The 212852-nt window shown below is 52.2% G+C and overlaps 7 protein-coding genes across 7 annotated transcripts; 2 read left to right on the top strand and 5 right to left on the bottom strand.

Moving 5' to 3' along the window:
• Positions 1-63799: 63799 nt before the first annotated feature.
• COL6A2 (collagen type VI alpha 2 chain) lies at positions 63800-92055 on the top strand. Its single transcript, XM_081087284.1, has 28 exons — positions 63800-63925; positions 74568-74714; positions 74908-75506; positions 75749-75769; positions 76514-76579; positions 77161-77214; positions 77297-77341; positions 77665-77691; positions 77934-77960; positions 78064-78108; positions 78702-78755; positions 79166-79228; positions 79865-79927; positions 80133-80222; positions 80885-80947; positions 81456-81518; positions 81734-81796; positions 82139-82201; positions 82464-82514; positions 82846-82881; positions 83232-83294; positions 83773-83835; positions 84004-84039; positions 84350-84395; positions 84625-84777; positions 84947-85399; positions 85573-85611; positions 90957-92055. Exons 2-28 carry the CDS (start codon positions 74600-74602, stop codon positions 91553-91555), a joined length of 3060 nt encoding a protein of 1019 aa, XP_080943410.1. The 5' UTR covers positions 63800-63925; positions 74568-74599; the 3' UTR covers positions 91556-92055.
• A 2857-nt stretch (positions 92056-94912) lies between these two features.
• FTCD (formimidoyltransferase cyclodeaminase) lies at positions 94913-107530 on the bottom strand. Its single transcript, XM_081087605.1, has 14 exons — positions 107471-107530; positions 106493-106676; positions 105230-105358; positions 104274-104362; positions 103953-104132; positions 102731-102868; positions 102488-102619; positions 99635-99696; positions 99128-99257; positions 98857-99018; positions 98166-98209; positions 97827-97965; positions 96446-96541; positions 94913-95206 (listed from the first exon to the last, which is right to left on the bottom strand). The coding sequence occupies exons 1-14, from the start codon at positions 107522-107524 to the stop codon at positions 95120-95122; spliced, it is 1626 nt and encodes a 541-aa protein (XP_080943731.1). The 5' UTR covers positions 107525-107530; the 3' UTR covers positions 94913-95119.
• Positions 107531-110560: 3030 nt separating this feature from the next.
• On the bottom strand, positions 110561-120328 carry SPATC1L (spermatogenesis and centriole associated 1 like; the record flags this gene model as incomplete). The annotated part of the gene is made up of 4 exons (XM_081088557.1): positions 110561-111072; positions 111474-111625; positions 115015-115347; positions 120127-120328. 4 exons carry the CDS (start codon positions 120326-120328, stop codon positions 110746-110748), a joined length of 1014 nt encoding a protein of 337 aa, XP_080944683.1. The 3' UTR covers positions 110561-110745.
• A 1739-nt stretch (positions 120329-122067) lies between these two features.
• LSS (lanosterol synthase) lies at positions 122068-144930 on the bottom strand. Its single transcript, XM_081088393.1, has 22 exons — positions 144833-144930; positions 144375-144543; positions 143269-143407; positions 142215-142323; positions 141089-141210; positions 139752-139848; positions 138593-138728; positions 137792-137900; positions 137127-137245; positions 135655-135752; positions 135134-135161; positions 133113-133169; positions 132435-132506; positions 132133-132183; positions 131405-131554; positions 130637-130733; positions 129570-129675; positions 126329-126394; positions 125795-125875; positions 125218-125388; positions 124236-124314; positions 122068-123740 (listed from the first exon to the last, which is right to left on the bottom strand). Exons 1-22 carry the CDS (start codon positions 144844-144846, stop codon positions 123609-123611), a joined length of 2202 nt encoding a protein of 733 aa, XP_080944519.1. The 5' UTR covers positions 144847-144930; the 3' UTR covers positions 122068-123608.
• A 9092-nt stretch (positions 144931-154022) lies between these two features.
• MCM3AP (minichromosome maintenance complex component 3 associated protein) lies at positions 154023-194908 on the bottom strand. Its single transcript, XM_081085937.1, has 29 exons — positions 194598-194908; positions 192734-194053; positions 192266-192489; positions 189238-189319; positions 188835-188979; positions 187062-187252; positions 185143-185282; positions 182691-182888; positions 182112-182380; positions 181478-181640; positions 178167-178327; positions 177141-177382; positions 176680-176897; positions 175618-175718; positions 173803-173934; positions 173283-173396; positions 171879-172031; positions 170360-170557; positions 168505-168573; positions 168282-168419; positions 166457-166607; positions 163981-164239; positions 163679-163776; positions 162267-162657; positions 160894-161151; positions 160282-160408; positions 158203-158409; positions 155492-155642; positions 154023-154425 (listed from the first exon to the last, which is right to left on the bottom strand). Exons 2-29 carry the CDS (start codon positions 193944-193946, stop codon positions 154267-154269), a joined length of 5952 nt encoding a protein of 1983 aa, XP_080942063.1. The 5' UTR covers positions 193947-194053; positions 194598-194908; the 3' UTR covers positions 154023-154266.
• An 85-nt stretch (positions 194909-194993) lies between these two features.
• Positions 194994-201445, top strand: YBEY (ybeY metalloendoribonuclease). The gene is made up of 5 exons (XM_081085517.1): positions 194994-195754; positions 196974-197102; positions 198383-198451; positions 199529-199636; positions 199931-201445. Exons 1-4 carry the CDS (start codon positions 195545-195547, stop codon positions 199613-199615), a joined length of 495 nt encoding a protein of 164 aa, XP_080941643.1. The 5' UTR covers positions 194994-195544; the 3' UTR covers positions 199616-199636; positions 199931-201445.
• A 490-nt stretch (positions 201446-201935) lies between these two features.
• Positions 201936-212391, bottom strand: LOC308517058 (uncharacterized protein C21orf58; the record flags this gene model as incomplete). The annotated part of the gene is made up of 7 exons (XM_081088112.1): positions 201936-202160; positions 202536-202675; positions 208214-208325; positions 209145-209359; positions 209998-210099; positions 211154-211214; positions 212332-212391. The coding sequence occupies 7 exons, from the start codon at positions 212389-212391 to the stop codon at positions 201936-201938; spliced, it is 915 nt and encodes a 304-aa protein (XP_080944238.1).
• Positions 212392-212852: the final 461 nt, after the last annotated feature.

Raw genomic sequence — 212852 nt, forward strand, 5'->3', positions numbered from 1 at the left:
CCGAGAAAAGGCGTATCCATGTGTTGAGGGCCATTGGCATCCATTTTTCCCAAGAAAAGGCGTATCCATGTGCTGAGGGCCATTGGCATCCATTTTTCCCGAGAAAAGGCGTATCCATGTGTTGAGGGCCATTGGCATACATTTTTTCCTGAGAAAAGGCGTATTCATGTGCTGAGGGCCATTGGCATCCGAGAATGGCCTTTTTTTCCCTGAGAAAAGGCCCTTGCCCATTGTTCTTCTAGTCTCCATTTCTGAGAACTCTTTTCACATTAAGTAAACTAGCCTTTCGTGCCAACTTACAAGTATTAGTTCTCAACTGATTCATTGTCTTTTGCTTCTTGTTTTGTTTTGTTTTGATCAGAGATGATTTATATTTTAATATAGTTGAATTTATTGATTGTTTCCCCTATTGATACTGAATTTTAAACAATATTTAGAAAATATTTCCCCATTCCCAATTACAAAGCAATTCACATGTCTTCTTCTAGTACTTATATGATTTCATGTTTTGTATTTAGATCTCTGATGCACTTAAAGTTTATCCTATAACATATAGTGTAACATATGGACCCAATTTTATTTTTCCAAATGGCTATCCAAATCACCCACTACCATTTATTAAAAATTCCATTGTCCCCCAACTTGAGGTGCTGTCTTTATCTTACTTAAACTCCACATCTGTATGTTGGTCTACTTTGGGATCTTCTAGTCTGTTCCACAGATCAGTCTATTTATAGAACAAAGCCACACTTTTAATTATAGACACTTTCTAGTGCTTTTAACATCTGCTAGGGATAGCCTCATCCCCCTGCCATTGCTAATATTTTCCAGCATTTTCCTGACTCTTCCTTTTTATTTTTTCATATGCGCTTTAGAATCAATTTTTCTAGGCCCTGAAGGAAAGGAAGAACCCTTTGGTATTTTTAGTTATAAATTAAGGAATTTGACCTTTTCATGATACTGAGTCTTCTTGTCCAAGAACACACCTTGCATTTTCATTTGTCTACTTTAGTGTCTTTCATATTAAAGCTTTCTCATATAAGTGTTTCATATTCACTTTTAATTCCTATTTTATCTATTTTTACTATTGTTTGGACATTGTTTCTATGAGGACTGCTTATTTTTCTGCATAAACTTTATATCCTGCTACATTAGTGAATTCTATTATTTTAGTAGTTTCTCAGTTGATTACCTTGATTACCAAAATAACAATACTACAATCTGCAAGGGATCATTTTAGCTCTTCCTTGCCAATTCCTGTGCCTGTGCATGTGTGTGTGTGTGTGCATGTGTGTGCGTGTAACTGCATATGATGATGTTTCTGATAGGATATTAAATATAGGTGTGATGATAGTAGGTCATGGTCCTGACCTTCAGAGGAATGCCTCATTGCCCTCCATTAAGACACATTTTTAATATGTAGCCATAAAAGATGAGGGGATAAATCTTCTTTTGCATATATGGGGATGATCATATTCTTTTCTTTTTAGCTCCCTTTGAAGTCTGGTGATTTGAAGAAGGGAGGTAGAGAGGAGCGGTTCTAACTTTTCTATGTGAAGATGTCTGCTTAGTCATTCTATATTTATACACTCAACTTTAGTAAGTTATGGAAAGTTATCTTTTCATCCGGGCTTTCAAGTGTTTTGGCCTCGTTATAAGCAATCACTTACGATATATTTAATTTTCTCTATCTAATGGCCATTTCCTCCTCCGTTTAGGATTTTTGTTATGTGTATTTATTTTTTACTTTTTTTCTGGATGAGGTATCTACTGATTTATCTATTTTATCAGCTGTTTTCAAAGAGCCAGGCTTTTATTTGTCAATTCTACTTTTTTCCTGTTTCCCAAGTTATTTTCTGACTTTGCCTTATTAATGGCTTTCAGTGTATTCAAGTTTTCTCACTGTAAATTTTAGAGTTGACAATGAATTCCTTTATTGTTTCTCTTTTATTTTTCTTGGTATAAATATAAGCTATAAGTTTGTCCCTGAGCTACATGCTCCAGAGTCCGATATGTTTTTATTATTTCTTAGCAATTCTGAAAATGGTTTGCATTTATCCTTTGACACAAGAGTTTTTAAACAAAAATTTAAAATATACAGGCAAAAGGACATTTAAAATTTTGTTTTGATTTCTAGTTTTATCATGTTCTTCCTAAGAAACTGCTTCAAATTAGAGACTAACTAAAGTCATGACAACTAAATGCAACAGGCAATTCAGGATTGGACCACGTACCAGAGAGAGGGGCGGAGCAATGAAGGACACTACTGGGACAGTCATCAAAATTTGAATATGAGCTGTGACTCGAGGATGGCATCGTATCAATGTGAAATTTCCTAACTGTGATCGCTGCACTGTGGTTATGCAAGGGAATGCTCTTGGTCTTAGGAAATACACACTGAAGTATTTAGGGATAAAAATAATACCAATTATACTCAGTGATGAAATTAGCTTTTGTTTAGAAGTTTTAATAAGCAAACTTTTGCAAATATATAGTAATGGCCACACAATTAAAATGCTTTCAGCAAAGTTTCCATTTGGAGTACATTTACTAATTCTGCTTCACTAAGCAAGAAAAATTGGGCATGTAAAGGGAAATCCTGACAAACATATAACTAACATATTTCAGTGTGTGTTTTTATAGCAGTTCCATTTCTATTGTTTTCTGAATGTTCAGAGCCTAAATGTCCCAAGTGAAGGAGGAATCCACAGAGCCAGCCTCACACAAGCTGAGGACAATGGTTTTCTTGGGAAAGAAATTAAACATGTTGCCAATTGCTCCCCACCAGGTGTTTAACTAAAATCCGAAAAGCCAATAACAGTGCCTCTCCCGTGGCTGTAAGACGAAGGGACACGGGCAGTAAAGCTGCACTTGTACTCCCGAAGTGCTCGATGCAGGGGCCCCGCCATCCGCCACCTTGCCTTCTGCAGGACGCCGTTCCCAGGTTAGCCTTCCCACTACTTTTGCCTTCATGTTGCTTTTCCGTGGGTTCTGTCCCTGCGCTCTGCATGTTTGTTCATCTTTTGCCAGTTGGATTTAATGAGGTTTCCTCTCAGGCTTGCGTTTGATCTCTGCTTCTCCCAGATGGTCCCCAAATGTGGCTGAAGCGGCTGTTGGGCAGCTGCAGGGGTGCTGTTTGGACTCCCCGCCATGGCAGAGCAAGTGTGGGGTGGCTCAGCTGGGGATGGCAAGGTCTGAGCTGCTCCAGGAGACAGAGGACACAATTTTTTAAAATATATATATTTTTATTGATTTCAGAGAGGAAGGGAGAGGAAGAGGGCAGAAACATCAATGATGAGAGAGAATCATTGATCGGCTGTCTCCTATATGCCCCGCACTAGGGGATCATGCCCACAACTTGGGCATGTGCCCTGACCAGGAGCCCAACCATAACCTCCTGGTTCATAGGTCAATGCTCACCACTGAGCCACGCCGACTGGGCCAGAGGACACAATTTAAGCAAGAAGTTCCAGACACACAATGGATTCTCCATGTGTCAGGCCACACCCACTAACTGGGGAAGCAAAGGGATCAGGTAGACAAGTTGGGCAGGGAACTGGAGTCAGCATGTGGGCGCCATGGGCTGCCATCTCTTCCAGGTGGCCCTCAGTCCCAGCCTGACCCAGCCTTCAGAGCAGAGGTTCTCGGCTGGCTTCGCATTCACATGATGGCAGGGGTGGGAGGGGGCCCTTACACTCTCCGTCGCCAGGCCCAGCCCAGCCTAAGTGACCCCCACCCTCTGGACGGGAGCCCAGGTGGCTTTAATGAGCAGCCACTGCTTGGAGGAGAAGAGGCCCAGCATTCCTTACATGCTCGGGGAGCTTCGGAACCAAACAAAACACTTTGTCCAAACGCCACTTGGAGGAAGATGAGAGCTACTCGCTCTGGCTGTGCCCAAGATTACCTCATGGCGGGGGCAGGGGAGTGGACATACTTGCAATGTGACCTCTGTCTCCCAGCCAGTATCCCTGGAGGTGGAAGTTCTTGGTTGTCACCCAGGGCAGGAGGCTCTTTACATGGGAGCACAGAAACCCTCGAACAGGGCTCCTGGAGGAAGTCTGCCTGCAGTTGCTGATGGTGCTCTGCCTGCCCAGAGCCTGAGGCTGGACTTCTGCCCACCTGGCCCTGGGGCGCATGCAGGAGGCAACATATCGATGTTTCACTCTCACATTGAAGTCTCTCTCTCTCTCTCTCTCTCTCTCTCTCTCTCTCTCATCAATAAAAGCATGTCCTTGGGTGAAGATTAAAAAAATAATAATAATAAAAAGGATGGGAGGGCATTGGAGAAGTGCAAGTGAAATTTTGATGAGGCTCTACTATACACCCAAGAGAAAGGCAGAAATCCGAAAAGACCGATCACAGCAAATGTTGGTGAGGGTATAAAACAACTGCTGGAATGTAAAGTTGGGAAAACTGGCAGTTTTTACTAACGCTATATACACACCTCCCTATGACACAACAATTCCACCCTAGGTTACATTAGAAATATTACTGTATATGCTACAAAAGACATGTATAAGGAAAATCGTGTTGGCTTTGTTCATAACAAACCCAAAGCTAGAAGCAACTTAGTAGTCTAGCAACTGAATAATGAATAAACAAATTGTGGTAAAATTCATCAGTGTACTATTACACAGCACTACAAAACAACAGAGACACATGAGAATAGGATGATTCTCACAGACATTATTTGAGCAAAGGGGGCAAAACCAATCTATTGTGCTAGTAATCAGAATAATGGTTATCTCTGTAAGGGATTATTTCCTGGGTGGGAGGAGTCATGTTGGAAATGTCCTGTGTCTCGATCTGAGTGTTGGTCACAAAGTGTAAATATATGTAAAATTCACTGGGTTATACACTTAAGATTTGGGCACCTTGCTGCATGCAAATCATTCCTCGATAAAAAGGAAGGCAAGAGAAGTTAACAACGTTTAACTTAGAGATGGTTTATATTTTGTGTGTGCTTTCAACACTTTACCAAGCATATAATGGGAAGGTATTACTTTTGTTGTGGGAAGTAAAAGTGCTTAAAGCTCCAAAAGTATGAGGCAAACCTGCTTGTGCTCACAAACAAGGAAAGATACACATGGCATTTTGTTGACTGGGAAAAACACGTAGCAAAATGCCAAGTACAGGAAATTTCCCATTCAGAAAATGAGAAAGACCTTTCCATGGGAAGAACAAGAAAAATCAAGACAAAAGAAAAATTGGACTTTTCTATAAGAGTAAGAAGAGAAGAGGCCAGAAGGAAGCCTTGAGGACTGAATTTCAGAAAAAAACAAGCACGGGTGAGCAGAGCCAGGGCAGCCTCCTGTTTCCACACTGAAGGCTGAGTAGAGTAGGCCTGCTGTGGATGAAAAACTTTGTGGGAACAAAGGGCTGTCAGCTGCACTTTGGATGGTACTATGGGCTGATGGGACAAATTAGAGTCTAGAAGAGCCACAAAGGCAAGGACAACTGACTGGAACCATTTTCCTCCTCCCCCATTCCAAGTTTGCCATGAAAATGGCAATGGAGGAGGGGTTGCTAAGCAGAAAAATCACAAAGTCTAATGCTTTTCTTTGGTTAATAGATTCTATCCCTTGACTGAGTTGAAATGGCAATCAATCTGTCCCCAGGCCAAGCACAGACAAGATCCAAAAGGCTGCAGCTCAGGATCTGAGGTTAGCTAATCATGAGATCACTCAACGGAGGAACGCAGCATCTTCTCTGGCTCAACTAGACACGAGGAGAAAGCTGAGGGATTAGTGCCTCACCTTCACTGCACTCGCAGGAAAGGGACTGCAATCTCTAAGAAGAAAAAGAGAAACAGGACAAAAGTTCAGCCTTCTTTATTATTCTTTTATACACAATGTGCTGAATACAATAAAAAACAATGATATAATATGCAAATACACAGAAAAATGTGACCTGTACTTAAGAGAAAATATGTTCTATTTATTCTTGAATTAGGTTGAGAACAAGGTAAGGATGCCCGTTTTTACCACTTCTGTTCAACATTGTATTGGAGTTCTTAACTAAGTTCAATGAGACAAAAATAAAGAAATAAAATTATAAACATAGGAAGGGAATGTATAAACCTGTCTTTGTTGTTAGAGGAATTGATTGTGAGTGTAGAAAATCCTAAGATCAACAATAAAAATTTACAAGAATTAATAAGCAAATTAAGCCGAACCGGTTTGGCTCAGTGGATAGAGTGTCGGCCTGGACTCAAGGGTCCCAGGATCGATTCCGGTCAAGGGCATGTACCTTGGTTGTGGGCACATCCCCACTGGGGGGTGTGCAGGAGGCAGCTGGTCGATCTCTCTCATTGATGTTTCTAACTCTCTATCCCTCTCCCTTCTTCTCTGTAAAAAAATCAATAAAATATGTTTTTTAAAAAATAAGCAAATTAAGTAAAGTCATGAAATACAAAGTCAATATATAATAATCAAATTTTTATACTCTAGCATAAACAATAGGAAAATGAACACTTTAATGAAAAATACCATTAATAATACCAAAATTAAAAGTACTCAAGATTAAATGTAATGAAAGATGTGCAAGACCTCATCACAGAAAACTTCAAAACATTGTTGAAATATTGTAAGAAAACCTAAATAAATGAAAATACATACCATTCTCATGGATTGCACAGGTCAATATTGTTAAGATGCCAGTTGATATGTAGAGTCAATAAATCTCAACAAAAATTTCAGCAGACTTTTAAAAAATAAAAACAAGTTGATTCTAAAGTTTACACAGAAATACCAAAGGACCAAAAATTTTTGGAAAAGAGCAGCAAAATAGAGCACTTATACCTCCTACCATATTTCAAGACTTAGTAAAGCTCTAGTAATTATGAGAGTGTGGTATTTATATAAAGGTAGAATAGTCCAAAAATAGACCAGTAGTTTATATAATCAATTTATTTTCAACCAAGCCACTAAAGTAACTCAATGGGGGGAAAATCTTTTCAACAAATTGTGCTTGAACATAAAAAACAAATATGAATCTTGATTCCTATCTCACACCATGCATAAAAGTTAATTAATGATGTATCACAAACCTAATTATAAAAGCTAAAACTGTAAAACCTCTAAAATAAAAGATGGAGAATATCTTTGTAAACTTTGGACTGACAGGTACACAGAAAGCACTAACCATGAAAGAAAAGAATTGATCAATTTAACTTTATGAAGATTGAAAACTTTTGTTTATCAAAACCCATAATCAAAGGATAAATAGGCAAGCTACAGAATGGGATAAAATATTTAAAATATAGATATCTCTGAAAAAATGACTTGTATTTGTTTATAACATCTAAAGAACCTCAACCACTCAATAATAAAAAGGCAACATGATTAAAAGTAGACAAAGAGCTTTGGAGAATTGTTTCTGAAAAGAGAAAATAGTACAAAGATATCCAATAATCACATGAATAGGTAATCAACATCATTAGTGATTGGAGATATGCCAGTTAAAACCACAATCTGACACCACTTCATACTAACTATAAGGCTAAAATTCAGAAGGCTGACAATACCTAATATTGGTGAGGACATGAGGAGTTGATCATACATGAACCAACCATGATACCATTAAATAAACAAGGCTTGTGACCAACAAATTCTGTGTCCTTAGGTTGCCTCCAGATAATGTATTTCTGGCACATGCTATTGTTGTATGTTTCCCTCCTGTTGTAAATTTGCAAATTGAGCCCTAAATATGAAGTGTTTGGCATGTGGCCTCCTGGCCAGATGTGACCCCAGGGAGGTTATCATAGAGCTCAGAGAACATTCTCAACACATGACCCAGGATCTGGCATCTCCTCTAAAACAGCTTTCATTTTAGGGGAATCTGCAGGATGGAGGACTCTCTGACCTGCCAAATTTTTCATAAGAAGAGATTTAGTTTCTTCCTTGACTTGAGCCACATGCTTCCTCCAGCTGCGTTGGCTCTCACCTCAGGTGGGTCACCGCACAGGAGTTACAAAGAACTGGCTAGACCAACAGGGTGTATGAAGCACGTACATCAAAAGGGTTAAGTCATTGTATTTTAAGTGAATTAATTTGTCTTTTCATAGCTATTTAATGTACGGACTTTGTCCTGAAGAAAATAGATTCAAAATGTTTTTTTTAATCCACTGGGGTATCACCCTGTTGTTAAGTAATTAGGAAGCAAACAAGCATTACACATAGCAGTGACCTAAATCCAGTTGGAGACTAACATTCATCCTAGTGTTGGAGGAGAACAGTCAACCTCCAACAAATGCACAACCTCCAACCAAATACTGAAACCTCACCCCCTTCTTCAGCCCTTGCCCGGAGACTTCTGAGGAACATTACTGGGAGGCTTTGGAATGAACTCACAGAGTAAGCCAGAGTCTGGGGATCTGGCTTTCTTCCTTCACAAATCTCCTCCACTCTCAGAAAAATAAAGATGTGATAGCCAAAAACAGCCCCAATCCACCCGCTGTTGCAAACAGAAGCCTGACACATTGCTACCCAGAGGTGCCCTCAAGTCTGCAACTGTTCATGGGGACAAGGGAAGAACAAATTCCTTTCCTCCTATCTGTAGTCCCTTCTCACCCGCACACCATATGGTGCCCAGAGGACTCTACAGTTAGTTGTTTACAGTCCCCCATCACCCACCTCAAACACCTGTCCAGCAGCCTTGTACCGAGCACTTGCCAAACATCTCCATATGTCCTATAAGGAAGACGGCGATACCTTCAATTTACAAATGAAGGTTCTCTCTCTCTCTCTCTCTCTCTCTCTCTCTCTCTCTCTCTCTCTCTCTCTCTCTCTCTCTCTCTTTCTCTGTCTCCTAAGTTCTGTCTGCTGTTGTCTTGTTTCAACTGTATTTATACCAGTTGATTCCAATCCTATCAATCTCTATTACAAAGGTTAGGGCGTTTCTAATCTCCATTCCAGGGAGTAAAGATTATGTAGCTTAAGCATGATTGTTCATAGTTGAAGTGATTAATTACCCACCTGGCACTTAGTTAAGAGGTTTTATTCCCTCCCTAACTTCAGGGGAAAATCCCTACCTGGGGAAACAACCTTTCTCAGAGACCTTAGTTAAAACACATAGTGCCTAGAAGGTGAGCAAACATATTAAGAACAGTATGCCATATATGCCAGGTCCCTTGAAACAGCAAGGATGGACCGGCTCCCAGCAGCAATTCAGGTTCCCAAGTCTGCCCAGCTCCAGAGTCTGTTCTCTCTCAAATGAGCTGGCATACATGCTCTATGACACTGCATTGTCAATAAAGTTAAGAAAAAAGAAGACGGAATCCCTGCCCTCAATGAACGTACATCCAATTAGAGAAAGGACATTATCACATAAGTGAGGTCCCTGGTTGCTTGCCCTTCCACATTACCTAAGTGAGCCACAGAAGCAGAGAGCAGAACACACTCACATGGGAAGAAGGCAGGAGTGTGGAAAAGCACTTACTGGGGAATCCAGAGGCCTGGGTTCCCACTTTGGCTCTGTTGCCCACCTTCTGTGAGGTCTCAAGGAACTCACTTCTTTCCTTGCCTCAGGTAGAAAGCAGAGCCCAAATTTCAAGCAGAGAAGATAATGTCTAACAACCAGACACATAATATAACTACAGAATCTCAGGGATAAAGACAGAATAACTACAAAGGAACAGCAGACTTCTCATCAAGATTAATAGAATCAAGAAAAGAATGGAGAAACAGCTCCAACTAACAATCTAGAATTTAATACCCAGCTTAAGTTTTTATTCAAGAGTAAGGGCATAATAAAAATAATTGAGTGTAGAGACATAAACTAAAAGTATTAACTGTTCAGTTTTCAAGTAAAATTTAGAGAATATATGGAGGGCTTAGGGTAATCTTTCCAGATAGCAAAGAGCTCTCCAAGCAAGAAATGGCCTTGGGAGCAAAGATAAAACCCAGGGCCTCTGGGGGAGGATGGAACAAAGGATGAGGCCACAAAATGCCTGGTTAGGATGTTGGTGGCAGGAAGTTGAGTGTCGCTATAACAAAAACTAAAAGTTTGTTAACTTAGGGAATAGATAGCAGATAGAAACCTGATGGACATTGAGAAGACTATTAGGACGTAAAGAAAGGGAACTATTGTTGTACAGCATGAAAAGTGTGGCAACACGCAGCTGTAATAACCTGGAAAATAGGAAAAGTTCCTAATAAACTTGATGGTCTAGCTAAGGAGATTTCTGGACAGGGGACTACCTGGGTTCTTCTAGCTTCCTATGATAACATGCAACAGGAAAGAGATGACCTGAAAAAATGTTTTATTTTTCAAGCAAAATTTAGAGCAATTCTAGAAGGACAGTCTTTCCTGCAAGAACATAACTCAAAGCAATACAGATCTGAAGAATAAAGATCAAATCCAGGTCACGGTTCAGAAACTATGGCCTCGGAGTAAAAATGAAAGATGAAACCAAGGGCGTGACTGTAAAATGCCTGGTTAAGGCGTCAGAAATATTTAGAGCAGTGTCGCAGAGAGCATTTTAAGTAAACAAACAGCTTTCTAAGGATCTTACAGATGGACCGCTCAGATATTTGATGTTACCAGTAGGGATCCTAAGCATCGTAAGGTCACTTACCCCACAGTAGCCTCATGTTGGGGTTGGGGGGGGGGGTGGCTGAGGTGCAGGTGGATCTGTTTTTAGGCGTGGCCTTTCTTCTGATTCCGTTTATACAAATTGAATCCCACAATGATTTTAAGGGAATGTATAATCTTGGCCTAAAAGGAACAGAGTAGTACAAAGTTAGAAGAGGTATTAGGTTCCTGAACTTCTACAGGAAGGAAGCCGGCCAAGAATAGTCAGCCACAAATATTGGTCATCTCTTATGGAAGATGAGAGTCGACTCCGAGCCAACAAGAGCACAGAGAACAGAGTTTAGAGAGCAGTTTTTCACAAGAAATGGGCAGAGCCCTGGCCGGGGGACTGGCCGCAGGTGCCCATCCCACTTCAGACTTTCTATGAACCAGTGATGGCTGTGTGCCTCCCATTTTGTTCCTGTTTGCATAGGAGAGTTCACCGTGATAATCCTGTCTTTGTGCACCAGTGCATGCTGAGTGTGCAGGGCAAAGACAATGTGTCTCTTTATTCCTTACGTCTTCAGAACAAGAAAAACTTTTTCCAAAGAGTCCAACCTGAGGAGTTTTATTCACACCTGGACTTGATTAGTGAAAAAGATCCCTGACTTTGAGCATGCGCCTGAAACCATAATAATATGAAGCTATTTGGGAAAGATGTGGGAGGAAATGAATATGTTTTGCTTAGGGGAGGGATATAATATAACTTTCGTTTAGAGAGACTATAGCCGTTTTAAAACATGGATGCAAATTCCTTGACACTTCTTCAAGCAGAAGTGGCAGTCTATGACCCTTTCTTCCACATCTGAGTGGGTCTGTGACTCCTTCTACAGACAGAGTACAACGGGAATGACACCATTTGACCTCCAAGGCTGGACATTTATAGCAGGCTGTACAGCTTCTGCCTCTGAGCTGAGTGCTGGCACTGGGGACTCTGACGCAGGAATTACATCTTGAAGCTGCCATCTTGTGAGGAAGCCCAAACCACACAGAGAGGCATATGCAGGTGCCCCAGTCAACATTTCCAGCTGAGCCCATCCTTTGAGCCACCCCAGCCCAGATTACTCTGAGGCCATAGTTTCTGAACCGTGACCTAGATTTGATCTTTATTCTTAAGATCTGTATTGTTTTGAGTCATATTCTTGCAGGAAAGACTGTCCTTCTATAATTCTATAACTGTTGGTAACATGGAGGTGCCGCCATCCTCTCTGGCTGGGGATTTGGGGCCTGCATGGGTCAGAGAGGCTGGGAAACAAACATCCCACAAACAGCAGAAGCTGAAAATGGCACAGTGAGTTTTTGTTTCTTACGTTCTCATTCTGCACCTCAGGGGACGTGCCAAGTCAGGCTCACAAAGACGCTGGGCCTCTCATGTCTGCCAGACACCCTAGCAGAGCGAGACAGCTAATGCCTAGACCTGGTTTAGGGCTCACGTGGGGACAGTGGGGGACAGCAGCAACAACATCCTGGGGCTTGTGGCCATGGGAGCTGCCAGCTGCTGCTGGGTCCAGAAGTGACCGTGGTCCAGGCACTGGGCCAGCCGGGCGTGGGGCATGGGGGGGGGGGGCTCAGAACGTCCCTGCCGCGAGAGGTCCCTGCCCCTCTGTGATTCCCCGACTGCCCAGCTGGGGACGAGCCCTGGGCCTGGACGCCGCTCTCCCCCAGCACCAGGCCTCTCTGCTCAGGAGCTCATCGCGGGAGTCACCGCCCTTCCCAGCAACTGTCAAACTGTCAGTTGACATTAAACAAACACGCAGAGAACACATCTGGATGAGGATTTCGTCTGAATCAGAAGGAAATGGGGCCTCGGAGGGAGGCGTGGGAGGCGTGGGAGGTGTGTTGGCTGGACGAGCTCCTGCGCCCACCAGCTGCTCGCGTCCCTGCAGCTGTGCGTCAGGGTCTCCACGTCCTCAGCCCTCCCTGTGGGTCAGAGAACCGAGGGTCCCCAGGAGGCAGCCTGCCCACCCCCACCCTTGTCTCCCACCCCCCAGCTGCTTGCATCCAGGATTTGCTGGGCGAGCTGTTTGCAACGGGAAAGATCTGCCCTCCCTTCCCCCATCCTCCCACGGTCCCATCAGCCAGCCCCTCGTGGGGGAGCTCACCACTCCCCAAACCACAGGGGTTAGGTCCAGGGACCCAGGCCCTAGCAGGGGTTGGAGGCCAGGGGCTTGGCAGGGCCAGGGACGAGGGGAGCAGAGCCAAGGTTTCCAGGACCTGAACCGGGGGCAGGTGAACACCGTCAAGAGAACATCCCTGCTGTGAGATGGTCCCTGCCCCCCTGTCACTCCCCCACTGCCCAGCTGGGTCAGAGGGGCTGGGAAACAAGCAGTTCACAAACACTTGACATTGCCCAGCCCCTTGAACACCGTGAAAACACGGTGACACTTGGTTTAGCGGCCATGAGAATAAAAGTCGACAAAGGCATGGAAGCCACATGGGAGCTGCCAGCTCGGGTCTGAGCCCTCCATGGGCACCCTTGAAATATCCTGGTTGGGGGAGGGGTGGGAGAGGAGGGATGCTATCACCATCCCCTGCTTACAGACAGGGAACCCAGCAGCACCTCTGACAGAGGGAGGGACCTCCCAGGAGCTGCAGTGCCCCACCAGATGGGCAGGACTGGGGCCTGGCTGACAGACCAGGCCGTCCACCCCTGGCCGTGCACATCAGGGGAGGGGACCCAGCAGTTGGAGCCCACGCCTTGAGTCCAAACCCTGCATTCTTCTCCCACCCACAGCTGCTTGGTCCTCAGGCCTCTCCAAGGACTGTAATTACTATATTGCGTGACGGGCAGGGATTCCTGGTTCCCTCTGGACCCAGATGACCCCACACCGGGTCCCCAAGAGAGGAGGCAGGTCTTGCCTGCAGGGGCATCATCCACTTCCCGTCTGCATCTCTCTGCCTCAGTGGTTCTCTCTGTCCAGTCTCTCTGTCTCACAGGCCCACCCGCAAGAACACACATGCACCTGCACTTGCATGTACACACACCATGTGCACGGTCACAACAGGTGAGAAACTGGCCGAGGCATCCCCAGCCCTATACCGCGCTCGCCACCCCCCTCTCCCCACTGAGCCCAGGACGAAGTACACATCAGGGCTGGATGACCCAGGTCCCTGGGAGGACACAGCTCTCTCCGTGGGTGCCAAGCGGAGCCTGGGCCAGCTGCTGCTGCTGGGACCCTGTAAATATTTAGATTCTCAGGCTCCCGCAGGTGAATGGTGATCTTTCCAAGCCCTTCTCCCGGGAAGTGAACATGGACAACGCACAGTCGGGCCGTATTCCCATGACTAATAGTACTTGGCGGGTGTGGTTTTATCTGTTTTGATAACATTTTAATCCCCTCAGTTCGTGTAAAACAAAGATAAAACAGCACTGTGGGCCCCAGCTAGAGCCATCAGGAATGTCAGATGCGCTTCTTCCCACGTCCGAGGCCGTGCCCCCTAACCGCAGGGCCCCCGCCGGCACTTGTACCTGCTCCGGGGCCAGCCATGGCCCTGCTTCCCACGGACATCTGTCCTGCCCTTGCAGACTGAAGCCGGTAGGGCTTAGAGAGGCTGCCTGCTTCTCCAGGGGACTTGTCCTTGCACAGCGCCCATGTCATTCTTTATTTTTATTTCTTAAAACAGTAATATGTATTTAATGAAACAAATGGGCTTATATTATATATCCTAATATATAAAAAGCCAGGGGCCGTAAGGACCAAAACAATCATATGGACAATCGAACAGCAGGCTAGGGAGCTGAGGGAGCAGGACCAATGGTCACCATGAGGGGACCCCCGCCATGATCGGGGGCATGGCCATCCTAGCCAAGGATGCCTGAGTCTGTTCTGGACCTAGGGCCACACTCTCCCCACAAGTGACTCAGAAGCCACCAGTGTCTAACTGCCAGTCTCTGGGAGGCGGGAGTGCATCCACCGTCCACCAAAAAGTAGGACCATCAAACCGTTCACAGCCACAGTGCAGGCACGGGGTAGAGGCCAGACCAAAACAAAACAGCAGAAACACCCTGCCCACCTCGGTGGGTGCAGCTGCAGTCCACGCGGTCCTGGGCAGTGTAGAAAGCGCTACCTTCTCTCAGGTCCTGTGCTGGCACCGCCGCCTCGCTCACCCTCAGGCCCCCCGAGTCCTGACAGCCAAGTGTGTAGTGCGCCCTGCAGGAGTTGTGCCATTTTGGGTGCTTTTGCCCAAAGACACCCTTTGGGATGAAATCAGAGCCACATCTCACTTCCCACGAGACTGGAAGAACCATGTACAAGGAATTCGATAAAAGCTTTCCACATCTCTGTTTATTCTTTTGAATCCATAAAACGACCTTAAAAAAAAAAGCATTAGGGCCACCTAAGAGAGAATGCACTTTCTGGCCATTTCTGGCATGCAGGATTCTTTTGCCCAACAGGTTAAAGGAAGCAGAGAGCTGGGACAGTGGAAATGGCCCTGGTGCCCTATGAGGAGACCACGGGAATGGGTTGCAGAAATTCCACAAGCCTCTTGCCACCTTCTCCTTTGCAAACCACACCATCCAGATCCACCAGGACTGGAGGCAACTGGGAGTCGCAGCCAAACACAAAGATATTCTATAAACTAATAATAAAGTCATAATGATTCCAAAAAGTAAATAAAAGCCTAAGGGAAAAGTAGAAATGCCTACTAAATATATGAAAATACAAAATTTATTGTTAGTAAAAAATACAATGAAAAATTAATAATAGTGCTTGCAAGAAATCAGTAAGATAGGTGCATGCATGCTGCTCTTGGGACTATACATTAGTTCACTGGACAAACTAGAAAGCAAAAATGTAAAATGGTTGTAGAGCTGTGGTGACAAGAAATCAGAATGAATGAAACTCCAGAAAGAGGTGGGCCCTCACTAAGAAACTTATGGCCACATTTCTCCCTGAGAACGTTTTCAAATCTGAACCCAGGCAAATGGAAATCTCAAGACGGAAGGGCTCTCCTAGAGCACAGAGAAGTCCCAAACCTTTAAACAACTGAGTGGTTGGTGAGAGTTAGAATCTGAAAGATTCTCACACAAAGCTAGTTCTCTCTGCTCCGTGGAACCTTTTAAACTCCAGAGCAAAGAGAGGAAAGGCAACTAGAAAGTGTTGGGTAGGACAGAATTCCAGAGGAGAAGGAGGTATGCTAAGGATGTGGTGTCTGGGAGGCTGTGGTCTGGGATGAAAGGGCAGGCATACCTTGGTAATCTCATAGGGGTCAAAGATCAATTTCCTGCTAGAGTTACATGGAACAGAGCTCACTGCCAGACACTTGAAACCATATGAGATCTGAGACTAAGCAACCAGACTCAAACCCACCATGACTCATCATTACATATGAGAGCTTATCCCCTCACCCTAGCTATCTGACATTTTCTGAGAAATAATATTATCTACTTCAGTCTCCATGGTTCTTATGTACAAAATATAGACAATGTAATAAAAAATTATGAGCTGTGTGATGAAGTAAGAAAATACGACCCATTATCAAGACTAAGAACAAGTCAACCGAAGATTGTCAATTCCCAAATGACAAAGATGTTGGAATTGCCAGCAAGGACGTTAAAATAACTATTACAAATAAACATTTGTAGGGGAAAGATAAAGAAAATCGGTTAGGAGATGAAAATTTTCAGCAGAGAAATTCAAACTTTAAAAAGAGAACCCAATAGCCCTAGCTGGTTTGGCTCAGTGGAAAGAGCATGGGCCTGTGGACTGAAAGGTCCTGGGTTCAATTCCGGTTAAGGGCATATGCCCGGTATGTGGGCTTAATCCCCAGTAGGGGGCATGCAGGAGATAGCGATCAATGATTCTCTCTCATTGTATATATATATATATATATATATATATATATATATCCCTTTCTCTCTGAATTTAATAAAAATGTATTTTAAAAAAAGAGAACCAAACAAATGTCACCCCAATATATTTAATTTTTTAAGACATTAAAAAATCTACCACAAAAAAGAGAGAATTGCCAAAACCGGTTTGGCTCAGTGGATAGAGTGTCAGCCTGCGACTGAAAGGTCCCAGGTTCGATTCCGGGTTGCAGGCATATCCCCAGTAGGAGATGTGTAGGAGGCAGCTGATAGATGTTTCTCTCTCATCGATGTTTCTAACTCTCTATCTCTCTCCCTTCCTCTCTGTAAAAAAATCAATAAAATATATTTTAAAAAAGAGAGCGAATCAAATAGGAATTTCAGAACTGATGAATATAATATCTGATAAAATAATTTAATGGATGGGCTAAACAGAAGACTACACACAGTGAAAAAAAAATTGGTGCACTCTTAAACAGATAAAAACAAATGTATTCAAAATGAAACAGATAAATAAGAGTGGAAGGGGAAAAGATAGAAAGAGTATTACACACTTGTGGGGCCATATCAATGGTCTAACATGTGTGTAATTGGAGTCCCAGGAAGAAAAGAGAGATAGAAAGTGGCCAAAAATATATAAAGCTTCCAAAATTTATAAAACATATTAATACACAAATTCAAGAAGCTCAGTGAATATTAATTAAAGTGAATATAGAGTAAACAACACCTAAACACACTGAAGTCAAATTGATAAAAAGTAAAGATGAAGAGAATCCTATATAATAAAAACCTAATATGCAAATCGACCAAACGGGGGAACAACTGGTGGAACTACCAGTTGCTATGGGGAGCCCCAATCACCCTGCCGGTCACCCCACAGATCAGTCCTGATCTCTGGCCAGGCCTAGGGGCCCTACCCATGCACAAATTTCGTGCACCAGGCCTCTAGTCATTTATAAGCAGCCAAGGAAAGAATACATTAAATTCAGGAGAACAAAAATTAAAATGATAGGTTTTGCTCATTCAAAACAAAAGGCAGAAGACAAAGGACAATTAACATCTTTAAAGTGCTAAAAGTTAAACACCAACCTAGAATTTTATATCCAGTGAAAATATTATTTAAGAAATGAAAGCATAATTTCTGCTGTTGGCCATGATGGGTCAATTGGTACTTAATTGCCCTCCCATCATAAATAATTGCAAAACTGGGTAAAATATATGAGACCATTTTTCAAACATTGGACAAGAGTCAGTAAAGGACAGTGATCATGAAGAGGGAAACAAGAGATGAGCTCTGCAAGTGCCCTAGCTGTCTTCCTGGAGGATCTTTTTAAACTTGAGAGCAAAGAAAGAAAAGTCAAGCAGAAAATGATGACCTTGTTGGGCTGAGGCAATACATCAGAGTTCAGGAAAACTGACATAGCAAGAATTTGCAGAGCAGTATTCCACACAAAAAGGATCTATTTTGACAAAAAGCTTTAGAACACTGAAAATGGGTCTTGAAGTTGTTGTTTAATACTAAGTTGTGCATGAATACCATGAGTCTACAGAAGGTTGGGCAAAGAAATACCGGGTGGCTTCTAAGCTGAATATAGTTTAAAGAAAACCATGAACACAATGAGAGAAATAGAAGATATTTAAAAGAGTCCATTGGAATTGCTAGAGTGAAAAATACAAAATTCAAAATGAAAAATTCACTGATGGATGAAATAGGATATCAGACACTGAATAAAAGATAATCAAAACAGAAGATATAGGAATAGAAAATATGCAAACTGAAGCAGAAAGAGATTTTTTTAAAACAGAAAAAAAAGAATGAAGTGTCAGTTATCTGCAAGACAATATCAAGTGGTCTAATATCTATGTAATTAGAGACCCAGGAAGAGAGAGAAAATAATTCTGAAAAAATCATTAGCATAAATAATGGCTGAATTTATCCCAAAATGTGATAGAAACTATAAATTTACAGATGAAAAAATTCCAACAAATCCCAAGCAGGATACCCACAAAGAAAGGTCCATCATATCAAATTGCTACAAATCAGTGAGGTAAAGGGGAAGTAGAAAAAACAGCCAGAGGAAAAAACACACGACTTATAGGAGAATGGTGATAAGAATTTAAACAGATTTCTTGTCAGAAACAATACAAGCAGAAGGCAACGGAATAAACCCTTTAAACTGATGAAAGGCAAAAAGCAAATGCTGACGACCTAGAATTCTATATTCACAGAAAATATCTGGTTCCCCAACGATGTCCAGATCTGATCCCTGGGCCCTATAAATACTTGTCAAATAGGAATTAAGGTTGAGAGTAGAATTAACATCTCTAGTCAGAGAGGGAACTTATCCTTTTGTTGTTGTTGAGCTCTGTCCCCAATCCCCACTCCACCTAATCCCCCATCCCAGCCTTCACTCCATTGTTGTCTGTGTCCAGGCCCCCAATGAGACCACAAGGGTCCCTCACAGAGGAAGAAGTGGTCGGAGGAGATCGGAGCGAGGTGCTAAGAAGAGGCTCAGTCCACTGTTGGCTCAGAGGAGGGAGGAAGGAGACTAAGGAAGTGGGCGGCCTGAAAATGTTGAAAACGACAAGGAACTGGATTCTCTTCTCCAGCCTCAGAAGGGCACTGTCCTCTCGACACCTTGACTTTGGCCCATGTTGGGCTTTTATTTCATAGAAATGTATGATGATAAACTTGTGTTGCTCCAAGCAGGACATTATCCAAAAGGCTCAGAAAGAACCATCTGAAAGTGCTCCATATAATTATTTACCAGAAAAATATGAATGAATGAAAATCACGATGAGGCATCACCAAACTCCCACCAAAACGGCTAAAACAAAACAGGGTGTTGGGAGGATGTGGAACAACCAGATGCCCGGACATTGTTGGTGGGACTGAGGGTGTCCAGCTGCTTGGAAACCGCTTCCCCATGTCCATGAAAGCTGAGTGCCCTCTCTCCCGTGACGCGGACACTGCAGTCCACTCCTAGGTGTGTATGCAGCAGAAGCCCATGTGTACGTCCACCCGATGACTTACACACCAGCACGCACTGCAGCATGATTCCACAGCCCAAAACTGAAGACAGCCTAAATGTCCGCCAGCAGGGGCACCAATAAACAGTGTAGCCGTACAGTGGGCTACACCTGAGCAAGGCAAAGGAACACGGACGATGTCAAACCGTTACACTGAGCAATGGAACCCAGACACAGAGCGTCCAGACTTGCTGCGAGGTTCTGACATGGGCAACATTAACTCACGGTGCCAGAAACCAGAACAGTGGTTACTTGGGGGTGAGGTGAAGTGTTGAGAGGAGGGGCTGCTCCCTGGGGCACCTGGCCTGGGAGGTGGTGCTGGGGTTTGGGGGAGCAGGTGTGGAGCCGTGCACTTGGGATTTGCGCTCTTTCACGCTGCAAATTAGATCTCAATTTAGAAAGAGGCACAAACATCCACAAAAAGTTTATTCCTCTGGAAGCCAGTAACTCTTTTTAGGAATATTTACCAACGAATTAGTCTGTGATGTAAATATTTACTCAAACTTTGGAAGCAATGTAAATGTCCAAGATTACAGGAAGCCTATCTGCAGGAAGGAAGGGCTCTACTGAGAGGCAGAGCTGGCAAAGGGGGGCTCGGGTCCAGAGCCACAGCCTCCCCCAACTCCCCGATGAGGGAGAACATTCAGGACACCCAGCCAGGGGCCAGGCCTTCACAGGGTGCTTCTGGAATGGTGGGGACCCAGCAGCGGGGACCGCGGCTGGGCAGGTGGCCGGGTTCCAGGTTGGCAGAGGCAGGTTTGGGGAAGCAGGTGGAAGGGCCTGTGGCCTGGAGGCAGGGCCAGGAGGACCCTGGCACAGTGGGGCCGGGCGGAAGCACGGAGATGTGACAGCAACTCAGAGGTGCTGCCCCTGAGGTTCCAAGGCCGGGAGGTGCTCAGAGCAGGCAGCCCCATCACAGAAGGAATGAGGGCCCACCTTGTCTGGAGGCCACAGAGGGCGGGACAGCCCTCTGCTGACCCAGGAAGGAGACACGTGACTGGGCCTCCCGGAAACCCCACCCAGAAGTCCTCAGACTTCCATCTCCACTTGGAAAATGGGAACATTAGTTGGAGATAGAAATGCAATTCCTTGGAGGAAGGATGCTCTTCCCAATGAATGGTGCTGGAGCAGCTGGTCATTCCTCCACAAAAGGAGGACAAATCAGTCTGCATCTCACCTCATCCAGAGAGACTCAAATGGATCACATGCCTAAATGTAGGACTGAAAGCGTGTAACCTCATGTTAGGCAGTAGCCTTAGAAATGACACCAAAAGCACGATCGATAAAATAAAGAATTGAAAAATCATACTTCATCAAAATTAAAAACTGCTTTCTGAAAGACACCATTGAGGGGCTAAAAAGATGCATCACAGAAGGGAGGAAGTAATAGTAAGTCTCATATCTGACCAAGGACATTTCCAGAATATCCAAAGAACTCTTGAAACTCAACAATAAGAAGAAAAAAAAAAAGCAACCCAATTTTTAAAAATGAGTTATTAAAAAACAAAGCACAGCCCTGACCAGTATTGCTACGTGGTTAGAGTGTCAGCCTGCACACTAAAGGGTCGCAGGTTCAATCCCTACCCCAACTGCATGCAGGAGGCAACCAATCGATGTTTCTCTCTCACATCGATATTTCTCTCTCTCGCCCTCCCTCTCTCTCCTTACCCCCTCCCTTCTCCCCTTCCCCTATCTCTCAGATGAGGATTAACCAAAAATAATAATTTTTTAAAAAATCACAAAGAATATTACTGATGACAGGTGGACACATGGAAAGGTGTCCAGTATCATTGATCACAGCTTAATGAAAATTAAACCACACAACCTGACTACATACTTCTCAAAATATTAAATTAAAAAACAAGTCCTTTGACACTGTCAAAAAGGTGCAGGCAGCTGCAGGCTCCCCCGTGGCTGACGGTCCAGCTGCCCTGCCCTCGGGGAGACAGTGTGGCCGTTTGTGTAAACACGCTGGCCCTGTGCCCCGCACGCCCACACCTAGGATTCATCCCAGAGAGACGGAAACCCACGATCACAGCAGAAACTTGCCATGAATGACTGTGGCCGCGTGATTCATAAGCACCCAACGGGAAAGCCCAGCTGTCCTCCGGTAGCGACGGGCTTTGGCACCACACAGAGCGGAGAAGTACGCGACACCGCAGGGGACGTGCGTAGACACACCCAATAGCTGGACAGGTCTCCAAGACACTGTGCCAGCGAGCCACACCAGGCCGTGGGCGCCCCGGAAAAGGCAGAGCTGCCAGGGGCTGGGGGGCAGGCAGTGTTTGTCCACACAGAGGAGCTCCAGGGAATTTGAGGGGTGAGGATTCTGATGGGCTGACACGGTGTTAGGCATGTGTTATTGCATGACAATTGTTAAGTAACTTTTCAAAACAATAGAAAAGAAATCCCATTGGAAGCAGGCAGATACCACCACTTCAGCCAGCTGCACAGAGCGTGTGTGGTGACCTCCGAGATGAAGGCCCTCTGGAGGCACCCGGACGTGCTGTGTGGACGCCTGCCCAGCAAAAGGGTGTCTTTGAAATTTTGAATGTGATCTTACACACACGTGTTTGTGAAGGTTTCCACCAACTGGACATTAGAAGGGGCTCGGAATGGGCTTTCTGTGACAAGGGCTGGCCCGGAAGAGCCCCCGAAGGGGTCCTGAGAGCCCGAGGCATCTTGCTTGGCAGGGACTGGTCTTGTCCTCCTGGGCAGAGGTCTGGGCCCAGTGCGCAGGTGGGAGCTGTGTCTTCAGTTCACAGCAACAAAAAGCTGAGCGTGGTGGACCTGCTCATGTCATCCACGGGGATAATGTCGTTGTTGTTGATGAGCCTGCCCGCCCCCTGTAAGATCAGTAGATCAGGTTCCAGGTCTGCCTGGGGCCGATGGTATAGCCGTGGTTGGCCAACTGCGGCTTGCGAGCCACATGCGGCTCTTTGGCCCCTTGAGTGTGGCTCTTCCTAAGCCTCAGGAGTACCCTAATTAAGTTAATAACAATGTACCTACCTATATAGTTTAAGTTTAAAAAGTTTGGCTCTAAAAGACATTTCAATCGTTGTCCTGTTGATATTTGGCTCTGTTGACTAATGAGCTTGCCGACCACTGGTGCAGAGGGAAGGGCAGTGGTCCAGACAGTAGAGGCAGATGGGAGCACAGGGCACCGGAGGCAGGATTTGAATGAGAGGGTAGCGGGAAGAAATGCTCAAAAGGAGCCCGAGGGAATGAGAGGTGAGCCTGTTGGAAGTTTTGCCCCAGGGGCAGTTTCCTCCTCTCTGCAAGCTGCACTAGGCTCTGGGCTTTGGGACGGCGGCGTCCAGGCCCAGGGCCTTCACAGAAACGGGCTTAGATACCAGACTCCGGGATCATCACAACTGCCACGCTCCTCCAGTTCCCAAACCACAGCCCATTCTGGGAATCGTCCCACGGAGCCTTCAACTTCCACAGAAAGCTGTGATCAGGGAGGCGGTCTCCTGGCCTGGATGAGGCCCCAGCTGGCGACCATCACGCCTCCCATCGGCTCCAGGCAACCCTCCCATGCTCGGCTGGGTCCCAGCTTTCGGCTCTGGAAGTGGGGTGCTCTGAGGATTCAGTGGTTTGCCCCGGAAAGGAGACTGGCCCGTGAGGGCCCACGAAGAGGGGAAATAAACCAAAACATGCAAACGGGAAGAAGAGCAGAAAATGAGGGGGAGACGCCAGAGAGAAAAGGGGCTGCGGGGGACCAGCTGGAGTTGGGGATTGGGGCTACTGGGAAATAAACCCCCCAACCGAGTGACAGCACCAGGCCCCTGCCCTCCTGGAGCCTGGAGTCCAGAGGGGTGGCGGGCATCCATCAGGTAACCCCAAAGGAAGAATTACAAACCATGAGGGGCTTCCTCCTCAGTAACTGGCTGGAGTTTGGGGGTTCCTGTCCACAGGGAGAAGCATGAGGGGAACCCACCAGTCAGCCCCTCAATTCTACAACCCAGGCCCCTCCCAGCAGAGATGCCCTCAGACCACGTGGCCGTGGACAGCTATCCTCCTGGCTGAGCAAAGCGCAGTTTCCTTCGTCCCAGCGAGGAAGAGGAGGGGATCTGTACCTGCCCTGCCCCCAACAGCTGGCCAGGGTTCTCCCACAGTACCCAGAGAGGCCACCCAGCTCCCCTCAAACAGAACAACTAAACACGCAGAAAATCACACAATAAAAGATGGCCTCCAGTTAAGAAATCAACTTCCACTGTCATCGCACAATAATTGGCTTCTTCCCCAAATACCTCCTTCTTTGGGGGCAAGCATGGTCCCCCTCTCTGTCAGAATGGCTGAAAACTTGCCCAAACTCACACAGATAGTCACGAAGGAGCCGATCTGACTTTGAATTACAAAAAAAAAAAAAAAAAAAAAAAAAAAAACCTTGTCAGGATTTTATATATTCATCAAAAATATTGTGCTAAATGCAAAATAAAGTGAGATTACATCTTAGAACAACCATTTTAACGGCAAACCACAAATAAAGGTGTGACCAGAATTCATAGGGGAGCTCTTCTGGCCTTTAGAGGGTGGCGCAGACACTGTTTCAATGAACCTAGGGCTCCTGTGGCCTACTGGGCTGCCCAGCGAAGCCACGTGTGTGCTCTGAGGTCCCGGGCTTGAGTCTTCCTTAAAGTGTGCCAGTTCATGCTCCCAGAGGGAAGGCGCCCAGCCGGTGCTTGGAGGAGAACTGGTAAAAAGTGAACGAATGAATGAGTTGAAGCTGGCAGTCAGTGTGTGGCCTGTGATGGCATCAGGGCCACGGCAGCTCTCGGCTTCCAGAACTGGAACCGCCTGGCTCCACTTCGCTCAGGGCCCCACGGAGAACCACAGAGACCTGCCTTGCTCTGGTTAGGAGCTGGCCTAACTATAAGGAGAGTCAGGAAGGGTTGCAGAGGGGGCTCCAAGAGGCACCAGGACAGCTGGCATTAAACCCTGTCTCTCAGATGTGAACCAACTGGCAGAGTCGCGAGGAAGTAAGTGATCAGACCTGGCCATGAACCCAGTGAGTCAGTAGAAGAGGTTCCGAGTCCCTGACCCTGCAGGGCTGGGAATCAGACATGAGACCTGGTAAAATACTGATTCTACGTAGTCTGTGAAAGGATAAATATACACGTTGCAATTGCCAGGAAACTGGCAATTAAAAATTTGCAAAGGTATTCACTCAACAATGCAATAGATAAAATAAAATACTAATAAATGTTCAAATAATCGAAACAATGGCAAGGATTAGGAAACAGAAGAATAAAAAACAGAGAGGGGAAAACAAATAATAAAATGGTAGGCCAGAATCCAAACATATTAATAATTATATTAAACGTAAATGGTCTAAATTTAAAAGCAGGGATTGTCAGAATGAATTTGTTAAAATCACCCCTTTCTATGCTATCTACAAGAAACTCATTTCAAATATAATATTGGCAGGCTAGTTAGTATACCATGCAAAACAAATTTTAAAATGGGGGGGCCTATGCTATTATATTAGCTAATATAATATAAAATAGGGGTGCCTATGCTAATATAAGATAATATAATATATAGACTTCCGAAAAAAGAAAATTATCAGAGATAAGGAGGGAAATTACATGATGATAAAAGGGTCAATTCACCAAGAAGACACAACAATCCTAAATGTGTATGCAACCTAACAACACAGCTTCAAAACATATGAAGCAAAACTCATGAAGACAGAACTAAAAAATATAGACAAATCCAGAATTGTAGTTGAAGTTTTCAACACTTCTCTCCAAGAACAAATACACAAAAAATTAGCAAGGATAAAGAACTGGCTATCATTGGCAATCAGTGGGATCCAATTGGATCCAATTGAACACTCCACCCAACCAGAGCAGAATACAAATATTTTTTAAGTGCACATGGCACAGTTATCAAAAGGAACTGAAACTCTCATTCACCACTGGTGGGAACGTAACATAGTGCAGCCACTTTGAGAAACCCACAGTATCTTAGAGAGTTAAGCATGCACTTACTATATGAAGCAGCCATTCTGTTCTATAGATTTACAAGGAATTCAACCTTCTTGAAAAGGTTCCAGCATGAGTATTTATAGCAGCTTTATTCACAAGGGCCCCAAACTGGAAACCAGTTGATGGACTGGCAGTGTCTGTAAACTGGTGAATGGACAAACAAACTGTGGTATATACATACGATGAAATACTCAGCAATTAAAATTGAATGCATCTCAAAACATTATGCAGAAGCCAGGAAAAAAAAGGAATATTGTCATATTCCATGTATATGAAATTGACATGGAAAAACGTCAAAATTACAACTACCAGTCAATGATTGTAAGGGGGCAGTTTATTTATATTTTTTAAAATATACATTTTATCAGAAAACTAAGATGGCGGCATAGATAAACACCGGGATATAGTCGCCTCCCACAGCAATTGAAAATTATCCCAAAGGACGGAGCAAACATCGTCCAGAAAAACAGGAAGGCTGGCTGAGTGTAATTTCTCCAACTAGAAGAAAAGAAAAGCACGCTGAGAGCCAGAGGAGCTGCGGAGGCTGAGTGCAGAGGTACGGCGGCGGCTCGCGCGCGCGGAAAGGGGGTGGCACCTGAGGACGCGGCTGTCTTTTTGAATCACAAGCTCCCGACTGCTCTGATCTCCGGTTCTGGGAAGTCTCTGGGGACCCAGGACTCATACGGGGAGAGGCTGCTGTCAGGCAGCAGCGGGCGAACTTGAGGGCGGATTTCCCTCAGAGGTGCTTGCAGCCGTTACCGGGACACTGAGACGCGACTCCAGGCGGAGAATCAGCCATAGCTTCTTTCTCCGCCCCTTTGACTCCCTGAGACCCCGCCCCACCCAGGCTGCAGCAGAGGCTTTTGCATGTGAATGTACCTAACTATAGCCCAGCCAAGCAGACCTGGAACTTCCAAGAGAAGGCCCAAGGCTCCGCAGCGGCTTGCATTGCCTCACAGCTGAGCCTCTTCGTGGCCCCGGCTGGGAGGCCTCAGGCAGGGGTTGAATTAGCACCTCCTTAGATCCAGGAGCCACTGTACCCAGTGGTCAGAGGGGGACCATTCTCCCACTTCAGACACAGCTGCTTCCCACAGCCAATTGGCCTGGAGGTCAATTCCTCCCAGTGTTCCTACATCAACCAAGGCACCAAGAGTGCACCAAGAGTGTCCACCCCAGGTAACTGGGGAGGCTGAGCCACTGGGCCCTACAGGACACCTGGCGCGCAGGGCCACTCTATCAACACAGGGAAGCAGCCAAAATGCGGAGACAAAGAAACAGGTCACAATTGTCAGAAACGGAGGAGGACAGACGACTGGATATAGAGTTCAAGGCCACATTTATAAGGTTTGTCAAGAATTTTATGGAAACCGCCAATAAATTTAATGAATCCCTCAAGGAGTATAGTGAGACCATGGAGGATATGAAAAAGGACCAACTAGAAATTAAGCATACACTGACTGAAATAAAGAATATTTTACAGAGATCCAACAGCAGACAAGAGGATCCCAAGAATCAAGTCAAAGATTTGAAATACAAAGAAACAAAAAATACCCAACCGAAAAAGAAAAAAGAAAAGAGATTCAAAAAATATGAAGATAGTGTAAGGAACCTCTGGGACAACTTCAAGCGTACCAACATCAGAATTATAGGGGTACCAGAAGGAGAGAGAGGGCAAGATATTGAAAACCTTTTTGAAGAAATAATGACAGAAAACTTCCCCCACCTGGTGAAAGAAATGGACCTACAAGTCCAGGAAGCGCAGAGAACCCCAAACAAAAGGAATCCAAAGAGGACCACACCAAGACACATCATAATTAAAATGCCAAGAGCAAAAGATAAAGAGAGAATCTTAAAAGCAGCAAGAGAAAGACAGTCAGTTACCTACAAGGGAGTACCCATCCGACTGTCAGCTGATTTCTCAACAGAAACCATGCAGGCCAGAAGAGAGTGGCAAGAAATATTCAAAGAGATGAATAGCAAGAACCTGCAACCAAGATTACTTTATCCAGCAAAGCTATCATTCAGAATGGAAGGTCAGATAAAGAGCTTCATGGATAAGAAAAAGCTAAAGGAGTTCATCACCACCAAACCAGCATTATATGAAATGCTGAAAGGTATTCTTTAAGAAGAGGAAGAAGAAAAAGGAACTCACCATTTGCCACAGCATCGATGGAACTGGAGAGCGGATAAATACCACAAGATCTCACTTATTTGTGGAATATAATAAACAACATAAACTGATGAATAAGGACTGATCCAGAGACGGAGAGGCTTTGATTGGACTGTCGGGCCTTGGAGGGAAGGTAGGGGAGGGTGGGGGCAAGGGGGAAGGATCAACCAAAGGACTTATATGCAAGCATATAGGCCTAACCAATGGACACGGACAACGGGGGGGTGAGGGGATGAGCGGGGGGGGGGGGGTAGAGGGTACACATATGTAATATCTTAATCAATAAAAAAATATATATATATACATTTTATTGATTTTTTACAGAGAAGAAGGGAGTGAGAGAGAATTAGAAACATGGATAAGAGAGAAACATCCATCAGCTGCCTCCTGCATACCCCCTACTGGGGATGTGCCGACAACCAAGATACATGCCCTTGACTGGAATCGAACCTGGGACCCTTGAATCTGCAGGCCGACGCTCTATCCACTGAGCCAAACTGGTTAGGGCAAGGGGGCAGTTTATTGCAGAAAGGAATGAGGGATTCTTTTGGGGCAATGGGCAGGCTCTCTGTCTTGATAGCGCTATGTTTACCCCATTATATAAATTTGTCAAAATGCATCCAACTGTACACTTTGAATGGGTGCCTCTTTTGTATGTATACCTACCTACACATGCAACGTATACTCTGCTCGGTGACTTTGATGTTTAGAAGCCCCTCCTACATTTCTACGCCTACAGGGTGATAAACCCCGCTGAGAACCACCAGTCTACCAACTATCACAGCCCTGGGACTTGCCTATGACTTTGTGACTTGCCCATGAGACTCTCCAGATCAAGGATGGCCCCAGAGCCATCGCTGAGGCAGGCTTGCCCTTCTACCCTCATCCACGGCTACCTTTTGGCTGACTCCGTGTTATTCCCTATCCACATTCCCCGAATGGCTCAGCTCCAGAGCACAGAGAGCATGTGACCCACATCTGGCAAGGAGATAAGGGAGGAGTCTGCTGAAGGCTTCTGGAAAGGCTTTCTGGCGCCTACGAGACATTCCCAGGGTGAGGCGTTACCAGACCAGCAGCGGGTCCTTCCTCGCTCCTTGTCCCAGGGAGCCCACGGCCTCTGCTGCAGCCCAGCTGGCCAGCAGCCAAAGGAAGCTCCTTCCAGAGCCCCCTTGAGTAACTTTGCCAAAAATGGGAAGGAGTCTTGCATAACCAGACATCTGTAAATCCAGAGATAATCCAGGCAAATGCTGCGGGGCTGTTAGAGAAGAAATCATGAAGAAAAGAAGATAAGCCAGCTTTGCCACCCTCCCCTTTGGCCTCACTTAGTTGGTAGCTGTTTATCCGGGGGTTGGGGGTGGGGGGAGTGGGGGGGCGGAGAACGTTGAACTGTGGAACTCCGGCAGACAGTTTCACAGTTGATTACAAATTTTAACCATCTCTTCCAAGGACGTTTGACCAAACCTGCTCTTTGCACAATCATCTGTTGCTTCCTCTCAGCTGGGAGGAGATTTTTTTATTCTTTCTATCAATGCTATTCATAGGCGCTCTACTCTTATCTTAAAATATTTAGTTTTTTCATCCAGAAAAACTTTTAATTCAAGGTGCTTCCTTGGAGACTCCCTGCCCCTGAGGAGGAAATGCTAGTTTTATTTGGTCACAGCAGTTTTTAATGGGTGACATGGAAGATCATGTTATTTCAAAAAAAAAAAAAAATGAGTGATGGCGGAGAGACAGAATGAGTGCCTAAAGTGCTGCCACCAGGAGGTGGGGGGGACAGGCCAGCAAAATGAGCCCCCTCTTCTCCACTGGGCAGGACACAACCCCAGCACTCCTGTACTCCCCACAGAATGTGCCCACCACAGCCCAGGCTCTCAGGACCTGGTGACCAGCAGAGTGGGGGATGCAGCAGGGGTGTGGGGGGTGGGCATGGGGTCTGGTCTTCCTCAACCTTTACCTGCAACATTGCTGGGGGTTGACCTGGGAAAATGTGCAGGAATGAAGAAGACTCAGGATGAAGAAGCAAGGCTCTCATGGGGGCCTCGCAAGCGCCCAGCAGTAGACAGAGTGTGTTCAGATAACGGGCCCTTGCTGCCAACACCACCCCCCAATCCCACCATACCGCACCTGTCTTTCAGGCCAAGAGTCATTCACTAGTGGGCTCAGGGCTTTGCCCATGAGCTGCTCCGCTGGAGTGCATGTGCAGGAGGCTCACCAAGGCCAGCGACATAACCCAGGACCCTACAGAAGGCCTCTTCCTGCCTCACCTGCAGGCCCTCCCAAGGCAAGGACCACTATGCTCACCCCAGGCCCTGAGACTTCCCCCCAAGGCATGCTGCACTCAGAGGGGACCCATCCTAGAGCAGGCTGGGGTGTGGCCCACTGCTGAAAGCCCAGGGCAGAGGGTGCAGGACAGGCGGCAGGGCTGCCATCCATAGCCGCACAAAGGGCCCTTGGGGACAGCCTATCGCAGCCCAGCCGCCTCCAAGTCACGCGGAGACGCACATCTGGAACCCCTCAGGCATGCCCATTCACTGGCACGCAGGCTACTTGGCCAGCAGCATCCAGAACAAGATGGGTGATCCCTAGTGCCGCACCCTCTTTCTCCCTCTGACTGTTCTTCACCCGCAAAATGGTGCTCAGGGCCTGCCTTCCACTGTAGGGTGCTACTCAGGGGAAGAGGCAGGGATGGGGATCTGGGAAAATGGTGGGGAGGGGAAGATTCACCTTCACAATGTGCAGAGAGGGCAGGAAGGCCAGGGGCTCAGGGGCCCACCGGCCCCTCCAGACAGCCCACACCATGGGAAGGTCTCACAGGGAGCATGGGGACTCTAGACAGGCCCCAAGGGGCAGGTGGAGTGCAGGCTTATTATCTCTTTTCTACAAAGGATGCACAGAATCAGGACTTGGGTCAAGGAACCAGCCCAGGGCCCCTTGGGAGCTTCCTGGTAAGGCTGGGAAGAGGGATATTAGGGCTTCCTCATCTAACAGGGTGGATGGAGGAGGAGTGAGGCTGCTCCATACTACCCCACACCTACCTACCCTCCTCTTCCTCTTTGGTGTTCAGGGCAGCACTGCGCCACCTAGAAGACAACATGTGCCAGCCTCTCTTGCAGCTAGTCATGGCCCAGGAGCCGTAAGTGAAAGCAAGGGGACATCCAGGGAGGTCACTGGGAGGAAGCTAACTATTCTAGAGTTCCCTCTGGCCCCAAGTGTTTCTCGCTGTCCTCCTGGGATGCAGAAATGAGGGCAGTCATCATGGTCCCTGAGGTGACTGTGAGGATGGAAGTCAGTTATTGAGGTCAATTCACAGAAATGAACGTACATATCTTAATGCCGTCTGATGACATTTTACAAGTGCACACAGCATCCTTTGCTGTCAGTCTCCTCACCGTTCATCTGCTCCCTTAAACTGAAGATGACTCTTGCCTGCTCTAGAATCTCACAGTCATGGGATCACATCTTTCCCTCAGCAAAATGTGTTGAGATTCCTGCATCACTAGCTGGTCATCTCACAGCTGAACAGCGACTCATCATGTGAGGGACCACTTTGTTATCCTCTCTCTTGCTGACAGTCTTGGGGTTGTTTCCACTTTCTGACTGTTATGAATAAAGCTGCTGTGAGCATCCTTGTGTCATCGGTGGGAAGCAGGTTCTTCCACGGAATCCTGAGAAAAGCATTTCCAGCATTCACGCGTGAAAGAGTGTGGTGTGGCATGGTTTACTTGTGATGCAACATCTAAAGCGTTCTCCTGGCTTCCCAATTTCCCATCTCCCTCCATCCTGCCATGGAAAACATCAGCAGGGCCAAGGCAAAGGCCAACGCCCAGAATTTCTGCTTCAGAGCCCTTGGGAGCCCTTGCAGTCTGTCAGGGGCCCGCAGTTTCATGTTCCCGGGTGGGAGAAAAGAGAAACAAACATGGTGAGTGCGGGTCGAGAGAGAGAGAGAGAGAGAGAGAGAGAGAGAGAGAGAGAGAGAAGGGGGAGAGAGAGAGAGAGAGAGAGAGAGAGAGAGAGAGAGAGAGAGAGAGATTCTTTGTTTACCTGGAATTATGTATTCTCAAGCTTGGGAGAAAACCAGGAGCTTTTTTAAAATAGCCAATCAGCTCCCCAAACTTTCAGGGGCTTCTGATGGGGTTTACTCCCTGACGAATGATCACTTTCCCAGATTAGACTGACAGGCCTCTGTGGTCCAGCACCTCCCCCTGTGCCATTTTGACTTCACTGGGCATGTCCTTAACGCCCCCTGCTTTCCCACACACACAATCAGGTACCAGAGGGGGAAGGGAATGTTCATCCCCTCGGAGGAACAATCCTGCCATTCCCTGGGATGTGAAGCATTAGATTCCTGGTAAAGCTAACAGGCTCTGCTTCCCAGCTGAAGATGCTCAACAATGTCTGACTCTCCTGCTTCCTTTCCCATCAGTAATTAGCTAATGACAGTTACATTTTTACAGATCTTTGTGTGGACATATATTTTTATTTGTGGTGAGGAAATATTTGGATGTGCAACAGCTGGGTTGTTGGGTACGCGTTAATTTAACTTTATACAAAACTAGAGGCCCAGTGCATGAATTCGTGCACAGGTGGGGTCCGGCTGGCCTGCCCCAATCGGGGACCAATCAGAGGGAGGGGCTGCGGGCGGTTTGCTGGCCAGCCCCACCCCAAATTGGTGGGGGGGGGGGCAATCGGGGGCGGGGACAGCCAGGGGGAGGGGCCACGGGCGGTTGGCCAGCCCTGCCCCCTGGTTGAACTCCCAGTTGAACTCCCAATCGAACTCCCGGTTGAGGGGACAATTTGCATATTAGCCTTTTATTATATAGGACTAGAGGCCCAGTGCATGAAATTCATGCAGGGGGGGTGTCTCTCAGCCCATCCTGCACCCTCTCTAATCCGGGACCTCTAGGGGGATGTACAACTGCTGATTTAGGCCCAAACCCTGCAGGATCAGGCCTAAACCAGCAGTCAGACATCCCTCTTGCAATCCAGGACCCCTGGCTCCTAATCGCTCACCTGCCTGCCTGCCTGACCGATCACCCCTAACCACTCTGCCTGCCTGCCTGCCTGATCGCCCCTAACCTCTCTGCCTACCTGCCTGATCGCCCCTAACCGCCTATGCCTCAGCCCTCGCCACCATGGCTTTGTCCAGAAGGATGTCCCGAAGACATCCGATCTATCCAGTCTAATTAGCATATTACCCTTTTGTTAGTATAGATTGCCAGTTTCCAAGTGACTGTCCCACTTTAAACTCCCACTTGCTCCTTGACCTCACTGACACTCGGTAGTCTTGTCAGTGTTTTCAACTGCAGACAGTCCAGTGGTTATGCAGTGGTATCTCAGTGTGGTTTTAATTTGCATTAGATTAACTACTTATGTTAACTATTAGATATAATATGTATTATACAGGGGTGGGCAAAAGTGGGTTTGCAGTTGTGAGTATGGGAAATACAGAGTTTACTCTTGTGTTATTGTTTGTTATTGTATTATTTATTTATATTACAACTATAAAGAACCTACTTTTATTTATATTACAACTATAAACCCTACTTTTGCCCACCCCTGTATATGTTAAGATATATTACTTATATATGTGTGTGTATATATCTTTATACCAATAACAAAGTCTTAACCATTGTAAGTCTTAAAAGCGAGTGGTTTAAAGCCTCCAACTTCCTTCTTTTAAAGACTGTCTATTCCATCTAAATTTTAGAATCAGCTTTTCAATATCTACAAACAAACTTGGAGGAAATGATTGAGATCACATTAAATGTAAAGATCAATTTGGGGGAAACTCTGAGCTTAATAATGTTGAGTCTTCCAGTTCATGAACATGGTATATTTCTCTGCTGTTATGTCTTCTTTATTTTCGGCCACGGTTTCAGTTTTCAGTCTTGCACCCATTTCTTAGGTTTAGCCCTAAGTAATATGTATTATTTGATGCTATGGTAAACGATGAGATTTGTAAATTTTGTATTGCTAGAATATAAACATCTGGTTGGACTTCTGTATTAGCGTGGCTTCCTGCAGGAGAGGCTGGGTGTGGAATTTGTGGGTCACCTCCGCTCTGGCACGAGCAGAGCGGTGGAGAGGTGGGGAAAGGTTCTGAAGGCGGCACACGAGTGCCCAGCCCGGCCTGAGGCCCTCTGATCCTCGTCTCATGATATGATGATGAGCTTTCCCTCTGCCAACCCCATTTCCCAGAAGCCCAGAGGTCAGCCTGTCCCCAGAGTTTGTCTCTGTCAAAGTCCTCTCCCCATGCCAGGCACCCCCTCTGGCAGGACTTCAAAGGAACCCACTAGCTTCCTCTCCCACATGGCCCACATCTGGCCAAATACACGCATTCCTTCCCACTCCCCCTTCTCTGAATGGAGTATGGTTTGTCCCCAGCCCAGCTCTTTGCCTCCTCTCTGCCCTGTGCAGCCTCCTCAGAGCCTCAAAGGTTCTAGGCAGGCTCGGCTCCCTGTCAATCACCGACAACAGAGAAACCCCTCAGACCGAGTGGTCTAGCTGGTCCCGACCAAGGAGCTGGGAAGTGAAAGCACCAGTAGCAGCATCTTCCTCTAAGGAAATAGCTTCACAAATTCCCCGCTTTCCACTCTGGGCCTGTCCACAGACAGCTTGGGAGCATGTGCCTCCTAACAGGGTCTCGGTCACCCAGGGAGATATTTCACTTGGTCATCTGGGCATTCTTCACTTGAGTTTCTATTTATTGCATCTTGGTCCCTCCATCAAAACTTCAAATTTAACGACCTCTTATGTGTCCTCTGTGCAGGGAGCCTCACCCGGCCAGTGCTCGGGCTCTGGCCAAGTTCAGAGCCCGGACGGCAGCATGGAGAAGTAGAAGGCGCTCTCGAGTTAGCTGGTGAGCTGAGCACTGAGACAGGTAACCAGTATCTCAGCAGCTCAGCTCGTATAGGCTTGTTGCTGCTCCTGCCATGAGTCAGCACAAGTTGTCAGGGCAGGGGTTCTTCAATCCATGTAGTCATTTGGGGTGTTAGGACCCTTCCACTACTGTCCCCAGTAGTGCCTTGGGGCCCTCATCACTGGAGCCTTCTGCACCCAGGCAAGTGAGAAGAGAAAGTGTGGAGGAGCGTACAGAGGTGGTTCACGGGCCAGGCCTGGAAATGCACCCATCACTTCCACCTGCGATGCATAACCACCCAGCCGTGTGGCTCCATCCAGCAGGAAGGAGGCTGGAAAATAGGGTATAGCTGTGTGCCCTAGAGTGGGTGAACATGCACAGCGAGCCCGAGTTCAAGTCTCTGACCTGCCTCATGACCTGTGTGGCTCAGCACAAGCTGCCTCTCTGGGGTGAGGTCTACTCAACACCGAGGGGAGAGTGAGTACCAAGAGCATCTCTCCCTTCTTGAGCTTCCCCTTTGATGATTCTCCACCTTGATTCTGCCATTGTGATTCACTGTCAAGATGGTGAGCTCCAGGGCCTCTCTGCTGGCCCCCGGGAGCCACAGAGAGCCACCCACACGGCCAACATGTGAACTCTCACTTGCCTGATAGGCATCCAACTGAGGAGGCCCAGAAGCTGGGGTCACTGTGTTAGGGGTCAGATATGCCTCCCATGAGTCCCAGCGTCCTCTGCCTGGAGAGTCTGTCTTCACTCTTCGCTTTGTTGCCTCTTTTTTTGCACAACCACCAATGGCCTGTCCATGCCGTGTGGGATTCTAGACAGAGAACTGGGACAAATGGGAAACAAAAACAGAAAGAAAATGCCATTTTGAAACTAAAAGAACTGAGACCACATAGCAATCGTTTTAAAACTTTTAAAAATAAACACTACATAATTCTCTCTCTTGCCTGTTTTTCATTAAGTTGACCAAATCCATTGATGCCTGGTTGCTTTGTGGTATTACAAACACACCATGTTTGTAATCTCTAGGTAGAGATAGCTTCACTTTGATTCCTGCCAGCATCACTCAGCCCTAACTTTTAAAAAGAAAGTCCTCGTTCATTAACTTTCAACTGACTGTAAGGAGGTCAAACTTGAGACTTCCTTTTCCCACTGAGAATCTTCCAATTCAGCCTTTTTACTAGAAGGCGCTCTGAGACAGCCGGGCGGGTAAATGATTGCTGCTGCTGTGTCGTGTGGGAGTTTCACACGCGGTCCTTGGCACCCAGTCCCTGCAGCCCTCCGGACCACGCAGTGTCTCTCCTTCCCTTGGCTGCTTAGTCATCTCCCAAGACATTTGGCAGTTGTCCGTGGCCCCTTCAAAATGTTTCCATTTATGGTTAGAATTTGGTCTTCCCAGTTTGGTCCGACAGATGGAAAAGCTTAGTGAACAGGCGGCAGCAAGAGCTTCTCTCAAGAGCAGCCAATGCGAGAGCCTGGGGGCCTGTGGCAAGAGGGAGCTTCGAGGCAGCTGGGACTGCACAGACCACAGCAGGACAGGGGTGACCAGGAGAGGCCGCCGCCCACCAGCAAGTCTGCGCCATTGTTATGCTCCTCCCCAGCACACATCACCCACTCCCATCACATATGGAGCATGTGCCCAATGGGGAGTCAGTGCCACAACGGGGCTTGGTACAGTTTTATTGCTTAGTTTCTTCATGTTTATTTCATGTCTAATCTCCTAGGAGATTGTGGTCTCACTGGGGCAGGAACCACCCTGCCCACTTTGAGGAGGGGCAGATGGTGAAGGGTGGGGAGCCCTTCAGACTGGTCACTGCCTCAGCCCACATTCAAACCCAGCCCAAGAGCACAGCTTGACTGGGGCTGGGTTGACCATGATCGTTCCAGACTTCTGGAGGGCAGTGGGCTATATGTACATCAAGCCCCAGCACCCAAGCCCCTGGTCCCTGAGCCATGCGCCTTCTTCGTGCCCAGAAATCTTGCTCCCTTCTCTTTCTCTGAGGATGCCAGCCCCTCAGGGACTGCTCAGCACTCCTGTGGATTAACCCTCCATGCAACCCCTCCTCTTCCATGTGGTCCTCTCCCACACGGTCCTCTTCCTCACGGTCCTCTTTCATGCAGCCCAGTGAGAGGCACAAATGGGGCAGGAGCTCCCTTCCACAAGCCAAAGCCAAAGAGGGTGTCTCCCCAACAGGACTTTTCAATCTGTCAGCTCAAGTGCATCCAGTTTTCAGAATTACAGTCTCTTCCTTTAAGTTACCCTATGGGTTGGTTAAAGAACAAAGTACTGTTTTTCTCTCTTAGTTCTGTCACCTTCACTACAAGCCCCATGAAGGCTGAGACTGTCTTCTTCACCATGCGGATGCTCAGGGGATGGAGGGAGGGAGGGAGGGAAGGACGGAGAGAAGGAAAAGGGGATGACTGCATTTATCGCATGCTCTCTAGCTTTGTTCCACAAGAGCCTTACTTATGTGCCTAGAACCAATATTTCTTCCCAGAAAGAACAAAGCTTTCCCTCTTGGGGCTGGGCTTCCCTCTCTTGCCCCGGTTTGACCTGTCATTACGGCTTGGGTGGTGTCTGTGTGCCTAGAAGACGCTCAAATGAAAGCATAATGGGTCCATCGCGACTCCAGACCGGGTCTGAGTTCCGATGACTCATGGGTCACGTGACGTGGTCTTGCCACTTTAGCTGCAAAGACCCCACATGGATGGCACACCTTCACTGTCAAAGTACAATTTCAAAAAAATGTAAAAACATGGCTCTGACACAAATAAGGGATGAGGACATGGCAAAGTCTCTTCAGGGAGGAACCGGGCAGGTGCTGGGGCCAGTTCAGATGGGCCTTAGAAGAGCAGGGATGGTCCATCCAACAGGATAGACTTTCTGAGATGAGTGTGCAAGTTAGAGACCAAGGTGCTATGCCCTACAGAGCAGTGGAGTCATAACCTTTAGGGTTATCCTTCCCACCAAACAGGGGCTACTGCATCTGTCCTGGACAGAGCCTGCACGCCAACATGAAAGTGCCCAGAGCCTGCACCCTTAGTGAATGGTGACGCACACACAGGACGCAATCCTAAAGAGTCCTTGGGTGCACTGGTTGAGCAATGCCCCAGTACGACATTGAAAGAACCCATCACTCACCTTGTTGCCTTATTTCCCAATTTTAAATACTCAAAGGCTACAATCAAGGATGCTAGAATACCAACGCTTCCTGAGCTCCCCGCATGCTTCAGTGTGTCTGTGGGCAGGTTTGTGTGTTCATTACCTCTCATATTATTTTTCTCACAGGTGGCCATCGCAAAGAGTCAGAATACTTGCTATTGTAGTAGTAGAGGCCCAGTGCACAAAATCAATGCACGGATAGGGTCCCTAGCGGCTGCTGGCTGCCGGCTGGGGCCTTCCTTCGTTCCACGCCACCCCCTGGTGGTCAGCGCACATCATAGCGAGCAATTGGACTCCTGGTCAGTCGAACACCCAAGGGACACTTTGCATGTTGGGCTTTTATATATAGAGATTAGCTTGGCAGAGTGTATGTACCACACTCTAAATTTTGAGAAATTGACAGGATGTTTTCTATTTCAAAAGGGAGTGCTTGATGGAGCACAATTGAAAATCAAGTTCTTCAACGCCCCGTTAAGCCCAAGTGCACCATGAAATACGCCAGGGCACAAACAGGCACCAGGAAAGCTGAGGCCCCTCATCCTAGGACTCTCTGAAGGTTAAAGGGTTCGCAGGGTAGAAGCATCTGCTGAAATGTTAGTCACACTTAAGAAATCATTTTTAGATGATTCTGTGGGGGAGGAAACACCCAACTTTCCTTGACACACAGTCACGTGGACTCACTGTCTTCCTATCCTTAAGCAGGTTGTCCCCCTCACCCACCCAGACTCCTCTTCCATTTGTCACAGGACTAGCGGTCCTATGAAGAGATGGAGGAAACTATTTTATTTTGAAGGAGAAGAGCAATCCAGGTAATACCACAGTGTTGCAGGGCCTGCCTTTCACTTTTTTCACCCTCAAAAGTGTCATTGTGAGGCTGTGTTTCCAGTTCTGACTGGCTTCCTCTAGCCTTGCTTTTTCAGTGGGGAGGTTGACGGAATGAACAAGAAGTATCATGAGAATGCACTCAGCCAACGCTTACAGTGGAAAATGGGTCACAGGGTGACCACAGTGAGTCACTCTGGACGGGGTACAGCACACACCCCCGCCCCGGCTACTGGGTCCTCTGGGTATTTCCAGTGGAAAGTCTCCACTTCTGACCAAGAGGCTGGGATGGCCTGTCCCACTGGGAACGCTGAGGGAAATCAATGCCACTCAATTCAACTTCAATGCTTATCGAGCTTGTCCGAATCTACGTTTGCCAAGCCCTGTGTGTTACCACAAAGCGGGGCAGAGGCAACATACATTTGGATGGTATCAGGAAGTTTCCATGCAGGAGTGATATATAGGTCTTGAAACGTGGTTGACATTCACATAGATGAAGCTGGTGGGAAAGTCAGGGGAGGGGAGGGGTGGGGCCCCATGCACAGCCCCTGGAGAATGGAGAGCACAACTTTGACAGGAAAACTGCCAGGACCGGCCACATTGCCAACTCTCAGCTTCAGGCTGCTGTTGGGTGGAGAGCATCCCCTCACAGTCTACCCTTTATGATAATGCTTTCCCTCCATCCTGACTTTCTTAGGGCTATCCTGGTTCCCCCATAATCCCAGAGTCCCCAGGCTCAGTCTCAAGCTCTGCTTGCCTCTTCCTCTCCCTTAAACCATCAACCAGCTGTCAGTGTAGATCCTGCCTCAGAGGGGACCTCCCGTCTCCACCCCCTTTCCCTTTCCCATACCACTTACGCCCTCTACATGACCCCCATTTGGGCTGTTGTAAGACATTCTTACATTTTTTCCAAACCAAGCAGACATTTCCCTAATTCCTAGCTGCAGTGATCACCTCCTTGTAGGCAGCATGGGCTCTGGTTCTGGCTTTCCAGAAAGGAGAAGTGCCTATCTGAGCATTGGGTTTCAGTGTGGGCAATAGGGATGAAATCAGACAACTCGGTTCTACAGGCAACTGAGAAACACAGGTGTCAGCAGGCATGGTCCTCTAGACAGGACTGCCCCCCGAAATGTTTAAGGAGTCAAATTGGCAGGTTCTAATGAAGAGAGCTCAGGTGATGCTCCCACTGTGCCTTCCCTCAGCCCCTCTTCCTCAGGCACTGTCTTCAAAAGTGAAAGAAAGCACAGTTGGAGGAGAGTGAGCAGAGTGCAGTCAGTACTTCAGGGACGTGAACCCCTTGTTGGCATCACTGGCTGCGTTGTGAGAAGAGCGCGAGGAACAGTCCTGAATCGCTGGACAAAGGGTCCAAGCCTTCATGCCTAAACCCTCAGGCCTGGAAGAAGTCCGCGGCGACCCTGTGCGGGCTGCTCTCTGGCTGATTCCGCACAGCAAGCCCTGGACCGAAGCTGCCTTTCAGTTCCCTCCTTGCGGCAGCTCTAAAGTCTTCCCCGCTTCTCCTCCAGTGTGAGCCTTCATTACCCAGAAGGAGCCTCCCAAACATAGGTTCCACCTGCCCCCTCGTGACTTCCAGGGGCGGGACTTCCTCCTGCTGGGACTCGGTGACTTCCATGCTTCCTTCTTGCCAGGCCCATCATGGGTGTGTTTGGGATCAGAGGCCCCCTGGGCTTTGGCTCTACCGCCCTGGGGACTACAGAATCCTGGGTCACCCGTCTGTAGTCACATGGACCAGACTGGAAGCTTAGGAAGCCCTGTAGATCTGGAGCCTTAGAGGCAGGCACTGATGGTGGAAACTCCAGTGGGTTCTGAGGGTCTTCTGGTTCTGCCTGAGAGCTTGTCCAGAATGAAATGGCCCCACCTCCCCATCCCTGCTCCCCTCACACAGTAAAGGGAGGGAGTGAAGCTAATTTCACACAGCTCCCCAAAAGACAGTTGCGTGGATAGCTGAATTATGGTGTATCCATCCAGCCATTGGGGTATGACCCAATCACAAAAAGGAATGATGGACTGACCGTGCTACAGCCCACGGACCCTTAAAAACATTCTGCGTGGTGAAAGGATCCAGACGCGAGACGTCACATATCGTGTGGTTTCATTTGTATGAAGTGTCCAGCATAGGCACGTTCACGGAGACAGAAAGCAGACTGGGGATTGCCAGAGGCTAGGGGAGGGAGGAGGGGGAAGGGAGCTGTTGCCTGATGGGGGATAAAGTTTCCTCTTGGGGTGAGGAGATGAGGGTTGCACAACATTGTGACTGTACTACATGCCAATGAAGTCTACACTTTTAAATGGCTAAAATGCTGAGTTTCATCTCAGTGAAAGAAAGGAAGAGACAGGCAGAGGCCTAAGCAGGCTGTCTCTGTGGAGGGTGCCTGAGGCCAGGCTCTGTGTCTTAGTCTTTCTGAGGAGCCCTCCCTCGGGAGGCACAGTGATGGTCCTATAGCCGTGCCGGAGCGATGGAAATGTACATGCTGAGGCCCAGAGGGGGCCATGAGTCACTTCCCAGATACACAGGAGCCCAGTGACTGCCCAGATGACCCACCCATTGGCACGCTTGCCTGGCACCCTGCACACGCAGTGCCCTTTTTTCTGGGGCCTGGTTAGAAGGAGACTGGTCCCACCCCATTCCCTGCTGTGGAGAGGGCACTGGCAAGGCCTCACACCTCATCTGCTCTGCAAAGACCTGAAGTTGTAAAGGGCCCGTGTCAGGTCCCGGGGGAGAAATTACAGCCCCTCTGGCCTGTGGAATTTGGCTCTCTGCCTTTTCTTTAAGTCAGAAGAGATCAAGGCTCCTCCTTTCCGGTCCCCTGCGTTCTGACGTTTAATGGGCTAATAGCGATCCCTCCCCGCCTATTTATAACCACTTAATAATGCAGACCAGTGTGGCGCTCTGAGGTTGGGTGGTTTTATTTAATCCACTGAGTAATCTAATGTAACAGTCAGCGCAGTGTGTTTCTCCCGACCCAGGCTAAGAGCTACTTGATGTGGTGGCACCGCTCCTGGCACTGAGTCTGAGGGGCAGCCCGTTCCCGCATGGAAAAACCAACTTGCCTTTCCGCTCTGTGTGTGAGTGAGCATGTGTGCATGTGGGTGTGGGCCGCGCGGGACAGAGAGCAGCGTTATTGGCACGTGGGCCGAGCGTTCCTGCTTTCTCCGTGCACACAGACGTTTTGGGAGTCAGTTTGGATTTGTGTGGAAACTTCATTTTTTATTTCTCCCTCTTGTTTCTCTGGTAACATCAAAAACAAACACACACAGCTGTGTCACCGGCTCCCACTCCATTTTTCCAGCAGACACCTAGCGCTGGAAACTCAGCAGGATGCAGACTCCAGAAACCCAACCAACTCTCACTGACTCTTTCTCTCCCATTTCACTCTGTGCCTCATCCCCCCAGAGTGGGCTGGGCAAATGCCCGCTTCCCCAGGGCACCAAGAACAAAGGGCCCTGGTGATCTTTTCTCCACCCTGGGGTGGTTTCTCCCGGGCCCATGCAGGGGAAGTCTCTACTCCCGTATCTTCCACCCCTGCTCTCGATTTAAGCAGAAGAACAAAATCGCTCATAGCTCTTGCCTCCTCTCCTTCTCACCACCAGAGCTGTTGATGATGGAACAGGCTGCACCTACCCCGCAGCTGAGGAATCCTTGTCTCTAGAAATCACGGAATTTGGCTGCTAGGAAAATCTTTTCCTTTATCCCAATTGTTTCATTGCAAAGGGAAGCAGCTGAGGAGCAAAGAGGCCACACAGCAAATTAGTGGCAAAGCCGGTAAGGGGAAGCCTCACTCCTGTGCACCTGTCCACCCTCATCCACGCGATGGTCCCATGGAGAGGAGGCAGGCTGCAAAGCCCGGGGCTCCAACTGCTTCCCCAATTCATGTTTGCTGGCTTGGTCCACTGTGGTCCTAAATAAGGAATTTCACATTTCCGCCCAGTTTTGAATCTCAAATCTGTACTCCGATAATATGGAAACTTTTCTAACACACACTAGCGTATCATTCAAATGGCCAGTTTTACTCCTCAATTCACCATGAGCCAAAACTGCAAGTGTCCTCATATCCTTCGTGCAATCGTTTCTCCCAGCCCCCCTTTCACTGGGTCACCTTTGGCACCTTTCAGCCACTCTAGGCCCCGGTTACATTGAATAAGAGCAGAAGACTCTCAGATTATCTCATCATTGTTCGCTAAACTCGATCCTATCGAGCACCTCCCTTACCATCAATGAGGATATATACAAAGATCAGTCCAAGGTGATTTCACGGTACAGTTTGGGGAGAGAATTTCCAGCAAAATAGTCCTTTGAAAAGCAATGTTTAGCTCTCCCAACCAAGAGCTCTCTGAAAATATCTAGGCTAGAAATTCCCCACCCACCCCTTAAAAATGTGTTCAGACTAGAAGCCAAGGGTGAGGCTGGGCTTCGGCCCAACAGCCTCAAAGCCTTGGGGAACGTGATAAGCCCGTCAGGACCGACTGAGGCCATCTGCGCCTCTCCTGCTGCTGCGAGTCACCACGGCCCAGGACGTGGGCTCAGCGAGCAGACAGACCTGGGGGAGTCAGGGAACATGGATGCCCAGATGGTCTTGTCTGCTGTGAGGTGGCGGCCGTGGGTCACATCATCAGCTGGGAGACCCAGGACTGTTCCTGGACTAGCAGCCTCCTGGCACAGCTTCTGCTCCCTTCCAGCACCCCGAGTGCCTGCTGCCACGGCCTCCCTCACTGGCAGCTGGACCTGAAAGTACACATGTCAACCCAGGGTAACTCTTTCTCCCTTCGTTGAGCTCAGAAGGCATCTTGACGGTAGCACACATCAATCTCAGACAGGGTCCATTTCAGCTCTAAAACGACTGTATGCAGTGAACCATTTAGGCAGAGACGTGCCTCAAAAACATTGACTAATCCCTGGGCTTAATACAAAATGCTAGCATTCGAACAAAAAGAGACAAGAAGTACTAGCTTATGTCCATCAAGAGGCAGATGCCAAGAGGGGATTAGTGCAGATGTCTTGGGGAAACATCTGTGAGAGATAAAGCGAGAGGAGCGGGGGAGGAGTGGGGGCGGCAGGAAGTCTGGGTCTGCACGTTGGCTGGGAAGGCTCAGGCAGGCGGTGGAGGGCTCCGGAACCCAGTTTCCCTATCACGGGGTCCTGTGACGGGAATGACCTGCATTAGTATCCCCACAAACGGAGTCCCTAGGCAGATCATCCCCATGAGGTGTGGCCGGGTGTGGGAGGTCCACGAAGGTCACCTTGGGGTTGTCAATCACGGTTCAGCTCTCCTGGCGCACACGGCATGGACACTCCGCTTTGCACTGCAAGGACCCACTTCTCTGCTCAGGCCCAGAGCAGCCCCACAGGCCTCTCTCTCAGAAAGTGCCGGGGTCCAACCCCAGCAGGTCCAGGGGTCCCCAAAGGTGTGGACGGAGTCGGCGAAGAAGGAATGACACGGAGACAGCGTTCAGTTGATCAGCAGCCTAGCCAGGATCTCTAGCCAAGTTCTGGTCTCGATCTCCAGAGAGGTTCTGCTTAGGATCTCCAGCCAGGTTCTGTGTCCATGTTCTCTTGCTAGGTTCTCTCTCCAGCCAGGTTCAGTCACCAGGTTCTAGTCAGGTTCTCTTGCCAATTTCTGTAGTCAGGTTCAGTCCAGGATCTTTTGCCATGTTCTCTCCCTAGGTTCTGTCTCTAGGTTCTGAGGCCAGTTTCTGTCCAGGATCTTTTGCCATGTTCTCTCCAGCGAAGTTCTTCTGTCTCTAGAGAACGTTCTGTGTAGGTTCTGTGCCTAGGTTCTGTCTCTCTTCGTTCTGTCTTGTTACATCTGTATTTATACCAGTTGATTCCAATCCTATCAATCTCTATTCCAAAGGTTAGGGCGTTTCTTATCTCCATTCCAGGGAGTAAAGATTATGTAGCTTAAGCATGATTGTTCGTAAAGTGATTAATCACCCACCTGGCACTTAGTTAAGAGGTTTTATTCCCTCCCTAACTTCAGGGGAAAACCCCTACCTGGGGAAACAACCTTTCTCAGAGACCTTGGTTAAAACACATAGTGCCAAGAAGGTGAGCAAACATTTTAAGAACAGCATGCCATATATTCCAGGTCCTTTGAAACAGCAAGGATGGACCGGCTCCCGGCAAGAAGGACCCTTAGAGGAGGGCGGTCTGTGGGGTGAACCACAGCAGTAGGTCTCAGGACTGTGGCACTCATCCTGTCCCTCCTCCACCATCCACTCTGCATCCTCCTCATGCTGGGAAGTCATCACCCAAGCAGAGCCCCATGACTTTCCGGTGGGGGCAGGGCGGGGGGGCTCAAACCTTCATTCTGGGGCTAAGGCACCAAGGACCCAGCTGGGCATGGGTCACTCCTGACTCTGGCCTGGGCAGGGTCCCCACTGCCCACACCCATGCCCCAACCCACTGGGGCCTCCGGGATTCTATGGAGAATGGTGAGAAAATTCCCGATGCTGGAGACTAAACAGCCGCGGTCCCGGGGGCGTGGGACTGACTAACCACAGAGCTGAGGGGGTCTGAGGGGTTCACCAGGCTGCGTAGGGTTTCTCTCAAACACCAAGCTCCCCACATGCCGGTCTCTGCCAGCAGGACGCATAATTGGAAACAGACCCCATGTGTGACTCAGAGGAAGCTGGTGCCTCCCTCCCCCACCGCTCGCACAGGCTTTTTAACCAGGGTCTTCGCTTCCTGTGAGCCCCTGGCTGCGTCTGGATGGCATGTGTAGATCACACAGCTGATCTCATCCAGCTGGAGCATTCTAGAAGGCGCTGCTCCCATGCAGGACACAGGAGAGTGGTCACCACAGTTCCTCACCCCTTCCAAGAGTATCTGGCTACATACAAACACACACACACACACACACACACACGCACACGCACACACACACGCACACACACATGCACATGCATATGCACAAATGCATGCACATATATACATGAATACATGCACTTACATACCCAGACATTCATACAAATGCATACATGTCTGTGAAAATACATGTATGTTAGAACATACACGTGTGTATATACATGCGTGTGCACATGTGTATGCAAATATACATGCTTGTGTGTGCATGCCTATATAAATACATACCGATCGATACAAACATGCATGCATACATACACACAACACACTCCACCAGCTCCTCATGCCTGTGAGGACATAGGATCCCAGCACACTGAAGTGACCACTCAGGGCTCCCAACACCCTGCCCTGGGTCCCTATCCAGGGGCTCAGTTTTGGGAAAATGCAACAGAGACAGTCTGCCAAGGGGATGTGAGGAGTACCAAGACTCTCTTCCCAGTCACATGACTGTACCTCATTCTACATTGAAAAGCAGCCTTCACGCTCATAGCAAATCAGCCCCAGTTCTGTGGGGTGCACTGTGGGTGCTTGTACAATGGGCTGTGTGCCATGGAAATGTGTGTGCCATGCAGGGAGCATGCCACAGGGAATCGGGTACACCATGAAGTGTACACACCATGGGAGGTGTGTGCACCATAAGGTATGTGCACTATGGGAGGTGTGTGCACCATGAAGTGTGTGTGCCATGAGGTGCATGCATCATGAAGCGTGTGCACCATGAGGTATGTGCACTATGGGAAGCATGTGCACCATGAGGTATGTGCACTATGGGAAGCGTGTGCACCATGAGGTATGTGCACTATGGGAAGCATGTGCACCATGAGGTATGTGCACTATGGGAAGCATGTGCACCATGAGGTATGTGCACTATGGGAAGTGTGTGCACCATGAGGTATGTGCACTATGGGAAGTGTGTGCACCATGAGGTATGTGCACTATGGGAGGCGTGTGCACCATGAGGTATGTGCACTATGGGAGGTGTGTGCACCATGAAGTGTGTGTGCACCATGAAGTGTGTGTACCATGAGGTGTATGCACCATGAAGTGTGTGCACCATGAGGTATGTGCACTATGGTGTGTGCACCATGAAGTGTGTGTACCATGAGGTGTGTGCACTATGAAGTGTGTGTGCCATCAGGTGTGTGCACCATGAAGTGTGTGCACTATGAGGTATGTGCACCATGAAGAGTGTATACCATGAGGTGTATGTACCATGAAGTGTGTGTACCATGAGGTATATGCACCATGAAGTATGTGTACCATGAGGTGTATGCACCATGAAGTGTGTGTACCATGAGGTGTATGTACCATGAAGTGTGTGTACCATGAGGTGTATGTACCATGAAGTGTGTGTACCATGAGGTGTATGTACCATGAAGTGTGTGTACCATGAGGTGTATGTACCATGAAGTGTGTGTGCCATGAGGTGTATGTACCATGAAGTGTGTGTACCATGAGGTGTTTGTACCATGAAGTGTGTGTACCATGAGGTATATGTACCATGAAGTGTGTGTACATCATGAAGTGTGTGTACCATGAAGTGTGTGTACCATGAGGTGTATGTACCATGAAGTGTGTGTACCATGAGGTATATGTAGCATGAAGTGTGTGCACCATGAGGTGTATGTACCATGAAGTGTGTGTACCATGAGGTGTATGTACCATGAAGTGTGTGCACTATGAGGTATGTGCACCATGAAGTGTGTGTACCATGAAGTGTGTGTACCATGAGGTGTGTACATCATGAAGTGTGTGTACCATGAGGTGTATGTACCATGAAGTGTGTGTACCATGAAGTGTGTGTACCATGAAGTGTGTGCACTATGAGGTATGTGCACCATGAAGAGTGTGTACCATGAGGTGTATGCACCATGAAGTATGTGTACCATGAGGTGTATGTACCATGAAGTGTGTGCACTATGAGGTATGTGCACCATGAGGTGTGTGTACCATGAGGTGTGTGCACCATGAGGTGTATGCACCATGAGGTGTGTGCACCATGAAGTGTGTGCACCATGAGGTGTGAGTACCATGAGGTGTGTGCACCATGAGGTGTATGCACCATGAGGTGTGTGCACCATGAGGTGTGTGCACCATGGGAGGTGTGTGCACATGGGAGGTGTGCATACCATGAGTGTGCCATGTGCTGCACCTCTGATAGAACACACATGCCACCTGTCCCAGACTTGCCTGAGCACCTTCATCTCCTGTAGCCCAGGCTTGTGCTACCAGCTCTGGTCTGCTGGGGGTGGTTCAGATGGACTGCCTTGCCCACGCTCACTTGACCTCTGGCTTCCCAGCTCCAGAAACCACTACCAGGTGCCTGGGGAGTAGCTGGGCTCTTATTATCACTGGTCTTTTTGTATGGAGGTATAACTAAATATAACATTCTATTAGTTTCAGGTGGATAATGTGATGATTCAACATCGGTGTATGTTGTGAAATGATCACCATAGTAAGTCTAGTTAGCATCCCCACACACAGTCACAACATTTTTTTCTTATGATGAGAACTTTTAAGATATACTCTCTTAGCAACCTTCAAATATACAATCTAGTATTGTTGACTACAGTCACTACGTTGCACATTACATCCCAGGACTTATTTTATAGCTGGAAGGTTGTACCTTTTGACCCACTTCACCCGTTTCATCTACCTTCCACTCCCCGCTCTGGCAACCACCTCTCTGTTCTCTGTATCTATGAGCTCAGTTGTTTTGGTTTGGTTTGGTTTCTTTACATTTCACATATAAGTGAAATTGTATAGCATTGGTCTTTCTCTGTCTGACTTATTTCACTTAACATATGCCCTCAAGTTGTCTATCCATGTTGCCACAAATGGCAAGATTTCATTCTTTTTTATAACTGAGTAATAATCCATTGTATATATGTACCACATCTTCTTTATCCAATTGTCTACTGATGGACACCTAGGTTACTTCATACAGTGGGGCCTTGACTTACGAGTGTCCCGACTAACAAGTTTTTTGAGATACCAGCTGTCTCTCGGCCGATTTTTTGCATTGAGTTGATAGAGTAATTTGAGTTAACGAACTCGGTCTCAGAACAAATTAAACTCCTAAGTCAAGGCCCCACTGTATTTTGGTTATTTTAAATAATGCTGCAATGAACATAGGGATGCGTATGTCTTCTTGAATTCGTGTTTTGTGTTTCTTCAGATAAATACCCAGAAGTGGAATTGCTGGGTCATATGGTAGTTCTATTTTTAATTCTTTGAGGAATCTCCATACTGTTTTCCATTGTGGCTGCAGCAATTTGAATTTTCACCAACAGTGCACGAGGGCTCCCTTTTCTCCACATCCTGGCCAACTTGTGTTTGTTGAGTTATTGACGATGGCCATTCTGACAGGTGTGAGGTGATCTCTCATTGTGGCTTTGATCTGCACTTCCCTGATGATTAGTGCCTGGGATATGGTCATGTACCTGTTCGCCATCTGCATGTCCTCTTTGGAACGGGAGCTTCTTACTGGGAGTTGGGAGCCCGCTCACTGAGAGTCAGGAGGATGCAGCCGCGAGCAGGTGAGGTTCCCGGGTGCTGCCCAGTAGGTAGTAGATGTCAGCTCCACCGGCAGGGTGAGCACTGGGCTGGGGGGGGGGGAGCACCCCTGGGGCATATCAGTTACCACAAAGTGCATCTTAAACGGCACCCACTCTTCGCCCGCAGTCTGTTGGTGAGAAGTCCCAGACTCGGCTGGTCCTCACCACTAGCATCACAGTGACAGCCGGGCTGGGGTCCGACCGGGGGCCCTGAGGACCCTCTTCCAAGTTCATTGGGGTCCTTGGCCGAATTCCGTTTCCTGCAGCTGGAGGACTAGGTCTTCTGACCGCGTCTGTTGGCGTGGGGCCCTTGTGGCTCCTTCTACGTGTCTCCTTCCTCTCAGCAACAGAGCACCCCTCCTGCACACCTGGCCCACCCAGGTGGTCTCCCATCCTACAGTCAACTGCTCGGCCACCTTAACAGCACCTGCAAACGGGATGTGACCCTCACAGGCCTGGCCCCAGGGGCCACCTGAGAACTCGGCCGCCAGGACACAAGCTGGACCCTGAGCCAGGCACCGGGAAGGGCAGGCTCCAGGGGACAGTGAGGCAGGGAGTGGTGTGAACTAATATGGACCCCACAGGCCACGCCTCGTGGGAAGACACAAAGGCATGAGCCACACGTTTCCCCTCTACCGTGTCCACAATGAGGGCTTGTTCTATAGAAAACACGGGTGTGTGTTCCCACAGTTACTCACAAACAGCCAGATTCCTTCCTGATAAATTAGCCGTGACACATTCACCTGGACCCCACCACCTTCGGAACGTTTTCTTGGCGTGACTAATACGGCTCAACGGTCCAGGTCTGGAAAGTGTGTCATTATAGGAATCCCTGTGGCTGTTCAACTGGCCCCAGGGGAGGGGCTGTGGCTGTGTCTCCCCCCCACCCCCCACCCCGCCCCCAGCCATGTGACACTTCCCTTAGGCCCCACAGGAGACCCCAGTCCCCAACCCTAGGAACTGAGAGGTGGGCCCTGAGCAGAGAGAGGAGGGGAGGGGAGCCCTGCCCAGGGCCTCTGCTGTGGGTGGGGCTGGCAGGCTGGCCAGTCACCGGCTCTGGCGCCCAGGCCGCCGGTGCTCCCCTGCCCAGGTTGCCTGGGCCAACAGCCACTGGCTCAGAGCCTCATGCCTTCCAGCCAGCATGGGCAGCGCGGGCGCCCACCCCCCGGGGAGCAGCTCCCCTCCTCAGGTAGGGCCGAGAGGGACGGGCAGGAGGCCTGCAGACGGGGCCCTCAGTGGCTTTGCTCCAGGAATAGCTGTCTGGGTCCACAAGCCGTGGCTCAGACACCGATGCTGAAGGCGAGGCCCCAGGAGGCCTCCTTCGGGGGTGGGGCCAGCAGACCTGGCAGATGCTCTGGTCTCACCCACTCACTCGCCCACTCACTCCAGGCACCGCTGTGCCCTCCAGGGCCACCACCAGCTGCCTGCCCCTCCAGCCCCATCTGACCCCCAGCTCAGGGACCTTGTTCTCGGACTAGAGCAGCCAAGACTCATTGTGGGTTCGAGGGCCACCCAGGCGGGGCCCTCGTCCTGGCAGCCCCTTCAGACCCCCAACCGCAGACCTGGGCTGCTTCACAGGTTGTGTCCCGAGGGGCAGGGACCTCTTGGCATCAGCGTCCTTCCCTCGTGAGGTTGTTTACTCATGAGGCCCTGGACGGCGCCACCTCCCCTGCAAATGGCAGCAGTGGCCACCAGTGTCCCTCCCGCGCCTGCCTGCGCTGAGTTCACACATCCACAGGTTAGGTGTGTGGATAAGGGAGTGGGCTGAGGGAGAGAGGGAGGTGGCCGGCATGTTGCTGGCCTCACGTCACCTCGCCCATGGTGGCCCTGTGCTCCTGATGAGGGAGAGCCTGGGTAGCCAAGGGGAGGCCCTGGGCTTTGAGGGCGGCCGAGCCTGAGCCTCTCCGGGCCCTGGGAGTCCCTGATCCGGAGGGGAAATCTCGGGGCCCTGGTGGCATTTCAGAGCATCCCGCACCATCATTACCCAGAGCCCTGGATTGCGCTCCCTTGAAGTCGCTTCCAACTCGCCCACAGCGCAGCCCACCCCAAGTGCAGGCCTGTGGGAATTCGTCAGCGCTGCTCATTTGCTCTTAAGGCTGTTCACCCTCAGACAAGCTGGTTCTGTTTAGGGCTTGATTTGCCAGACAATTTAAAATTTCTTCCTGCCAGAAAGTGGTTCCATCAAAGGGAACTGATTCCTCTCTGAGGCTGATGGCGCTGAGTCTCCCTCCCAGAGTCAGCCCATGGGAGGGACGGGGGGCAGCAGGCCAACCTGAGGGCGCACACCAGGAGAGGGGTCTGAGTAAGCATCCCAGCAGGACACAAAACCGCTCTGCCACAGCCCTGTCCTTCCGAACGCCAGGGAGTGTTGCAGTTGGAGGGTGGAAGGTGTCACATAATCCCTGAGTCTTGGCAGGAGCTGGGGGTGAGAGTCTGTGAAATGTGTGTCCCTCCAGGTGACGCCAAGGGTTCCAGGCATCACTTGGCCTCATGCCTGCTCCCAGCGCCCAAAGAGCCCTTTTGCCTCCTGACCCGCCCCCCATATTGGGCAGCGGGAATGTGTGTGGGGCAGTCCTGTAGGTGGGCACACTGCTCTTCTGCATCAGACAGAGGCCCAACCTCCTGCCTCAAGATAGTAGGACCCTAGACACCAGGACCCTGCCCTTCTCTCTCCCTCGAGACTCTGAGTGCAACTGGAGAGTATGTATGAGCAGCACATCACCACCATTTATCCGTCATGAATATGTCTGAATCTCCTGCACAGCGCGACCTGTGAGAACAGGGGCTGTGTCTTTGTAAGATCAGCCCCTGACATGATCCGAGCCCGCCTTGGGGAGAGGCTGGCGAGGCTGGAGGAAGGTGCTGGAGGCCACGGAGGGAGATGGTACAGACCAGCTGTGGTCACATCCCACAAGAGCTGGAGTCTAGTTCTCCAACCCTCCAGTCACGGCTGGCCTGTGTCCGGCTTTGACCAACAAAATACGGCGAAGTGATGTGGCATGGCTTCCGAGCCTGCACCTCAAGAATCTCTGCACTTCCGCTCTCGTTCAGTCACAATGCTGCCACGCACTCCAGTCTAAGGCATCCTTCCAGAGAAGCAACAGGGCAGAGAAACAAGACCCCGGCCGCACAAGACCCATAAGGAATGCCACCCTCGGTCACCCCACCCCCTCCAAGCCTCCAGCTGGCTGCCACCACATGAACGCAATCAGGTGGCCTGCCCAGCTGAACCCAGCCCACAGTGCCAACCCACCCCAAAAAGGGAGCAAATCAAGTGGTCGTTTTAAGCCACTAAGTGTGGGGATGGTTCGTTATGGAGAAACAGATAACTGATTCGGTGGTGATGGGGCTGGCAGTGGTCATGGTGGTGATGAAGATGGCGGTGATGGCGGTGGTGGGTGATGGCAGTGGGGAGGTGATGGTAGTGGTCATGGGGACGATGATGGTGACTCTGGACCTCCTATGTCATCCCAGAAAGATTAATCTCCGTTCAGGATGCTTCTTGTGTATTTTGCTGTGTCCCGGTTCTTTAAAAATATGCAATGTTTTTAGAATTACATGTACCTTTGAGAATCCAGTGAGATCTATAGGCTCTCATCCCAGGAAAATGCACACAAAGTTTTGCTCAGACTTTGGGGCTTGGTGTCCCTGCCCCCCGCCCCCCCCCCCCCGCCAGGGACCCCCAGTGAGAAGTCCTGCGGGTGGTCACCTGGCGTTCTCACGCCCACCGGCCAGGCCAGCCCCCGGGGCACCCTCGGTGTGGTCTTCCTAAGCCACCAGAGAAATCAGTTGCATGACCTTCTGATGACCTTTCCGTCTAGTACAGCACAGCTGGTTAAGAGGAGCTTTTCATGATGAGACATAAATATTTTGAAATATTTGTAATCTAATTTCATGTCATTTAGATGTACTCAGAGGTGGTGGAGGGGGAAGAAGTTCAAAGACCTGAAATTTTCTCCCTAACCTCCCCCGTGAGCACTGTGTCCTGCGAGGCTGTCATGGTGCAGGATCTGATAGGCCACGTGTGTGAGGGGAGCTCTGTGGACACCACGTTGGGGTGCTGCTACCCTCAGGCTGGCTTCGCTTCCCAAGAAATGACCTTGTGCCCAACGCCGACACCAGGGGAAGTAAAGACGCCTCGGGAGAGAGCATCGCCGGAGTTCATCAGATACTCACGGCCCCTTTCCATCCGGGGCAGCTGCTGCCCACCAGCGAGTGTCCCTCAACCTTCCTGTCACCTGGTGCCCTCGTCCACCACCTGAGGGTTCCTGGCCAGTGCCCGGCCTCTGCCCCGGCTCCCACTGAAGAAGTGAGCAGTTATCCGTACAGAGTCCTCATAACGTGCGAGTGCTGTCATGAACTAGACCAAGGCACAAGGGCGCAGGTAAGATTGCTGAGACTGGTGATTTAGTTTGGACTTAAAATGCAAAAACCCACTGCTCTACCACCGACTTGGAACACATATGGGGGCACACTGCCCATTCCCCATTAATAGCGGGTTTTGCAATTTCTGAGTTGCCCCAGGAGAAAGCTGAGAACCGTTGAGGTGGGGGAGGAGAAAACTGCTCTCCGGAGCAAAGGAAAATGTGAGTGCAGAGTCATGCCCTGAAACGTCTTCTTAAATGTGTTTCTAAGGCCCGCCACCCAGAACGGTCCCACAAGATGTGCTGAGCATGAGAAAGCCACAAGGGCCGGTCCACACGGAACCACTTACTGCCTCCTCAGCCTGAACATGTGGGCAGACAGACGGAAATGGCATTACTCAGGGCTCCGACAGACCAAATATAGAATGCTCCTGCGCTAATGGCTCACACATGTCTCTGTAGGTATCCCTTAGCTCCGAAGCACCGAGGCATATACGTGTTACTCGTCTGCACACCATCTCCCCATGGACAGGTTCGAGAACGCGAAAAGGCAGTCACGTGACCGTGGCATGGGCTTCTTCACTGGAAACAGGGGGGGCGGGGGGGGCAGCACAACCCACATGGGGCGCATGGGCACCAGGCCGCCTACTTAAACTGGGGGCCCTTCAAACAGGCGGCAGCCCAGGTGAAGCTTTCTAGGCCCTCGGGACCGGGGCACCTGGTGGAGGCAGGACTTAGCCAGGTGCCTCTCCATCCCTCTGCACCTCAGAATCCCTGAGCGGTCCTGCCTCTGCCTGCAGGAACAGGGACAGTGTGTGCCAGGCAAACAGGGATGCCAAGAGGGGCATGATGAGGACAGAGCAGACGGAGCCCACTTGCGATTCTAGAACATCAGAACAAGCCCACCTCTTGGCACATCAAGGGAAACAAATCTGCCCCAGCAGGGCCGCAAAGCAAGTACCCAACATCCCGGCGGTTCCAACCCAAAGCCAGAGTCTGGTGTCGCCGAGGGCAGAGGCTGGCAGTGGCAGCTGCCCTGCCCAGGAGGAAGCGTCTCCCTGACAGTGAATGCTCTGCAGATGCCGGCCTTGCTGCAGACCCGACTCCCCCTGAGCTCCCCAGGGTGTGTTTTCCCACACTGACACCTCCTGCACCATGTGGTCCAAGCACCCAGCCTGGGCCAGCTGCACAGACACCCCTGCTCCTGGCCCTCCAAGCTGGCTGCCTCCGTGTCACCTGAGATATGGGCCAGAATGGACTATGCTGCCTTCAGAACTCAGAAAGGCCTAAGGCCCTGTGCTTCCTCCTTTGCGGGGGGTGTAAGATGCAGCAATTAATTTTACTTTGGGGGGATATCCCAGCATGCCCCTGACCACCGGACCCCTGTGAACTTCCCTGAAGTGCAGCTCTCTGGATTTACACGGAGCTCATCTCCCACCCTTGGGGGCACATGTGTCTCACAGCCAGCACCTAGGCCCCACTCACCTGTCCTCTTCAGTCAGCATGATGTCATGACTGTAACCATCTGTCTCGCGTCCTGTGGGATGTCCAGGTGGTCCAGGTCTCCTCGGACTATATAAGGACAGAACGGGAATTAATACAGCCCTGAAGCCAAGCACAAATGTGTATTACTGTCCCTCCCATGTGAATGGAGATCCTAATCCTCTTTTCTAAGTGGGATGAAAAAGAATGTGGTTGCCGATCAATGACCTTATTAATCTGCCGTGACCAGGACACCGTGCCCGGCACTGGCAGATGCAGTTGGGCTGCTACTTGGTGAAGCCTCAGGGTCACTCTTCAGGATCTGATGTTCTCTGCAAAGCCCAAGCCAGCTCTTGACCACACAGAGACATGGCGGCCCACCACACCTGCCTTCTCCGGGCCTCGAGCTCCAGGGACGCCATGCTGTTTGTGGTTTTCCTTCCAAGCGTGGAGGGGACAGTGTTCAAGGTTTGCCCTTGGGCGTCTCTCCTATAATGTCTTCGAGCACACAGGCCAGGATCCCAGTGTGCGGGCACATTACACAGTTGGGGACCAGGGACATGACCGCTGGGTGGTCTGTTGACTAGGGCACCCACACTGACCAACATGGCAGCCAGGATTCCTTTTACTACTTGGCTCCTCCTCCAACAGGAGGCCATGATGACATTTTGGGTCTCCAGGAGTCAGTGTCCACTCAGGTTCTGTGTCCAGTTGTCTTCAAAATGTCTTGACAGCCCTAGCTGGTTGCTCAATGGCTAGAGCATCAGCCCTTAGACTGAAGGGTCTCATGTTCAATTCTGGTCAAGGGCATGTACCTCTGTTGCAGGCTCCAACCCCGGCCCCAGTTGGGGTGCATGCAGGAGGCAACTAATCAATGTGTCTCTCTCACTTTGGTGTTTCTCTCTTTCTCCCAGTTCCTTCCACTCTGAAAATCAGTAGAAAAAAAATATCCTCAGGTGAGGACTAACCAAAAAAAAAAAAATCCTGACAGACCCTTCCCCCATGTTCAGTCACTCAATAAATGCTGTAGGTCTCTGGGGGGAGAACTGGAGTATATCACAGTATATGTGTGTGGAGGTGTGCCCTGAAGTCAACACTTCCGAGTGGGAAAATTAGCTCTAGTCCCAGAACAGGGCCTTTTTACCGGAGCCCCTGCCTCTCCGTTCCTCCTTGGCCACCTACCAGACCAGCTTGTGCATGTCCACGCTGCTCGGCACGGGCCATCGCCTTCCCCAGAACTGAGTCTGCTCATGGCCTGAGAGTTTGCCAGGCGATTAAGTTCCATGTTCCGAGGAAATGCCTCCAAGGCAATAATGCTTGCTTCCCATCTTCTACTCGGTGACCCCACAGCCTTCCCCAGGGGCTCCCCTGGCTCCTGCAGTGGTGTGCTGGCAGCTCCTTGCCTCCCTGATCAGGCCCAGCATGTCCCCACCCAGGTTACACTGGCCTGGCTTGCTGTCACTGGCCTCCCAGCCAGAGAACAGGGTAGGGTGGCATCTGATGAGGGCACCTGGTGCCTTGCAGGGCGGGGGACTCAGCATCTCCCAGCACAGAGGAAGTGTTGGCTCTTACAAAGCCCTGAGAGGTCGGGGGCCTGAAGACCCTCGTCCTCAGGCTTCCCCTCGGATGTCCCGGTCCATGTTTTAGAGCAGTGGTTCTCCACCTTGGCTGCACATTAGAATCACCCGGGAATCTTGTTAAAATACTGATTTCTGGGCCTCATCATTAGTAACAAAGAAACAGAATTTCCGGAGGATGAGGCCCAGAAATCAGGATTTTAACAAGATTCCCAGGTGATTCTAATGTGCAGCCAAGGTAAAGAACCACTGTTTTAGAGTCTCAGGTTATCCCAGCCGGGGTCCTGACCTTCGCAGACCAGCGAGGGCGAGCATTCAAACACCTGGAGCTGGAGTCCTCTCATCACGTCCTCGTGGGATTTCCTTTCAGGCCAAAGAGGCCTGTGGTCCTCAGGCTGAGCCTCTCACTGTGGTCAGTCGCATTGGCCTCCCTTCTCCCTCTGCAGGGCTGTCAGTGCCACTCAGCAGCCAACCCACCACCCGCTTCACACACCTGAGTCCTCACACCCACAAGCTGCTCCCTCCCCTGGGGATGGTTTCCCAGGTCGCCCTTGATGGAATCGAGCAACTGGGCCTCCACCTTGTGCTAGGAACTACCTGTACCTCCCACACCAAGGAGGGCGTCCCCTTCACCTGCCAGCGGTGGGTGAGCTACAGGAAGCCCCTCCTGCACTCCCTGTCCCCTGGGCTTCTCTCAGAAGGAGGCGGGCGGGATCTGATTAAAGGTCTATGAGGCAAGGCTGTGAAGGATCCGAGCAGGGCATGATGGAGGAGCCCACAGACCACAGGTGAGAGCCCTGTGAAGGATGGTGGGAGGGAAGGTGAGGACTTGGTGGGAACACCTGGAGCCAAATCTAGCTCTAATTCAGCGGTTCTCAACCTGTGGGTCACAACCCCTTTGGGCAGAAATCAGGATTTTAAAAAGATTCCTAGGTGATTCTAATGTGCAGCCGAGATTGAGAACCACTGCCTTTGGGGGTCGAATGACCTTTTCACAGGGGTCGCCTAAGACCATCAGAAAACACATATATAATTACATATTGGTTTTGTGATTAATCACTATGCTTTCATTATGTCCAATTTGTAACAATGAAAATCCATCCTGCATATCAGATATTTACATGACGATTCATAACAGTAGCAAAATTACAGTTATGAAGTACCAACGAAAATAATTTTATGGTTGGGGGTCACCACAACTTGAGGAACTGTATTAAAGGGTCACGGCATTAAGAAGGTTGAGAACCACTGCTCTAATTGAAGGAGCGGGCCTGTCTTCCTACCCCCAGAGCCCCTGTGGGAAGCCCCCTGTGAGCGGGCAGGTGCATGCAGAGGGCAGCACACAGGCCCTCAGTCAGTGGGCCCCAGCAGCAGAATAGTCATCATCAGGCTACCACACTCATGCACATGCACACGTATACATAGACACACATGCACTCACACACTACCGGGTGCACACACACACACTGATACATTCACACACTTATCTACACACACACCCTCTCCAGTACCCCCTGGCTCCAGGCACCCACAGCCCACAGGAAAGGCGCTGTGGCCGAGGAGAGCAGTGACTGGTGCCCAGGGAAGGGGGCAGTGGAAAGCAGAATGGTGCTGATGGGTGTCCAGCCTGAGGGGCACTGGGAGCTGGACACCCGTGGGAGGCCGTGTGCTGGGGTCAGGACAAACTTGCAGGACTTTGGACATCAGAGCAGGGCGTCCTGTCCTGGGGCTGCAGGGGCGGCCCGTCCCTCCCCACCCAGGAAGTCGCTCCCCCTCTGCTTGAACTGTCACTACAGCTGGGCTCACCAAGAACACTGTTGCCTCCACAGACCCCTGCCTTTGGCACCTTACTGTCTGGCCAGGAGATGGGAAGTGGGGTGCAGAGAATCAGAGCCCAAATGAAAGGTGTTCAGGAAGATCAGAGGGTGTGCATGCAGAGACACACACACACACACACACACACACACACACACACACACACCGCCCCAGCCGAGGGCACACACAGGTGACCAGGAAGCTCTGGGGTCTCTCTCCTTTTGGCGGGGGGTGGGGGGTGGGGGGGACTCAATCAGAGATTTGCAAGGCTGTTCATCTGAGGCTGGAGCTGCGTGATGTTGCTGCTCCCCCCACCCCCAAGGATGGCGGTGATGTGGCCTGTCCCACAGCCCAGGCACCGAGCCCCCAGTCCCGCCAACATCCCATGTCACAGAGAAGCCCTGGTCCTGGGGGCCTCCCGCTCCACCAAGGCCTTGCCAGACTCCTCTCCCAGACTCCTCTCAGGTAGGACATCACAGTGGCCTCAGAGCCCAGCGCCAAGGGTACCTGTGGGGGGTTTGCAAGGAAGAGGGTCCTCACTCCCCACCCAGCCCACCTGAGGCTTTGGCTGTCCTGGTTGCCCTGGCCTTTCCCAGCCAGCCCTGCCCTCTAACCCACCTCTGTCACCTTCTGCACAGGGCTGAGCCCACCAAGGGCACGGGTTCTGACTGGTGGCCTTGCGGGAGCTGTCCCAGATGGAGAAAGGCTGGAACCCCGCTGTGCCTAAGCAGGGGGCACTGAGCAGGTGACACTGAGCTGGGGGCACTGAGCTGGGGGCACTGAGCAGGGGGCACTGAGCTGGGGGGCCCTGAGCAGGGGGCACTGAGCAGGGGGCACTGAGCTGGGGGACACTGAGCTGGGGGACACTGAGCTGGGGGCACTGAGCAGGGGGCACTGAGCAGGGGGCACTGAGCAGGGGGCACTGAGCAGGTGACACTGAGCTGGGGGCACTGAGCTGGGGGCACTGAGCAGGGGGCACTGAGCTGGGGGGCCCTGAGCAGGGGGCACTGAGCAGGGGGCACTGAGCTGGGGGACACTGAGCTGGGGGACACTGAGCTGGGGGCACTGAGCAGGGGGCACTGAGCAGGGGGCACTGAGCAGGTGACACTGAGCTGGGGGACACTGAGCTGGGGGCACTGAGCAGGTGACACTGAGCAGGGGGCACTGAGCAGGGGGCACTGAGCAGGGGGCACTGAGCTGGGGGACACTGAGCAGGGGGCACTGAGCAGGTGACACTGAGCAGGGGGCACTGAGCAGGGGGCACTGAGCAGGGGGCACTGAGCTGGGGGACACTGAGCTGGGGGCACTGAGCAGGGGGCACTGAGCAGGTGACACTGAGCAGGGGGCACTGAGCAGGGGGCACTGAGCAGGGGGCACTGAGCTGGGGGACACTGAGCTGGGGGCACTGAGCTGGGGGCACTGAGCAGGGGACACTGAGCTGGGGGACACTGAGCTGGGGGCACTGAGCTGGGGGCACTGAGCAGGGGGCACTGAGCAGGGGGCACTGAGCAGGGGACACTGAGCTGGGGGCACTGAGCTGGGGGCACTGAGCAGGGGGCACTGAGCAGGGGGCACTGAGCAGGGGGCACTGAGCTGGGGGACACTGAGCTGGGGGCACTGAGCAGGGGGCACTGAGCAGGGGGCACTGAGCTGGGGGCACTGAGCTGGGGGACACTGAGCTGGGGGCACTGAGCAGGGGGCACTGAGCAGGGGGCACTGAGCAGGTGACACTGAGCAGGGGGCACTGAGCAGGGGGCACTGAGCAGGGGGCACTGAGCTGGGGGACACTGAGCTGGGGGCACTGAGCAGGGGGCACTGAGCTGGGGGCACTGAGCAGGGGGCACTGAGCTGGGGGCACTGAGCTGGGGGCACTGAGCAGGGGGCACTGAGCAGGGGGCACTGAGCTGGGGGCACTGAGCAGGGGGCACTGAGCTGGGGGCACTGAGCTGGGGGCACTGAGCAGGGGGCACTGAGCAGGGGGCACTGAGCTGGGGGCACTGAGCAGGGGGCACTGAGCTGGGGGCACTGAGCAGGGGGCACTGAGCTGGGGGCACTGAGCAGGGGGCACTGAGCTGGGGGCACTGAGCTGGGGGCACTGAGCTGGGGGCACTGAGCAGGGGGCACTGAGCTGGGGGCACTGAGCAGGGGGCACTGAGCAGGGGGCACTGAGCTGGGGGCACTGAGCAGGGGGCACTGAGCAGGGGGCACTGAGCAGGTGACACTGAGCTGGGGGACACTGAGCAGGGGGCACTGAGCAGGGGGCACTGAGCAGGGGGCACTGAGCTGGGGGCACTGAGCTGGGGGCACTGAGCAGGGGGCACTGAGCAGGTGACACTGAGCTGGGGGACACTGAGCAGGGGGCACTGAGCTGGGGGCACTGAGCAGGGGGCACTGAGCAGGTGACACTGAGCTGGGGGACACTGAGCAGGGGGCACTGAGCTGGGGGCACTGAGCAGGGGGCACTGAGCAGGTGACACTGAGCTGGGGGACACTGAGCAGGGGGCACTGAGCAGGGGGCACTGAGCAGGGGGCACTGAGCTGGGGGCACTGAGCTGGGGGCACTGAGCAGGGGGCACTGAGCAGGGGGCACTGAGCAGGGGGCACTGAGCAGGGGGCACTGAGCTGGGGGCACTGAGCAGGGGGCACTGAGCAGGGGGCACTGAGCAGGGGACACTGAGCTGGGGGCACTGAGCTGGGGGCACTGAGCAGGGGGCACTGAGCTGGGGGCACTGAGCTGGGGGCACTGAGCAGGGGGCACTGAGCAGGGGGCACTGAGCAGGTGACACTGAGCTGGGGGACACTGAGCAGGGGGCACTGAGCAGGGGGCACTGAGCTGGGGGCACTGAGCTGGGGGCACTGAGCTGGGGACACTGAGCAGGGGGCACTGAGCTGGGGGCACTGAGCTGGGGGCACTGAGCAGGGGGCACTGAGCTGGGGGCACTGAGCTGGGGACACTGAGCAGGTGACACTGAGCAGGTGACACTGAGCTGGGGGCACTGAGCAGGTGACACTGAGCAGGGGGCACTGAGCTGGGGGCACTGAGCAGGGGGCACTGAGCTGGGGGCACTGAGCTGGGGACACTGAGCAGGTGACACTGAGCAGGTGACACTGAGCTGGGGGCACTGAGCAGGGGGCACTGAGCTGGGGGCACTGAGCTGGGGGCACTGAGCAGGGGGCACTGAGCTGGGGGCACTGAGCAGGGGGCACTGAGCAGGGGGCACTGAGCAGGGGACACTGAGCAGGGGGCACTGAGCAGGGGGCACTGAGCAGGGGGCACTGAGCTGGGGGCACTGAGCAGGGGGCACTGAGCTGGGGGCACTGAGCAGGGGGCACTGAGCAGGGGGCACTGAGCTGGGGGCACTGAGCTGGGGGCCCTGAGCAGGGGGCACTGAGCAGGGGGCACTGAGCTGGGGGACACTGAGCTGGGGGCACTGAGCTGGGGGCCCTGAGCAGGGGGCACTGAGCTGGGGGCACTGAGCTGGGGGCACTGAGCTGGGGGACACTGAGCTGGGGGCACTGAGCAGGGGGCACTGAGCAGGGGGCACTGAGCTTGGGGACACTGAGCTGGGGGCACTGAGCTGGGGGCCCTGAGCAGGGGGCACTGAGCAGGGGGCACTGAGCAGGGGGCACTGAGCTGGGGGACACTGAGCTGGGGGCACTGAGCTGGGGGCACTGAGCTGGGGGACACTGAGCAGGGGGCACTGAGCTGGGGGCACTGAGCTGGGGGCACTGAGCAGGGGGCACTGAGCTTGGGGACACTGAGCTGGGGGCACTGAGCTGGGGGCCCTGAGCAGGGGGCACTGAGCAGGGGGCACTGAGCAGGGGGCACTGAGCTGGGGGACACTGAGCTGGGGGCACTGAGCAGGGGGCACTGAGCAGGGGGCACTGAGCTTGGGGACACTGAGCTGGGGGCACTGAGCTGGGGGCCCTGAGCAGGGGGCACTGAGCTGGGGGCACTGAGCAGGGGGCACTGAGCAGGGGGCACTGAGCTGGGGGCACTGAGCAGGGGGCACTGAGCTGGGGGCACTGAGCAGGGGGCACTGAGCTGGGGGCACTGAGCTGGGGGCACTGAGCTGGGGACACTGAGCAGGGGGCACTGAGCAGGGGGCACTGAGCAGGGGGCACTGAGCTGGGGGCACTGAGCAGGGGGCACTGAGCAGGGGGCACTGAGCTGGGGGCACTGAGCTGGGGGCACTGAGCTGGGGACACTGAGCAGGGGGCACTGAGCAGGGGGCACTGAGCAGGGGGCACTGAGCTGGGGGCACTGAGCAGGTGACACTGAGCTGGGGGACACTGAGCAGGGGACACTGAGCTGGGGGCACTGAGCAGGGGGCACTGAGCTGGGGGCACTGAGCAGGGGGCACTGAGCTGGGGGCACTGAGCAGGGGGCACTGAGCAGGGGGCACTGAGCTGGGGGCACTGAGCAGGGGGCACTGAGCTGGGGGCACTGAGCTGGGGGCACTGAGCTGGGGGCACTGAGCAGGGGGCACTGAGCTGGGGGCACTGAGCAGGGGGCACTGAGCAGGGGGCACTGAGCTGGGGGCACTGAGCAGGGGGCACTGAGCAGGGGGCACTGAGCTGGGGGCACTGAGCTGGGGGCACTGAGCAGGGGGCACTGAGCTGGGGGCACTGAGCAGGGGGCACTGAGCAGGGGGCACTGAGCTGGGGGCACTGAGCAGGGGGCACTGAGCAGGGGGCACTGAGCTGGGGGCACTGAGCTGGGGGCACTGAGCAGGGGGCACTGAGCTGGGGGCACTGAGCTGGGGGCACTGAGCAGGGGGCACTGAGCTGGGGGCACTGAGCAGGGGGCACTGAGCAGGGGGCACTGAGCAGGGGGCACTGAGCTGGGGGCACTGAGCAGGGGGCACTGAGCTGGGGGCACTGAGCTGGGGGCACTGAGCAGGGGGCACTGAGCAGGGGGCACTGAGCTGGGGGCACTGAGCAGGGGGCACTGAGCTGGGGGCACTGAGCTGGGGACACTGAGCAGGGGGCACTGAGCAGGGGGCACTGAGCTGGGGGCACTGAGCAGGGGGCACTGATTAGGGGGCACTGAGCTGGGGGCACTGAGCTGGGGGCCCTGAGCAGGGGGCACTGAGCTGGGGGCACTGAGCTGGGGGCACTGAGCTGGGGGCCCTGAGCAGGGGGCACTGAGCTGGGGGCACTGAGCAGGGGGCACTGAGCTGGGGGCACTGAGCAGGTGACACTGAGCTGGGGGCCCTGAGCAGGGGGCACTGAGCTGGGGGCACTGAGCTGGGGGCACTGAGCAGGGGGCACTGAGCTGGGGGCACTGAGCTGGGGGCACTGAGCTGGGGGACACCGACGGGGGTGGGGCGGGAAACTGAGCTGGGGGGACGCATCTTCTTCGAGGGGGAGTGCTGGTCTCCCCGCCTGGGCCCTCGGTGCAGGGTGTGGTCCCCAACCCCCAAGCCCCAGTGAACGGCGGGGAAGCGGGCGGGGCAGCAGGGCGGAAGGAGCGGGGTTGGGGTCGGGGGGAGCTCTGACTGCGCCCACGACTGTTTCTGGAGAAGTGGCAGCGCCCCACCCTCGCCGCGTCGGGTGGGGGTGGCTCTCCCGCTCCCACTGACTTTGGCCTCCCGGATTCTCCCCTTTGTCCCCCGGCCGCCCGTCCCCCCACCAGCCCATCCGCGGGGCCGCAGCGCCTCCCCGTGGCCGCGCTCCGGGGGCGGGCTGGGAGGGGGCGGGGAGGTATAAAGACGGCGGCCCCTCCCGCGTCCCCTCCCTCCTGCCCACTCGGCGCGGCTCTCCGCGGCCAGGACCTGATCCTCGGACGTGCACAGCGAGGGCGCCCCGCGCGCTCGGGGTCAGGTAAGCGCCCCTTGACCCTGGCCCCGGGACCCACAAAGTGGGGACCTGTGGTCCGGCCCCGGAGCCCGGGCAGCCCGCCTGGAGCCGCGTCCTGCTGGTTGGCAAGTCCTGCTCGACGGGACAGGACCGTGCGGGACGCGGAGGACCCGGTCCCGGTCCCGGTCCGCGGGCGCCCCGGGTGGGCTCTCCCGGGCCGCGCCCCGACAGCTCTCCCCGCGGTAATGGCCCCCCTTCGCGGCCCCATTTCAACCACTGGATCTTGGATCACAGTTCCTCACGTCCACGCCTTAGCTGCCTCGGCAGTGGGGCCAGGCGGTGCCGAGTTTGGACGGTGCCCACTTTGGCCTCTTCTGGGACAGAGCTGGAATGGGGCTTCCCCCCTACTCCTGGTCCCCGGCTAACATGCTGCAGTTCGGGCTGTCTGCTGGGGCCTCACCCCCTCCCTCCACAAGTTACCAAGTAGCTGGAGGGGCTCAGCGGCTGCAGTCAGACCGGGGCCCTGGGACCTCTGGGTTATCTGTGGCCTGGAGGACACCTTCAGAGGGATTCAGCCCCAGCCACCCCTGGGAGACCTCCCCTTTGTGTGGAACTGGGCACAGGGTCTCCAGGGGTGCTGGCCCCTCACCCCTGGGCTGAGGGAGAGAGCACTCCTCCTGGAAAGAATGGCCCCGACAGAATGATCTGGGGTGAGGGGGGAGGGAAGAAAGGGGGATGGAGAGGAGGAGGCGGGGGTCTTAGATACCCCAAGGGTAGAAACAGGGCGGGGAGTGGGGACAGGTCACACACCCCCACCCTCAGTATCAGCAATAACGCAGCCTTCCCCCCCCCCACCCCCATTCTCTGAGGCTGGAGGTGCCCTCTACATCCCTGCCTCTCCCCTCAAAGTCTGCTGGGGAGACAAGCAGGGGGCTGAGTGGTCGCAGCAGGGAGTGAGGTGGGAGCCCAGCTGAGCTCACCTTTGGTGGCTTCCCATGGGGGCAGGAGGGCCCTGCCCCACCCAGCACTCCCCACCCCACCCGTCCAGCAGAACTCCGGGAGCCCAGCACCCTCAGGGCAAGGCGGGGGTCAACCTCTGGGAGGCCTACGGACCCTAGTTACATAGTAACTACACAAAACGGCAGGATGCAGGGGCTCAGGTGTTCCCACCTCTCTGCCCATTGCCCACCCGCAGTATGGCCCCTGTACCCAGAGAAGAGACTGCAGGCTCCCGCGCCCACACTGCTGCTCTAAGCCGCTGTCCCAGCGGAGGGGAACTGCACGTTTAGATGGACGCCAAAGAGAAGGAGGCTTGAGATCCACAGATTTCCCTCATTTTTTCCTTTCAATACCGTTCTGACCAGGAGGCCATCTTACATCTGCTTAACATCCGCGGCCAGGAGGCGGGGACAGGGACGGGAATGTAGGGCTCCAGGAGGGAAGTTGTCTGCCTCAGTCATTCAGAGAAAGGAGAGTGGAACTGGGCCCCGGGCATACGTGACTCAGAACCTCCTGGCCAGACTGGAGGGGCTGGGCACCCGGGGCCCAGATGTGTCCCCTTGGCTGGACGTGGGTTTCACAGGCCTCGGGGCCACTCCGGCCTCTTTAAAGCTGCCATGCTGTGCTGTTGAAAGTGACCTGGGAGGCCCGGGAAGACCACAGCTGGTCGGGGCAATTGTTGGGCTCGTCTGCAGGGGAAGCCACAGGGAAGGCAATGCCCAGGGGCAACGTCGGGCGTGGTCCACTGGGCCACCTGGTCAGGTGGGGCACAGGCCCCTGCACTGGGCAGTGCACGCCCACACCCAATGGGGACTCTGCATCGCCAGCCAGCTCGGTGGGCTCTGTTGGGGAGTGGGCCGCGCCCACGCTCCTCTGCAGGCTCCCATTTCTCATCTGTGTAATGAGGTCAGGATTGATAGTACTTTTACCTGCGGGGCTGCTGGGGGTCTCCAGGTGCATGGGGTGTAGGTAGGTCAAGTTTACAGCCACAAAAGACTTTGTCATGCTGGTGGGGAGAAATTAGCTCTTAGGATGTTTTAAACAGTTTGATTCCTTTTAAACACAGCCCACATTTCAATGGGTCAGTCTCTCTTGTGGCTCCTTCTTCACATTTATACAAAGCAGGGTTCATCAGCTCAGTGAACAGGCCCTGGGGGGGATGGGGGGTGGGGTGACCCCTCCAAGGGGCACATGTTGGGTTCAGGCCATATCATAAAGCAACCTCCTCCACAGACCCGCCAGGACCCAAAGCATGTCAGCACCCACGCCACACCAGCCTCATGGTGGTGTATTGCAGACACTGTGATGAGCAGGCGGAGGGTGGGGACCCCAGCTGTGAGGGGTCTCTACTCCCAGTAGAGCAGGGTCTGAGCCAAAACTTCTGAAAGGTGTCAAGGCTTTCAAGGTGGTTGTCAGATGCCCACCAGAGAAGTGGAGAAGGCCCTGGGTGTCCGTCATCAGGGACAGACGATGGACTGTCTCTTTTCTTATTTGCCAATTTCATGGATGAGGAATGGCGTCTTGTTGATTTGTGTGAGTTCTTGGTTTTTGTGTGGTTCAACATTTTTGATCACTGACTGTTTGTAGTGTTGTTATTTGCCAGGTTATGATTTCCCCATTTGTCTCATGGGTGCTTATTTTTACTAATATGTAAGAATTTTTCTCCCCCCGATTTTTAAAAATTGTAGTAAAATACACATAACATAAAATTTACTATCTTAACCATTGTGAGTGTATATATAGTTCAACTAGTGGCCTGGTACACGAAATTCGTGCACAGGGGAGGGGGCATTTCTCAGCCTGGCCTGCACCCTCTCCAATCTGGGACCCCTCAAAGGATGTCCTACTGCCGGTTTACAGGGATCAGGCCTAAACCGGCAGTCGGACATCCCTCTCGCAATCCAGGACTACTGGCTCCTAACTGCTCACCTGCCTACCTGCCTGCCTGATTGCCCCTAACCACTCTGCCTGCTGGCCTACTCGCCCCCAACTTCCCCCTGCCACCGGCCTGCTTGCCCCTAAATGCCCCCCACCAGCCTGATCACCCCCAACTGCCTCCCGTGCCAGTGTGCTCGCCTCAAACTGCCTCCCCTGCCAGCCTGCTCACCCCCAACTGCCCCCCTGCTGGCCTGATCAATCCAAACTGCCCCCCCTCACTGTCCTGGTCACCTCCAACTGACCCCCACTGATGACCTGCTCACCCCCAACTGGCCCCCTTGCTGGTCTGCTTACCCCCAATGGCCCCGCCCCCCACCAGCCTGATCACCCACAACTGCCCTCCCCTCTTGGCCTCTAACCGCCTCTATCTCGGCCCCGCCGCCATAGCTTTATCCGGAAGAACGTTCAGAAGGTCTCCTGGAAGGTCTCCCAGTCTAATTAGCATATTACCCTTTTATTAACACATTGTTTGCGGGTAGTTTTTATCACGCGCTAACAGGTGGCGCGAGCCATTTTTGCTAATTTTTTGCGCAAATGGCAATGTTCAGTAAAATTACGATAACTTTAGTTTACGTATTTATACGTTACCCGCATTCTACCGCTAGTCTATAAAAAACGTATTAATACGTGTCCCGCGCTCTACTACTACAGTCAACATAAAACGTATAAATACGTTTCCCGCATACAATGTGTTAATATAGACTAGAAGCCCGTTGCAGGAGGATTCCTGCAAGAATAGGGCTTCCTTGGGCCAATTGCGCCACCAAGCCCCGCCGCCCAGGGCCACAGGTGGGGGTCCTGCCCGCCCAGGGCCACAGACAGGGGTCCCGGCTGGGGGCGGGGCTTAGGTGGCACACGGGGGCCCCGGATGGCGGCTCGCGCTGGCCCACCCTGCCTGCAGTATGCAAATTAGCCACCATCTTTGTTGGCGGTTAATTTGCATATCGTGTTGATTAGCCAATGGGAGACATAGCAAAGGTATGGTCAATTACCATGTTTGTCTATTATTAGATAGGATAGAGCCCTCGTGCACGGGTGGGGGCCAGCTGGTTTGCCCTGAAGGGTGTCCCAGATCAGGGTGGGGGTTCCCTTGGGGCATGGGGCGGCCTGGGCAAGGGGCCTGTGGTGGTTTGCAGGCCAGCCACACCCCCATGGGGTGAGGGTCCCTGCTGGGGGGGTGTGGCCAGCCTGGGTGAGGGGCTGAGGGCTGTTTACAAGCTGGCCACACCCCCTTCAGGGAGGGGGTCCCTACTGGGGTGCCTGGCCAGCCTGGGTGAGGGGCTGATGGCTGTTTGCAGTCTGGCCACAGCCCCTTTAGGGTGGGGGTCCCCACGGGGGTGCCTGGCCAGCCTGGGTGAGGAGCTGATGGCTGTTTGCAGGCTGGCCATGGCTCCTGGTGACCCAAGCTCCCAGCCCCTCCTTTTTTCTTTTTTTTTTTCAGCGCCTCCTTGAGCAGAGAAAAGCAGGTATCTGGGATTTATTTATCTTCTATAATTGAAACTTTGTAGCCGTGAGTGGAGGCCAGGGCTGGCCAGGACAGGTGGAAGCTTGGCTTCTTCCATCGCTGGGGCCAACCCAAGCCTCCTGCTTGCTCCAGCTCTGTGGCCGCCGCCATCTTGGTTAGGTTAATTTGCATGCTTGCTCCTGATTGGCTGGTGGGCGTGGCTTGTGGGTGTAGCAGAGTGACACCAATTTGCATGTTTCTTTTTTATTAGTGTAGATGGTATGAAGTATATTCATACTGTTGTGCCCTTCACCACCTGGATCTCCACAATTCTTTTCATTTCACAAAACTGAAATCTGTCCTCATGAAACACTTACTAGTAACTCCCCATTCTCTCCCCTAGCCCCTGGCAGCCACCATTCTACCTCCTGGCTCTCTGATACTAAGTATCTCATGTAATTGGAGTCTTACCAGTATTTGTCTTTTTGTGACTGGCTTGTTTTATTAGTATAATTTCCTTAAGGTTTATCCATATTGTAGCGTGTGTCAGAATTTCCTTCTCTTTTAAGACTGAATAATATTTCATTGTATGTATATACCATACTATATTTATCCATTCATCCATCAATGGACACTCATGTTGATTCCATGTTTTACCCATTGTGCATAGTGCTGCTATGAATATGGGTGTACAGATATCTCTTTGAGACCCTGCTCTGAATTCTTTTGAGTGGAATTATACCCAGAAGTGGAATTGCTGGATCATATGGGAAATCCACTTTTATTTTTTTAAGGAACCACCATACTGTTGTCTACAATAGCTCTACCATTTTACATTCCCACCAAACAATTCCAGTATCTCTGAATTCTCCTCAACACTTTTTATTTTCTGGGATGTTGTTTTTTTATAGCAGCCATCCTAATGAGTATGATTTGGTATCTCATAATTTTGATTTGTGTTTCCCTAATTAGTAATGTTGAGCATCTTTTTGTGTGCTTATGGGCCATTTATAATTCTTCTTTAAAGAAATGTCTATTTTAAGTCCTTAGCCCATTTTTGAATTGTGTTGTTTGGGTTTTCTTGTCATTGATTTTTAGTTCTCTAAATTACGGATACTAATCCCTTATCAGAAAAAATTATTTGAAAATATTATTTCCTATTCTGTAGGTTGCTTTTTGGGTCACAATTTTCTTTTTAATTTTTATGAAGTCCAATTTGTCTATCTTTTTAGTTGCTTGTGCTCTTTGTGTCATATCCTCGAAGTCAACACCAAATCTAATGTTGTGAAGATTTTGCCCTGTGTTTTCTTCTAAATTTTTATAGATTTAGATTTTACATTAGGCCAGGACCATTTTGAGTTCATTTCTATGTATGGTGTTAGGTAAGATTCCACCTTCATTCATTTGCATGTGGATATCCAGTTTTCCCAGCACTATTTGTTGAAAAACTGTCTTTTTCCCCATTGAATGGTCATGACACCCTTGCTGAAAATCATTTCACTATTTTTGCAAAGGTCATTTCTGGACTCCCTATTATGTTCCATTGGTCTGTTATCTATCTTTATGCCATTACCATACTATTTTGATTATCATAGCTTTATAGTAAGTTTTGAAATCAGAAAGTGTGAGTTCTTCAGCATTGTTCTTGTCTTTTAGGATTGTTTGTGTTCTTTGAGGTCTCTTGAAATTCCTTATGTATTTTAGAATGGATTTTTCTATTTCTGTAAAAAATCAACATTGACATTTTGATAAAGATTGCATTAAATCTTTAAATCACTTTGGTAGTATTGACATCTTAATATAAGTCTTCTAATCCATGAATGTGGAATATCTTTCCATTTATCCATGTCTCTCAGGAACGTTTTATAGTTTTCAGTGAATAAGTATTTCACCTCCTGGGTAAAGGTAATTCTAAGTAGCTTATTCCTTTGATGCTAGTGTAAATGGAGTTGTTTTCTTAATTTGCTTTTTGCATTGTTTATTGTTAGTGCACAAAACTGCAACTGATTGTTGAGTGTTGACTTTGTATCCTGCTACTTTGCTGAATTTATTTATTCTAAGTTTCTTTTTATGGGATCTTTAGGGTTTTCTACATATAAGATCATAACATCTGTAAACAGATTATTTTATCTCATCCTTGCAATTTGAATGCTTTTTATTTCTTTTTCTTGCCTAACTGTTCTGGGTAGGACTTCTAATACTATGTTGAGGAGAAGTGACAAAAGTGGACATCTTTGCCTTGTTCCTGATCATAGAGGAAAAGCTTTCAGCCTCTCACCATTGAGTATGTTTGTTATGGAATTTTCATTTATGGTTTTTCTTACACTGTGGTAGTTTCCTTCTATTTTTAGTTTGTTGAGTGTTTTTATTATAAAAGGGTGTTGAATTTTATCAAAAGTTTTGTGTGTGTGTCAATTGAGATGATTATGAGGATTTTTTTCCTTTGTTCTGTTAATGTGATGTATTGCGTTGATAGATTTTTATATGTTGAACCATCCTTGCATTCCAGAAATAAATCCCACTTGGTCATGGTTTTTAACACTTTTACTATCTGCTGAATTCTGTTTGCTAATATTTTGTTAAGGATTTTAGTACCAATGTTCACAAGGGATATTGGTTTATGGTTTTCTTTTCTTGTAGTGTCTTTGTCTGGCTTTAGTATAAGGATAATGTTGGCCTCATGGAATGACTTAGGGAGTATTCCCTCCTCTTCAATTGTTGTTTGGTGAATTGAAAGGGGAAAGTTTGAGGAGTATTGGTGTTAGTTTTTCTTTAAATGTTTGGTAGAATTCACCAGTGAAGCCATCATGTCCAAGGCTTTTCTTTGTCAGGAGATTTTCAATTACTGACTCAATATCCTTACTACTTATAGATCAGTTCAGAATATCTATTTCTTCATGGTTTGGTCTTCAGAGGTTTTGTGTTTCTCAGAATTTGTCCATTTTATCTAGGTTACAGTTACTTATAATACTCTCTTACAACCTTTTCCATTTCTGTGGAACCCATAGTGAAGTCCCTACTGGATTTGGACCTCAGCTATTAGCTGAACACCTTGGACAAGTTACGTACACTTACTCTCCGTTTCCTTGGCTATGAAATGGTATAATAGTACCTATGTCCGAGGACTGTTGTAAGTGCTAAATGATGTAGCCTAGCCCTGGCCGTTTGGCTCAGTGGATGAAGGGTCCCGGGTTCGATTCCCGGTCAAGGGCACATACCTCGGTTGCAGGTTCTATCCCTGTCCTGGTCGAGGTGCGTGCAAGAGGCAACCAATCAATGAATCTCTCTCACATCAATGTTTCTTTCTATCTGTCTCTTCCCCTCCTTTCTACTCTCTCTTTAAAAAAAATCAATGGAAAAATATCCTCTGGTGAGGATTAACAAAAATTAATCAAAAATAGATGATGTGGCATAGTGTCTGATAGAGAGTAACCATAGAAGATATTTCATTGTCATTTCATCCTTTCTATTTTCTTCAAGGGCTTTTGGTCCATGTTTTGCACTCAGTTACTTCTCCAGAGATTTATTTGGGTTCCCTGTGTGAGATAGGATTACCTTTATTTCTACTCACAGTGTGAGCCCTTGTCCCAGCCCTGCCACCATCTCCTTTTCTCGATTTGTGTTTGATGCCTCTATTAGCTTTCTATTGCCACATAATAAGTTACCTCAAAACTTAGAGATTTAACACAATACGCATTTACTATCCTGTAATTTATTCAGCTTGTGAATTTAGGAGTGGCTTGGCCGGGTGAGTCTAGCTCAGGCGCCCTGATGAGGTGCAATTGGCCAGGGATGAGGTCATCTCAAGTCTTGACTGGGATAAGGACCTGCTTCTAAGACAGCTCCCTTCCCCGGCTGTTGGCTGGAAGCCTCCGTTCCTCCCTCGGGGGCTTCCGCAAAGGTTGCTTGAGAGGGTTCCCGTTCAGCTGGCTCCCCCTTTAGCAGGTAATCCAAGAGAACCGGGCAAAACCACAGGGTCTTCGATGACCTAGTCTTAGATGTCACACACCGTCTCTTCCAGGTTATTCTGTCGGTCGTACAGGCCGGCGATGATTCAGTGTGTGGGCGGACTTCGTGAGGACATGGATACCAGGAGGCAAGAATAATTTGGGGCCACCCTGGAAGCTGTCTCCCACAGAGACAAAATTATTTTTCCCTTTAGGTGTTTCCTGTATTTTGTCGTTGCTATTCTGTTCTTTCCTATGTAAATATTTTTGAAAGTTTTCCTTACAATTTTATTGTAATGAAAATTTCTTTCTTTGAGTTAGAGCAAAGAGTAAGATTTTCTACCAGTACACTTTATTATGTGGGCCTCTTTTAATTTATTAAGTGTGTGATGTGTATGTGGGGTGTGTGTGTGTGTGTGTGTGTGTGTGTGTGTGTGTGTGTTGTGTTGGGGGTGAGGGGAGCAGGGCCAATCCGGGTGCCGTCTTTCTGGCCCCGAGGTTCTCTCCTCCCCCACCTGTAGCAGGCGGATCAGGGTGGTACGCACGGCACTCCCACTGGGTCTCTCCCCGATGGGGGCTGCAGGGTGAAGGGTACTGGAGAACAGAGCTGGGCCCACATCCGGTGTTCAGCTGTGAGCGGCCTCCCTGACTAAGGTCCCACAGTGGCCATTACCAGTGGTTGATGTCTCTGGACCCGTTGGCTCTGACTGTCCCAGCTCAACTCCCTGTAGTTTCCAGGTTCTTCAGGGCCCTAGTCTGCCACTCACACTACTTTCTCAGCCCCATCTCACCGTGTTGTCTCCGCCCTCCTCTTGAACCAGCCTCTGCCTGGGCAGGAGCTCCCTTCCTGTGGCTGGCTTTCTGTCCGGCATATCTGTCACCTCCTGCAGGAAGCCCTCCTGGATTCCCTGGTGCTTCCTCTGAGCTTGCTTTGATCTCGGCAACTGTCAAAGCCTACATACTGGGTCACAGCCATTACTTGCAGGATCATGGTCTCTTGTCCTATCCATGTGCGCATGTCAGGGAGGCAGGGTCATGTCCTGTTCACCCCTAACTATGCCAGGACCAGCCCCTCTCACCGTAAACCCCGGTGTAGTAACACCTGCCCCCGCCTCCCGCCATCCACCTCCTCTCAAACATAAGAGGTTCCCACAGCGGTGATGCCCGTAACTGCGCTAAAGTGCCCTGATGCCTGTTTCCCCCAAAGTTCTCCAGGCACCGCCTCACACCCCCAGTCCTGTGAGAGCCCAGCCAGCTAGTGCTGCCCTCACCAACAGGACCCCGAGTTCCTGGCAAGGCCACAACTTCTTTGGGCCTGCCCTGTGATCTGGGGGCTTTGAGAGGCAGCTTGGGGGCGGGGGGTGGGTGTGAGGTTGCAGGGGTCTCCAGCAGAACATCTGAGCCGAGCCCCTTCCCCACCTTCCCACAGAGAGTTCTCATTCCTCTCACATCTGGTCCCTATGCCCAGCCAGCCCGCCCAGCCTCCAGGTCTTCTCCCTGCCTGTGTGGCCGCCGGATGGGCCCGGGCACAGGGAGCAGCACGCGACGGGGAAACAGATCCGTGAACACCTGCCGGGGCACAGCCATTGGCTCTGGGAAGGCCCCCCAGTCCCGGGCACCCGCTGCCTGCCGGCCCCTCTATTCCACCTCCAGGCCTTTCTCCCTAACCCAGTGATGGCGAACTTTTTGAGCTCGGCGTGTCAGCATTTGGAAAAACCCTAACTTAACTCTGGTGCTGTGTCACAGATAGAAATTTTTTGATATTTGCAACCATAGTAAAACAATGATGTATATTTTTGATATTTATTTTATATATTTAAATGCCATTGAACAAAGAAAAATCAACCAAAAAAATGAGTTCGCCTGTCAGAGGTGACATAGGTGTCATAGGTTCGCCATCACTGCCCTAACCAGTCAGTGTGGGGCCATTTGGACAAATAGGAGGAATCAAGTACCAAGGCCCGTCCCCACGCCAGCCTGGACCTCACGCACCCCTCCCCCGCTGCCCTTCCTCCCGGTCACCCCCAGCCGACCCCTCTGCCCTGCCCCCAGCACCCTCCCCAGGGTCCTCACAATGCTTTCAGTTCCCAAGAATCGGGCCGTCTTCCGACGACGGAGGCTCCGGGGCAGGGACAGCGGTGAACGTGCTAATCCCACCCAGAACTGAGCCCAGAGCCTGCAGTCTCTGTGCCCACTCGATGCTTGTGGCCCATCCAGGGCCCCTTAGCCCAGGTGCTGGCTGACCCTCGGTGTGTGCCACCCCCACCGTCGGGACCAGGAGGGGCTCCAAGACCCCTCATGGGCCTCTGTCTGCAGCGGCCGCTCTTCCCTGTTGCAGGACGTCAGGGACCACCCACCGGTGCTGCCAAGATGCTCCGAGGCTCCCGCTCCATCCTCCTGCTCTGGGGCCTCCTGGGGACCCTGCACGCCCAGCAGCAGGAGGTCATCGCACCCGAGACATCGGAGAGAGGCAGCAACTGCCCAGGTACAGCCGCGGGGGCCGGGGCTCCTGGGTGACCAAAGCGGGCAGCAGGGACAGCCGGTTGGGAGCCGGGGCCCAGCGTGCCGGTGAGGCTGGTGGGGGGCAGAGCCCAGGACCACCCGTGCGCACAGAGCCCCGGGATGGCTCACCACAGCCCCTCCGTGTGCAGCCCCCTGACTCCTCCTGTGTCCCCCAGAGAAAGCCGACTGCCCGGTCAACGTGTACTTTGTGCTGGACACCTCGGAGAGCGTCACCATGCAGTCCCCCACCGACAGCCTGCTCTACCACATGCAGCAGTTCGTGCCGCAGTTCATCAGCCAACTGCAGGACGAGCTGTACCTGGACCAGGTGGCCCTGAGCTGGCGCTACGGCGGCCTGCACTTCTCCGACCAGGTGGAGGTGTTCAGCCCGCCGGGCAGCGACAGGGCCTCCTTCACCAAGGGCCTGCAGAGCATCCGCTCCTTCCGCCGCGGCACGTTCACCGACTGCGCGCTGGCTAACATGACCCGGGAGATCCGGCAGCACAGGAGCAACGGCGCCGTCAACTTCGCGGTGGTCATCACCGACGGCCACGTCACTGGCAGCCCGTGCGGTGGCATCAAGATGCAGGCTGAGCGGGCCCGCGAGGAGGGCATCCGGCTCTTCGCCGTGGCCCCCAACAGGAACCTGAACGAGCAGGGCCTGCGGGAAATCGCCAGCACGCCCCAGGAGCTCTACCGCAGCAACTACGCCACCATGCTGCCCGACTCCACCGAGATCGACCAGGACACCATCAACCGCATCATCAAGGTCATGGTGAGCGACTGCGGCGCCCCCTCCTCCCAGGGCCACGGTCCACCCCCTGGGTGTGGGGTGGGGAGTGAGGTGCAGAGCCCTGGGACCTGGTCACTGGGCATCAGCGACCCCCTTGGTGAATGAAGGGGGTGAGCTCTGGTCAGGGCCCTGCCTTCTCCGATGTCCCGCGTTCTCTGCTGGATGCGGAGCTGCCTGATCACCAGCTCATGGCTAACCAGGGTTTCTCTCTGTCTTTTCTACAGAAACATGAAGCCTATGGAGAGGTGAGAGGCATTTCTGTCCATGCCAGCCCCGCCGGGTGTGCCCTGGGGCCTCTGAGGCGCTAACCCAGCAAAGATCACACGCCTCGCTTGCCAGCCCCCTGGCACTCCCCGGAGGCAAGGGAGAGAGGCCCCTCTGCTCCACGTAGGGCCTGAGACTCTTGAGTTTGGGACAAAGGGCTTCTGACCTGAACCAGGCTGTTTAAACCCAGGAGGTCGGCATTAGGGTCACCCACTTATCACACGCCAAGCTGAGCGTTGAGTTTGAGGGTGGCTCTCTGGACTGACAGGCTCCGTCCACCTGAGCCAGTCCAGGAGAAGATGGGCGGCGGTTGGGTGCCCAGTGCAGGATCTGCAGCCCTGGGTCCCTGACATGGCCCCACTCCTGTGCATCCCAGCTCACAGCCCAGGAAGGAGTGCTTCCCACTCAGCTCGGCTCCTACAAGCACACCCTCCCCTAGAAAGCTGCTCACAGCACAGCGGGGTAACACGCAGGCACAAGGACTATTAGCCTAGCCAACCGCTGTTCAGTCCTTGCTACTGTCAGTCATTGCTCAACCCAGCCTCGGTTTCCAAAACTTGACTAGAGCCTACGGAGAGCCCCACCCTGGTGGGCACCTCCTGAGCCTGGTCCTTCCTCCAGCCCCGTGCTCGGGACAGCCCACCCTCAGCAGTCCCGGGGACCTCCACTCCCCCTCCCTCTCAACTGGGACCCATCATTCTGGCCTCACTTCCTTCTTGTTTCAGTGCTACAAGGTGAGCTGTCTGGAGATCCCTGGGCCCCCTGGCCCCAAGGGCTACCGTGGACAAAAGGTAAGCTACCCAGACCACCCTGGGGTCTGCCCGGAAGCCCGGAAGCCCGGAAGCCCCCGCCCCCTCTTGAACTATGAATTCAGGGCCAACTAAACCTCCATGGGCGCAACACTTCTGACCCGGAAGGAACTAAAATTCCATTTTTATCTACTTCCTTTTAAATGGCATTTTGAGAAGAGTAGGGGTACTTTTTAAGTGAAGATTTGCCATTAAAATACTTTTATAAAATAATCAAGTTGGTGTCTTGAGCAGCGTGCCCTCAAGGGTGGGTGCCTTCTAGGCCGGTGTCGCCGCTGCAGGGGCCTGGCGGGTGCCCCACCCCGGGGCTGTCCGTCAGAGCTCAGAGAAACAGGATCAAAACGGGCCCTGGTCTGACAGAGGCCAGGGTTCTCGGGGGCAGCTGGCCCTACTCTACGACGTCCCCGCGGCATTGCCGTTGTCACCGGGGTGGGACCAGCAGCCAAGTCACTCTAACCCTGAGATGTACTCTTCCACCTCCCAGAAGCCAGTGACAGGGTCCCTGGTGGCCCAGCCTGCCCCTCCCTGCCTTGGTTTACCCCTTTTGTGTCGTCTGCTTGCAGGGCGCCAAGGGCAACATGGGGGAGCCTGGAGAGCCTGGACAGAAGGGCCGACAGGTAAGTGTCCCCCCACCCGCTGCAGCAGCTCCTGCTCTCCAGGCTGAGGTTACACCCACGGCCCTCTTTTCTTTTCCCACAGGGGGATCCAGGCATTGAAGGTCCCATCGGATTCCCAGGACCCAAGGCAAGTTGCCCCTGGCCCCGCCCCAGTGGCTGGGGACTTGGGGACAAGCCCAGGGCTGCCTGGCTCCAGGTGGGGCCAGCCCATAGGATCGAGATGTCTCTGGCCCAGCCAGCCCTCCCTCTCCCGCCCCCCCACGCCCCACCGCCCCCCGACCCAGGGAAGTGAAGCACCATTCTGAGTGTTGTCCCCAAACCTAGTGTCTAGCCTGAGCCCTGGTCAGGCCTCCCAGCCTGAGGCCACCGGCCACCGCCCGCTCTGGTGGTCTGCTGGGTCCCGTGCACACGCCCCGCCATAACGCTGCTTTTCTTTCCTTCCGACCTCAGGGTGTTCCTGGTTTCAAAGGAGAGAAGGTGAGATTTCGAGTCGGAGCAGCCAGACTGCACACGGCCTCTGCGTGAGCCTCGGCCCCAGCTCCCCGGTGTCCTCAGGGAGCTTGTGACTCCTGCTGGGGTCATGATGGGCTTCGTGCTGGCGGTGGCCTTGGTCTGGGGTCCTTCTGGCCTCATGTTTGCCGAGGGCAGACTTGGGTCCCTAAGGCAGCGGGTCTGTGATGCTGGAGGCCTGAGCTAATGGCCGCACTTTCCTTCTGCAGGGAGAATTTGGAGCCGATGGGCGGAAGGTAAGCCAGGTGGTAGGCTGGGCGAGCAGGGCACCCCCCTTCCTGTTGCTCCGAGGGGATGATGATCAGGGATGACGAGAATCCCTCTTCCTCCTCCCCACAGGGCGCCCCTGGCCTGGCCGGCAAGAACGGGACCGATGGACAGAAGGTAACGCTCCTGGGTCTGCGTGCTGGGCCGGGCATGAGGGTCGTGCACAGCGGTACTTTCTCAGTCTCTCAGATCCCTCCCTGGGGCCAGGCCTCTAGACCTGGCCCACTGGCCACTGCCCGCAGTTTGTGGCTTCAGCACCCCAGTTTCAACCTGTCCAGGGGATGCAGGACAAACGAGGGCATCACGGAGCGTGATTAGGCATTTGCTTCTGAAAACCAGGGCCGAGCCCTGTAGGAACTTCCAAGTCTACTCTGCAGAACCTCAGAATGGCCGAGTGGTAGTTCGCACACATACACACGTGTACACAAGCATCAAGTGCACTCACACATGCACACATGCCTCACATGCACACAGGCATGCACACACATGAAGGGGGCACTGTGGACACTCGTGCTCACAGCTGCAGCCAGGGACTCTCCCTCCTCCACAGAGATGCCATCGTAACATTCAAGCCATTAAAGGGCACAGTCACACGCATGTGCCCAGTGGGTATAGACCAACATGGACTTCGCCTGCCATTTACACCTGTCATTGGTGCATCGTCCCCTGAATCTCGCCCCTGACACATCTGCTCCCCTCTCGTCTTTCAGGGCAAGCTGGGGCGCATTGGACCCCCTGGCTGCAAGGGAGACCCCGGGAGTCGGGTAAGCATGGCCTTGGCTCCTCCTCACATTAAGGTGGTGCCCTGTAGAGGCTCCAGGCACCAGGTGGGAGTGGGGAAGCTGGGAGTCCCTGAGCTTGGATTCTTCCTTCAGCCCTGCCCTGCCTGTCCCTGACCCCACCCAGGGGTCAGCCTGAGCTGGGGCCACAACAGGACGAAATGGCCTCTGGGGCTTCCCAGAGTCATGACGAGCTCGGCTCTGAGGTTTGTCGAGCGTCCTGCCCAGCCCCGGTGGATTCCGGCCACTGAGACCCAGGCGGAGCGTCCAGTTCAGACATTGCGGGGGACGCTGGTCACCTCCCCCATGTCAGCTAACCCTGTGCTAACGGGGGAACCCCAAGTGCAGCTCGCAGCAAGAGACCCAGGACAGCCTCTCTCCCCCTTCCCTCACAGGGCCTCGACGGCTACCCAGGGGACGCAGGCAGCCCTGGGGAACCCGGAGACCAAGGTGCCAAGGTAGGCGGCCTCGCCAGGGTGGTGGCGGCCGGAGCAGAACGGGTCACTGCCCTCCAGGTGCCCCGCCTCTGGGGGAGGCATCTGGGCCGAGGAGCACAGCGGAGGGGACCTGTCCCCGCAGACCAGGCAGTCGGGGGGAGAAGGCTTAGGCGTGTTCTGCCTGGGAGGCTGTGGGGTGCCCATGCTGAGGGGGTTGTAGGGTGCCCTCAGGAGCTTCACCAGCTCATGTCTACCTCAGGACCGTGTGTCCTGGCTCAGGCAACTGCAGGGTGCCTGAATGGCCGTAGCAGCAAGCCCACCCTCCTCCCAGGCCTCCAGGGGGCTCCCGTGGAAGGCTCTCAGATGCCTGTGGGGTTCTGCCTCTTAGGCCACCTGAGGCACCACTGTGCTGCCTGCATCCGCTCCCCTGGCTGCCCAGGACCCTGGAGGACCAGGAAGGCAGCCTGTCCCCGAGAAGTCAGCATGCACAGACAAGGCCATGTCCAATTAATTCACCTGGAGCTTCATGGGGGCCCTGCCCCCCAAGAGTGTGCTCCGCCTACATGGGAGGGGAGGCACGAGCTCCCAGCGCCTCCAGAGCCCTGCCCATGGCCAGCACCCAAAGGACGTGACGCTGATTTCTCCAAATCCTTCCAGGGGGACGCTGGCCGCCCAGGACGCAGAGGGCCCCCAGGAGAGGACGGGGCCAAGGGAAGCAAGGCAAGTGCCCCTGAGGGTCCCTGCTGTCCTGCCCCCGCCACACACCAGCAGTGCCCACTGGACCCACCGAAGTGGGAAGCAGTCGGGACAGCCCATGCCCTGAGCAGGCCACCAGCCTCTCTGTCCCACTGCCAGACCAAGGGAGGCCGAGCCTGCCGAAGTGGCCCGGGCCGTCCTGCCTGGCTGAGCTGTTACCTCTCCGCAGGGCTATCAAGGCAACAACGGAGCCCCAGGAAGTTCCGGCGTGAAAGGAGCCAAAGGCGGGCCCGGGCCCCGGGGACCCAAAGGCGAGGCTGTGAGTTCACATCCCTCAGGCCCCTCAGGCCCAGGGTCCAGAGCACGCCTCCTCCAGCCGCCTGCCCAGCCCTCCTGGCTGTGCCCTGCTCGGGGCCTCTGAGCCCCAGGGGTCCCCAGTGCTTCCATGACCCCATCGCCGCAGAGGAAGGGTTCAGCCACCCCCCTGCCAGACACTCAGTGCCCATGAGGTGGCTAATGTCCCCCCCTTGCCCTCCTGGCAGGGCACCTCTGAGGGCTCAACATAAACCTGGGCACACACTCCATGGGTCCCCTATAGCATCCTCACCCCACCCGCCCAACCTGGAGTGTCCTGCCTCTGGACGGAAGGGCCCAGCCCCAGGGCGGATCCTCCAGGGCATGTGTCCTGAGGCCTGGCCTGGCCCGGCCGGAAGGGGCTGAGTGACTACACCCATAGCCGGTCCAAGCCAGGTCCCAGTCGGTCCACTGGAACTCACCCTGGACAGACAGCTGACCGGGAGCCCTCCCTCATTTCCTAAATCCTCGGCTGGGACCAAACCCCCCTGGCAGAGAATGAGGATCTGGGCTGAAGCCCTCTTGAGGGGCCTCCAGACCCCAAAGCCAGAGTCCTCATGGGTAGAGTGTGGGTCCTCCTGTGGCCCCCACCATCAGGGCCCCCACCCACACACCCACTCTCTGCAGGGGCGCAGGGGAGACCCTGGCACCAAGGGCAGCCCAGGCGGCGAGGGCCCCAAAGGCGAGAAGGTGAGTGTTTGTGTCGGGGAAACGGGGTGCCGAAGCCACGTCTGCCTCTGCACCGGGTTCTCACGGTGGTGCTGGTGGTTCCCGGTGACAAGGGAGAACAGAAGGGACCCGGGGCCTCTGTCGGTGGGACACCCTCTGCAGGGTCTGGGGAAGCAGGCGGCAGCCAGGGCGCCCCCACCTGCACTACCCGCTGGGGAAGCCGGGGCACGCACAGCCGTGCAGGCTGCGGGCTGCTCGTCAGCACCCGCCACACCCGCTCCTGGGGGTGGTGCAGGAGGTCCTGTCGCCATGATAAATCCGCGTTTCCCGTGAGGTATGGAGAAGGGCTCGGAAGAGGGGCCCCCTCTGCTGGGAACGCGTGGGGACCCCTGCCCTGAGGGGCTGAGCGGGCAGGGCCGCTATCTCAGCCTCACCCGCCACAACCTGGGGTCCTCTCCAGGCCGTTCAGTGGCCCCTCCTCCACCTCCTGCCACACACGCCACAGATAACTGGGTCTCTCTTCTCACAGGGGGATCCCGGCCCCGAGGGACCCCGGGGCCTGGCTGGGGAGGTTGGCGGCAAAGGAGCCAAGGTAAGTGGGTGGCAGGCGGCACCCAGCACCCTGGCTGGAGGGGGATGAGCCTGGGACCCCCTGTCCTTCCCTCCCTGCAGACCCTGCCAGGTCTGTGGTCAGGGCTGAGGACCGAGGCCATGCCCAGGACCTCCTGGGGGGCAGCGGCCCCCCTCCCCACCCTTCACCGTCTACAGTGCTGATGACAGGATCTCTGAGGCGCCCTTTCTTTCCAGGGAGACCGCGGCCTGCCTGGACCCAGAGGCCCCCCTGGGGCTCTGGGGGAGCCTGGGAAGCAGGTCAGTGGCAGGACCGGGGAGGGGCCTGTGGTTCTGGGACTCAGGTCCCCGTCTGTCCTTCAGCCTCAGCGTCTCACTCCCCTGCTCTGCAGTCCTCTTGTCCTGAGCAGGACACTGTCCCCTCACATCCTGGCCCTGCTCTGAGGGGTCTAGCTTTACCAGGTCAGGGTGGTGAGCCAGAGGCAGGGGTGGGTCCTGGGTGCCCCGAGGGGGAATGTGCAAGAGGAGGGACCAGGCAGTGACCCTGAGGGCAGCAGAGCAGCAGGACGGTGTTGCCTAGTGGTCAGAGCTAGACACAGTCAGTCTGCTTGTCCCAACTCCCCACTTTCTCTCTGACCTCAGGGATCTCGGGGAGACCCCGGTGATGCTGGTCCCCGTGGAGACTCCGGACAGCCTGGCCCAAAGGTACACCCCCTCCTGCCTGGATGGGAAAGAGGTGGGGGGAGGGTTAGGCTGTTCTCAGCTCTAGCCTGGAGTGTGCCTGCCAGCCCTGGGTGTGGGAGGACGGCAGGGGGCCAGGCAGCCCTCCCGTCCTCACCTGGGGGGTAGCACACCCTCCCCAAGGCCCCATCTGGTCAGACAAGCCACCCAGACCCTGGGCCTCGGTCCATGCTGACTATTCACATTTCCCTCTGACCTTCCCTGACCGGCCTCCCCCTTCCTCCAGGGAGACCCGGGCAGACCTGGATTCAGCTACCCAGGACCCCGAGGAGCGCCTGTGAGTCCTGGCACGGGATTGGAGCCCCAGGGAGGGGTGGGCATTGCCGGGAGGGCCCTGAAGATTCCCTCTAGTTCCCTGGAGGGCCTCCCCACGGGGGACAGGGTGCGAGGGGCTCGGGAGTCACACGTTGAGTGCAGACGCAGGTCCCCAGAAATTGTCTGGGACTCAGCCCAGGCAGCATTCGCCCCCAGATTGTGACAACTGAGACCACCGTGAGGGAAGGGAGGAGGCAGCAGAAAACCTCCAGGTCCCCAGCTATGCCCCAGGGGTCAGCACACCAGCTCTCGGGGGTCTGTGCTGAGTAACCCCCACCTGTGCTTTCTTCCAGGGAGAAAGAGGCGAGCCAGGCCCACCTGGCCCCGAGGTACGGAGGGCCCCTCTGCACCTGCCTTGGGTGGTCGGTGCCCTGCTCCAGTGGCTGGAGCGCCGCGCCCTCACCCCGGGCTTGGCACCAGCAGCTGCCCCATGCTGAGTGCTGAGTGTGGTCGCCAGCTGGCTGAGTACTAGACTCTCTCAAACCAAAACCCGTGCTCACCTGAAACGCCCTGTGCTGCTGCCACCTCACTGACCCCTAGAGCCAGGCCCGGGTTTTCCTGGACAAAACACGTCTGTGTCCCCGGAAGACCCACTGGAGGTCTTGGGAGACTGGGAGGGGGCAAGCAGAGCTCTCCCACGATGTCCCTCCACTGGGCTAACCTGTGCCCTGTGTCCCAGGGGGGCAGAGGCGACTTCGGAGTGAAAGGAGCACCTGGGCGGAAAGGAGAAAAGGGCGAGCCTGTAAGTGTCCTCCTCATCCCTCCTCCCTCCTCCTTTCTCAGCCCTCCTCTCTCCTCATCCCTCCTCCTCCTTCCTCCTCCTCTCTCCTCATCCCTCCTCCTCCCCCTCCCTCCTTCTCTCTCCTCATCCCTCCTCCTCCTTTCTCAGCCCTCCTCCTCCCCCTCCCTCCTCCTCTCTCCTCATCCCTCCTCCTCCCCCTCCCTCCTCCTCTCTCCTCATCCCTCCTCCTCCCCCTCCCTCCTCCTCTCTCCTCATCCCTCCTCCTCCCCCTCCCTCCTTCTCTCTCCTCATCCCTCCTCCTCCTTCCTCCTCCTCTCTCCTCATCCCTCCTCCTCCCTCCTCCTTTCTCAGCCCTCCTCCTCCTCCTCTCTCCCCTGCCTTCCTCCTCTCTCCCCTGCCTTCCTCCTCTCTCCTCCTCCTAAAAGCAAGGGAGGTGTATAGGTGTTTGCTGAGCCGACCTGCTTTTTTTCCTTCTCAGGCAGATCCTGGTCCCCCTGGTGAGCCAGGCCCTCGGGGGCCGAGAGGATCCCCAGGACCCGAGGTAGGTCAGTTCCCCGTCCATAGGGCCCTCAGGCCATCGCCTCTGGGCCAGTCAGGTCAACACACACCCTGAACCACAGGGCTCTGCCTGTGGTGGAAGCTCAGGGCCAGGTGCAGGGACCCTGCTCAGACTCAGTGGTCACCTCTCACTGTCGTCCTTCTTCTCCAGGGAGAGCCTGGACCCCCCGGAGACCCCGGCCTCACGGTAGGTACCAGTTGGGGATGGAATCGGTGTCCTCCCTCCTAAAACCGAAGAGCAAGGACAGTGTCAGAGGGCGAGGTCAGAAGGCAAGATCAGCAGGGGTGTTAGCATGAAGTCAGCAGGTCACGGTCAGCAGGGCAAGGTCAGCGGGGAGGTCAGCAGGAGGTCAGCAGGTCACGGTCAGCAGGGCAAGGTCAGCGGGGAGGTCAGCAGGAGGTCAGCAGGGTGAGGTCAGAGGCGAGGGGAGCAGGGCTACGGTCCCCTGGCCCCTCTCGGGTTGCCGTCCTGGCTGGACTGACCCACTGTGTTGCAGGAGTGCGACGTCATGACCTACGTGCGGGAAACGTGCGGGTGCTGTGGTGAGTCTCAGCCCCCACACGGGGGTGCTGCTGGGCTGCCCGGCTCTCATCCAGCAGTCAGGGTCATCATCCAAGGGTTGGGGTCACGCCCGGAGGTCGGGGTCATCAGAGTCCCACCCTCCCCCTGGTGGTGATCATTTCCCACAGTGCACCGGGCTGTGCGCCCTGTGGGGGGGTGTCCTGGGCAGGGACGGGTGCACGCAGCCATCGCCCCTCTGCCGGCCCACAGACTGTGAGAAGCGGTGTGGCGCCCTGGACGTGGTGTTCGTCATCGACAGCTCTGAGAGCATCGGCTACACCAACTTCACGCTGGAGAAGAACTTCGTCATCAACGTGGTCAACAGGCTGGGGGCCATCGCCAAGGACCCCAAGTCCGAGACAGGTCAGCTGCACCCTCAGGGGCGGGGGCAGGAGACCCTGGGCAGGACACCCGGACATCCAGTCCTGGGAGGGATGTTAGCTTGGCCAAGGGTCCCACGGCCCCCACTTGAGGGTGGCGAGCGCGTGGGGTGACGCAGACAGCCTCTCACGCCCGCACCTGGCCGCCGCAGGGACCAGAGTGGGCGTCGTGCAGTACAGCCACGAGGGCACCTTCGAGGCCATCCAGCTGGACGACGAGCGCATCAACTCGCTGTCCAGCTTCAAGGAGGCCGTCAAGAACCTCGAGTGGATCGCGGGCGGCACCTGGACGCCCTCCGCCCTCAAGTTCGCCTACAACAAGCTGATCAAGGAAAGCCGGCGCAAGAAGACCCGCGTGTTCGCCGTGGTCATCACGGACGGCCGACACGACCCCCGGGACGATGACCTCAACCTGCGGGCGCTGTGCAACCACGATGTCACAGTGACAGCCATCGGCATCGGGGACATGTTCCATGAGAAACACGAGAGCGAGAACCTCAACTCCATTGCGTGCGACAAGCCCCAGCAGGTGCGCAACATGACGCTGTTCTCCGACCTGGTGGCCGAGAAGTTCATCGACGACATGGAGGACGTCCTGTGCCCGGGTGAGCGGCGCTGGGCCTCCCGCCTCCCCGGCCTGGCCAGCCCTTGTCCCTGCAGGAGGGAAGGGGACCCTGGGAGGGCAGAGGCTGGGTGTCTGTGGGCCACCGAGGGAGCCCAGCCCACCCTGGACAGTGGAGCCTGACCAGGACCCCTGGCCTCCTTTCCTCTCTCCTAGACCCCCAGATCGTGTGCCCGGACCTTCCCTGCCAAACAGGTAACACGGGGAGCCACCGAGCACCCCTCAGACTAGCAGTGACAGGGACCCAGAGGACCTTGCAAGGAATGCACTGTGGGCGCCCCCCCCCGCTTAGTGAGGCCCGTGGGTTTCTCAGACCCCTGGGCCTCAGCATGTCTGAGAAGGGGCTGGGGGGCCCAGGGTTTGGTGTCTCCAGTGCCATTGCTGTCCCACCCACTTGGCACATGTGGGGAGGGGTGCCGAGGGCCTGGCCCTGCACTTGGTGCCCAGGGGAGAGACAGACCCCCAGGGTCATGCCCCCGGCCGCCAAAGGTGAAAGCCCTGGATCCAGTAAAGAAAATGGTTAATTTAAAACCTCTGGGAGGTGAACACAGAGACTGAAGGCACCTCGAGGCCCCTGGGGGCTCATCCATCTTCCCTCTGGGAAGGACTCCAGCCTGTGTTTAGGGGACCCGCCCAACTGGTGCATTGTGTGCGTGGCTGGCCCTGGAGGCACAGAGAGGCTGTCCCCAAGGGGTCCCCTCAAAACAGCGTTGTCACTCCTCTGGGCATCATGCTGCCACCTCTGCCCCAGGGTGGCAGGAGCTGAGCCCCCGTTGGCAATCCGTGCATCCTGCCGGCCTGGGTCTTGGAGCCATCCTGGCCCCTCCTGCTGGGTTATGGGCACCTGCCTGTCCCCTCCCAGGAGCGTTGAGGTGGGACTGGAGCTGGCTCTGGAAGGCGGAGCCGCGTAGAGGGGCGGGGCCGTGTTGGCAGGTTGGCAGAGGGCACCCACATCTGCGTGTACACTGGGCTTGTGCGCAGGCTCCTGGCCCGGCAGCCAGGGCCCACCAGGCAGGTTCGAAGGTGCTGAGGTGCCTGAGGGAAGGAACATATTGAGTTGGGGGCCAGGGTTCCCACTTATTCTGACAGAGAACTTTCAAGGAAATGCTCATGGAAGTCATACGTGTGACCCAGCTGTGGAGTCATCCAGGACTGCCTGGGCGTGGGGTCCCTATGGGAACGGCTGTGTGTGGTGGCCAGAACCACCCGAAACCCTGATGGGGCGCATCCCGTAGTAAATGTGACCCCTCTAGGCTAGAAACCAGACCCCAGACCCTGTGCCCAGGCCAGGCAGTGGCCCGGCATCCTCGCCCGGCCTGGACCTGTGTTCCATGCCAGCGGAGGCTCTTTACAGCTGCTCCCGACCGCGCTGAGGAAGGTCCCTCACTCCGCGCGGCTCAGTCCTCCCGGGAATGAATGGCTTTGTCAGACGACTTGTCTGGTCTGTAGGTACGATCGGGGCTGCTGCTTCAGCCTGTTGCTGTGACAGATGTGGTCACTGATGTTCGAATGCTGAACCAGCCCTGCAGACCAGGAGCAAACCCCACTTAGTCACGGGGTATTGGGATTTTTATGTTGTTGGATTCGATTTGCTGTTATTTTGTGGATTTTTTTTGTTATCTCTGCTCATGAGAGATCTTGGGCTGCAGTTCCCTGTCTTGTGATGTCCTTATCCGGTGTCAGCATTAAATGCTGGCCCCCAGGGTGGTGATCTCCCTTCCCCTCGAGGACCTGACAGAGAAAAGGAAGGGGCCCCTGGAAGACTCCTCCCTGCCCTCTTTCAACTACCCACCTAGTACTAAACTCAAACTCACCCTCCTCTAAAGCGACTAGAAATTTCCAAGTAAAATAGACATTGTGACCAGAGAAAAGAAAGCAGACATAACTATAGACTGTGCTGTGGCACAAGGCGGGGGCGCGGGGTGGGGGGGGTGCCTGCTGCCGGCTGGGCACTGTCCTCGGCATTTGGGGGCTGCAGACAGGCATTGGGGTGAGGTTGCCACCTCTGGCATGGCCCTGACCTTCAGGCCAAGCGGCCCCGTCCACCCAGAGGCCATGTGATTGTGTCAGGGCCACAAGACTCAGAAGCAAAGCCGGGCTCCGGGTAAAGGCAACAAAGACAGATCTCATTCTGAGGTCGCTAAGAGTTCCACTTACCCCAAACAGAGGCAGGGAACTGGCTAATGGCCACTGCACAGAGGCCTGGGGATGGGGAGGGGGTCCCTGTGACCAGGCCCCCCTGGGTGGGCTGACTGGCACACATGCAGGAGAGAAACGGACTTCTCAACCCTTTAGGACCGGCAGCAGTGGTGCACGTTGTAGTAAGATGCCCACGGAAGTGAGGCCCTGCCCTCCCGGGGGTGGGAGACAGAGCAAGAGCGTCCCTGAGGGTTTGCTGCTCCCAGGTCCTTGAGGGGACAGTTCTGGGAGGGGGAGCTTTATGTCCCCAAGGGCAGAGAAGGTTTTGTAACTGCAAGCTCTCTAAAGTACTGTGCTGAGAGGGTCCTGTCACCAGGTTCGGGCTGCAACAGACTGAGTTCTCATGGCAGCGTGGAACGTTTTAAGGAGCTGGGTCATCCCAGGGATGGCCTTGAACAGTCAGCAGCCATACTGGCATCTGGTCAAGTCTCAGTGCAGCTGTGGGGCCGAGAGTCTTGTAGTTCTTAAGGCCTTGGGGACCAGAGGCCTTCTCTCCCGTCTCCTCGGCATGTGCCCGCTGCTGGCCCCAAAGCCCTTTCAGCTCTGGCACTTCGGCGTCCCGGTCTCCTGGTCCCACCCCGGCTGAGCCTCAGCCTCATTCCTGGCTTTGATCCCAACTCATCTCCGAGGAGAGAAGCCCGAGGAGGGCGGCTGGAGGCCCGCTCACGCTGACCGAGTCCCTTAAAGCCTTCTCTGGATGCCCCGCAGATGGACCGCGGCCTGGCGATGCGCCCCCGGTCACCTTCCTCCGCACGGAAGAGGGCCCGGACGCCTCCTTCCCCACGACCATCCCCCAGATCCAACAGTTGCTAAACGCCACGGAGCTCACGCAGGACCCGGCCGCCTACTCCAGGCTGGTGGCCGTGCTGGTCTACACCGCTGAGCGGGCCAAGTTCGCCACAGGAGGCGAGCGGCAGGACTGGATGGAGCTGTTCATTGACACCTTTAAGCTGGTGCACAGGGACATTGTGGGCGACCCCGAGACCGTGCTAGCGCTCTGCTGAAGCCGCAGGGCTGCCGGTGCTCCAGAGGCCGGGCTGCCCCAGCTGGGCCACATTCGCTCCCCGGGCTGCCCGGGACGCCCGCCGTGCTGGGGCTGTGACAACAGGAATCTCTCAGGCTGGAAGTCTGGCACCAAAATCAAGGTGTCGGCAGGGCCTCGCTCCCCCGGGGGCTCCAGGGAGGGCCCTCCCTGCTTCCAGCTCCCAGTTCCCAGCTGCCTGCATGGTCACATGGCCTCGCTCTGTAGCCTAAGCTCCCTCTGCTCCCTAAAGGACACAGGTGGCATTTAGGGGCAACCAGAGACCCCTGGACAGTCTCTCATCTCAAGGTCTGTACGTTAGGCCCATCTGCAAAGCCCCATTTTGCCACATAAGGTCACATTCGCAGACTTCGAGACTAGGATGTAGGCATCTTTGGGGGACAGTATTCAGCTGACGACCCCCCTCCCCCATCTAGCTGAGCTGTCTCACACATTTAGGAGACATAAGAGTCACCCATTAGGGCAAACCGGCCAGAGCAGCTGGCCGACAGTTAGGGGAGGACCAGACACCACCTCCTCATCCCCCTCTTGCCCAGGCCCTCAGGGAGGTCAGGGGCGCCCTCTAAGGACTGTCGAAGCATGTTCAGGCCCACGTGTGCCTGCTCCCCAGAAGCCGGATTAATAGACAAGCCCTCATCCGTGGGCCCTGTCACACTGCTCCTGCCTGTGCCCCACCCAGTTCCCAGCGGCAGGGTCTCGCCTCCCTGCTGCACAGGCTCCCTGCCGTGGGTCGGGGGTCAGCAAAGGGAAAGAAGGGGAACAGCAGAGCTCCCCTAAACACCCCAACACTCCTGGTTCAGCTTCCGGCCTCTGTGTCCAGGCACCCCTTGTTGAGGAAAACTTCCCGAAAACCAGAGCGCTCCCCACATCTGCCTGCTTATAGGACTTGAAGTCAGGGCACCCGGAGAGCTGGGTGTGTTTAGAGAAAAAGCTGCTATTCGTTTGCACTGCCACCAACATAAGCTATGTCATTAATAAGCTCCTTAAAAAAGCATCCTGTCCGCTGGCGCCTGCACCTCGTAGTGGCACACCCCGGGGAGGGGGCGTCCCCAGATGCTGTGAGCGCACCCTCAACATTCTATAAAAGCTGAGAAACAGATCGTGAGCGCCTTGCTGTGGCTGAGTGAGGTGCTGGGGACCTGCTGCTGGATGGGGCTGGTCCCAGTGGTCACCTGCCTGCGCAGGTGGGCGCCGGCCGCTCCAGAGCCAGGTCCTGGGTTGAGGCCTCGGGCATTGGTGCTGTGGGTCAGAACCTCCTTCCTGACGGGATCCCTGAGCAGCCAGCCCCCGCAGTGGGCAAACCTGGGCTATGAGAGCATCCTGGTGGCCCACGTCCAGGAGGGGTGCCGTGGGGCTGAGGTCTCCCGTAAGGCCTTGAAGCAGGAGCCGGGCTGCGTGTCTGTGGCAGGTGGTCCCACGTGTGTGGGGAGTGGGTTTCAGGCTGTGTGTGGTGCCTGTGACCCCCAGAGGCCTGGCCTCAGTCCTGGCTGCAGCCTTGCCCCCGTGTCGTCCGGCATGTCCAGGGCTGCTCACTGCCCAGAAGGGGACAAGGGTCTCCCCAGGTAACAGTGAGTCACCTAGGCTACCGTAGGGGTCTCGCCACACCTGTGCCCACTGCCCACCAAGGCCTTGTCCAGTCACATAGGCGCGTTCTCTTTCCAATGCTCTGAGGGCCAGGAGAGATGTGGCCTGGGCAGCGCCAGGCAGCTCTGGGACGGGGGGTACTGAGAGGGTCACAGCTGTAGGTGAGTCTCCAGGGCCAGGGTCTTCACGAGGTCTTTTTACATAATTACAGACATGATGACAGCCCCCTGCCCCTCTCTCCCACCCCCACTGCCCCGTGCCCCCTGGACTGAGGCCCTTCTGGGGTATCCAGTTCTTGGGCCCAGTGAAGGGGCTTTGCTGACCCTCCTGCCAAGGAGCACTTGGCAGAGATGGTGCTTGTAGGTGGAAAGGGCTTTCCGTCCTCAGGTTTCGAGACATTTCCTCGTGGGGGCACAACCAAGAAAGATAGTGAGGGTCTGAGGAGACAGTGTGGGGCTCTGCACCCCCGCCCAGGGGCTGTGTGGGGGCTCCAACAACAGGTGACCTTGGGTACAGCCCCCCAAGCTCCAGCTGTCCGTGTTGCTCCAGTGGGCGGGCGCGTGAAGGGAGGCGGTGCCGGGTGTGGCAGAGTAGGCTCGACCCGAGTGGAGATACGGCCTGGGTGGGTGGTGGCACCGAGGCGCTTGGCCAGGGCGGGGCCAGGGAGGGCCTCGCCTGGGTCGCCCCTGCCCACCACCCCTGTCTCCCCCCCCAGAGCTGTACGTGGCCCAGTGCACCCAGCGGCCCGTGGACATCGTCTTCCTGCTGGACGGCTCCGAGCGGCTAGGTGAGCAGAACTTCCACAAGGCCCGGCGCTTCGTGGAGGAGGTGTCCCGGCGGCTGACCCTGGCACGCAGGGACGACGACCCGCTCAACGCCCGCGTGGCGATGCTGCAGTTCGGGGGCCCTCGCGAGCAGCAGGTGGCCTTCCCACTGACCTCCAACCTGACGGTCATCCACGAGGCGCTGGAGAGCACGCGCTACCTCAACTCCTTCTCGCACGTGAGCTCAGGCATCGTGCACGCCATCAACCAGGTGGCGCTCGGCACGCGGGCCGGGGCGCGCCGGCACGCCGAGCTGTCCTTCGTGTTCCTCACGGACGGCGTCACGGGCAACGACAGCCTGGACGAGGCCGTGCACTCCATGCGCAAGCAGAACGTGGTGCCCACCGTGGTGGCCGTGGGCGACGACGTGGACATGGACGTGCTCTCCAAGATCAGCCTGGGCGACACGGCTGCCGTCTTCCGCGAGAAGAACTATGACAGCCTGGCCCAGCCCGGCTTCTTCGACAGGTTCATCCGCTGGATCTGCTAGCGCCCCACCCGCCCCGGCGCGCACCCCCAGCCCTGCAGGCTCTGCCCTCCTGTCCGTGGTGCTACTCAGATCCCGCCAAGAGAGGTGCAGAGCGCTGCCGACTCGACCTCTCCAGTGTGGGTATAAAGTCAGGAGTGGAGTTCCCCTCCCCACCCCGCTCTCCCCAGGGTCCTGCAGCCCTGCTGCCCTCCACCCCTTCTCTCTATCCCGTGACACCCTACTCTCCACACCCTTCCTGGTCCCCAGAGGCTTCCCAGGATGTGCTTCAGACCCTCATCAACAGGCCCATTTCCCCCTCAGCCCAGCGTCATCCCTGGACTCTCATCCACCTTCCAGGGCCCCCAAAGGCTCTCTGCCAGCCCCCCTGGCCCAGCTCCCAGGTCTCTGCCTCACCTCTAGGGTCATGCCCCCATCAGACAGAGCTGTGACAGCAGGCCCTCCATGTCCCTGTATGCACACACCTCAGTCCAATAAAGGCTTTGAACCACCTCCTACTCCCCAGCCTCCATGTGTCTGTGCCCACTGGGACCCCCCAGAGGCCAACTGGACTCTCAGACCATTCATATGCCCACCAGCATTTATCATCCCAACCCCATTCCCACCCCCACACACACACTTGCTCTGTGCATGGAGATGATGTCTGGCCTGGCCTCCTCTCATAAGAACAGGTGCTGCCTCCAGCACTGACTGTCCACACCATCCCCAAGTGCATAGACTGGATGGTCTTGTCAACCTTAAAATTATCATTCTACCAGCAAAAGTGGGTCTATTTGGGAATAGCAGTTCAGGACATGCAAACTTTGGCAAACCCATAGGCAAGTCTGGAGAACAAAAGAGAAAAAGGAGGAATTGGGAGGGGCAATTAGGAGTGGAAGTCCATTGGAGGAGAGTGAGCATTCAGGTGGCTTCTCATTGGTCAGGCTGTTGCTGGGCAAGGAGAAAATCTTCCTCTTTCCTGGATAGTAAAATGGTCTTTTTGTTGGGCAGTACACGGTAGCTTTCTTCCTGCTGGAGCCTGCAGATGGCAGAGAGAGCTCCACCTTCAGGGCTTCCCCACATCAATTTTAATGAGGTTTCCTTCGTTCGTTTTCACGGCCTCAACCACACCTGTCTCATCAGCTTTGGGCTGAAAACAATGTTACTTGGTCAATGAAGCCTCCCTCTCTCTTCAAACCAGGACCACAGTGCTTTAAAATGTCTGTTGGTTTGCAGGAGGATATTTTGTGTATAGCTAGCTAGCTAGATAGCTTTTTTCCTGGCAACCTCGGTGACTTCTTGTTCGACTCCCAGGTCTTTTAAGCTCACCCTTTGGGAAGTGCCCTATTAAACCACTGGCTCCCACAGGCCGATGCTCCGCTCTTGCCGTTCAGTTTCCTGGGGCTGCCCTAACCCAGTGCCATGGGCTGTGGCTTAAACCACGGAGACCGACTGTTTCAGCCTGGAGGCCCCAGCGAAGGCTCTGGGAAGGATTTGCTCCAGGCTTCCTCCAGCTCCTGCTAGTTCCAGGATTTCTCAGTGTCACTCCAGCTTCACGTGCTGTTCTCTCCGTGCATGTCTGTGCCCATAATTCCCCTTTTCATAAGGGCATTCTGGGTTAGGGCCCATCCCACTCCAGTACAACCTCATCTCAACCTAATTACATCTGCAAAAACTCTATTTGCAAAAAATTGTCAAATTCTGAGGTATTGGGGGCTAGAAATTCAACATGGGAACTGGGGCAGGGGGAGACACACAATTCAGCTCAGAACATGCTGACACCTTGCTCGTCCCCGTGTGGGGATGACGTTCCTTTTGCGGTACTTCCCTCTCTCTCATCACCTGCCTACACAGCCTGCCGCTGGAGCAGGACTTTAAACCAAGCATTTTCTCTCCCTTTGCCCCCTTTTTTCCTCCCACCAAAGAACCGTACAAACGGCCAGCAAAAGAAAGAGAGACCTGCAGCCACCCAGAGCCTCCCCGTGGCACTCATGCCTGTGCATTTCTGGGTCGGAAGGGTGGCGGGAGGCACAGGCCCCTCCCTCCGTGTGTCTGCAGTTCTGCCCACCAGACCCTGCCCAGGGTCCCCTCCGTAGGGAAAAGAGGTCCTCTTTCTGACACTGGCCCCTGCACGTTCAGCCTTTGGCCCTCAGGAGGCAAGAACCTCTGTCCTTTCGGAAGGGACGTACAACACCCATGAGTGGGTGGCTGGGCCCTTGGAGGGTGCCGGCCAGCTCTGAGCCCCACAGAGTGCAGGCTATGCTGGTGTCCACTGAGTTCTCCCCTGGGAGCCCCAACCTCCCAGAGGGCCAGGGCGCCAAGCCCCTCTCGGGGCTGCACTCTGAGCCCCAAGTCTCCATTCCTTAGCCCCTCAGGGACCCTCAGACACACCTCCTGCCATGTGTGATGTTTGAGTTAGGATTCTATGATGGTTTCATACAGGAGCCTTCACTTCATACACATGGGACACCCATGGCCTCTCCACAATGTCCTGGTTTTTGACTGGGTAATACAGCCTCCCCCTGCAGCAAGCTGGCCCTCACTCGCTCACTGCTGGAGGGGCATCTTCTCCAGCATCCCCAGCCCCAGGGCCGATGCTACAGTGCCCACTGCACAACTGTCCTCCTCCACCTGGAGCCCCTTCAGGACCCTGGCCCCTCGCTCTGACCCCATTGTCAGCTAGGCGCAGGGGACATCTAGACCTGGGCCCCTACGTGGGGCTGGGTCTTGTCTTGTTGCCCCTAGTCCCGGAGGAGTCTCTATTACACGCCCCCTCAACCCCTCTGCCTGGGTCTGGCTACCCAGGCCCTGCAGTGGACACAGCAGAATGTAGACAGGCCGTGGGCTTGGGGGTGGGGAAGCTGCCCTCCTGGGACCCCGATCTCCTGGCCGCATCCCCCCAGCCTCCATGTGAGAGAAGTCAGTACCTGGCACCTTGTCTTCTTGGGACCCTGGGCCCAAAGCTTCTCCCCCTCGTGGCCAGGACACAGGAAACTCGGCACATCACGGCCACCTTCCCAGGAACTCTGACACCTGCTTCTCCTCACCCTCGCCGCCCCGAGTGTCACCCAGCCACCCGCCCTGCAGTGCCTGCCCGCCACTCCCCACACCAGGAGTGATGAGATTGGCGGGAACCTGCTACTCCATGGGGCGGTGCCCCAGGCACAATCCCAAGGCCGCTTTGCCAATGCCCTGCACCAAGCCCCAGGGGCTCTGAGTGACCAGTGACTGGGCTCAGGCCTCGTCACAGCTCCCCCTGGAGCTGGCATGTCCCTCGTGCTCCCCATTTCCTCCCATCTCCCCAGCTCACTCGTCACCAGTCCCCACCCCTGCCCACTCAGTTCAGCCCTTTCCCCAAAACCCCAAACACACTACACAGGCAAGGGTGTGCTGTGACTTTACTAGAGGCCACAGGTGACAGTGGGTGGCACCGCCAACCTCAGGCTCCATCCCCCCCACCCCCGCCCACCCTCTGGGCCTCATGAAGACTGTCCCAGAAGCCATCCTGTCTTGTTAGGCAAGCTGGACCCTATTGGAAAGGAGCGGGGGCGCTGAGGGTGCTGAGTCCAGTGAGGGCCCCTCTGGCCATCACTCCTGCCGCTCCTCCAGGCGGTCCAGCACCAGTGCGGCCTGAGTCTTGGCTTCCTGCAGGAGGCTGGAGATGCGCTGGCGGATCTGACAGACAAGGGGCCAGGTCAGCACCTTGCAACTTAGCCCATCCCTGCTGGCCCAGGCCCTCCCTGCCCCCTCCCTGGGCCCCCTCCGGCCCAAGCTCCCTGGCCTCTCCACTCAGATGTCTGGGCCATTCTGGGCTTCCTCGCAGACCTCCTAGTAGAGATGGGAGGGATCTGTCCTGAGATTTGGGGACAGCCAGACTCCAGGGCCCCCTCCCTCCTGGTCTTCCCACTTTAGCCATGACTGCCCAGGGCAGGGCTGTGACCCCAAGGCCCAGAGGGGCAGTGTTCACGTGGTCAGTCCTTTAACTCAATGGTCTTGTGGTGGACAGTGACTTCCCTGAGGATGGCCAACCTCAGCCTGGCTGGACCAGGCAGAGGGGGACAGGGCCTGGCCCCTGAAAAGGCCACAGTGCCCCCATTCTCAGTTGTGAAATCGCTTTTTAACAATTATCACAAAATTACAGAGAGAAATCACATAGCTCAGGGGACTGGAGCTGGGGCTGGGGCTGGGACTGGGACTGGGGCTGGGGCTGGGGCTGGGGCTGGGGCTGGGGCTGGGACTGGGGCTGGGGCTGGGGCTGGGGCTGGGGCTGGGACTGGGGCTGGGGCTGGGGCTGGGGCTGGGGCTGGGACTGGGGCTGGGGCTGGGGCTGGGGCTGGGGCTGGGGCTGGGGCTGGGACTGGGGCTGGGGCTGGGGCTGGGGATAGGGCAGGGGAATGGGGTGCTAAAGGATGTGGGGAATTGTTTGGAGTGATGAGAATGTTCCAGGACTAGATAAAAGTGGTGATTACACAATACTGTAAGTGGCTAAAGCCTTGAATTGTATATTTTAAAATGGTAAATTGTATGTTCTATAAATTTACCTCAATGACATAACAATGAAAGTATCGTGAATGCTAAAGTTCAGATAATTTCGTGGGTGGGCAACTGGTCTTTGAGGCCCCATGTTGCTGGTGCCCAGTGTCTGACCTGGCCAGTCTAGAGTACCTCAGCCCCAGGTGGCCACCCCGGGCAGGTATGCCCAGTGGGCAGGCTCAGGGTGGCTGAGCCACAGCTCCATCAAGGGTACAGGGGCCCCAATCCCTGCAGCTTTCTGGTCCCCTGACAGGACTGGCCCAGGTCCTTCCCGAGGTGATGAAAAGGGAAGTGCCACCCGAGAGAGGACGACAGCTGCCCTCCAGCCAGGCCTCCACCTGCAGGAGGCTGACCACACTTCCCTGAGCGCCTGCTGCTCACCTGGTCCTTGAACTTGTCATCGCTGATGTCCTTCAGGTTGATGAGCACATTGAAATACGCACCAAACATTCCCGTCTCCAGGGCCTTGGCAGCCACCTGCAAGGTCACGGGGACAGGGCTGGGGGATGGCGGGACTCTCCCTGTCCACCCTCAGCAAGAGACCAAGGCCTGGGTTGGGCAGCAGCCTCTGGGATCCCAGCAAGTGCCTGCCCCTCTGAGCCCGCCCCCTCCATCAATAATGACGGCAAACTGATCACCAAGGGTCCCCCAGAGGCAGCTGGGCAGCCCGTCTGAAGAGGCCCATCCTCATCCCACAGCAGGGAGTGGGCTCCGGCCTTGTCCTTCCAGGGGACAGAGGCAACCACCACAGCCTGGCTCTTCGCCTCAGGCTTAGACATGGAGGCCCCGCTCATGTGAGCACAGCCCAGCCTCCTCGCACAGCAGCCTCAGGGCGGGCCGGATTCTCTCCGGGGTCACCATCGTGGAGGTGACCACGAATGGAGCGAGCACGGTGGCCAGTCACGTGGTAGGAGCATGGTCCTCCCTGGGGCTCCGGGACCCCACACCATCCAGTGTGCAGAGGGTCCCCCTCAGATGACCTTGAACGCGCCCAGCAGGCCAGGCCCACATCACAGGCCTCCGTTCTCCCTGACCTCACGCGCACCGAACGCTGCGTGTGCACAGGCCTGGACGGAGCTGGTATAGGTGGGGCTCTTAACAACGAGTCCCAACATGTTAGATGCTCCCGGGTCCCACTGGACAAGGAGATGCCGGAGCACAGCGGGAGCACGGGAACGGTAGGCACCACAGCCCATGTGTCCAGGCAGCTTCCGTTCTTGACAGCTCAGACTCGGCCGCCTTCCCAGGGAAGGAGGGGACCCTACTCGGCAGCCTCAAGCCCAGACACTGAGCTCAGGTGTCTCTTATAAAGACCCTGTAAACTGTGGGGTCTGAATTCAAGGGGCTGCAGACCCGAGCCCTCCACACACAGCTCGTGATGTGTGCACACCTGTGAGCTGTCTTCAGTGTTTTCTAGAGCCAGGAGGCCAGAAGGAGGGAGAGGGGGAGACCCAGAGAGGGGAGGAGGAGGAAGAAGAGGAGGAGGAGGAGGGGGAGGAGGCATCAGGAGGGTCAGGTGTGGACTCTAGAGACTCACTTGAGTTTCTGCTTATCTGCCCTGCAACCCTGAACAAGATCCTGAATTCTCCATCTTCAAACACACCAGCCCTGCTGGCTGAGGCCGGCCAAGACCACCTGGGACATGCTCACGTCCAGGCCATGGTGTTTAGCAAACACCATGAACGGCTGCGATCGCCCAGTGACCCACCACCCTCCGCATGGCTGTAACCCCGACAGCGGGAGGCCAGGCTCCACCACGTACCTGCAGGTCCGACCGGCAGGCCAAGTTCACACACAGGGCCAGCTCCCGCAGCGCCGGCCACAGCGAGGCCACCGTCTCCGCCAGCTCCAGGGGCACGGTCACCGCCTGTCTCAGCCCCTTCTGCAGGGCGGCTGCTCGCCTGAAACCAAGGGATCATCGAAACCCAGGTCATGCAGGAACCCCACCCGGGTCCCCTCCCCGACAGCTGCAAGCAGACAGAACCAGGGTGGGGACAACGGGAAAGTCACTCTTTCGTCACCAGCACATGCTCAGAGGGTAGATTAATTGGAAATGAGACCCTTTCAGGTCTCCTGCGCCACGCGGGCCACGGTCCCCCACCTGTCCTTCTCCTCGGGGGTGCTCCTAGGCAGCTTCATCGCTTCCTGCCGGAACAAAGCACAGAAACGCACGGGTGAGGGGCAGCCATGCCCAGGCCACTCGGGAGCCTGGGCTGGGCAGGGGCAGCCTCGTAGCAGCGCCCATGTCACCATCGGGGTCGGCATTTCTACACAGCACGGGCGTCACTTCGGGAAGAGTGCTTCCATTGGGGATCATGGTGTTGGGCCCCCACAGAGGAAGGCAACCTGGCTCAGGGACCCCACAGCGGGCACTAAGGGGCTGGAGAGGAAGGGCTGGCAGCGCCCTCAGGCACTAGAGGGGTCCCGTTAGGTCTCTGCGCCCCACCCCTCCGATAGCACCTGGTCCGTAGTCATTGTTCAAAAGTGACACAGGCAACAGCACGACCCCTAAAATCTAGACATAACGGTTCGAACTGTGTCCCCACCTCCCCAAAGGCACCTGTGCTCTGGATGGTCACGCTGGGTCTGTCGCACCCCACAATGTGCTCTTGCTCCTTTGATGGCTACACAGGCGGGGCCCCCCTTGTTCGTGCACCCCTCGACTGTGGGCATGGCCATGGCCAGGCCCTGCCTTCCCACAGGATTTCTGGACACCGTCAAGGGCACCCAGCTTTTTCTCCTGGGGATCCCCACTTTCCACGGACCCCGTGCTGGCCCCTCTGGGCACTCACCAGGCAGGCGGTGAAGGCCTGGGCGTCCGCGTCCACCAGCGCTGTCAGCCGGGCTGAGGCCGCGTGGAAGGGCGGGATCAGGCGCCGCATGGTCGCGTCCAGGTGCTCGAACTGGCGCCGCCCGTAAGTCATCAGGCCAGCCATGCAGGCCAGCGAGGCTCCCTGCGGAGGGGCCAGCTGAGGGACTGGGACCCCTGTCACCACCCCGTCCTTGTCCACAACCCCCACCGCCCCTGTCCCCACCCCAGTCCCTGCTCCTGCCCCAGCTCACCATGGCTGCGCTGGCTGCTGCCACGGAGCCACCCCCTGGGGTCGCCGAGCGGGCGCCCACCTCCCGGACAAAGGCACGCAGGGACTTGTCCACCAAGCTCTGCTCGGGCCCGCTGTCGGGGACCAGGTATCTGCCGGACCCAGAGGGACAGGGATGGGGTCCTGGGTCATAGTTACAGACTGGGAGGGAAGGTCTGGCTCTGACCACGGTCCCGGACTCCAGACGGCCCCCTCACCCAGCCTCACAACAGGGGAAAGGGGGGTACAGCCCCAGCTTGCAGAGCAGCCACAGCCTGGGGTGGGGGGCTGTGACCACCCCAGAGCCCCCCTGAGGACAGAGCAGAGCCTTGTCGGGGCCTCACTGCACTCCCCAAGCAGCCCCAAGCCTGCTCCTGGCACGGGCACCCTGGTGTCTGCTGATGAATAAGTGATCAAGCAGAAGGCTCTGGAAGGATGGAGGCTGGGCCAGCAGGATGGGGGCCCACGGAGGGACTGGGGGGCTGCTCACTCGATGATCCGCTCCTTAGGATTGAAGGGGGACAAGGAGTCCAGGCCCAGCCTGTTCACCACCTGGAAAGGAAGCGGCTGGTGACCGACGGCCACCTCAGCCCACCCCCCGTGCATAAGGAAGGCCACCGAAGGGTCAGCCCCACCTCAGCTCACGGCAGCATCCCCACCCTGACCCAGCCGGTGTGTGGGAGTGAGGCAGGGCGCAGCCGGCCACGCTCTCGCCCACTAGGAGCCCTGCTGACCGCTGGCTCCCGTCCAAGCCGGGCCACCTGGGAGACCTCCTAGCCCGGAGCAGGCCCCTCGTCCGTCGGCACACACTTCCTGACACACCCACCCCCCCGTGTCACTCTGCAGAGACCCGGAGGCCCAGAGTGGCGAGTTGCCCATCGGGTCCCTCAGCTGCTGGCCTCGTTGTGAGCCACACGGGCCTCCTCCCGTGTCCCTCAGACGCCCCCACGTGCAAGAGCTCCTTGCTGAAGGCCAGCCGCACTGCCTCTCTGGACAAGGCTTTGTCTCCTCGGGTGTCACACTCACTGTTTCTTAAAGCCCCGGAGCTGCCCGATTTGCCGAAACACAAGACACGTGATGTGAGGAAAAGTGAAGTTTGCCTAAACTCAAAGTAAACTTGGAGCCATCCTCATTTAAGATTAGAATTCTTTCCACCAAATAAACATTCGAAACACTTTCTGGTGCCTTATGCCAGCGACACCGGCCGGGCTGCTTCCGAGCCGGAGTGGCTGATCCTCGTACAAAAAACAGAAGGTGGCACGTGCTGCTGAGAGGAACGAGCCAGCAGGGCCCGGGGTGGTGGCGGGCTGTTTCCGAGAACGTGGGGACCGGCGGAGAGACCCCTGGAGAGTTTGCTTGTAGCATCCACACGAGGCAAAGCCCTGCTGACACAGGCAGCCTCAGAGAGAGCAACAGAACTTGTCGACTGAATGTAAACACCCGGCTAAGCTGGCAGGGAGGAAAGGAACTCATTCCAGGCCAGAAGTGACCGGAAAGGTGAAGCAGAAAGGCCCGCTCCCTCTGAGGCTGGTCCCCCTGGAGGCATCTGAGCACCTCTGCACCCCTCCTGAGGGGGGAGGGCTCGAGCCTTCGTGAGTGGGGGTCAGACTGCAGACCCCTGAGAGGCGCCATCCCCAGGGATGAACTAGAAAATCAAGCCTCTGAAGCTCATAACCAGCCGACAGACAAGGAAGGAGGCTGGCAGGAAAGGAGAGGCACAGACTGAACAAAGGTTAACGATCCGTGGATACTTGACATATTTAACATATGTGGGTATGGGTACAGAAGGCCGATGTGATCTATTGGACTTGACGTAAAAATAACAACAAGGCCATTCAAATCTGGAGCAGAGAAGACTGCTCTCACAGTGTGTTGATTTTCTTGTCTTTCTTCACCCAGTCAACAGACGTTGTCTAAAATTGATAAAGCGCTGAAAGATTAAGTATGTTATTATACTTAAAACTTGGGCCACTTAGAACTGACAAATGAATTCAGCAAAGTAGTTGAATACAAAGTCAACACACCACAGTCAGCTGCATCGCTCTGCACAGACAATGAGCAATCTGAAAAAGAAATTGTCAAAGCCGTTTCATTGAAAATGGCATCAAGAAGAGTAAAATGCTTAGGGATGAATTAACCAAGGAGGTGAAAGATTCTACAATGAAAACTACGAAACACTGCTGAAAGAATTTAAAGAAGACGTGCATCAATGGAAACACATCCCAGGGCCGTGGGTGGAAGGCGTCTTAGGGTTAAGATGGCAATGCTGCCCAGAGTAACTACGGATTCGACAAAATCATCAAAATCCCAATGACAGGTTTGCAGGTACAGAAAACCCTTCCTGGAGGGTGGTGACTGGCTGCGCAGCATCATGAGTGTATTTAATATCACTGAACTATACACTTAAAAATGGTTATGATGGCAAATGTTATGTTCTGTGTATTTTACCACAATTTTAAAAAGGGGGAAATTAACTACCAAAAGAACCCCCTAAAAAAAGTACTGTAACTCTAAAAAATCAGGAAATAGAGAATGAAGAAGAGGGAGAAAGAAGTACAGTGTGTTTATGTTCTCATTTTCATAAAAAGTGGTCAATGTACTGATAAAAATCAATAAATTTGAAAATTTGAATGTAATTTTAAAATTAAAAAAACAATAGAAAAGGCAAATATATTAAGTTATAACAGTAACTACCAGAACACCTAAAAACTAGACTAACTTCCATGTATAGTAACCAGAAGGAACCACACCCACACACCCGACAAGCCTGAAATCAGGACAGAAATAAGTCCAGGAACACCTGCTGAATTGGCAGATACTCAGAGATAACTTCAACTACCAAACAAACGCTGCCAGAGAAGTCCAACCATTGCTCAATGTAAGAAATGCGGAAGGAATCCAAGTGGGTGGAGCTCAAGGCAAAGGAGTCACAAGGAACCAATGGAAGGAACCATGTAAATCTGTGGGCCCAGGTGCCGGGGACTCGCTGCCACATCCGGAAATGTGAGGAGGCTGGAGGTGGCTCCAGATCAGACACCAGAGGGAAGGAAGGGAGGCCAGAGGACAGTCCTCCCGGCAGAATTTTTACAGGACGGAACACATTTAAGGCCACAAAGAAAACCCCAAGAGTGTCCCCAAAAGGAAAATCGTATGATCTCACCTTCTAAGCACAGACAATAAAACAGAGAAGGGGGAATGAGTCCTGGCCCCATGGACAGGGCTGCAGGCCCTTGTGTGGGCACCTGCAGCACCCAAACCTGCTCTCAGGAACCTGGAGTTTACTCGGGGCTCCCACTGGGCCCAACAGCCTCGCCCCACCCCCCCCCTCAGGGGCGCAGCCCACCAGCCTGATCCGGTGCTCCTCCTCCAGGATGAAGAGGTTCTCCTTCTCGCAGTAGAAGGCAGCGGCGTCCAGGAGGGCCTTCAGGGGCACCAGCCCCACCAGCTGCGAGCCCACCACCGGGAGGCTCAGCTCCTGCAGACATCCAGCAGCGTCAGCCCCCGGGGCGGAGCTTGAGGGCACCCAGGAAGTGGCGGGGATGGGGCGGGGGGGGGGGGGGGGGCGGGGCAGCGCCACCCTGCTCACCTGGGCTTCTCTGCAGGTCTCCTCATAGACCGTATGCAGCGCTGTGACCTCAAAGTCCAGGAGGTTGGTGGACACCTGAGCCAGGTTCTTTTCATCCAGGTACCAGCCAATGCCCTGAACCTTTTTCAGACGTCCTGGCTGCAAAGGAAAAGCCTTTCCCAGCCCAGGCCCTGTCCAGCTCTCCTGGTTCCTGGTGAGAGCCATTTGCCCGGCATCCCCGGGGAAGAGGCAGGAGAGGAGGCTGGCAGGTGCGTTGGCCCACCGTGGCCTGCAGAGGTGTGGGGCTCCCAGATGGTCGAGTGCACATGGCCCTCCTCCTCCCTCTCCCTCGCTCTCATCAGAGCCAGCAGGAAGGGACTGCCTGCCACAGGGAAGCTGAGGCCCCATAGGGCCAGGCTCCAAGATGCTCACCCCCACAGTCCCCAGGCTCAGACTAGGCCCTGCCCAACACTCCATCCACACTGTGTCCTGGGGGCCAGCCCAGGGCCACCCCCACCCAACTCCAAACTCCTGTGTTTGGTCCCTTCCTTCCATTGCACCCCTCACCCCAGAGGCCGGCTCTCAGCACCTCATCCTTGAGGTGATTCAACCCATCTGAAGAGGGACCTCTGACCTCTGACCTCTGACCTCTGACATCAGCCAGAGCAGGAAGAAGGATTTGGGGCTCTCCTACATTTGTGTTGTACTTACACAATGGCAGTATCTGCAGGCTGGGGATCTGGGGTCTCTGGAGATGGGGGGCTGACAGGTGGGCAGAGCAGTGCCCTCTGCCTCCCTTACCAGGTGTTCCTGTGTCTACCTGTGTCCAACTAGGACTTTCTACAGCAGTGATGCTCAATTGAGGCGACAGCTGCTGTGGCAGGCCAGGTGGGTCGGGGCACCTGAGAGTACCTGGGGATACCTGGGAGTATCTGGGGGAACCTGAGAGTACCTGAGGTAACTGGGGTTCAGGAAGCAGCTGTGCTCCTTTCAGTACAGATTTGCTCCAATATTTTAACAAAGGGTACCACCCTGCCTGCTTCCATGGAAAATGTCCTTTAAAGCAAGTGCTCCCCCAATTCAAACACTAGACTCCCACCCTAACTCTTCCCACATGGCATGGGCACTGAGGCTGGGCTGGTACAGGTCCACACCACAGTGCCACACAGCCTCCCTGGGCCACTGGTGATCCACGGGACACGCCCAGCCCTCGGGGATGGCAGGCGAGCCTGGCTGCTCTCACCTGGTCCTTCCCACGGCCCTGCTCCCGGAGGTTGAGGGCGATGCGATGTGCCTGCTCCTTGGTGCTGAGCAGGTTGATGTTGAACGCGATGAGGAACTTCCGTGCCCCTGTGACGGTGGCCCCCCAGCTGGGGATGAAGGTGCTGGGGCCAAAGTCAGGTGCCCACTCTGCCTGCTTGAGCTGTAGGGAGACTCACCCTTGGGTGTTGTACCCCATGGAAGGGGTGCCCCGCTGGGGTTGGGGAAGAGGATGGGGAAAGGAATAGGGCACATACCCCTGGGGTTCACCCCAAACCCACCCGCCATCGAGGGAATACAACACCTTCTCAGGCAGGGCCTCGTACTCCCCCGCCCGGATGGCCGGCAGGGTCCGGCGACTGGCCACTCGCGCTGCCTCGCCGTAGAGGTACACTGCAAGGGGAGCCTGGCCGGTCAGGCCCTGGCAGCTGGGCAGTCCAGACCCCCCAGTCCCAGAGGAGAACTGAGGCAGCCACTCCTGCCAGCCTCAGCCTGGAGGGCAGGCCTCCTTCAGCTTCTGCCTCACTCAGGGTGGTCACCGATGGACACTAAGTGTGGGCCAGTTCCGCTCCTCTGCCCACCCAGGGGCAGGGCAGTCCCCCACCCTCGCTGTTCCCCCTGGTCAGATGCCCCTGAAAAAGCCATCGGCCGACCAGGAGAGCTGGGGCATGCTACTGGGAGGATGTTCCCATTTCTTCCTAAAATGTGTTTTCATTGCACAATAAACATGACCACAAATTAAGGAAACTCACCACAAACTCCCAACACCCGCACATGCACAGGGACACGTGTGTGCTACTCTCCACATCTGCATGGGGCGGGATGCGTGCCCCCGTGCTCACGTGCCCTGTCCACCATGCACTTTGCTTCTATCTTGTCCCCATTTGTACCAGGTCATTTTCTTGATGTGGTCAATCCCCCAAGTGAAATGATCCCCTTAGGGCTGTCCACTCGTCTCACTAAATCACATGATAAAGTGGCTGCCGGTTCCCGCTGCCTCATGGCCTGAGAGCCCAGGGCCTCCCTGGGTTGGGGCTTCCATTGCGTTTATCTCCTTATGGAAGTAATGGGAATGTTCTGTCAGTTTGCTGGTGGCAGTTTTTCAGGTTTTTTGTGTTTTTTTTTAATCTGCATGTTTAAGGAGTCATGAGCAGAGCCTGGTGAAGGGTGCTGGTGGGAACTGAAAGTGAGGAGGGACTGGCTGAGGAAACCCCTGAGATCAGGGTGCCCTGCCTGGGGGCGGGGGGGAGGGGTACTCACCTGGCACGCCCAGCTCCTCTGCCAGCCGCTGGCCAAAGGCCTGGGCACAGAGCACACACTCATCCATGCCAACGCCCCTCACCGGGATGAAGGGGCACACGTCCAGGGCTCCCATCCGAGGGTGCTCCCCTGCAGAGAGATGGGGGCCGAGGACCAGGAGGCCCAGCTGTGGGCGAGGACAAGGGCTCGGTGGGTTCCCCAAAACCTATCCCTGAGGCCCCATCTGCCCCACCATCCACACACTGACCCATTCACACCAACCTCAGGGCCCCTGGGAGAGGCAGGCCCCCAGTATCTGGGCATCTGTGTTGTGTAAAAACTTCAGAGGGCCTGCCTTGCACACTTTACTCCTCAAACCTTTGGAATGTTAGCACAGGGCAGAATAACTTTGGACTGGGCCTAAAGCAACACTGTGTCCCAAAGAACTATTTGCAAAGATAACAGAAAAGCAGATATTACGACTACAGGACTGAGAATTAAAGGCATTCTTTAGACTCAGCGTCGCTGCGTTATCTGCACGGCAGCACTGTCTTCCTTTCATTGATGGAGCTGTCCCTGCCCCCTTCTCGGAGGTGCCCGTTGCCTTTGTCTCCTCATCCGAACACTATTTGGGCTTCTGCCTGAATCAGTGTTTCCCGAACAGCTATTCTTTGATCTCAAATAAATGCTTGTTGCCTCTCACTTTGCCCTTTTATTTTTAGGTGAACAGTGTCAACCCCTCCCTCTCCTAAAAACCACAAAGAAAACACGGAAGAGCTTCGAAGCTGTGCTCTCCGAGTCCTGGCCAGGCTGGAGGGCCCTCCTGGTCCACGCCGAGTGTCCTGCTGCCAGCCAGCAGCCCCCCAAAGATGGCGACCCCCTCCCCTCCCCAGCGCTTCTCCCCTTCCCCAGTCAACTCCTCAATCGGAGATGAGCCCCCATTTCTCAACAGTTGAGGTCACTTGTGAATTCCCTGCCTCTGGACCTGGCTGGTCTCCCTGCTGTGAGTGGCCAGAGACCTTTGACCCTGCCTGCCACCTGACGTGTTTGGCTTTGTAGGCTGTTGACAGGTCGGTTTCCAGCAGGGCCCTGTCTTCACCTTGCCCCCCACCCCCACCCCCAGAGCCTGCTCAGCATGCTCCGGCCTCACTGCCGGTCACCCTGAAATGTGGACAGGCGTCGCCATGCACCTCCTCCTGGCACAGCGGGTTCCATGGGCGGCAGACCCCTGGGGGCCATGGGGGTCCCCCATTCCATGCCCTGTGGGCAAGAACAGCCCCTCACCTTTGTGCTTGCTCATGTCAATGAGCCGGAAGGCAGCCCGGGCAGCGTTGAGGGCCCCCTCCACCACATCCTCGGGCCGCCCCACGAAGGTGTAGACGGTGCGGTTGGTGGAGGGGCCGGCGTCCACGTCCAGCAGCACGCAGCCGGGGGTCTGCGCCACAGCTTGGGAGATGGCGTCGATCACCTGGGGTGAGAGCCCGGCCCACACCTCGGTTTCCCCACTCGGAAGAGGGACAGGAGCTTCAGAGGTGGCTGCACCTCTCCTGTCCCCCACTACCCCCCCCCCCAACCAAAGGTGCACCCGGCAGGCTGCACTGAGCATCTGGGAACTCCCCACGAGCAGGAGCCTGGCTGTAGTCATTGCTCCTGCAAGAGAAACGGAGGCAGGAAGCAGCGCCTGGGCAGAGGAGCTGCTGGGGCTCCAGGGAGGTGACCGACAGGCCAAGGTCACAGAAGGTCAGGGTTCCGGCCCCTCCACGAGGCCTCCAGTGGGAGCAGCTGCAGCGGGGGAGGGGCACGAAAGACCCAGAACCTTCTGAGGTGACAGAAATGCCCAGTGGCTTAGAAGCAGGGACTCGGGGCCCAGACTGCTCTGAGGCCCTCGGCAGCCTGCCCTGCCTCTCTGTGCCTCAGTTTCCTCGTAGGTGATGTGCGGATAACAACAGTGCTCACCTGATACGCTGCGGGGAGGGGGAGGCAGCGGAACCAGGGCAGAGACCCTCAAACAGCCTGTGGGTCGGGATTGGGGGCCCCATTTTCACAAGAGGCCAAGGGATTTGTTCAAACCTGGGTCAGGACCCCTGCCTGACCACCCCCTTCCTCACCCCCCTGCCCCAGGTCGGTCACTTCTAGGGTTCCCACACTCACGGGGCATACATGTCGCTGTGGCTGAGAGGAGCTGTCCCCTTTGAGAGAAGATGCTCCCAACCCCGCACCAAGCAGACCCCTTGCTCCTTGCGCTGCCCCCCGGCACCTCACCTCCTGGTTGTTCCCCTCTGAGAAGTTGGGGACACATTCCACCAGGCGAGACATGGTCTGGGCCTTGGTCCTCGATCGGGACGCTCTTCTCACAGACAGAAGGAGGGAAGGACGGACAGGCCTCTCCAGTGCCCGGCAGGGCCTTTATACTACCCTCCCCCCCCCCCCCCCGGGCTGCTTATTAACCATCTGCTATGGCGAGGATTCGGGGCAGGCTGGTCCCTGTACAAACACCGAGCGAGCAGTCCGGGGAGGGGCAGAACCAGGATCCCAGTGAGGCTGAGATCCCAGTTGGAGGAGGAGGAGGAGGGATCGCTCTGGCAGGGTGGGTGCCCCTGAAGGAAGCTCCTGTGGCCGGGACCCTCAGTGGGGAGAAGTCCTCACCAGACCCCTCAGGTCAACCGGGACTCCGCTCCCATCGGGGCCCGTGGCCATCTGGTGGCCATCGTGTGGACCCTCCAGGTGACCCTCTGGGTCTCCGTTCATTCACGTAAACGACCAAGCTTCAGGGCATCCAAGGGCCAAGAAGGGCCCTGTGAGGCCTCAGCACTGGCCCGGCTCTGGGCAGAGATCAGCTCAGCCCCGTCAGGCAGGAAAGTGGGGGAGAGTAAGTGTGTGCCGGTGTGTGGGTGCCGCGGTGGGCGGGCAGGCCGGGTGAGACCCCGGCTCTCCCCAGCCGTGGTCACTGCTCCCCAAGGCCAGGGGCTCCACAAAGGGGCGACGTGCCCCCGGGCAGCAGCATGAGACCCTACACTTAGAGTCAACACTGTCTCAGGTCAACACTGTCTTGACATTTTAGATGATCTTCTTTGTTTAATATATTTTGTTGATTTTAGAGGGGAATGGAGAGGGAGAGAGAAAGAGAAACTTCAGTGATGAGAGAGAAGCATTGATCAGCTGCCTCCTGCATGCCCCACACTGGGGATTCAAGCCCACAACCTGGGCATGTGCCCTGATCGGGAATTGAACCATGACCTCCGGGTTCATAGGTCAATGCTCAACCACTGAGCCACGCCAGCCCGGCTAGATGATCCTTAATCAGGACGGGCATTTCATTCTGCAAAGGCCCACCAGTCACATGGCCACTCTGACATGTGGACACCGCACAGGCACCCACTTTGTCATTCTCCCAGGCACAGGTACCCCCACACAGCTGTTAGGGTGGTCAGTGTCTGAGGCTACTTCACCCCTCGCAGTCACTGTGGGGAGGAGGTGCCCAGATCTTCAGATCCCCAGCTGTTCAATTCACAGGAACCCGGAGGAAGAGGGGCCCCACCACTCTGGGGCAGACTCTCAGAGGCTGGGGACCAGCCGGGTCCTCTCCAACCTTGGCTCTCCTGGGCGAATGTGGGTGACCGTGGGCGACGGCCATACCACCTCCAGGGCCCACAGAGGGGCTGTGGCAGCCTTGGCAGCACCTGGCAGGTGCCACAGGCCCAGCTGGGGCTGTTCTCCAAACCCGCCCTGATGCGAGGCCTCAGCTGGGGAGAGCCTCCAGCCCAGGGGCGCCCAGAAGTGCCCACCAGCACCTCTTGTGGCAGAGGCCCCAGTGCTGCATGCGTGCACCGGCAGAGACCCCCTGGAGGCAAGGGTCCCTCAGCCAGAGGTGGTGTCCAACAGCTGGGAGGGAAGCATGGGGGTCTGTGATAGAATGATTGTGACCCCAAATTCACACGTTGAAGCCCTAACCCAGTGATGGCGAATCTATGACACGCGTGTCAGAGGAGACACGCGAACTCATTTTTTTGGTTGATTTTTCTTTGTTAAATGGCATTTAAATATATAAAATAAATATCAAAAATATAAGTCTTTGTTTTACTATAGTTGCAAATATCAAAAAATTTCTATATGTGACACAGCACCAGAGTTAAATTAGGGTTTTTCAAAATGCTGACACACTGAGCTCAAAAGGTTCGCCATCACTGCCCTAACCCCTAAAGTGACTGTATTTGGGGAGAGAGGGGATCTTTCCAGAGGTAACTGGGTTAACGTGAGGTCACTAATTGAACAAGACTGGTGTCCCCATAAGAGGAGGAGATGAGGACACAGACACACAGAGGGGCAGCCATGTGAGGACACCAGTCACAACGGTGTGTGCATGCCACGGACAGAGGGCTCGGGAGCAGCCAGCCCTGTGGCACCTGTGGACTGTGAGCAGTGATGTCTGTTGTTCAAGCCACCTGTTCTGTGGTGTTTGTTGCAGCCTGAACTGACCAACACCGGGGCCTAAGGTCCAGGATGTCCAGGAGACACCAGGCTGTGAGGACTGAGGGACAGGTTGCCCCACACTAGGGGTGGCCCAGAAACTCCTACACCTTCCTCCTGGTCCCCACCCCAGAGAAGTGACTGGAGACACTTGAAGCCAAACCCCAGGAAGGAGGCAACGCTAAGCCCTGGAGGTCCCCTACCCTCTCTAGACCTCAGGGAGACGGTCCTGAGGGCTGCAGCGGGAGCAATGGTACGTTTCCTGTGGGGACAGTCCTGGGCCAGGGCTTGGCCACGGCTGGAACACAAGATGCTGGGACTGGACCTGGGGTGACGCTGGGTTTTGAGACATTAAATAATCTAGTAGGGCCCAAGTCAGTTTGGCTCAGTGGATCAAGCCTGCAACCTAGATACGTGCCCTTGACCAGAATCGAACCCGGGACCCTTTAGTCTTTAGGCCAATGCTCTATCCACTGAGCCATACTGGCTAGGGCAAAATTCCTAACTTTTGAACAAGCGGCCTGCGTTTTCATTTTGCACAGGGCCCAGCAGAGCCTGCTGCCATCCAGCCAGCCCCTGAATCCTTGCCTCAGGCTCTGCTTTTGGAAAAACCCAAACTGTGACAGGACCCTCTGGCCCTTTCAAGGGGAAGATCCTTGAGGTTGGGGTCTGGGGGCCCTCCCCGAGCCTCAGCCCTTCCCCCTCGGGGGTCTGTCCAGGGTGCCATTCCACAAACACTGGGGCACCTCCTGTGTGCAGCCCCAGCGATGACCAAGGCGCTCTCAAGCCCTCAAAGAGCCGAAGGTAAACAAGTAAACAGATGATTTTAATAAAGTGTGACAAGTGCCCTCAGGTGTGGGCGCTGGCGGGCCTGTGGGCGCTGGGTGCGCCCGGCTGGTCCATGAAGGTGCCTGCTCTTGCGCAGCGTGCCCGCCTGTGGCCCTGGGCTCTCCCTCGGCGGACATGGCCCTTCCCCCGCTGGAGGGGACTCACAGGAGGCACGGTGGCCCCCGGGTTTGGAACAAACACGTTTATTGCAGGAAAGGCGTGGCGGGTGCTGGGGCCCGGGCTCACCAGGCGAAGAGCGGCTTGCTGTCCTCCTTGGAGAGCTCGCACAGGCAGTTGAGCAGCAGGAGCGAGTCGCCCAGGAACTTGGGGGGCACGATGTCGATGACCAGCTTGCGCAGGGCGGCCGGGCTGCTGTGCAGCGGGTTGGCGCGCAGGTCGGGCCGCTGCTTCAGGATGCCGTAGGTGTTGATGAGGAACTCACTGAACACGGGGTGCACCTCGCGGTTGTAGCCCAGCTTCTCCAGGCGCGCCATCAGCGTCAGGTAGCGGTGTGTCAGCTCCCGCAGCTTCTTCTCATCCACAGAGCCGTCCAGGGACTTGATGGACGTCTGGGGACGCAGGGCATGGGGAAGGTGGGGCTTGGCCACAGAACCCGCCACAGGAGGCCAGGGTGGGGACAGTGACCAGATTTCCGTGAAGGAAGCTTCACAGATGGGAAAACGGACCCAGAGCCAAGCTCCCCACCACAGTGAGCTCCCTACTCTCCCCTCCAGCAGACAGTGTCAGGGACAAGAGCAGGGCCCCGTCCCGGCGAGGCCAATGCGTTCTGTGGCCACGGGAGCCACTCCTGAGACTGTCCCAGGCCACAAGGCAGAGGTGCTCATGGAAAGGGCTCAGCACACCCCGGACACCCCTCAGCCTCACCCAGGCCTCCACAGGGTACCACAGGTGACAGGCAGGGAGGGGACCTGGGGCAGGGAGGAGACTCCCACGGGGCGAGGAGGCACACCTGCTTGATCTTCTCAGGGATGTTGGACACGGTGAAGCCATAGAGCCGGGTCACCCCGGGGAAGACGTAGGCCAGGATGCGCCTGTCCAGCTGGAAGGCGATCTCCCCGACGATGCGCCCGTCCTTCTCCGAGCTGCTGAAGCTGTGGATCTCTGTGGGGGGCAGGGGAGGATGGTGAGACAGGCTGGGGTCCCCCACACATAGGGTCAAGGGCCACCCGCCTTCCTCCTGCCTGTGCTCCAGTATCCATCTGAGGAAAAGGACCGATTTGAATGTGGCCACTGCGGGTTCCAGGTGAAGCACTGACAGGGGCTCCCCAGGGCCCCGGTCTCAATAGTGATGTATAGGTGCCTTCCCCGAGCCCCCCTGGGAAGGCAAAAGAAAAGTGAATTTTCTGTTGCCAAAAAGGAAAAGGATCCTTCCTCTCCTCCCTTTTCTTAATGTGTCCCCTAGGAAACCTGGGATGCTAAGTCTTTGCTCCGTCCCTTTGGGATGTTTTACGGCCCAGGATTGTTTATCTTGTCCCCCTGTTACCAGGGAGTCTGCCCTCCACCTGGGTCAAGCCCCATCCCTACAACCAGGTGAATACAGAATGCCCAGGCCTGTCCCATCACCCAAGGATGGGGGACTGAGTAACATGAGAACACGTATGTAACACACATAACAAGTCTAGTCTGCCTGGCTGGTGAAAGGGGAGATTCTGTCCATCTTGGCAACTCTGTGCCTTGCAGGCTGGCTTACTGTTCATTTGATGGCAAGACTCCTTTTCTATGTTTGTGCAGAGGATTGCTGGATGGGCAGGAGATTCTATTTTTAGTAATTTCCCAGATGTTATTGGGCACATGGACCACCTTTCCCCTCCAAGTCTCCCATCTCATATCCCCCACAGACAGCAAAAATTCTGAACAAAAACTTAGTTGCCGAAACCGGTTTGGCTCAGTGGATAGAGCGTCGGCCTACGGACTGAAAGGTCCCAGGTTCGATTCCGGTCAAGGGCATGTACCTGGGTTGCGGGCACATCCCCAGTGGGAGATGTGCAGGAGGCAGCTGATCGATGTTTCTCTCTCATCGATGTTTCTAACTCTCTATCTCTCTCCCTTCCTCTCTGTAAAAAATCAATAAAATATATTTAAAAAAAAAAAAAAAACTTAGCAAATTGAACCCAATGATACGGAAAACTATAATCATGACGGAGCAGGATTTATTTCAGCAATGCAAGGGTGGTTTCAAAATTCAAAAATCAATCAACGTAATTTACTATATCAACAGATGACAAATGAAAATCAAATCCTCAAGATGCAGAAAAAGCATTCAACAAAGTCCAACACCCATTCATGATAACTCTAAGCAAACTAAAAATTAAAGGCCAGGTCTCAACCAGATGAAGGCATATACAAAATCCTTAGCAAACATCATACTTAATGGTGACAGACTGAATGCTTTCCCCTAAAGCAATAAAAGAAATGACTGCCCACTGTTACCATATCTAGTCAACGTTAGTCTAGAGATTCTAGCCAATGCAATAAGACAAGAAAAAAAAATTAAAGTCACACGGATTAGAAGTGAAAAAAATAACCTTAACATCTATCCCAAGGAATCTTTTTTTAAAAGCTGCTAGAACAAATGATTGAGTTCAGTAAGATTGCAGGACACAAAGATGCATTTTCAGGATTCTCCAAAGAAAAAGAAACAGAACCAATAGGGCGTGTGTGTGTACATACATATGTGTTTATTATAAAGGCTCACATGATTATGGAGACTTGACAAGTCCCAAGATATGCAGGTGAGTCATTAAGATGGAGCCCAGGATGGCTGATGATATAGCTCCAGTCTGAATTCAAAGGTCTGAGAACCAACAGAATCAATGATGTGCTCCAGTCCAGAGGCAGCAGGCATGAGACCCAACATGTTTCCGTTGGAATCTAAAGGCAAGAAGAATTCTCTCTTCTTCAAGAGGAGGGCAGCATTTTGTCCTATTCAGACCTTCAGCTGATTGGATAAGGCCCACCCACATCAAGGAGAGCTATCTGTTTTACTTAGTCTAATGATTTCAATATTAGACTCATCCAGAAATACCCAGAATACCCAGGATAATGCTCAACGAAATAATCTGGGCACCTGAATAAATGGAAAGATATAAAATGTTCATGGATCTGAAAACTCAACATTGTTAAGGTGTCATTTCACTGGAAACTGATCTCTTTCATCTATAGATCCAAGACAATCCCAGCAAGCTTTCTTGTAGAAATGAACAAGTTGATTCTAAAATTCCTATGGAAATGTAAAGGTCCTAGAATAGTCAGAACAACTTTGCAAAAAGAGAACAAAGGTGAAGGACTTATACCATCTGGTTTATGGTCTTATAAAGCTACAGTAATTGAGACAGGATGTACAGTGGGGCCTTAACTTACTAGTGTCCCGACTAACGAGTTTTTTTGAGATATGAGCCGTCTCTTGGCCGATTTTTTGTTTTGAGTTGCAAGCTCAAAAAAATTCGGGTTACGAGCCAGCTTCAGATACCCCATCGCTATCTGGCGCAGCGAACGTCACAGTGATTTGACATATGAGTAATTTGAGTTATGAGCTCCATCACGGAACGAATTAAACTCATAAGTCAAGGCCCCACTGTATTAGAATCAACATAAACATGGGCAAATAGAACAGGCTGGAGAATCAAGAAATAGACTCAGACATATCTGGATAACTGATTTTTGACAAAAGTGTCAAGTCAATTCAATGGGGAAAAGATAATTTGTTTTTCATCCAAAAATTTGTTTCTTAGAGAGAGGGGAAGAGAGAGAGAGAGAGAGGAACATCAATGTGAGAGAGAAACATCAATCCTTGGCCCCCATATGCACCCCAATCAGGGATTGAATCAGCAGCCTGGGTATGTGCCCTGGCAGGGAATCGAGCCTGAGATCTTTTGGTATATGGGATGACGCTCCAACCAACGGAGCCACACTGGCCAGGGCAAGGTAATCTTTCTAAATACTGTTGCTGGAAGAAGTGACTACCTAATGCAAACCTGATGGATGATATATACAAAAATTAGTTCATAATTGAACCTAAATGTAAAACCTAAAACTATAAAACTCCTGGAAGAACACACTGGAGTGAATCTTTTTTATATTGAGCTTGGCAAAGATTTCTTAAATGGGACACAAAAAGCATGAAATATATGTTATTTAAAAAGTCAATAAACCAAACTTCACCAAATTAAATTGCATTGCTCTTCAAAAACAAAGTTTTGAAAATGGAACAGCCATAAACTGGGAGAACATGTTGGCAAAACATATACCCAGAAGAGAATTTGCATTCAGACTATATGATGAACTCTTACAACACAATGATAAACAATCCAGTTTTCTTTAAATGGGCAAAAGATTTGAACAGAAGCAGCCGTGATCCGGGCCTCCCAGCCACAGTCTCCTCCCTGTGCTGGGTGGGTGGAGAAGCTGTGCTCAGATGGCCACCCAGACCCGCCCTACCCCACTGCCGGCCACTGCACCATGTGCCCACTGAGTGCCCCCCATCGCCGTACCATTAAGGTAGTAGCTCCTCCTGGTCCTGTCTCCCGAGGGCAGATTGTTCTCTAAGAAGCACACCTTCTTGGGCCGGGTCACCTCCCTGGGCTCCAGTGGGTCCTGCAAGGGGTTCAGGAGTGGGCACAGCTTCCTGTCAGTGCTTCGAGACGTGTGCAGCTCCTGGGGGCTGAGGAAAGCCTTGAAGGACACCTGGGAGGAAGTCATACAGCCTGGAGAAGTGTCATCTTCTCTGGAGAGGGGGGCGTGCGAGCACAGCAGGTCCTCCAGGGAGGATGTCTGCAGCTGGGAGGGCACCTCAGGGATGCTGGTGAACCTTCCAATATCTGGAACTGGGACAGGGAGGAAAGGGAGGAGAAGTCAGGCTGATGTTCCTAAAACATCCCCCAAAGTGTAAAGGACACTTTAAGAACACTTGTACACCCTACCCCAAGCTCTGACACCTGCTCACCTGCCCCATCTTCAGAGCCCTCCCCATTCCCCTCTGGAGAAGGTGAAAGATGTGGGTGCAGCAACTGTGGGCCCCGCCCCTGCCCAAGGAAGCCACCAGCCTTGAGTGTATGGGCCCAGCAAGCATGTGTGCCTCGGGAGCTTCTGCCCACCATGCATCCACACCCAGTACAGTGACCTTTACACGCTTTTCCAGTTTTATGTAATGGTATCAACCTATGCCCATTTTATTCTGCAGTAAACCTTTTTGCTGCAGCATCTTTTTTGAGATTTATCCATGTTGAGTTACTGGGTAGCTAACTGGTTCATTTAACCATTTCCTAGCACACGCAGATATGCACACACACAGGTACAGTGATTTTTGTTTTCTATATATCAGAGAGGAAGGGAGAGGAAGAGAGATAGAAACATCAATGATGAGAATCATTGATTGGCTGCCTCCTGCACACCCCCTACTGGGGATCAAGCCCGCAACCCAGGCATATGCCCTTGACCGGAATCAGACCCGGGACCCTTCAGTCTGCAAGCCAACGTCCTGTCCACTGAACCAAACCAGCTAGGGCTAGCTGATTTTGTTTCTACAGCAGCAGTGGTGGCCCTGTGCACACAGCAGCTTCTGATCACTCCGTGGTATGTACAGACCAAGCTGATGATGACAGGTGGCTTTTCCCTAATCCTTGGTGACATTGAACATCTTGTGCGTCCATGGGCCACTCAGGTTTCCATTCTGTGAAATATCTATGCCTTTTCTTTGCTCATTTTTTTTTTTGTTTGTTAAATGATTTGTAGCAGTTCCTTTTGTACTCTGCATCCTAATGCCTTGTTGATAAAATGTCTTCTCTCAGTGGGAGCCTTGCTGATATTTTAACTCTGTTTGATTTTTTTTAATTGATTAAGGTATTACATATGTGTCCTTATCCCCCGCTTTAACCCTTTTTTATGGTGACTCTTATCATGCAGACTTTTTAAAATTTTAACATGTCAAATTTAACCTATCAATTCCTCTGTGGTCTATGAAATCCTTTTCTACCCCTATGTCATGGCTTTTTCTCCTAGTAATAAAGCGAGTATGTATATTTGAAATAATAGTTTAAGAGCTATATTGCAAAATTAAACCCTAAAATGTGCCTACTACTCTATCCCCAGCAGTGCTTTCCTCAAAAAACAGTTTTCCAGAAGGAAAGTAATCGGTATGAGGCCTGCCTCCGTTCTGCCCACCCAGCCAGCACAGCCAGTCCCAGCAGCGGCTCAGGGCCTCACAGTCTCCCACTGCAGGGCCCAGAACCTGTCAACAACCATCTTCCAAGAATTCACCCAGCATGAGTCATCAAAAACCGCGCAGTCCTGGGTTCTTCCCCAGAGGAGAGTGGAGCCCCGTGCTTGGAAAGGGGGTTCTGTCCCACCTCACCTCAGAGACCGGGGAAGAGCGCCATCTAGTACTGGCTTTAAAGGGATTTTTATTGTGGTCGGGTGGCTTTGGGCCTTGCTTTTAACTTCAGTTTAGTAAACTGTAACTCCTATTATTCCCAAGACTTCAATAAAGTTCTATTAAACACTTTAAACATTTTTAATCATCAGTCAAGTCTAAAATATAGGTATAATTTTAAGCCACATTATAATAAACTATAAACAAATAACAAGCCCTGACCAGTTTGGCTCAGTGGATAAAGCGTCAGCCTGCGGACTGAAGGGTCCTAGGTTCGATTCCAGTCAAGGGCATGTACCTTGGTTGTGGGCACATCCCCAGTGGGGGGCGTGCAGGAGGCAGCTGATTGATGTTTCTCATCGATGTTTCTAGCTCTCTGTCCCTCTCCCTTCCTCTCTGTAAAAAAACAATAAAATATATTTTTTTAAAAAAGAAATAACAAGAGTGAACAGAAAACTCTGTCTCCTCAGAATTAAAAGGGTTCTCCTGAGTAATGATCATATCAAAAACAAAAACAGGAAAACACAATTATTGAGAAAAGATTAAAATCAGAACATTAGAGTAAGGCATTAGCGCATTCAAAACTAAATTTATCATGAAATTAGTAATGTAAGTTCTTTACTTTTTAAAAATCACCCAAAAAGTTAAACACTCAAATCAAAATATAGGAGGAACTCTTAAGGAAGCAAAAATTTAAAAACTATAAAAATGACAGCAGAAATACACTGGAAACCGTTCTATGGAAAGTCCAATAAGATAACAAAACTGTGGAAGGCTACTTTAGAGAAACAGAAAACATACAGGAATAAAATTGAAAGTGAGAAAAGCGATTTAAGAATGACTAGGAAGGAAATGCTTGAATTAAAAAAGATTATATACAATTGTATATTAACTGGAAATTTTGATAAAAGAAGAGATCTTCAAGGAAATTATTTTTAAATGTCTCAATAAGAGGTAGAAAACCTAAAGGAACCGATAAAGAGAGAAGAAAAATCTGGAAGTTGTAAAATAATTATGCTCTAAAGGGCTGCAGGGCTGGGTGGTTGGCGGGTGAATTCTTGCAAATTCCAGGACAATGCATAATCCCTGCATCATATACACGGGGTTGGAACACTGAAAAATTAAAAGATGCTTGATTGAGGTTCTAGTTTGTCACGACTATGCTATTAAATCCCTGCAAAGAACCCACAGGAAGGAAACACAGCCTAGACTCTTGGAGGAACAGAGCCCAAGATCCTGAGCTGAGCCCCATCCAGACCCAGCAGAGCCCAGGACCCTGGGTCTCCCAAGGGAGCAGAACAGCAACATCCCACGGACAGGCCGAGGGAAGCCACTGAGGGCACCACCACGGATACTACAACCAGGTCATCAAAATTGAACAAGATGAGCCATTTCTCAAGTTTTTGTTTTTTAAAAAGGACTCTTCCCTACCACCCAGCCTACGTGTCCACCACCCTTGGGCAGACAGGGCATCACTGCCCACCGGCTGCCAGGAGGACAGGGGACAGGCTGTTGGAGCCAAAGTTCTGAGAGTTTGAGAAACAAAGACCAAAACAAGTGTGCACGCTGTCAATCTCGTTTAAAGGGTCATTTGTAAATAGTGCAGTCGTAGACGTAGAAAACGGGAATGAATTGAAAAATAGTGGAATAAAGACAGCTTATGAAGAGGCTGATGCAGGATGGGTATTTACCTACCAACAGCTTTCCAAAATACATCAATTCTGATGACTCCACAAATACAATGGGGGGTAAAATCCATAATTGTAAGAAAGAACATGAAGTGCTCCCGGAATAAACTTACTGATAAATGTGAAGAATTTATATGTGAGAAACAGGTGAGGAGACTGGAAAATTGTGAGCCAGCATAGCTTAGCGGGTGAAGTCATCCTTGGGGTGTATGGAAGAATAAGCAGATAAAAATGTGAGAAAAAGAAATAATGTGAAGAATAATTACCCTGCCTCTGAGCTGATAACTCTACTTTAGCAAAACGTACCTAAGGAAATAACCCTAAATATAAAAGTCCTTTTGCTGTGTTATTTATCCCAGGATAAGAAAGAAGTATAATTTCAAACATGAGGAAAAGAGTTCACTAGTTGTGTTCATGTGATTTTTTAATATCACAGTCGGTCATTTAAAAATATACTTATAGCAGCACAGAAATAACCATGTCGTGATGGTAAAGGGAAAGAGGCGGAGGACTGTACATAGAGAATACTCAAAAACTACTAAAGCCGAAACCGGTTTGGCTCAGTGGATAGAGCGTCGGCCTGCGGACTGAAAGGTCCCAGGTTCGATTCCGGTCAAGGGCATGTACCTGGGTTGCGGGCATATCCCCAGTGGGAGATGTGCAGGAGGCAGCTGATCCATGTTTCTCTCTCATCGATGTTTCTAACTCTCTCTCCCTTCCTCTCTGTAAAAAATCAATAAAATATATTTAAAAAAAAAAACTACTAAAAACCATCTCCACCCAGAGCCATGAGGATTGCGTGAACACCCCCGAGAACTGAGGTGGGGGGCCCAGGTTGGGGCTTAGGGGACCTGCCACCCCCTCTGGTCCCTTTGAAACTGTGCATTGTGCTTGAAAACCCGAGTGAAGGGAACAGCCCGACAGGAGCCTGGCTGGGAACCGTGCACACGCTTCCCCGAGAGCAGGCGTGGCTGCTGCACGGCCGGCCGGGTGTTGGGAAGGCGGGGAGGGCAGGCACCTGCTCCTCCGTCGGCAGAGTGCAGGGGCCGCAGCCTCTGGGGAGCATTCGTCAGTGTCTATTTCAACATGGCAACCGCTCACAGCCTTTCACCCAAGGATCTCCCGCAGTCAGCCCTGCAGCTGGTCACTGAGGCCCGTGTCAGGCTGTCCGTGGTCACCGCTGGGAGGACACTGCCGGTCGTGGGGTCAGACGGAGGGCCATGTGAACCCCACACGGGCCAGTCTGCTCTCCGAGAGGAATGCAGGCGGCAGGGCCAAGTGCCGGGCCTGGCGGGGCCAACCCCGCGGCCTGGAGGTCCGAGATCACACACATCCTGTCGGAAGCCACCGTGGCAGCGCCCGTGTGCTGGTCACTGAGACACACACCAGCTCACGGGGCGAGGCCACCGGCCCTCGTTTTCCAGGTGTGGACTGACAGGCTCACCCGAGGGCACGCAGCAGGGTGAGCACCTGGACCTGGGGGACGGAGGGGTGGCCGGGACCACCTGCAGGAGCAGCCCCCACGCCCGGCCACCCTGCGGCCTCACCTGCAGTCGTGGGGGAGCAGTCCTCGGGGTAGGCCGGTGCCTTGGGGAAGAGGAGGTCCCGGCTGCTGCGGCCGCAGCTCTCCTGGCAGCTCTCGCTCAGCAGGCGCTTGAGCATCTGGTTCTCCTTGAGCAGCCGCACCTGCTTCTTGAGGTCGGCGTTCTCGCTCATGAGCCTGTTCATCAGCTCGTTCCCCTCGGCCATGACCAGGACGCCTTGCTCACGTGTGGGCCTGTGGCCCCATGGAGATGGAAATCCAGAGCCACGGCGCCACAGAAACGGCCCAGACCAGAGTTCCACGAGGGCCCCACCTTCTGCAGCCTTGTGATGTCGCCTTAAAGAGGCGGCGCCCTGCCCGCTGCCACCCGCAGACTTGCTGGGGGTGCCCAGACCAGGGTGCACGGCACACACCTCACACCAGGGACGGACGAGGGAGGTGGGGCCAGGCAAAGCCTAGGTGGGGGGCCCGTCACGCTCATGGGGAGGCCTGCCCCGCCAAGGAACACACAGGACCAGGCCTGAGACAGGATGGTTCTGGCACCTTCTAGGAACAGCCAGAATATTGGGCCGAGGGGGTATCCCATTCACACCATGGGAGTCCGCAAGTCCAGTGGGGACGTCGCCTTTACTCTGAGTGACTGTGCAGCCGCCCGCACCACCCCGTCACCCTGGACCTTGGACCAGGCGACTTCCCGACTCCAGGCCCAGCCAGGCTCTGAGGCTGGCTGATCAGCCTAAACCTGGGCAGGTGTCTGGTGCCCTGGGCCACACACTTGAGGGAGGAAGGGGCAGTGAGGACAGAGGGAGCCCAGCTTGGAGCCACGATGGTCCCAGCCCCAGAAGCTCCAGCGGCTCCCACGGGCTGGCGGTTGGAGGCTGCCCTGGTGGAAAGGGCCCGGGTGGCACAGCCCTGTCCTGCACAGACAGTGCGGAGTGTCTGACACGGACCGTTACTGGACATAACTGAAGACCCCCCCACCAGAGCACAGGGGCCGTCTGGACCAATCACAGGCAGGCCTGTGGCTCACAGAGTCCTGCCAGAGCCAGATTCCAGCCACACAGTCAGCCGGACCTCTGGGAAGCCCGCCCAACAGGACCCCACCGAGATGCTCTTCCCTCACCTGCTCAAGTAGCTTAGCTCTGTGCTATTTCCTGGCTCCTACGGTCTTGGTCCTGCTTTTCCGAAGCCACAAGGCAACGGACGGGTCGCTTCCTGACCCTCCAGAGAAGGGTCATGGCCCAAAACAGGAACCAGAGTGTCTTCCATCCCTTTTGCCCCGATGCTGCGCTCCTGGCTCAGCATCACGGCACTGGGTGCGAGTGACAAGTGGGGTGTCCCCAGCAGAACAAGGCCTTTGTTTCCCCGACTGCCCAACGCCTACCATGTCGCTTCAAGAAATGCAAGCCCGAGTCAGGCATGGTAGGAAGGACGACTTCTAAATCCTAAACGCCCCTACGCTTCCCCAGATGGACCAGTGTGTGGACCCACAGGCCCGCACGTTAGAGGGAACTCTCCTCCCTGAGGGAGGGTGTGGGCACTTCTGGGACCCACAGCAGATGCCTGCTGGACCTCTTCACCAGCTCCTCCCATCACATTCAAATCCCACGTCTTTCCCACCCCAAGAGAACCTTCTCGATGCCACAGCGCCTTCATCCTGTCAACGCCCAGCCAGTGTGCTGGTCCCGGTGCACTATCTTATTGTTGTTAATCCTCACCCAAGGATATTTTTCCATTGATTTTTAGAGCATGGAGAGAGCGAGGGAGAGACAGAGAGACAGAAACGTAGATGTGAGAGAGATACATTGATTGGTTGCCTCCCACATGCTCCTCGACCAGGGACCGGGGATCGCGCCTGCAACCGAGGTATGTGCCCTTGATCAGAATCAAACCTGAAACCCTTCAGTCCGAGGGCCCACGCTCCAACCACAGAGTCAAACCGACTAGGGCTCTTAAACATTTTTATTGCCTCAATTAAACTGATGTAGCAACAATGATTATATTAAGGAAAAGTAGTCTTTTAGAGGTAAGTTTCCACTGCGAGTTAAACATTTCCTCAAAGGAAAGGGTAAAAAGTTTACATCATGCTGAATGCAGAAAAGCTAGTATGACTCCAGAGAAAATTTCCCAGCATAATATTCAAAATCTGATCACTGAAAATAAGATAATTTGAATTCAAGACTCTTCAATGATTTACCCAGGATAGAGAACTGGATTTTTAATCAGGTTGAGGCAAATATTTTCCCCTGAAAGAACTGGAGACGCACCTGCTTATCTTCAGGCAGTTACTCTTGCTCCCTGAAACTGAGAAGCTGGTGAGCCCGGACAGCCCAGGACAGGGCCCAGGGCCGAGAGCAGCAGGAGGTGGGCCACATGTGCGAAGCCTCGGGCCCTGGCTGGTTCTGGGCAGGTAACGGCAAGGGCAGCAGGGCTTTCAGACAGCTGTCTGCTGTCCGGGAGGGGAGGTGGCCAGGGGAGTGCAGGGTGGGGCTGCCATCGGTCCAGGAGGCAGCACAGAGAAACTGCAGGTGGAGGTGGTGTTGGGGTGGGGCCTCTGGGTGTTCACCAGGCCTGAGTTTTACTCTTATCAAAGCTCTCGGTGACTCCTCACAGCTACACCCCCGGGGAGGCCGTGAGTATGTGAGCCGCTCATCCGCTAAGTCAAAGGCAAACCCAGGTCCCTGATTTTTCATTCTGAGCCCCAAGTCCATGCACACTGGACCAGAAAGGTTTAGACCAGCCAGAGGGGGACGGAGAGGTTTACCACCCAAGAAGCACCACCTGGAAATCTGGCTCCCACTTCAGCTCAGAGAAAACTAGGGTGGGAGGGTCACGGCAGCCACTCGAGTGCCTTGGGCATCACACCTGCCTGGCCAACTTCCGTGGGCAAAGACTGACAGGCTGGGTGCTCAGCTGTCCCTGGCACACAGCGATGCCCCTCGGTGGTAACCACAAGCCACGAACGACCCCTACTCTTTGTTATGCTTGGCCTCCCTGTGCATTTCTGTCATTATGAGAGGACTATCAACTCTCAAGATGGGGATACTGGGTCCCACGAACTGGCTGCACCTCGATATAGCATGGAGGAGATCTGGGGCAGTGTTGGCATGTCTGGTCCCTGTCCTCACCGAGCCCTGGGTGGCATGGTAAAGAGGCAGGCCCAGCCCCTCTGACCCCGCTCTCACCTCCCAGTCCAACAGACAAGAGACACAGGAAGAGCCACCGGGGGGTGAGCCCAGCTCCGGGCAGGAGGCAGATAAGGCACAACTGCTGAGAACTATTATTGGTCAAGAAAGCCGTCCCAGCCCCGCAGCCATGCCCCTAGGCAGGCTTGGTCCCTGGACTCACCCCAGAAGTGGGGAGTGAGGGAGTGAGGGACAGGGCTACAGGGCACCCATGTCCCGGCAAGATGCTCCAATCTTACTCAGCATCCCCACAGGACGCCGGTGCCCGCCACCCACCGGCCAGGCACCCATAGGCCCCCTCTCAAGGGTGGCCAGCGAGGGCATTTTCGGGGTACAGGCGGGAGAAGCGGCCGAGGGCCCAGATGGGGAAGACGTTCCTGTAGCTTGTGTAGCTGATGGCGCAGGACTTGTTGAAGACTCCGGAGATGTTTTCCTGAAAGGACACAGGGACGTAAACTCAAAGGCTCCACCACGTAGGCAAGGCGCTCCCTGACCCAAGAGCCCAGGTGGAGGGCTGGGCAGCTTGTGGGGAGAGTCAGCGAGGCAGAGCCCCAACAGCAGTCCTCCCCCCACATCCCAGCTCTCGGACCCCTCCACCTGCAGCACCCTCCTGCCTGGTCACCAGTCCTGCACAGGCGTGTCAACACCAGACTCATCCAGAGAGGGGGGTTAACCTCACATGACCTCGTGACCCCACGCCCACAAGGATTGGCAGTGAGGGGCCCATCAGGCAGAGCCTGAGGGCTTCCTCCATCCAGCGTCCTGGCATCACCAGCCCCGCCCCTCAAGCTAGTGCTTAGGTCTGCTTTCAACACAGGCCACTCGTGAGTCATGTCTCGGAATCTCAAATCCCCCCGCCCATGAGCCCCCCGTGAGGGACACAGGGCCAGGAGGGGATAGGAAACAGGTCAGAGCCCCCGCAGCATACCTGGGGCCAATCACCATTGGGGAGCTGTTTTCTGAGCAGACATCTGACTCCTCTCTCTAGGGCCTCTACATCAGGATGCCTGAGGAAGAAGAGGCAGTGAACACACCATCACCGCTCTGTGGATGAGACAGCCACTGGCTGCAGCCAAAACCTGGCCCTCATCCTCCACAGCCCAGCACGGGACAAAGACGTGAAAACCTAACCCTCCATGCACGAGGTATCGGCACCACTTGGGACAACCAGTGCACCTCAGGCCCTCGCTGCACAGCTCACCCCGAGAAGTAGAGGATGCAGCGAGTGAGAAGGCGAGCAGGCCAGGTGGGCAGCGCCTGAACATGGGCAATGAGGGACCCCACCTGTCCCAGACCTGCTGCTCTGGCCCTGCCATGAGGCACTGCTCTTCTGCACCCCCAGGAGAGGAGGAGGCCAAGCCCCTCTGCCCACTCGTGCTCAGGCCCCCTAAGAGCCACAGAAGCCACCAGTGCTAATCCTCGCTCATCTCACAGGTTCAGGACCAAACTCAGCTGTGGGAGGCAGACTGGGGGCCGGTCCCTGACCCCGTTCCCTGCTCACACTAACCTGGCCTAGCTGGTACGGGGTTTTAGGAAGATTCCCCAAATGGCCCCGAACCAACAGGGCAGCACAGACTGGGCTACTGTGCATGCCCATATATGCATACATGGGCATGTTACATGTGCATGAGTTTGTGTACCCATGTTTGCATGTCCGCACATGTACACCTCTGTGTGTACACCTGCCTATGCACACACATGGCTGAGCTCTACCGTGGAAACAGGCAGGACCACGGAGCACAGCTGTGGGTAGCGAGCCTCTTTGCAGGAACCCACTGATTCAGACAGACCTGTAACTCTGGACAAGGAACCCTGCAACCTCACCTCCTCCCATCCCTGCACGCAGAGCTCCGCTGCCCACATCCCGACCAAGTCCCCAAGTTCAGTGTCCTTCCTCTGTCTGCCCCCACCTGACGGCCATTAGCCCCATCAGGGCCCAGCACGTATTATGGATCTGGGACTGGGCACTCTGCACGTAACGCCGCTGCTCACAGGACTCGAAGTCCTCGCCCCAGCCTCCGTCCGCCATCTGCTGGGACAGCAGGAAGTCGCAGGCCTGGGTGACCTCTGCACAGGCAGTCCTGCAGACACCAGACACGAGACACTCACACAGTAGAAGTCCCAGGCCCCTGGGTTCTCACCCTGGCCGGGCCTCCTTAGGGCTGTGGGGAGGGGGGCTGCACTTGAGGTCACCCACCATGGATAAAGTGAAAATCTTTGTAGCTGCAGGCGGCCTCATTGCCATGAGCACCCCATGAACACCCACCCAGCCAAGCAGAATTGGATGAGGCCGCTGGACACAGCTCGGACTGAGGCCTCCGCCCTTCCCTCAACGCAACCCAGAGAGTATCCCGGACTGGAGCCACTCCCACTGTTTTAAAAAATGTAAAAACACCCCCAAAATCAAACATCAAAGGAAGATACTCCCCAGCAAAGCATCACACTGAGAAGACCCCATCCCACCAGGGGGCAAATGCCCGCACTCACCCGTCGCGGTAAATCTGCCCCATGCAGGCAAAAGCTTCCAGCCCGAACCAGGTGCCGTAGGTAAAGCAAACCCCCCAGGAGCTGGAGGGAGACACGGGAACGGAGGTTCAGCTGCCCAGGCCTCACTCAGCGGATGTGAGAGGACGGACACGTCCAGCATGGGGAGGCTGTGGTTATTTTCAAGAGAAACATCCGCGTGGCCTTCACAAGCCACACCAGCTGCAGAGCTTTAGACCCGTGAGGCAAGCCCGCCCACAGCCCTCGGGTACAGCTCGTCCACTGGAACCACGAGCAAGATAAGAACTGATCCAAACCCAGAGGGGAGGACGTGAATAATCAGACCCAACAAATAAGGCACAGGCCACTGAGCATGCCCCATACACTCGCCAAACACCGCCAGGGGGAAGGCCCGGCATTCTCAAGGGACAAGGTCCACCAGAAATCTGTGGCTGGCAGCCTCCTGCCAGAGACCTCTGGTGTAGCACACGCGCGCTGTGAGTGCAGCCGTGCCCGGGGCCGACACATCTCACTCACCCTTCCCAGGAGCCGTCAGCCCTCTGCTGCCGACGACAGAACTCCAGGCCCTGCTCGAGGGTCTCCCTGCAACACAGGAGGATGGCCCAGTGAACATTCCAGCAAAACAGCAATTTGCTCAGTTCTATCCAGTCTATAGTCTCAAAAAAAATAAGCATGGTGTCCCCTTAAAAAATATGTAAAAATAAACCAACGACTCAGAGAGGAGACACCAGCAACTATAGGACACAGGAGGGAGTTAAAGAAATGCAAGACGGAAGCAAACAGTGAGGGAGGAACCAACATTAGAAGCGGCTACAACAGGATCAGTATCCCTGAAAACAATGTCAGTGACAGGGGCTTGAGTAAATCACACAAGATGAAATTTTACAGAGAAATTTAAAAATCAGAGAGAAAACAAAAGATTTAGAGGACAGAGAAGCCCCATCGCAAGTCTAACTGGTACTTCAGATAAAGAGACCAGTTCTCTAGAAAGGCCAGAGAAGGGTACAAGCCCAGCCTGAGGTGCCGTGACCCTTGCCTTCGGGGCTCACCCCATGTCATCCGTCAGCTCCTGCAGAGCTGATGGGACATCACTCCTCTGACCGCATCGCGTGACACGCTGGCCTTCCTCTGGCCAGCAGAGTCCCTCTCTCTCGATTCTCTCCCCCTGCCGGCTTTCACAAAGCTGCACAGAGGCCCCCTGGGCCAAAAATGAAGGGTGGCCTCCAGCCAACAGTCAGCAAGCAAACAGGCCCTGAGGCTGACAATGCACAGGACTGGACACCTGCCAACAACTACACGAGCTCAGAGAAGATCTTCCTCAGTCAGTGCTCAGAAGAGACAGTGGTCAGCTGGTGACAGGGCCCAGAAGCTGGGAGGTGATCCCCGCACATTGTTTTAAGCCAATTCTGTAGCAGTATTGTTACTCAGTAATAGGAAACAAATACAGAGGTGAAGGTACAAATAAATTATATCAGTAATAAAAAGAGTAGTATGACTATAGGTATAATGGAAATCAAAGTTAAGATAAAATGAGAAAAGTTAAGACAACACATTTGAAATTTAAACAAAATATACACATTACCAGGAAAATTGACTTATCAAAAATGACCCCAAGAAGAAACAGAGATCCCGAATAGTCCTATAACTACTAAAGACATGAGTCAAAAATGTGAACTTTTCCCAGAAAAAGAACCCCAGGCCTATAAGTTTTATAAGTGAATTCTATTAAATTATCACGAACAAGCATTCTAATCTCACACAAACTCTTCCATGGACTAGGAAGAGGAGAAACACTCCCTAATTCATTGTAGGGACCCAGCATTAGCTTTTCACGGCCGGATAGGGAAGGCGAGGCACGTGCCTCCAGGGCTGAGCTATGTCACAGCTCGGCAGCCACGGGTGTGGATGCAAGATTCTAACTAAACATTGGGAACTGAACATGGTAGAGATATACTAAGTCAGGTTCATTCCAGAAATGCAAAGGTGTTTTAACATTAGAAAAGTCTACAAGAGTCATCCAGGACATTAGGAGATAAATACATAATCATCTCATAGACATTGAAAAATGACTTGCTAAACACAATACCTGCTCACAACAGAGGGAAAGAAACAACTTAACAAAATTATAAAAAAGAACTTTGTTACCCAGAAAAGAGGTTAACTACCAAAAACCTACCACAAATATCCTTCTTAATGGAGAAATATTAGAAGCAGTCCCCTTTAAAAAATCTTTACAACAAAGATGCCACTATTACTACTTTCCACAAAGAAAACTCCAGGCCCAGATGGAGTTTCCAAACATAAGGACAAAACAGCAGAAATCTCACAAATTCTTCCCGAGAACATAAAAAGAAAATATACTGTCCAGCATCGCTTCACAGGAGACCCTGACAGAGACATTATAATAAGGAAAATTACAGACCAGTTTCTCTTACAACCACAGTTGTAAAAATCCTAAACAAAACAGCTCAAATTTAACCCAACATATAAAAAGGAAAGCTTAGGACCAAACTGAGCTTCCACCAGGTTCACCATGAAACACACGACAGGGAATTGTCCCACACAGGAGCCAGCAGCATGTACCTGGGACACAGCCCGTCACTCCTGAACATCCTCTGTACCCAAAAGATAAACACCTGTTCACAGCAGGATGATTCTTAATAAGCACGAACAGCCCCACGGGCCCATGACAAGCATGGGGACACAGCGTGGCATCTGCACTCAGCACGCGTGCCGATGGCCAAGAACAGTGTGAACGGCTGCTCCGCAGGCCTCGTCTCCCGAGCAGGAGGCCGAGGGAAGGAAGCCAGGCCCGGGAGTCCCCACTTGGGTTCTCGGGTGCAAGAACCCAGCAGCCACAGAACCAGGAGGGGAGGGAGCTTCGGCAATGTGTGTGCCCCATGCGGCCGGCCACACATTCTGTCCACTTCACGACAGTTCCTCAGGCACCACACAGAGTCTGCATGCTGCCCTGCCCATGTCAGACTTCAACAACAAGGTTTAAAAATTACATGTCGGCCCAGCCGGTGTTACTCAGTGGTTGAGCGCTGGCCTATGAACCAGGTCATGGTTCGATTCCCGGTCAAGGCACATGCTTGCGTTATGGGCTCAATTCCCCAGTGTGGGGCATGCAGGAGGCAGCGGATAGATCAGTGGTCGGCCAACTCATTAGTCAACAGAGCCAAATATCAACAGGACAATGATTGAAATTTCTTTTGAGAGCCAAATTTTTTACACTTAAACTATATAGGTAGGTACATTGTTATTAACTTAATTAGGGTACTCCTAAGGCTTAGAAAGAGCCACACTCAAGGGGCCAAAGAGCCGCATGTGGCTCACGAGCCGCAGTTTGCCAACCACTGGATAGATGATTATCTCTCATCATTGATGTTTCCACCTCTCTCTCCTTCTCCCTTCCTCTCTGAAATCAATAAAGATATATTTTTTAAATAATAAATAAAATAAAACTACATGTGGACACAGGTGGAGCTAGGGGTATGGATCCGTAACATTATTAAGATGTGAAAAATAACTCGCTTCTGTTATAACTGTGCTCCTTGGAGCCCCCAGTACATGTCTGATGCATTTCAGGGCGTGCAACCAGGTGTAAACCCCTCTCATATCTAAATGAGCTTCCCTCCAGGGCCCCTTTATATGATGGGCTTCCTTAGAGGACAACAGCCCTCCATGTCTGTTGGCAGCGCCTGAGCTCTTGACCCAGCCGGGGGTACCTGTGGCTGAGCGGCGGGGCCCTTACCTGACTTCCCCCGGCCTGTGCTCCGGAAACTGGTTGTGGAAATGCTTCAGCGCCTGCATCACGGCCGAGGTGCATTCCACATACAAGTAGTCGATCATGATGTCCCCTGTGAAAGGGAAGGATCCAGGCCTGTGAGCTTCACCTCGGCGATTCAGGCCAAATCGTGAAGAACACGCACTGTAACATGCGGGGCCTGCAAGGCTCATCAAGAGCCTGACCCTTGCCTGGAGGAAGCGAGGAAGGTGTCACCTGTGACCAGCCCAGGGACACAGCCACCAGGTGGCACCTGCACAAGTGACCTGGTGACCGAGTGACCGAGTGACCTAGGCAGCGGTTCTCAACCTGTGGGTCGCAACCCCTTTGGCAGTCGAACGACCTGGGGTCACCTAAGACCATCCTGCATATCAGATATTTACATCACGATTCATAACAGTAGCAACATTACAGTTATGAAGTAGCAACGAAAGTAATTTTATGGTTGGGTCACAACATGAGGAACTGTATTTAAAGGGCCAGAAGGTTGAGAACCACTGACTAGAGGTCCATCTACTAGGACAACCAGGCCAGCAGAAGGATACAGTAGAGATGCACCCCACCCTGAAAACCCTCCACTGGATCATGTTTCAGTTACAGGAGGGGTACAGAGGCACAAAAAGTCGGGTCAGAGTAAAGAACTGGCCCTGACAGACCAGAACGAGAGACACAACACAAGGAACAGGGAGAGAGGGTACCCACCACACCTCCCCTGCAGGAGCATCAGGAAGCAGGGGGTCTCCATGGAGGACAGAGCAGGAGTCGGCCCAGCTCGGGCCAGAGCCGGCTGTGACTCTGCGACAGAACCACAGCTTTCCGTTTACGGCAGGGGCATCACAGTCAACTGTGGAGGTCAGGGAGCATGGAACGCTCCAGTGATTGGGGGGTTCCTTAAAGGATCTGCCATCATCCTCCAGAGCCTTTGTGGGCACTGCCCCTGGCCGGGGGAAAGACCTCAGGACTCTGGTCAGAGAATGTGCCTTCGGGCGGGCAGGGCCCGGGTTGTGCCCAGACGCCCTGGGCCAGCCACTCACCGAAGACCTCCGAGGGGTTAAGCAGCTCCAGCAGGTACCCTCCACGCTTGGTCTCGTAGGTGGCAAACCCCCCATCAGGGTTTCTCATGCTCAGCAACTAAAACCAGAGACCGCACATCGTGAGCGCTGAGCATGTGCGAGCAGCCGAGGCTAGGTGGGTGGGCTTTCGGAAGCACTCAGGGCTAAGCAGGGACGGCAGGGGTGAGCAGCAGGGTGAGTTTTCACATCAAACCAAGACTCTCAGGTGCCCTGAGCATGGGCTGCAACCTTTCTCAACCAGCTACACCATGAGTAACTGTCTGGGAACACACCCTGACACACTCACGCATTTGTAAGTCATGTATGTGCTGTGGAACCACGTGCCCTTTGCTGTACGACACGCACTGAAATGGATGTGCTGAAAGGCGTGTCCTCTTTTACCAGATACCCAGTGGAGACTGCCAGCCCCCCCGAAGGAGCCTCCAGAACTAGAGAGAAAACAGGGCCGCAGCAGCCACCCCAGACCAGCCCAAGGCTCATACACCCACTGGGAAGCGCAGGGCTCCGCACACACCCAGCCAGGACCTCCTGCTGGCCCAGCACAGGTGCCATCAGAGGACATGCCCCTCTGGCTCACGGTCTTGGCCCTGAGTGTTGGCTGGTACAGACCCTGTGGGAAGTACACGTGCGTGCACAGCTCCTCTGCAACACTAATGGGACCCAAGGGACCCCTGCGTGCACGGCGCCCCCAGCACCTGGGGAACAGAGCCCCATGCCCAGCAGCCTCACCACAGCAACAGCATCGAAGAGCCGCTCTCGCGGGACGTGCGTGGTGACAAAAGGACACTTTTCCTGCGTGAGGAGGATAGACTTCAAGGCCTCAGCTGTGCAGTCGGCGACGATCCAGCCACAATCCAGAGTACTGAAGGGGAAGCCGCCCTGGAGAGCAAAGACTGTGACTGGGGGGTGGATCACCCAAAGCCCCTGCACCCTCCACACCCGTGGGGAGCGACAGCCCCAAGCCACACACACGTGTACGGGCCTCCAGCTTCTAGCACAAGAACCCCACGGACTATAGCCTCTCCCCAGCGTCGCCCTCACACCCCATCACACGATGGGCACCAGAAAGGGCCATAGGCACCCTCCTGACCCCCGGGAGGACGCAGCCACAGCTGTCCACACTCACACACACGGAAGAAAACAGCCCCTTCTGCCCTCTCTCCTCCCCCCATCACTCTAATTCACAGCCCAACAGCTTATTTCACGTCCAGACGTGTATCTGTCTGGAAGCGTCTCAGGGCACAGACGTGCACATAGCATGGGAAGAGGCCACACGGCTCAGCTGCCTCAGCCATGCACCTCAGTCGGGGTGTCTCGGGAGCATCGCTGGAACCCCCACATGCATCCGTAAGAGCAAGAAGCCCCAGGACACCGAGGGAGGAGCCCCCCTGAAAGGCCCGACCCAGCTAACAGGCAGCCTCTCCCAGGGCCTGGGGCAGCAGGCACGACGCAGGTACCTTGCTCATCTGGCGGTAGTACTTCTGGTAATTGGGCGGGTTCTCTGGGACCTGGGAAGTGTACGAAGGGCATGCGTGGAAAGCACAGGAGGGAACATGTCACCACCACACCAGACACCGCGGCGGGGCAGGCACAGCAGGACATGGGGAGTCTGGTGCTGCGGCCCTCGAGGCATCACCCCCACGGCCCACCGCCCAGAGCCCTGCCCACTGCTGGGAAACACAATCAGGCACCCCTTGAGCTGGAGAGGGGGGGGGGGACCTCTGCCCATGGGAAGCCCCTCACAGCCCCCAGGGTTCACCTGTGAGGTCCGCAGGAACTCGTGCGCCTTCTGCAGGCAGGACCAAAACTCGGGCCTGTGGTGTGCGCCCGCCTGGAAGAGAGAAGAAGCTGAGCCGCTGGCCACAGGCGCCTGTGGGGTAGGCTGGTCTCCGGACGGCTGCCACCGCTGGGAACCAGGAACAAACCCACCCGGGGTCTTAGGTGTCTGCCGACAAGTCAGAAAGACGTGATGGAAAAATGGTGTGAGCAGGAGGGACGTCCACACCACACCCGCCCACCCACACTCACAGGGTCCTGACCTGTCCGCGGCAAACCCCACATACGCTAGCCCGGCCCCACATAGCCTGACCCCTCCTCAGGGCTCCCCAGGATTCCATGACCTCATTCCACCAGAATAAAAACACACTCCCGCTTCTCACTAGTGCATGCTCAGTGGCTCTTTTCAGAGTGTCCAGGAGAAGAGCCTGGAGCAGTCCCCACTGCCATGTCTCCCGGGGCAGCCTCTCCAGCCTCCCTGTTCCAGAAGCCTCCGAGCCAGCCCACCGCCCAGAAAAGACCCTGCTTCAGCCGATCCATCGCCAAGGCCTTGGAGCCCAGGAAAGCGAAGAGTCAGGGTCAGCAGGTGTTGTGTCCTGGGCCACAGGGGTAGGTGCACGAGATCAGCTGGAGGCCAGGGAACACGAAAACAGCCACGTACCTCCAGCAACGCCTGGATGGCGAACGAGGTGTCCCAGACCTGCGAGCCATTGGTGCCCTGCACACAAAGAGTGAACCATTGCAGCAGCCAGGCAGCGTCCTCCCAGCCACCCACTGCCTCTCGGAATCTGTCAGTGCCGGAGGCTCCCACCAGCTCCCGCGAAGAGGCAGGAGCACCCTTCAAAGCCCATGATGGCTTGCGGGGGCCGGTCCTGCAGGCAGCCCCACCTGCCTTCATCGGGCCGCCAGGCAGGAAAGGACTGTGTCAGGGTACTTCAGGGTTCCGACAGCCAACCCCTGTGGTCTCCACTGCCTGTGGCCTCTATCCACCCTAGGACAGCCTCTGGCCCTACTGTGATGACCAGAAACACCCCCCACTTCTGAGGTGGTAAGGCCTGGCTGAGGCCTCGAAGGGGCTAGGAAGGCCCCCTCAAATCCAAGCCGGGAGCCTGGTTCACTGGTCAACACTGAGGTCCCACCGGAGCACCGACGACCAAACCCCAGTGAGGCAGCGCAGGACTGTGACAGGCATGTGGATAACTGGGATGGGAGTGGAAACACCTGAGCCCAGACCACCTGCGGCGCTAACAACCGCAGGATCGGGGCCCAGTGGGATGTGTGGGAAGAACTCACACCACCAGGAAAACTGCCTGGCCAAAAGAAACCCGAAGGACATCAACCCTCGGGGCCTAACGGCCGATTTGCTGAAAATACAGGGCCCAGAGGAAGAAACCGGTCGGATCCAGAAGGTGGACCCTTTAGAGCAGCGGTTCTCAACCTGAAGGTCGCTACCCCTTTGGCGGCCGAACGACCCTTTCACAGGGGTCGCCTAAGACCATCCTGCATATCAGATTATTTGCATGACGATTCATAACAGTAGCGACAATTACAGTTATGAAGTAGCAACGACAATAATTTTATGGTTGGGTCACAACATGAGGAACTATATTGAAAGGGCCAGAAGGTTGAGAACCACTGCTGTAGAGGCAGGTGGCCAGGAGAGAAGGTACTTGGAAGATGGCTAGCAGAGAGCATCAGCCACTGGGCTCTAATCCGGATGCCCACAAGCCCAGCACAAACCACACTAAGGCATCCCTGACTCCGCGGTGGCAGAGACGTTTCCTAAAGACAAAGAAGCCCTCGAGCGCTGGGACGTGAAAGGGCAGTTGGCATGTTCTGAAAATCCTTTTACAAGAGACTGGCAGTGTGGGAGTCAGGCGCTGGGAGAGGGGCTCAGGGCCTGCCTGGAGGGCACCGAGGTGAGCTCTGCGCTGGGAGCGCTGGCCCAGGGCCCCTCCCAAAGGCCCAGTGGCCTGTGCACCCCAAGGCCCCGCTGGAACCTCTGCATTCCCACACTGAGCCCTGCGGGTTCAGCAGACAAAACCCCTCAGGGTGGCCCAACGGCTCCAAGGCCTGCTGCTTCCAGGGCCCCTGTAGCTGGAGGAGGTCAGCCCAGGAAGCCCTGCACTGTGGCATCCCACCCCAGGGTCACAAACAGAAAACATGCTGGGGGTCTGGGAGGTGGGGTGATGGCGTCAGATCACCTACACAAACCGATGAGACACCTGCAGAGAAAGGCGCAGGGGAGTGCATCTCAGGGCTGAGGGACGAAGCCACAAACCCTGAGGGTGGGAGCAGCTCCGCAGGTGCTAGGCTGGGGGCAGGGCTCTCTTCCTACCTGAGGCCTGCAGTTCATTAGTCAGGCCACTGTGCGGGCTCTGAGGTCACTTTCTGCTCCTGGCCTGCAGTCCTGAACTACTCTGGCTCACAGGCGCTCCCGCATGGTGGCTGCAGAACCGTGGAGGACTCTGACCCTCAGCGCTCCCACACCCCGAGGGCTCCAGGCTCTCCTGCACACTTCCCAGCCCTGGAGGCGCACCATGAACCCTCCGAGACAGGATGGAGGGCCTGCAGCCGCTCATCACACTGCCAGGCCTTGTTAGGAGTGATTTGTAAATCTCAACAAACCCACAGGCAGGAATGGTTGCAGAGGAAGCCGGCAGCCGGCCCTGCAGCTCTCACCTGCATCTTCATGCCATCGAGGCCCAGCCTGTGAAGAGAAAAGCCAGGTCAGGAAGCAGAGCACGAAGAGCTGGGAGTCAGGCGGTGCCCAGAGCCTGCATGGGCAGGAGACTTAGGACAGCCCCCTCTCCCCAGCCGGGTGAGAGGGCAGCAGGAGACCCCTCCAAGGCACAACCCATAACTGACCAGCTCTCCTTGTCACCAAAGCCTTCCTGACATTCGCCTGAAGCTGCCCTGTCCGCTCACAGGCTTCCTGGTTCTGCCTCCTAGAAGCACCCAGTTTGCACTAAGGGGTGAACCTTTCCACTCAAACACAACCCTCCTCAGCTTCCACGACCCTGAAACTATTGGTTCCAGCATCACACCAGACGCCATGGCACCCTCGCTGGGACATGAAGGTGGAGATAGTCACACGCCTGCCGCTGCGGCTGCGGGGCCCTCAAACATCTGCTCTGGGCTCTCAGCCACGCCAGTCAGACAAAGGGTGAGACCAACCAACCGGGCCCTCCCCCCACACTCACCAGAGGTAGTCGGGGATCCTGGAGACGTGCTCCTGGAAAGCGCAGGAGGCCGGCCCGTCCACGCGCCAGCGCACGAGCATGTTGATGGTTTTTGAGATCTGCAGGAGGCGGGACTGTCAGGGCTCTGCTTCACACCAACCCCACCGAGGGCCCAGCACAGCCCCCACAGGCCAGGCCGGGCCTTCTGGTCTACCCCACGTTTCCCAAGCACACGCTGCTTCCAGGCCTGAGAGACAGAGCCCCTGTGGTGTCCAGGAAACCTGGTCTCCGAGGGAAGTGGGAAGGGGCAGAAGGTGTGCGCAGAGGAGGGAGGGAGACCTGTAAGAGGTGTGAGCCCAGGGAACTGGCAAGTGAGCAGGGTGGGCTTGGGAAACATGGGCTCCTGGGGACAGAGGGGCACAGGGGAGATGCAGGCCAGACCTGCCTGCTCAGAATGGCATGTTCTAGAGGCCCAGACCTTCCACTCTGGGATCTCCTAAGGCAAGATCCAACTAAAGCCTACATCTAACTTAAGTCAGACGTGCTTTACGCACATTAATCAAAGCCGAGCGTCACGGTGCTGCTAAAAGGAACACAACTGACTGCGCTGTGGGGCATCAGCATTTTCGATCCACTGGGGTCCCCTGAGGCCCAGAAAGTGCCTGGGAGCAGGGTCGGGAGCGGGGCTGGGCGGCACTGCACCGACTGGGCGCACCTCACGAAGCCCCAGTCACGCCCCGCCAGGGCTCAGAACTGCTCTGCCTCCTGCACCCGTCGCCCATGGCCTTGAGCCGGCCTCCCCGACCCTGCACTGGCCGCTGTGCACCTGGCCACAGGGTCCCACAGGTGTGTCCACACCTGGCCCCACAAGGCAAAGCCAGGTCAGGAGCCCAGAACCTCAGAGCAATGAGAGTTCCACGTCACGGGGCTTGGCAGGATCCAGGAATGGAACCCACGCACCCCTGCTGCTCTAACCCCCGTACGAGAAGGGCAGATAGGAGTTACTAGGAGTGGGGCTGGCCAGAAAGATCCTGAGAAAGTGGCCTCAAAGAGCAGTGTTCAGACACACTAGGTCAGCGGTTCTCAACCTGTGGGTCGCGACCCCTTTGGCGGCCGAACGACCCTTTCACAGGGGTCGCCTAAGACCATCCTGCATATCAGATTATTTACATGACAATTCATAACCGTAGCAACATTACAGTTATGAAGTAGCAACGACAATAATTTTATGGTTGGGTCACAACCTGAGGAACTGTATTTAAAGGGCCAGAAGGTTGAGAACCACTGCACCAGGTGGTGGGGGTGGGGGGAGGGCCAAGCACACAGGTGGGGACTAAATGGGGTCCTGTTGGAGCAGAGGGTCGCCTGCAGAGAGTCCCTACTCCCAACCCCAGAGCCCGGTCTCTGGGCCTTCCTCCTTGGGTCCTCGCCCACCCCAAGCCTGCAGGCGAGTGCCCACTCAAGGCTGACACCCAGCGATTAGTGGCACTGACCGGGCCAATGCTGATGCACTTGGTGAAGCGGTCATCGGCCACAATGTGCTCATACAGCTTCCGGATGGCCCGCTGCCGCAGGCTGGCGCTGTGGTGGCGTTCGTACAGGTTGAGGATTACTGTGGGGGCAAGGGCATCAGCAAGCACAGGGCACAGAGGAGCTCCTGGCCTCAGCCCAGCCAGGCACAGGGCCACTTGGGCCCTTCCAGCCTGCCCTGCTCTGCCTTCCTTTCTGCTGTGCCCCATGCCCTTCACACCCCACACCCTGCCTGCCCCCACACATTGGCATGCTGCCCTGCCATGTTAGGAGGACTCCGTGAGTAGAAACCCAGTTGACAGGACAGGGACCCAGCGACCACCCAGGGCCCCGCACACCGCATGCAGTGCCAGTCTCCCGGGAGTCCCACAGGGAGGTGAGCCTGGACTGCAGTCTCTCCCCCAAGGAGGAATGACTGCGCCCTCCAAGGCCCTCAGCTCCCAGTTCTCTCATCTAGGGGCCCAAGCCCCAGGATCACTCCAAGGGCAGGGCAGGTCTGCTGGGCACGAGGCGCACACAGCCGGCTCCTCACCGCATGACCCACATGACGATGAGAGAGTAAACTCATCGCCACCTCCGGTGTCAGCTGACCCCAGGGAGGCCCAGCCAGCCCCAGGGAAGCACCCACCATACATTACACGGAGCAGCCAGCTGTGCGGCGTGTAGAGATCGTCAGGGGCCACGTTGTTCCTCTGCGCCGGCCAGTCGATGCTGGCATAGTCCTCCACATAGAGCTCCTGGGGACGACAGCACCTCAGCACCCACTGCCTACAGCTGTCTTCTCCCTCTGCCCCCCGAGGGCACGCCCTGATCCACACCCCGCACCCCCACCCACCTCAGGGCCTGCTTCCCAGGGACAGGTGCCTGCGCCCCATCCCACCACAAGAGGCCCTCTGGGCAATTCCTAAGGGGAAAGGGGAGGGAGGCCTCACCCTAACCCAGGGGTGGGCAACCTCTGGCACCCGTGCCAAACATGGCACGCCAGTAACTTTCGCTGGCACATGAAACCCTCTCTTATAATCAATCTTCCATTTACAATTTTTTTCTTAATATCGACTTTTTTATTTTTCAGATAAATTCAGTGTAGGTGCATCTTAGATAAATAATTTTACATAACAGATATACGTTAAAAATAAATGTATTTTTCATCATCATATACTGTGTTTTTGTCGCTCAAATGAATTTTATTATTTCTTCAAGGTTCTTCACATACCTACACCTTAAGAGATATCAAGTAGGCGTAACATGTTCTCAAAAAATTAGGGTTGGCACGCAGAAGAATTTTGAGTCGGAGATTTTGCTGGTTTTGGCACGCACTCACAAAAAGGTTGCCCACCCCTGCCCTAACCTCGGGGGGCTCAGCGCTGCAGGCCCATGGGACCAGGCGAGCACAGCCGACCTTGAGGATGACCCAGGCCCAGGTCCTCACCTGGCGCAGGCTCTGGACCAGCGGGTCCTCCTCAGCATTCAGCCGGGTGGCATAGCAGTAGCTCATGGGCAGGTAGACCTGACGGCAGTGGCACCAGAGTGTGGAGGGGTGTGCAGGCATCCAGTCAGGAAACAGCCTGGGGGGGCGGGGGGGGGGGCAGTGGATAAGCAGGAGCCCCAGCCCCGCCATCAGCACCACCACAGCCCCACGCCCCCCAAACATGGACTCAGAGTGGCCGAGCACAACCATGCTCTCAAGGGAAGCGGTCAAACCCCCTCCCTGGGCGCCCCAGGGTGCAGGCCACTTCTGGTTCAGCCAAATGCATCCTGAAGCCAGGAGACTGCGGTCCTAAGGTTCAGGACTGTCTGTGGTTTCTCTGTAGTGGCAGACAAACCACGGTAACATGGAACGTTAATAGTGAGAAACGGGTGAGGGGTCTCTGGGACAGGTCTGGATTACCTTCGCAACTTTTCTGGAAATTGAAAACTATTCCAAAATGAAAAGTTTACTTAAAACGGTTAGGCCTGAGCCTTTGATCGTGACCTCCACACATGTGTCTTCTGACATCAGCATAGCCAGGCCACCTTCCCGGGTGGGTGAGTACCGGGGGTATTTTTTCTACCCTCCCCTTCAAGCCCTCGTCCTCATATTCGGGGCCCTTACACACTGCTGAGGTTCACGTCCAATTGGCAAGCCCGCCAGTGAGGAATGCTGTAATGGCCCCAAGACACGCGCCGTCCCCTTCCAGATTGGCTAACCTTGAGTAACAGAGCCCCTCCGCCCACTTCACTTTGCTGTCCCTCTGCCACCACCACCCCACCTCATGGCTGTGGAGGCCGGCCCTCTGCCCTTCCAGCAGAACCCCGCTGTCACTCCCCAGTGGCCCCTTCACCATGTGCCCTTCCTCCACCAAAGTCATCTAACACAAGCCCCTCCCCTCCGCAACCTCCCCGATGCTCCCTGAGGGACCACACCCTGCTGACAGTGCTCCAGGGGCCCTGTAACAGCCCAGCAGGGTGACCCACCCACCACTTGGCCCAACTCAGGGCACCCCTATCCTTCCTTCCAATATTCTTCAGGCAGGAACCGAGGGCCCTGTCATTCCATTCAGTAAGGCAGCAGGGACCGGGCTGCCATGACCCCGCAGAGGCGAGCCTACCACATCTCCGGGAACAGGGTGTTGAGGCCTTCCCAGCTGTAAACGTTCAGGACGGCCAGCCAGAATTTCCCCCAGGAGGGGATGGCCACAGCTCCACCTGGAGAGAGAACAAGCCCATGTTATCTCCCTCCAACTGGACCCTCGGGAGTCATGCGTGCCCTTCTTGTCTGAACTGAGAGCAAAGGCTTCCAAACCCCACACAACAGCCACGGGGTCGGTCAGCAGCTTCCCCAACATGAGTGTGTGCAGCCCCAGGAGAGGCATTCACAGCCCAACCTTCAGGAAGGGGACACACAGGCAGCTACCTGGGAAGGTGAGGGGCCCAGATGCACACAGCAGCCTGTATCACATGGGCCTGGAGGCGATGAGGGGCAGTGAGCGCACATGCTCGGCCTTCTCTTAGGGCCACTTATGGCTGCCCCTGACGCGTGTCCCCACTCAGCAGGCAGGGCGGCCACTCAGCAGGCAGAGCGGGACTCCAATCTGGCTGTCAGTGACACTCTGGCCCAAGTTGGAGCCACACCAGCAGCACAGGTCCCAGGCACAGAAACACCATCCCAGCTGTGCTTCACAAGGAGGCCTCGCCCAGACTCACGTGTTCAGAAGTAAAAAACGCAGGAGCCACCAGGGAAGCAAGTGTGGCCCAAACACATTCCCTCCCTAGGCAAGGAGCCTGAAAGCAGCTGGTGAGACCAGAAGCTAACGAGGAAGTCACTGCAAGCGCGACACGTGAGAAGACTGTGGGATTTCATTAGGATGCACACAGGTTAGGGATGGCTCCCAGAGGACGGACATCCCAGGTGCCAGGGGAAGGATGAGGAGGAACTCCCACAGCAGTGGGGTGGGGTGGAAGGCAGGATCCCAGGCAGAGGGAGCAGCATGCAGAGCCCTGAGGCGCGAAGGGACTTCCAGGAGCTGACAGGAGCCCCTGTGTGTGAGCACCGGAGCAGGAGGACAGGTGGACGGAGGAGTGGCCACGAGAGACAGGTGGTGAGGCCTGCCAGGCTCTGGAGAGCAGCAAGAAAGGTCTCAAGTCCGCGGGAGCCATGGAGCCGCCCCCGGGCTGCAATGAACAGCCTTCAGAGCACACAGGCAGGGGGAGAGGTGCTACCTGCTAGAGCCCACCCCGCAAACAGGAGGGTATATGGTTATCTTAATTTGCTTTTTCAAAAACTACTGGTAAGGTTACACCGTTTCTACTTCTCTGCTTTGATGAATTCCCTATTCACGTGTTTCGCCCACTGTTTCAGGTGAAGGGGCATCTTTCTATTTCTCATTTGCAAGAACTCATTAAGCAAAGTAGCCTGGACCCTCAGCATGTGCTGTGCAGGGCATACCTTTCTTGTGAAGAAGGTTCCGTGCTCGTACCAGGTCAGGATCGTCAGGCCCAACACCCAGGATTCTCAGGGACACATAATTGAGTGCCGTCCCAAACACCGTGGACTTGTCCTCAATGTGCCTATAGGAGCGGGAGGCATGGCGGGAAAGTGACATCTTTTACTACTTCTAAGAAATTAAGCAATGCTTTCAGTTCAATGTCCTCAGGAGGTGATGAGGGGCAGTGAGCACACATGCTCGGCCTTCTCTTAGGGCCACTTAGGGCTGCCCCTGACATGTGTGTCCCCACTCAGCAGGCAGGGCGGACTCCCAGCTGGCTGTCAGTGACACTCTTATCCAAGTTGGAGCCACCCCAGCAGTACAGGTCCCAGGCACAGGAATGGAACACATCCTACACTGACATAACAGGACAACACAAGAAACACCCAGAACAGCCACCTCCCATGACAACCAAAACCGGCCCTGCAGAACCTGCCTGCCTCCTCTGCTTACTTCCCACACCTCAATCAACATAATCCATCTAAGCCCCATTCAGCACCATGGCACACAGAACACAGTGCAGGGCAACGTGTAAGGGCACGCTACCACCCTGTGCAGTCATACAGCACTGGTGACACCTCAGCATCTGTCATGACGTGCTGAGACCCAGAGGCCAGAGCTGGGGCTCACAGGCCTGTTGAGAAAGGCTGAGCTGTTCCCCTAGGGTTCTGTAATGGGGGCCGGTGGTATGGATTTGGCCCACCAGAGCCCACAACCAGGGTGGGCAGGCAGGTGGCCACCTTGGGGGAGGGTCCTGATCCCAGAGCAAGCCCTGCCACAGAAAGGCAGGCTGAGACGAGGGAGAGCTGGCCAGCCCCAGCTGCACCTGTTGCCACCCCAGAGTCAGACAATTTCCTTCTGCCTTCGTGATAACAGCCAGATAGTTTTCACTGCAGGTGAGGGTCTCAGGTCCCTAAGCCGGTCATGCAACCAATTTATAACACAAGCTGGGACACTGACCACTCCCCCATCCATGCCAGGTTCACAGTTACAGTCACCCCGCCCCTCGACAGGTGCATGTCCTACACAAGAACATCTGTGCACATGTATGCACACATGGGCAGTGACAGGGCCGAGCAGACTCACAGGCCCCAGCCGCCGTCCGGGAGCTGCACTGACCGCAGGTACCGCACCATCTCTCCTTTGTATCCAGCTGGCAGAGGGATGCGCGCCACGTGGCATGTGATCAGGAGGCCTGTGTGACAGAAAAGACGTCTGGTCCTGGGAGCAGGCACTCGGCACTGCGAATCCCGGCCCCTTTCCTCCTGAGGACCCCTCCTGACAGGGAGCTATTCCCAAGGTTCTCCTTCGCACAGAAACAAGCCTGGGAAGGCTACTCCTCTGGACCTCGAAACCAGTGCTCACCACAGTGATGCACATATGTGCACATATGTTCAAGCCAGATTCCCATCCTCTCCATGTCACAGGTGAGGTGGCCAAGGCATCTGAAGTCCTATCGCCTTGCCCAGGGTTAAAGCAGACCAGGGGAAGAGTCCCCACAGGCTCCAGGTGGGCCGAAGAGAAGACAGAGCCCTTGACTTGCTCCCAAGGGCAATTTCATGCCAAAAGACTAATTGTTTCTTTAGAGAAACATTTACAGGATGTAGGAGTTTTCTGTTTTTGTTTTCTTAGGGTGCAATAGTCTTGTCCAGCCAAACTAATTCCGTGCCAGGAGGGCCTAGCAGCAATGTTCCTGGCACTCACCAACCCGAACTTGTAGCTCACCTGGTTGAGCTCCTTCAAGGTGCGTCCACATGCCAAAGCAGCCAACAGAGAGCTTAAAGATACCCACTGACCACCCTGCCTGCAACCAGCACCTTTGCACAGGCTCAGCCCTCCACCTGGCATGCCTGGGACGCAAGACCCACCCCTCCCCCACCCCCAGAGCACCCTTGCTTCCCTTGTCACAACACTGGGCTGGCAGTGCCTTCACCCCCCTCTCCCAGCACCAACACCAAGATAACTAAGGTGCAGGGTAACCCCTCCCACCCCAGCCCTTTTCCACGTGAGCTCCTGGGTGCAATCCTGCTTGCTCATTCACACCACAGACATACACCAAGGGCTTGAACCAGGTCAGGCCAGTACCCCAATGATGCCCCAGGGTCGCCTCGCCCACGGGCCCGGGGCAGCACCCTCCTACCTGGCAGGAGGAAGAGTGGGCCGCCATAATCACCCGCCCAGTGCCCGTCCTCGGCCTGCAGCCCCATGTAAAATGTCATCCCATTCAGAGCCCCCTCATGGGCCGTGTGGGCTTTGGACAAGTCTTTAAAGTAACTCCCCTGCAAAAGAAAAGAGAGATGAGACCTCAGGGGGTCTGTGGCCAGGCTAAAGGAGCCCTCATCACTTACAGCCCAAGCCGAAATAATGAATCTGAATTACTTTAAAAGTCTCAGCTGTTTCAATTAAAAAAATGTGAAACTCTTTGATGATGGCATTACCATCTCAGCAAAGTAAAAGGACAGCTGTGGACTCTCATGGTTTCGCTTTCCAGACAAACATATTTGCAAATTTCTTCACAACTTCTCCAAGTGTCCAAGAGCGTGGTGGGGCGGGGGCGATGCCCATGCAAACCTGAAATTCAGGCCTCTCTCTCACAGGAAGGGGCCAGAGGACCACACAGCAACTGGCGGCCCGGGCACAACCAGGAGACCCATTTACACTGCATACTCTCTGACTAGCTGAATTTCTTCTATGACATTCACTGGATCAAAAATATTTTTTCTGCCCTGGCCAGGTGGCTCGGCTGGTTGGGAGCGTCCGCGCATGCCCCAGACGGTTGCAGATTGGATTCCCAGTCAGGGCACACACCCAGGTCGCTGAGGTCAGCGGTGGGCTCTGCCTTATGGGGTCCCCCTCTATGATGTTCCTCTCTCTCTCCCTCCCCTTCTCTCTAAGTTCAGTAAGAACACATCCTCTGGTGAGGATTAAAAACACACACAAACCCAACAACATTTTTTTCTGAATAATAAAAAAATAAAATAGAGCAGTTTCTTACCGACGACTTACTGATAGAGGAATTGAAGCAAAGGGGTTCATTCAACTCACGCCCTATATATATACCAGCTGATTCCCGCAGGAACCAGCCTCAGTGGCATGTGGCCCCGGCCACTTCCCACTTCAACAAGGAAGAAGACACCCTCCACGGGCAGCTTTTGGAAACTCCCTGCTGGTTCCCGGTGCTCCCGGCTAAGGATCAGGGACGTGAGCAGGAGTCCCCGGCTGTGTGGGAAGCCCTCGAGCACCCACCGTGTCCAGTCCCAGGGAGTGAGCTTCCAGCGCTGTCTGCCCGCGGCCGGGGTGGTCCTCTTCTTGCAGGTAGGTCCACACCTGCCTTCCCCTCTCATTGCTGAGTCGCCAGCGGCTGAGGTCAGTGGCGGGCTCTGTCTTATAGGGTCCCCCTCGACGACGCAGACACCTGGAAACGATCACGAGTGGTCATCCTGCCTCCTCTTTAGCTCAGAGCCCGGAGGTCTCACCTCCAGCAACGCGCAGGCAGGAAACACTCTCAGCGCCACTCCGGCCTCTCGCTGCTGCCCCGTTATCTGTCGTGGCAAGCGGAGGCGCCAGCCACCAGGTTCCCCAGCACCCCCACCCCACCCGGCTCTCCTCGGCCCCGACCCCAGGCGGTCCCCGCCCACGCGGGACCTCCTCCGCGCCCCGACCGCGCTCTCCCGTCTGGTGGGACACCCAGCGCGAGGACTCACGTGCCCTCGGTCATGACTGCCGCCGAGATCTCTGCAACTTGCACACGGAGCCGGGACCCACCGCAAGTGAGCCTCCGCACTACGCGGGCGCGCCACCCGCTATCACGCGAAGTGCAGTGGGAAGATGCCCGTACAACCAATAAGAACGCCGCAGGGGTGGGCCCTCGGCCGTGCCCAGCCACTGCAGTGGTGGCGCGGGAGACGCCCCACGGGGCGGAGGCGGAACCTGAGTCAAGAGGGCGTGGCCTGGGACAAGGGGTGGGATCTGGAGTGGGACCTGGGGTGGGACCTGGGGTGGGACCTGGGGTGGAATAAGGCGGGGCGAGGCGGGTCCTGGGCCTGGTGGGCGGGGCATGGATGAACAGGGCGGGGCCGGGGCGGGAGGAGGCCCCCTGTGTGGGCAGGGACAGGGCGAGGGGGACTGGCGAGTGGGCCAGTGGGACCTGGGGGCGGGGCGGCGCGGACCGCCAGTCACGCCGCTTTCCGGTGGGGCGAAGCTCCGCCACCAGGGCTGAGGAGGAGGAGTGCTCGGCGGGGCGGAGTGGCCCCCGTGAGGTGATGAGGAAGGTCCCGCCCCCGAGGGTCCCGCCCCGCCGGAGTTCCGGAGGGCGGATGGCTGGCGGTGGGGAGCGAGGCCCGGAGCCCAGGCCGGGCTGGAGGTGCGCGAGTGCGGGAGGGAGTTTGCTCAAGCAGCGAAGGTTGGAAGTTTTCAACTTAGATTGGGGGGCATGTTACGACAGATGCCATGAGACATTCGAGTGGATGCGTTGAGTAGGCTGGTGTTCTGGTAAGAGGACAAGGCTAGTGAACTGGGGATGCATTTGTTTTCAGGTGATATTTGGAAACGTAAGATTAGATGAGATCAACTGCAGTGGTGAGATCAACCTTCCTAATGCCCGACCCTTTAACCCCTAGAGTGCCGGGGAGCATGATCACGCTCCTCCTGCCTTGTCACTATTAGATGCTAGTAGTTCACTCTTTATTGACAAATGGCACCTAAGTGCAGATTACTTATGATGCTGAATGTTTGTCGTTCTAAAATTGACCACTGGCATTTATCTACCTAATTTTCATAATTTTTTTTCCTAAACTGCTGTAAAATCAGCAAAAATGCCTTGGCAATTTTAGCATAGATCCTAGGATATTGGTTGGCACTCAAAGGGTTAATACAGTTCCTCATGTTGTGGTGACCCCAATTTCATTGTTACAAATTGAACATAATTAAAGCATAGTGCTTAATCACAAAAACAATATGTAATTATATATGTGTTTTCCAATGTTCTTAGGCGACCCCTGTGAAAGGGTCATTTGACCCCCAAAGGGGTCGCGACCCACAGGTTGAGAACCGCTGAACTAGGGAGTATCCCAGAGAGAACATTTTCCAGCATGAGCCAGGGGCACCGACAGCTTCCCGTCTAGCGGAAAGAGGATCTAGAAAGAGGAGAACAGGGATGTGGAGTCCGGAAGACAAGTGAAGACCTGGTGATCTGTGCGGAAGTTCTGGAGGGATTGTAGAGTGAGGTCTGAGAATTGATTAGATGTGCCTCCGTGACTATTAAAAGTGTGTGTGTGTGTGTGTGTGTGTGTGTGTGTGTGTGTGTGTGTGGCGGGGGTCCAGGTAAACAAGTCATGCGAAGCACAGTCATTGACTTCTACTTCCCACCTAAACCCTACATACATCCTATCTAATAATAGACAAACATGGTAAATAACCATACACCTCCGCTACGCTTCCCATTGGCTAATCAGGGCGATATGCAAATTAACTGCCAACCAAGATGGTGGCTGGCAGCCAGGCAGCTGAAGCAAACATGAGGCTTGGTTGCCCCGGCAATGGAGGAAGCCAAGGTTCCCCGCCTGCTGCTGCCAGCTCTGAGCTGCATTCTAAGCAACTATGTTGCAATTATAGAAACTAAACAAACCCAGATACCTGCTTTCAGCAGCCGAGGCCTCAAGCTGGAGCCGGCTCTCAGCTCCAGTGACAGCCATAGAAAGTAAATAAATCCCAGAATAAAAAAGAAAAAAAGGAGAGGTTGGGAGCTTCAGTTGCCCACCAGCCTGAAAACGACCCTCAGCCCCTCACCCAGACTGGCCAGGCACCCCAGTGGGGACCCACACCCTGAAGGGGGTGCAACCAACTGCAAACAGCCATCAGCCCCTCACCCAGGCTGGCCAGGCACCCCAGCAGGACCGCCACCCTGATCCGGGACACCCTTCAGGGCAAACCAGTCGGCCCCCACCCGTGCACCAGGCCTCTATCCTACCTAGTAAAAAGATAATATGCAAACTGACCCTAACAGCGGAAAGACTGGGAATGACTGGTCACTATGACACACACTGACCACCAGGGGGCAGACGCTCAAGGTAGGAGCTGCCCTCTGGTGGTCAGTGAGCTCTCACATGGGAGGAGCTCAGCTTAGCCACAAGCCAGGCTGATGGCTGCCAGTACAGCAGTGGTGGTGGGAGCCTCTCCTGCCTCAGCAGCGCTAAGGATATCCGACTGCAGTTTAGGCCTGCTCCCCACTGGCAAGTGGACATCCCCCGAGAGCTGCCGGGCTGCCAGAGGGATGTCTGATTGCCATCTTAGGCCCAATCCCCTGGGGAGCAGGCCTAAGCCAGCAAGTGGTGATCCCCTGAGGGGTCCCAGACTACGAGAGGGCACAGGCCGGGCTGAGGGACATCCCCCTCCCCAGTGCACAAATTTTTGTGCACTGGGCCTCTAGTCCTATATAATAAAAGACTAATATGCTAAGTGTCTGGTTGTCCGGTCGTCTGGTCAACCAAAGTGTAATATGCTAATAATATGCTAAGGCTGCTCAACCGCTCACTATGACGTGCACTGACCACCAGGGGCAGACAGTTGACCAGTCGCTATGATGTGCACTGACCACCGGGAGGCAGACGCTCTGACCAGTAGGTTAGCTTGCTGCTGGGGTTCTGCCCATCAGGACTGGCCAATATGGGCCAGACACACCCTGGAGCTCTCCCACACATGGTCCCTCCCTGGCTGGCCAAACTCCCACATCCCTCCCTGGCCCCGGCTCCAGCTTGAGGCCTCGGCTGCTGAAAGCAGGTATCTGGGTTTGTTTGGTCCCTCCCTAGCTGGCCAAACTCCCACATCCCTCCTTGGCCTGGCCTGCGCCCCCTTGCAACCCAGGACCCTTCGGGGGATGTCAGAGAGCCAGTTTTGGCCTGATCCCACAGGCCTGGCCGAGGGACCCCACCGGTACATGAATTCATGCACCTGGCCTCTAGTAAAGTAATAACAGATAAAAATTCACAGTGAAAGAATGGGAGAGGAGGTAGCAGTAAATAAGAGAGGTCAACAAAATTATAAAGCCAAGGAATGTGCGCTGTAGTGATAACTGACAGCAAGCCAGAGAAGGCTGAAACCTATGTGTCAGGGGAAGTCATCAAGAAAAGAGACCAGAATCCCAGCAACAACACAGAGAGGGTAACAATTAAAGAACCAGCTCTGGACAGTTGACCTCCCCAAACCAGTTTTAAGTGAAATACGGTCTGCTTTAAAATCAGGACTGTGGTTTACAACACGGAGGAACACAATCAGAAAGGATATATGCACCCATATGTTCATAGCAGCACAATTCACCATAGCTAAGATCTGGAAACAGCCTAAGTGCCCATCAGTAGATGAATGGATTAGAAAACTGTGGTACATCTACACGATGGAATACGATGCTGCTGTAAAAAAGAAGGAACTCTTACCATTTGCAACGGCATGGATGAAACTGGAGAGCATTATGCTAAATGAAATAAGCCAGTCAATGAAGGAAAAATACCACATGATCTCACTCGTTCATGGATAATAGAGACGATTATAAATTTTTGAACAATAATAGATACAGAGGCAGAGCTGCCTCAGATTGTCAAACTGCAGCGGGAAGGCCGGGGAGGGTTGAGGGGCAGGAGGGAGGGGGCTAAGAGATCAACTGAAGGACTTGTATGCATGCATATAAGCATAACCAAGGGACATAAGACACTGGGGGGTAGGGGAGGCCAGGGGATTGTCAAGGGCGGGGGGGGGGGGGGGAAGGACACATATGTAATACCCTTTGTTAATAATTTAAGCAATAAAAATTAAAAGAAAGAAAAGAGACCAGTCTTTGCCATCGAACCCCAGGAGGGCTCAGAAACTGGGAGAACTGGTAGTAATCTTGGTAAGGAGCAGTGTGGCATATATCCTTTCCCCTACCTGGATAAAGCCTGGAGCAGCTGAGCCAGAGTAGGAATGAACTGAGGTACAAGGCATAGCTGAGGGCACTGAAAGTACACTCACGTGGGAGCCCAGTCCCACTTCTCCCACTCAGCCATACAGCTTCAGACAGGAGGAGGAGGATTGCCCTATAGCAAATGGCCCCTCAAAACAAGACCCGCAAACATTGGCAGCTGGGACCTAGTAGAAAAGCAGAGAAGACTATCCTTTGGCAGGCTGTGTCCATTGACACAGAGCTTCCAATGAGCTCCTCAGAGCTCCCCATCATCAACATGAGCCAGATTTGAGAAAAAACTCTACCACAAAAAAACAAAACACAGATAATGGTAATTTGAGAAATGGGGATGATGCAAGGTATGGAAGAGGACTTTGACAAACACAGAGATAAGATGTTGCACCATGAAACAAGAACCATCTGACACACTCATTCCCTCCTGGCCTTACTTATCTCCATGTTTATCACCAATTTGCATACCAAATGTTTTACATATTTTTTTTGTTTATTGCCTACCTGCTCACTAAAATATAACCCTATGAGGGCTTAAATTTGTTTTGTTTGTTACTCTATCCCTAGCACCTGGAACAATGTCTGGCATATAGTAAATACTCCAAAAGCATACACTGAATAAATGGATTCTCTAAATAAGAAACATTAAGGAAAAATGACTCTCAGAATAAAAAAATATATATATATGGCAGAAAATTTAAAATGTCACTACAGAGATGAAATAGAGAAAGTTTAGGATAATCTAAAAAGATTAGGACATTAGAAAAATGAAGAGAAAGAAAATTATATCCATCCACGTGTCAAACATCTGAAGGAGTTCCACAGGGAAATAGTGGAGTGGATGGATATATTAATTTCAAAATACTCCCAAATGGGTAATTATCTAGATTGACAAAGTATGGTAGATTGTTTTTCTAAAGATACCTCCATCACCTCCCACATCACAGGTTTTCCTAAAATGTGGTGGTCTTAATATGTGTCACCATTGAGAAATGGGATCTATGCCCTGTCCCTTGAATCTATAACCAGATGTTTGGAACCAATACAATGCAGTGGATGTGATCCTGCATGAGTTCTCCAAAGCTGGGCTTGGTGGAGTCCTCAGATGCCATATACCGGTAAGAAGTCCAACTACCACCTGGCTGGCTTGGCTCAGTGGATAGAGCATTAGGCTGCAGACTTAAGGGTCCCAGGTTTGATTCTGGTCAAGGGCACATGCCCAGGTTGCGGGCTCGATCCCCAGTGGGGGCATGCGGGAGGCAGCCAATCAGTGATTCTCATCATTGATGTTTCTATCTCTCTCTCCCTCTCCCTTTCTCTCTGAAATCAATAAAATTATATTTGGGAAAAAAAAAAAAAAAGTCCAACTACCCTGGCGATAACTTACTTGAGGAAGCCAAGCTACATGGTGAGGTCACATACAGCCACTCGGGTTGAAAGCTGCAGCTGAGCCCCCAGCCATCAATGCAACATCACCTGCTAGCCATGTGAGTGACCTGTCTTGGACACCCAGCCTAGTCAAGCCTTCAGATGACAGCAGCCCCAATCAATACCCGACTCTGACTGCATGGGAGATCCCAAGGAAAAGCTACCAGCTGAATCCTTCCAAAACTTAAGCTACTATGTTTGGGGTAGTTTGTGACACAACAGTAACTACTAGAAAAAAGTACTACTCTAAGTGCTCAGCACAATAAATTGGATGGGGTGTTGGGGGAGGGAGACCAACACTTCAAGCATGTTGTTGAGAAAATTGAGAACATCAAGATAGAGATGATCTTAAAAACTTCCAGCAACAAAAAAACAGGAATGATTTTCAATCTCAAATTCTATCCAATCAAACGATGAATCAAATATAAGAAATAATAACATTTTAAATGTGCAAGCTCCCCGGCTGCCAGTAGATGGTTCCATCAAAATGAGAAAGTGAATCATTTCCTTGGAATTTAGACAATGTCCAAGCTGTTTGCCCAGAGGGTCATCTCCACAAGAGGAGCTAGCACAGTACCTGACTGTGATGGGAGGAACTTTACACTCAGGGCAGACAGTTTCAGATGAAGCCGCGATAGGAACACAGAAAACTAAGCAAATGAAAAACAAGGCAGTTGACTCCAAGAAAAGCTGAAAGTTGTACCTAAAGGAAGTGTAACCATAACCCAAAACAGGCTCAACAGCAAACAGTATTAATACAGTCATACTGAACTCTGAATGCAGATTTCAGCCAACACTAAACTAGTAGGAGAGGAAATATAGGTATATATGTATGGATGATATATGTTGCAGAGGATAGTGTAAGACAGCTATATCCTTTTCCATTGTAGGAAATCAACAGTTAATGTCTAAAAGCAAGATTAAGAGATAGGTCCGGGGGGGGGGGGGAGGGATAAGAGATCAACTAAAGGACTTAAATGCATGTGTATGAGCCTAACCAATGGACATAGACAGTACAGGGGTTGAGGGCATGTGCTGGGGATGGGAGTGGCCGGGGAGAGGTCAATAGGGAAAAAAGGAGACTTATGTAATACTTTAAACAATAAAGAACTTAAATTTAAAAGAAGAGAGAGATGGGCCCTTGCGCCTGGCCAATGTGGCTCAGTGGTTGAGCTCATTGACCTATGGACCAGGTCACAGTTCGATTCCCATTCGAACATGCCCAGGTTGGCAGCTCCATCCCAGTGTGGGGTATGCAGGAGGCAGGTGATCAATGATTCTCTCTCATCATTGATGTTTCTCTCCCTCTCCATCTCTGAAATTGACAGAAATATTTTTAAAAAGAGAGAGAAATAGGCCCTGGCCAGGTAGCTCAGTTGGTTGGAGTGCCATCCTCATATGCCAAGACTGTAGGTTCAATCCCCAGTCAGGGCACATATAAGAATCAACCAATGAATGCATAAATTAGTGGAACAAGAAATCAATGTTTCTCCCTCTCGCCCGTCCCCTCTCTAATATCAATTTTTTTAAAAAAGATTAAGAAATAGCATTATTTCTGTTTTTATTGATAAACATGAAGTTGATCACTAAAGAAATCCCTAAAACAGTTGAATAGTGTTTGATATGGTGAAGTGGGGACTGGCTGATGGATTTGGTGGTACTGAGATGAGGAAGTTCAGTTCTTTGCTTCTGCTGTGAAGAGAAGCAGCCTATATATAGGAATGTTGGAGGTTTGAGAAGAATGAGAAGATATGAAATAGTCTTCTCGGTGTCTAGTGGATGTAGCATTATAGTAGGGAGATGCTGAGTGCCAATTTAAGATTGGTGGCCATACCCAGCATCACCAAGTCTATTAATACCTCTTCCTGTATACGGCTCAAATGTATTCTTCTCCGCACATCAACTGCTGGCAAACTCAGGATTATACCCTTCCTCTTTCACCTGGATGACTGCAGCACCCACATTTTAAGAATCTTACCTTGTGTTACTGACCTTCCACATATGCCTTATTTACTTACTTACTTTTAATTTTTAATCCTAACCTGAGGATTAGGGTTAAATCAATTTTATTGATTTTAGAGAGAAAGGGAGAGAAACCTCCAATGTGAGAGTGAAACATTGATCAACTGCCTCGCCCCTGACCGGGGATCAAACTGGCAATCTGGTTATGCGCCCTGAGCAGGAATGGAACCCACCACCTTTCAGTGCACGGGACAACACTCCAAACAATTGAGCCACACCAGCCAGGGTCCCATATGCCATTTTTAAAAGAAAATGTGACAAGTCACTTCTCTGCCTAATATCCTCCAATAGTGGATTCCCTTAGCATTCAGAGGAAGGCAGCCAGGATTTCTGTGGTCTGGCTTATCCCCTCACTTGGCAACAATACCAAATGGCACCTCCGGATTTTCATCACACCCTCAGGTACTCTCCCCACCTACACTCCTGTACTCCTCCCCAGAAATTCTGCTCTTATCTACAGCCAATCTTCTTGTCTTCCCACTTCTAGTCCAGAAACATGCTCCAGGCACACCCTCAGAGAGCTATGTTCATGTACTGTTGGCTCTTTCAGATGTGAGTTGGATGGGCCTCATTACTGATGTCTGGCATATCTGGGACTACAACTTTGCTGAGACAATGAATGATGACTTGCTACTCAGAGAAATGTAAGCCACAAACTCCCTTAGAATGCCGGGAGCCGGTCCATCCTTGCTGTTTCAAGGGACCTGGCATATATGGCATACTGTTCTTAATATGTTTGCTCACCTTCTTGGCACTATGTGTTTTAACCAAGGTCTCTGAGAAAGGTTGTTTCCCCAGGTAGGGATTTTCCCCTTAAGTTAGGGAGGAAATAAAACCTCTTAACTAAGTGCCAGGCGGGTAATTAATCACTTTAACTATGAACAATCATGCTTAAGCTACATAATCTTTACTCCCTGGAATGGAGATAAGAAACGCCCTAACCTTTGGAATAGAGATTGATAGGATTGGAATCAACTGGTATAAATACAGTTGTAACAAGACAGAAGAGACACAGAACCTAGGCACAGAACCTACACAGAACGTTCTCTAGAGACAGAAGAACTTCGCTGGAGAGAACATGGCAAAAGATACTGGACAGAAACTGGCCTCAGAACCTAGAGACAGAACATGGCAAAAGATCCTGGACTGAACCTGATTATAGAACATGGCAAGAGAACCGGACTAGAACCTGGTGACTGAACCTGGCTGGAGAACCTGGACAGAACCTGGCTGGAGATCCTAACCAGAACCTCTCTGGAGATCCAGACCAGAACTTGGCTGGAGATCCTGGCTGGAGATCCTGGCTAGGATGCTGATGAATTGAACACTGTCTCCGTGTCCTTCCTTCTTCGCCGACTCCGTCTACGCCTTTGGGGAACCCCTGGACCTGCTGGGGTTGGACCCCGGCATTAGAACATGTTGGTGGGTGATAGTCTGAGATCATGAAAACAGGTAAAATCAAAGACGTTATATAGGAGGAAACAGCCTACCATTTTGAAAACGGGAGTCCTCTTTAGACATTCAATGTTTTATTTGCATAATTAACTGTCACATTTCCAACAGTGCATCAATAGAGCAGGTGGGTGGTAAGGAGTGAGGGGTCCTGGACTGCGAGAGGGAGCAGGCCGGGCTGAGGAGCCTCCCCACCCCCCAGTGCATGAATTCCATGCATCGGGCCTCTAGTCAAGAGTAAGATTATTTCAAGGAAATCTTCTGGATAGACCCTCCCACTCTCAAGTCTGCTCAAATGTCCACCATGTCCAGCAGTGTGGAGATATGGAGCTCTGAGGCAATTTCTTCTTCCCTTGAACTTTGGATCAGCCTTTCCAGGTGCTTCAGCCGTTCAGTCAAAGATGTGCCAGTTGCCTCTGACAATTGCAGTTGTTCCCCTGTCCTTTCATTCTATATGAATAGAAAGAAACTAAACATAGCTTTGGGATATCCATAAACCAAGATACATTCTCTTTAAAGGCACTAGATTGGGCTTGTGTTAGAAATCCTGTCTGGGGCATGCTGCACTCAACAAACTCCCCTCTTGACGCCTATCACAGATCCTTCCAGCCTCTTCCACACATATACATACACCTGGTATCATCTGCACATGAAATGTTTCTCTGATGATTTACCATGAACTTTCAGCATCAATCATTTTTATAAAGCATTATTTCAGGAGCTACAAATCACTTGAAACTCCCATCTTTGGATATTCAGTTTGTTTCCACTTTTATGCAGTATAATTAATGCTACAGTGAGTAAAAATACATTAATTTTTTCATATACAGTAATTTCTTTAGGGCAGAATTATTAGGTCAAAGGTTACAAATATTTTTAAGTTGTCTGCCAAACTGATAAATAGAAGCAGTATGTCTTAATTTACTTTCCCTCCCCATTGAAGGGCTTCCTAAAGCCAGCCCAAGAACATACCTTTTACCTGTCCAACATTAACTAAATAACTATGATTAAAACTCTGGTTTTGCTTCTTCTACCACTGAAGCAAAGATAGTGAGGTAGAAAGATCTAATCTTTGGAGCAAGTAGGTCTGGCTTTGAAAAGCAGCTCTGCTGCTGACCAGCTGAACAAACGTGGATGAGGTCCTTGACTTTTGTGAACTTAACCTGCTCAGGGAAAGGTAATCCCAGAAAGGAAGGTGGGGGTGATGCCACAGCTGGGACAGTATGTGCTCCATAAAAAGAAGACACTTTGATCACCTGCTATTCTCCTCAAGCCCTTACTGCATGTCAGCACAGTGGTAGGTTTTGTTCACTCTTCAGCATGTTTCAATTCCATTCTTTGTTCATTTCACAAGTAGAAACTCAAAATTAGCTGGGCCTCTATAACTGACAGATTAAGTTTAAGAAAACATCTAATTTAAGCTAATAACTTATTGGTCATTATAACATCACACGATGAATTAAGCATTAGTTTATGTCTAATTCTAATATAAATGCCAAATGTACTCTCTTCTCACCTGTGGACTAGTAGTTGTGGATGTTTTAATCACAGGTTGGATAGTCTGAGGCAGAGACACCAGAGTCTGAGGAAGGTAGAGGGGAAGGGAAGTTGAATCTGTAAATGTTCCTGAGTCTTCAGACAACAACTGCTGAAGTTGATCTTCAAATCTGAAACATTTGAACATTAGGAAGCAAAAAATTAACTATCATTCACTTCTTCTCTATGTGGATACTTTAAATTGTTTAAAGCACTGCTTTTTACTAAGTATAGAAGTAAGTTATGACATCAATTGAGAAAATTATTTTTAAAATTATTATTAGCCCTAGCCAGTTTTTTCAGTGGTTAGATCATCGGCCCAAGGACTGAGGGTTGCAGTTTGAGTCCAGTCAAGGGCACTTAGCTCAGTTGCAGCCTTGATCCCTGGCCCCAGTTGGGGCACATGCGGGAGGCAACCAATCGATGAGACTCTCACATCAATGTTTCTCTCTCTATCTCTCTTTCTCCCTTCCACTCTGCCTAAAAATCAATGGAAAAAATATCCTCAGGTAAGAATTAACAACAACAAAAAAATTTAATATCGCCCTGGTCGGTTTGGCTCAGTTGGTAGAGCATCGGTCCAAGGATGGAAGGGTCGTGGGTTAGATTCCCAGTCAGAGGCACAGATCTTGATCGCAGGCTCCATCCCAGTCCAGGTCGAGGCTCGTATGGAGACAGCCAATCATTGTGTGTCTCTCACATTGATGTTTTTTTCTCTCTCCCTCTCTTTCCCTCTCTCTCTCTCTCTCTCTCTCTCTCTCTCTCTCTCTCTCTCCAAAGATAAATGGAAAAATATCCTCAAGTGAGGATTAAAAAAAAGTCTTCTCTTTAATTTATACATCCAACTTACAATTAATGAGAAAGGTGGCATTTAGCCAAACACAATTGTTTTTAAATGTTATTCAACATTATTCATAATTCTCTTTTACTGTATTTTCTCTGGTTTATTTTGGATTTTAGTGTCTATAATTAATTCTTAACTCTTGATGGAATAACTAAAGGTATAGATTGATACTTACAATTTTAAATTAACTCATAATACTATCCTATTGGCACCGACCATTCTAGAGCTGTCCACTCCATACAATTGTCTTTTCAAGAAAAACAATCTGATCCAATTGTTTAAATGATACAGACTTGGGAAAATCTACTTTTAGAAATCATGACACATTCAGTTACTCTTACAGCATATATTTATCAAGCCCCTACCAAACACTAGGCACCATTCTAGTTACCAGGGATATAGCACTGAAACAAAGCAGATAAAGCCCAGGTCTACGCAGCTTATACTCTAGTGAGGGGAAACAGAAGGGACACATACCTGGGGAAATGTGGTCTGAAGGTGAGAAAGACAAAGTGAAGACAGGGAGACAGGGAGGGCTGGGGGGACAGGCAAGGAGGGCCTCAACGAGTAGACATTTGAGCAGAGGCTGGAAGTGAGTGTGAGGTGAGCCACAGCGATATCAGGGGTTGGCTGTGGAGTCCTGAGCAAACGGAACAGGGAACGAAAAGGCCTGGCTATGCAGTCCCTGGCGTGCTGGAGGAAGGAGCAGAGGTCAGAAAGGAAATGGTAGGCAGAGCACAAAAAGCCTTGCCCACCTCATAAGGATTTCGCCTGTGGTTCAGGCTCAGAGAGGAAGCCACTAGAAGGTTGTGTGCAAAGGAATATGACCTCTGCCTCACACTTGAAAGGCTCACACTGGGTGGGCCAAGACTAGAGTACGGTCTACTGCAGGGGCCCTCAAACTACGGCCCGCAGGCCACATGCAAATACGAATATTGTATTTGTTCCCGTTTTGTTTTTTTACTTCAAAATAAGATATGTGCAGTGTGCATAGGAATTTGTTCATAGTTTTTTTTCAAACTATAGTTCGGCCCTCCAACAGTATGAGGGACAGTGAACAGGCCCCGTTTAAAAAGTTTGAGGACCCCTGGTCTACTGCAAACATGGTCCGGTTCTGAATGTTTTGAATAGAGCCAATAGGATTTGTGGATGGACTAAGTTTGGAGGGATGATTTCAAGGCATTCGGCCAGGGCAGCTGGAAGGATGGAGCTGCCTTCAACTGAGAAGACAATTGTAGGAAGGGAAATTGGGAATTGGATTTGGGATGTTAGCTTTGAAATGGCTATCAAGGAAGTAGTAGGATATTCAAATCTGTAGTTCAGATAAAAACTCAGGGTTTGAGATATATATTTGGAGTTGTAAGAATATTGTTATTTAAAAATCCATGAAACTGGATGAAATCACTGGGGTGTATGTACAGATAACACAGATGCAAGGTGCAGAGAGTGAGTGAGGGGGGAGTGGGAGGAGAGGAAGAACCGACAGGAGGGACCTAGGGAACGTGACCAAGCAGGCAGGAGAGGGACTAAGGGCATTCTGGGAGCCAGGAGGGAGGGAGCAAAGGTGGAGAATGGTGCTGGGACATGGGTTCATGGTCAGTTCAGCTGTGCGGGGGGCAGTGATCCTAACCAGAATAGACATGAGGGGCAGAAAGGGGCTACAGGAAAAGACTGGAAAGGAGAACTGAAGAAGTGAGAATCACTGGTTTTGAGTTCACTATAAGGGAGCAGAAACACGAGGTGGTGACTGGAGAGGGAAATGGGCCATGATAAGGGAAAATGCCAGAAGACTGACTTTCAAGCATGGAGTGGCTTAAGGACACAATGAGTAGAGGGAGGGGCTTCACCTCTTGCTCTCCTCTTTTTCCAGTAGAAGACTGCTGGAGAGACACTGGGCCAGGAGCTCCTGGGCAGAGGCCCCACGCATCAGGTCCTCCGTGCTGGGAACCGGCCCCTCTCGGCCACACTCTGCACTCCTCTTCCCTTTTCGGTGCACGTGAAGTAACGGAGTGGGAAACTTGTTTGCAGAAGGGTGCAAAGTCTTTGTTTCCAAGCTGTAAGTACATGTTTGAAACACATGATCAGGAAAGAGGGAGAAAGGGTTTCTCAGGAAATAGGTAGATGTGGGTGCAGAGAGAGCCTGAGACCCACCCCTTCCTGCTTCCAGCTTCCCTCACGGTCAGGGCTTCCCTCAGGTCAAGTGCAGGGCTAGGAGGGAGGGCAGCCTCTGCCTACGGGACTTGCGGTATCCCGGGCAGCTGGCCTTGGAGCATCCCTACTGAGTGTTGCTTCCCATCCCTGGATTATCAACAGGTCTCTACTCCCCCTATTATTAGCAAGGTTCTTATTTTTATATTCAGCTATTAAGTCCATCTGGAGCTAATGTTTACGATCAGTGGGAGATAGCGAAGCTAACTTTTTTTCTAAACAGATGCCAATGTCTGCCTCCCCACCCCCTAATTTGGCATGGTACTTTTCTCACAAATGGTTCTGTGTCTGGACTTCCTATTCCGATCCATTCGCCTACTGTAACTTTACTATTATGTTTTAACATCAGAAAGAGCAGGCCTTCCTTGTTATCCTTACTCAAAATGTTCTCAGCAATTATTACACATTTTTTTCATTGTGATGAATTTTAGACTTAACCTGTCAAGATCAAGGGGAAAAATCTTTTGGGTTTTTTTCAATTAGAAATGCCCTGCCCTAGCGGGTTGCTCAGTGGTTAGAGTGTCGGCTCGGTTGCAGCCTTGATCCCCGGCCCCTACTGGGGCGCTTGCAGGAGGCAACCAATTGTCTCTCTCTCTCACATCAACGTTCTCTCTCTCTGTCTCCCTGCTCCCTTCCACTCTGTCTAAAAATCAATGGAAAAAATATCCTCTGGTGAGGATTAACAAAAAAGAGAAATGCCCTGACTTTACAGTTTGAGAACTGAGAATTTTATAGTACTGTGTCCTCCCAACAGCAAGGGCAGCTTGCCCCTTATTTATTCAGGTTCTCTTTGCACCTTCAGGGGCCTCCGAGTTTCCCTGACGTTTACGGCCTCTCCAGGTCAGTCCGCTTTCATGTTACAGGCGTGTGGCTGCTGTGCATGGGACTTTTGTACCTGGTAGATCAATCTATCTAATCACCTTCCTGAACCATGCATGACTCTAAGGGAGTAACTTGGTTATCTTTTTTTTTTTTAATATATTTTATTGATTTTTTACAGAGAGGAAGGGGAAGAGATAGTTAGAAACATCGATGAGAGAGAAACATCGACCAGCTGCCTCCTGCACACCTCCTATTGGGGATGTGCCCGCAACCAAGGTACATGCCCCCGACTGGAATCGAACCTGGGACCTCTCTATCCACTGAGCCAAACCGGTCAGGCGTGGTTATTTTGAACTAACAACCTTACTATCTGGAAATGACAGTTTCTCCTTCCTTTTGATATTTATGCCACCTGTATCCCTGCACTGGGCAGGATTCCCAGGACAAGAGTAAACAGCAGTGACACCAGGGCAGCTCAGGCTGCTTTGACCTCAGTGTTTCTAATGTTTTACCAAGAAGAATGGTTCTGGGGGCAGAAATGTTTTTTAACCCAAGTCTGATAGGAAATGTTTATTAGGAATGAGTATACATTTTTTAGGCAGGAAAGCACATAAAAGCATTTCCTACTAAATGAGCACTTATTTTCCTGTTATGGCACCATATTACACAAGTAGATTGCTCTTTGTTGATACTGCTTATCCTGGATAAAGCCTACTTGTGAATTTTTATGTGCTGCAAGATTGGATGTGCTGACATTTGATTTACCCACGATGGGCTGGATTCTGTGAACAGGGTATGAATTTCTGTCTGTGTACCTTGGAAGAGAACTACATGGTTTGTTCTGTTAGGTGGAGGGATGACAGAAACACACAATGAACACAGATCTCACCACCCACCCCTGATGCAGCTGGAGGTCCTTCTGCGTCTGCATTCTGGCTTGTTCCCACGACATAGGAACATCATATGTCTTCAAATGGTTTTTAAAAAAATATACACATATTTGACCATCTTCACTCAGTGCCTCTGAGAAAATATGAAAAACAATTTTAAAAGAATATAAAAAAAGCAACAGGTGACCATTTGACATTTGCTTATATTCTCTGATTTCAGGAGCAGCCCCTCTGAGTAAAGTCACATAGTTACGTGACTCCCATTTGAGCCAAATATGCTCCAAGTGTCCGTGGGTCACGCAACGTCCAGCCCGGCTCACGCCCAGAGTGTGGAATGGCAAATACAACCACTCAGAGCTACAAACTGTCTTAAACTTAGAGCCAGCCTAGGGGGCCCATAGCAGGGAGTTGAGTCCTGGCTCTCCTGGAACCGTCTTAGCTCTTCCCAATTTCTACAAGTCACCTGGAAGTCACTGGCTTAAAGGAGGGAGTCCCAAGGAAAGGAAGAGTGGTGACCCACAGGAAAAAACACAAATATCAAGTAAGCTTCTTTCCTTCCTAAAACAGGCTCCATCAAGTCTCATGAGGAGCCAGCCCATAATGCCATACGCTATCTACCTGATGTGACAGGAAGCCTAGGGGGCGTCCAGTCCCTCAGCTTGTGGTTGATACACAAGGCAATGACATCGTCCCACGGGATCTCAGCAACTGAGGGCCCTGCCTCCCAGCCAGGGGAGGGGTTCTGGCTCTTCCACCTGACATAAGTTCTTCGGAGCAGGCTCTCCACCTGGGACTGGAGGACGGGCTGCGTCTGGCAAGAGCTGGGGATCTGGGAGGCATACTGGATAACCATGGAGCACACAGGAAGCCAGGGAGCTGGAGAGAAAGCACCTTGTGAGTCACTAGGTTTGGCCAAAGTACAGGTGGAAATCTACATGAAATGTTCTTCACTCTATATTAACTCAGGAGAAGGCAACTGTGTAGCTGCGAATTCTGTGCTTGAATCTGAATATAATAAATCATAGCTGTTCAGGAAAAAGCATCTCCCTCCCCATGTCCTGACAAGGGACCCAGACTCCCTAGACAAAACTCACGACTAAGGGTCCCCCCAAGGGATTCTAACTGTACAGTACAGGCCCAGGAATCTGTACTGTAACAAGGACCCAGGTGAGGCTGGTACATGAAGTCCTGACTTCTCTGGGGGAGCACTGGCCTAGCTCACAGCACAGAGGGTTTGCGCTGTGTGCTTTGCTTCCTTTAGGGTTCCTTCAGAAATGAGCATCTGTTAGACCTACTGAAGACCACACCCTGAAACTTAAAGGGGCACCTGAGCCCTATATTTCATGCAGCCCAGGTGGCCCTGCCAGGGCCCCAGGCTTTACCACATAAGCAGTGAACCGCCTCCTTCCCTCCTAACAGCTTCAACAAGGGAAGGGCAGTCTCCATGCCCAGCCCAGGGGACCTGGAGATTGCATCAGAACAGCCCAAAGGCTTCAACTGCACAGCCAGCGCCACAGAACAAAGGCTTCTGACAAAGCAACACTGGCTGCAAGTCACACTGAGTGCTGTGGCCCCAGCAGTGTGGGGATAGGACTGCACAGTCCCCACACTCTTCACCCTCATACCCCGTGGTGCAGGCAGGACAGGACCTGCCGTCCACTCAGAAACTCCAGGCCTTGGGGTCAGTGCTCCTCCCACACCGCACACCACCTTCCTCCCAGGGATCAGCAGATTGCTGATTGCAGATTGCCACAGGCTGCTCTGTTGGCAGTGAAGGGCCAACTGTCACTTCACAAAAACCCTGCTCACTCTGACTCCTACACCCAAAGGTAGGTGCAGAATGGGGACAGAGGACATAGAATAGAGGCTATGAGAACCTCACACCAGTGCCCAATACCTGCCGGACTGCCACTACAATAAGAAAGAAAATGGGTGCTCTCGGTCGCCCCCATACTCATCCCCCGGCATCACCCCTCAGCACGAGCACATACCCCCCGGGGGTGGAAGGTCCATCTGCGGGAGCTGAAAGCCCAGCACGGCCTGTTTCAGCCAGGCCAGGTGCTCCGGGGAATTCCAGTGAAGGTGAGGAAGCAGCTGGCTGCCCCCTGCCTCAGCAAACTCGGTGACAGGCCAGGACAGGTCGCAGAGCTGCTCGGAGGACACCACGGAGGCGAGGAAGTGCAGAACACTGTTGAACAGCTCGATGATGGCACCAGGTTCCTGTGAGGCCAGGCCGCCCAGCCGCCTCTCTCTTCTGTCATGGAAAAACCGGCCGCTAAACTCACGGCCAACCCCATCTTCCACATACTGAATGAGGGTCTGGCAGCAAAGGTCAAGGGCACAGGGGCAGTGAGAGACCAGCCACTGCACGGCCTGGGAAACCTGAGAAGCAAAGACAATTGGAAGAGCAGGTCATGCTGTTTTTCAGAAGGAGCTTTCTGAAGGGGCCCTACCCACAGCTGCCCCAGCAGGTGCCACCAGAGCACCAGTTTCTCAACCACGCTGCGGAGCAGAAGCTTTTGCTGCAGTGGAGTCTGGCCTCCCAGGGCCCTGGAGACATACAGTGAGGAGCCTAGAACAGGGGTTCCGAGCCCCCCCCCACCCCGAGGTGAGGCTGCAGGATCACCCACTGGAAGGGCTCGGGCTTGAAGAAAAAGAGCCCTGCACATCCACTTCACCATGCAGATAGGGAAACCATGTCTTCCAGTTCTTAGAAGGACTAACAGCTTCATTATATGCCTGGATGCTTTCACATCCTGTCGCTATCTTTCTTCCTATAGTTACTTTTATTTAATTCCCGGAATTTCTTTCCCTAATATAAATGTCAGAACAGGCTTCTTTTTTTTTTTTTTTTTTTTTTTTTTTTTAGGAAACTTCTGATATTATTTCTTCATATATTCCAAGAACCACCCTACAAAAATAATTTACGTATCTGACCTTCAAACGTAAGACATGAATGGTCATATTTTAAATCCATACCTATAAAACCCCTAAAAAAGTGACATGAACAGCCTGGCCAGTGTGGGTCAGTGGTTGAGCATTAACCCATGAATTAAGAGGTCACTGGATCAATTCCCGATTAGGGCACATTGCCTAGGTCTCGGGATCGATCCACAGTAGAGGATGTGCAGGAGGTAGCCAATCGATGTTTCTCTCTTTTTCACGCCCTTCCTCTATCTCTCTAAAATCAATAAGAATATTTTGTTTTTAAATTTCATTTTTTGCAGATAGCAGGACTGTGGGCAAATTTTATCTTTTATTTCTATTTCTGCTTATATTTTTAGATTACCTTTTAAAAATAACATTTAAAAATGCAAGCAGCAATATACACCAAATTCAAGATAGAACAAGAAGAGAAAAACTGAACTATCTGGTTGGATCTTTAAAAATAATGAAAACTTACCTTATTTGTGCCTTGTAAATCATTAATGGACTCAGGAATTTCAATAATGATATAATCCGAAATCAGCTTAGCTGAAACCAAATCCTGTAGCATCAAACCTTGAAAAGAAACAGGTCACCTGTCTTCTGTTAAGTCTGTGTATGAGCAGATACCTCACTGCACTGACCCGCCCAGATCTGCTCCCAGTCACCACAGTGGCTGCTATCCCGACTCCCGCCACTGAATTGCCAGCACCTCCTCAGACCCGGGGCTCAGCCCATCTATGGAACATGCTGGTTCATCAAGGAGACAGCCTCACTAACCATCATCCACTTCGTTCTCCACGGCGACCCCTCCCAGGCTGGGTGCGAGCACCACCAGCGGCAATGCAGGCTGGAAGGGCTTGGCCTGCAGGAGCTGCTTGAGCTGCAGCAGTGCCGACAGCCAGTACACGTCCTCCTCTGCAATGTCCTCGCTCTTCGCTCTGGGGGCAAGAAGCAGCATGAGGCCACTGGCTCCCAGGAGCTCCTTCTGTGTCTCCACGGCATCCAGGGCACCATCACTGAGAGCACCGTAGGCTACCTGGAACAGCACCGGCAGGGGTAAAGCAGTAGTGAACATCAGCCCCTGAGCAAGCGCAGTCAAATTGCATTGCCCTTTGGGCCAGCCTCCCTCCATGAGGCCACAAACTATTGCCAGAAACAGCTGGAACAATGGGTAATTCGGCCTCCAGCTATAATTGTTTTTGAGCATGTTACTTTCATATTAACAGTTATCCTTAAACAGTTCTAAAAACAGGTAAGACCATAATGACAGAAAAGGATGATGGCAAGCCAGCAGCAAACAAGGGATTTCAACCCATTTCTAGAAAACAGTGTGGAGATGGGAACAATCACTTGGTTGGGAAAGCAGAGGAAGCCACACCTGTGGGGCTACAGACATGGTGTGTAAAGACCCAGGCCACCTGAGCTTTGAAAGCCCCAAACACCTACAGGGTCTGCCCAACAGGTCACTAAGGGAACTCCTGATAACACCCACCAGGTGGCCTTTAAGTGCAACCTGTACCCTCAGCAGGGGTCTACCCTGAGAGGGTCCAGTCGCAGGGCACCTCTAGGCAAGTGGAAGGTACTTGGCCACTCCCCACCTGACACTGAAATATGGAATAAAAAAACATTTGGAATATAAAGTCAAGGAAATTTCCCAGAACACAATATAAAAAAGCAAGACAGAAAAGAGGACGGTGCTTTGGCTGGTAGCTCCATGGTTAGAGCTATCAACACCCCAGTGCTCAGCACTGAAGCCCACACTTGCTGCCCTGCACTGCTGTTTTCCAAGCAAATAAGACACACATCTGGTTTTATTTCTGAAATCTAAAATTCATTTATGCAGATTTGAACCTAATGCAGAAACAAGTTCTCATTAAATAAGAATCTCTCAAGAAACCAATTGCCCTGAGCGGTTTGGCTCAGTGGATGGAGCGTCGGCCTGCGGACTGAAGGGTCCCAGGTTCGATCCAGTCCGGGGCATGTACCTGGGTTGCGGGCACATCCCCAGTGGGGAGTGTGCAGGAGGCAGCTGATCGATGCTTCTCTCTCATCGATGTTTCTAACTCTCTATCCCTCTCCTTTCCTCTCCTTTAAAAAAAAAACAAAAAAAAACAATTAATGTGAATATTGTGCAAACACCTATAAAGAGCAAAAATTAGAACTTGTAATGGAAAACGGAGGACAACCTGCGTGTAAAACAAAAACAACCAACCTGGAATGTCAAATGTGGAACCCAGACAGTAGCTGGGTTCACGTTTAGTGAAAATGGAATAGGATTAAAAACCATGGGGGGTGGAACGTACGTAACACTTTCAATAATAAAGATTATTTTTTTATTTTTTAATATATTTTATTGATTTTTTACAGAAAGGAAGGGAGAGGGGTAGAGAGTTAGAAACACTGATGAGAGAGAAACATCGATCAGCTGCCTCCTGCACACACCCTACTGGGGATGTGCCCGCAACCAAGGTACATGCCCTTGACTGGAATCGAACCTGGGACCTTTCAGTCCGCAGGCCGACGCTCTATCTCCTGAGCCAAACCAGTCAGGGCAACAATAAAGATTTTTTAAAACACATTAGTTTTTTTTTGTTTGTTTGTTTGTTTTTTAAATATATTTTATTGATTTTTTACAGAGAGGAAGGGAGAGAGAGAGTTAGAAACATCGATGAGAGAGAAACATCGATCAGCTGCCTCCTGCACATCCCCCACTGGGGATATGCCCGCAACCCAGGTACATGCTCTCGACCGGAACCGGACCTGGGACCCTTCAGTCCGCAGGCTGATGCTCTATCCACTGAGCCAAACCGGTTTCGGCAACACATTAGTTTTTTGCTAAGACCTGGTGTATCAGGAAGCTATTTTAACAGTGATGTCAGTAGTGAAGTGTAACCATCACTGATTTTTGTGGAAAAAATCTGTTTATCTCTTGAGTTAATTACCAGAGGCAAATGAATATAGAGTTCAGGGATTCTGAATGATGTGCAGAAGAGCATAGTGCATCTATGCATTTGTCAGGATGGTTCTGAGTTTCACCAAGTTCTCAAAGTGGTCTATGACCAGAGACAGTTAAGGCTCATTGTGCTCCAGACGCTAGCCTGGTATCCCACACCAATAGGGGTCCATGGGGTGTTTATGAACCCCCCCACATTCTTTCAAAACCATTTCAGGTATTTATGATTCCAGTAATGTCCGGGCATGAGAGAAAATAAGACTATCACAGAAGTAAATACACGAAGTGGTTGTCACTCACCTTTATACACACGCTGACAGAAACTGCCTGATTGCCTTTGCTGCCGAGTGTGTTAAACAGTGTGAGTGTCTGAATTCCACCAGCATCACTGCATGTGTCATCCGAGCCATCACCTCCCATGAACTTGACTTTCAACCAATCTGCCAGAATTCTGTGAATAAAAGAAAACAACACTTGAAGAAGAATCCAATTCTAAATCTGAACAATAAATATTTTGGAAAGAGAAATATCACACAGATGTAGGTCCACAGACACAAATTCTACTGTGAAGTAGATCTGCACAAAACTCTACTGGGATCTTTCTTTTGGGTAAGAGAAGAGAGCACTCAGGAACTGGTTCATTCTAATGTGACTTAAGATTCCAGAGCACTAAGAAAAGATTCTGAGCAACAGAAAAGATCCTTAGAATTGAAAACACACATTTTATAGAATCTAATTTCTCAGACCTGAGACCTTAAGAATTCTTGGGACATATATCTCCTAATGAATTAGCAAATCAGAAGACAGCTATTTTAAGAAATGAATCATTTAAATGCTTTTAAAATACCACAACTCTCCTCCTTGCTCAGCTGTCTTATGTGATAAGCTTTATGACTTTCTTTTTCTTTAGCCTACATATGTTCCTGCTTAAACAGTAATGTGTTCAGAGAACGTAATACCCTCAGACATTGCTGACAGGAATGTAAAAATCGTACAGCCACTATGGAAACAGCTCAGCAAATCTTCAAACACTTAAACATAGTTACTGCACAACATGGCAATTCCACTCCTAGTTATATAACCAAGAGAACTGCTAACATATATCTACACAAACACTTACACACAAATGTTCATAGTAGCATGAATGGCCAAAAAAAGTGGAAACAACCCAAATATGCCCATCTACTGATGAACAAATAAAATGTGATAAATTCATTCCATGGAATATTATTCAGCCACACACACACACACAAAGGACTGATATAATCTCTACAACATGAACGTAGAAAACATTTGTGCTGAGTGAAAGATGCCAGTCATAAATCCCACATGCTGTATGACTCCATGTATAGGATGTTCAGAACAGGCAAATGCATAAAGCCTGAAAGCAGGTTAGTGGCTGCCAGGGGTGGAAGGTAGGAAGGAATGGAGAGTGACTGGTAATAGATACGGGGATTCTTTTTAAGTGAAAAAATGTTCTGGAATTAAATCCTGATGATGGTTATACAACTCTGTGAATATACTAAAAACCAGTGAAATGGACACTTTACATGGGCGAAATTTACACTGAATTACATCTCAATAAAGCTGTTAAAAAAGAAAAGTAACATGTTTTATACTTGCTTTAAAAGTATGGAAGCAATTTGGTTATAGGAAATAATGCCATGTCAACTTTTTGGATTTCTTTTTTAAAATGCCAAAGTTTTTTTCTAAGAAAAAAATGGAACTATTAGTATAGCAGACAAATTGTAAACTGTCTTCCACAAGATTCTAAAATGAAGCAGGCTCTAGTCAATACACCTTAGTGTAGCTTTAAATAACAACTCTGAAATGCTTTTGGACAGACTATTACCAAGTTTACAGAATATAAGTTTAAATAATGTAAAGTGTCAATTTCAAATCACAAACAAAACAGACTGCAAATCTAAGCACCAAACCGTAAACTGACACATCAGTGTTCCCATCATGCAGGAGAGGAACAGGCCACTCTGACCCCAGCCACCCCAGCCACCCTCGTTGCTCCACTGCCTGACACTCTCGGGAGAAGTGCTCCACCTCCCCAGGCTGCTTTCTCAGCATCAACCGCCCCCCCCCCCCCCGCCCCCCGAGGGAACCCCTCCCTGACCTGCCAGGACTCCACGGGGGCTGCTCTTCTCCGTAGTTGGGCAACACCAGCACCAGCTTCCAAAACGCATGCTCCCTGCTACCAGGGAGGTGCTCAGTCACGAGGGATGGCAGGTCCAGGGGTGCCCACGCTGCATCACTGGAAGGAACAGACAGAGCCAGGTGGGTGAGCTGGTGCTCAAGCCCCGGGCAGGAGCAGCTCGCACGGCGGGAGCAGGACAGACCTCAGTAGCTGCTGGTGGAAGTGCTGGACCTTCAACTGGTGCGTTGTCTTGTTCCTGAGCCACCTGAGCCTACAAAGAAAGGGGGAACAACAATGTGCCTACGTGAGGCCAGCTCAGTGCCCAGGGGAGGAACCTGGTAAGTACTCACACTGATGGTTTCAGTAAAAAGGAACTGGTGGAAATACTTAGGAAACCAAGAAAATTTTTTCTGAGAAATGGATCAGTCAAAAGACCTGTTCATTCCACAGATACCAATTATCTACCATGTGTCAATCATGGGAGACGCGGTAAACAGAGCAAATTCCTGCCCTTTAGGACACCCGCTGTCATGGGGAAAGACACGCCTCTGCAAGTAGGCGCGGTAGGCGCATGGGTATGCTGCGGTCTGTTCACACTAGGCGGTCAAAGAAGTGACATGCGATAAGCTGTCACTTCTAAAGGAAATAAGGGGAAACAGCACGACAATTTCAGGGGAGAGGGAGGGGGGATGGGCATGCCAAGGCAGGAGTGGGCTGATGTGCAGAGGATACAGAGACAGAAGTTGGGGTTTGGAAGGGGAGGCAAGGGCTGCCATGCAAGGACTCAGGGAGCAGCACAAAGATGTCAACTAGAGGCACAAGGTGACCAGACTCAACTGTGATGGTGGGAACATCAGGGTGTAGAGGTCAAGGGCAGAAGCTGGCAGACAGGCAGGCTGGCAGCAGAGGTAGTGAGGGCAGTGCTCTAGAATGATGGGCCCGAGCCCAAGTGTCTGATCTAAGCCCGAGGAAGACAGGCTGGCATTCCACGGAAGGCCCCGAGAGGGGCAGGCTGGGTGAAAAGTAGGTTCTGACATCGGGTTGGGAATTGGATACAGAAGTCTAGAACACAGGATACAGGAGCCTCGGCCGGAGATGCACGAGGGGAGTTGTCAGTGTGAAGGACAGAAAAAGATTACCAAGGAGGGAGCAGCAGGGAAGAACAGCGGGCAGGGGGCTGTGCTGAGAGTGTGTTTGGGGGTGAGAGACGAAGCAGCCATGACTTCAGGAGGCCAAGCCAGTGCCCAGGCTGCCATGGGTCAAAGAGGAGTGCTCTGACCACAGAGTGCATCTGAGGCAGGTCAGCGCTATTGCCCACCCCACTTACAGAGGCAGAAACAGGATCTCAGAAGTCTCAGCAGCCACAGTTTGTTGGAGTCAAATGAAACCCTGGAGACGGTTGTCAGAGAGAATGTCCCGTGACAGCCCAGGAAGATGAGGCGCACCATGAGACCCAGACAGTGTGCTGTTACAGCCCCTCCATGCTGCCTTCCCCCGGGCTCCCCACTGGGCCTGAAGAGAGGCCGAGCCTGCACGGCTAGCAGTGGACAGCCCAAGCGAAGACCTGGGCAGCGCCCTCAGGAGCTGCACACGCTCAGAGTGACTGGGAGGAATGGCGGGGAGGGCCATGCCAAAGGGGCACAGGAGGGAGCCCCGTGAGGAGAGACTGGAGGGTGGGAGGTGGAGTCACTAAAATGCTGTTGCAGAAGACAGAGGGAGCTGGTGTGAGGCAGCAGCAGAAATGACAAAGAACTAGAAGAATCCGGAAGCACAGAAGACAGGAAGTGGGAGCGGCAGTGAGTGCACATGGACCTCTGATTCCATAAATGAGAAAAACAGGTGGTTCCAACTAAAACTCAATTACCAGGACCCCAAATGTTTTCAGGGAAAAAGGCATATGAATCAAAGCAGACAGAGCAACCATGTCCAGAACTGGAGGGAAAGACACCTGCAAAAGTGCAGTCCTACGTCCACTCTCTTGACGCATCTATCTTCCCCCTCAACACAGAGGTGGGACAGGGGCACTTAGGAGGCGCTGTGGCAAGCTGCGCACTGACCTGGTGCAGGAGATGCCCACTTTCCCGGCGTGGCCAAGGTCCAGGAGGCCCTTGGCCAAGTTCTCCTCAGCAATGGGACACTCTGCACTGGGCACCAGTGCCGTCAGCCGGTCATTCACATCCACACAGCAGGGCGCTGCAGGGAAGGCCCGCATCTGGCGCCTCAGCTTCTTCCGGGCTGCGACAGCTTCCCTCCACCTGAGGACACACCAACATGTCATCACTGGGTGTGTAAAAGGTCCACCACAGGGACAAACGCAAACATAAGCTCCGGCATCATTAACAGGGGAACACAGTTTCTGGCAATATGTTCAGTCTTTTTCAGCAACAGTCCTGAAATTAAGAAATTAGTTAGAAAACTCAAGGGGGGAAAAAGTCTAAAAACAACAACTCAGGCATAGGACAGGCCTGAAGCAAATGAATGGTGGTAAGCAAAGAGTTACTGAACTTAAGAGTTAGTGCGGACTGCTCTCTGGAGGGCCAGTTTGGCAATACGGATACAAGGTACATAGACCCTCTGACCCAGCAACCACCACTGATGGAACTTCACCTCCAGACATGTGCACTGTGTGTGCAAGACGGTTACTACAGTATTTTGTCGAGGCTAAAGAGAGAAATCCACGTGGAAGTCCATCCACAGGGCCAGGGGGGCCATTTACAGTGCCACTGGCAACAACTGGGAAAGCTGACATGCTGCTGTGGTCAGGCCTCCACCTCCTAGTAAATGGAGGGAAGAATGGACACAGAGCTGGCAACATGCTCCCAGATGTGCTAAGAACTACAAAAAGGGCAGAGGTGTCTGTGGGTACACAAGCAGCTGGAGGAAGATGGTCTCTCGTGGAATGGAGACACACTGCTCACTGCTCCCTTTCATGTGGCTGCAACTGCCAAGGACACTAGTACTTATTTTAAATTTTACATGAACTGAGTCACCATACAGATTATGTAACACACATATGCCCAGTTTAGAGATTAATGCTGGTCAAACACCCACATCCTTCCATCCAGTTGAGAAGCAGTGCCCGTGATGCCAGGGACCCTGCTTAGTCACACGCCCTCTTGTTCCCAAAGTAACCACTATGCTGAGTGTGTGTTTGTTACGTTCCTTCTTTTCTTTAGGCTTTCACTACTACATATAAGTCCGAAACAACCTATCTGAATATACACCGCTTGTATGTTGTACACATTTCTGTAGGAATTGTCTTTTTTCATTATAAATTATGTTTTGCACACAGCTATAATTTGCTTGGTTTGTTCATGGCCATCTCCCTGTGTATAGTGCAAAGGGTAAATGAGAAAAAGCAACCTTTAAATATTTGTCAAAATACAGAACAATCCTCCCAAACTAATTCCTTACTTATTATCCCTTTATACCTTTTAGGAAAGAACGTGGAACGTGTGTGTGTGTGTGTGTGTGTGCACATGCATGCGTGTGTATAATTGTCCGTTTCTGAAAAGTATAATCTTCGTAAAAAGACTCCTGTGTGCATGGATTTATCTGTAAGAACACATAACTCACCTCTGAAGATACTTGCAGTAGCACTGAAGTTCCTGGAGGGTCTCCTTTGCAGTCTGGAAAATCTCCTCCCCGAGAAACAAGCCCACCAGGTGGGCACAGACTTCCTCACAGCAGCGGGCCATGCGGACCTTCTGGTCTGTCTCCACTGCACTCCTAGGAAACAGGCCATCAGCATGAGAGCCACTGCCCCAGGCCCACACACATGGAGGGTTTGCCTTAAAAGTACAAGAGTCCACATCTTTTATATTGAAATGTAATTACGCCCTTGCTTCAAGAGGAACTTTAAGATTTTCATTTTACTTAAGGTATGGCCACCTGGAAAGGAATATCATACAACATAAGAGATAAAGAACAAAATTACAGGGTACTAGATTACAGGTCCAGTGGGGCCCTTGGGAATAGTCCAGAAATAAAGCTTTATTTTAAAACAATGGCTAGAAATGTTAGTTTTTAAATGACCATTAAGACATCCCCTCATCAGCAATATTTGCTGTTTCCAATTAGAAGTGTCTCAAGAACATAACTGGCAGCCTGTGGTCAAACAACGGTGGCCCTCATATAAACTAGTATCTGTAAGAGAAATTCTATCAACCAAAGGGTAAAGAGGGCTTTATCAAATATATTTAGTCACAAAAATCAAAGTAGCTTAAACAGGCAAGACCCATTTCCAATAGCCACCCTCTTGGGTAAGCTGCAGGCCAAGCCTCCTGGAGCCAAGGAGAACAGCACGTTCCCTGCACATCGATGAGTCCTGGGTTCCTTATCTCCTAACACCCCTTCCTGGGATTAAGAACAGACAGATACCCATCAATGTAAGGCCTCGTATAGTAAATATGGAAATAGATTCCCAATTAACAGAGAGGGAAACATCAATTAAGACACTTCTGTCTCCAGGTCTGTCCCCATCTGCACTGGGAGCTGTGATCAGGACTAAAGAGTCCGTCGCCTTCGGGGCCATCTCAGAGCTTAAGCACCAGGACAGACTTCCTGCACAACTGAACCTGTGTCTTCCCTGAAGCCTGGAATGGAAGCCAAGAAAGTTCTTACGTGAGATGGCTCCAAGGAATATGTTAGCATGTGGAGTAAGTGAAGGATCTTTTACTAGAGGAAAACTAACAATAAGTAACCTGGTACGGAGACTACCAGCAAACCCTTTTGCTAAGACATCCCCATGCCCAGGGCAGGGTCCACAACGAGGATGACAGTGAAAGAGAGGCCCTCTCTGGAGGCCACACACATACAGGGACAGGGTTCCAGTGTTTGGCTATCAAAAGATATGTATGCTCCCTGCAAAAGTGTAACCCAGCTAGCAGGAGCTGACCAGCCTGCCCACAGCGCCTAAGGATCCTCCTCCCTCCTGCCAGTCCACGCCTCTCACACTGCAGGACCCAGCACTTCACTTACTTCAACTCCTGGGAGCAGGTTTCCCTCACACATTCCATCACTACCAGCTCTGTCAGCTCTGCAGCCAGGCCCTGACTCATCTGAGTTAACACCAGTTCTCTTTCTTGTTTCAACCTAAGGGTTTAAAACAAGAAAAAAGAGCAAGGGTAATGTTTAAGAATAAAAATAAGCAGCATCACACTCCAAGACCTCACAGGTGGAGGTGTGAATTGTGCTGCCTGAGTCCGTAGGCTTACTAACCCTCTGATCCCACCAGACAAACCACACAGCTGAGCTGCCCCCACTCCAGCCCCACTGGCCACCACCCTCCCCCCGCTGGCAAAGGGCTGCTGCTGCTCACAAGGTGGGTGTAGCCTCAGGACCCATCCACTCCGTGGGCCGAAGTGTATGGGGGCACTGGGTGAGCCTCGGGCCCGATGCAATGGACAATAATGGCAGGAGCATGCCAGGCCCGGTTAGGTTCTCTCCCATGGCCACACACTCTGACCCCAGGTGCACTGCAAGGACGAGACACACTCACCTCTCCTCTTCAGCCTGCCGCCTCTCCTCCTCTTTTCGCTCCCTTTCCTTAGTAATTTCTTCGGCTGCAATGTGCCTCAAAATGCCTGTGGTAGCAGCTGTTAACAACTCCTCCACAGCAGCACTGGAAACACTAGACAGCAAAGTGGATAGAATTCTAAATAAATAAGTGCCAAGCTAACCACATAACTAAACTTTTAACATTGGCAGGGGGAAAAAACATACTTAGCTTTCAGCATAAAAACAGTTAGAAACACAACATCTATCAAAACTGACATCAGCCAAAACCGGTTTGGCTCAGTGGATAGAGCGTCGGCCTGCGGACTGAAAGGTCCCAGGTTCGATTCCGGTCAAGGGCATGTACCTGGGTTGCGGGCACATCCCCAGTAGGAGATGTGCAGGAGGCAGCTGATCGATGTTTCTCTTTCATCGATGTTTCTAACTCTCTATCTCTCTCCCTTCCTCTCTGTAAAAAATCAATAAAATATATTTAAAAAAAAAACAAAAAACTGACATCAAACCCACAGCCTAGGTATGTGTCCAAACTGGGAATCGTCAAACCCACAACCTTCCGGTGTATGGGACTATGCTCTAACCAATGAGCCACTGGCCAGGAGCAGACAGACTGTGATTAAATTTATTAAGACTAGATGTTGAAGTATTAGACAGAAGCAGATACATCAAGTTTGTAGTTTTAAATGTCTAAGGAAATTTTACCATGGTGTAAAATACAAATGGTACAAAATATTCAAATTTTTAATAAGCTGAAACGTAACCCAAGATTTTTTAAGTTAGTTCCTTATTGTTGTTTGTTTTGTTGTTGTTATTCCTCACTCGAGGATATTTTTTCCATTGATCTTGAGAGAGAGTAGGGAGGAGAGGAGGAGAGAGGGCGAGAGAAGAGAAAAACTGATGTGAGACACATCGATTGGTTGCCTCCCCCATGCACCCTGACCAGGGTCAGGGATCAAATCTGCAACCTAGATACGTGCCCTTGACTGATAATCGAACTCGAGACCCTTCAGTGTGTGGGCCGATGCTCCAACCACTGAGTACACTGGCCAGGGCTAAAGTATTCTTCATTGGGGGGGGGGGGGGGGGGTAACTCTGAATATTTATTTATTTATTGAATTTACTGGAGAGATATTGATTAATAAGATTATGCTGATTTTAGGGATACAATTCTGTAATAAGTCATCTGTATACTGTACTGTGTGTTCACCACCCCAAGTCAAGTCTCCTTCTAGTATTTTTCATATTTAATAGAGAATGAACTAATTTTTACTTCATTAGAATTTGAAGTCGTATTTAAAGTTTAAAGAAAAATAGGGTTTAATTTACAACTTTAATAAACCTCTTGCTGCTCAAAAAGCAGACACGAAAGGAAACGACATGCCAATGACAAACATAAGGTCAGAAATATGAATTACACCCACCTAGAGAACAGGACCAACATTCGAGCCTATACAAACGGGAAGCTGCAGCCCTAACCGGTTTGGCTCAGTGGATAGAGCGTCGGCCTGTGGACTGAAGGGTCCCAGGTTCGATTCCGGTCAAGGGCATGTACCTTGGTTGCGGGCACATCCCCAGTAGGGGGTGTGCAGGAGGCAGCTGATCAATGTTTCTTTCTCATTGATGTTTCTAACTTTCTATACCTCCCTTCCTCTCTGTAAAAAATCAATAAAAATATAAAACAAACGGGAAGCTGCAATCTCTTGCTGAAGACTGAGAACAGCTTTACAAGAGTGTCTGGAGGGACAGAGTGTGGTCCCAGTGAGTGCAGACTGCTTCAGAGCAGAAGAGGCGCCCCACTTACCCCAGAGCTGTGGCTGCGAAGGCCGCCCCAGCGGCACCGACCTCCTCACAGTCCCTCTGAAGAACCTCCTGGATGAGCTCGTCCACCACCTGCGCCAGGTCCTAGAGAGAGGTCAGACGGCGGGTCAGGCGTGCCAGCAGGGACAGTGCCTCAATCCAGACCCAGCTTATAATCAAACAATCTCACTTCACAGCAAAAGGCACTAAAGACCTTCACAGAACCCCTGAGTTCTCATGGAACTCGGCCAGGGCAGAAACCCCATCAAGGCCTTGTCAATGAACGTTTTTTGAAGGTGTTTTAACGACCCTCACAGGGGGTATGATACTGTTTCTGGGAAGAGTTCCTGCTAATGAACAGAGGAGCCTTGCGCGAGGATGGCCGTTCAGAAGGCCCCCAGTGCTACTCCCGCACATCAAACACGCTCAGGGTCTGTGGCCATTCTTCACATTCCTCCTTGATCCCGACTGGAGTGGTGTCAAGTGCCTGTCTAAGCAACAGGTGGCGAGACCAAGTCCCACAACCTGTGGTGGACCGGCTCTGCTCGACCCTAGTCACATGCCTGTCGGTGGGCATGTGGCGCTACCCATGGTCCCCATGGCCCTAGTTAACATGTCCACTGGTTTTCAAAGGAGCAGACACGTGGGGGCACAGGATGGCGCTGGGACAGGGCAACCAGGACACCACATGCCTGCAGAGCTCTTGGCACAGGAAGCACTCGACACCAGGCAGCACTAATTTTATCAACAGCATTACGTCCGTAAATACCCTTCAGCACATTCGCCAAAGTTTCACCTATGACCTTTCAAAGAAAAACACGGGCAACAAACTACAGACCCACACGTCATCCCTGCTCTCAGAGCCTCTGGCTCCTAAGACAGACTCAACCCTTGTGGACTAGATCCCACAGTGAGACCAGCCATGGCTAGTTCAGAACATTCTAAGGTCACATGTGCAACCACCTCAGTGGGTTCCATCTATAGACAATGGTCAGACTAGACATCAGATGCTGCTGGGTGTTGTGCGTAACAGGCTGCTTGGGGCCTGAGCTGGAAGACTCCTTACCGCGTCAGAGTACACAGGCTCAGGCTTTGCAGGAAGAAGTTCCGGCTGCAGAGGGGGTAGCATGGGGGGTTGGAAGAGGCCGGGTGCCGCACTCGGGGTGGCTGCTGGGTGGTGCGGCAGATAGGGCAGTGCAGGGGCCAAGATGGGAAGAGGCTGCGGGAGGAGGGTAGGCGGGGACGCGTCCGCCTCAGTACCACATTCGTCTCCTCTCCCCACACCTGGAAGAGAACAGGCACATGTGGGCACTACAAACAACCTCCAGGACACCCTCCCTGAGCTTCACGATGAGAAGCGAGCACATGATGCCACGGAGTCTATCAGCCCAACCTCAGGATGAAACACCTGAGCACTGAACAACATCCACACCTGGGCCCCAAAACAAGATAGGTGCTTCTGGCTCCCTAGAGGCTTCTGAGAGGGACAAGCAGCTAGTTCCCTCGTGCAGCCGCAGCTCCACTCACCTGCTGCATCCAAGCCGGGTCTCTGAGTGCCCACAGACAGCTCCGCGGCCAGGCTCTCCCCGACGAACTTGTTCTGGAAGTTGAAGCTGCACACGGGGGTATGACGAGGGACAGGGGGCAGCGGCCCCCCATTCACAATTTCCCCAACCGACACCATCAGCTTCCTGGTAATAAACACCGACTTCCTGGCCTTCAGTAACCCCTCTGGTTCCAAGAACGAGGACCGGTTCAGCTCGACACAGCTATCCAGAACACAAAGAACCCACAGAGAGGTATCTCAGGTGAGAGACCAGCCTTCACTTCCCAGTGCCAGCAACAACGCTGGAAGCCCCCTCCCTGATGTCACGGAGTAACCACACAGCCACATGGAAATCAGGAGGGGAGCAGCGCTCCCTGCTGCCAGCCTACAGGGGCACCACCCGGCCTAGCCGTTAACACCACACATACACACTCCTGGCTCCCTCCAAAGCTGCCACGTCTCCATGAGGAAGGACTACAGGCAGCACAAAGGCCACAGTGAGAGGGAGCAGTTGAGAAACCCAGCTGAGGGCGTGTCTATCATGATGCCATGTTTTACATCATGATGCCATTTTCTGGGAGAAGGTCCTTGAGCCTCATCAGGTTCTCAAAACACTCAAACTCCAAGCAGAGAAGCCCTGCCCTGGTCCACTGGCACCTGTCTGGGTCATGAGAGTTGTGCAGTGGCCTATCATGGGTGGCTAGCAGAGGCCATCCTCAAGGGACAGAATAAGGATGCCCAACCTTTACCTTTAAGTTCTTCAGTAACTTGTAAAGCACTCATTTTGGAGTCACAAAGAACTGGGTCTAAACCCAGTCAGCCAACAAGCAGCATGTGGTCTGGGGACATTCCTCAGCCACTCCAAGCCTTGCTATGTATACCAGGGAGGCAGCACATGAAACATGCTTTCTCCAGGACCTAGCACATCAATGGCACTTCCCAGCCCTTTATCAGAATTAAGACAGAAAAGGAAAGAGATGCCCTACAGTTTCACCCTCAGCTCCTACCCATCAGAAACAGTGAGACCATGGTAGTTGAGGAAGTCTGTGGCCTCTTCGCAATCTCTGAAGAGCAGCATGCGCACCACGCTGTCCAGGGGAAAGATGGTGGATCGTTGGGTGCTCACAGTATAGGCGACGTTGAGTGCCCGGAGAGCATCCTTGCGGATCTGAAAGGAGAAGCCAATCACTGCAGTCGCCCCAGGACTACAGAAAGGCTGGCATGGGGGACAGGACTCCTGCTGTAGCTCATTCCCTCTGGACAGCAACCTGCCATTACGGGTCCCAGGCTTGGTGATCTAAGGCCATTTGCTCAATGTTAAGATGCCCAGGAATGCATGCAAAGGAGACAATTTCAAACATCCTATATAATAAAAGCCTAATATGCAAATCAACCGAATGGCAGAATGACGGGCAGAACTGCCGGTCGCTATGATGCACACTGACCACCAAGGGGCAGACGCTCAATGTAGGGGCCTATCGGGGGGCCTCCACTGGCCAAGGTGGTGCCAGCGGGGTCCCCCCACCCCCGATCGCCTGGCCGGTCACCCTGCAGAGAGAGGCGACCGGCGGTGGTGGCCAGAGGTGGGGCCAGCAAGTGGGCAGTGCCAGGCCGGCCAAGGCAGGTGCCAGCGGGGGTCCCCGATCACTCTGCTAGTTGAGTTACAAATCAGCTTTGATTGCCAGCCAGGCCTAGGGACCCTACCCATGCAAGAATTTCATGCTCTGGGTCTCTTATAGAAAAGATCAGTCTCATGCCGAAACCGGTTTGGCTCAGTGGATAGAGTGTCGGCCTGCGGACTGAAAGGTCCCAGGTTCGATTCCGGTCAAGAGCATGTACCTGGGTTGCGGGCATATCCCCAGTAGATGTGCAGGAGGCAGCTGATTGATGTTTCCCTCTCATCGATGTTTCTAACTATCTCTCTCCCTTCCTCTCTGTAAAAAATCAATAATATATTTAAAAAAAAAGAAAAAAGAAAAGATTAGTCTTAAGGCCTTATTTGTAAGAAACTAGAAAACAAACCATCCCACAGCAGGGCACGGAAAGTAAACTGTGCAGCATCCATTCAACAAAAAGCTGTGTAGATGCTAAAAATTATCACAAAGATAATGGAATGCCATTAAAAATGCATGACATGAAATTAAATAAGAGAGTCCAAGGCAAAATTGTTTCATAGCATTATTACAAGTGCTTTTAAAAAAGGAGACAAAGGACAAACATGAAAATGCTTATAAAACTTGGGTTGGGTGACAGGAATCTGGGTGGCTTCTTCCAGTATTCTGGAACTGACTCAATCGGTATTTATCAAGTGTTTACTTCATGCCTGGCATTGTCAGTGCTGAGATTACAACAGTGAACAAAACAAAATCCCTGTCCCCACATAGCTGATATGTTAAAGAAGCCAACAATGAATAAAATGCACATATGAAATACACAGTACAGCCCTAGCCAGTCTGGTTCAGTGTATAGAGCGTCGGCCTGTGAAATCAAGGTCCTGGGTTCGATTCCAGTCAAGGGCACATGCCCGGGTTCCAAGCTCGGTCCCCAGCAGTGGGCATACAGGAGGCAGCGGTTCCCTCTCATCATTGATGTTCTATCTCTCTCTCCCCCTCTCCCTTCCTCTCTGAAATCAGTAAAAATATATTTTCAAAAAAATATGTGTGTGTGTGTGTGTGTATATATATGTATATGTGTGTGTGTGTGTGTATATATATATATATATATATATATATATATATTTTTTTTTTTTTTTTAAGTACACAATACATTTAATGGTGACAGTGAGAAAGGCAGAGGACCTGGAGCACTGGCAAGGGTGGGCCCAGCCAAGACCATGGCAGCCAAGCCAAGAACTGGAGGATGTGACCTTGCGTGGCTGTGAGAAGGAAAAGCAGTGAGAACAGCAAACGCAGAAAATCTGAGGCATGAAGGTGGGGGGCCTGAAAGGGGGAGAGGGGGGAAACACTACAGCAGGAGCCGAGCACGGAGGAAGCTGGGGAGGCAGTCCCAAGGTCAAGGGACAGTGTGGGCTTAAAGTTATTAAAATGGGCACCAATGGTGGACATTCTAATAACATTACATAATCACTTTAAAATACTAATTATTAGTTTTATTTATCAACTGCATGGAGTTCCCCAAGTGGCACAGTGTTAGAAATCTTTTCATTTGTTCCAGAATTTCAGTTCTATTGGCAACCATCAGATCTAACAATGAGCACACCTGCAGAAGATTCTTTGCCTGGAATGTGGTTTAGTCACTGTTTACAGGAGGGCATTTTGTGTGACCAAGAAGAAATATGACCTGGAGTCACAAGAACCAGCCTGCAGGTCCCTGAGATCTCCCAGGCAGCTTCCTTCACACCCAGTGGAGCCCAAGGGCTCTCAGCAAGGACTCTGCTGGTGGCATCCTCCACCCCATGCCGGGGGGAGCAGCGCAGTGTGTACAGCGGAGGCAGGTGGGGGCTGCTCTGTCATCATCCCCAAGTGCCCTTGGGCTGGGGCTGAAAACCTGACCGGAGATTCTGAGACCAGAAGCTCACACTTTTGGCAAAGCCCCAGGTGCCCGCCTTTGGAACCCGAGCACAGCACAGCATCGACAAAGAGAAGGCACTTGACATATTTACTGAAATGCATTTAGTATCATCAGGCTCTCTAAAAATTTACTATCACTGAGAATTTCTACGTTAGAGACTTTATCCATGCAGTTTTTTGCTTCCCAGGGAAGATAAAGTTCTAAACTTTAGTTACATGGTGCTAAAGAGATTTTTCTTATCTAAACTGTAAGTACACAAAAATAAAAATAAAAAAAATAAACTGTAAGTACAGTGTTTTCATTGCCTTCAGTGATCAATGATGGTAACCCCTGTAGAATGGGGTTACACCAGTGACCCTGGGGGGCTGCCATGAGGGCTGCACAGAGTTAGCCCCAGACCTGTCTGAAACCTTCATGGAATAAAGCACTTAAATGTCATAAGTAATGCCCTGGCCAGTACGTTCAGTGATTTGAGTGTTGGCCTGTGCACTGAAGGGTTGTGGGTTCAATTCCCAGTCAAGGGCAGGTATATGGGTTGCACATTCCATCCCCAGCCCTGTTCGGGGCTCGTGTTGGAGGCAACCAATTGATGTGTCTCTCTCACATCGATGTCGTGTCTCTCTCCTCTCTCTCCCCCTCCTTCTCCCTGCCTCCCTTCCACTCTGTCTAAAAAAATCAATGGAAAAAATATCCTAAGGTGATGATAAACAACAACAAATATATATTTATTTATCATAAATAACAACCTGCTTTCTTCTAATCCTGCAAGTACAGTAACGTTACTCACCTGATTAAAGTAGCAATGTAAAAGACAAGCGTTCAAGTAAGAAGCTGACTGGACCAGTTTGAAAAATCTCACAAAATTATTACTGTTCAATGCAGCAAAAGCCTGAACAGCAAATTTCACCTCAGAGGAGTTTCTAACAGCCGGATGGAACTGTTGTACTTCTCTGTTAATTACAAGAGATAAAAGAGATTAGAAAATTTTAAGATTTGACAAAATGTTCCATAAAAAAAATCTGATAAAAACTAGATTTCAACCATACTGAGAAAGAGGGTCATAATGGCAAATCGCTAACAGCTCTGATAGGGCGCCTGGGCATTGCTGTCCTGGTTCACTCGCCTATTCTACTCATCGGGCCGATTCCTTCCTCATTTCCTCTGCTGACAAGGAGAAATCATTCTCAGGAAGGATTTGGAGCAACTTTAGATGTGCTGGTGTTAGCGTACATCCATCCTGCTCCCAGTGGCTCAGGTCAAGGGACTGAGCCCAGCCCAGGTTTCTTACTGTCATCCCAGCATTACAGACCAGGGACAAGGCAGCATTAACAGCTACTACTAATCCCGACAGCTCTTTCCCTATTTACACCCTGCTTTCCATTTCCAGACAGCTTAGGCCAGCTCCGGAATTGAAAATTCACCTTAGGATGTCCCCCTTGTTGAGATTGAGCAGCACATTGTAGCCCTGGAACTCGGCTTCACTGACACAGAACACACCCTTGTTCCTCAGGTCTTGGTACATCTCCTTCAGACTCTGAAGGCACTTGGTCATGTTCTCATTGTTGATCTTGGCATCAAAGGAGGACATGGGCTCCTCACACATGAAGTGAGCACAGTGGATATGAAGCCGGGCACACTTCTCAATCAGGGACACCGTCATGGGATCACACAGGTGCTGCTGTGTGATGTCCTGGCCACAAGAGGGGAATATTACACATGAACACGCACACACCTTATATGCATGTGTTTCACAGACACAGATCCCATGCACATGTTCCCATGCAGAGAATCAACTACTAGAAAAATCATGTTTATTAGCTGAATTTCTCATATTTCAATTTGAAACAAAGCCCATAAAGAACACTTAAATAAGAATTTGTAATGATTTTAAATAATAGTATACTTGGTGTTACAGATAAAATAGTAAAATGACAAAACTCTCACTTTCACTTAGGAATTCACATACTTTTTCTAGTTTCTTAATGAGAAGAGGCTGATACCTTCCGTATGCCCCGTGTGCGGTTCCACAGGAAGTCATACCAGTCCCGTAGGTTGCCTTCCTTCTGGTCCATAATCTGGGTCACCAGGTAATCCATGGTCCTGCTGAGCACTGCTGAGGGCCGCAGCTCATGTGACAGGGGCTCCTCCTGGTCGGCGGAGGAGCGACTGTACTCCTTGACAGCTGCCGCGTGGTCCACCTGAAGACCGAGGGGGACAAGCAGCTGGGTGGCGGGTGCTGAGCCAGCCTCTCAGCAGCTGTGCCTTAAAGTCAGGGGGCGAGATCGCACACACACTCACACAGGATCAATACTACAGAATACAATTTCTATGTGTAAAATTCTGTTTAAAGGTAACAACCAAATTCAAAGACAAAATAAGTAACATATTTTGAACATAAGTGGCTATCACATCAAGAAGCAGAGGAATACAAAAAATGGGCAAAGGACCTAAATACATAGACACTTTTCAAAAGAGAACATACAGAAGGTGAAGAGACACATGAAAACATGCTCAAAGTCACTAATCATCCAAGAGATGCAAATCAAAACGACAATGAGGTACCATCTCACACCTGTCAGAATGGCTATCATCAACAAACAACAAAGGACAAGTGCTGGAGAGGATGTGGAGAAAAAGGCACCCTCGTGCACTGCTGGTGGGAATGCAGACTGGTGCAGCCTCTGTGGAAAACAGTATGGAGTTTCCTCAAAAAGTTAAAAATGGAACTCCCATTTGACCCAGTGATCCCACTTCTAGGAATATAGCCCAAGAAACCAGAAACACCAATCAGAAAGGACATATGCACCCCTATGTTCATAGCAGCACAATTTACAATAGCTAAGATTTGGAAACAGCCTAAGTGCCCATCAGCAGATGAGTGGATTAAAAAACTGTGGTACATCTACACAATGGAATACTACACTGCGGTAAAAAAGAAGGAACTCTTACCACTTGCAACAGCATGGATGGAACTGGGGAGCATTATGCTAAGTGAAATAAGCCAGTCAGAGAAAGATAAATACCACATGATCTCACTCATTTGTGGAATACAATGAACAACATAGACTGATGAACAAAAATGGATCCAGAGACAGAGAAGCACTGAAGGAACTGTCAAACCTCAGAGGGAAGGTAGGGGAAGGCGGGAGGCGGGGGGAAATGTAAGAGATCAACCAAAGGACTTGATTGCATGTGTATTAACATAACCCCGTGGTCGGCAAACAGCGGCTCACAAGTCACATGCGGCTCTTTAGCCTCTTGAGTGTGGCTCTTCCACAAAATACCACATGGGGGCCCGCACATACAGTGAGATTGAAACTCCGTGGCCCATGCGCAGAAGTCGGTATTTTGTGGAAGAGCCGGTATTTTGTGTAACAGCCACACTCAAGGGGCCAAAGAGCACATGTGGCTCGCGAGCCGCGGTTTGCCGAGACGCAGTTTGCCAAACACTGGCATAACCAATGGACACGGACACTGGGATGGTGGGAGCTTGTCCTGGAGGGTGGCAGTGGCCGGGGAGGGGTCGATGGGGGGAAAAGGAGACATATGTAATACTATAAACACTAAAAAAAAGAACTTAAAAAAAAAAAAAGCAGAGGAATATAAGTGAAGACACACCTGCTTGGCCCCAAGCACAGCAGTGTGATAGGTAAAGGACCTGAAAGCATTTTCAAAGGTCTTAGCCATGCTCAAACACCAGATTACGTCTACACAGACCAGGAATGAAATGGAGACAACAGTGAGGACGGGGCGGGGGGGGGGGGGGGGGGGCGGGCATAGCAGAAGCAAGGGCCTGGTGAGCAGGAGTCCAGGGCCCCTGCTGTGACAACTGCTGCCTGACTGAGGGCCCGGCGTTGGGTAAAGGCAGCTATAAAACCACCAGCCAGAAGAGGAGGAAAAGCCCAAAACTAACAAAAGAATAAAAGGGCCTAACGTGGTGATTTCTGGGAAACAATTAAGGAACATGAACAGGCGCATGTTCAGGAAGCTGAAGAAAGGCCATACCCTCTGACAGAGTTAACGATCTGAAGGAAATCATCTAATCACCTCCGAGGCATTACACACAGCATGCCCAAATGAATTAACATAATTGAAAAATTAGAAACAGCCTATCTAATGGTTGCAAAATGGGGAGCGTGGACAGAACTACATAATAATATGCCGTTATTTAAAAATGCTTATAAAGAGTTCATTATAACAAAAAAATGATCATGATATAATCTTAACTTAAAAAAAATCGTACAAAATTGTATCCAGAACATAATCTCAAATGTGCAAAACGTAAACATAGGAATAAAATTGTGAAAAGAAAAAAGTTTTTTCACCTATGAAATAATTCTGCATCTACATCTGTATCTATACCTTAGGGTCCTGTATGGTCCTGTACAAGATTGCTTAGTACACAACTCACAATGCAAACAGTTGTACACAATGGAGGGCATGGGGCTCCACCTGGTCAGTTCCTGGGATCACTTCAAATACACTCAGCTGGCTCCGGGTCTCCCGCATGTACCGCTCCTTCTCGGGACACATGTCAGGGCACGTCCCAACAAAAGTCCTCGCTTTGTCCAGGTCGGTTCTTTTCACCCGAGCTAAACGACATCAAGTAAATAGTAAGAACATACCACACAGTATGGAGAATTCAGCGAAGTGTGTTTTCGTAAACTGTAATAATAAAAGTGTAATATGCTAATTAGACCGGACGAAGCTGGGGCTGTGAGGGCCGAGCCCGTTGCATGAATTTCGTGCATCAGGCCTCTGGTGATAAAATAACAAACATCACACAAATCACACAAAAGAAGAAAAACATTTTAACCAGTGGGACTCTGGGAAAGAAAAGCATGGCCTATACCAATGATGGCGAACCTTTTGAGCTCGGCGTGTCAGCATTTTGAAAAACCCTAACTTAACTCTAGTGCCGTGTCACATATAGAGATTTTTTGATATTTGCAACCATAGTAAAACAAAGACTTATATTTTTGATATTTATTTTATATATTTAAATGCCATTTAACAAAGAAAAATCAACCAAAAGAATGAGTTGTCATAGGTTCACCATCACTGGCCTACACACGGAGGGAGGGGTGTGTGCAGGCATCAAGGCCTTCTTGCCTCTCCAGACGGATCTCTTCACTGCACACCACAGGCAGAGGGGCCCACAATGCATTCAGGGCTCCTATAATCACCTCAATAATAAATACTGAGAGAAACAGCGATCAGACTATCAATCCCCAGCAGGAAAGTGGGGGAGGGAGGGGGTAAAGGGAAGAGATCAACCAAAGGACTTGTATGCATGCATATAAGCCAAACCAATGGACATGGACAATAGGGGGATGAGAGCATGAGTGTGGAGGGGGGGAGGAGGAGGATTAATGGGGGGGATAAGGACACATTTGTAATTCCTTAACTAATAAAGAATTGGGGAAAAAAAGAAAATGGTACATTGAAAAAAATAATAATAAAAAATACTCATGGCTGCAGTATGTTTGTTAAAAGAATCAATTTGTTAAATGTACATATATCATTATTTTAAGTATTTCATTATATTTTTAATGTAACAGGAATCACATAATGAAAGTTACCTGGTCCTGACCTGCATAAATCTCTATTATTACCCACAGAATTAAAATAATTACAAAAGTATCTTTTAGCCTGGGAGGAGTGGGTGTGGGGTGGATGGGGGTCAATGGTGGAAAAAAGTGAACATCTGTAATACTTTTAACAATTAAAAAGAAGTATCTTTTAAATGAAATGGAATGAACAACTTCATAATTTGAAATACATACATCTTATTTTTATTTTGGAAAATTCTAATGTCTAGCAATAATTTTATTTGGAATATAAAAATCACCATGTCAGTGACATCATTTATGATGGCAGCTTTTATTACAGTGTTAAGGAGGCACTGGGATTATTCCACTGATTCAGAGCTTTTGAAAAGAGAAAAATCCTACAGTTAAAATTTAATTAAAACTTGGCAAAAAACCCATGTGCCTTTTTCTTTTATTTTTTCCACTGCACATCATTTTAATGTTAATAGAATACTTACTTTTGGAATAGGTAATACATTCACATGGTTCAATAACCCAAAGGTATAACAACATCCAAAATAGAACACACCCTCACACCTTGCACCCTCTCTCGTGACAATCAGTGTGAGCAGACCCTTCACATCTTCCATGACTATTTTAGGCACACATAAAGTATGCTTACATATGGGGACATACACACAGTTTCCCCCTTAATTGTACACAAATAGTAGCACACTACAGACTTCCTGCACCTTGCTGTTCTCACTTCACAATAAACCTTGATGAATTTCCATGACCTACAAGGGTCCCTGGACCTCTGCACAGGGGCAGTCACCATACCTTGCCTCATGATTCTGTCCCTCTGGTCAAGCAGGCGGTACTTTTCCTCAGACGTTTCGGCCACAGTGCCTATCAGCGCACTGAGGGAGGACACACACAGCCCAGGACTCTCAGAACCCTCAGAGCCCGAGTCAAAAGAGTCTCCTTCAAACAGGTGGGCCTTCAGAAGGCCTGACTTCTTCACTGGAGAGCTACAGAGAAAGCAACATATCAGAGCCTTGGGTCCATCTGGCATCTGCAAATGTCCACTTCCAAACACTTCCCTTATCTTTCAAGATTTTCTGCTCCTCTAAAGCTAATAAACTATAAACTTTGAAGTGAGACAAGCTTTGATAATGCTGGTATTGAGCAAAATGATGTTACTCATATTATGTGATTTAAAATTTTTTTTTAAATATATTTTATTGATTTTTCACAGAGAGGAAGGGAGAGAGACAGAGAGCTAGAAACATCGATGAGAGAGAAACATCGATCAGCTGCCTCCTGCACATCCCCCACCGGGGATGTGCCCGCAACCCAGGCACATGCCCTTGACCAGAATCGAACCCGGGACCCCCCAGTCCGCAGGCCGACACTCTATCCACTGAGCCAAACCGGTTTCGGCAAAATTTTTTAAACATTTCATACTTCTTTTAAAATGAGATGAGCCCATTGAAACAGCTGAAATGAATATTTATAGACTTCTATCTCAAAGAAATGAAATTCAGCCTGAAAAACAACACTTTACCACCATGAAGAATATCATGTCCACATGTTTTCATACATAACTTCATTTCAGTAGAAGAATGTACTATAAAAAACTGGGTATCCCCTCTCAGCTTCCCCATTTTCCAGCGGGCTCTCAGAATTCTGTGAGCTCCAATGTCAAAGAAGATATAAGAAGGGTGGAGTACTGGGCCGGCATGGTCAGTGACTGAGCATCGACCTATGAAGCAGGAGGTCATGGTTCGATTCCTGGTGAGGGCACATGCCCGGGTTGCCAGCTCGATCCCCAGTGTGGGGTGTGCAAGAGGCAGCCAATCAATGATCCTCTCTCATCACTGCTGTTTCTATATCTCTCTCCCTCTCCCTTCCTCTCTGAAATCAATTTTTAAAAATTTTAAAGGGTTGAGTGAGAAAAGCAAAAACAAAAGCAAATCAGCAACTAAATTGTTAATTGCGAAGTTGAAAGTGAGGAAAATACATTGGCTGAAATAGGTGAAGGATTACAGACCTGTGGAAGCAGTCCTGCTGTGAAAGGGAAGGTGGGAACTCCCAAGAAGAGAGGGGAGGGTAGGGAGCATTTGGAAGGAGACAGCACCCCATTGGAACACACTGTGGCTACCCAGTTATTATGCAGCCTCACGTGATAAGCTGAACCTACAAAAAGCCCTGTTGGAAACTGCTCTATGGCTATTAGGAATACATGGTTATGACAGCTAGTTAGAAGTTTTAAGGCAAAAAGTGACTGCTTATTCATTTACATGTCAGGTAGAACTACTGACAGCAACTGTATGATACATGGGACCACGTCAGATGATTGAGGAGCCCCAGGGCCTCTTCAGGGAACTAGCAAGTGGCTCTCTTTGTCAACCCTCTTACGTCCTTTCCCAGTCCCACTCCTCTCCACTATGTTCTCCTCTCCTCCCGCCTTCCCTTAGCCCTACTCGGGTGTTAGTATATTACTGCACTTCCCTTTCATGCTTTGGCAGGACTGCTGTGAAGTCCCTCCTGCTTACTGACAAAAAACCCACGTGCCATGTCAACTAGAGTCACAGGAACGACCAGCCGCACCTTTTATTCATGAGGCTGCCGACTGCAGTCCTCCCCATGGGCTTGCCAAGAGGGGAGTGCTGGAAGGATGTGTCCTCGGGGCCCTGGCCGGCCTCACCCTCACCTGGTTTCTTCTCCTTGAGGGAAAAAGGTTTCTTGTTGGGACCTGAGGATGCAAGAGTCAGAACAGAGTGTCTATGATATTACACGTCACTTGATCCTGGATTTTTACTTTTCTTTTTTTGAGGAAGTAAAATTCTTATAATTGTTACATGAGGTTACAAAGGAGCCCAAGGAAACATGGAGACAAAAGGATTCACTCGGAACCACCCCCCTTTTGGCCTTGGGGAAGGGCTCCCACTCAAAGCTTAAAGGGTCTTGCAAACAAAGCATTAGAGACTCCAAAGAATATCTGAAAACTCACTTATTTTCTTCTTGTGCCAAAAGATAGACGTTTCTTCAGGCAAACCTTTTTTCCCCTTCTTCCTGGCCAGGGCTGCAGAAGCCTGGAAAACAGTCCACAACTCAAAGTGTGAGGCATCAGGAGTCCACAGGAAATGAAATTCAGTATCAAACATAGTCAGCAAAAGTTCGTCCAACAGAGCAAAACCTCCACCCACTACGTGGCTGACCACACTATCGGCCTCCAGCCTTGGGATCTGCAGTCCTTTACTTGTCTCACATCTGATATTTGCTCTCTTTTTTAATTAATGATTTTAAAATCCATAACCATGGCCTCACTGGCACTTGGTAAAATGATCCTCATTATCTGATAACATATACAACATGGAAAGATACAGCCAAGTCACACGCACACACAAAGGGAAGTTGCAGAATGATGCACACGGGACAGAATGTATCACAAAACACATAAACCAAGAACATGTTAGTATACCTACAGATATACCTATGAAAATGTCCAGAAAAAATACAAACCACTCTAGTAACTGTACTGGCTCCTGGGTAACAGGAAAGTTGGGGGTGATCAGGGACCTCAGCTTTGTGTTACCAATGAATTGCTTTAAAATAACAAAGTTTTCCTTATGTTTTTCAAAGTCAACAATTCCTGACTGATGCTTATATAATGGAAATAAAGCGACTGAAAAAATAAAAAAAATTTTTTAAAAAGTTTTTATATATCATGATACTTATTGTATATTTTTTAGGGTTCAGCTGGAAAAATAAGTACATCGCAATAGCAAAAAAATAACTTTTAAAATAATGACCCAGCAATCCCCCCTAAGTATATACCCAACAGAACTGAAAGCAGGGTCTCAAGAGAGATTTGCACACCACATTCATGGCAACATTATTTAAAACTTGAGGCCCGGTGCACAAAATTCATGCACTCTGGGCGGGGGGGGGGGGGGGAGGGTCCCCTAGCCTGGCTCTGTGCCCTCACAGTGCGGGAGCCCCGCGATCGATCGCCCCAAAGAGGTAGGCCCCGCCCACCCATCCGGGGCTCCTCAATGGATTGCTCAAAAGAGGTAGGCCAGAGCTGGGGGTACTGCCTCTGCGACAGGCATGGGACGCAGGAACCCTGACCAGCCCTCACTGGGCCCTGCCCTGCAGCACCCCCACAGGGCAGCGGGAACCCCAGCGGAAGCTGAGTGGAGCAGCTGCCGGGCCCTGCCCCCGCAGCATGTGCAGCCATCTTGTGACCGCGTGAGGGCATCATGGCATGAGGACCACCTAGCCTTTTATTAGTAAGATAGCTAGAAGGTAGAATCAATCTGTGTCCATTAACAGATAAATAAGCAAAATGTGGTCTATCCATACAATGGAATATTATTCAGCCATAAAAAGGAATGAAATGCAACCATATGAATGAACCTTGAAAACACGCTGAAAAAAAGGCAGACACAAAAGGACAAACTGTATGATTCCACTTATTTGAAATATCAGAATAGGCAAATTCACAGAGATAAAAAGTAGATTAGAGGTCACCAGAGGCTGTGGATGGAGGCAATGGGAGTTATCACTTAATAGTTAGTGAGTTTCTATTTGGGATGATGCAAAAGTTCTGGAAACAGATAGTGGTGTTGAATGCACAACACTGTGAATGTAATTAATGCCACTGACTTGAAAAAAAAATCAATAGGAAGGAATAAATAGCAAAAACCCTAAAACTGTGCACATATTTACACAAAACTTCCACTTTCAGAAATTTAAAAAAGGATATAAACTAACAAAAATATATGCACAAACCTGTCCATAAGTAGAATGCTGACCAAGAAAGTAAACAGGATAGAATGCCAGGTAGCATTTAACAATCCAATTCTAATCTAGGCAGCTAATGGATTTCAGAAAATACTACAGATTGTCACATGAAGAGATTACCAACAGTATTTACAGTATGATCCCATTTGTGCAAAAACAATGTGACCCTATATTTGCAAAGACACTATCCAGAATATTCAGTCAATATCCTGGAGGAGAGAATTATGGGTGATTTGGTGCTTCTCCCATAGTATATTGACAGGCAATACTTCTAGTTAACAAAAGTATGAAAACATGCTTTCTACCTTATAAATTCCTATAGAACTTACTTTCCCCCCCCCACAAGAATATTTTTTAAAATAAAGATACAAATCTACATAATGTGAGCTACAGCTGTTATGCACAGGTGTACTTAACATACATACAGGATGGGGCATACTAGTAAGTGGGTTTACAGTTCTATGTGAAACAGTTTATTCTCATATTATTATTTATTAATTATTGTGTTATTTTCCATACCAACAACTATAAACCTATTTCTGCCTGACGATGTATTTAAAATTAGGGTATAAACCAAACATATCTCTGGGGAATGTGATTATAAGGGGATTTCACTTTTTCTGTATTGTTTGAGTATCTATAGCAATCGTGTACTATGACCAAATAAATCAAAAACAAAACAGAACTCAAGTTTGGAAAAGTGCTGTGTGGTTATGGAGCCAATTCAGTGTGTTTCAGAAGAATCTGACTTCATGGGACTCACTACAGCATCCAGTAGGGGCTACACACTTTTCACTAATGACTCCAATTATGAAGAAAAGTGCTATTCTAGCCTCTGCAAGGTAAGAACAAAATATTCTAGTACCTTCCTACATTCTAGCAAGCAAATAACTGATTTTTAAAAAAAAGGTTTTGGCCCTAACCAGTTTGGCTCAATGGATAGAGCATTGGCCTGTGGACTCAAGGGTCCCAGGTTCGATTCCGGTCAAGGGCATGTATCTTGGTTGCGGGCACATCCCCAGTAGGGAGTGTGCAGGAGGCAGCTGATTGATGTTTCTCTCTCATCGATGTTTCTAACTCTCTATCCCTCTCCCTTCCTCTCTGTAAAAAATCAATAAAATATATATTAAAAAATAAAAATAAAAAAAGGTTTTGAAGTGACAAAGTTCATTCCTACTTTATTACTTTAAAACTATTTTTTCACTCACACACACTCAGTTGGGAGTACTTACATGATCAAAGAAATACACCACCGCGAGGTGCTTGTTGCGCCTGGAGTAAGTGCGCTGCACTTTAGCAATTTTGCCAAAGTGATTCTCCAGAAAGGTCCTGTTGTTGAGAAAGTCGGGAATGTTCTTGCACTGGATCGCTGTGACTTCAGAGGGAGAGAAGCCCCCAAGACTGTCTGTGCTCTCACTTCTTTTATTCTGACGCCCAGGAGTTCCTCTTAGAAAATCTAGGGGATCAGAAAATGGGCACAGAACTGTAGTAGATGCAATGTTTCCAAACAGGAGGCACCAACTATGTAAGGGCAAAGGAAATTTCCATGTGTGTGAAACCTGCTCCAAGATCCTATGGTACTAATGTCCCTAATGTTTACAGGGGACTTAACCAAAAAAATCAAGCTAACACCCGGAAAGTTTACCAAGAACTTGCCATACAGCAAGGTTTACTGCATGTTGTACATTTTTAGAGCTCACCTTCTTTTTTATCTCTACTTTCCGTTTCTTCCTCTTTCACACCTGGAAGCCGGGAAGCTGCCAGAACAGACTGACTCCCTCCTGGTATGGCCATGTGATCATTTTCCCCAGACTCGGCACAGCCAATTTCCTTTCTGGATTCCTTGTTGCCCAGACGACTGACTTCTTTATTGCTTTTGAAAACATCCTGTATAGTCCGACCAAACAGAGTACCTCCCCGGGGCCGATTCAGGCGGACCGGCCGCTTATCGGGAGGATGATCACCCCTCGACAGAGGGTCCAGGTCTTCCACTGCGTCGTGGCCATATCTCCTTGGGGAGCGATCCTGATCCTCCTTCCTTTTCAGTCCTTTCATGAAGCTGGAAAGTGGCTCCACTTGGGAAACAATGTCTTCACATCCTTGTCTGGCACCTGTTTTGCTAACTGGGAAGGGTTCCCCCAATGATCCTGAAGAAGAAGTGGGAAAGCTAGTGAAGCTACTATGAAGACTTCCAAATAGGGATTTAGGGCCTTTCTTCTCTTCCTCCACATTCTGACTTGACAAAGGAAGGGTAAAGGGTGATGACGAATTACTACTATCAACTGGTTTCGAAAAGGTAAAATTTGATTTAGTAGCTGAACTTGTCACCTGCGTAAAAGAAAATGGAGCCTGTCCTCCAGGGCCACTACTAATTGGTGGGGAAAATGTGAAAAATCCGGAAGTAATTTGGCTTTGAGTTTTCTCTGGCTCGGATTCAGCCCCCAGTATTGGTCTGAACACCGAATTTTCCAGAGATTTAAAGCCGAACTCTGTCTTCCCAAAACCAGAGCTTGCTACTTCTCCAGTTTCTGGTGCAAAAGTAGAAGTACTCGGGAAAGCCCCAAGGTTGGGTGATTTAAAAGTAAAGCCTGAGTTTCCAGGCACGCATGAACTTGAAGGCCCAGAGGCAGATAGAAAGGATGGAGTGTGTTCAAGTCCAGAAAAGAGTCCAACATTTGAGGGTTGGGAGAATCCTAATGTTTGTGCTGAAGAAGAGTGCCCTACTCCAGACGTTGGAAAGCTAGATATCTGTGAAAATCCTGAGCTTTTCCCAGATACTGTGTTGTTTTGTCCAAAAAGAGAAGGCTGACCAAACCGAAAGGGTTGCTTAGCCTGAGCTGTTCCTATGGAACTGCTGGAAGATGTTAAAAAAGCACTAGGCTGCTGCCCGCTGAAAGGGTTAGTTGGGTTCATCTTCTGATCCAGTTACTAGAAGGTAATAAAGATTTCCCTGTACAAAGCAGTCCTCTTCCTTAAACAGTTTGTTGAACTAGGGAGCTCCCCCCTTCATTTCATGTAAGCTGAAAGACAAAAATTCAGATCATCAGAGCTTTGTGCCGCTGGAAAACTAAGAACGGAATTTTTCATCACATGCCACATCCTAAATTATTTAATAGGCAGACAAAGCAAAGGGCCAAGTATTCTTATTTTCTGAGAGATAGTGGGTTCTTTTTCTTTTTTCTTTCTTTTTTTTGGGGGAGTGGGGGGAGTATGGGGTGGGGGACGATATAAATAAATTACTTTATTACAGATGTTTAAGGCGTGACTAAAGGCCAAATCATTTTACTAAATTGGTAAATTCACCAAAAACCTCAAATGTTAATTTTTAAACAAAAAGAATGTTATTACACTTTTCAAGTTGAAGAGAGCAGTTTCTCCTAACTTCTTCCAATCTCCATAGCCAGGCGATCACACTGACAATTAGAACATCAGTGTTTCAGCTCTCCCACCTAATTATTCTCCGAGTAACCTTAACACTAAATACTCTTTCCAGACACAGAAATGAAATGTTTTATACCGGGGCTACTCCTCGAACGAACCAGCTTAGAGGTCAAGGGTACTCACGTGGAGAGGCCGCCCTAGACTCGGGAGGGGCTGGAGCGGAGCATCACGACCCCATCTAGCAGGCGGCTCCATAGGTCCCCGCACAGGCCGCACCCTGGGCCCGGCGCCTCGCTCTCCCGCCCAGTTAGCGACACGATCGAAGCGGGTCCAGGGAATAGCGAGAGGTGAAGGGGCAACCTCCGCCCGGCCCTGATCCCGCGCAGCGCTCACGGTCCGGCTCAGGGACGCCGTCGTTTCGGGGTACCTCCGCGTTTAGCTGGTAGTGCAGACCAAGACCGCCGGAACCAGCGCTTCCCTGCGCGCCGCGGACCAAAACAGTGGTGGACCGACTTCCGGTCCTACCTGAGCAATCCGGCCCCGCCCGTAGCCCTCCAAGCTCGGGTTCCGCCCTCCGGCTGAGCGGCGGCGGTGGGGCTTCCGGTGCGCGGGGACAAGGGCTGGGTCCGCAGGCTTCGGTCCCCATTCCAACGCGGGTGGCTTCTTCTCTTCGAACTTGGGGGACGTCAGCCCACCCGCGTGCTGCCCGGGGTCAGCGCTGAGCGGTTCCTGGGGAACCCCTGGATCCGACCAGGCGCCCCATCCACATTTCTCAGCGCCCCCCCTCCCCCCCGCCATTCTACCCTCCCCTCCTCCACTTGCCCTGCCCAGACCCCGCTCCCCCGCCCGCACTATTAATGTCCCTTCCTCTCCACCAGCCTTCATTTCCTGTGGCTACTGTTACCTCTTCTGGCTTGCCTGACTCTGGCGTCGTTTTAGAGACCTTCATTTTTATATTTTTCGTATGGTAAAATGTAAATTCCTGCAATTTTTTTTTCAATGAATTGCACCAAATAAAATGACTTGATTTTGTGTGCGTGTTGCACTTCCTAGGACTGATTTGTCTTCTCTTCAACTTGAAGCACAGGTTCCTTTACAGACTTTTTTAAAGTGCCCGGTGTCCTCCTGGAATGAGTCTGGTGCTCAGAAACCTGCAGCGGGCTGTCCCCCTGCGGAGAGTGCCGCTCCGCCAGAGGATGGAGATCGTCAGGAGTATTTTAGGAGTCCAGAAATTCGACCTGGGGATCATCTGTGTTGACAACAAGAGTATTCAGCACATCAACAGGATCTACAGAGAGAAAAACACCCCAACTGATGTGCTTTCTTTTCCCTTTCATGAGGTAAAAAGTATTTTCCTCCTCGCCTTGTCTAGCCTACCATTCAGTGTAAATTTCCTGTTAATTACACTACAGACATGATTTTTTAGTTGTATTTTGAAAACTTTCACAATATACACGAGAATAGAGATCAACCCTATCGATCAATGCCCATTTCTCCCCTTTCCCCACCTAATGGGGTCAGTGAATTAACAGTTTTGAGTGTAAATCAATAATGAATATGTATGGTTAAAAATTAGATAACACTGAATAAAAGAAAAGACTTGTGTAAATATTTTCTGCAAACTTGTGATAGCTGTCAGATCACTCAGTTATGCAAATGAGTCATTCTGGGCTTTACACAGGTTAGTAGCAGCTTAAATTGGAAAGCAGCTTGGCAACAGACTTCAGTCCACTAGTGTCACACCTACAGAAATAAACCAAAGAAGGAAGACTATAAAATATTAAATGCATAATATAAAAATGCATTAAAATGTTCACTTATTAAGTATCACATGATCTTACTCATTTGTGGAATATAATGAACAACGTAAACTGATGAACAAAAATAGATTCAGAGACATAAAAACATCGAACAGACGGTCAAACCTCAGAGGGAAGGCAGGGGAGGATGAAGGAGGGTAATGGATCAACCAAAGGGCTTGTATACACGCATATAAGCATAACCAATGGTCACAGACAGTAGGGGGGTGAGGGCAGGTGCAGGGGGGTGGGAGCAGCCAGGAAGAGGTCAATGGGGGAAAAGGGAGACGTGTAAAACTTTCAACAATAAAGAATTTAAATTTTGTAAAAGGTTCACTTATTTTCCTTGATAGGAAAAATAGCCATTAACAATACTAAGTAAACATGCAGCCATAGGTTACTGGCTTGCTGTCAACTGAATAGACTGGTGCTTATGGTCTTTAAATAAGAAAATGTAAAAGGCTATTTAAGACAAAATACCAGGAGGAGAGAACAGAAATATAAAATTATATCAATGTGGTGATTTAACTCCCAGACGTAATCTGTGTGACTGTGCATTGGGAAGGATGAAAGAAATGGAAAGAAAATCACTGAACAAGGTGGAAACATCTTAAGTCACTTGTGTGTAGTGGCTTTGTGGTCCCCCGCCCCCACTCCGGACTAGTCAGGGGACAGTGCCTTCCAGAATGAAATCTGTAGGCCTGTCGTTAGGTTAGTGTTCCTGAGGTCCTGTTCTCACAATCTGTTTCTTCATTTGCAGAATCTAAAAGCAGGTGAAATCCCCCAGCCGGATTTTCCAGATGACTATAATCTGGGGGACATTTTCCTAGGAGTGGAGTATATCTTCCAGCAGTGCAAAGAAAATGAAGACTACTATGACATCCTGACTGTAAGTAGGAATGCTGAAATGACAGGTTCTGCCTAGCAAAAGAAATACCACGTCCTTAATCCAGGCCATAAAGAGGTTGGCGACGTGCCACCTGTGTCCACACTATTGCCCACGTGAAGAACAAGGGTTATGGAGGGAGACCCACAGAGAGGGAGATCCAGGGAGAGGAAGATGGCAGAGTGGGATCTGCATGCCCTGTGGCAATGCCAGGGGTGGGAAGAGGACAGGGAGTTTCTCCCTAACTGAGATGTGAGATAAGGGAGACTCCCAGTCGTGACCTTGTTTTAGCTTTTACCGTGCGCTCAGCAGGCTGTGTAGTTAATGTAGCTTGCTGAATAAGCTTCTTAGGAAACTGCCCAAAGTGGACAAAATTCTAGAATCCAGGGCCTTCCACATCTGTCCTCAGCTTATTATATTAAAAAAAAAAAAAGGACAGGGGGAGTATTCTGAAAGTATTGAGTGCGATAGAGTCATATTTTAACTTCCCCAAGGATTCAATTGAGGGGTCTTCCTTTGGCCAAATAGCCACACCCTGAAATGTGTTGTGGAGGGGATGGGGGGGGGCGGTCCTAGTGCTTCCATGTGAGACCCAGTGTGAGCAGGTTTTGGTGGGGGAAGAGGAGGTTTCCCTTTCTTCCTGAGCATCAGGAAACACAGTGTAGTCAGGACTTGTCAGCAGGGTCCAGCTCTGGGATCTCTATGGCCGGCAATGGTGCACCCCAGGGGGTAGGGGGGCATGATCGAGGGTGCAATTGTGGAAATCTGATTTCACTTCCCAGCACCTCTGAGGGTTCTGTATCGAAGTAGAGGGCCAGCCCACCACTCCTGGGACCCTCATCCCCCGTCACAGGACCAGCCAGGCCACTCTCCTCCCTCCTCGCTGCCAACTGCACGTAGGCACCTTCTAATAGCCCTGGGTACCCTCCAACTACCACCTGGTCCTCCGCTTCTCACCACTCCTCCGACCCTTCCCTCTGCCCTGAAAAGCAGGTGTCTCCTCAGGAAATAATCACTGACCCTCCCTGCCCCAGAGATCCTGGTCTTCACATCCCTGACAGGGCCCTGGTCTACCTGATGTTTTCTGAACCCCACCCATGTTCTCATCGCCCACTCACACCCTCGGTGCTGCTGCCACCGACTCCCTAAGCCCTTCCTGGGCCCAGAGGAGGGTTCCTAACCTCCCACCAGATGTGAGCTAAGCTCTCCCTGCCTTCCTCCTCCCCTGGCTCCTGGCTCGGTCATGGTCAGCCCCTGAGGCAAGCTTTTTCATTGTTCAACAGGTGACTGCCACTCATGGGCTCTGCCATCTACTGGGCTTCACACATAACACAGAGGCCACATGGCAGAAGGTAGGTGCCATCCCCCACAAGCCAGGGCTGCCCGGCCTGCCCCTTGCAGTCGATGAAAACCAAACTTGGAAAAAAAACAGTAAAATAAGGAATTTTATACACGTTTACTTTATTAAAAATAGACTTACAATGTTTGTTTTAAATATTGGGCTCCCCAAATGCTGTTAACTGTATTATTAACTCACTATTGAAAGTCTGAGCAGAGAGACTGAATTCTAAAAATTCTATGAAATTCTGATGGCTTAAAGTTACAAAATCTTCGTGAGAGCAACTGTGATGCTATTTATCAGTTGCGAACAGGATTTGAAATGTGCAGGCAGCTGACAGAGACCTATTGTGTAAAGTTATGGAGCAGTTGGTTTCCTCGAAGGGGGCCAATGTTTACCCACTTGTAAAGGTCCATGCTGGTATACAAACCATATTGTGTTTAATAAACTCAAACTATATTTGTAGTCAAATAGTCAGATTCTCTGAAAGGCATAAGAAACTTTTTCATTAACAGAAGAAGTCCCTGGCATACTTGTCCTCTCCCCCAGCCATCCTAGGCTTGGTCCACACCAGCCTCACCCTGGCTCCACCTCCCCTTCCTGTCAGATGCCGGCCTTACTGTGGCCACTTCCTCCTCAGCCCTCCACCTCTACATCCAACAGATCTAAGTCTCAGCATGTGCAGTCTGCCAGGGACCCCAGGCCTCCGAGCCCTGACCACCCTTCCCCCCAGAGGAGCCATCTGCACCCCCTCCCTCCCCTGTGTCCTGCGCCTGTTCTCCTGTGACCCCAGGCAGGCTCTCCTCTTTCCTCCCCAAGATCACCCCCTCTGCCCCAGCCCACAGCCTCTCCTGCCGTCTCCATCGTTCACTTTGCAGGCAGCATTTTGGCACTCCCTGTGCACAGGTGCTGGGCACCCATGAGCAGAACCTTGAGGGAAGCTCTATGGCCAAGGCTCCCCATGCCATAGCCGTGGACAGGGAGGGACTTGCAGAGGAGGGAACCCTGGGCCCAGCCAGGGACTCCCCAGGGCCTGAGCAGCCAGGCCAGCTAGGCAAGTCCAGGGTTGGTTTTCGTTCCTTCGTTGCAGATGTACCAGAAGGAGAAGCAGGTTCTAGAGGAGCTGAGCCGGCGCACTGGGGCCAGGCTCCAGCCCCTGAGCAGGGACCTCTTCTGATGAGCACAGCCCATGACGCAGGTAGTACCTGAGGGACCCTCCAGGGCACAGGGACCCCTCCCCGTGGGTCCCGAGGATCAGGGGCTTCCCCAGACGGAGGGCTGGTCAATGCCCGAGCCGGGGCTAAATTCCATGGGTGGAACTATTCCTTAAAGTACAGGAGAAATGTCCATTCATGTCTTGACTTAGAACACAGCAGACATGTTGTTTTCAGTATTGTAGATAAAACAGTTCTAAACTCTTGGCGCATTTAACCTGCCCCTCCCTGGGTTTCTGCCTTTGGTAATGAAACGTTTCTCCCTCCCACCTCTGCAGCCACCCAGGAGGATGAAACAAGCGGCCTGGGGGCATATATGTGGGAGCAGATGGTGGACGGGACAGGCACCCAGCCAGCCAGCCAGCCAGCCAGCCAGCCGGGGCCTCCATCACCTGAACCTGCCAGGTCAGGATCCTGACCACAACGCAGGGAGTTCCAAGAGGTCATGGCAGTAACACAGCCTCTCAGATCCTTTTTGGCCAGAACAACCAGGGATGCTGCAAGTCTGAGAATTTGGTTTCCCCTATGAGTCTATGTTAGAATCATGAAAACCAGTGTGTTAGAAACACATTTCCCACTGGATTTGTGTCCTGTCTCCGCCTGCACTTCCCCCAGCTCTCGGGGATAAGGGCTTGAGCCTCTGATATTCCTGAGTCACTGTTGGCTGCGCATGGCCTGCTTATAATCACAAAGCTCTTGGCTCTGAAATCCTTTTTAAGAGTCTGAAAGGGTCCTGAGACCTGCTGGTCTTGTCCCTCCCTGTGCCCTCATGAGCACCAGGTACCCCCAAGGGGCTTTCCACGTGACTCCCATGTGATCCCATGTGATTCCCCCTGCTCGGGAGGTGTACTGAACTGAGTTTTTCCAGTTTACCACATCACCCAAAGACAGTGGACTTGTCCGATGCCTTCCCTCTGTTAATAATGTCGAGAAATAAAACTGAAGCCATGTTAGAAAAAATTAATGTGAAAATAGGAAATATGGCCAGACCTTTAATTGGTGCATTTAACAAGAGACTGAGCTATGGGACGGTCTGGCCCCAACGTTAGCCCAGAGGAGACCTGCGTGCAGCGAAGCGGGCATCGTGCTTCCTCTGACATCCTCCTGGAGACCCGAGGGTGCAAAGACAGTGCTCCTGCTGGTGAGCCTAGGGAACCCGCTGATGTACCCCAAATGGGGCCATGAAAGCACGCTGCTACTCAAAACTGACATTTCCATGAAAACTATTTAAAAGCAGAGAACATACTAATCCCACCAAGGGAAAAGAGTAACAGGAACTACAGAAAGAGTACAGCTAACAGCCCAGCGGTGTGGGTCAGTGGTTGAGCATCAGCCGATGAACCCAGAGGTCACCAGTTTAATTCTTGGTCAGGGCACATGCCTGGGTGCAGGCTGTGCAGGAGGCAGCCAATCGATGTTTCTGTCTTTCTATCCCACTCCCTTTCTATCTCAAATCAATAAAAACATATTTTTAAAAAGAGTAATGGTAACCGATTCATCAGGTGAGAAACCCAACAGAACCAGAAGAGCCTCGGTCCCAGCCCCCTCTCCAGGAGCCATGTGCAGTTCTGCGGGTTTATTCGCAGGAGAAAGGCCGGGCTAGCAGGTGGATCTACCTGTCACCAGTGCTTCCTCCCAGGACAGCACATCTCCGTCTGCAGCCGCTGCTTTCCTCCCTCGCCTCTGCGCTGTTTCCCATGGGAAGGTTTATATTCTTATGTGGCTAAATCTATGCTATGGGTCTTCTTCCTGTGGCTCCTGCGCATCTTTTCTGACAACACCCCTGTGTTTCCTTGTGATCTCAGTGGCCAGGGACCACTGTCGGGCTTCCACCTGGTTTTTCTGACCACGTCCCTGAGGGAAGAGGGACTGTGAGGCTCACCAGGCAGGTATTGGGGGCTCACTGGCCCGGAGCCGGAGCGGGTGCAGGCAGGAAACCGTCAGGCGCAGCCCTGGAGGAAAGGCAGGAGTCTGGGTGTCGTTACTGCCCCACAGGGCTCACAGGTGCATGGGGCAGGTGAGTTCCGCTCTGGGGATCAGGAGGGGGCCCTTGCAGCCATGCTTGGACTGGACATACCCATGATCATCTGGGTTAGGCAAATGACCCAAGCTTCCCCAGGAGGTGGCTGTGGGGTCCCCATCAGCTGTGGTGATGGCAGTGGGGGTGAGGCTCTATGGTCCCACCTGTGTCCCAATTTTCTCTGCAGCCTAGGAACCTGACAGAGACCTATGTCCACTGTCTTCTCAGTAGGGGTGGGGAAGGGCAACGGGGTTCCGGGATCCTTACGTGCTAAGGGCAGCGGCAGAGGGGGCGGCCAAGTGACGCATGGTGGGCAGGAAGCTGGCGGCAGGTGGGAGGGCGGTGGCGGAGACCACGGAGGGCCACATGGAGTAAGCCACGGGTGAGCCAGGTGCGGCTTGCAGCGGGGCTGGGGGCGCATAGTGGTGGTGATGGTGCACGGAAGGCGGCTTCTGCCTCTCAGCTCGCAGCCCGGTGGGGTGAGGCCACTGCGGGCCCTCGGCACAGCACAAACAGCAGCTCATTCCAACTGGGACCTGCTGCTTCAGGCACCCTCTTCCCCACCCCCACTCCCGTTCCTGACTTAGGGTGGCCTCAGAGCCCAGGAAGGGAAGGGAAGGGAGGGAGAAAATGGGGGGGGGGGGCGCGGAGAACTCATCCCAAGGAAGCAGCTTTCTGGGCCTCAAACTGCACAACTCATTCCTCTTCTGAGGGGGACGGGGGAGAACTGGGGGGTTTCACGGCCAGATTACAGGCCCCCAGAGCTAAAAATGTGCTTTTCAGAGTTACACAGATACACAATGTCCAGAAGTGTTTACTTGGGTGGCGTCCTTTACCTGGCGTCTGCTCCAGGCTGAGCCTACCTGCAGGGTGGGCGGCAAGGGTGTGGCTTGCGGTCCCCTGGAGGAAGCAGAGGCCATTGGGGGCACAGCCTGGAGCATCAGGTTCTGCATGATGACCTGGTGCATCTGTGCGTTCTGCAGCAGCATCATCTCCACCATGTCTAAAAGGGCGGGAGGAGGGGCTCGGTTACACACACAGGGCTCGCCCGTCCGTCAGGGGTCTCACCCGAGAACAGAGCTTGAGAGCAACTTATTTGTTGAAACAGGTGTAGGGTGTTCCAGGTATCTGTTCCTCCTGGGGGGGGGGGGGGGGGCGGGGTCACATTCCCAGACCTGAAATTTCCAGGTCAGAGGGTGTTGTGTGCTATAAAGTGTATGGACGTTGTCCAGTTGGGCTCCTAGGAGGTGGCTCCTCTTGCCTTCCTGCTGGCAGATTCCTCAAGCCCATCGGGACTGCATGGTGGCCCCTGACCTCAGAACATGGCCTTGTTTGGAAAAAGGGTCTTTGCAGATGTAATGAAGGATCTTGAGGTGAGATCACTGTGGACTATCCAGATGGGGCCCAAGTCCAAGGGCAAGTGTGTTTATAAGAGACAGGCAGAGGGAGATGGAGACCAAAGGGGAGCACAGACACGGACAGAGAGGAACGATTGAGCTACAGCCCAGGACACCTGGAGCTGAAGCATGGTGGTCCCTCCTTTGGAAAGCTGCTGTTTGAAATCCTCGGTTATTCTTTTCTTCATATATATATATGAAGAAAAGAATATATAATTGATTTTTTTACAGAGAGGAAGGGAGAGGGATAGTTAGAAACATCAATGAGAGAGAAACATCCATCAGCTGCCTCCTGCACGCCCCCTACTGGGGATGTGGCCGCAACTAAGGTACATGCCCTTGACCGGAATTGAACCTGGGACCCGTCAGTCCGCAGGCCAACGCTCTATCCAGTGAGCCAAACCGGTTAGGGCTACTCTGTTATTCTTTGCCTCTTATTCTGTAGGTCAACTCTGTTATTTTTAGACTGTAAATTAACTTTGTTTTTAGCTTCAATAATAGAAAAGATAAACTTAACTGTCTGACCTTGCAAGCTAGCCATCTGAAGGGACTGATACGCTGATACTGATGATAATTCCCATTCTCATGCCAAGTGTTTGTATCCAAGGTTACAGGTGTCTGTGTAGATATGACAGGTGTTTGCTAGATAAGATATATATTCAAGGTTACACGCTGTCTACAAAAATAACTTACACAAAGAACTAGAAGGATATAAAAAGAAATTCTCCCTCCTATGTTTGTTCGGAATTTGCAGAGGTAATCTGCTCTGAACCTGCGTGCAATAAAGATGACTCCTAACTAATTGGCTCATTAAGGCGTCTTGTCCAGCTCGCTGATTTGCGATACAGCAGAGCCACCGCTGGAAGAGGCAGGAGGACCCTCCCTGGAGGGAGAATGGCCCTGTGACCCCTGGATTCTGGCCTCCGGACGGTGACTGGATTTCTGTGGTTTCCAGCCACCTGGCTTGTGGTGCTTTGCTACGGTAGCTCCGGGATATATTCACCAACTCTGGATGCTATGAAACATGTAAATTTTGTCGGCACAAGAGGTAAACATGGGTTGTTTCCACAGCAGCTCGGTCCAGGAAATTAGGCATTTCCTCCAGGCTCTGTCAGACTCACCAAAGGAAGGCAGGTCTCTTAGGGCCATTCATACTCCCAGGCAAACGAACAGGAGCCTGGAGGCCCAGGGGCAGGGCCTCAACAGGACACAGGACCCCAGCCAGTGGCCTCCCCACTCCAACGGAAACTCTCCCCTGGGTCCCCAGTGGGCCAGCCCACCCTGCAGATTTGGGACTAACCAGGTCTCCATAATAACACAGGCCAATTCCTTAAAACACGCCTTTCTCTCTGTATACACATCCTATTGTTCTGTTTCTCTACAGAGCCCCGACTAACAGATTTTGCCCCAGGGTTGGGGCACTATGGGAGGTGCAGACCCAGAGCCAGGTTCCTGCAGCGCAGCTGTGGGAACTCTGACCCTGCATGATAAGCAGTGGAGAGGCTGTCTGGCGGCCCCATCTGGGAAGGGCCCTTGAGCTGGACTGGGGCAGACCCCACCCACCAGCGGCAGTGAGAGCCTCTGAGGGGACACTTCCCAGTCAGGCCTCCAGGACTCCCACTGATAGTCAGGAGTGAGAAGATTAGATGACACAGGAGCGAGCACAGAAATGGACACATCCTGTTCACTAAAGGGACGCTTCCTGACAGAGGGACATGGTAGTGCAATGGGAGAGCCTTCAGTCAAGGGCACGGGGTCAAACTGATGCCACGGCAAAAAGAAAATAGCATTGATCCCTAACTCAGCACACACACAGCCAGTCCAGATGGACCGTGGATCTGAACGTGAAACGTAAACAGCCACGTGAGACAATATGACCTTGAGCAGGTAAAAACTTCAAACAGGACACCCAAGGCACTAACCATAAAGGAAAGAGCCCGAAACCTATTAGTAAAGTTAAGAACTTCACCTGAAGACATTGAGAGAGAAAGGGCAGGCCACAAAAGGACTTAATATTTGTAAACATATATCAAAAAAGGACCCGTTGTAGCATATAAAGAATTCCTATAGCCCTGAGCGGTTTGGCTCAGTGGACAGAGCGTTGGCCTGCAGACTGAAAGGTCACAGGTTCAATTCCCGGTCAAGAGCGTGTACCTTGGTTGTGGGCACATCCCCAGTGGGAGGTGTGCAGGAGGCAGCTGATCGATGTTTCTAGCTCTCTATCCCTCTCCCTTCCTCTCTGTAAAAAAAATCAATAAAATATGTTAAAAAAAGAGAATTCCTATAAATCAATGAGAGGCAAGCAACCTGAAAGAAAAGTGGGCAAAATACTTAAATGGGCACTTCACACCAATGGGTATCAAATGGCCAATAACTATGGAGTGTCCCCAAAAATGTATGCACACACTTTGAATAATTATAAAGGCAAAGTTTATTAAAATGCATTTCACTTGCCGAAACCGGTTTGGCTCAGTGGATAGAGCGTCGGCCTGCGGACTGAAGGGTCCCGGGTTTGATTCCGGTCAAGGGCATGTACCTGGGTTGCGGGCATATCCCCAGTGGGAGATGTGCAGGAGGCAGCTGATCGATGTTTCTCTCTCATCGATGTTTCTAACTCTCTATCTCTCTCCCTTCCTCTCTGTGAAGAATCAATAGAATATATATTTAAAAAAAATGCATTTCACTTGCCAAATCGAGCTGTTAAAGTGTGTATACATTTTGGGGGGACATCCTGTATATAAACGGTGAAACGTAGATTAAGCCCAGAATGACCTACTACTCATGCCCAACAGATTGGCAAAAATGGAAAAAAAACCCTGAAAACACGGAGTGTTGGTGAATTGCTGTGGGCAACTGACACTCTCCTTCCTTTCTGTGGCATGTACATGGGAGTCACCACTCGGTGTTTCCTGACTGGGCCACCTCCTTTCCCAGCACGTGCCCCAAACGCATGTCCCGTCACCAGAAGACAGCAACCTCCAGAGCAGCACTGCTGTGGTAGCCCCCGCAGGAAAGAATTGGAACATTCAACTCCAAAAAGAATGCACCCAGTTTTTGCCAGTGTGACTTGACTGGGTGTCATCCCATGTACAGAAAGGTTAGCGGTTCGATTCCCAGTCAAAGCACATGCCCGACCCTCGGTAGGGGACCTGCAGGAAACAGCCAATCAAGGTTTCTCTCTCTCTCTCTCCTGCTCCTTTCCTCTCTCTCTAAAAATCAATTTAAAAATCTTTTTTTTAAAAAAAAAATGCAGCTCTAGCCGGTTTGGCTCAGTGGATAGAGCGTCGGCCTGAGGACTGAAAGGTCCCGGGTTCAATTCCAGTCAAGGGCACATGCCTAGGTTTTGGGCTCATCCCCAGTAGGGGGCATGCAGGAGGCACTCAATAAATAATTCTCTCTCATCATTGATGTTTCCATCTCGCTCTCCCTCTCCCTCCCTCTCTGAAATTAATAAAAATATATTTTAAAATAATAATAATAAATAAAATTTAAAAAGAACGCACCCACAATTCGTGAGATACTGTGATTGGTTAGTGCAGTGGGCTGAACAATGGCCCAGTGATGTCCACTTTCTAATCCCCAGAGCCTGTGATGGTGTTTCATTACAGGGCAAAAGGGACCTTGCAGATGTGATTAACTTAAGACTCTTGAGATAGAGTGAAAGTAACCCAAGTGTCCACGGATGGATGAAGGGATGAGCAAGATGTGGGCATGAGTAGTAGCTCATTCTGGTTTTATTCTGCCTTAAAAAGGAAGGATATTCTGACAAGCACGACAGCACAGATAAACCTTGAGGACATTATGCCAGTGACATAAGCCAGCCACAAAGGAATCGCACATGCTGTGTGATTCCATTTTACATAAGGTTCCTAGCGGAGTCAGATTCAGAGACACAGAAATTAGATGGTGGGTGCCAGGGGCTGGGGGAGGGGAATGTGAGTTAGTGTTCAATAGGACAGAGTTTTAGTTTGGAAAGATGAGAAAGTTCTAAAGATCTGTTGCATAACAATGAACATCGTTAACACCCCTTAAACATAGTTAAGATGGTAAATTTTATGCTTTGTATTTTTTAGCACAATTTTTATGTATTTATTTACTAAAAATACTAGAGGCCTGGTGCACAAAATTCACGCATCGATGGGGTCCCTAGGCCTGGCCTGCGATCAGGGCCCGAAGGCTGGGGGTGGGGGAGTGGGGGGGGGGTGTGGGGAGAGTAGGCAACGGGACACAGGCGCAGAAGGAACGAACGCCTGATACCGACGCCACCAATGTGCAGTTCCCTGCCTCTCCCACTTCTCCTTCCCTTGCCACTGTGCCACCACCGTGGCAAGTGGGTGGCAGGCCCATTAGAGCCTGCCCACGGGGGGGGGGGGGGCGCAGGAGATTGGCCATCTGCCCCAAGAAGGGAGCCGGCCCTTGACCCCCCTGGGAAAGGGGCCATGTCCGCCGCCACCCACCTCTGGTTCCCTGTCCCAGCTTGGGGCTGGGCCCCAATCAGACAATCGGGGCCTGCTGGCCCAGGGGGGCGGGGTGGGGGGAAGGGACCGTGGGAGGTTGGCCGTGGGAGGGGGTGGGGGGGGAAGTTGGCTGTGGGAGCACACTGACCACTAGGGGGCAGCTCCTGCATTGAGCGTCTGCCCCCTGGTGGTCAGTGCACATCATAGTGACAGGTCGTTCCAGTCATTTGGTCATAATGGTTGCTTAAGCTTTTATGTATATATAGATTTTTTTTTTATTGATTTCAGAGAGGAAGGGAGAGGGAAAGGGAGAAGAAACATAGGTGAAAGAGAAACAGCAACATCGATTGGCTGCCTCCTGCATGCCCTCTGCTGGGGATCAAGCCTGCAACCTGGGCATGTGCCCTGACTGGGAATAGAACTGGTGACCCCTTGGTGCATGGATCAACACTCAACCACTGAGCCACACCATTCGGGAAAGTCCTCTTTCTTTTATATTTTTTCTTCACTCAGGAATATCCATCATGGAAACATTTCTCAGAGTTAAAGCCATTTTCATGTTGGTAACAGGTGACTTCAGTTGAGTAGCCAGAAGCTGACTCTAAATGACTATCCTGCTTACAAAATAGTTTCCCTTTCAGTAGAGAATTTCATAAGCCCACCACAATATTAATATCGAACACTTACCTTCCTTAATACTTCCAGACCTTTGAGCTGGGAAGGCCTGGGGAGGGGGAATCTGTGCGATGAGTGGCTGCTGAGGTAGCTGCTGAATGATGGTGGGAGGAGCCTGGGGGACCTAGGAAGAACCAGGTGACTAGCTACTGAATGCGTCCTTGGAGAGAGTGTACTACAGCACCCACCTATCCACACACTCACCCATGCATCTACCCACCCACCCACCCATCCATCCACCCAACAAACCACCCACCCACCCATCCACACACCCGTCCACCTATCCACTCACCCACCCACTCTCTCACCTACCCATTCACCTACTCACCCATGTATCTACCGAGTCATCCAACCATCCACCAACCTGTCCATCTACTTATCTATCCATCCATCCAAGGGGAACTTTGCTGATTAACCCTAGAGGTTGAATTGATGGCTGAACAGATAATCATGTGAGTATGGGCATTAGCTTACGACATGGTGTCTTACGAATTGAATGTTTGTATAAAACACCCCCCTCCTTGCAATTTATGTGTTGAAATTAAGGTCTGAAGCTTCTCCTGGTCATTTTGAAGTTTTGAAAAAAGAGTTAAAACACTTCTTCCCCTAATTCAGGGTCCTCCTGATGCCAAATCTCCCCAATACGTCTACTCCTAGAGCAAAAGTTAGGACCTGGGACCCAGCCTCCCATCTGTAATGAGGGGACAAGACCACAATCCCCAAAGCCCTGTCTTAGGGCACCTGCGAGGATGACTGAGATCAGCCCCTGATGTCCTTGTGAGTGCCTGGGTGTGGTGAGTGCACCACTGTCGGCTCTCGGCCAAACGACCTCCTCAGAGCACTCTCTCAGGGCTGCTGAGCTTGCTGGAGATGGGAGGTCTCCGTGGGCACAGAGCCTTCCAACAGGGGTTCTGCCCCTGGCTTCACCAGGAGGAAGACCTACCGAGTGTTGGATGACCCGAGGCAGCTCCAGGGGCGGCGGGGGTGGGGAGGCGGCAGGGTAGATGCCAGGGGGCACCTCTGTTGGCAGCGCTGACCCCCGGGCTCCCCTGCTGGGCCCTCTCCAGGAGTGGGCGTGGGCGCGGGAGAGCTCTTCCAGGAGTTGCTGTTCCTGCAACGCCAACCAGAGACTGCTGCTCAGAGGGGCAGCCACTACACCTGGGGTGGGAGGTGTGCCCTGGGCTCTTCCCTGGTGGCTGGCCCGTGTGGGACACCTCGCTGCCCTGCAGGGCTTCCCTAGGATGGAGCCAGGCCTGAACGCAGGGCCTGAGGGCCCTTTGAAGGGGCCCACTTGAGAATACTGCTTCTTTTAAAATTTACCAAATCATATGGTTCTGGCTGCCTCCGCGTCCCTGTCCCCTTCGCTACAAGTGCTACATTTATCGTAACTGTTTGTGTGGACTTGGGGTGCTCCTTCCTGCTGCTGGGGGACGGAGATGGGACCAGCCTCCGGGCTTCCACTTCCGGTAGGAAGCGGGCCCTTTACTCAGCATCTCCAGCTTGGATAATGTGCCACCAGAGCAGGTGCCTAGCCAATCGCATGCTTGTCAGAGCCCAGACCACAGACAGAGCTGTTCCCAGTGCCCCAGGCGTGAAATCTCAGCTGCTCGCAGCTCACCAGCTGCCCATCCACGAATCACAAACCTCAGAGAACTGGCACTGAGTCCAGAAAGACACGATAACCCCCATTCCCACCTCACACACCCCACTCCCATCCTCCAGCTCCCACCCCCATCCCCCCACCCCCACTCCCCACCCGGGTCTGAGTGTGGTGGCCAGTTGTTTCAGCCACAGACAGCTCGGGCCCAGGCTGCTGCGAACTACCCAGAGTCTCTGCCGAAGGTCCTTCCTCCTCCTCAGGGCGCTCTGCAGGGCTGCATCCGGCCTGTCCTCGTGTCCTGGAGAGAATGTGCAGACCCATAGGACACCTCAGCCTCATCCGCCAAGACCTGGGGGTGACCTGGGCCCGTTTTCTCATGTGGAAAATGGGGATGAGGGATGTCCCTGTCCTGGGGCTTACAGGTAAAGGTGATAGGATGGGATGTGAGGGTGCACCCAGCAGAGCACCTGGTGTGTGCGTGTGTGTGCGTAATTGTGCCTGCCTGTGTGCATGCGTGTGTGAGTGCATGTGAGTGTGGTATGTGTGAGTGTGTGCGTGTGTGTATGTGAGTGTGTGTGTGTAATTGTGCCTGCCTGTGTGCATGCGTGTGTGAGTGCATGTGAGTGTGGTACGTGTGAGTGTGTGCATGTGTGTATGTGAGTGTGTGTGTGTAATTGTGCCTGCCTGTGTGCATGTGTGTGTGAGTGCATGTGAGTGTGGTATGTGTGAGTGTGTGCATGTGTGTGTGTGAGTGTGTGTGTATAATTGTGCCTGCCTGTGTGCATGCGTGTGTGAGTGCATGTGAGTATGGTATGTGTGAGTGTGTGCATGCATGTGTGTGAGTGTGTGTGTATAATTGTGCCTGCCTGTGTGCATGCGTGTGTGAGAGCATGTGAGTGTGGTATGTGTGAGTGTGTGCATGCATGTGTGTGAGTGTGTGTGTATAATTGTGCCTGCCTGTGTGCATGCGTGTGTGAGTGCATGTGAGTGTGGTATGTGTGAGTGTGTGTGTGTGTATGTGAGTGTGTGTGTGTAATTGTGCCTGCCTGTGTGCATGCGTGTGTGAGTGCATGTGAGTGTGGTATGTGTGAGTGTGTGTGTGTGTATGTGAGTGTGTGTGTGTAATTGTGCCTGCCTGTGTGCATGCGTGTGTGAGTGCATGTGAGTGTGGTATGTGTGAGTGTGTGCATGTGTGTGTGTGTGAGAGAGTGTTGTAAAGATAAAACAAACCTTCAGCCCTGGATGTAAGGAGCAGATTAAGCACAGCCTTGCCAGTGACAGAAGAGGGAGGGACCTGAGCTGAAGGTGGGTCTGGCGCCTGCCCGAAGGGCTCTGAACAGCCCGGCCCTTACCTGGCACCAGGTGGGGGTCCTCGGAATCTCCTTCCACATCCTCACGCTCCTGCTCCAGTTTCTGTGAGGAAGAGACCCCGGCACAGGCTCAGTGTGAGCGGGGCACAGGCTGGCGTGAGACACCTGTCTGTGCTTCGATGCCCCAGATGAAGGGGATGGGGCAGGAAGTGCTGGGTGCTAGAGGGTGGGACAGGCGGCAGCGTCATCATCCTCTCTTAGGGGCGAGTGTGTCACACTCTCCACACATGCACGTATTCCTCCTTGGACTCTGAGGGCGGACGCTCTGATCTGTGCGGCCCCCTCCAGACAGCTTTCTGAAAAGCCAGACCCAGGCTAGCTCTGTGTCCATGACAACCCTGACTGCCCACCTGGGCCAGTCCTGGGATAGCCCCTGCCGGGCCCTGCAAGGGGGCCCATGGGACAGCAGATGGGGTGGGGGGATACAGGGCTGCAAGGTCGGCAGAGAGGAACAAAGCAGGTAGGGAGATGAGGAGCTGCTGTGCTGGGCGGTCACTGAGGCTCATGCAGACTCTCAGAGGGTAAGAAGTCTGGTGTGACGACCGGTCCCCCAGTCCCTGTGCCCAGGCCCAGACCAGGGGGCTGTGGGTCCTGCAACAGGTGGGTCTCTGTCTTCCCTTAAACCAGGGTGGGGGATGTCTAGCCCGAGGGCCATATAAGGCCTGTGAAATCAAGTGGTCTGGCCCTGCCAAGGCAACCACAAGTGAGACTTAAAATTCAATAAATCCAGGAGCTTTTCTCATAGCAACATAAACTGATATTAAGTGAATGATGATGTTATAAATACCCAAATGGCCTTTGACAGATAAAAGGTCCCCCACCCCTGCCTTAAACACTGAAGCCCAGAAGATCCTCAGGGGACCTTTGTGGGGCCCTGGAAGCATCGGCCGCAGGTGTGTGCCTGTGTCCTGGCTGCGGAAACTGCCAGAAGAACCTACTTGGTTCTGTATGAATGCAAAGAAGAAAACTCAAGAAACCACAGTCCATTACAAGGCTAAAATCCACTGGGGGGAAAAACGAACAACAAAAAAAAGAAAAATAAATAAAATCCACAGGAGAGGGTTCTGCTGGCAAGCAGTAGCACTCACAAGATTATCTCACCTTTTAAAGTTGCACTCCTATAAGCAGGTGTTAAAAAGACGACTGCCCGTCCGTCTTACCTTCTCCAAGAGTTTCAGGGTCAGTCGGGCCATTTGATCTGCCACAGTGGCATCCTGCATCCCAGGACCCTGGGAGAGGGGACACTGCAGGCCCCTCCCTCCCTGGTTGCCAGTTCTCTGCAGGAAAGCACAGCTCAGCCAGCTGGAGAGAAGCAGCCTCAGTCCTGCTGTCGATGAATGATTGTGGAGACTGGCCTCTGCCAGGGAGCTGGAGGGCCCCACATCTCCCAGGACTGCAGCCAACACTGGCATCGCCAAGGCAGTTGCTAGACGCAGCAGACAGGGAGGTCCCAGGTTGCCAGGTTTTCGTGGAGAATCTTTCCCAGGCCCCGCCCACTCCTCGCCCAGGGGTTGCTGCAAACACTACCATTCCCAGGTGTGGCCAGGAAAGCTCCTTGGGAGGGCAAACGTGGGCAGCAGCTGGGGCCAGAGGGACAGAGGAGGGTCCTGGCGGCAGGACAGTCCCAGCCCCACCCTACACCGTCCCCACCCTCAGGACAAAGCCCAGAAGAGGGTGAGGC

The sequence above is a fragment of the Myotis nattereri genome (genome assembly GCF_964212035.1).
Source record: "Myotis nattereri genome assembly, chromosome: 3".
Taxonomy (NCBI): domain Eukaryota; kingdom Metazoa; phylum Chordata; class Mammalia; order Chiroptera; family Vespertilionidae; genus Myotis; species Myotis nattereri.

What these genes read in the sequence shown, in the direction of transcription:
- COL6A2 (XM_081087284.1), top strand. Translation starts at nt 74,600, where the DNA reads ATGCTCCGAGGCTCCCGCTCCATCCTCCTGCTCTGGGGCCTCCTGGGG. An exon ending in AGGGCTACCGTGGACAAAAG is followed by an intron (nt 76,580 to 77,160) that starts GTAAGCTACCCA and finishes GTCTGCTTGCAG; the next exon opens with GGCGCCAAGGGCAACATGGG. An exon ending in TTGGCGGCAAAGGAGCCAAG is followed by an intron (nt 81,519 to 81,733) that starts GTAAGTGGGTGG and finishes CTTTCTTTCCAG; the next exon opens with GGAGACCGCGGCCTGCCTGG.
- FTCD (XM_081087605.1), bottom strand. Translation starts at nt 107,524, where the DNA reads ATGTCTCGCCTGGTGGAATGTGTCCCCAACTTCTCAGAGGGGAACAAC. An exon ending in AGGGCCGTGGGAAGGACCAG is followed by an intron (nt 102,869 to 103,952) that starts GTGAGAGCAGCC and finishes TTTCCTTTGCAG; the next exon opens with CCAGGACGTCTGAAAAAGGT. An exon ending in AGGAGCACCGGATCAGGCTG is followed by an intron (nt 99,697 to 102,487) that starts GTGGGCTGCGCC and finishes CTTCCTTTCCAG; the next exon opens with GTGGTGAACAGGCTGGGCCT.
- LSS (XM_081088393.1), bottom strand. An exon ending in GCTGCTCCGTGTAATGTATG is followed by an intron (nt 137,246 to 137,791) that starts GTGGGTGCTTCC and finishes TTGCCCCCACAG; the next exon opens with TAATCCTCAACCTGTACGAA. An exon ending in AGTTCCTGCGGACCTCACAG is followed by an intron (nt 132,184 to 132,434) that starts GTGAACCCTGGG and finishes TACACTTCCCAG; the next exon opens with GTCCCAGAGAACCCGCCCAA.
- MCM3AP (XM_081085937.1), bottom strand. Translation starts at nt 193,946, where the DNA reads ATGAACCCAACTAACCCTTTCAGCGGGCAGCAGCCTAGTGCTTTTTTA. An exon ending in GGCAGCCTCATGAATAAAAG is followed by an intron (nt 187,253 to 188,834) that starts GTGCGGCTGGTC and finishes CTTTCTCTGTAG; the next exon opens with CTCTCCAGTGAAGAAGTCAG. An exon ending in ACCCGGCTTGGATGCAGCAG is followed by an intron (nt 176,898 to 177,140) that starts GTGAGTGGAGCT and finishes GTTCTCTTCCAG; the next exon opens with GTGTGGGGAGAGGAGACGAA.
- YBEY (XM_081085517.1), top strand. Translation starts at nt 195,545, where the DNA reads ATGAGTCTGGTGCTCAGAAACCTGCAGCGGGCTGTCCCCCTGCGGAGA. An exon ending in TTTCTTTTCCCTTTCATGAG is followed by an intron (nt 195,755 to 196,973) that starts GTAAAAAGTATT and finishes CTTCATTTGCAG; the next exon opens with AATCTAAAAGCAGGTGAAAT. An exon ending in ACTACTATGACATCCTGACT is followed by an intron (nt 197,103 to 198,382) that starts GTAAGTAGGAAT and finishes ATTGTTCAACAG; the next exon opens with GTGACTGCCACTCATGGGCT.